Source organism: Martes martes (genome assembly GCF_963455335.1).
Source record: "Martes martes genome assembly, chromosome: 7".
Lineage (NCBI taxonomy): Eukaryota > Metazoa > Chordata > Mammalia > Carnivora > Mustelidae > Martes > Martes martes.
In genome coordinates this window covers 29,926,259-30,154,918 of record NC_137894.1, presented here as the reverse complement: position 1 = coordinate 30,154,918, position 228,660 = coordinate 29,926,259, and the positions used below count along the sequence as shown (strand labels likewise).

Below are 228,660 nucleotides of genomic sequence, written 5' to 3'. Positions count from 1 at the left end.
CCCGACTCCTCTGCCAGTAGGGGGTGAACCACCCCGGACCTTGCCTAAAGCACCCAGGCCAAGTTTAGGGTGCTCAGAGTTTTTGATAAAGCCACCTACGGACAAGCTGCCAGCGTCCGCGGCGTTCTCAAGTGAAATTCGGGACGATCTCGGGGAAGTCAAGAGGCGCGGGAATGGCCAGGCCACAGGGTCAGAACTTTAGTAATTGGCCCGGAAGGCCAGATCCACCCCTCCTCCCCAACCGTGCAGAACCCCTGGAGCCGAGGCCCCCGAAATCCACTCAAGCCGTTAACCCCTAACTTCATCGCAAAGCTACCAGATCTCGAGCCTTAGAGGAATCATTGTGTGCCTTTCAGCTCTCTTCGCCACCCCCACCCTCACCCACACTCCCCCCCCGCCTCCGCCAAGAACTCCAAACCCGGGACTTCCGGGCGGGAGGACAGTTCGAAGGAGCAAGGCGGTACTCACACATGTGCGGAGCGCGCACACAGGCTAGGGGAGGGGGCGGAGCACAGGGGGTGGACTTCCCCCCTCCCAGCTCGCTCGGGCGGAGGGGGCGGAGACTAGTCATCTCACCAACCAGGAGTGGGGGCGGGACCTTGCGCCTCACGTAAGCCGCAGGAATCCTCCCTCCGCCCTTCACGGAAAAAAATCCTAGCAACTTAAACTCCAGCCCGGCCTCCGATAGGCGGAGCTCGGGAGACTGTCATCCAGTCGAGAACCGAGAAGGAAAAAAGGGAGTCTCGCCCAGCCAGTGGAAGACAAGAGAAGGCGGGCCCTCTGGAGGAGCCCGAGGTGGGTGGAAGAGAGAGGGAAAGGCCCCGCCCCTCAGCTCCCCTCCGGGCGGGTTGCACAAGCGGCCGCTGGAGTAGATAGTAAACAGGCTAGGCCGAGGAGTGGAGGCAGGGGCAGCTCGGCGCTCGTGGGCCCGGGCCCCGGCGCCTCCTCTCCCCGCGTCGCCCCACCCGACCCCGGCGGTTAGCGCCGACGCCCCGCCTTCCAGCCCGCGGCCGCCATCCCGGCTGACAGACGCGCCCCCCGCGCCCCTCCCCGCCCGCTGATGCATTTCCTTTTCCCGATTCCGAGCGTGGAGACTGTTTTCCCAGTTTCCGACCTTCACTGCCCCTTTCAGGCCACCCCCTCGTGGGCGCGCTCACACGCCCGCGCCCCCGCCCCCGCACCCTCAGCGGGCGAGCCGCACGGCCGGGGGAGGGGAAGGGAGCCGCCGCCGCCGCGGCCGCCCTGGGGTGGGCGGGGAAGGAGGCAGCTCCATGTTTGCAAGGGGATCAGCTGGGGCCGCGGGTCGAAGCCGCCACCGAGTTCCTGGAGGTTTTCCGCACCCCCGGGCCGAGTTCCGCGCGGGCTCGCGGCCTGGCGGGTTCCGGCGCCGAATGCCGGCTCTACTGCCACGGCCCGGGAGTTCGGAGAACACAAACCGGCGCTCCGCGGAGCTGGTGCCCAGGCGCGGGGGGCTCTTTCCGGTGCCCTCCCCCGCCGCCGGTCGCCCCTCCCGCAAGTCCGGCATTGCCCCCGCCCCCAGAGTCCATAACAACCGCGGCCCACGGCACCCGCGCCTCTCGGATCGTGCCCACCGCCCCCTCCGCCAAGTTTGCGGACCGAAACAAAACCCTCCGGGCGGCTGCCGCCCTCGCCCAGCATGGTTAGCGGGGAAAGCTGCGGGCTCCGGCTCGCTCGCGAACTCCAGCTCTCAACCAACTCCGGGCGCCGCGGGCTCAGTGGGCCTGGCCCGCCGGGCTCAGGCCGCCGCCCCCTGCCGAGCCCGCGCGCCGCAGCCCGGGCTCGGTTCCAGTCGGCGTACGGAATATCCTCTATTTTCTTCTTTATAATAAATTTTTTTAAGGCATTCCAGGAGCGAGGAGGGGAGGGAATCTCCCCCTGCCCGCCCCTTACCCAGTCCGCCGCCGAAACCTACCGAAACCGACTGCTCGGTGAAATAAACTAGGCAGCACGGCTGGCGCACTGGCTACCCGGGCCGGCCGACCCCCTCCCCACGAATCCGGCCGGGCTTGGAAATACACACACTGGCGAGCGGGCGGCGCCAAGAGCTCTCCTTCCTGGCCTGCCCCGCGCCTCCCTCGGCCGCCGGACTCCGAGCCTCCCCTAGCTCCGTCCCGGGGCCCACGGCGCCCGCACCATGGCGGACCGGCCAGAGCCACTGGCCGGCGAGCTAGCCCCCCAAACGCCCGAGATTGGGGAGACCAAATTAAAAGCAGCTGTTTAACATACCTTCCGAGCCAGGCGAGGAGTCCTGAATGGGGGGGAACGCCTCCCACGGGCCATTGGCTCCCCGGCGCTGGCGTCAGTCATCCCGGGCCCGCCCCCTCCCCTCGCTCCACCTCTTCCCCTTCATTGAACGCTCCCTCCCTCCAAAAAAACATTAAATAAATAAATTAAACTCGCCGCGAGTGGGAAGCGCATCCGTGGCAGAGGCCCCCATCTCTCCGGTCCCGCCCCCTCGAGTTTCTTGAGACCCGTGGACTGGAAGGAGACCTGAGACTCAAGAGATCCGCAGGGTGGACTCGGAGGAGGAGCCAGCGGGGCTACCCGGCCCCACTTCCTTCGCACTCAACACTCCATTTGGAGCTGGTAAGGGAGGCTGGTGGGGACATCCTAGCGACTGGCTGGAATGGCCCGACTCCCCAGGCTGTGTAACCTAGTCCGGTCCGGCCCATTCTGTTAGGCGGCTACCTAAACGAGTGGTGTGAGCGGTTAAGTCTCGCGTTCAGGCAACCGCGCTGGGTGAGGCAAACACTTTCATACTGCACCTGCTTCTGAGTGCGACTACAGAGGCTGGATGAGATGCTCTCTCTGTACCCTGCAAGGTTTCCAGACCTACCCGAGTTGATGCTACAGCAAGAGCTAAGTAAGGTAAGGCAGAAATGTCTATATAAATAAACATAGAAGCTCAGAGCAGGGAGATTCTTCCTAGCTGAGGAAAACTGGGAAAGTCTTGGTGGAGGAGATGGCTGGCACTCAAGGAGGGTCTTTATGCTTTCATCAGGCAGAAATGAAGGGGTCAAGTCATTTTTAGCAAAGGGCACAAAGGGGTAAGTGGAAAATATTGGTAAGGACCTTCAAATGTGGCTGTAGTAATGAAAATCAGGGTTGGAGAGATGGAATCAAACAGCAGAAAACTTTAATACCTGGTTAAAATTCTTAGACTTGCACAACATAATGTGCTAGCAGCATTGTCCAGGACTACAGGCTCAGAGTTGTGGTTTAAGATGCTCAGCATCCCAGGAGCTGGACTGGTTCTGAGAGTGGTTGAGTGAGGAGTGCCTATAGGCAGCAAGGTGAGGCACAAAGGCTATTGTAATACTGTATTTGTGGACTACAGACATACATCTTCTGGTGGGAGGCATAATACATGGTGGAACCAAGGGAAATTTTATTTTCTCTCTCCCAGCCACCCAATCCAGAAGGCCTTGCCTACCTTCAGTATCTCTCAAGTCATAAACTCTCAGATCCTTCCATGAATCATTTGTTGTGTTTGTCCTAACTTCCAACCAAAAGTTGAAGGAGGCTACCCTACATCTCTGTGTTCAACAGAGCTGAGCCTGGGGCCAGAGCACATGGAGTGAACAAGAAAGACCTGTGGATTGAGGCATCCAGAAAAGGAAGTTCATGTGGTCAATGTGGGATGTGCAGAATGTGAAGGGCTTTAGAGTCCTGTGGGCAGAGTGGGGCCTGATACTAGTTAGGCTGTCCCAACAATTCAGATGAGATGTAATGAGCACTTGACCAGAGCAGTGGCAGTGGGAAGCAAAAAGAATTAAAAAGGAGAGATGTATTTGAAAGAGACTTAAGGGGCCTGGGTGACTAATTCAGTTTTGATGATGGAGGGAAAGGAGTCTGTGGCCTGGTATGTGAAGAGGTAGTAGAGTTCGAGGCTAGTGGTTGGGTAATCTGAGTTCTAGACATAGCCTGGCCAGTGACTGGTGATATATTTTTAGGCAAGTACTTCTTCCCCTGGGCCTGTTTCCCTCCTGTAAAAGGAGGGTAGAAATTGGAGTAGAAAGGCAGGCTCTAAGGACCCTTACCTCACTCAGCATCTATAGGGAAGGGGATTATCTAATGGGGAGGGAAGCTTGCCATTAAGGAGAGAGGACAGGTTGGAAGAAATACTGATTTGGGAAGGACAGTGGGTCATCTCATGTGAAATGGGGACTAGAATTTGGGAGGTAGCTTGGTTGATGGAATCATTGAAGGAGAGGGTGTGGAGCGGGGAAGACCAGGAGATGGGGACTGTGTAGTTAGTGGGAGGCCCAGTACCTAGCAGGGCCACGGAGGTCAAAGTTCATTTTCAGACCGGGGGCTCCCTAGGGTGAGAACCAAGTTTTTCTAATTCAGAATAGAAATCCCCTGATGTCTGGAGCCCCATCTCAGATTTCTACTTTATTTCCCAAGAGGTTCTTCCCTAGATGAAGGCATAATAGATACTGTGTGAATATGAGATGAGGCATAGTAGTAGGTAGACCAGAAAGAATATTAGTCTGGAAGTTGAATCCCATGTTCTTACTTAGTCTCTTTTTATTATCCATGGATCAGCTTCCTGTCCGGTACAAGAGTGTAACAGCAATCCTTGCCCTGTTATGAAGATCAGATGAGACGATTAAATGTGCTTTTTTTTTTTTTTAAATCTTTTTTTTTTTTTTTAAGATTTTATTTATTTATTTATTTGACAGAGAGAGAGAGAGAGAACACAGGCAGGGGGAAAGGCAGAGGGAGAAGCAGGCTTCCTGCTTGAGCAGAGAGCCCGATGCGGGGCTCGATCCCACGACCCTGGGATCATGACCTGAGCCCAAGGCAGACGCTTAACCAGCTGAGCCACCCAGGTGCCCCTAAATGTGCTTTAACACACCTAGTAAAGTTCTGAGTTTCTGTGGAGGCCAAAGCCCAAGCATTTGACTGTAAGCCTAAACAGCAAGTGGTATACTGTGGAGGAAGTAATGGAATATTTGCACCCGGAGTAGTTGCTCCACTCAGAGAACCAGATTTCGCTGACACTCTCTACCCCCTGAAGTGCACCGGCCTGTGGCAGTCCCTGCCTGAACAGCACTCCCTAGATGGAGCTCCTTGAGGATAGCTGCTCTACCTAATTCACCTCTGAGCACCCAGTGCCCATAGTAATCAGGCACAGGAGGCCCCTTGGAAGGGGTCCAGGGATTATTGTTTCTGATTCAGTACACTGATGACTACATAGGAGAAGGAGTCCCAGACTCTTTGGGAAAGTAAGCATTTGTTTTGGTAACACTGACCCTCCAGCTGCATTGGTTACATCCACCCTACCCCTCCCCTACTCTGTCAGGACAAAACAGTGAATGGATACTGATGAGGGCCTGCCTTCGAGAAGTCACATTGGGAAGCCAGGTTCTGACTCCTAGGAGGCCATTTCTGTGTGAATTAGGGGTTATTATCCTAATTATAGTTGAGTAAACGGAGCAGTAGTGTGACTTGCCCAAGTCAAGCCTGTCTGGACCCAAAGCCTGAGCTTTGTCCACTCCCCCATGTGCTGTCTCTATACACACTAGGACCCATGATCCAGTTGGAACTTGTGGAGAAAAACAGCCTCCCTCCTACCACCTTACCTTACCACCCTAATTCCAAGGGCAGTTTGTCCCCCAGATAGTTCCAAATGATTTCTGGCCCTTTCCAAAAAAATTATATTCCAAGAGGCAAGATATTTCTCCCAACCACATACATACATGCGTCCTTACCTCACACTAGCACTCAGAACTGCCACGCCTGACACCCTGTCTCACAGGCATCGCGCATGTGCGTGCGTGCACACCCTCATTCACAGAAAGGACTCATTTAGTTCTTTAGGGTGCTTATGGTAGGTGGTGATTGAGATATTTAGGGCCCGCGCTTCCGTGACTCTGCCAAAAAGGTGTCAGTGCCAGTACCCTGCTGACAGAACCCCTGCCAGCTGTAGAGGACTGTTGCCAGTGTGGAAATACCCAGGTGAGGGGCATCTGAGGCTTGCTCTCCACTCCCCATCCAGACCTCCCTATAGGTTCAAGGGGAAAAGCTCAAACTATTGGTCAGAATCCCAGTTTAGTCACCTCCTAGCTGGATGTCTTTCACAAGTTATTTATCTTCTCAATTTCCTTTATCTATAAACTAAGAATAAGAATACCTACTTCAGCGGGCTGTTGTGAGATGAAAAATAAAGTGTGCCTGCGGTGCTTGGCTAACTCAGTCTGTGGAGCATGGGGCACTTGATCCTTGGATTGTGAGTTCGAGCCTTATATCAGGCATAGAGATTACTTAAAAAAAAAAAAAAGTATGCCTAGCATTTAGGCAGGGCTTCACAGACCTTTTTCTCCTTCATCTCCTCACCATCCCCTCTCATCCTGGCCTTTTACACCCAAATTCCCTGGTTTTGCAGTCTGAGAGAAGAGCCCAGGACTGGCCTAAAAGACCCCGCAGTGGGATTCTACTGTGTGAAGAAACCATTTCTCTGGCAAACAACTGCCTTAGCTTGTACTACTCCATATTTCTAATTTCTGGGTGGTTTGGAGGCTTGGAATTTTTTAGTGGGTTTCAAGATTGCTACTTACTGCCATGAAATGTCTTCCCTTCACTGAGCATTAATAAAAAATAAGTAGAACTATGTTCCCCAGTTTACCCGGCTTTACATTTTCAAAAAAAAAAAATTTTTTTTTTTGTATGTCAGTTATTTGGTGACTTCTTCTTTTTTTTTTTTTTTAAAGCAGCAGGTTCCTTTGTCTGCTTCCAACCTTACTCAGAGTCCTAATATGGAAGAGATAACCGTGGGCCTTGCTGTGGTTGGAGACAGCCCAAGCACTGCAGTCTCCACTCTTTCACCTCCCATTCATACCACCTCCCTTTCAGCCCCTGCCCCGCGAGACCACGAGTGAACCTACATTTCCAAATCCTGTTCATTCATCCTAACTGCTCCTTTCCACTGACCAGGCTGGGAGAATACAACCTGGCCATGTCCTCTGTTACTTGTCTATTAATCAGAATAGCTCACAGGCTTTTTATCCTCTCCTTAACATTGGTTACTCCAAATGTCTCTCCTCTCTTCTTGCCCTCCTCCTTCTGTTCTCACCCACTTCCAGGACCTCCAGCTTTTATCTAAACTAAGTCCCCAGTTGACATCTCCAGCCTAGTATCTGTCCTGAACGTCAGACTCCATACATCCACTGGCTGCTGCCATAGAATAAGGTACTCATTCAAGGTCAGGGAAGCAAAGGAGACCCCACGGGATGAAATGATTGACCCAAGCTCAGTTGAGCATCTGGCCAGTTTTGAGGCTTTAAACAACTACATTAGCTTAGAGAAGTAGCCAGCTTCTGATGTGGGGGGAGGGGTGGAAGGAAGTGAGCCTGGAGTTGGAAGGGGCACTGTGCCTTTTTTGACTACCTTCTATCTACATCTCACTGTCTTTTCTACTTTTTTTCATCTCCATCTGAGTCCTAACAACCATGAGGGACATATTACCCTGAACAGGTGAAAAAGGATCATTGCTCCCAATCTCCATTCAACACTTCTAGCTAAGATTCTGGTGTAGCTATCTATGTCCACCTTGGCCTTGACTGGAGAAAATATGGGTGCTTAAGACTGCAGTATACCAGTGTAACTTAAAGAGAAGTTGAATCACTATTGTACACCTGCAACTAAAGTAACATCATGTGTCTGCTATACTCAATGAAAAAAAAAAAAAAAGGCTGCAGCGTGCCAGATTTAGCTTATAAATAATTTTTATAAAAGTGATGGTAAGTGGTGGAGGGAGAGTAAACACTTCAACAGGTTTCTGAGAGTGCTGTCCTTCCTTTTGTAGTGAAGACCCAGTCTCCTCTGTGGTCAGTTAAAGAGTAACAATCCACAACACTTGATATTCACAAGTTTTGTTTTGATGGTAACTATAGGGCAGATACCCCCCAAGAGAAAATCTGTTTCCCACCCTAGTGGGAGCTTTAGTTCCTGCCCTTGTTAAGAGAACGGTGGTCTGTGGGTAGTGACCAAGGACTAAGGCAAATGTAAGAACCTCAGCAGGTAACTCTGGGACCTTGGTTCATTCCTTGACTCTGACTCACCCTGTCAGCTCCACATGGAGTAGCACAGAAACCTTCAAGGCCTAGGCCTTGGCCTGGGGACTACCTGCTTTCCAAGTTGTGGGCCAAGTGGGATGGGACCTAAGACAATACAGGGAAGGGGCAGCAGCTTGAAAGAAGAGACTTTGAAAACAAGCTTAAAACTAGGGGTTCGGAGTCAGAGCTGACCCAACCAGAGAAGGGCCTGATGGTTCCTCTACAGGAACTCACACTGTCCATCAAAGAACCAGCCCCTTAAAGAGCTGGAAGTCCTGTGGTAGTATCATCTAATGTAGCCGCTTCTTTTACAAAAAGGAAGCTAGGAGTTGGCTTGGGTTGAGTGGTGAGACCTCAAAACTACTAAAGAGCTCAGTCACTCTAGGAAGGCTTTCTTCCTGGCCCACTTCCCCCCAGGTCTCTGATCTGTGAGTTTCTGTGTGCATGTCTGCTTTTAAGAGTCTCATCTCCCTCAAGCTACAAAGCTAAATAGTCCAGTCTCCCAAGAACTGGTCCCAATCTGTCATTTACCTGCATGTAGTGACATGGAGATTGACAATGGTAGGCCTAAGCTGAGGGTGTCAGGGCACACTACTTCGGGAGTCCCATCCTAGCTGACAGGGACAGGCACGATGAAGGGACTGATGCCAGAGCCAGTAAGTTAGATGGAAAAATACCACTCAAATGGGAAGAAGACTGAGTTGGCCCACAGTGCTCTTCCCTGCCCCCCTGCCCAAACACTTTTTCTTTATCTTATGTTCTCAGCTATATAGTCCAGCATTTGATAGTGGATTCTCTTGCTTTGTTCACCAATCTCCTGTGTGAGAGCCTTGACTTCCTGAACAGATCTAGGCTCTTTCTTTGCCTTCCCCTTTCTTTCCCTCTTCAAACACCTAGCTCAGGTAGACTCACATTTTGAGAAGTCACTCTTCACAATGGTAAAAGCTACAAGTAAACTATGGCACTAGGGGAAAGCTATTGATCCCCTGCTCTCAGATTTAGGAAACATCAGTTTGCTAACCTTCCTTAGGGTCAGGAACACAGACTAAGACAGTGTTTCTGGCCTGGCTCATCCTGTCACTCAACCACCTACCAGGCAGGACCCAGGAATCTGCACTTTTATGGAGCTCTTACAAGTCATAACCTCACCAATCCTCAGATGTGCAACTCATGTATAACTTCTGAATTTGCAGAACACTTTGGTTACAGCCTCTTCAAACAAAAGACAGTTCAAGGCCAACTCCTCCAGATCTCTTATCATTAATCTCGTTTCCTCCACATTTTCCCAAACCCCTCTAATTTCTCAGATTTCCCTGTTCACCTCTTAAGCTTGCTTGCTCCCAAAAGGGTTGGCTTAATCTTTTGTTCTACACTTCAGCTCTTGATTAAAGTAAAAAGCTCGAAAAATCTGTTGGGAGATCAGGAGATGGATCCATAGAGGGAATCTAGTATAAGAGTTAACAACAGGTGGTTTCAAATCAGATGATCGGGGTTCTTGATTGGCTAATTAAATTTTCCTGTGCCTCAGTTTTGTTTGTTTGTTTTATCAATACCTACCTCAAAAAATTGTTCTGAGGATGGTGAATAGTATCTAGAAAGCGCTTTGAACAGTTTGTGGAACAGAATTAAGGACCCAGTAGACGTTAGCTATCACTTTTATTTAAAAACACCCCAATATTTGCACACTCTCCAGGCCAGAACTGCCCCAACTGGGCAGGCTGTCACTGGTCAACAGGGAGTAGCTACATGGCATGGGGCATGGTGCTACATGGACATTCTGAGAGAGAGATGCAAATGAATGACTCAAGATCTTCCCACAAAGACCAGTGTACCCCTATGTATGGTGTTTTCCTGTAAGAATGATCCCTTTGGTACTCTGCAGACCTCAGGATCCTATACCAGGAGGTCCTACCTGGGAGTATATCAGTCACCAACTCTGTCACCCTATATGCAGCATGGGCTCAGGATCAACTACCTGGAACTTAGGAACAGCTCATACTCTGAAAGGAGAGCTAAAAAAAATTCCCTCTGGTTTCCAAGGACAAAACACTATCTTGATCTTTGAAAGAGAGCAACACAGTGAAGAGGCCAACAGCAAACCAACCTGAGCTCCAGTTCTATAGCAAATCACTGTAATCTTCCAAACCTTACCTTCTACATCTATATAGAAATAGAAGGGAGTGAACATACTAATCTCACTCAATTATTGTCAGGTTTGAATGAGGTAATGGGGGGAAAAGCACCAAGCACAGAGACTGGTACCCAGCAAGCCCTCAACTGGTGGTTTCCTTTGCCTGCCCAGAGCTAGGGCTGTGGTCTATGGATAAAGCAAATGGCTCTGAGAACTGAAAGTCTCAGATACCTAGGTCCCTCCCTGCCTTCCCAACCCTCCCAGATCAGCTCTTGGACCCCTTTCTCGCCTTCCTGGCCCAGAATGCTACTAAACTGATGAAGCTAAAAGGGTTTCATCATGTTGGTATATTTATATGTAAATACAAAACTGTATCGCTATAAGATATTGATATGAACATTTATAATTATTTTCTGAATCTGACTCAGTCCATTGATGTTAAATACAAAATGAAAAGATTGTAAAAATAAGAATATATACATTCAAAGAGCTTATTACAGTATAAAATTATTGAGGTCTGATCAGCTGCCAACCTCATCTGGGATAGAAGGTTTAGGGGTTCCTGGGATTTTCTTGGGAATGTGGAGTGCTGGGGACTCTTGATTCCATCCCTGGCACATGAAGCTGGACAGGCTGGGAGCAGACAGGGACAGGATGGGTGAATAGGGGGCAAACAGTGATTGCAGGCAACTGCCCTACCCAGCCAGGGGTTAAGCATTTTATTGACACAGAGCCCACCCAGCCTGAGCTCCAGGGTAGGCTGCTAGGCAGGAGGAGATGGGCATTTAAGTGGACAGGGCCAAGTTACATAAGGAAAGGAACTTTCTACCAGAATAAATAGGGGCCCCAGTTCATTCTCCTAAGGAGGGATTCTCATAGTAGTTTTCTTTCTCTCTCACACCTGGGCTCCCTCTCCTTTCTTCTAAGACTTCGTACCAATTGCTCTTGGCTCTGACTGCTCATCTTTACTCCCAGACCCCAAGCTCCAAGGGACAGAAAGAATGAAGAGGGGTCTGGAGTCACAGTGGAGGTCTATTCCTCAGATTGGCAAAGTAAACAGAGTAAAATCATTAGATAAGGGCAATTCATGCTGAGTTAAACCAGTGTCACCACAAATCAGAATTCTCAGCTCCAATATCCTAGAAAGAGAGAAGTCATTATGTAAGAATGAGGGCCTGTGGCAGGAGCATGAGGGGTGAATATATGTGTGTGTCCTCTTCACCACTCTGGCGTCTGACAAGAGACATGATCCCCAGCCCCAGCTAGTCCAGGATAAACAGTAGGGTCCAAGAAGCAGAGTCCTGAACTGCAACACGGAGCCCCAGGAAAGTCTACAAAGGAGTATCTCTGTGTATATGTATTTATAGAATATGACCATATTATCACATACAATATATATTATATACACACATACATATGGACCCATACACATAAGTGCGTGCGCACACGCACATACACACACACATACACACAGAATGACAGAAAAGACTGGAATACACGCCCTAGGTATAAACGTGCTTGGCACTCGGGACATTCTCTAGAGTATGTAACTTGGTCAAGCTCTCTGGGAAGGAAGGTGGATGCTCACCAAACCTCCCCATCAAATCCTAGCAAAGGGAAGGAATGGGAAAGAGACCTTGAGAAGGGGAACGGCATTGGGAAAGGGGGGAGGGAGTTTCCTTCCCCACTTACCTCGGGGCCCCTGGCAAAAACCAATAGCCACAATTTGGTTTTAATAAGGCACAGTTCGATAGCAGGTGCTGGGAATTAAGAACACATTGCTGCTGGACCCTTCTAGTGGCAATTTCACCACAACTATCTAGCCAAAGGGAAAGGCTGCCTTGCGTGCACAAGTGCGCCAGGAGACACGAGGAAGAGGTTGGTCCATTGCTTCAGCATAACTGATGGCAACCTATAGGCTCAGCGGTGTCCAGGGTAGTTTAAGGAAGGCTGGCCAGCACGTAGGAGGATCGTAGGACAGTTACTGACCCTCCATGGCCAGGAGGTTGTGACTGGAGGGCACCATGCCCTCCCTCTCTGCAAACTCCAGGATTGCCTTGTAGCAAAAATAGTACTGCTCAGGGGTCTGGATGCTGAAGGCCCTCTGGGTCCTCATGCGGGACACCGTCTGGAACACGTTAAGGGTGCCAAGCTCCTCCAGCTGTGCCAGGCAGATGTCCAGTGAGCAGAAGGTACCTGAAGGAAGGAAAGAAGTGGTCATAACTGGTCTGTCTCTCCTGTCTATCCTTCCCTCTACCAAACAACCCAGGCAGGCTGGATGAATGAATTCAAGGGCAAGGTGCCTCATGGTACATAGCCAGGTGGCCTTAGGCCTGAAAGGATTCAAGGAGGAGGTCACTTTGGAGTGTTGGGGGTCCAGAGGAATGAGAAGTCTCTTGTCTCAAGACAGTACTGCAGGTAACAGGAAGAGAAGGTGGGAAGGTGACATAGAAGAACTGCCTGCTTCAATCTTAGACAAGACAGAATGACAGCATTCCTACACCTGGGCCCTAATTTTTCAGAGACTCCACAACTCTTCCACAAAGACCTAACAGAAATCTATTCTTTCTGCCTTTCTCACAAAGTGACCTCTGAGCTAGAAAGACCAGTAGTCCCTGCAATGCACATCCCTTAAGGTAAAAGCTGCTAACTAGCTCTGGAATGACAGCACAGCTCAGGGTGGGGAATCTCTTTAGGGAGGGGGATGAGAACGAAGCAATAGCCCAGCTGAGCTCTCTGGAACATCCAGGTGACAGTGATGGAGCCAGAAGATAATCATGCTGATGGGATGTGTAAAGCATCAAGCCCTAGGGGCCCTGGCCTCTGAAGTATATATTTTGGCTAGCACAGCTGGTGCCAGGGATACCAAAAGGACATTAAAGAGGAATTTTTCATGGCAATTCACTTCTGATCAAATTCTCACAAATTAGCAACTAAGAGCTTTGTTTTTTCTCTCCCATCTTTACTACCCCTGGATGCTCTGTAAGCTGCCACGTCATCAGGTGTATTACCTGTCCTGCCTATGCCTGCACTGCAGTGGACGACAATGGGTGGTTCAGGGCACTGCCCTTTGGAGCGCACTCCCATGCTGCTGACAGCCAGCCTCTGCTGCTTCCTGACTACTCTCAAGAAGTCGATGAGAGAAGCTGCCGAGGAAGGGACACCATAATCTGGCCAGCTCAGGAACTGAAAGTGGGTCACCTGGCGTTTCTGCCGCTCCTTGGATGAGAAAAGAAGCAAAAGTTAATGAGGTCATTTCAGCTTACCCCTGACTACATTTGGCTTTTCTAGTTTCCCAGTTCCCTGGTATCCTCACCAAGGTTCCTGCCTACCACCCTCAACTTTCTCCACAATTGCTTTTCCACAAGCCCAAAGGAAAGGTTAACTATCTGGAGAGGACAGAATTCCCTATGTAGGACCCAGATTTCTTATAAGTTTTGTTCCTAAGTAATGCCACTGTTGTGCTGAGACAATATGGGTATATTGGCTCTGAGTTGAATATCCATATCCTGTTCCCAGGAAAATGAAATTAACTTATAAGCTGCCTGGATTTCTGCCTATTCCCTCTGGAAATTTTCTTTACGGTAAAAGTTCTCCCCCAGCTTAAAAACCGTGAGAAAATAGAAACTGGGATTTACCTCTATGTTGTGAATTTCTAGCGTTGTTTTCTTGTAATGGTTCATGTTCTCCACGCCTAGATTGGTCACCGTGAGGAAGCCAAATTTGATCCGAGAGTCTCTTTCTAATGGCCAATACTGGCCACACTTTCTCCTGCCACCCTCCTCAAACCTGAAGACAACACAGAGCAAGGTAAGCCTTCCATCCTTCCTCTCCACAGCAGAAAGCTATGATGTGCTATACCCCGAAGAGCAATGTCATCTCTTGTGTAGCTTCTAACTTACACCTTTGCTTCTTGGCAGAAAACGTGGGAAACCTTCATTCTAAACAGAGGTAGCAACAGCTAATGTTCTTGCATATACTCATTTAGTAGACATTTATTGGGTGCCTGTTATACCATTTGGTGCCTTTCCTGATAGCTCTTGCTACTCCTCATATATCCAGGATAAATACTGGGTGGACAAAAAAAGATAGCAGAGAAAATATGGTGAGCCAGATGGAACTCCCTGCCCTGTATCTCAGCCACTGTTCATTCTCTTCCCCAATAGGGGCCCTTGGCTGAGAAAAGTGGGAAAGGCCCAGCTCCTGGGAGGCTAGCAGGAGGTTTATGTGAAGGCCTAAAATCCGCCTCACTACCCTTTTAAAAAAAAAAAAAATTTTTTTTTTAAAGATTTTTATTTATTTATTTGACAGACAGAGATCACAGCAGGCAGAGAGGCGGGGGGGGGGGGAGGGGAAGCAGACCCCCCATTGAGCAGAGAGCCCGATGCAGGGCTTGATCCTAGGACCCTGGGGTCATGACCTGAGTCAAAGGCAGAGGCTTTAACCCACTGAGCCACCCAGGCGCCCCCTCACTGCCCTGTAGTGGCTCGAATGCTCCAAGGTGGTACTTCTTGTACTACCACCTCTCTGAAGCAAAGGTGGTTGTGACTGTACCATGAGAAAGGGAACTGAGCAAACATTTTCATTTACATTTTTCTCCTCATATGAAATAGGTTCTAATTATCATAATGATAATGATGATACTAATAAATTTGTAATTCCTCAAGTTTTGGCAGATATGTAGACCAAAATTTCAAAAGGATTCCTTTCATCAACTGACCAATAATGTTTCATCTCTCTTTTTACAATTCTCTTACAGGTGGAAATACAAATGAGCAGAAAAACTGCCAAAAGTAGTAGGAAAGGAGAGAATAAAGGGGAACTGGTAATTTAGAAGGCAGGAAGACTGCTGCCCTTTGGAAGTAGGGAGCAGGTTAAAAGTGAATTGCCCCACGTTTGCCGACACTTCCTTTTGTGGATAAGGCCAGGACCTCAGAATAGCCTGTAACTGGCACAGGGTCACCAGAGCCAAGGATTAAAATTTTGAAAAGTTAGATCTATCAATTCCCACCATACCATGGCTTTGTTAATTCTGGGTCAACTAAGACAAAGCGAAAACATCTCAAAATCTTTGCCATGGCTTTCCTAATCCTCATTGTTCTATGAGCTAAACTCCCCTCTTGAATCCCCGATGTTTGGGGACAGGGTGGAGACAGAATGCAGAGGGAGGAAAGGGGAAGAACTCACCGGGTGGTCATAACAATCACCAGGACTTTTTGCTCCCATACCATGAGCCAGAAATCACGATAGGTATTCTCCAAAGGGCCTGGAATGGAAGGATAAGACAAGCAACATTATCCTGGAAGCCCTTCTTTCCTTCTCAGAAATTTCTGCAGTTTTTTGGTTTTTTATTTTTAAAGATATTTATTCATTTATCTGACAGACAGAGATCACAAGTAGGCAGAGAGGCAGGCAGAGAGAGAGGGGGAAGCAGGCTCTCTGCTCAGCAGAGAGCCTGACGTGGGGCTTGTCCCAGGACCCTGAGATCATGACCTGAGCAAAAGGCAGAGGCTTAACCCACTGAGCCACCCAGGCGCCCCAGGAATTGCTGGTTTTTTCCCCAACTAATAACTCCAAAGCACAGATGCTGGCTCCCTGCTCTTTTCGGGGCATCCCTGCTATTCAGGGTGGTCCGTGAACCACCAGCACCAGTATTGTATGAGAGAGTATTAGAAATGTGCAATCTGCATTTTAACAAGATCCCAAGTGAAGTTGTAGGTAAGTTATAGTTTGAGAAATACTGTTATGTACCTTCCCAAGAGTCTTACCATCAGGGCTTGAACCGGCACATACACACAGACAGTGTCAACTGTGTATATGCCTCTAGATGTTTCCATCTCCCTAAAGCCTTATCATCATCAGTAGCCTACTGAACCAATCCCCTTCCACGTCCCATCATGGGTCTCCTTAGGCCCAACATGCTTGCGATTCAATCTCTTTCTTCAAAATTAGCCTTCTCTCTCTACTTTCCCATCTCTGTTTAAAAAAGTACTGGCATTCTTAAATCACTCAGTCTTAAAAAGTTGGAGTCAACTCTGACTTACCATTTCCTTTATCTTCCAGAAGCAGTCACTAAGTTCTAGAGACTTTTTTGCCTTTGGATTCTTTTTGGCTTTTATCATGCCCTCCAGACCCAACTTCAGAGCCACAAGGACCACATCATCTTTTGTCTGAGATACTGTAGTACTGTTTTGGTTTATTTTTCTGAATAGGACTCCTCTTCCAGGCTATTCTGGATACCCCTGCCAGCTGAATCTTTCTAAAAATTTGCTTCTTCATAGGGGTGCCTGGGTGGCTCAGTTGGTTAAGCATTGACTCTCGATTTTGCCTCAGGTCATGATCTCAAGGTTGTGAGATCAAGCCGCCTTTCTAATACTCAGTGTAGAGACTGCTTAAGAGTCTCTCTCTTCCTGGAGCGCCTGGGTGGCTCAGTGGGTTAAAGCCTCTGCCTTTGACTCAGGTCATGACCCCAGGGTCCTGGGATTGAGCCCTGCTTCGGGCTCTCTGCTCAGTGGAGAGCCTGCCTCCCCCTCTCTCTCTATCTGCCTCTCTGCTGAGTTGTGATCTCTGTCTGTCCAATAAATAAAATCTTAAAAAAAAAAAAAAAAAAGGGGTCTCTCTCTTCCTCTTCTGTCCCTTCCCTGTTCTCACATTCTGTGTGTGTCTCTCTCTCTCTCTCAAAAGAAAATAAATAAATAAAAATAAAATTTAAAAAAAAGGTTGCTTCATCACAACATAGACAGCTCTTGATGACACAGCTGGATCAAAACAGCTTAACCAGGGGTGCCTGGGTGGCTCAGTGGGTTGAGCCTCTGCCTTCGGCTCAGGTCATGATCTCAGGGTCCTGGGATCAAGCCCCACATCCAGCTCTCTGCATAGTGGGGAGCCTGCTTCCCCCACCTCTCTCTGCCTGCCTCTCTGCCCACTTGTGATCTCCCTTTGTCAAATAAATAAAATCTTAAAAACAAAAAACCCCCAGCTTAACCATTTAATGTATGTGGTCTTATATGAATCACTTTAGTTTGTAAGAAAATTCTCGTCTCAGCAAACATGGTGCTGAGGGTAATAGCCACATTGTTAAGTTCTCCTTTTAGAGTTAGAACCTTCACAGGGCTGGGCACTCAGGGGAAACTCTGAAGATACTTGTGGGCCACCAACTCCCTTTAAATCAAGGAAGTAACAACTTGGGATAATTCCCTGTACTTTCCCAGTCCTTCTTCCTCCTCTGCTTTCAGGGAAGAAGGGTAGTATCAAGGGTTGATTTTGTCCTGGAAGTCTGCTGGTTTTACTACCATTTTTGCTAAAGCCTTTTAGTAGCATTAATGTTTTATGACACTAGAATTCCCTCTTGGCAGAAATGAACACTGCCAAAAGCATGTGAGGTCTTGGAAGCAAGCTAAATGTCTACCAAGAGAGGGCTGTTAAATTACGGCATATCCCCGGTTTTAGTAGTCCATAAAGGTGATGTTGTAAGATCTACTATTTTTGCTCTGGAAAGGTATTCACAAGATACCATCAAATGAACTTTTGTTCACTTGTTACCTTTTTAGGTAACAAGTAGATAGAATCCATCTTGTTAGATATTTTATATGTCTACATCAAAACAGTTTGGGGGCACCTGGGTGGCTCAGTGGGTTAAAGCCTCTGCCTTCAGCTTAGGTCATGATCTCACAGTCCTGGGATCGAGCCCCGCATTGGGCTCTGTGCTTAGCAGGGAGCCTGCTTCCCCTCCTCTCTCTGCCTGCCTCTCTGGCTACTTGTGATCTCTCTCTGTCAAATAAATAAATAAAATCTTAAAAAAAGAAAGAAAGAAAGCAAGCAAGCAAGCAAGCAGTTTGGAAGGAGACGCTATAGAATGTTAACATTATCTCTGGGTCTCAGGGTTATGAGTGAATTTCATCTCTATCTTTTAAATTTTCTACAATGCATTTACATTACCATAGTATGCATGTGAAGAAGATAGTGAGAACTCCCTTTCCATATCACTGACCCTGGCCTTGTCCACATCCTACTATCCTGCACCACAGCAGCACTCCTATGCTTTGTTTTCCACCTTCAAATCACTGGCAAAAATGCTGTTGCCAATCAGAGCACCTAACAACCCAGATCCCACTCAGACTCAGACTTGGCAAAGAGGGGTCATAATTTCTTCCAAGGCATAAGAGAGATTTAGAAGAGAATGCTGCACTTCCCAGATTACTCTTTAATAGTCAACTTTTCTAAAGAACTCAAGTCAGTGGTTTACGCTGACATGGGCACAACAATCCTCTGGCTTGGCTTACAAGGACTTCTGAATCAGACATACTCTCAAATCCTGGCTCTGCCACTTACTAGCTGTGTGATCCAAGATCACCTAACCTCTTTGGGTTTGTTCATGGGTTAATAAATCCTCTTTGCAGAGTCTGTAATAACTAGATGAAGATTATAAGCCTGATATATAATAGATACTCTCAACAGATAACAGATATTATTAGTAGAAATGTATTATAAGAATCAAAATACTGAATATAGCCAAGAAAGTTAGCCGGGCAAATCAAATTAGCCTTTTCCACATCACAGGACCCCATCTTCCAGTCCTAAGAGAGTACTGATGCTGTCTAAAGGTGATCTGTGCTTGACTCAAAATGTCTCTCTCAGGGCGCCTGGGTGGCTCAGTGGGTTAAGGCCTCTGCCTTTCGGCTCAGGTCATGATCCTATGATCCTGGGATCCTGGATCGAGTCCCACATCAGGCTCTCTGCTCAGTGGGGAGCCTGCTTTCCCCTCTCTGCCTGCCTCTCTGCCTACTTGTGATCTCTGTCAAATAAATAAAATAAAATCTTAAAAAAAAATGTCTCTCTCATATTCTTAGGGGAGTTTCTTCTGGATAGGGCCTTCAAAGCCACCGTAAAGAATCCAATTCCTGCAACTCCAGGTGGTAGCTTTGCCTTCTAAACCTGGAGGAGGAAGCATTCTGGGGTACCCTTGAGCCAATCCTTATCCGCCATAAGCCCAATCTGCCAAAGCCATCCTCCTCAACAAAACCCCTACTCTCAGGCAGATCATATCATATTGTATATGCCAAAATTTTTTCCTGATAATTCTAATTTCTTCTTAGGGTCTTGAAAGGACTCCCTTTGGAGGGAGTGGTCCCTCCTGGGGTGGGGGGAATATAAACCTGTGACCATCAGACCAATTAACAATATATCAAATTTGAAAAATTTGAAACCAATGGAAAGTTGGAAGAATACTACAATATACTCATAAATTCTTTAGCTCGAAAGCTATGATTTTTAGCTATCATTACAAGATTTATTTCTCTCTATATATAAATACACATACTTTTTATTTTGTAACTATTTAAAAATTAGTTCCAGAAATTATGACCTTTTATTCCTAAATACTTGGGCACATATTTAGAAGAACAAGGACTTTCTCCTATAGAACAACACCCCATTGTCACTCTGAACCAATTAAACACTGATACAATAATATTATCTAACACATAGCTTCCATTTATCCCAAGTTTGTCCTTAATAGTTTTCTTCTCTAAACTGAAGTTCCAATAATGGGCACATGCCTTTGGTTATCATGTCTCTTTGGTCTCCTTTAATCTAGAACAGTTCCCTGCTTTTGTTTTTCATGGCTTTAACTTTGAAGAGTCTAAGCCAGTTTTCTAATAGTATGTCCCACCATCCCATCTGGATTTGTCTGGTTTACTTTTCATGATTCAGACTTCAACACTGGCAACAAACAATAAAGATTATGTTGTATAGTTCTCACTATATCACAACAGAGGCATAATATCTACCTATTACTGGTGATACTAAGTTAGATCACTTGCTAAGGAGGTATCTGCCAGATCTTTTGCTGGTCATGCTCTGCAATGGCCAAAGGACCTAAAGCCCACAGGGTAGCCTCTTATGTCCTCTTGTGTTGTGATCTCTCCCCACCCTCTTTGAAGACAACTTGGTATTCTTGGGATGGCCGAGGCCAGGTTAGGAGGAATACTGGGGCCTACAGAAACATTTGTAGAAACTCTGTCTGAAATCTTCACTGTTAGACCTAGTATAGACTATCCATATCAGAAGACTTCTGGGTGCTCTCTGATTTACAAGAACAAGCAAAAGTCACTTAGGACAGCAACACCCTTACACAGACTGGACTCAATCTCTGAGAAGTCCCACTGCCATTCCTGGCCTCCTACTGGACATTTCACAGGCCAGTGAGTTCTGATGTCCCATTCCCATAGGTTGGCAATGCATAATCCTAAAACTTGTAGTAGTGTTGTATGTTCAAATCTCTAGTTTATCTCTATGCAGTGAGTTTCCAGGCATATCTGGTACAGAAACTCTATACCTCTCCTCCGCCTTCCTCAATAACCCCCAATCATTATGAAAGGCCAGGATCTAGTGGCCACAACATCACCTCAAGTTACCATAGCCTTCAAAAGGTATGCAATCATCGGGTACAAGAAATCATAGGTGGATGACATAAAACCAACTTGTAAGGAGCATCCTAACTTACCTTGCGTACCAATGTAAGCATTCTTCTGCTTGTACCCATCCATGAAACTGGCATTGATGTAATCTGTCTAATGATAAAAAGGAAATATCATTGCAGCTGTGTGAAATACACCATTTGGGTGGGAAAAATTATGTACTAGGTAAATAAAACCCAAGGTGTAGATACTCTCTTTCTGTCAGGAAGACAGTGAGGAGCAAAAGGATCAATTCAAAACTTTGCTTCTACAGGGGTGCCCGGGTGGCTCAGTCGTTAAGCCTCTGCCTTTGGCTCAGGTCATGATCTTGGGTCCTAGGATAGAGCCCTGCATTGGACTCCCTGCTTGGCAGGAAGCCTGCTTCTCCCTCTCCCAACCCCCCTGCTTATGTTCCCTCTGTCACTGTCTGTCAAAAAATAAATAAAATCTTAAAAAAAAAAAAAAAAACTTTGCTTCTACAAATGTCACTGGAACAATGGGATATCCACGCGCAGGAAAAAAAAATCAAGCTGGCCTATTCCTCACACTGAACACAAAAACTGACTCAAAACGGATCACAGACCTAATGTTAAATGCTAAAATTATAGGGATGCCTGGGTGGCTCAGTCGGTTAAGCCACTGCCTTTGGCTCAGGTCATGATCCCAGGGTCCTGGGATGGAGTCCCACATCGGGCTCCTTGGTCCGGGGGAGCCTGTTTCTCTCTCTGCCTCTGCCTGCCATTTTGCCTGCTTGTGCTCTCCCTCTGACAAATAAATAAATAAAATCTTTAAAAAAAAAAAAAGCTAAAATTATAAAACTCTTGGGAAAAAATGTAGGATCAAATCGTTGCAACTTTGGGTTAGTTAAAGCCTTCTTAGATATGACATCAAAAGTACAAGCAGTAAAAGAAAAAACAGGTTATTTGGACTACATTAAAATTTAAAACTCTGTGCTTCAAAAGACACCATCAAGGGGCGCTGCCTTCAGCTCAGGTCCTGATCTCGTGGTCCTGGGATCGAGCCCTGCATCGGGCTCTCTGCTTGGCAGGGAGCCTGCTTCCCTGTCTCTCTGCCTGCTTGTGATCTCTCTCTCTCTCTCTCACTCTCTAATAAATAAATAAATAAATCTTTTTTTTTTTAAAGACACCATCAAGAAAGCAAAACCACCTACAGAATGCACATTTATTTTTTAAAGATTTATTTATTTGACAGAGATCACAAGTAGGCGGAGAGGCAGGCAGAGACGGAGAGAGGAGGAAGCAGGCTCCCCGATGAGCAGAGAGCCCCATGTGGGGCTCCATCCCAGGACTCTGGGATCATGACCTGAGCCGAAGGCAGAGGCTTTAACCCACTGAGTCACCCAGGTGCCCCCAGAGTGCACATATTTGATAAGGGACTTACATCTAGAAAATATAAAGAACTCTTATAATTCAACAGCAAAAAGACAACCCAGTTTTAAAGCAGGGCACCTGTGTGGCTCAATCAGTTAAACATTTGACTCCTGATCTCAGTTGAAGTCATGATCTCAGGGTGATGAGTTCAAGCCCTGCATTGAGCTCCATGCTGGTGTGGAGCCTACTTAAAAAAAAAAAAACAAAAAACTAAACTAGGGGCACCTGAGTGGCTCGGTCGTTAAGTGTCTGCCTTTGGCTCAGGTGATGATCCCAGAGTCCTAGGATCGAGACCCACATGGGCTCCAGACCCACAATGGGCTCCCTGCTCAGCGGGGAGCCTGCTTCTCTCTCTTCCACTCCCCCTGCTTGTGTTCCCTCTCTTGCTGTGTCTCTCTGTCAAATAAATAAAGAAAGAAAAATCTTAAAAAAAAAAAAAAAAACTAAAAGTAAAATGGGCGGGCGCCTGGGTGGCTCAGTGGGTTAAAGCTTCTGCCTTCGGCTCAGGTCATGGTCCCAGGGTCCTGGGATCCGGCCTCACATCGGGCTCTCTGCTCAGTGGGGAGCCTGCTTCCTCCTCTCTCTCTGCCTGCTTCTCTGCCTACTTGTGATCTCTGTCTGTCAAATGAATAAATAAAATCTTAAAAAAAAAAAAGTAAAATGGGCAAAGGATCTTAATAGCCATTTCTCCAAAGAAGATATACAAATGGCCAATAAGCACATGAAAACACACTCAACATCATTAGCCATCAGGGAATTGCAAATTAAAACCATAATGAGGGGTACCTGGGTTGAGCATCCAACTCTTGTTCTCGGCTCAGGTCCTGCCCTCACTGAGTGAGTTCAAGTCCCATGTTGAGCTTTGCTCTGGGCATGGACACTACTTTAAAAATAAACGCAAAGGGGCACCTGGGTGGCTCAGTGGGTTAAAGCCTCTGCCTTCGGCTCAGGTCATGATCTCGGGGTCCTGGGATCGAGCCCCGCATCGGGCTCTCTGCTCAGCAGGGACCCTGCTTCCCCCTCTCTCTGCCTGCCTTTCTGCCTACTTGTGATCTCTCTCTGTCAAATAAATGAATAAAATCTTTAAAAAAAAAAAATAAAAAAAAATAAACGCAAAACTGGGGCGCCTGGGTGGCTCAGTGGGTTAAGCCTCTGCCTTTGGCTCAGGTCACGATCTCAGGGTCCTGGGATCGAGTCCTGCATCAGGCTATCTGCTTGGCAGGGAGCCTGCTTCCTCCTCTCTCTCTCTCTCTGCCTGCCTCTCTGCCTACTTGTGATCTCTATCTGTCAAATAAATAAATAAATTCTTAAAAACACACACACACACATACACACACACACAACTGAAAAGTCAAAACCATGAGGAGATACCACTTCATATCCATTAGGATGGTTACAGGTACAAGATGGATAATAACAAATGTTGACAAAGATGTGTAAAAACTAGTACCCTCATATATCCCTAGCGGTAATGTAAAATGGTCCAGTCATGTTGGAAAATAGTCTGGCAATTCTTCAAAAGGTTAAACACAGAGTTACCATATGACCCAGCAATTTCACTCCTGAGGGAAATGAAAATACATGTCCACAGAAAAACTTGCACACAAATATTCATAGCAGCATTATTCATAATAGCCAAAAATGGAAACAACTCAAATGGTATTCACCTGATGAATGGATAAATAAAGGTGCCCAGCCATACAACAGAGTATTTTTTAGCAATAAAATGGAGTGAAGTACTGACACATGCTACAACACGGACGAACCTTGAAAACATGCTAAGTGAAAGAAGCCAGACACAAAGGCTACATATTGTATGATTCCATTTATACGAAACGTCCAAAATAGGCAAATCCATAGAGACAGAAAGTACACAGACTAGGAGAAAATGGGGTTTGACTGCCAAGGGTATGGAGTTCCTTTTTCAGGTGATAAAAATGTTCTAAAGTTGACTGTGGTGGTGAATATATTAAATATTCACTGTGAATATATTTAAAAAGCACTGAACTAGGGGCACCTGGGTGGCTCAGTTGGTTAAGTGTCCAACTCTTGCTTTCAGCTCAGGTCATGATCTCACAGTCAAGAAATGAGCCCCACTGTGGGCTCCACGCTCAGGACGGGGTCTGTGGGAGAGTCCCTCTGCTCCTCCCCCCACTTGCAAGCACCTGTGCTCTCTAAATAAATAATCCATCTTTTAAAAAAGGACAAAAACCAAACTACTGAATAATACACTTTATTTTTTAAGATTTTATTTATTTATTAGAGAGAGAACATGTGTGCACTTGAATAGGGTGAGAGGCAGAGGGAAAAGGAGAGAAGGAATCCCAAGAAGAACCACCCCACCCCTCCGCCAAGTGCAAACCCAGACGTGGGGCTCAATCCAAGAGCCCTGAGATCATGACCTGGGCCGAAATCAGGAGTTGGACGCTCGACCAACTAAGCCACCCGGGGACCCCTATATACTTTAAATGGGCAAACTGTATAGTATGTGAATTACATCTCAATAAAGCTGTTATTTACCAAAAAAGGAGTCCATTAAGATTTGCAGCATTGGTTCAAAACCAAAAGGGAGGCAAGCCAAGCACCCTGAGCAGGAACATCCTGTCTATGCTGTCACACACAAAAGGCGAAGTGTGACTGGAGAAGGAAGAAAGCTCTACCTCATATCTAGCACCATCAACAGCACTGGCCAAACTCCCAGGCTCCTTTACTACCTGAATTGACACAAAGCAACAGCCAGACAGATTTAGAGAAGCCTCAGTGAACAGATCTTGACTCACTGTCTTCTGGGAGACTTGTCTCATCTCCTAGTGTCTTCAGTCTTATTTCAACATCATTAGCTATCAGGGAAATTAAATAGGATTTTAACTTTTATTATTTTTATTATACCTTCTCACAAGATCTCTGCCAACACCCTTGCTGATAATCCAAGCTGATAGAAGAGAACCACAGATGCAGCTACAGTATCAAGTCACAGCATAACTAGTTGAGAGTATCTAGCAGGTACTATGAATAGCAGACCGTGTGGAGGGGCATAGGAGGACAAAGACAAAAAGTTTCAATGTCAAACTAGAGAAAATTCATACTCCACTCCACTCTAGGAAGTCAGAGTGACTCCCTAAACCTGTCACCTTCTCTCCACTGAGTTCCATCACTTGGGGAGGACAGTCTGAATTGTCAGTATCCACAGCCACCCTCAGAAGGCTTCTCCACCTCATGGTCGAACCCACATTACTTGGATATGTGTCTGTTAGCCAGTCAGTCTACCAACTTATCCTATCACTAGTTATTTATTTATTTTTAAAGATTTTTATTTATTTATTTGACAGACAGCAAGAGAGGGAACACAAGCAGGGGGAATGGGAGAGGGAGAAGCGACTCCCCACTAAGCAGGGAGCCCGAAGCGGGGCTTGATCCCAGGACCCTGGGATCATGACCTGAGCCAAAGGCAGATGCTTAAGGACTGAGCCACCCAGGTTTCCCTGTTACTAATTATTTAGGCAAGAGTTTCCTGCTTTCTCCTTCCACAGCAGTCGATACTGACCTCATACTACTAGTGTTCTACTGATTAAGACATCTTCACTGAGCTAAGGGACCACCTGCAGCAGACCCAGCAAGCTAAAAGCCTCAATCACTCCCAACCAGGCTGTGCAATCCAGGGCCCACTACAGTCAGCCAAAGCTATCTTCTGCTCAGCCTGGCACATTCAAGTGCTATACCCTATAGGACCCAGGCAAGAAGGCACAGAAAAATACAAAGGATTTACCTGGTACAAACCAGTCGATACTATTCTGTAAGTAATGTTTAAGTTGTTACTCTTGGAGCTACCTTCATGCTTTCAAAAGAAATATCACTACTTTAATGGAGACTTACTATTTCTTTATAACTAAGGATACAAGCTTTCAGTATCCTCGTCTTTGAGAGCACTGGGAATTAAAATCAGCAATTTCAGAAGAATCGTCAGAAATTAAAACCGAAAATGACCTCAGACATAAAGTATAGACTGGGGGGAAAACTGAAATAGCAGAGAATCAAACCAAGTACACTATGTTATGGGCCACGTTCAATAGAAACTGTGACTAATAGCTTTATAATTCCAGGAGCAAATCTGGTGACCAATTTGCTAATAAACCTGAATCCACCATTTATTGTAGAAATGAAGCTCCTGCCAATGTTTGCAGTAATGAAAGGAGTTTAATTCAAGTGATGATCTTTAGATTAATCATAGGATGACTGGAACAGTCTGGTGGTATACTGGGATTCACTAGTTCCTTCAGAAATAATTTACTGAAGGCCTGATATATACTGTTCTAGGTACTGGAGACACAGCAGTCAAGAAGACAGATAAATACCGCTATCTGACTCCAGAGTCCCAACTGAACCATTATACTCCACTCCTTCAGAGTATATACTTGATGATCTCAGTAATAGTCATGAACTTGTCCTAAGCTGGCCAGACTCTGAGCTAATGCTCCTGCAGGAAAACCCTTTTTTAAGGGTCCTAGGCAGGGCTATGAATTCAGTTTACACATGATTTTAGCCAAAAGGCCAAGAAGCAATTGAATTCAGTTTATATACTGGAAACGTAGGGTCAAAAGGGTTAAAACCATGAGCCTAGGGTCCCAATCCACATATCATATATGCCCAAATATAAGGCAATAATTTTCCCAAAAATTATCCCCCAGAAAAAAGAGAGGGGATGTAACAAGCTCCTATAGTGTGTGTCCATGTTAAAGGGGCACTATTTAAATTCCTTTACCCTGAACAATGGCCTCAATCAATGCTGTTTTTTTGATGCATATGGAGGGCACCAGACAGAACTGGCATATCCAAAGGAAAAAGAAGAAATGTAACACATACTTGGTTGCTGACCTCAAAATTCTAAGTGTTGGATGTTGCTGTGAAGAGGACTTTAAAAAAGAGTAAGTGAATAATTATGCTACAGAAAATACATGGGATACAGGATGAATGGAAGGATAAACTGTGTTAATGTTATGCTAATAGACTTTCCTGGTTTAGGATAAATTTTTCAGTGACAATACCATATACTTAAAAAGAAGTAAAAACTGTATGCTCTGGAAAACTGTTAGATTGACTCAGGAAGTGGCTCAAATGAGGACAAAGACACTGGTGTTAAAGGTGCATGTGAAAAATTTCACTAAATATCTATACTAGTATATACATATGTGATTTTTAATATGAACAGATATGATCAAATTAGTATATTAAATAATATAATCACTTGACCATTTCAACTCTATCCCTAGATACTTATGTGTACACTAGTTGTCCAAAATTTTTTTTTTAGATCTTCTAGGTGGAAAAATCACAGGTCACTTTAATTAGAGTTGCCCCGTATTGATACATATACATTCACTAATATGGTGGACAACAGGACTAAAATTTTACAACTAAGGAGTGAAAGGAGAAATAATTGACATTTATCAAGCACCTATGATATACCAGACCTTGCACTATCAGGATTTACATAAATTTTTCCATTTAATTTCCACTTAGTCCTGTGAGATAGACTTACAGAGACTTGCTTATGGTAACAGACTAACTCATACATAGCAAAGTTAAAACTCCAACCTGATCTCTCTGGTGTAGAGTTCATGTTCTTTCTACTATGGCCATTAGTAAGCTTCACTTTGGAAAATTGCCCTCAGTGCTCCTGAAAAGATAGCACTTATCTGTGTACCTGAGTGTGGCCACTTCGTTTGGTCAATTTCACTCTAGTTTGGTCCAGGCAGGGTACATCCCCATAGCGGTTCTTCTCTAGGTTTCCTGGAGACCTGAAGAAAATGAAACAGACAAACTAAAACAAAGACAGAAAAGGTGGAAGCAGTGTGTATGTGTACATACAAAGTCCAGCGACGCAAAGGTGGGTGGCCATTACCATTGGTGTTAAAGACATGGAGCAATGATCTAATCTATCCATATTCTGTATCATTTAACATTTTTTAAAAAAGATTTTATTTATTTATTTGACAGAGAAAGTGACAGGGAGAGAGAAAACACAAGCAGGGGAAGTGGGAGAGGGGGAAGCAGTGAGCAGGGAGCCTGATGCGGGTCTCTGGGATCATGACCTGAGCCAAAGGCAGATGCTTAATGACTGGGCCACCCAGGCACCCCTCATTTAACATTTTAAATATGTATGTATTCCTGGGCAAATAAAGATATTTTCATTCGAAAGAGAAAATGAGGGGTGCGTGGGTGGCTCAGTGGGTTGGGCCTCTGCCTTAGGCTCAGGTCGTGATCCCGGGGTCCTGGGATCGAGCCCCGAGTCCGGCTCCTTGCTTGGCAGGGAGTCTGCTTCCCCCTTCTCTCTCTCTGCCTGCCTCTCTGCCTACTTGTGATCTCTGTCTGTCAAATAAATAAATAAAATCTTAAAAAAAAAAAAAAAGAAAGAGAAAATGAGAGGGAAATAGGGGTATAGACAGCACACACACACACAAAAATCTGGCTGCTAAGAAACCTGAGTTCCAGTTTAACATGGTAGGTTGACAGCATATGTTTGACTCCACTCCATCTAGTAAAATCACAATAAAGTTACTAATCAGTACAAACCCCAAAATGATGGCAGAGACATCTGCAAACAAAGAGTGAAATCCATTTGGCAGAGAGAAAACAGATGGCGGAATATTGGCTGCCTTGGTCAAATGCAGAAAACTAGGACCCACAGAGGTATCTACAGAGAGACACAATGACTCACTCTCACCACTCCCACACCCTGGAAAGCCAGGTGAGGCCCAGGGTTAAAAACAGAGGAATAAATGAAAATCTGAATGATAGTGAGAATTCCCTGCCCAGTCCTCTCCTGTCCTATACTTGTATCAAGCTTGGACCCTCCCAAGCAAGAAAGTAGAGAATTCCTCTCTGGAAAGTGAACAGCCCTATATGAAAGAATTCTGTCACTTGGAGTACATCAACAACAAGCTAGCTGATCATTTAAATTTGCAGATCACTCACACAAAGAGCATTTCCAAGCAGCTTTTAAGGATCCCCCCATAATGTAAATTAACAGCCAGAGATCTCCTGATAATTACAGAAAGCTCCAACACAAAAAAGAGACCATAGTAAGGAAAAAGCACAAGAGAGAGTCAGTAAGAAAAAGTAAGTTCTAAAAGACTATAATTAATACCCTCAGAGAGAAAAAGGTACTGTATCTATGAAATAAGAACAGGATGCTATAAGAAAGGAACAGAGAAGAAAAGCTCTTGGAAAATAAATATGTAATCCAAAGTAAAAGCTTTAATAAGAGAGATGGAAAAGAAAGTTGAAGAAATTTTCCAGAGTAAAACAAAAAGTCAAAGTGATGAAAAATGTGAGAAAAAAATTAAGAAAATAAGACAATCATTCTAGAGCAGGAGTCAGCAACTACAGCCTGACCAAATTGTTTTTGTAAATAAGAGTTTTACTGAAACACAACTAAGCCTGTCAGTTTAGTACTGTCTATGACTTCTTCTGCACTATAATGGCAGAGTTGATTGCACTTGCAATAAAGATTGCAAAGGTGGGCGCCTGGGTGGCTCAGTGGGTTAAGCCTCTGCCTTTGGCTCAGGTCATGATCTCTGGGTCCTAGGATCAAGGCCCGCATCGGGCTCTCTGCTCAGTGGGGAGCCTGCTTCCCCCTCTCTCTCTGCCTGCCTTTCTGCCTACTTGTGACCATTCTCTCTGTCAAATAAATAAATCTTAAATAAAAAAAAGAAAAGATTGTAAAGGCCCACAAGCCTAAAATATTTACTATTTTGCCCTTCAAGAGAGTCTGTCAATCTCTGATCTAGGAGATCCAACCAGACTGATAGAAATAGTCCAGAGAGAGAGAGAACTGACATAATACAAGGAAAGAGAGAATGAAAAACAGCTAATGTAAAAAAGAAAAAGTCCTAGAACTAAAGAACACAAGCCTTCACAGTGAAAGAACCTATCAAGCACCCAACAAAATGAATGAAAAAAAGGACCCATGCTAAGCAAGGCATATCACTGTGAAATTTTTAAAATGGAAAGACAGAGATTATCTAAAAATGTCCAAAACGACTTGAGAAGGAGTAAGAATAACATCAGGCTGTTTAGTTGCATTGCCACTTATTAGAAAGAGATTGTTTTAAAAATTCTGTGGTACAATTATTTCCAACCTAGAATTCTGTGCTCTAACAAAACATAAGTAAAGAAAGAAGATGGGGGACTCAGGAAACAGAGCCAATAAAGGAAAATGGGGGCAGAAATCAGGAAAAAGTCCAGACAACAGGGATGCCTGGGTGGCTCAGTTGGTTAAGCGGCTGCCTTTGGATCAGGTCATGATCCCAGCGTCCTGGGATCGAGTTCCACATTGGGCTCCTTGCTCTGCAGGGAGCCTGCTTCTCCCTCTGCCTCTGCCTGCCACTCTGTCTGCTTGTGCTCACTCTCGCTCCTCTCTCTCTCTGACAAATAAATAAATAAAATCTTAAAAAAAAAAAAAAAGTCCAGACAACATCAACCTCAGTTTAGACTGGAGCAAAAAGCCCAAAAAGTTCTGGAAATGAGGTCTCCAGGGGGGGAACAAAAAACAATTAATTCATAACCTGATATATTTGACCACTTAGAAAAAACTAATAATAGTGTAAAATAAATTCGATTAAGCACAGGGAAGAAAATAAAGATAGGAACATGGAAAACTAAGAACAAATGAAAAATTTAGGTAAATGGGACACCTGAGTGGCTCAGTTGGTTAAATGTCTCCCTTCAGCTCAGATCATGATCTCAGGGTCCTGGGGTCAAGCCCCACATCGGGCTCCCGGCTTGGTGGGGAGTCTGCTTCTCCCTCTCCCTCTGTGCCCTTTCTCTCTCTCTTAAATACATACATAAAATCTTTTTTAAAAGTTAGGTAATTAACTCCAGAAGAAACAAAAAATTGAACTGATAAAATTTAATATATTTTATTTTATGGAAGCCCATCTAGTTCTGTGGTGGAAAATTTTACATAGTCATAATAATGTAAACAGTGACTACTGATTTAATTAAAAATATGACATTATTTTATTGGAAAAACAGTCAAAAGTGAACCGGAGACAAGGTATAAGAACCAAATGCTTACCTAACATAAATCAATGAAGAGTATTATAAGCATTTTATTTAGAATCACAGAAGAAATATCAGAATAAACAGCTATTAAGAGTTAAAAATGGATACCTAGAGGAACCAAGGGTAAGGAAGAGGATTGCCATTAATTTTATCATTCCTATTCTTCGGTACTATTTTGTTTTGGGGGGGGAAAGTATATATATTGATGAAGCAAAAAATTACTAAAATATAAATATTACTCTAATATAAAATAATATTCTATTGTTCATAGCTACCAACAAATATGTAACAGAATAAACAAAATAGTCTGGAAGGAAAATGCACCATATTCATAGTAGTTGCAACTTCTGGCGAATACGGGAGAACTGAGGGCGAGGATTGGAAGGCATTTATAATGAACTCTTTCTTTTCTATAACAAAAAAAGATGGAGCAAATAGGACAAAATATTAAAAACTGTCAGTATTAATTCTGGTGACAGGAACATAGTTGTTTATCATGTTATACTCTGTACTTTTCCATATTTTAAAAAATTCCCTCTTCCCACACAAGTCCAACTGATATTTTACAAAATCCCAAGAACAATTCAATGGAGGAAGGATTTTTTCAGGAAACGGTGCTGGACCAACTGGATATCTACAAGCACGTGAAAGTGCATGTGCGCATACACACACACAACATCAACATCAACCTAAATCTTACACCTTATACAAAAATTAATTCAAACGGATCACAGGCTTAAATAAATGTGAAATATAACACTATAAGATGTTTAGAAAAAAAGGAGAAAATCTTTGGAATTTAGGGTTAGGTGTTCTTAGATTTGACGTCAAGAATGTAATCCATACAAGGGAACCCTGATTAAAGGATTTCATCAGAATAAAACTTGTGCTTCACCAGGGACCATGTTAAGAGGATGAAAAGACAAGCTACAGACAAAAAACAAAACAAAACAAAAAACCACAAACCATGTATCCAACCAAGAACCCATATCTAGAATATACTAAAAAACTCAAATCTCAATAGTTTAATAAAAAGTCCAAATTGAGGGGTGCCTGGGTGGCTTGGTTGTTAAGCATCTGCCTTCAGCTCAGGTCATAATCCCAGGGTCCTGGGATCGAGCTCCACATCGGGCTCTCTGCTTGGCAGGAAGCCTGCTTTTCCCTCTCCCTCTGCTGCTCCCCTGCTTGTGTTCCTCCCTCACTATGTCTCTCTCTGTCAGATAAATAAATAAAATCTTAAAAAAAAAAAATGTCCAAATTGAGGGGTGCCTGGGTGGCTCAGTCACTGGGTGTCTGCCTTCGGCTCAGGTCATGATCCCGGGGTCCTGGGATCAAGCCCCACGTCGGGCTCCCTGCTCAGCAGGAAGCCTGCTTCTCCCTCTCCCAATCCCCCTGCTTGTGTTCCCTGTCTTGCTGTGTGTCTCTCTCTTGTCAAATAAAAAATAAAATCTTAAAAAAAAAACAAAAAAAACGGGAAAAAAGCATGACATTTTGCGAAGAGAATATATAGATGGTAAATAAGCACATGAAAAGATACTTGATATCATTAACTATTAGGGAAATGTAAATTATACCAACCTATTACACACCTATTATGACAACTAAAATAAAAAATGGTGGTGGCAAGAGCAAATGCTGGTGAGGATGCCAAGAAACTGGATCATTCACACATTGCTAGGGGTACATTGAATGGTACACCTGGGCAGTTTCTCATCAAACTAAACATCTAATTACCATATGACCATCACACTCTTGGACATTTATCCCAGAGCAATGTAAACGTATGTTCATACAAAACCTAGATACAATCATTCATAGCAGCTTTACTTGTAAGTGCCAGAAACTCTAAATAACCTAGATGTCCTTTAACAGGCGAACAGTTAAACAAACCATTCATACCATGGAATAGTACTTAGCAATAAAAAGGATGAACTATTGATACATGTAACAACTTGGGCGAATCTCCAAGGAATTATACTGAGGGAAAAAAGCCAATCCTAAAAGGTTACATATGGTATGATTCTATTTATATAAGAACATTCTTGAAATGAAAAAACTATAGTAACAGAGACCAGATTAGGTTGCAAGGGTTAGGGATGGGGAGGGGTGAGACTGAGGTATGTGATGATGTAATTTGTCTGTATCTTGACTATGGTGATGGATACACAAACCAACATGTGGGCTAAAAATCACCTGGAACTAAATACACACACATACTCTAAAACTGGGGAAATCAGAATAAGACTGATGGATAATAATATCAGTATCCTAGTTGTGATACTATACTATCCTATATTTATAGAAGATGGCACCATGGGAAAACTCTGGAAAGGGTACATGTGATCTCTCTGTATCATTTCTTACAACTTCATGGGAATCTACAATTATAATAAAAAGATAAATTTTAAAATATCATTTTCAAAACATGGTGTAGGGGAGAAGAAAAAAGAGAAAGAAAGTTTCTTGGTCCATGGGCATCCTGGACAACAATGAGTACTCTGATATCGACTTCATAGTCCAGAAATCCAAAGGAGACATAGTTTGTTCTGTATAAGCAGTTTTACTGGAACTTAGTATAAGACAGAGACCTCGAGCTAATTTGATTCTGGGTTCTAGCTCCTGAAGTGGGAGACTCATTCATTCAACAAGGGACAAGACAAGCAAGTCTTTCCATAGGACTGAAAAGTATTCTCTGATTATAACATGATGGCTGATTTGGGTGATGCCAAGAGGACAATCAAAACCTGATTTTTTAATGGAGGGAAGGGGGAAAATGGTAGAAATGACATCTCAAGGACCTCACAGCAGAAGTCCCCAGAACAAAGTTAGGAATACCCAAGACAAGTATGCATCCTCTTGGAGCAGCCCAGTACTCCTCTCAGCTCCATAATACTTCCTTGATTCAAAAGTAGAGGGGGAAGAACTGGTTGGGACAAAGACTGAATGCATACAGAGGTTGTGAACTGGTAAGAAAGAAATAGCTGTGTGGGAGAAAAGGATACTCTGTTCTACTTTGATATATGCTCTGCTTTCTTGCTTTTTTTTTTTCCTCTTCCCTTTGCATTTTTGCTCTATTGACTTCTTCTCAAGTGTTTCTTCTCTCTTCTCTTATCCATTTCCTAACTCATTCTTTTCCCTCTTTCCTTTGGCTAAGCCTCTCTCCCTGCATCTTCTTTACAGTACACTGACCAAGCTGGACAGGAATTACAAGGGGGAAGAGGTATTCACAGAATCAAGGATTCTTAAAACATTTAAGCTACACAAGCAGGTGGATATCAGAGTCGAACATCATATATCACATACTGGAAAACTGGGGTGCAGCCAAGGGAAATAACCTGCATAAACCACAGAGAGGATTTTGGGCTATGCTGGAACTTGAGCCTGGGACAGTTTCCGTAGTTTTCAACACAGAAACAGAAATTCCTGCAGCAGCCAGTGACAACAGGGTAAAATGAGAGCAGTTGAGAGAAATGATCTATGCCCTATGGCCAACAATAGTTACCAAGTAATTATGAACCAGTTATAAACTAGCCAGGTAGTTCTGTAGTAAGAATTGGATAGAAGGAAAATCCCAAAAGGCCAAATTCCTAAGAGTTAATTCTTTTCTCTCACTGACTGTAGATTATTTTAAATGCACCAGAACCCCTTCTAAGAAAGTAATGTTATACTATAAATGCTCTAGAAAGAAACTGCCCAAATAAAAGGACCAGAGATCGCAATGAAAACAGGAATTGAGAACCTACATTTTTGAACCTACATTTTTGTTGTTTCCCCCAAACACGTGCATTTCAGAAAAAGATCTTAAAATGCATCCATTATTACATGGTTCCCCTGCTGGTACTAAAGACCTTCAGAATTCAAAATATAGGGTATTGGCATCAGGCACCAGAGCAGGAGGTGCCTGTTTCTGGATGAGAAAACCACCATCTGAGTAAGAGTGATGCTCCTAACACAAGCAAGAGCCTCTGTTAAGGAAACGAGATGTGGATGGAGCTGCTGCCAGCACCCACCAGTAGCATGTCGGTAACCCACTGTCGGTCCAAACCTTTCTTACTTACATAGAACAGTGGAAAGTCCCAACAGGGTTCTCACGCCGAATGTCTTCATACTCCTCATATATCCCTCGCTTTTGCCTGGTGCTAACATAGTCCATCAGCTCTTGGATGGTCATGGCATGGGGGCCTGGAACATGTACTGAGTCCCAGTCTAAGGCAGGAGGGAGGGAGAACAGGATGATCTCATCGAAGGGGTCTGGGTGGCCGTTCATCTGGGGCAGGAACTGGAAATTCCAAGACGCGAGGTCAATTTTGACGTACCCACCCAGGTTTTCTGGAAGGCACTCCCTGGGCAGGTGCTGGGTGACCTCAGATGTCTTTAATATCTGAATCTGCAAAGCCAGAAAGAACCACGTGAGTATGGACAGGAAAAAAAAGACATAGACAGTGAAGATAAAGAACAAATGTGTTTATATTAGGTTTGAAGAATAGGATGAGATTTGCTTGAAATACACGGTATACTTGTAAAAGAAGTAGACTGCACTTCATCTGCCTGGGATTAAAGTCCTATAATTTCCCCAAAGGTCTGACTTCCCAGAATGTATATCAAATACACTCCTGTAATTTGCCCCCTGCATTTTTTAAGATTTTATTTTTAAGTAATCTCTACACCCAACATGGGGCTCAAACTCACAACCCCAAGATCAAGAGTCATGTACTCTACTGACTAAGCCAGGTAGGTGTCCCCGGAGCCCTTTTATATACCTCAAAAGGAAAGTACACTGAACAAAGCCTTTATACTATTAACAATGCTTCCCAGCGACATCTCATGCAGGTATTTGTCTTTTTGATTAGTAAGAATGCACAGGCTGGGGCGCCTGGGTGGCTCAGTGGGTTAAAGCCCCTGCCTTCGGCTCAGGTCATGATCCTAGGGTCTTGGGATCGAGTCCCGCATCGGGCTCTCTGCTTCAGCGGAGAGCCTGCTTCCCCCTCTCTGTCTCTGCCTGCCTCTCTGCCTACTTGTGTTCTCTGTCAAATAAATAAATTAAAAAAAAAATGCACAGGTAGTGATTTTTTTTGGTCAACCCCATAGTAAGGTAACCAACTCTAAGCCTGGCGCTTTACTCACAGTTCAGTATGGATGTTCTCAAAGGTAGTTTTCTATGAAAATAACACTAGACCCAGATACAGGGTAGCCCAGGAAAACTGCCAGAAAACTAATCTTAATTCTGCTCTCTGCTTAGACACAACCTTACTGAACAAAACTGGCCTAGTTGACATAAAGTCTGTGTGAAATGGGAATGCTTGTCACTCTTGCTGTTGTCTCTTCTTAGAATGCCCTCTTTTCCTCCTTGGCCTCTTCATGGACAAGCTACAAAGCTCACCTCTTCTGTGAAGCCTTCCCTGACTGCTCAATACAATATTCTCAACTCTGTGTCTACCTCATGTCTACCCGTGTGTTCCCTATCAGGAACATGAGCTCTGTACAGGTAAACAAAGTCTCACTCCATTATTTATTCCCAGGGCCCAGAACCTGGACTGTAAAGGTGCTCATATATTTTAAGTTTATATACACATTAATACTTACATATAACAAGTGCAAGAATTTGCCTGAGGAGTCCTATTGAGGAGTACCTTGGAAAAGATTTCTCCTACTCTCGGTCACTAGGTCCCTAAGTACTTCCACAAAGCCAAACGTCTTTAGTTTCCCTTCTCCAACACAAGTCTCCCCAGCTATAAAGATCCACATTGTTGGGCACCTGGGTGGCTCAGTGGGTTGAACCGCTGCCTTCGGCTCAGGTCATGATCTCAGGGTCCTGGGATCGAGTCCCGCATCGGGATCTCTGCTCAGCAGGGAGCCTGCTTCTCTCTCTCCCTCTCTCTCTGCCTGCCTCTCTGACTACTGTGATCTCTCTCTGTCAAATAAATAAATAAATAAAAATCTTTAAAAAAAAAAAAAAAGATCCACATTGTTGTTGATATAATCTCATAATTCTATACTACAAAAATCTCTAATAATATTTCATAACAACTATAATCAGATTATGTCAATGTTTCATATGCCCTTTCTTTCAAGGGTGAGAAATGAATGAATGAATGAAACCAAAACCTTTCAGTCCTGGAACACTCAGGAGATAATAACAGAATTAAGATCATTTTAGACAACACTTTTTTTTTTTTTAAGACAACATTTTTGAAGTTAGGAAGCAACAAGGTGTTTTAAGAGAAAATGCCAGGAATAGAAATAGACATATAAAGAATTATAGTGAGAGATTCTCCTCCACCATGCTGGTATTAGTATTTCCAGTTCAACAAATTCAAACATCAGTTCAATTAATGCAATTCTATTAGAGATTGTTAAATACACAGGTATAGCACTAGGCTAAATTCTGGAAGGAGTAGTTATTCCTAAGTTATCCATGGGACACACTCCTTCACTGTTATCTTTATGCAAGATACTATGGAGGGATAGTGCCAGACAAACTATGTCTAGCTCCTAACTTCAAGGAACTTGCAGTACAGTAGGAAAGGAAGCCTGTACTGACCTGAGTAAGGAATAAAGCAGAAAATGTAAATGGATACACTAATAGAAGCAGGAAGCACTTTAGGAGACAGCCCAGACGAATTCTATTGAAGGTAAAAAATTAATTGCAGGTTTCAACAGCAGAAATGGGAAGTTTGTCACCTCCTTCAAATAACCACCTCCACCTACAAATAAAATAAAGCTTGCCTTACCCTCTCCCGGACTTTGTCCTTCAAGAGGAGGCTGATGATGGAATAGGGCACTCGGAACCATATTGGCGCTCCCACAATCAGTACTTTTTTCAAACGAGCAGGAAATGCTCCCTGTGGAGGACACACATGAAAATTTAAAGATATCAATTAAGGCACTGGAATCTGTGACTGTTCAAACCCAGAGTGTAGGTTTTCTGCTCTTTTCCCCATCCTTACCCAGCAGGGGGAGTCTAAAGCCTAATTCAGGTTTCATTTCAGTAACTACAGAAGTGGTTAAAAATTTAAAAATTATACACCTGAAACTAATAGAACACTCTATGTTAACTATACTGGAATTAAAATTAAAAGCTTAATAAAAAATTAAAAGATGATTAACTTTAAAAAAATTTTATTTATTTGACAGAGAGCAAGCAAGCACAAGCAGGGAAAGCAGCCGGCAGAGGGAAAGGGAAATCAGAGGGAAAAGCAGGCTCTCCGCTGAGCAGAGAGCCTGACGTGGGGCTCAATCTCAGGACACTGGGATCATGACCTGAGCCAAAGGTAGACGCTTGACCAACTGAGCCACACAGGTGCCCCAAAAGGTGATTTACTTTTAAAAGTTATAATGTTACCTTCTTGTCAACATTAAGCTTTATGGATCAAAAATTGATACTGACTTTTGTCAGCATAAATGTGTGTGTCTTTAAGTTCTGCTTATTAAAACTTTAAGAAAGGGGTGCCTGGCTGGCTCAGTCCATGGAACCTGCAACTTTTGATCTTGGGGTCTGTGAGTTCAAGTTCCATGTTGGGTGTAGAGATTACTTAAAAGTAAAATAAAATCTTGGGGCACTTCTGTGGTGCAGTTGGTTAAGCATCCAACATTTGGTTTCGGCTCACGTTGTGGTCTCAGGGTTGGAAGATCAGCCCCATGTCAGGCTCTGCACTCAGAGCAGAGTGTGTTTAAGACCCTCTCTCATTCTCCCAGGCCCGACCCCCAGCACTCTCTCTCAAATAATTAAATAAATCTTTAAAAAAATAAAATAAAATCTTTTAAAAACTTAAAAAAAAAATCAGATCATGGATAAACAATATGAAAGAAACATCTCTTATAACCTTTTATTCTGACTTCTGCGTGTTTATAATTAATTTTTTATCCATCTCTTCATCTAATCATGTATTCATTTATTCAGTCGATAAATATAATCTAGTGGGCACAATGAAATCTAAAGGGAAGGAGACACCCTGATCCGCACCAAGCATAAAAATAAAAAATTATTCTTTCCTAATTCACAGCTCTTGGTTTCATTTAGTTTAACATCCCAGATCTTCTCACGGGCAGGGATACCAAGTAATACTGGCATTCTAACTGGGAAGAAATTATTCCCAAGGAATCAAAAAACAAACAAACAAAAAAAAGAGTAAATTGTAGCTAAGTATCTTCTACCATTTTCTCCCTATTCTTTTTCAAAAAAGATGGATTCTCAATTTGACATGTCACTCTCCGGCTACTCTTCCACTGATTTGGGGGGTCCACAAACATACCCCATAGAGAATATACAGTATCCAGAACAAAATCCTCCATACTCCTCCTTCACTAAAGTCTGAGAGACAATAATTTCAGGGTGCCTGGATGCCTCAGTTAGTTAAGTGCCTCTTGTTTCAGCTCAGGTCGTGAGATGGAGCACCACATTGGACTCTGGGCTCCATGCAGACTTCGGCAGAGTCGACTTGAGATCCTCTCTCGCCCTCTCTCTCTGCCCCTCCCTGTGCTTGCACACGTGTGCTCACATGCACACTCTCTCTCTCAAATAAACAAATAAAACCTTTAAATAACAACCAGAACAATTTATTTCAGGACCTAAAGAGCCAAGGCCCCTGCCAGGTCAAAAAAGCAGTCTGGAAAAATACCTAAATCTCCACAAAATGATAAATAAAAAATGGAAGCCATTATATCTACTTCTTCAGAGAAAAGAACTACACACTCAGGTTTGTTCCATTTAAATGACTGTATGGCATCCACATATACTGTTGATGGGAAATAGTTACATCTTCTAAAAGGCATCTAGCATTATATATCCTTAAAAATGTGCATATTCTCTAATCAAGTAATTCCATTTCTGACATTCTACCCTAAGGGAATAACCAGAAACACAAAAATTTATGAACAGAAATGTTTATTGCACCTTTTTTTCCCCCCAAAGATTTTATTTATTTACCCGACAGAGATCACAAGTAGGCAGAGAAGCAGGCAGAGAGCGAGGAGGAAGCAGGCTCCCCGCTGAGCAGAGAGCCTGATGCGGGGCTTGATTCCAGGACCCTGGGACCACGACCCAAGCCGAAGGCAGAGGCCCCAACCCACTGAGCCACCCAGGCGCCCCTTGCACCTTTCTTTTTGAAGGTTAAAAACAGTACTTTAAAACTGGAAAGAAGGGGTACCTGGGTGGCTCAGTCATTAATAGTCTGCCTTTGGCTCAGGTCATGATCCCAGAGTCCTGGGATCAAGCCCCCTGTCAGTCTCCCTGCTCAGCAGAGAGCCTGCTTCTTCCTCTCCCCCTATTTGTGAACCCTCTCTCACTGTGTCTCTCTCTGTCAAGTAAAATCTTTAAGATAGATAGATAGATAGATAAAACTGGAAAGAATTTATGTGTCTGAAAAGGGGTAGGGCTTAACAAAATTGTATTATCCTATAATAAGATTATTATACAACCATTAAAATTAAAATTTCAAAGGCTTTTTTGCAACTGTGAAAAATGTTCATAATATAATCTTAATTAAACTAAACAGGACCAAAACTATTACCTTAATTTTGTTTTAAAAATTACACAATTTATACTTTCACAGAGAAAAAAGGTAAGAATTATATCAAAAGTTCAACAGTTTATCTCTGAAAAAATTATGAGTTAATTTTACTCTTTTATTTTCTGTAATACTTTGTATTACTTTTATTTTTTACAACCTTATTTAAAATATTTATATCCTGGGGGGCGCCTGGGTGGTTCAGTGGGTTAAAGCCTCTGCCTTCCGCTCAGGTCATGATCCCAGGGTCCTGAGATCGAGCCCCGCATCGGGCTCTCTGCTCGGCAGGGAGCCTGCTTCCCTTCCTCTCTTTCTACCTACTTGTGATCTCTGTCAAATAAATAAATAAAATCATTTAAAAAAAAAAATTTATATCCTGGTACACCTGGGTGGCTCAGTTGGTTAACCATCTGCCTTCGGCTCAGGTCATGATCCCAGGGTCATAGGATCGAGGCCCATGTCTGGCTCCCTGGAGCATGCTTCTCTCTCCTCTGCTCATGCTCTCTCTCTCAAATAAATAAAATATTTAAAAAAAAGATATGAATGTAAAAGTGTTGAAAAACTGTTTATTATAAAAGATTAGAAAAAATATCCAACAACACAGAAATGGTTAAATAAATTATAGTAAATACAGGATAGACTATTATTTAGCAATTATAAATATTCATAAAATAAACTTTTTGGAGCTTACTGTATATTGAAATTAAACAAACATAATTAAGATCATATTGAGAAACATCTAGAAGTGCCATACGCCAAAATGTCAACAGTGTTTACTTATACATAATATAAATCTTGATGTGAGCTGTCCAAAATTTTCTACGATGAAAATTTTTTCTGATTATAACAGTATTTTAAGTATAAAAGATAAATTATGAAAAAAATTAGCCACCCTATAAATAATAATCAGCATAAAATTATAATGGTAAAAACATCTGATTTATAGTAACACTTGGACACATATATACTATCTCTATCTCTCTCTTTTTCTCCCTATAGGTTACTGGTATTACAAAAAGATAATTTATCCTTGGTGTCTTCTGTGTTTTTAAGACTTGAATATATATTTTTTAGCCTAGGAATAAACTACATAAGACACATAGATAAAATAACTTTAAAACTTTGTTGAAAGACATAACAAGGAGCACCTGGGTGGCTTTAGTAGGCTGAGTGTCAGACTCTTGTTTTCAGCTCAGGTCACGATCCTCAGCCCCTCCCCAGCTCATTCTCTCTCAAATAAATAAATCTTTAAAAAAAAATTTTTTTTTTCTCATTGGATTTAGATTTAAAATTTGGAAAAAGTGCAATGGCACTGGGGTATCTGAGGGAGAGGGTCAGAGACTTTTTCTTGACTTGCTTTTTAATTGCTTTTATAATAAAAAAGAGAAATAGGAGGTGTCTGGCTGGCTCAGTCAGTAGAGCATGCAACTCCCCCCACCCCTTTTTTAAAAGTAATCACTACATTCTACATGGGACTCAAACTCACAACCCTAAGATACAGAATCTCACCCCCCATCTACTGAACCAGCCAGGCATCCCTGAGCATGCGACTCTTCTTCTCAGGGTTGTGAGTTCAAGCCCCATGTTGGGTGTAGAGGTTACTTAAAAATAAAATAATGGTCATCTGGGTGGCTCAGTGGGCTAAGCGTCTGCTTTAACTCAGGTTATGATTCCAAGGATTTGGGGATCCAGCCCAGCGAAGGGCTCCCTGCTCAGTAGAGACTCTGCTTCTCTCTCTCCCTTTACCTCTCCCCACACCTCATGCTCTCACTTGTTCTCTCTCTCTCAAATAAAATCTTAAAAAAAAAATTAAAAGTACACAAAAGTCCATGTAAAAAGAATAAAAATGCAAAAAATATAGTCAAACAACTTTCAGAAAAAACAGTGTAATAAGAAGCTTGACCTATGATATTAAACTTTAGGAGTATAATAAATAAAACCATGCTTATTGGTCTAGATGGGCTAGATCAATAGCATAGAGTGTCAGAAGAGACATGCCTACCATATGGGAATTTAGTGTAATATAAAGGTATTATCTCAAATGAGTAGGAAAAAAATGTAGTAGTTAGTAAATGTTGCCTGGATAGCTATTTGAAAGCAAATTATTTGATCTATAATACTATATGTTATATATGATATATATTATTGAATAAAGCATATATAGTATATGAAAATCATTATGCAAAATAATGAAAACATAGCAGTATGAGAAAAGACACTGTAAAATTGAGTTAGAAACTACAAAACATGCTGGTAACACATACTTAATATTTTTTAATAACAACTCTTATAAATTAGTAAGAGATAAACATGTTGGTAAAAAATTGGGTAAAGTATATGCGGGGCGCCTGGATGGCTCAGTAGGTTGAGCAACTGACTCCTGGTTTTGGCTCAGGTCATGAATTCAGGGTGGCGCCCCAGGCTCTATGCTCAGAGGGGCCTCTGAGATTCTGTCTCTCCCTCTCCCTCTCCCCTTCTCCCCAACTTGTGTGTACTCGCTCTTGTGCACACTCTTCTCTAAAACAAATTTTAAAATCTTTTTAAAAAATTGAGTAACATATATGAGAAGAAAAAAAATTTGTAAATACCTCTTGGCAATAAACATGAAAATACGCTGAAGCTCATCAGTAATAAGAGAAACACCACAAAAACACGAACATGATTAGAATCCAAACAACAAATCGATGTTGATAAGACTGGTGAAAAAGGCAGTTAATGGGAGTGTAAATCTGAACTAAGTTTTTAGAGGGCTATTTGGCAATATTTGCCAAAATTTAAATGTGTGACCTCTTTGACCCTACAAATCTGTTTATAGCAATTAATCCTGAAGAAATGATTGGTCAAATAGACAAAAATATGTAAAACAATCCTCACTGAAGCCTTTACAATAACACAAAAAAATAGCATGAACTTCATTTTTTCTGCTTGATATATCCATAAAAAGAATACTCTGCTGCCATTAGAAAAAGTGAGGAAAGGGGTGCCTGGCCCGCTCAGTTGCTAGAGCACGCAGCCCTTGATCTCAGGGTTGGGAGTTCAAGCTCCACCCTGGGTGTAGAGCTTACTTAAAAAAAAAAAAAAAAAAAGTGAGAGAGAAAAGAAATGAGGAATAGCTATATATATTGACATAGAAGGATGACGAAGACACAACTGTTAAGTAAAAAATGGCAAGTTATAATCACTGGCTATACTACTATGCCATATTTGTAAAGAAAAAAAATCACATATCATCCTTATCAGTAAAAAGAACTGAATCACAGCTAAATGCCATATAGTGACTTTAGTAATATGAGTGACCAATGAACTACCAGAAAACAACACACAATAATAATACCTCCTTTGTATACTCTGTTATAAAGCTCTAATAGCACTTCTAAAAATCTACTTCCACAGCAATGCCAAGTTAGATCCTAGGACAAAGCATGCATAGACTCATACATCAATGATTTTCAAACTGCAAGTTGGCACTCAATGGGTCCTCAAATTGATTTAGCAGCTTACAACTAACTTTTTAAAAATATGATACAGAAAAAATCAAAGTGACTGCACATAGTAAGGGGTAAAGCTTGTTATGTGAAGCTTTTTTGTTTTGTGTAATCATCTACACACCTTCATCCTGGGACTCTGAAATCTAAACAGCTCTGAAAACCTGAAGTTTCTTCTGAAGCTTAGTGCAAGAATTTATAGAGCAGGGGTACCTGGGTGGCTCAGTGGGTTAAGCCTCTGCCTTCAGCTCATGCCTTCGGCTCAGGTCATGATCTCAGGGTCCTGAGATCAAGCCCCGCATAGGGCTCTCTGCTCATCAGGGAGCCTGCTCCCCACTCTCTCTGCCTGCCTCTCTGCCTACTTGTGATCTCTCTCTCTCTCTGTCAAATAAATAAATAAAATCTTAAAAAAAAAAAATTCATGGAGCAGCACAATCTGACCTGAAATGCCATAGGCTATTCATAGCCTTTATTCTTCTCCACTCATTATGAATAATACATTTCATTGCAAAAATAATAATGTGTTTGATTATAAAGTGGTTCACAAGATTACAAAAGACCTCTGGACTTCTGGGAGTTTGGGATAAGAGAGTAAGAACTTATCTATATAAAGACCTCCACATGTATGTGTATAGGTTAGTGTGCACATACTTTTGTGTATGAAGTCAACACATAAACATGTAAAACCTATTTCTGACTAGATTGAGACAAAAAATCTGAAAGTCATTGGCTAGGTGACATTTTTCAGACACTGGACATACCTAGGCCTTCATTAATTCTTATTCTACACAACTCCAGGAAAGGGACAACACTCCTTTATGACTCAGAATGTTCCTGTGCATTTCCTTTTTTAATTCCTCCCACTTCACTTTTAAGACCATTTTGTATTCTGCGGAAGCACATATTAGTCATCATTTACAGGTGACCTTTACACTGAACATAATGTCTGAAGTTTACATCATTCCTAAGTCTCCTAAAGAATAAAGTATCCCGACCAGTGAAGGAGATTTGAGGGGCCCTCTCACAGCCTTACCTTCAGCAGGTTGAGAACTTTCTTGCCAAGATCCAGCTCAAAGTTGGTATAATTAGAACCACACATGTCATAGATAAACACCAGTCCGTTCCTCTGAGTTTCAAAGCTACAAACCAAACATTGAACAAAAACATTTATAAGTAATAAGATGGATGAGAGAGGTTGAAAGCCTAGCGCACAAAAACAGAGTTATGGGACATATGAGGGACCAAAATAACTCTCTCCCTGAACACTGGTCTTACAAAAAGATGATTCATCTTTGGTATCTGCTATACTTCTTATGATACTGTGATTTTACAATTAAAAAATATATATATTTGATCTTCAACCTGATTGGTGGCACTGAGCTCCTTTAAAACTCTTGGAATTTCCTAAGTGCAGAGAGAGTCAAAGGTGTCTTTTGTGACGTTAATGAGACAACAACTGGAATGCCCTTGGGTCCCAGAAAGAAGAGGGTGGTTGCCAGGGGAACCAACCTTGTGCTTACAGAGGGTTGGTACTTTCACCCCACACGGCCTCCCCTCCCCCACCTCCAGGAAAGAGAAAGGGACTAGAGATTGAGTTCAATCTCAAATGGCCAATGATTTAGTCAATCATGCTCACGTAATGAAGCATCCATAAAAACCCGAAAAGATAGGGTTTGGAGCTCTCAGATGGAGGTAGTGAAAGAGGGCCCTCTCAGAAAAGGCATGGAAGCTCTAGGGCTCTTTCTCCATACCTTTTCTTATGCATCCCTTCCATCTAGCTATTTTGAATTATGTTCTTTTATAATAAATTGGTAACCTCGTAAGTAAAATGTTTCTCTGAGTTCTGTGAGCCACTGTAGTAAATTTCACTGTACCCAAGTCGGGAAACTTCAATCTATATAGCCCGTTGATAAAAAGCACAGGTGACAAACTGAACTTGCTACTGGCATCTGTGTGTGGGAGTTGGGGTTAGACGGGACTAGTCTTATAGGATTGAAAACCTTTAACCTGTGGGATCTATCAGGCAGTGTCAGAATTGAGCTGGACTGTAAAACAGAGTTGGTGTCAGAGAACTGACTAGAGGTGTGGCCAAAAAAACCCCACATGTTGGAACTGGAATTATGCTTACTGATGTGTATTTATCAAGTGCCAAACTCCTAGATTGAGAATATTCCAGAACATCTAGGTTATCAAAATTTGAACTGTTTCCTCCCAGGTTTCTGAATCTGCCTATCCAAACTTCCTAACATTTCATCTTCAACTCAAAAGCTTCCTCTTCCATGAAGACCTCCCTGATAACCATGATCAAAATGTACTGCTATCCTAAAGTCCCTTGTAGCCCCATAAATCTTCCTGTGGGATTTCATTGTGGTTCTTAAAGCATTTCAACTTTGTTTTGTTTTCGTTGTTTTAAAGATTTTATTTAATTTATTAATTTATTTATTTGAGAGAGAGACAGAGACAGAAAGAACACAAGTGCAGGGAGGGGCAAAGGGAGAGGGAGATCATGATCTGACCTGAAGTTAGACACTTAACCAACTGAGCCCCCCAGGTGCCCCAAAGCACTTCAACTCTGTATAGCCATCTGATTCTCTCCTGGGAGCAAAAACGTGTTTTGTTCATCTCATTACTCCCAACAGTCCCTAGCACAATCCTTGCAAATAGGTACATGATAAATGGTTACTGAATAGAATTCAGTGGGACGGGAAGCCCACTGCTAAGAAAATACTTCAGACCTGTGGCAAACTATGAAACAAATTCTAAGCTCAATGATGGTGAATGTAACTCTTAGGACTTGGAGGAAGAGAAACCCATACATGGTCTTAGGAAAGCATCTAGAGGGAGCCTGGCTGGCTCAGTCGGTTAATCGTCTGTCTTAGGCTCAGGTCCTCATCCTGGGGTCCTGGGATGGAATCCCGTATCAGGCTCCCTGCTCAAAATGGAGGGGGGGGCTGCCTCTCTCTCTGCCTGCCTCTTCTTCTGTCTGCTGCTCCCCCTGCTTGTGCTCTCTCTTTTCTCTGTCAAATACATGAATAAAATCTTTTTAAAGGGGTGGGGGGAATCCTGAGGTTAAGAGCTTGTGAAGAGGGGCACCTGGGTGGCTCAGTCAGATAAGCACCTGACTCTTGATTTTGGCTCAGGTTATATCTCACGGTCATGAGATCTAGCCTTGTGTTGAGCTCCCTGCTGGGTGTCGAGCCTGCTTAAGATTCCCTCTCCCTCTCCCTCTGCCCCTCTCTGGCTGCACATGGGCTCTCTCTAAAAACAAAAATAAACAAACTAAAAACATGTGAAGATATGAAAAGTATTCTTCATAGGGTGCCTGGGTGACTCAGTCATTAGGCGTTTGCCTTTGGCTCAGGTTATGATCCCAGGGTCCTGGGATCAAGCCCCACATCGGGCTCTCTGCTCAGCAGGAAGCCTGCTTCTTCCTCTCCCACTCCCCCTGCTTGTGTTTCCTCTCTTGCTGTGTCTCTCTGTCAAATAAATAAATAACATCTTTAAAAAAAAAAAAAAAAAGTATCCCTCAGTTGAATCTCCTTAACTGCCTAAAGGCTTCCACCAAGCCAGATCCTTACCTATTTCAATCTGCATGCCTAAAAGATCATTAGGAATAAATTTTTCATTTGGATTACTCACAGATGATAGCAATAGCTTTCCTACCTACTTAAAATTAGAAAATTTTTTGGCACAAAAGAATCCTGAAATCAGAGATCTCAATGTTATTTTGTATCCTAAATTTTTGGCATGGTGGAAGTACCCATCCATGAAGTAGCAATTTAAAAATCTCTAATTCTGGGATACACGCAAGTTTTCCAGCAGTTTCTGAGTTTCAAATGGTCTCGACAGGTTATAGTTAATACTAAATCTTGACTCCTTTTTTCATGATTCCAGAGAGACTACGATTCACCAAGATCAAAGATGGTGTTACAAGAGTAGCGCAATTACTGAGTAGACTATCCAGGTCTAGTGGCTTCCCATTTCTCCACAAGGTCATCAAGGGCCAAATTCAAAGATTTTCCCCTCACAGCACCAGCCTATGGCAGAGGACTGAAACAAAGAGAAGTCAGTGCCAAGGGAAACAGAATTTAATAAAAAGAGGCTACAGTTAGTAATGATGCAGATTCTATATTCCTAAAAATTGCTCATCCTGTAAAGGCACATGAAATAAATACAAATGTGGTAGGATCTTTGTTTTTCTGGGTACAGAATATGAGGTTTACAATGACAGCTAATTCCTTACCAAGAATAATTGTTTTCCTACTGACTTTGATTTCCTGAGCTGGATGCTACCTGGGAACACCAAGATGTTTAAACCACAGTCCCTGACATTTGTTTCAAAATAATTGAGGGTAGAGGGTGGTGAAAGGCTATCAATGAAACAAGATTGGTTATAGATCACTCTGAAGACAGATGATGTGTGAAAGTCTATGATACCATTTCCATGCCAACCACAGAGATCTGAGGATTTTCTATTATATAATATGAAAGAGAAGGTTCCTTGCCCTCAAAAAGCTTACAATCTAGTAGTAAACATAGAAAACAATAGTATAAGATAAATTACATCATAAACCTGTGTAAAATTCAATACAAAATAATTGGTATTATTAATAACCAATAACCAGGTTGGGGCACCTGGGTGGCTTAGTCAGTTAAGCATCTGCCTTTGGCTCAGGTCATGATCTCAGGGTCCTAAGACAGAGCCCTGTGTTGGGCTCCCTGCTCAGCGGGGAGTGTGCTTCTCCCTCTGCCCCTTCCCAGCTACTCATGCTCTCAGTGAGAGTTAACATACGAAATAAAGAATTTCCACTCACTAGTGAGAATATTTTGCTTAGAGAAAATGTTTCATGTTTATTTATCTTACATGCACCTTCTGAATAATGAGGAGTCACTAAGGGTTTTTAAGAAAAGGGTGATCATCATGAAAACAGTTTTAAGTATGTTTACCTGTGTGGTCTTCCTGTGGGATCACATGGATTGGAAAGAGCAAACTTTGGCCACCGCCATACCTACAGGAGTGCTCTGACTATAAGCTGCCCATGAAGGAAGGCCAGTGAATTTTCTGATAAAGGAGTCTTTCATTTATTTCTCTTGAGCTAAAGCATTTCAAAGGAACCTATGTTCTGGAAATTACGCCTGAAGACCAATCACAGGAAAGAATTGAGAAATTTCACACTTCTGACTGGGCAGTACAGTGACTCTGAAACCACTGGTCCTCTCTCCTTACCTTAGTAAACTTCTCTTTTTCAGAATAGTGCTATGTGTGGTTAGCACAAAAGCAGAAGCTAAATACCATGAAGTAACATTAACAAGGCAGTAACAAGTGAATCAGACAGAGAGGCCCACTTCAGACAACCATTTGGCTGTCCGCATCCTCTAAGTCCAAGGTGTGACTGAAGTTGTGCATAGATGTCTTTCACTATCTTAGGTTTCAGCCCTCAATTCATCACTTCTAGCCCAGAGGATTAGCCAATGACATCCAGCACAACAACAAACTGCAAATGGCATTCACCAGGGAAAAAAAGAAGTACAGCAAAAGGACAACATAGTAGGGTACAATTAGCTCTGGCCAAGAGCAAAGAAACTAGGATCCTAGCCCTAACCCGACTGCGATGAGATGCGATGATTATAAACGAGTCACGTAACTTCTTGGGGCTTCGGTTTCTTTGCCTAAAATAGTCAAATTACCAATTACCTTGGAAAGGGAAGGAGAAATGACCTGAGCTGATTCTTTTTGCTCCTGAACCTGTTCATAAAGATGATTTTGCTTAACTTTGTACTTTTGGACTCTTCTCTCCTGAATGCTGATTCTCAAAATCCTGAGCTAAATGGCATTATTCCTGTTTTACAAAGAAAGTGAGGCCCCAGATTGTTTTGAAAATCAATATTCAAAAAAAAGAAAGAAAGAAAGAAAGAAAAGAAAAGAAAATCAATATTCAGGGCAAATGAGCAGCAGGTCAACCCAAGTCATTTCCCCTTCACAGTCTCTCAATAACTAATTCTCACAATAAGGATAACTAGTTAGTTGGCTTTCTCAGCTTTTATAATCCTAAAATAGAGCCAAGCGGGTAAAAATACAAAGAATACCCTCGATCTGGATAGTACCTGGAAACATGCCAAGCCCTTAAGGACATGGAATGTTTTCCATTTACAGCACTTCCCAGGGCACATTCTAGGAGCACAGTGAAGGTACTATTGAGTTAATCAACTTAGTCAAGGACTATCACTGCCCCATCTGGATACGGATCAACTAAAAGATAATCTTCATGCTCACCTATCCACAGCTCTGTCTAGCAAGTAAAACAGAGCCTGAAGTACCACATGTTGGACTGACTTGTGGGGGTGATGCAATCTGGCAGTGAAGAGGGCAATGGAGGCTCCTGTTGGGTCCCGAACATTCTAGAAGCAAATAAAATGAGAAATATTTAGAAACTAAATAGAAATTCACAACAATCAATAATAATAATCAATAAGGCTTCTTATATCCTAGTCAAAAATTTCATATGAAGAGAAGAGATGCTGGCAATACTTCTCTGACTTGCATCAGTTATTCCAGGAAGAGAAGAATATTTATTTCATCCCATGCCTGATTCTTAGCAGCCCCTGGATCTTATTTGTGTGATAGGGAAAAACTATATTCCCTTAACTTGTCAATGGCAGAGAGATTAAAGGATGATCTACACTGGCTGCCTAGCTAATTTCCCCAATAGGATAGCAAAAGAAACACACATCAGGGGAAAACCACAGAATACAACCATGGTTTCCATGCTCTGCCTTAAAAGTACCATTGTATACTTATTCAAAAGGCTGTGATCTCTAGGTGGAGAGAGCTTGAATCCAGTAAGGATGGGCCTCTGAACCACTGTGTACCCACCCAAAGACCTCAACTAACTGTAATGGACCAATGAAGAAACTCTGCTTGACCTACTGCACAAATGATTCTCAGTAATTCCACTTGTCACTAGGATTGTTTTGTGCAAACTGCACAGCTGCTTCATGTTTGCTCCTGAATGTTGAGACTTTCACACTCAGGAAAACATATCTAGGAGCAAAATCCAAAGAGGACAACAGCTACAAAAGGAAGTAATGAGACCCTACAAAAAGGGTTCATAAAGACTCACTAAGATGGTGAATTTCCCACTAAGGATCTCAGAACGGAGAGGTTCCTCATGAGGTTTCAGCTTCACAATGCCTTCCTTCCTTCGTGTTTCCTAAGAATAAAGCACAGCAATATGAAAATACTATATATCCAGGACAGCTTTATGTAAACATCAAATCTCAGAGATAAGGGACTTTAGAAGTCAACTAATTGACTCACAAATTCCTTTGTAACACCCTTTAGGCCAACTGAGTGTTATCTGAATTTTCCTCCAATGCCACCTTATCAGCCTCTTACGTATGATATTTTCCTTTAAATTAGTGTCAATCCTGGTGCGCCTGGGTGGCTCAGTGTGTTAAGCCTCTGCCTTCAGCTCAGGTCATGATCCCAGAGTCCTGGGATTGAGCCCCACATCGGGCTCTCTGCTCAGCGGGGAGCCTGCTTCCCCCCCCACCCCGCCACCGCCTGCCTCTCTGCCTACTGTGATCTCTGTCAAATAAATAAATAAAATCTTTTTTTAAATAAATAAATAAATTAGTGCCGATCCTAACCCCAAAGACCAACTAAAATGTATTGTTAGAGTGCAGGGTCAAAGTTCCTAAACATACACCAGCAGTGATAATGCAGCAAGATATTAAATATGCACCCCAAAAATGTCTGGAAACAGACATCCTCACACATCCTTGCCATTAGTCCCCTTGATAGGTTCTCCAGCAAGACCTACCATGACCTCATTTTTCTTATCTCCACAGCAAGATTCTTTAAGCTCATCCTCAGTTTCATTATACTCAGTCTGCTACATTCTCATTGTCCCCAATCTAACTACTGCACCGAGAGCTGCCGCTCCATGGCCAGGACCTTTCTTCCTGTCAGTGAACCTAGCAGGCATTTCAGCTGTCCTTTTACATGACAAGGTTGACCACTCACCTTCCATTTCCCCCGAGACAGTCTTTATCAGAGACAGAAAATACTCTCTCAGTTCTCCTATTTCTTCAACTACTGCGCTAAGTCTCCTTTTTTTTTTTTTTTTAAAGAGAGAGTGATGCGGGAGGGACAGGGAGTGACACGGGGCCTGAGATCATGACCTGAGTTGGACACTTAACACACTGAGCCACCTAGGTGCCCCTTGTGGGGTTTTTTGTTCATTTGCATTCATTTACTCACTCAGTTCATTCACTGGCTCATTCATTTATTCTGCAAATATCTGTAGAATTATTATGTGCCAGGCACTGAGCTAAGTGCAAGGAACACATTAGTGAACAGAACACACCAGGTCTTTGTTTATATTCTTGCCCAATCCATCCCTAAAATCAAATTCAAATGCCTTCAGAGGCAGGGCAACAAGTGAAGACAGTATTTGTACTAGGATTACAGGAGAGTACATGGCCTACCTAAAGCACTCAAGTTCAACTTTTAAGATAATACTGAACCAAAGATAGCAAAAAGTCTGAGGTGACATTCAGCCCTACATATCTTCTCCTCACACTTTTCCTGGAATGACCTCACCTTTTCTCATGGCTCCAATATTCAGCTCTACTTTGGTCACTCAAAATTTCTACTTCTGGTCCAGATTTCTTTTCTGAATCCCATTCCAACTTCTTGGAGAACATGTCTATTTGGGTATACCAATGACACTTCAGACTTAACACGACCAAACCGAATTCATGACCCTGTCTCCCCACACACCTGCACTATTTCAGTGTCCACTAAAATTAGTGAATGCTACTACCATTTATCCTGCCACCCAAGTTAAAGACCTGGGACATTTGACTCTTCTTTCCTTATACGTCAGTTTAAGCAATCCTGTTTTACCAATTTCATTTCTAGGATCTGCCCATTTTTTCCTCTATCTCCGCTGACACTACACTTAATGACACCAAAATTGTTTCACTCCCTGTAAATACAATGGCCTTCTATTGGTCTGTTTCCAGTAGAGCCCTTCTGACCCATTCTCTAACGCACTTGAGAAAATAGTTCCAGAATGCAAATCTGATCAACTTATTCTGCTGTATTTAACTTTCATTGAATTTCTCTGCCCCCCACCAAAAAAAAAAAAAAAGATACTCTATGATCTGGCCTTGTTTACTTTCGCTGCTCAATCTCTTGACATGTCCCCTCTGAGCATTTCTGCTCAGCTCAATTTCTCTACTATCAACTAGGAATCTAACTTGCTATTCTCTCTGCCATATTCCCCTATCTGCCCAATTCTTACTCCATTCTTCAGATCTTAATTTAGAAATACATTCCTTCAAGAAGGCTTCTTTGACCCTTCTAAGTAAATGTGCATCCGCACAACCAAGTAGTGCCCTATCATAACTTTCTATAACTGTGTGTCTACTTTTTCTTTCTAAATAATAATCTCTGCACCTGGAACATAGTACATACATAATAAACATCTGTTGAAAAAATGAGTTAATATTATAGGAGATGACCCACAAGATAGGCATAAGTGAGCTTTTAGTCCTGAACTAATCCTGGCATACCTTATCCTCCTTTTTCAATTTAGAGAGATTCTATATCTCTTTAGGATTTTCTGACTTCAAGGTAGGGCACCTAGATACTGACCTGCTTTTTTTTTATGAGAGTGGGCAGAAGACTCAGAGAACCACGTTGTGTAGCGTGTGGCACAGAAAACAGCAACAGAGAGAGCCCAACTGCCACAGTGCCAGTACCTCCCCCCAAGCTACGTACTCTGTAAGAGTGGAACAACTCTATGGCGCGTAGCACATCAAACTTCCGGGCCATGAGGAACTTGACAGCCACATTCCAAGAGAGGGGGGAAACATTGTACTGAACTGTCCACTTGTTAATCTCTTCAAGAAACTGCTTGGTTGCCTGTTTGACAAAAAAAATAAAGAAAATTTAGTTATTAGGGAACATATTTATGGAAACAACAAACAAGCAAGAAAAAATATCATCCTTTCCTCAAGCAAGACTGAACCCAATGTTTCCTACAGGGAGCAAGGAAAGATAAAAGCTGGAAAACAGGTCTGAAAGCAGAAATAGTTAAAATTCATACTATGCAATGAAGCCAGAAGCCAGAGCCAGGTTCAGACAGCAGGGCTTAGCACAGGGATGCATGAAGAAAAAATGAGGGGGAAGACCAAGGCACCCAAATGGAATGCAAATGACTGGCCCCAAAGCAAAAAACCCTGCAGTTTGGTTGTTTTTTGTTGTCTTTTTTTTGGAAGATAAAAGAAGGTGGATGGGCCCCTAGAAGGGATATTGCATAAGGTGCATGATAGTACAGCAACCGCAGCTGCTGTTTTGGGTCCCAACAAGCCAACTGGATACAGAAAAACCATCAGAAAATGGTTTTGGCTTTGGAATTAGCAATACTATTTGAGAGCAGCAAAGCTATTAAGAATTTAACAAATCAAAAGGCCAAATGTTCTTTGCACTGACTGACTCCACAGGACCTCTTCATGTTTCACATGGCAGCCCAAAAACCAAACACGAGTGCCCAGAGGCACTAATAGCCCCTCTGGATGGTGGTTGCTGGGGGAGGGGTGGAGGACCTCATATTGGTGGAGAGAAGTAGAAAATTTTCATTTTCACTGTCTGATCCCAAGCTGGCAAGATGCCTGTTTTTAGAATTGTCCCTATCTCTTGATTAACCCATGTCCTTCTATCCCCTTTCAACTATTTCTCTTTACATTTATAACCAGTTTCTGCTCCAGCCAAACTACTCTTCTGTTTCTTCAGTTTTTGAATAGGATTTACATCAGGATTTTTTTTAAGACTTTTTATTTTTTTACGTAATCTTTACACCCAGTGTGGAGCTCAAACTCATAACCCCGGGACCAAAAGTTACACACTTCACCGACTGAGCCAGCCAAGCACCACTACATTGGGATTTTTTTTTTTTTTAAGATTTTTTATTTATTTGACAGACAGAGATCACAAGTAGGCAGAAAGGCAGGCAGAGAGCGAGGAAGGGAAGCAGGCTCCCTGCTGAGCAGAGAGCCCGATGCAGGGCTCGATCCCACGACCCTGGGATCATGCCCTGAGCCGAAGGCAGAGGCTTTAACCCACTGAGCCACCCAGGCGCCCATACATTGGGATTTTTTGCATGTATATTCTCAATTGCTTAACACTTTCTACGTGGCTATCTGGTCCCTTCCACCCAGAAACTTTTCTCACATGTTGGTCCAAAATGTGACCAACTCAAGAACTCTGAAACGTAATTGATCAACCAATCAACCCACAGTTAAGATGTATGTATGTATGTATTTAAAGACTGTACTTATTTATTTGACAGAGAAAGTGAGCATAAGCAGGGGAAGTGGCAGCCTGAAGGAGAGGGAGAAGCAGGTTCCCGGCTAAACAGGAAGCCCAATGTGCTGCAGGGGCTCTATCCCAGGACCCCAGGATCACGACATGAGCTAAAGGCAGATGCTTAACTCGGTGAGCCACCCAGGTGCCCCATTAAGATGTATTTATTTTATTTTTTTTTTAAAGATTTTATTTATTTGACAGAGAGTGAGAGAGAAGGAGAGAGAGAGAACAAGCAGGGGGAATGGCAAGCAGAGATAGAGAGAGAGAAGCAGACTCCTGCTGAGCAAGGAGCCCAATGCGGGGCTTGATCCCAGGACCCTGGGACCATGACCTGGGCTGAAGGCAGCCGCTTAACTGACTGAGCCACCCAGGCGCCCCAATTAAGATGTATTTATTAGGGGCACCTAGGTGGCTCAGTGGGTTAAGCCTCTGCCTTCGGCTCAGGTCATGATCTCAGGGTCGTGGGATTGAGTCCCACATCAGGCTCTCTGCTCAGCAGGGAGCCTGCTTCCCCCCCTCTCTCTGCCTGTCTCTCTGCCAACTTATGATCTCAAATAAATAAATAAAATCTTTTTTAAAAAGATATATTTATTAAACTATTACATATTTATTAACTACTTTTTAATATCTGTGCTAAGAAATACAAAGAATGCAAAAATAAGGTTTGCTTTAAAAGGTGTGATACTGGGGCACCTGGGTGGTTCAGTCATTAAACGTCTGCCTTTGGCTCAGGTCATGATCCCAGCGTCCTGGGATTGAGCCCCATATGGGCTCCCTGCTCAGCGGGGAGCCTGCCTCTCCCTCACTTCTCGCTCTTTCTCTGTCATAAAAAAATAAAATCTTATTTAAAAAAAAAAAAGGTATGATACCAACCTACTATGTGGCCATGGACAAGGTAACTCTCTCTTCATGTCTAATTTTTCAACTGAAGAACAAGGGGAGGGATACGTGAGTGGCTCACTTGGTTAAGCATCTGCCTTCATCTCGGGTCCTGGAATGGAGGCCCAGGTCAGGTTCCCTGCTCAGTGGGGAGTCTGCTTCTCCCTCTCCCTTTGTCACTCTCCCACCACTCATGCTCTCTCTCTCAAATGAATAAATAAAATCTTAAATAAGGAAGGAAGGGAGGGAGGGAAGAAAGAAGGGGAAAGAGAGAAAGACAAGGGGAGAGAGGGTAACAAGCAATTGACCTACTTCAGAATCTTGGCAACAGGTCCTACCCTGCAAATACAATTCAAATTGCTACGTAGTATTTAAACAACTAGCAAATCAGAGTCCCAGGAATACCTCAGAAGAGAGCACCTGATTTGTTCCCCAATTTCTAGGAAAGAAAAAAGATACTTTATAAACCAGAGTAAAATCTAAGAGGCCTAACTGCACCTGAGCTTTAGAACCTTCCAACTGAGGCAATATAACTTACACCTCTGGAAAAGAAGAGAACCAGCAAATCTGATCAGGCAAGCACATAAAAAAAGCCAAGAAATAAAGGTCATGATGAAAAGCTTTCAGATGATCACTTTGGCCCAGAACCAGTTTAAGTCTGACCAGAGCAATGAATCCCGGAGAAGACAACAGGACAAACTTAGAATGCTCCACCAGAAAACAGTTTGAGTTGCCTCTATGGGGTGAGTGGCCAGCATCAGAATGAGGAAAGACGGAAGGGAAAAGAAGAGAAGTGGGCACAGAAAGATCCCAGAAACAAAACTTCAGCCAGCCCAGAAGGGCCCCAGGAGATTCTATAAAGAGTTATTTGTTTTTTAATTAACATATCATCTTTAAATCTGGTCCTCTCCTGGGCCTGGCTGAAGCTGCCTATAGAATAAAACACTACGTAAGAGCAGAACATACTTTTCCCCCTTTCTAAAAAAATAATAAACAGACAAATCAATATGCAGTTAGGAGGGGGAAATATAGTTAAATAGCTGGGGGGTGATATGAACTCTTAACACATCCAATTACTAAGATTTTTCATTTTTCATAAATTAGCCATGCCTCAATAAGAGACTTGCAAATTTCACACACTTCCTTCAAAGTAGGTACATATTTTCTTCCTTCTTATTAAACTCAGCTCCTTCAAAGTTCTTAATGTCCCAAGGGCTGTTGCCTTGAGCTGACCTCTGTCCCCTGCTGGTCAGGATGTTATTCTTGGCTTTAAGCACGGGAACAATTCCTCCTGATATGGCCTGACTAGGCCTTGCATGAAGAAAGTCCAGTGTACTATAAACAGTGATGTGATATTTACAAATGCACATATACACACACAGCGTCTGTTATGTTCAGCCTCAGATTCACCATCCTGTATCCCTAGCCCTCTTGAGGAAGAGACAAATCTCTTAAAGAAGTCAGAAAAGATGACCTGAGCTTCAACAGCCTTTCTCTAGAAAGTTAGTAAGATTGCCTCCTCTGTTTACATATGAATTCAGCACAAGCACTAAGTATAGACCAATTTGTGGTCCTATTGGTACCAGAGAAACAAGTCCCAGCAATTTTAATGAGCAAAACACTCTTCATAAGAGATAATCGAAATTCCTGAAATTAATATTGTGTTATTTCCTGGTGAACAGAGTGAGCCAAAAGATGAGTCACAGCTTATAAAATACTTCAACTCAAGGTCAGTGGTTTGAATCTATCTAGGTTTATGAATTAACTGTAAGTTGTTAACACCTGGCAGCTAAGGCATGATCACAGTTCAAACAGCTTTGGTCTTCCTTTGGGAAAAAGGTCTGAACTAAAGTACACAAAAACTAACATTACCACTTACAACCTTCTTCAACCCACTTTTCAGGTACAGGTAAGATCTGTTTCAGCACTGGGGCACCTGTGTGGCTCAGTCGGTTAAGCGTCTGCCTTCCGCTGGGGTCATGATCCCAGGGTCCTGGGATAGAGCCCTGTATCCGGCTCCCAGCTTGGTGGGAGGCCTGCTTCTCCCTCTCCTGCTCCCCCTGCTTGTGTTCCCTCTCTCTTTCTCTCTCTCTGTCAAATAAAATAAATAAGTAAAATCTTTTAAAAATTCCAAAAAAAAAAAAAAAGATTTGTTTCAGCATTGTCAAAAGCTTACTATAATTACATACTATTCCCACAATCATGTTTAAATAGATAAAAACAAGTTTTTTGACTACAGCCATAAGGATAAAAAGATACTTGAGAACATGCTATAAAATGGCTGAGATATTGGTCAATTAAGTGGATTGTAACCTAGACACTATCCACCAAATATGTTACTGGAAAGAACAAAATCAAAAGTCTTCATGTTACCTCAAATTTCCAAGAGCATGAGATTATGGTTTTGAGATGAGCTCTAGGCAAAGGGCTAGCCAACCAAAAGATCAAGAAAAAGGTGTTGGCATACTCGGTTCCACAACATCTTAAATCTCTGTGTTCCAACACAAATGGGAGAGAATGAAGAGCCAGACCTATAACAAACCTAATTTGAAAGAAAGAGAAAACGTGTGCCTCCTGAAATATCAGCCACAGAACCACCAAAAGAATAAATCTACTAGTCTAGTGGGTTTGGGGGTCAGAAAGAACCCATCCTCTCATTCATCCCTGTGTATTTGGGCAAGTATTTTAACCTCTCTGAGCCTCAATGTCCTCATCTGTAAAGATACAGCTTGAATGAGACAACAGATAGAAAAGCAACACAGTATCTGGCAAGTAGTAGGGAGTCTCTGAATGGATGCTCATTCTCTTTTTCTTTACTACAGTCGTTTTACATTAAAATTTATTTCAATAGTTAAGAGTTCTGCAGATTCAAGTGATCTGTTTCTCTTTAGCCTTTACCAATTCAATCTCTTTAATCCACTTTATCCAAAAGCATAAATTTAAATTAGAAACCTCCAATATGTGTTCAACTGCAAGACAAAGTCTCTAAAGGAACAACTTCTTCTCATTCAGGGGTCTGCACAATACAGAAGAAGCTGGGTCGGGAAGTATTTATACCACCCCCCGCCCCCATCTCTAAATCCTTTTGTCCCTACTTTCAGACTCCAGTGGCAGCTCTGGGGATTAACACTGCCATTCCAAGCATTAAACTGACTAGAGGCCATTTCTTGTTAAAATAAAGGAACAACTTAGTGCAGGACACACACCATGCAAAAAATGCAGCTACCCTGCACTGAATACCTGAATAAGGACAGTGATTCAATAGAAGACTCTGCGACTGCCTGTTACCTCCAACATGTTTTTGATGTTACCTCTGTATTTCATCAAATACGCTTTTTTCTCATTAGGATTAGTGACAGACGCATTATAAACTATCTTTATCTTATGCCTGTTTTCCTATCTTTCCTTCATTGCAAACAGTTGTATTTCATTTTTTCTTTAAATATTTTATTTATTTGATGGGGAGAGAGAGAGAGAAAGAGCGAGCGAGTGAGCATGTGCACAGGAGCAGGGGGAGTGGCAGGCAGAGGGAGAGGGAGAGAGAAAAGCAGGCTCCGCACTAAGCAGGAAGCCCAATGCGGGGCTCAACTGGGATCATGACCTGAGCTAAAGGGCAGACACTTAACTGAGCCAACCAGGCGCCCCACGACTGTTGTTTATTGTTAAGCCTAAACTCTTTAATTCATATCAATCTGCTGGGAAACAGAATCTGAGCTGAAACACAGTAGCTTGCTACCATGAAGCAAGGTGATATTTGTTCCATCCATTTCTAAACTAAAAACTATAACCTTTCCATTAGTCCTTTGTTATTGTGCCAAATATGGAAATAAATCAAGTTCCTTTCAATTAATATTTACGTATTATCTCAAATATCTTCACTTTAACAGGAAAGATTTGCCTTCCCTTAAAATCTAATTTTGGGGCACTTGGGTGGCTCAGTCAGTTAAGTGTCTGCCTTCGGCTTGAGTAGTGATCTCAGGGTCCTGGGATCCAGCCCCACATGGGGCTAGCTGCTCTCCTCACCACTTGTGCAGGGGATGGGGGGGTCGGGAGGGGAATTACATTTTTTTTTAAAGATTTTATTTATTCATTAGAGAGAGAGAGAAACAAGCAGTGGGGAGGGACAGAGAGAAAACGAAGCAGACTCCCCGCTGAGCAGGAAGCCCAACTTGAGGCTGGATCCAAGGACCTGGAGATCATGACCCAAACTGAGGGCAGATGCTCAACCAACTAAGCAACCCAGTAATTGTAAAATTACAAGAAAATGTAATTTTAGAAGAGCCAATGCTTTCCTTTTTCTAAATATTAATTCCAGTATAATTAACATAGTGTTAGGTTAGTTTCAGACGTATGATATACTGATTCAATTCTATATATTATTACTCAGAGCTCATCAAGATAAGTTCACTCTGAGCTAATGCTTTCTTCTAAAATTTATTTACCTAGAGGCACCTGGATGGCTCAGTTATTACGCGTCTGCCTGAGGATCAGGTCATGATCCCAGAGTCCTGGAATCTAGACACCCCCCCCAACCCGGTCGGGCTCCCTGCTCAGCGGGGAGCCTGCTTCTCCCTCTCCCACTCTCCCTGCTTGTATTCCCTCTCTCACTGTCTCTCTCTCTCTGTCAAATAAATAAATAAAATGTTTAAAATAAATAAAATAAAATTTATTTATTTTAGAGAGAGCACACCCAAGTTGGGGGAGGGAGAGAGGAAGAGACTCTTCAAGCAGACTCCCTGCTGAGCATGGAGCCCATCACCAATGGGGGTGTAAGGGGGCAAGGAATCTCACAACCCAGGAGATCATGACCTGAGCCAAAACCAAGAGTCCAATGCTTAACTGCCTGAGCCACCCAGGCACCTGGAGCCAGTGCTTTCTTAAATAGGATTTTACTGCATCTGGGAAGGAAAAAGTTTTAAGAAAAATTTCTGCTTTGATCATATTTTAAAACAAAGTAATAAAGGAAATTTGCAAAAAAAGGGAAAATGTTATCCATGATCCCATCATCTTATACAGTTGTTTTCATATTTTTAATAATTTAAAGATTAATGTAGGGACGCCTGGATGGCTCAGTTGGTTGAGCCGCTGCCTTCGGCTCAGGTCATGATCCCGGGTCCTGGGATCGAGTTCCGCATCGGGCTCCTTGCTCGGCGGGGAGCCTGCTTCTTTCACTGCCTCTGCCTGCTTGTGTGTACTCTCTCTCTCTCTCTCTCTCTCTGGCAAATAAATAAAATCTTTAAAAAAAAATTAATGTCAACAGAAAAAAACCAATAAATATATAATTTTCTAAATACACATTCCACAACCTTCACTCCCCCACAGACACAACTCTTGGGGAGTGGGAAAAAGAAAGAGGGACTATTCAAGTGTATATTGTTCTAGTTGAGGGACTCCTGGCCTCTCTGGCAAGCCGCCATAACTAGCAGAAATAGTATTCCCTTCAAGGCTACCGAACAGTAGAGCTCTTTCAGGCAGGCAGTCATGTAGTCAAGCAAACATTCAAAAGTATTTGCTGAGGACCTACTCTGTGCTAAGCAGTATAGTAGCTGTACAGGAGACACAATTTAGAGAGATAAAGACCCTATTCTGAGCAGTTTACAGTCACTTAAATATGGAGACAGATTATAAATAGTCATTGTCATATAATTCTATACATTCTAGGACATATCTACAGAGTGCTATGGAATTCAAACTATCTCTAGGACAATATATGTATTTTTTTAACCTTTTCAGAGGTGTGCCTTGAAGGGTGAGTAGGAATTTGCCAGAAGGACACAAGCATTCTAGTTGGAGAAAATAAAACGTGCAGAGACAGAGTCTCTAGAAATAATAGGAATTATTGGGGACACAGTATAGCTGGTGTGTCCTGTTTGTATGACAGAGAATGGAGGAAAGGAGCTGACTTGGAGACTAAGCCACAATTGGAAGGCTCTCATATACTGTTCTCCAGATTCCAGGCACATGAAGGAGTCAAGACATGAAGGAGTTAAGAGATATCGTTAAGAAAGGGCAGAGATGATAACTTTGGTCCTCCTGCCCGCCCCCCACAGAATTGTTAGCAGTAGGAAAGCCAAACTGGAAAAGGAAAATCTAGCAGCAGGGAAGCAAGTTCTGTGAAGGCAGGAATCATTGTCTATTTTATTCACTAGTTCCTAGCACTATGCCTGGCACAAATAAACATCTCTAATAACATCTCCTAACAAATATGTTTGACAAGTGAATGAAGAACAGAATTCTGAAGAACATTAACATTGAAGAAAGAGGAGGAAGAACCAAGAAACTTTTCAGATTTACGTTTAAAAATACCAGTGATTACCTCTGAAACCAGTAATACATTATATGTTACCTGATTTTAAACTTTTTTAAAAAAAAAGATTTTAAGGATCACAAGTAGGCAGAGAGGCAGGCAGAGAGAAGGGTGGGGGTGGGGGAGCAAGCTCCCTGCTGACCAGAGAGCCCGATGCAGGGCTCGATCCTAGAACCCTGAGACCATGACCTGGGCCAAAGGCAGAGGCTTAACCCACTGAGCCACCCAGGCGCCCCTGTTAACTGTATTTAAATAAAAACTTTTAAAAATTAAAAAATACCAATGACCACTGAGTATCAAAGAAATGTAAATTATTATTTTTTAAAAGATTTTATTTTTATTAATTTGATAGTGAGATAAGGAGAGAGCACAAGCTGGGTGGAGAAGGAGAAGCAGGCTCCCCACTGAGCAAGGAGCACTATGTGGGACTCATCCCAGGATCCAGGGATCATGACCTGAGGGGATCACCACCTGAGGGGATCACTACAACCTGAGCCTAAGGCTCTCAAAACACTGAGCCACCCAGGTGCCCAAAGAAATGTAAATTAAAAAACAAGAGGGGATCCTGGGTGGCTCAGTCCTTAAGCATCTGCCTTCAGCTCAGATCATGATCCCACGGTCCTTCGATGAGCCCCACTTCAAGCTCCCTGCTTGGTGCAAAGCCTGCTTCTCCCACTCCCACTCCCCCTGCTTGTGTTCCCTCTCTTGCTGTGTGTCTCTCTCTCTCTGTCAAATCAATAAAATCTTTTAAATAATTAAAAATAAAATAAAAAACAAGAGTTATCAAATATCCACTATTTTTAAAAAAATACCAACAGACTCAGATTAGTTTTAAATAATGTTCTCTTGGGGCGCCTGGGTGGCTCAGTGGGTTAAAGCCTCTGCCTTTTGCTCAGGTCATGATCTCAGGGTCTTGGGATCAAGCCCCGCATCGGGCTCTCTGCTCAGTGGGGAGCCTGCTTTCTCCTCTCTCTCTCTCTCTCTCTCTCTCTCTCTGCCTGCCTCTCTGCCTACTTGTGATCTCTGTCAAATAAATAAAACCTTTAAAAATAAATAAATAAATAAATAAATAAAGTTCTCTTAAACCTTCGTGGGACAAATAGCTCTCATGTTACATAAAGTGCAGTATAATAGAGGAAATACATATCATAACCAAAGAAGGCATATCCCAGGAATGAAAAGGCAATTTAACATCAAGAGATCGATCAAAGCAATTTTCATATTAGCAGATACTAAAGGAGAAACAGTATATAACCTTCTCAACAGATGATGAAAATGATGGGATAAAATTCAACACCTCTTTATGATTTTACTCTTTAATGTAGCAAACTAGGAATAGAGGGAATTACCTTAATTTGGTAAGGGTTATCTAATGGAAACTTAAGCAATCATCACATTTAATAATGAAACATTAGAAGTATTTTTTTTTTCTGTTAAAGATTGAAAGACCAGGAGGCTGTGTACCTATCCCTACTATGCAACATTGTACAGAAGGTCATATGCTGCAACTAAGACAAAAAGAAATCTGGTGCATAAATAGAGGAATGTTAAAGAACAGAATAAAATTCAAAAATAAGCCTATATATATATATATGATATATAATATATATATTTATATACATATATAAATATAAAAATCCTATATATAGGATCCTATATATATTTATATACATATATATATAAATATAAAAATCCTATATATATAGAATCCTATATATATAGGATTTTTTAATTCTATCCTTTGTATACATATGATAAAGTAATATGCTGATTAATTAAAAGTATATTTTTAAAAAACACGTTATATAAATTTGTTCATTTAGATGCATAAAATACTTAAAGAAGGATACACAAAAACCTAATAATATTGATCACCTCTGGAGAGAGGAACTGAATTGAAGCTGGGATACAGGCTAGAAAAATAGAAACATTCATGTCTTTTCAATTTTAAGTCATGTCCATGCATAATCAAGTCAAAAGCTAAATAAAATGTATAGATTTAAAAAGACATATGTTAAAAAGATGCCGTTTGTCTACCAATTAACAAAAAAAAAAAAGGACTGAAACCACAGTATTAGGCAATAATTTGGGAAACAGGTGAATACAATGTAGCAACTATATAAAATTCATGCTACTTCTTTGTAACAATTTGACACTGACCAAGCAGTTTTAAAAGTGCAAACACAGGGGCACCTGGGTGGCTCAGTGGGTTAAAGCCTCTGCCCTCAGCTCAGGTCATGGTCCCTGGGTCCTGGGATTCTCTGCTCAGTGGGAAGCCTGCTTCCCTTCCTTTCTCTCTGCCTGCCTCTCTGCCTACTTGTGATCTCTGTCTGTCAAATAAATAAATAAAAATTTAAAAAAAAAAAAGTGCAAACACAGGGCACCTGGGTGGCTCAGTGGGTTAAGCCTCTGCCTTCAGCTCGGGTCATGATCCCGGGGTCCTGGGATAGTGCCGGGTTCTCCGCTCGGCAGGGAGCCTACTTCGCCCTCTCTCTCTGCCTGCCTCTCTGCCTACTTGTGATTTCTGTCTGTCAAATAAATAAATAAAAATCTTAAAAAAATAAAATAAAAGTGCAAACCCAATGACCCTCACCGCCCTCTCCAGGAATCTAGTGAACAGAAATATAAGCATGAGGTACAAGGCAGACAAACGTACATACACAGGTATGGGTTCATGTTTCTAGTATTTTGCCATTAGAAACAATGTTGCAATGAATACTGGATATCTGGATATTCACTGTAGCTTTTTTCTTCTTTTAAGATTTATTTATAAGAGAGAGAACATGAGCAGAGGGGAAGGACAGAGGGAAAGAGACAAAATCCTCAAGCAGACTCCCTTGATGAACAGGGAGCCTGACCTGAACAGAAATCAAGAGTTCGCCACCCAAATCTACTGAGTCACCCAGGCACCTCTGTAGCATTGTTTCTAATGATAAAATGTTAGAAATAACCTAAATGACCAATAATAAATAAGAAAATGTCCATGTAATAGACCACTACGCAGCTAAAACATGTTTTCTTGTTTTTTTGTTTTTTGTTAAAAACACTAAGACAGGGCGCCTGGGGTGGCTCAGTGGGTTAAAGCCTCTGCCTTCGACTCAGGTCTTTATCCCCGGGTGCTGGGATCAAGCCCCGCATTGGGCTCTCTGCTCCGCGAGGAGCCTGCTTCCTCCTCTCTCTCTGCCTGCTTCTCTGCCTACTTGTGATCTCTGTCTGTCAAATAAATAAATAAAATATTTTAAAAAATAAACAAATTAAAAATTAAAAAATAAAAACACTAATACACTCCAATATGGCATTAATCTGTAAAATACTGAAACAAAACCTTTTGTTTCCACATTTTTAAATTTTCTTCTAGAAGAAATAAAATGGAAAAATATACATGAATTTCAACTTCAATCCAAATTAGTTCTATTTGCTTAAATTACTATCAATATACTTAAATTATACTATAATTACTACTACCACTAAAAACTTTCTAAAAATGAAAAAAAAAATCAAAATCTTCATGGATAGCCCTCCAAATTTCTAACCAAAAAAAAAAAAAAGCTGGAAATTAAAACCAAATCTGTACAGCCATTTCTAACTGTAAATGGTTCTCATCTTAATGGTAATAACTGACTTTTTCATTGATTTTCCTTTTAAAAATTTTTTAATTCCAATTAACATTGTTATGTTAGTTTCAGGTGTATTATATAGTGATTCAATTCCATGTTACTCAGCGTTCTTCATGATAAGTGTACTCTTAATCCCCATCACCTAGGTCACCCACCCCCTCATCCACCTCCCCCCTGGTAACCATCTATTTGTTCTCTATAGTTCTGAGTCTGGTTTTGGGGGGTTTTTTGTTTTGTTTTGTTTGTCTCTCTTTTTTCTTTTTTTGCCTCTGTTTGTTTCTTAAATTCCAAATATGAGTGAAATTATATGGTATTTGTCTTTCTCTGACTGCCTTATTTCACTTAGCATTATAATTCACATATACCATATAACTCTCTAGATCCATTCATGTTGCTGCAAATGCCAAGATTTCATTCTTTTTTATGTCTGAATAATATTCCTCTGTGTGTGTGTGTGTGTGTGTGTGTGTGCACACGCATGCATCTTTATCCATTCATCAACTGATGGACACTTGGACTGATTCCATATCTTGACTATTGTAAATAATGCTGCAATAACCATAAGGGTAACATTTATTCCTTTGAATCAGTGTTTTTATAGGCTCTGGGTAAATACCCAGTAATGCAATAAGTGGATCACAGGGTAGTTCTGTATTATTTTATTTATTTATTTTATTTTATTTGAGTGAGCAAGCAAGCACAGAGGGGGGTGGGGGTAGACAACACTGGGTAAGGGGGAGCTCTATCCCAGAATCATGACCTGAGTCAAAGGCTTAACCCTCTGAACCACCCAGGCTTCCCTATGGTATCCATGTACTACGAGAGATATAAAATCTGTATAAAACCTCTTTCCTTTACGCATGAAGAGACCAAGTGAACGTCAAACTTAAAGCCACAAATCCATTCAAAAATACTAAGGCCAGGGACATCTGGCTGGCTCAGTAGGTCAAGCATGTGACTCTTGATCTTAGGGTTGAGCTGGAGCTCCACACTGGGTGCAGAGATTACTTAAAAACAAACAAATAAATAAAATGAAATTACAGTTTCCTTAAAAAAATGCTAAAGCCAGGGGCGCCTGGGTGGCTCAGTGGGTTAAAGCCTCTGCCTTAGGTTCAGGTCACAATCCCAGGTCCTGGGATCGAGCCCTGCATTGGGCTCTCTGCTCGGCAGAAGCCTGCTTCCTCCTCTCTCTGCCTGCCTCTCTGCCTACTCGTGATCTCTGTCAAATAAATAAATACAATCTTTAAAAAAAAAAATGCTAAAGGCATGAAGAAAGGCCTAACACCAACCTCTTGATGAAAAAAAATGGGAATGGTACTAAAACTCCAAACTCTTCCATCTACTACATTGAGCACTGTCTAAGAACCAAAAAGAAAAAAAGCTAAATGCTATTCAAGGACTAACATCACACCAGGAACTGGACAGCAGGAAACTCAAAGTAGGGCTGACCAAGTTTTAAGCTCCCACAAGAGTTCAAAGCTTCAGGAAATACAGAAGGGCCAGAGTTAATTGAGCTAGTAAACGTGAAAATCTCCCCAGTGTTCAAAACTTCCTAACAAGTGGAGTGAAGGGCTAGGGTTTATCAGCACTCCAACAGTGAAGTGTGAAGGCCCCAGATCAGAAAAAGCCAGTTTTCAATTGAGAAGCAAAAGATGTTCTATTCCTTTCAAAATGCGATTTCTGTCTCTGCTGGCTCATGATTCCCATCCACATGTAAAAGAGCATTTATCACTTATTACAGTAAAGAAAACAATTTAAATCCATTCACTTCTTGCTTCTCTCAGTTCACATAGGCCAAAGAGTATGGTCCAGCAAGAAATAACAAAGGTACCACCCAGGTGTGACACATTTAACATGCACCAAAGAAGGAAATGTACCAAACCACACTGAACAGCCTTGGCAAACTAAGTATTATTAACCACATGAAGAAAGCATACAGAGCTTATGCGCCCAAAGTCACTCAATCAATAAATGACAGAGCTAAGGTGTTTAGGTTTGAATCGAAGTCTTTTCAAATCCTATAGTCTTACCACACACTAGAGAAATACAAGACACATATCATTCATCTAGTCAGATAATATATATGTCATATGTTTGCCCAGCCACAAAATTACTCTGGAAGGATATGTAAGAAACCATTGGTCATCTCTGTGGGGGAAAAATACCTTACTCTGCCCTTCAAGATCCTTCTAGATGGACATAGAATCAAATTGACATTAGACAGATTAATAGGAGAAAATAAAATTTAATTAAGTATGTATGGGGAATCCACAGAGACAAGAAATTCCAAAGGCAATGAGACAACACGAAGTTTACAGGGGCTAAAAGGAGAGGGATAGGTCTGAGGATACAAAGGGGAAGAAAGCCATTAGCAGGAAGGCGAAAAGAGATATTGTGAAAAACAAAGGTTGCCCTATTATGCAGAAAAGTTTCTTAGGTAAAGGGGAGCCTGTGTTAATAGCTCTCTTCCTCGTTTAGGCTATTCTTTCCAATGTAAATTTAGGCAGCAGAGGACCGGGAAGAGAGCCTTTCCTGCATCCATTGGGTTTTGATTACTTTAAACCCAAAATAACGCTCTTGCCAAAGTGGTCTCTCTTGGAGCAGCCTGTATCTCAAAGAGCTAGGTGGCTGACAGACATGGCAAGAGAAGGGAATATTTACCATTTTCTCTTCTGCACCTTTTTAAGTTTAAATCATGTGGTTTCATTTACTAAAAAAAAACCCTAAAATGTATTAATTTTATACAGCTTTTAACTAAAATATATATAATAGGGATATTTGAACATAATGCTTTAAGAAGTATTTTAAACTATGCCACCCAATGGTAAGTTTGTTGATAGTCTTCATACCAGGGCAAAAAAGAATGAGTTAGGGAGCTCTACAAAGGGATAAACGATTAGAGCTGCTTTTAGGAACTCCTAGCCCTAAACACGGGGATGCTCCCAAGTACTGCAGGAACTGTGCCACGCTCACTTTCTTGCTGGAGGCATTTGTGAAAAGCATGTTTAGTAAACACAAACTGGCATCTCTCCTCTCAGGCTTAAAAACCTGACTCTCCAGATAAGTTATCAAAGAGGACAAAGAACTCTCAGAGACAATGGAGGAAATGATTCAACAAGAAAGCAAGGAAGTAAACATTTCTAAATTGTCTTAAGAGAAAATTCACATGAAGAAGTTGAGGGGTAGAAGACTATAACACAGAGGAGAAAAAGAAGAAAACAGAAATCTGGAGAATAAACAGAAAGCTCCTCACCATCCGCAAAAGCACAATCATCCAGGTTCCCAGATGGAGTCAAGGGGAATAGCGGGGGGAGGGGAGGAATAGTTGGTCATTCTCCATAAAGAAAACGGGAAGGCAGCTTGCCAGCTGCTACCCATTCCGGTTAATGAAGGAGCGAACTTAACAATCAGAAGAAGGTGCCTGAGTGGCTCAGTCCGTTAAGCGTCTGCCTTCAGCTCAGGTCGTGATCTTGGGCTCGCTGCTCCCTCCCGCCTCCCCGTCTCCTGTACCTCTGCGCAAGTGAGTGCTCTCTCTCAAATAAAATCTTTAAAAAATAAACAACCAAAAGAAACCTGAAAGCCATTCTACGAGAAAGAAATTCTAAAAAATCTAAAGGACATGGAGGACCCGCTGGGTCAGGGAGGCATTTGGTAACAATGTTTATCTCCTTTTCCAATTGATAGTTGAGCAATTTTTTTTTAAAGACTTTATTTATTTATTTAACAGGCAGAGATCACAAGTAGGCAGAGAGGAGGGCAGAGAGAGAGAGAGAAGCAGGCTCCTCGCCGAGCGGAGAGCCCGATGCGGGGCTCAATCCCAGGACCCTGGGACCATGACCTGAGCGGAAGGCAGAAGCTCAACCCACTGAGCCACCCAGGTGCCCCTCTAAATCCAATTTTTAAAAATTTATTATTTATTTATTTATTTATTTATTTGTCAGAGAGAGAGAGAGAGAGCGTGCAAGAGCAAGCACAAGCAGAGGGAGCAGCAGGCAGAGGGAGAAGCAGACTCCCTGCTGAGCAAGGAGCCCAATATGGGACTTGATCCCAGGAACCTGAGATCATGACCTGAGCTGAAGGCAGATGCATACACGATTGAGAGTCCCTAAATCTTGTTCTTTATCCTGGAAGTTTTTCCTGCCTTCCAGCCAGGCACACAGTGTAAAAGCTTATGCTGTTATCTTATCTGCTCCCATTACACTATAAGCTTAGGGAAGTGCAGGGACTCCGTCTTCCAAGCTCACAACTGCACATTCAACACCAAGCACAGTGCTTGCCACCATTCGGAGGAGTAAACGTATAAAAGATTATACAGAGTGCTGTTCACAGGGAGTAGGAAGAATATGTTTCGCTGAACACTTGCCAAGCTGATTATGAGAGCTCAAACTGAAAACAGAGGAAAGGAGAAACATCCCAGGATAAAATGGGACCAAAAAATCAGGAATGATAAGAGGAGAAAAGCAATAGAGGTGACTGTGAAGTCAAAAAAGAAAATATCCAAGAATTAAGTTGCCAACATTGTAAGACATCTATAACAGAGATATGCAAAATAAAGTTTACAAATTTTATAAAATGATCCCTATCAGTGAAAATCTTGAGTTAATGGATTTGTGAAAGCAGTATGCCAATAAATGGGCAAATCTCATTCAAATCTTAAGAAGAGAGATGGCACTATGTTTCAAAGTGATATTCTCCAGTAGAAATCCACAGGTCACACTGGAGAATTTCTGAACGAGGATACAAGAGTATTGGATATGATATAACGCTTAGAGTACCCTTCAGTCTGTTCGATGATTTAGAATATGGATTTTTTTTTTTAAGTTTGTATTTATTTATTTGACAGAGAGAGCACAAGCAGGGGACTGGCAGGCAGAGGGAGAGAAGCAGGCTCCCCACTGGGCAGGGAGCCCAATGCAGGGCTTGATCCCGGGGCCCTGAGATCATGACCTGAGCGAAAGGCAAAGGCAGGCACCTAACTGACTGAGCCACCCTGGTGCCCTGCATTGGGATTCATTCATCCTCTCTTTCTTTTTCTTCCTTCCTTTCTTTCCTTTGACTCAGATTCAAAAACTAGCATGATAATAAGGATATTAGAGATAGGGAACTTCAAGTACCTCATCATTTGCTGAATAGCATGTTGATTTTAAAAGGGGAGAAGGGGGTGCCTGGGTGGCTCGCGGATTAAAGCCTCTGCCTTCAGCTCAGGTCATGATCTCAGGGTCCTGGGATCAAGGCCCGCAAAGGGCTCTCTGCTCAGTGGGGAGCCTGCTTCCTCCTCCCTCTCTCTCTCTCTGCCTACTTGTGATCTCTGTCTGTCAAATAAACAAATAAAATCTTTTTAAAAAATAAACAAATAAAAGGGGAGAGGGGGTAGGAAGTCTCATAAATTCTTGCTGACACTTTCATCCTAAAAGGATGAAGTACTAAACCGGATTTATTAATCCAAACCAAGAAGACTAGTTGAAAAAGAGAAAGTAACCATGTAATCTCTGAAAGTATAACAGCCTAAGTGACAATTAAGGGTAGTCAGAGGAGGCAGTAGTTAATAGAGTGAGTCCTAGATGTGGCACCAGTAATCCTGGATTAAAGACCCAGTTCTGCCACAGCCATGCGCCCTGGGACCAATCCACACACTCTTTTTTTTTTTTTTTTAAGATTTATTTATTTGTTTATTTGTCAGAGAGGGAGAGAGAGAGAGAGGAGCGAGAGTGAGCACAAGCAGGCAGAGTGGCAGGCAGAGGGAGAAGCAGGCTCCCCGCCGAGCAAGGAGCCCGATGCGGAACTCGATCCCAGGACGCTGGGATCATGACCTGAGCCAAAGGCAGCTGCTTAACCAACTGAGCCACCCAGGCGTCCCACCAATCCACACTCTTAGTGCCATAGTTTCCTCATCCAAAAAAGGACAATTCCTGCCTACCTCACATAATCAAATAATTAGCTGTTAAGGCATTATGTAAACCTTACCACAATGATTTAAATAACACTAGACCTTTAACAAAATTAGCTAATACTTAATGGGCACTGAATTCTTTTTTTTTTTTTTTAAAGATTTTATTTATTTATTTGACAGAGATCACAGTAGACAGAGAGGCAGGCAGAGAGAGAGGGAGGGAGGGAAGCAGGCTCCCTGCTGAGCAGAGAGCCCGATGCGGGGCTCGATCCCAGGACCCTGAGATCATGACCTGAGCCGAAGGCAGCGGCTTAACCCACTGAGCCACCCAGGCACCCTGGGCACTGAATTCTAACAACCAATCAGATACTGAGTTTAAAAGGATTGTCAAGTCCTCTCAAGGCCCTAGAAGGTTGATACTCTTATTATTCTCTTAGCAAGATTAGAAAATTAAGATCTCCAACTGTTAACTTGCCCAGGGTCCCAAAATGATTAAAGCCATGTAGTTTGACTCAGTACCCAGGTTTTCTGACTCTGCAGTGCCCAGTCGACATTTTTATCCATTGTGTCATACTGCTTTAAAATCATAGATTTCACAAAATTAAAATTTCAAAATCTAAAATTCTTTTTTTTTAAGATTTTATTTATTTATTTGAGAGAGACACAGTGAGAGAGGGAACACAAGCAGGGGGACTGTGAGAGGGAGAAGCAGGCTTCCTGCCCAGCAGGGAGCCCAATGCGGTCCTGATCCCGGGACTCCGGGATTATGACCTGAGCGGAAAGCAGATACTTGAGCCACCCAGGCGCCCCTGAAAATCTAAAATTCTTTTTTTTTTTTTAAAGATTTATTTATTTATTTATTTGACAGACAGAGATTACAAGTAGGCAGAGAGGCAGGCAGAGAGAGAGGAGGAAGCAGGCTCCCCGCTGAGCAGAGAGCTCGATGCGGGGCTCGATCCCAGGAGCCTGGGATCATGACCTGAGCCGAAGGCAGAGGACTTAACCCACTGAGCCACCCAGGCGCCCCGAAAATCTAAAATTCTAAAGAGAATATCAATGCTAGTATTTTTTAAAGAAAACTTCAAAAGTGAGATTCTGACAATTATTCAATTAATTACAAATTATACCAATATGAATTTAAGAAGAGAGCAATTGGAAGAGACTGGTTGCACAGCATACTGTGTTGAGTACACATGTTAACAGGACATCCACTAACATATACATGGACAAAGGAAGACCGCACAGTCAAACACATAACAGAATGGTGTTTCTGATCTAAAGGAAAAGTGTCAGGAAAGTCACTGCCCAGAATGAAGGAAGGCTAGTTAATAAATGTAAGGCTAACAAAAAGGGCTCTGTGAGAACTGTCTAGATCAACTCTTCTTCCATTTCTCTATCAACAAGTATAATCTTCAACTTGAAGAGGGAAAGAACAAGCCTTGTGGAAAGCTCAGAAGAGCCCCTAATTATCCAAAATCAGTTTAAGCCTCCAGACCTGCAAAATCTAACAATCCTAAAAACTCCAGGGGAGCCTGATGAACATCTGCTGCAGAACTTTAAGGATGAACAAGGTATTAAAACTTGAGGATGAACAAACACCGTCCTAATTTCAAAGAAGGGATGTCTACTGAGGGTTACAAAAGTTCTAACAGAACTGGCATCAAACCAGCAAACTGCACAACTTATCTTTCTTTCACATACATGGAGACACACCTAGCCCTGGCCGATGGGTTTTTTGGTTTTTGTTTTCAAAAAGGTGGGCTTTGAGCTTTTAGAAAGGGGGCAAGCAATTACCAGAAGTGATTTTCTAAAAACAAGTCTTTCAAAAAAGAATTCAAGTAGACTGAAAAACAAAGAACTGGAATACATTAACAGTGCTACTCAGTGAAGTCTACAGCACTGGCCTCACCTATGAGCTCGTCACACAGATTCTCAGGCTTCACCACAAACATAGTGAATCAGAATCTGCATTTTAACAAGATACTAGGCAATTTTTAAAATATTTATTTATTTTATTTATTTGGAAAGAGAGAGACAGTGCACACAGGGGTAGGGATATGGAGGTGGGGACATGGCAAAAGGAGAGAGAGAAAATCTTAAGCAGGCCCCTCGCTGGGTGTGGCTCAATGAGCCAAAGACCCTGAGGTCATGACTTGAGCCAAAATCAAGAGTTGGACACTTAACCACCTGAGCCACCCAGGCGCCCCCTCAAATAAAAAGATTTTAAAGGAATTCCCTGGCAGCGCCTGGGTGGCTCAGTCAGTGAAGTATCTGCCTTTGGCTTGGTCATGATCCCAGGGTCCTGGAATTGAGCCCCTTGTCAGGCTCCCTGCTTAGCGGGAAGCCTGCTTCTCCCTCTCCTGCTTGTGTTCCCTGTCTTGCTGTGTCTCTCTGTCAAATAAATGAATAAAATCTGAAAAAAATAAAAATAAAAATAAAAATAAAGGAATTCCTGAAAGGAGGGAGATAAGTAGACTAATGTTTATTCAAAGCCTACAGTATGCTAGGGTGGGCCATAACCTAAAGCACCTTGCATCCCTGTTTGATCTACCCTTTCCAACAGGCCCATTTGTGGATATTAAGGCATTTACATATAGGGAAACAGAGGCCCAGACAAGTCAAGGACCTTGCCATGTCATAGTACAGGTTGATGATACAACCAAGATCCCAAAACCAAATCTGACTCTAAAGGCCATGCTCTTTCCCTTGATTTGCCCTGCATCCATCTTGGGCCTGGTCCCTCTGCTATAAATGACTGACTTAATTAACAGCACTGGGTCATGCTGACCATATGAGAGGGCCTTTAGCTTGAGAACAAATATATTTAAAATAGAACACAGATCTAAAAGATCAAAACAGGATCAAACAAAGGCAAAGGATGATACTCAAAAGCAAGAGGCTTTGGAGTCAGTCAGATGGGTCTGAATACCAGATTCTATCACTTCATTTTGTTTGTTTGTTTGTTTGTTTTTAATATTTTTTTTATTTTTTATTAACCTATAATGTATTATTAGCCCTAGGGGTACAGGTCTGTGAATCACCAGGTTTACACACTTCACAGCACTCACCATAGCACATACCTTCCCCAATGTCCATAACCCAACCACCCTCTCTCCCTACCCACCTCCTCACTTCATTGTTTTGAATGTAAGCAAATTACTTAACTTCTTTGAGCCTTAATTTCTATTTTATAAAAGTGGAATTATACCTCACAGAATTGTTGTAAGATGGGAGAAAAGGTAGTATTTGTAAAGTTCTGCATATAAGGCTTAACAAAAATGTTCACAAAATGTTCAGTGAACATTATAATCTAACAAAATTAATTAAATTATAGGATAAGTGCAAGAAAATCAATTTTAGAAGCACCAGAAGAAACTTAATAGAAACACATTAAGAAAAGAGTTAGGGATCTCAGTTGACTTGAACCTATGAGTCAATAGTCTGCTAAGACTGCCAAAAATTATTGCAAATTTGGAACACATTATAGAAGCACAGTGTCCAAAACAAGGAGGCCTACCAGACTTTATTTGTAAGACCGTCTTCAATCCTGAAGTACTAAATTTTGAGAAGGTCACTGGCAAATTATAATCAATTCAGGAAAAGATCAGAATGTTGAGAAGCTTTGAAAACATAGTAACTAGAAAAAAAATAAGAAAAAGAAAACATAGTAACGTTTCTTCCTTCCCGGTTCTCTATTTCCTCCACTTCACAAAACTGAAATAACCTTCAAGGGCTTCTGTTTCTCAATAACTAAAACATTTCTCCCTTCATCTTCATCTCCTTTTCTCCACCTTTCTCTCCCCCACCCCTTCTAACTTCTAGCCACATGCACCTCAAATTCAACTTTGCCAATATCGCATGGAAATGACAGGAGTGACCCCATGACTTCTAGCTTAAAACTCTAGAACCTGGCATGTCAGACCTGTTGCTAATCTGGCCCTGACCTGTAGATTAGACCTGCTACCGCTAATCTACACCAAATTTAACTAGTCCCTTGCTTTTTTCCTGAGATAAGCCCCACAACTTGTGCCTTAGGTAACTGAATCCTGCGTCTTCATCACATACTCAAGAAACTGGGACTCTTCCTACACGTCTCCATAACCTGCAGCTCCATCACCCCTGAAAGGGATACAGCTGGCCAGAAACTGCATTAAGCAACATCAGCCATCTCAGACCTCAGCCATTTCAAACTTACTGGATCCATACCTCCCAAACTAAGGAAGCTGTCAGATCAACTCGGGGAAAACCTATGCAGGCTCATAAAACAGTAAGAGTAGAACAGTTTACTATACCTAAGGGGCCATTTACAAACATACAAAGAAGGAGGCCTGGAAAAGCTAACTGCAATCTGGCTGTCCTCACTACAGCACCCCATTTTCAAATCCAGTTAGAACTAGGCTCAGCTCCCTGGCAGGACCTGGAAAATAAAATCTGGTAACTCCTAGGTGCAGATTATCAGGGCAACTGACATTGCAGTAACACGAGCTTCCCTATGGAATAGCCTTGTCAAAGTTGGCAGGTATTCCTGGCTAAATCAGAACAGCCTGTGTCTCCTTTCATTCAGTACTCTCTTGGAAGCCAAGCATCTCTCTAGGGAATGCCATCTGCAATGGACATCAGGTATTTTATGATGCCCTGCTGTTTTAACCAAGTACACAGTGTGGTTCACTTTCTGTTTTTCAAGTAGATAGACGCTCTGCTCTTTCTTCGGATGAGAGAAGCCATGGTAAATGCTAGTCTTCTGAGAGCTTTCTCTTACTGTTCCTTTACCAGGGACCAGTATAGTTCTAGTCCAGAATCAGATACCTCTTGGAGCTCTCATCCAGTTCAAACTAGTTCTATGCGTACAGTTCTAGACTCAATTTGTAAATCTAGGTCTTCCCTTCCTGAAGTGAGCCTGGGCATCTAAACTCATTTTTAGATGATTCACCCACCAATGAAACAGCACTCTACTTATTCTCTAGATCACTAGTTCTCAAACTTGAGTGAAAACCATTGAAATGCAGATTGTTATACCTTACTGATTCAGTAGGTATGGGGTGAAACGATTATCTGCATTTTTAACAAGCTCCCAGGGCATGTTCATGGTGCTGATCTGGAGACTTCCCCTGTTCCTACTCTCTCTGACAAATAAGTAAATAAAATATTTTTTCCTTTTTAGGATCATTTATTTATTTGAGAGAGAGAGAATGAGAGCGAGCGAGCATGAGAGGGGACAGGTCAGAGGGAGAAACAGACTCCCCGCCGAGCAGGGAGCCCAATGTGGGATGAACTCTCGAGACTCCAGGATCACAATCTGAGCCCAAGGCACCGCCCAGCCAACTGAGCCACCCAGGCACCCCAAATAAATAAAATTTTAAAGAAATATATTTTGTCAGAGAGAGAAAGAAAGCAAACACAAGCAGGGGGAGTGACAGGCAGAGGGAGAAGCAAGTACCCCTCTGAGCAAGGAGCCCGTATAGGACTCGATCCCAGGGCCCTGAGATCATGACCTGAGCTGAAGGCAGAGCTTAACTGTCTGAGCCACCCATGCGTCCCTAAGATTCTATTCTTTTTTTTTTTTTTAAGATTTTATTTATTTATTTGACAGACAGAGATCACAAGTAGGCAGAAAGGCAGGCAGAGAGAGAGGAGAAAGCAGGCTCTCCACGGAGCAGAGAGCCCGATGCGGGGCTCGATCCCAGGACCCTGGGATCATGACCTGAGCCGAAGGCAGAAGCTTTAACCCACTGAGCCACCCAGGCACCCCAGATTCTATTCTTAAGTATTCTCTACACTCAATGTGGGGCTTAAACTTCTAACCCTAAGATAAGAGTCACATGCTCCATCAGCTCAGCTAGCCAGGAGCCCCAATAAGCATAGTGTTTTTAAGGTTCATCTACATTATAGCATATATCAAAACCACATTCCTCTTTGAGGCTAATAGTCCATTGTATGTACATACCCCATTTTGTTTGTCCATCTATCGATGGACACTCAAGTTGCTTCTACCTTTGGGTTACTGTGAATAATGCTGCTATGACATGGACATACAGCTAGCAGTAAAATTGCTGGGTCATATGGTACTTGTATGCTTAATTTTCTAAGAGTCACCAAACTGTTTTCCATAGTAGCTGCACCATTCTATATTCCCAACAGTGCCAATACTTGTTATTTTCTTTCTCTTTTAAAACAAATTATAGGGGTGCCTGGGTGGTTCAGTTGCTAAGCGTCTGCCTTTGCCTCAGGTCATGATCCCAGGATTCTGGGATCAAGCACCGCATCGGGCTCCCTGCTTGGTGGGAAGCCTGTTTCTCCCTCTCCCACTTCCCCTGCTTCTGTTCATTCTCTCGCTGGGTCTCTCTCTGTCAAATAGATAAATAAAATCTTAAACAAAAAAAAAAAAAAAAAAAGAGGGGCGCCTGGGTGGCTCAGTAGGTTAAAGCCTCTGCTTTCGGCTCAGGTCATGATCCCAGGGTCCTGGGATTGAGCCCCACATCAGGTTCTCTGCTCAGCAGGGAGCCTGCTTCCCCCTCTCTCCCCGCACCTGCCTCTCTGCCTACTTGTGATCTCTGTCAAATAAATAAATAAAATCTTAAAAAAATAATAATAAAATAAAATAAAACAAATTATAGCCATCCTAGTAGGTAATGCTTAGCCACTGTTACTATCACAAGTTTTGATGTGGACTTTTACCAGTATCTGAAGCACGGTAAGGATGGCACTACAACAATAAGAGGTTCTGACTAGAGTTCCAAGCATTTTTATTCAAAACACAAATTTCCAGTTGCTTCTAACTTTCTCAAAAATCATCTCCATACCTAGTATTTCCTTAGTTTGATATCAACCAAGAAAGAAAATGATGCTTTGGTGGCACCTGGGTGGTTCAGTTAAGCGGCCTTTGGCTTACAATCCTGGGATCGAGCCCCTCATCGGTCTCCCTGCTCAATGGGGAGCCTGCTTCTCCCTCTGCCTGCTGCTCCCCCTGCTTGAGCTCTCTCCCCCATCAAATAAATAAATAAAATCATAAAAACAAATAAATAAATAATTTTAAAATTTTATTAAAAAAAATTTTTTTAATGGGCGCCTGGGTGGCTCAGTGGGTTAAAGCCTCTGCCTTCAGCTCAGGTCATGATCCCAGAGTCCTGGGATCGAGCCCCGCATCGGGCTCTCTGCTCAGTGGGGAGCCTGCTTCCTCCTCGTTCTCTCTCTGCCTGCCTCTCTGCCTACTTGTGATCTCTCTCTGTCAAATAAATAAATAAAATCTTAAAAAAAAAAATAAAAATAAAAAAACATTTTTTTTAAGAAAATGATGCTTTAGGTAGCCAAAGGAAAAAGAGATGGGTGGTTATGTTTTTTAAAACAAAAGTATACTGGAAATCCTGTATATTTTAATCTTGCTAGCTCTATCAATTTGAAGTCCCTGACCTAGCTCTATCAATTTTAAGTCCCTAACCTCATCAGAAATATCATTTTCTCTTCACTTTGGGGGTTTTCCTGGCATGGAAGACCTAAACTCTCAGTGAAACAAACAATTTTTCCAAAAAAAAAACAAAAAAAAACTGTTTTCTTGTGCTCATGTATTATGTTCAAGGTTTCAGGACTTCCTCTCAGCAACTCTTTTTTTTTTCTTTATGAATCCAAGAAAGAGAAAATCTGTGCATACAGAAAGTAAAAATAAGGGGCACCTGGCTGGCTCAGTTGGTTAAGCATCTACCTTTGGCTCAGGTCACGATCCTGGAGTTCTGGGATTCAGCGCCGCAATGGGCTTCCTGCTCAGCAGAGAAGTCTGCTTCTCCCTCTGCCTCTCACCCTACTTGTGTTCTCTCTCTCTTGCTCTCTCTCTCAAATAAATAAATAAAATATTTTTTAAAAAAGTAAAAACAAGGAGAAAAAAATATTTTTTTTTCTTTTTAGAAAAATTTTCCTCTACTTTTACCCTTGGCAAGAATTGAGAAATAAACTCCAGTAGGAACTTAAGTACAGCCAAAAAAACAGGCAATGTGAAGGTATCATGGGAAAAACAATTTAAAAAGCTGTAGTTTCATCCTCGTTATTAGTAAGCAAGTATACTATATATGCTTCTCCATTATGCTGATGATCATATACAAAAGATTAAACTCTACATATAGAAAACTAAAGACTGGCATTATAAAGGCAAAGAAGAGACCTATGACATTCTGAGAGGTACAGCCAGAGGCCTACGTGAACCCCCAAGTTCACTAACCCCATTAAGGCATATAATTCTGTTCATAAATAAATGTACAATAAGGAGCGCCTCGGTGGTTCTGTCAGTTGGGTGTCTGCCTTCGGCTCAGGTCATGATCTCACGGACCTGGAATCGAGCCCCAGATCAAGCTCTCTGCTCAGCGGGGAGCTGCTTCTCCCTCTCTCTCTGCCTGCCTCTCTGCCTATTTGTGCTCTCTCTAATAAATAAATAAAATCTTAAAAGGAAGTAAGTGTACAATAAGCAGCTAGTAACAATGTAGCCCCATCTCTGTAGGAAAACTTGTGAATGGCAGAAACCAGGGATGTTCAATCCCCAAAGGCCAAGAGAGCTATTTTTGGTGTATATGTATATAGGTAGGTCATACATAGAAACATGCAGGTAAAACAGATGACGTTTACTAGAAAGAGTGTTGCATTTAAGCAGAGCTTCAGTCCCAGTGCTACCTCCTCAGTAAATTACTGAAAGCTTTTGAACATCATCCTTATTATCACAAAGGCAATCATCCTGAGCGAAACAATACCAGCTTCCTGGGCTGTGTGAGGAATAAATAATTTCAATATAGTTTCAGTCATTCTTCAGTAAATATATTTTGAATCCTCACAATGTACACTAAGGATGCAGAGAAGACTGAGTATAAGTATTTCTACATATAAGAAGTAGGTCCTCTTCCTTGGTGGGTACCCCACAATTCAAGAACTGCTTAGACAGAACTAGAGGGCAATTCCTCAAAAACAGAGAGCCCCTTGTCCACGTTTAAGAACTTGGTACATAGTGGACAATAAATGATTGCTGAATAAACATACTGTATTTTATTTATAATCTTCCTCTCCGTGAACATTAACATGAAAAGGAGGAGACTGATACATAATAATCACCTCACTCACCTGAGAAACAGAAACTCGGAAACATTTAGAGGGGAAAGCAAAATGACACTTCCTATTATTATCATTACATGGCAGGGCTCAGTAGTGTTCTGCTAGTCCTACAAAATCCCCCAACTCTGAAAACCCATGCAAATGGCTCATTTTATCCTCTCAGATAGTTATGCTATAAAATAATAGACTTTTCATTTTTTCAGTGGTAAAGCTAATGCCTGAAATCATTATCTGGGGATATATATCTGAATAAATACTAAATGTGTTAACCAAACACCTATCCTTAACTAAAAAGCAGGAACTTGTATCTCTGTTCCTAAGAACTGCAAAATCTTTCAGATATAAACTAGGGCTTCTTAATATTGGCACTATAGCCAGTTTGGGTCAGTAATTCTTGGTTGTGATGGGCTATCCTACACCTATAGGATGTTTAGCAGCATTCCCACTAGATGCCAATAGTACCCTCGAACTGTGACAACCAAATGTATCTCTAGACATAGACATTTGTTCGGGAGGTGGGGAGAGGTGTTCAAAATCATGGTGGTTGAGAACCACTGAGGTAAACAATGGAATAAGAATGTTTTCACAAAGGCTCTAAGGCTATTTAAGAAAGATATGGAAGATGATGTAAGATGTTATTCTTTGCACTCCATTTTTAGATCAGATGACCTTTTAAAGTTTTATCTGGGGAAAAAAAAAGACAATTACGACCACTGCACCTAAAGGTAATCTATAACTTAGAATGAAGAAATTAATCATTGAACCAATGGATGGTACAGAAAGTGTTAGCAGCTTAAAATGAGCGACAGGCAGCCCTGCTACCATCTTGTAGATACATTACTCATGCCGGGTAACTGTCAAAGGTCAGACAATCTCGAAATCGTCAAACTCAGTGCTACAGAGTCAGATGCTTAATTTTTCTTTTTTTTTTTTTTAAGATTTTATTTATTTATTTGACAGAAAGAGAAAGAGACAGCAAGAGAGGGAACACAAGCCAGGGGAGAGGGAGAAGGAGAACCAGACTCCCCACCGAGCAGGGAGCCTGATGGGGGGCTCAATCCCAAGACCCTGGGATCATGACCTGAGCCTAAAGCAGACACTTAATGGCCAAACCACCCAGGAGCCCTTTAAATTTTTCTTCCTATTCTTATCTGAAAAAAAAAGTTTTCTGTAGGACAAGGAACAAGAATACCATTATTACAACTATTTATTGAGCATTTTGTAACTGTAAGGGATTTTATTTATATAAAATAAAACTTCTGGGGCCACAAAGGAAGCTGGGGATTCCTGATGTTTACTTAAGATTCATTGCCATCACCTCCCCAAAGGCCCAGGTTTTACTTCCAAATAGTTCTGTTTAGCAAAAAGGCCAGATTTGCATTCATTTTAAATACTGGGATCTCAGCAATGAAATAATATAATCCCAATTTGTATAGAGCATGCAACACTTTTTAAAAGATGTTATTGGTTGGGTGCCTGGGTGGCTCCGTGGGTTAAGGCCTCTGCCTTCAGCTCAGGTCATGATTCCGGGATCCTGGGATTGAGCCCCACATGGGGCTCTCTGCTCCGCGGGGAGCCTGCTTCCTCTTCTCTCTGCCTGCCTCTCTGCCTACTTGTGATCTCTATCTGTCAAATAAATAAATAAAATCTTAAAAAAAAAAAGATGTTATTGGTTTTAATTATAAAAGAAACATATGGTCATTGCAGAGAGTCCAGAAGATTATTATTTTTTAGAAGATTATTTTTAAAGGATTATTTTAATAATGATATATATCATCTAATAATGACATATATGAAAGCAAATGCAAAGGTAAAGATTACCCAGTTGTTCAAGGAATAAACAAGTAATTCACAGATTAACATCCCTAGAAACCTCAGTACTAAAGTCATAGATGGCTCTCTCTAAAATCTGCCTACCAGGGCACCTGGGTGGCTCAGTGCGTTAAAGCCTCTGCCTTCAGCTCAGGTCATGATCTCGGGGTCCTGGGATCGAGCTCTACAACAGGCTCTCTGTTTGGTGGGGAGCCTGCTTCCCCCACTCTCTCTCCCTCTCTGCCTACTTATGATCTCTCTGTCAAATAAATAAAAAAATAAATAAATAAAATCTGCCTACCAATTCTGAGAATAAATTCTGGTTTCATAATAATTCCATAACCCTAGTCAGGTCTGGGCCACCCATGCTGGATAAAAAGACAAAAACTATGCCTGCGTCTTTTGGATGGGTTTGGTATTTCAGAGGAAACCAATATGTAAAACAGAAACTGTCTTTCTTAGAGAAAAATGGAATCCTTTTCTTAGAAGCAGAAACTAAAAAAAGTCACTTCTAATCTACTGTTTTGGTCTATTTTATAATCTGGATCTAAGAGATAACCAATCTTTAATAAAAACTCTTCCCATGGGCTCTAGAGCCTCTCAGACTCCCACCCCTATCCTGCTGCCTATCCCATACCATCTCAGTTAGGTACTCAAGAGATCTTTCCAAACTCAGATATGAAAGTATCCATTCCAGTAGGTACAGGCCCTCCAGCACTGAAGAGTGCAGGTTAAATACCAGTCTGAGGAACATCTGCCCTTACTCCAGAGGAAGAGGAATAAAAAAGTGACTATTCCGGGGGCGCCTGGGTGGTGCAGGTCGTTAAGCATCCAGCTCTTAGTTTCCACTCAGGTCATGATCAGAGTCATGATCTCCGGGCCATGGGATCAACCCCCACGTGGAGCCCTACGTGATGCCCTCTCACTCAGTGCAGATTCTGCTTGAGATTTTCTCCCTTTGCCCCTCCCCCTGCTCAGTCATGTGGGCTCATTACCCACCCCGCCACGCAAATAAATCTTAAAAAACAAACAAACAAAAACAGTGACTATGCCAGTGGCCAGGAAAAGCAACCAAGGAGGTCTGGTACAGAAGTATGCATAGGGGGCAAATGTGATAATGATTGATTTGGAAAAAGAAAATGCCCCCAATTATGTGAGACATCGAGGGAAAATGGTAGAACAAGTGTGACATGGCTGAAATTGCACTGTAGGTTTTAGTATCTGAACAAAGAATCAGAGTTAGGCGATGGCATCTAATCTTCACACTGCAGTGGACCAGCCGTTCTGCTCTGGGGCTTAAATGAGGAACCTGGCTGGCTCAGTCGGTAGAGCATGTGACTCTTGACCTCTGAGTTACGAGTTCAAGCCCCACATAGAGAGTAGAGCTTACTTAAAAAAAATAAAAGAAAAAAAAATTTTAATAAAATGAGGGTTAATATTTAGAAGACAGAATTACTAAGTCTTCCAATACAATAAAGGTATACAGGTCAGAGAAGGAGACTCAAATATACTGACCTACAAGTTTTAACTTTTTTTTTTTTTTCGAGTTTTAACTTTTACTTCTGTGAAATAGTTCTGCTCCTTTCCCAAGCAGGGTCTGTCTTGCTTTTCAAGTCATTAATAAGTACTAAAGGTCAGGTTCCTTTGAGAAAACCTCCAGGTTTTTTTTTGTTTTTTTTTTTTAAGATTTTATTTAGGGGGAGTCTGGGTGGCTCAGTGGTTAAGCATCTGCGTTGGGCTCGGGTCATGATCCCGGAGTCCTGGGATTGAGCCCCACATCCGGCTCCCTGCTCAGTGGGAAGCCTGCTTCTCCCTCTTCCACTCCCCCTGCTAGTGTTCTCTCTCTCACTGTGTCTCTCTCTGTCAAGTAAAAAAAAAAAAGAACATAAACCTGGCGATTCACAGACCTATACCCCTGGAGATAAAAATACATTATATGTTTATTAAAATAAATTTTTAAAAAAAGAACAAAAATTTTTATTTATTTATTTGACAGAGAGACATCGAGAGAGGGAACACAAGCAAGGGGTAGTGGGAGAGGGAGAAGCAGGCTTCCCACTGAGCAGGGAGCCCGATGTGGGGCTTGATCCCAGGACTCCGGGATCATGACCTGAGCCCAAGGCAGATGCTTAACCACTGAGCCACCCAGGTGCCCCTCCAGGTTCCTTAATATTCACAAAAGTGAAGTCCAAGACCCTTGATACGCTCAGAAATTTTAAGAGTAAAATTCTCACATCCAGATGAGATTTTACCTGATTGTTAATTACAGTATCAGTAGTTACTGGCAATAACAAAAATAATGAGAATTCTTCACCTTTCAAAACCTCATCTTCTTTGCCTCTCTGGAAGGCCTCTACTTAATATTATGAATCATCTGGTCCTTGACGTATGGTTATTTCTGGGGGGAAAGATGACATTTAGCACAGGACATGTGAGGCTGTGGGAAAAGGGAAGTTCTTGGCCACAAGAACCAGGACAAAACCCTTGTCCTTGGGAAAAATGCCAAAAATCTCTGAAGTCCACTGCAAGGCAGTTAAAATTTTAACTTTAGTTGATCCCTGTTATAAGAACATAAACCACAGCACAGAATTAGGTTTTGAAACCACATTATAAAGTTCCAAGATAACTATTTTTTAAATTTTATTATTTTTTTTCAGATTTTATTTATTTGAGAGAGAGGGAGAGAAAGTAAGCAGGGTGAGTGGCCGGCAGACCGAGAGGGAGAAGCAGATTCTCTGCAGAGCAGGGAGCCTGATGCGGGGATTGATCCCAGGACCCTGGGATCGTGACCTGAGCCAAAGGCAGACGCTTAACCGAATGAGACACCCAGGCACGCCTATTCACTTTTTTTTTTTTTTTTTTTTTTTAAAGTAGGCTCTATGCTGGGCCTCAGGTCCCTGAGATCAAGACCTGAGCTGAAATCAAGAGTGGGACACCCAACAGACTGAGTGACCCAGGGCCCCACAAGATCATTATTCTCTGGCATTCACATATAAGAATCCATGCTAAGTGATGGTCCGTGGGGTGAATATAAATATTTTCCCCCTTGGGATTAGTTTAACCTAACTTGACTCTAAAGTCTTTCACTATTCAAAGATGGAGAATATCATGATAATGGCTAACTTTACCGAATGCTTACTAGGTAACTACATGCACTAGCTTATTAATCCTTACAATAATGTTCTAAACAACAGTAACTCTAAAATAGAAATTTTCTTTAGAGGTTCTGAAAGTAAATATTATTTGTTACAGCAACTTTAAAGAAATTCATGAATTATTTTTAATGTGAGAGAAGCACTATACAAGTTATTAAAATCACCTTTGGTCTAAAATGAAAATATGTATAAATGCATAAGTATTTTAGAAAACTACTCTAATTATTCTATTCTATCCATCACTACTGGGAAATCCATGCAAAATCAAAAGACCCTAAAAATCTATTGCAGAATTTGAATATCCTTAGAATCCTAGCTGAATCTTTATTTTATGGTTTATTACAAAGAGGGAGTTCTCCTCACAACTTATGCTGAAACAGATATAACCAGGGAGCCCCACTTAACTTTCTGTAGGTTTTAGACATAAAACAGACAAATTAAGAAACACTTAATAATCCTTGATGGTCAAGTTAATTATAATTACATAGCAAATTCAATAAAATTACCTACTTGAGGTCCACTTACAAATATAAGTATGTTGCTCTGGGAAAATAAAATTAAGACAATAATGTAATAAGAATGGAGGTAAAACATGGCGGCGGTGGTGACTGCTGTGTACCCACTGTCTGCGCTGGTAGGTCCAGGGAACAGCTAGGGTGGTCCATGTCAAGTGGCGCCCACGGGGAGGATGGCTCAGCTCAGCATATTGGAAGGCCCTCCCCTACTTTGTAGTGCTCCCCGACATGGGAGTGACCATGCTGAATGTCTTCCTGAGGTCAAGGTTGAGGTCGCATCATGGGAGACCTGAGTTCCTCACCTAGGCCCTTCTGCCTAGCCCCTTCTCCACATCAGGGCCAAGCCCCTTCCCTGGGGAGATGGTAATCATACTCTATTCTGTAACTCTCATATGAATCCACTTACAACCAGTATGAAGATAAATAAAGAGAACCTGGACCACCACCCAGTGCGGACCACAGCACTGGTTTGGACCATGACTCTGTACACAGACCAGAGAAGTCTATGGGACCAGGATGCCTAAGTGCCTCAGTCATTAAGCACGTGCCTTCAGCTCAAATCATGATCCCAGGGTCCGGGGATTGAGCCCCACGTCAGTCTCCCTACTCAGTGGGGAATCTGCTTCTCCCTCTCCAGCTTCCCCTCCTTGTGTTCCCTCTTTGTCCGTCAATGAATAAATAAAACCTTTAAAAAGAAAATAAAAGTCTACGGGACCTTAAGCACACTTTCCTCACTTGTATCAAATGATGACCAGTATATTGATCTTCCATCCCTTTGCTTATGACAGGAGATGGCTTAAATAAATAACTTAGATTGGTCCATGGAAAATGAAAAAAAAAATTAAGAATGAACATGAGTACTGATATGTAGAAATTACCCTTCATACTGCCAGATTTACAACTTTGCCAGCCCATTAAGAAAGGCTTTTATATTTACACATAAAATATAAAAAATGCATTCCAGACACAAAACATCTGGCTTTTTAAAGTTTGGAGAGATAATATTCTTCATCCTTTGCTCCATGAATAGTTATTTCTCTTGTACAAAAGATAAAGAAATTAAAATACTAAATTTTTATTGTGACCACACCTCAAAATGGAGAGCAGTCAACTCTATCTTAAGGAAAACATTTTTCGGGGGCCCCTGGGTGGCTCAGAAGGTTAAGCATCTGCCTTCAGCTCAAGTCATGATCCCAGGACCAGCCTCGGGCTCCCTGCTCAGTGGGGAGCCTGCTTCTCCCTCTCCCTCTGCTGCTTCCCCTGCTCGTGCTCTCTCTCACTCTATCTGAAATAAATAAATAAAGTATTAAAAAAACAACAACAACACATTTTCCCGCAGAGTACTTTCATCACAATTTCTTGCATAGACTGGATAATATGTCTCTATTGACAATACCTAGGGCTGAATAAAGGTTTTCCAAAATTTTTCTTCTGTTCATCTTTTAAAAAAGATTTTATTTATTTATTTGAGAGTGAGCAAGCGAGAGAGCAGGGGCAGAGGGAGAGGAAGAAGCAGACTCCCCGCTGAGCAAGGAGCCAGACACCAGGCTCTATCCCAGGACCCCAAGATCAAGACCTGAACTAAAGGCAGAGGCTTAACCTTCTGAGGCACCGAGGCACCCCTCTTCTGTGCATTTTTCAAACCATATTTTAAGAAGCATCATCAAAACTAAATATACACATATCAAACCAAAACCAACAAAACTGGCTAGAATATGTCCATGCAGACATCTTAGTAAGTTGACTAACTGCTTCATGAGAGGTTATGTAGTATAATGGAACATTTTGCATTGGAGGCAGAATAATACAGATCTGGGTGGAAATCATGGTTCCATCACTTGCTAGCTATGTGACCTTGGGCAACTTCCTTCTCTTAGTCGGAGTTTTCTTATTTGCAAAATGAGGTAATAATTCCAATCTTATGAGGATTAATTGTATGTGAAATGCCCAGCACCGAGTCTGACTCAAAGCAGGAGCTCAGGAAACAGTTACTGTTATTACCCTGTTATTCATGTAAGCCCCTTAAAGGCAAAGCACACTTGTTCTTGTAACTCAACTGCAGGCTCTCTAATTGCTGAGGACTGAGAAAATAAAGGCAAAGGAACATCAAAATTACAAATGAAGATGTGGGGGGCACCTGGGTGGCTCAGGTGGTTAAGCATCTGCCTTCAGCTCAGCTCATGATCTCAGGGTCCTAGGATCGAGCCCCGCACCGGGCTCTCTGCTCAGAGGGGAATTTGCTTCCCCCCTCTCTCTGCCTGCCTCTCTGCCTACTTGTGATCTCTCTCTCTGTCAAATAAATAAATAAAATCTTTAAACAACAAAAAACAAACAATGTCCTTATTTTTATAAGCCCCTCTAAAAGGAGATGCTGCTGCCTGTGTACAATCCGCATTCAGAATCACTCTTTGTTCCACAAGTACTTTCAGAATGTCCACAGGCTAACTGCCAGTCATTAGGCAATGTACATAGGACAGTAAGCAAAAGCAGACACAGTTCTGATCCTCATGGAGCTTCTAATCATGTAATCCCACAAATACTATAAACTTGTGATAAGTGAATATAAAGGACAGTACATGGTACTCTAAGGGCCAGTAACACAGATCTAACCTAACTGGGGAGATCAAGGAAGGCCTTCCTGAGGAAGCAAAACCTAATTGCTGAAAGCTGAAGAGGGAGTTAACAGTGGAGGGTGTTTCCAGACAGGGGGAAGCAGTGGGTGCAAAGACCCAGTAGCAGGAGAAAACAGCAAGAATAGGGAACCAAAAGGCAAGTGTGTTTGGAGGAAAGATGAGGTGTGAGAATTAGCTAGGGCTCTAGACCACAGAGGGGCTGAGGCACTATAGATCATGTTCAAGAGTTGGAACATCCTGGGATGCCAGGGTGGCTCAGTCTGTTGTGTGTCTGCCTTTGGCTCAGGTCATGATCCCAGGATCCTGGGATTGAGCCCTGCTTTGGGCTCCCTGCTCAGGGGGGAGCCTGCTTCTCCCTTTCCCTCTGCCTGCTGCTCTGCCTACTTGTGCTCTCTCTGGCAAATAAATTAATAAAATCTTAAAAAGAAAAAAGAGTTGTAACATCCCAAGAAAAATGAAAAGCCACTGAAGGGTTTTATAAATGCTTATTTTAGGGGCAGAGAGGGCAAAGGGAAGATGCAATTAGATGTGCAATTTGTCTTTGCCTTCTGGAAGAAGAGTAAAGGAATGCAAATAGATCAGGCAGGAAACAAAAGCCCTGTCAGGATATGACTATAGCTTGGGGACTAGGGTGATGGTGGTAGTGGAATTAGTAGATAAATTCAAGAGATGTTCAGGAAAATCTGATGATGTGTCATGCTCAGGGGCTGAGGTAGAGCAAACTGTCTAAGAAAACTTCTGGGGTTCTGATCCACATGACTGTAAAGAAGGATACCTATATTCAGGAGAGATCTGCTCCAGAAACATCTTTAAGGTAGACACTTACACACCCTCAAAAGGACCTGAATGCATAAATGCATTGCACTTTTGCCTGAACCTGTGTTAACCCAGTGTGATCCTCTACTTTACTTATGATATGGGGTTCCAAAAGTCAAACTGACTCTCAAAGCAAAATGTTTCCAACACTGAAGATATTTCAAAGATTCTGCCACAAGCTTTGAAATCAACTCCAAATGAGTTCTAAAACTGGTTTGAGCAATGGGACAGCATTATGGAATGAATGTGTCATTTCCCATGATGACTACTTAGATAAGACTAATTTGAATTTGATGCTGCTTAAGGTAAACATTTTAGATAAATCTTAACAGTGAAGATTTTAAACTAAAATATTAAATTTTATTAAATATTTAATAAAATTTATGTGATATTAAACTAAATCTTCTGTGATATTAAACTAAAACATGAAATTTTATCAGGCATCACTATTGAAATTATTCTTTTATGTTTGTTTCAACATTTTGAAATGCCTATGGAAAATCTGACATTTTGTAGGAAAAGTTATGATTTTTAAAAACCCCACATTCGGGGCTCCTGGGTGGCTCAGTGGGTTAAAGCTTCTGCCTTCAGCTCAGGTCAAGATCCCAGAGTCCTGGGATCAAGACAAGCAGCGGGCTCCCTGCTCAGCAGGGAGTCTGCTTCCCTTTCTTTCTCTCTGCCTGCCTCTCTGCCTACTTGTGATCTCTGTCAAATAAATAAATAAAAATCTTTTAAAAAAAAACCTCGCATCCCTTGTTGATCTTAATATATATTTTACTGTTCCCATCCAGTCCTTGTTAATGCCCATCACATTATTCACTGTAAAAGATTTTTACTAAACACACTGGTACATGTATATAGTCTACGCAGAGTAAAGCACTGACTTTATCAATACTTCAATACTTAAAAATTTACTTTCCTTGGGTTTAATTTTTTAATGTGTACCCTCCTGCCATCTCCATAGTGGAATATTAATGCTTTGAAGTATTAGAAACTCTAAATCAGACCAATCCAAGGAAGAGAAGTGAAGAAGTTTTGCCTCTTTAAAATCAACCTAACAGGGGCACCTGGGTGGCTCAGTTGGTTAAGCAGCTGCCTTTGGCTCAGGTCATGATGCTGGAGTCCTTGGATCGAGTCCCGCATCCGGGTCCCTGCTCAGCAGAGAGCCTGCTTCTCCCTCTCCCTGTCCCTCTGCCTGCTGCTCTGCCTACTTGTGATCTCTCTCTGTCAAATAATAAATAAAATCTTAAAATAAAATAAAATCAACCTAACACATCATACCTTAGTACTGAAATTTCCTAAATCTAGAGTGAGAGGTAGTTCCTTGGCCACCTGCTTACACTAGGCCCTGACAAGCATTTTATTAACACTCAAATGCAATTACCAGGATGTTACCACTGCTTGTACAGAGCAGAATTCTATTTTTTCTCCCATGCTGATTTTATCTCAAGGCGTGAAAGGGCAAGACAGTGGTCTGAGGCCAAATGTGAAAAATGTCATCTCCACAAATGAGGAGAAAAGTCAAGAGCTTCTTAAAAACTAGTTTGTAAAACCAGACTGTCTCCACCCTAGAGACTGCGCTACCAAAAGTGGTCCTTAGGAACCAGTGTTGAAGAGCTTGCAACGAGTTACCAGTATGGTTCATCTTTTTCTTATTTCAGGGTTATTTTTGCTTTTTTTGTTTTTTGGGTTTTTTTTAATATGAAATCAGACTATGACTATATTTGAGCATAGCTAAGGCCCGCTATGGGCAGTGCCAAGGAAGAGACAGCGCAAAGGCTTTAGGGTTCCCAATCTCAGTAGCAGACTTACCGATCATCGGGGGAGGGAAAGTTACAACACCCCTGGCCTTTTCCCTTACCCAAACCCCCAGAATGACACCGCAAACCACTTCCTTCTGGGAACTGAAGGTCATAAGCTTTAAGGGACAATGGAGCTCCATGTGGGCTCCAGAAAGATGGAGACAGCGAGATGAGATGGGGGGCAGGGAAGTGGGGGTGAAGGGATGCGCCCATTCTGAAAGAGTGAATAGGGCGATCCAGGCCAGGGACTTCGGGAGGATGAAAAGGCCTGGATCTTCCAAAATCTGCCTAAGTAGGCCTGCCACAGCCTTCTTAGCAGCCCGAGGTGCTCGTCTGGAAATCTAGGGCATCTATGTAGCCAGTGCCTGTAACCGATCTGCTCGGGAGGGGGGATGGTACCCGAAGGAGCCCCCCCCCCCAAACTGGGGCTTTGCCTGTCCTTTAAAAAAACCCACAAACCCTCAAAGAAATAACCTGAACATATTTAGGGGTGGAGGGGCCAGAGGAAAAGTAAGGCGTTCAGCAAATGTTGCGGGTTGGGGGTGGTCAGAGGGACAGGGAGGCCCCCCCAGTACGAGGAACTTGAATTACCACCGGAATGGGGGGAGGGGGCGATGTGAGGCCCGCAAGCCTCAAGAACAGAAGAGGCCGGGAGCCGCGTCCAGCCGCGTCCCACGGGTCGGGGGCTGACGGCCTTGGGCGCGGTCGCCGGGGGAAGGGGCACCCGCGGGTCGGGGGCCGGGGGGCGCGCGCGGCCTCGAGGCCGACCTAGGCCTCGGGGGTCCGGACACACCCACTGCCACGGCCGGGGCCCCGCTTACCTGCTCCTCCTCCGGGGTCAGCTCCGGCGCCATGTCGGGCTGGGGCGCGGTCGCGGGCTCCATCCCGCCGCCGCCGCCCCGCCGACCGAACGCGCCCGGGAGCGCGGGGAGCCGGGAGTAGCCGGCCGCCGCTTCCGCGTCTCCGCGCCTCAACAGCCCGAGGCTGGCTCGCTCATGCTGGGGCCGGTGGGGCCGGGCGGCCGCGAACGCCGCTTCTGTCTTCTCAAGGAAAAGCTCTCACAACTGTCGCTCTTTTCAGGGCGGAAATCCTTTTTTATTTTCTTCGCTCCTTTCCCCGCACTCCCCCTCCTCTCCCGGAAAAAACAAAACAAAACAAACAAAACCGAGGTGCCTGCGAGGAGCTAACAGCCGAGCGGGATCTCAAAAGGAAATAGGAACTCAAGAACTTTCTACGCCCGGAGCGGGGGCTCGCGGCGGAAATTTCCCGAAGGCCGCCGGCCTCCTCGGCGTCCTGCCTTCCCCGGCCGCGCTCCCGCTCCTCCGGAGCGTGACGAGGAGTCCCCGGCGACGCGGGCCCCGGTGACCTGCGCGGCGGCGGCCTCCCAGCCCCGTTCCTCAAAAGCCGCGGCGGTGGGAGGGAGGGAAGGGGAGAGGGAGCGAGGAAGAGGCGCCCCCCTCCGGGCTCAGGGCCAGCGCCGCGGCCGCGCCGCGTCCGCCCGAGCCCCCCGCGGCTCCATTGAGAAACCGAGCGTCTCATTCACAAACAGGCGACGGAGAGGGCCGGCGGCGCGCGGACGCTGTCCGGGAGGGGGAGACAGAGAGGAGCCCGGGCGGGGTAGGCATGGGGCGGGGGAGGGGAGACCTCAGGGACCCGCGCGGGGAGGGGCTTGGGCGACTCGGAGCTGCGGGGACGCGGAACCCGGGAGGAAGGGCCCGAATTTCACGCTTCAGCCCCGTGGGGGAGGAAGAGAATGCATTCGTCTGAAAACGCCGCCGGGGTGACTTGCTGCCCCCGGGCGTCTGAGCGGCCCACAGTGCTCCTCTAGCTCCGTGTCGCTTGCTGACTGGAGGACCGTGTGAGCGCTGCCTGGAGGTGTAGGCTTCTGGTGAAGGAACAGACCCTGCTAAATCGAGGCGCGCACGCCCTCCTTCTCTTCGCCGGCCGCGTCCTGTTCTTCCTCGCCGGTGCGGCTGGACTTTAGTCCCTCACAAAAGCAGCAACCGGTTTCAAACCTCATTCAAGGAATCACGCAACCTTTGCAAACCTTAGATTTTCACTCTGGCAACCACAGCAAAGAGCTTGTGGGTGTTACAGAATACAGTCTTGGGGTCAGTTTGAGAGGCGCAGGGAAGGCTGAGCTGGTCAGCTCCGTTGTTACATCATTTCAGACCAAAAAGAAATATCCAGCAGGGTTCCAGCTAACAAGCAACAGCTAGTCCCAAGGGCTAGAGCCCTGGAGAGCTAGGAGAGAGACCCAAGGGAGAGGTCTACAGACAACCGAGGAAGGTGCTCTGGCTTCTGATTCACCTTCTAGGACTTCAGAAGTAACCTCCGACTTCACCTCTTTTCTGCATCATTGCAATAGGAACTTCAGGTTGTCCTTGGTTAGAAAAGTATTGTGCACGGACTTGTCACGATTTCAAATCCATGTTTTTGAAAGTTTGTTTTGGACAAAGTTATTTGTGGTTTGAATTTGTTTTGATGACATTGTTTTGAAGTTGGGTTTTAGGACTTTCTTATCGAACTCTTGCACCTGGAGTGGAGAGGAACATTACGTCACTGCCACCATAGTAACAGCAGTGGTGTCCATCATGTGATGGCCTTTTAAACTTTAAAAACCAGGAGCTTTGACCAGTAACTCCAGAGTGTTCAGTTTGGGCAAGGTTACTCTTTGCTCACCTAAATGGCTCTCCAAAGATCTTGAGACACTTTGCTCCTACTGTGGCCAGGCTACTCATGGTTAGCAGTGGTGTTAAGGGTACAGCAGTCTGAGGAAGAGAAGAGCTATTGGTTCCGACCTTGGCCAGGCTACTCCTGTAGGCAGTGGCACAAGACATGTAAATATTCCTGGAGTGATAACCTTCCCGGCAGCCCACTTGGCCGGCCAGCACTGGTGCTGTGGTCTGTTAGCCACATTCCCCAAGCAGAGAGGGACCAAACCTGGCAGCTGATAGCTCGCTTTTATTTGGAAGGGCTGACTCTACCAAGAACCAACTGGTAGAAATGTACACATCATCTGAATCTGGACTTTCTTTTATCCTCCCTTTGCCTGAAACAATAGTATAATTAACCTATCATTGGTTTAAGGTATGTTATTTCCTTATTGACTTATTAAGAGACATTATCCTGTATGCTACTGGCTTGTGAAATATTACTGTAAGTTATAATTTCTGCAGTGAACCTGTGTTAAATTATTGGCAAAGATAATGTCAGGCGCTGAGCATAATTTGCTATGAATAAAACAAGTAAGCCTTGGTACTTGGATCTGTTTCTATCTCAGGTAGGCCATCATCCCAACAGTCTATTTAGTAAACAAGTACATTTTTATGCCATGCACTGGGCTATCCACTGTGGTTACAACAATGAAGAAGACATGGTCTCTTCCACATGTGAGGATATGGAATGATCCTTGAGTTGTATTTTGAAGTGGAAACAGCAAGGCTCAAATAGTACACATAATGATGACACTTGTACAAAGAAAGAAAAAGAACATATAAACTTATTAAACTTATGTTTGGTAGGGTACACAAGAAAGGTCACTGAGTGTCTTTCAAGAGAGGAAGGAAGGGAAAGACTTTCCCCTATATGGTCTTTTGTACATTTTAAGTTGTTGGTTTTTTTTTTTAACTTTTTATTGAAATGTAATATACATACAGAAAGGAGAAAATGTAAGTATACAGAATGATGAATTTTCACCCATGTAACCAGCACGCAGATCAAGAAATAGAACTTTCCTGACTTGCCAAAGTCCCCCTTATGTCTCCTCCTAGTCCCTACTCTCCTTGAGAGTAACCACTATTTTGGCTTCTAATAGCCTAGTGTGTCTGTGTTTAAATTTTGCATGTGAATATATAAACTTTCCCCCAAAATTTTAATAATAACTTAAATATAGTTTTTCTCCTGGAGCAGGCAGATGGCTCTAGGACTAAGCTGGAGTGGGGTGCCTGGGTGGCTCAGTCGGTTAACTGTCTGCCTTTAGCTCAGATCATGATCCCGGTGTCCCAGGATGGAGCACCACTTCTCCCTCTCCCATACTCCTCCCCTGTTTGTGCTCTCTCTCTCTCTCTCACTCACTCTCTTTTTCAAATAAATAAATAAAATCTTAAAAAAAAAAAAAAACAACAAATAAGATGAAGCTGGAGTAGGAAACGGCAGGACCTGAGCAATACATACCGCTGACCCAGGAGAGTTTTGCCTGGTGATCCTCAGGACACCAGGGGTCAGTGATTTTTCCAAAGTCACAGCTAATTGAGCAGTATTGAGCTAGAACTCAGATCCAGACATTCAAACTCCTAGTACAGAGATTTGGTGAAGAGAGTTAATAAAGGGAAAGGTTTAACAGAGTGAACTAGGAAAGAGAACTCAGCAGTGTTTTCAGAGGCACAGCTGTGCATGTGGGCGTGTGGGTGTGTCAGGGAACAGTTCTCCAGAACTGCTTGCCTATTACAGTCCTAACAGGACAATGTTTGGAAGTTTCCAAGCAGACACATGGGTAACAAAACTAAGTATAAGGGAGCTGGCTGGATTTGCTCCTGTGCGGTCATCCCAGGAGAATCAGAGTACAAAGGCTTGCCTTTAACTACAGGCTAGAGCCAACAAAACCAAGTATGGTACTGTCATCCTGCTCGATCAAATCTTAGGGATGCCAAATGGTTTCTAACGGCAAAAGATTGGAAACAATATAATAGCCCATCAGTAGAAAACTCAGTAAATAAATTACAGTACACCCATACACTGAAATATTAAGTTCATATTTATTTATTATGTCCCTACCATGTGCCAGGCACTGTTCTACATGACTTTCATTCATCTAACCTCACATCACATTTATGAGATAGCTGAAATTATCCTTACTAAAAAAAAAAAAAAAAAATTGGGACGCCTGGGTGGCTCAGTGGGTTAAACCTCTGCCTTTGACTTGGGTCATGATCTCAGGGTCCTGGGATCGAGCCCCACATCGGGCTCTCTGCTCAGCAGGGAACCTGCTTCCCCCACTCTCTCTGCCTGCCTCTCTGCCTACTTGTGATCTCTCTCTCTCTGTCAAATAAATAAATAATCTTTTTAAAATAATCAAGGTATATCCACATGTATTGACATAGCCTCCTCAGATTTTTTATTTATTTTTTAAAAGATTTTTATTTATTTATTTGACAGAACGAGAGAGCAGGAGAGCACAAGCAGTGGGAGTGGCAAAGAGAGAGGGAGAAGAAGGCTGCCCACCGAGCAGGAAGCCTGATGCAGGGCTCAATCCCAGGATCCCTGGATCATGACCCCAGCCAAAGGCAGACCGACTGAGCCACACAGGTGCCCCCACAATCACATTTTTATCAAATTAACATGAACTGAAATCTGAAAGTGGAAAATAAATGACAAAGAGGCAATCTTGGGGGGAGGGGTGTTATGAATTGTACTTTTGTCTTTTGCTTTTAAAGCAAAGGTTTCAGGTCTCTGTCTAGAAAGGTTATCCTCCCCTTCCTCCCACCTTCTTCACCAGACAAATGGGACTCATCCTTAAGTTCTTAGCTCAAAGGTCACTTCCTCAGCAAGATCTTCCTTGGCTATTCCCTAAACTGAAATAGACATTCTATTGCTCTCTCTCTCCCATTTATTTATTTGTTTGTTTGTTTGTTTATATCAAAGAGCCAATCACAGTTTCTAACTGTGCCCTTGTTTCTATGTCCATCAGCCTAGTCTCTGTCTGCTCTACTAGACTATAAGCTCCAGGAAGGCAGGAACCACTTCTGTCTTGTTACCCCCTGACCCCTCAGCATCTAGAACCTGGTACCTAGTAGGCAGGCCTTTCATAAATGTGTTGGATGACTGAATCAGTGAAGACAGCCGCCTTACAAAAATAAATAAATAAAATGAAATAAAATTTAAAAAGATAGCCACCTTAACTCTGAGACCTCTAGCTTGCATTTTCTCCTGCCTTTCTTATATTTGTCCAGGAATACCTACTTGGAAAAGAGATAGTTCCAAAGCTGTGATTGGAATTTTACAACATTTTCTCCCAAAACACCTTTACTTCTAAAATCCAAAGGTCATGGGGCACCTGGGTGGCTCAGCTGGTTAATCCTCTGCCTTTGATTCAGGTCACGATCCCAGAGGCCTGGGATTGAGCCCCACAGCAGGCTGGCTCAATAAAATCTCTCTCTCTCTTTTTTAAAAGATTTTATTTATTTATTTGACAGAGAGAGAGATCACAAGTAGGCAGAGAGACAGGCAGAGAGAGAGGGGAATCAGACTCCCTGCTGAGCAGAGAGCCTGATGTGGGGCTCAATCCCGGGACCCCAAGATCAGGACCTGAGCTGAAGGCAGAGGCTTAACCCACTGAGTCACCCAGGCGCCCCTGCTCAATAAAATCTTAAAGAATAAAATCCAAAGTTCCTCCCAAACATTGCTCTTAAATGTCTACTGCCTTTAGAAAAGATGTGTTGTGTTATGCACACATGCTTTGTCTATAAAAGATCCTTCTTGGGAACCTGGGATCGAGTCCCGCATCGGGCTCTCTGCTCAGCGGGGAGCCTGCTTCCTCCTCTCTCTCTGCCTGCCTCTCTGCCTACTTGTGATCTCTGTCTGTCAAATAAATAAATAAAATCTTAAAAAAAAAAAGATCCTTCTTTTATATATATATATATATAAAAGAAGGATCTTTTATAGACAATATCTATATATCTATATATAGATATACATATATATCTTAAAAAAAGAAGTGTGTATATATATATATATTCTTCTTTTTTTTTTAAGAATTTATTTATTTATTTGACAGATCACAAGTAGGCAGAGAGAGAGGAGGAAGCAGGCTCCCCGCTGAGCAGAGAGCCTGATGCTGCTGCTGCTGCTGCAGGGCTTGATCCCAAAACCCTGGGATCATGACCTGAGCTGAAGGCAGAGGCTTTAACCCACTGAGTCACTCAGGCGCCCCTCCCCCAAAGATTCTTACTGCCTTTTTTCTAAAAGGCAAACAGATACAGGCTAAATGAGGTCACACAGCTAACCAATGTCTAGGGGGAACGTTTTCTTCTTGTTTACTCATAGGCTAAATCTATCACCATTAGAATGACTGAAGGTGTGCTCTGCAAGGAAGGTGAAAAAATCCTATCCCATGTAGATTGCATTCCCCCATTACCCAAAATACTCCAGGGACCAGTCCTTCCCTACTGCTGTTCTTAGCCGTTTTGTTTTTTTCTTTTTAAACAAGAACATGAGCTGTTTCTTTCCACATACAATTTTCTCATCTGACACCTTATGCACCACTCCTAAATCATGGGTTAGTCAGCCACTATTCTTTTTGTTTGTTTGTCTTTAAAGATTTTATTTATTTATTTGACAGAGAGAGAGAGAGAGACAGCAGCAAGAGAGGGAATACAAGCAGGGGGAGTGGGAAAGGGAGAAACAGGCTTCCCGCTGAGCAGAGAGCCCGATGTGGGTCTCGATCCCAGGACCCCGGGATCATGACCTGATCCTAAGGCAGACGCTTAACAACTAAACCACCCACGCGCCCCAATCAGTCACTAGTCTATGTTACTTTTGTATCTGACTCCTGTGTCTAGTGTTTACCTAACACTCTGATGACAATTATTTGCTTCCTTGCCCATTTCTCCCACCTAGACCACAAGCTCCCTGGGGCAGGGACCATGTCTTGGTCCCTCCTCTTTCTTCAGGACCTAGTGTGATACACCGCACACAGTAGGTGGTGCTCAGTCAATGTTTGCTGAAAGAATAGATCCATCCTTTTCTAGCCAACAAGGTCCAATTTTTATCAAAGAATACTAAACTGGCTTGATTACTTTGGATACTCTGTTGCTTATGAAAAAACGTTCAATGTAAGAGGGAGGTACCATCTGATTATGGTGCTTTCACTCTGACTTATCTGTGTTAACCTGAGTCCAGAGCAGAATGGATAAATTAAGTCCACAAATAGAACCTTGTCTGAACCAGTTTCAACTTCCTCCCTTACAAAACCTTTTGTTATGTTGCCAGCGAGAAGCAGAACTGACAGACTGGAGTTCCATCTTTTATTTCCCCAGTTTGACTGCGGAGAAAACCTGCAGGGCAAAAGCAGAGGGGGAGGCTTGAAGTGCCCCGCCAGCCTGCTGGAAGGAAACTCGCTACAAATGCTAGTGGTCTGTGCCAAGTCTTAGCCAGAAGAACTCTTTGGCTTTCAAATTTTGTCTCTTCTGGTTTCATACAGTCTCTGAGGATGAGGAGAATGCCTCCAGGCTGGGCCCCCATGGTGAGGCCTATCCCCCAGTTTTGCAGGCTGCCTCTGGCCACTTTTCTGTCTCCTCAACACAGACATAAAAATTCACTTTTCTCAAAACAATCACTATCACTGGGAATGGATGTGAAAAACAAATGTACACATCCTAGATTAGGGGCTCTGTCTCTGCCCTCAGATATTTGCTGCCTGAGGCCACTCTGGATTCATCTTCACTACTGCCAGCCTCCCAGCTCTGCCAGGCCTCCCTCCTCCTCATCTCTGCAGTGCAGTGGGTCGACCTGCTGCGGAGGGGCACAGGGTCAAAGCAACACCTAAGACCAAACCTCTCAGGACTTGGTGGGGAAACAAACATTTTAGATTAATTTGGTTCTAAAGCTTTTGATCTTGCTTTTGCACAGCAAAGGAAACAGTCGACAAAACCAAAAGACACTGACAAAATGGGAGAAGATATACACAAACGACATATCAGATAAAGGGGTAGCATTCAAAATCTATAAGGAACTTATCAAACTCAACACCCAAAGAACAAATAACCCGGTCAAGAAACGGGCAGAGGACATGAACAGACATTTCTGCAAAGACATCCAGATGGCCAACAGACTCATGAAAAAGCGCTCCACATCACTTGGCATCAGGGAAATACAAATCAAAACCACAATGGATACCACCTCACGCCAGTCAGAACAGCTAAAATTAACAAGTCAGGAAATGACAGATGCTGGCAAGGATGTGGAGAAAGGGGAACCCTCCTACACTGTTGGTGGGAATGCAAGCTGGTCTAGCCACTCTGGAAAACAGTTTGGAGGTTCCTCAAAAAGTTGAAAATAGAGCTACCCTACGACCTAGCAATCACACTCCTGGGTATTTACCCTAAAGATACAAATGTAGTGATCTGAAGGGGCATGTGCACCCAAATGTTTATAGCAGCAATGTCCACAATAATCAAACTATGGAAAGAACCTAGATGTCCATCAACAGATGAATGGATAAAGAAGATGTGGTGTATATATACAATGAAACAGCCATCAAAACCCCCGAAATCTTGCCATTTGTAAAGACGTGGGTGGAACTAGAGGGTATTATGTTGAGTGAAATAAGTCAATCAGAGAAAGACAATTATCATATGATCTGATATGAGGAATTGGAGAGGCAGGGTGAAGGTTGTGGGGGGTAGGGAAGGAAAAAATGAAACAAGATGGGATCAGGAGGGAGACAAACCATAAGAGACTCTTAATCTCACAAAACAAACTGAGGGTTGCTGGGGGTAGTGGTAGGGAGAGGGTGGTTGGGTTATGGACACTGGGGAGGGTATGTGTTATGGTGAGTGCTGTGAAATGTGTAAGCCTGACGATTCACAGACCTGTACCCCTGGGGCAAATAATACATTATATATTAATAAAAATAATTAATAAAAAAAAGAAAAAAATTAACTTGGTTCTAGGGGTGCCTGGGAGGCACAGTTGGTTAAGCGTCAGACTCTTGGTTTCGGCTCAGGCTGTGATCTCAAGGTTGTGAGATTTAGTCCTGCAACGGGCTCCGTGCTCAGTGCAGGGTCTGCTTAAGACACTTTCTCCCTCTCCCTCTGCCCTTCCCCCCGGATGCATACGCACTCTCTAAAATAAATAAATAAAATCTTTAAAAAAATAAATTTGGGTGTAATCACAGAATCCTAAGACAGGGCAGAACTCAGAAATCAGTGCATCTTACCAAAACAAGCAGTCATACTCTTGCCAAGATCTCAGGGCTTTTGTCTACTTTTCCTGCCCTACATATCACAATGCATAAGACAAATGACCACATCTGCTTAAATATATGTATTGTGAGGTTTTTTGCTCACTTCCTTACTAGAGAGGAAATCTGTAGCTATGAAGATCATTTTTTTCCCTCCTCCAGTGTATGAGAAGTTTTTAAGTTGTCCTTTTAAGCACATTCAGAGAACTAAATATAGTTCTTGTTCTTAGAACTTGCAGCATATCCAATCATCCGTTAGCCGCCCACCACACACTTCCACTCAGCCTCCTCTCCAGGGCCACTCCAGTGACCTCTCCAGGGTCACTCCTCTGTGCAGTAGAGAAAAGGGACTGTCCCTCAAACTGCCTTCTCATTCCAGCTCACCATTTCATTCACCCAGCTGACATTTTAATCCAGGCCAGGCACTGGGGAGCTAAAGATGAGTAAGACCAGGTTTCTGACCTGAAAGATTTTGCAATCTGGTGCCTGCGTGGATCAGTCGGTTAAGTGTCTGCCTTTGGCTCAGGTCATGTTCCTGGGTCTTGGGATAGAGCTCCAAGTTGAGCTCTCTGCTCAGAGGGGAGCATGTTTCTCCCTTTCCCCCTGCCTGCTGCTCAGCCTTCTTGTGCACGTACACTCTGTCTCTGTCAAATAAATAAATAAAGCGGGCACCTGGGTGGCTCAGTGGGTTAAGCCTCTGCCTTCGGCTCGGGTCCTGATCTCAGGGTCCTGGGATCAAGCCCTGCATCGGGCTCTCGGCTCAGCGGGGAGCCTGCTTCCCCTCTCTGCCTGCTTCTCTGCCTGCTTGTGATCTCTCCCTCTGTGTGTCAAATGAATAAATAAATAAAATCTTTAAAAAAAAAACCAACAAATAAATAAATAAAAATCTTTGGGGGAAAAAAAAAAGGAGCTTGCAATCTAATAGAGGGAGTGTGAAGTAAGGAATTTAATGTTGCCAAAGAGAAGTTGCCCTTTGCCGTTGTCTGTTCCTAGGAAATAACCTCCAAGTCTTTGAAATGTCCTGAGAAAGTTTCTGTGTTGGCCTGGGGGTCTTTGGCCACACCAGATAGTCTAGCAGTGTGACTGGGGGAAAGGAGGACTTTCGATCATGTGTAATCAGTTAGACCTCTGGAGAGGCTGGAGACTGAGGTCCACCAACTAGGTCCAAATGAAAACTCTCCAATAAAAACTTGGGACACCAAGGCTCAGGTGAAATTCCCTCTGGTTGACTGTACTCCCTGAGGACTATCATATACAGGTCCCAGGGACGTTAATGTTATCCATGATTTCACTGGAAGAAGACACCTGAAAGATCCACGTTTGGAACTTTCAGGACTTGGCCCTGTGCATTTCTGCCCTAGGCTAACTAATCTGTTTCCTATCACCATCACAGACTCTATCCCTAAGTATAACAGCTTTCAGTGAGTTCTGTGAGTTCTGGAGAATTATCAAACTGAAGTATGGTCTCGGGGACTATCCCTAAACTTGGGAGAGAGATATATGCAGTGGGATGGGGAGGGCACAAACATGAGAATGGCTAATTCTACCTGCAGAGGTAAAGGTTCAATCAGGTATCTGCTGAATGGAGTTTTCCAAAGATGAGTAGATATATTTACCAGATGAATGAAGTCCGAGTGAGGAGGGACATGGTGGTGGGGGTGGAAGGATGTAACATGAAACACATGTGCTTGTATAAGGAACTGTAGAGCAGATCCCTGGAGAGGAGGCAGCAAAGGAAGGAAGGTAATTTATGAGGCTGGACAGACATGCTAAGCCCAGGTCATGAAGAAACTTGCATGGCAGTCTGAGAAGCCTGTAGGCAGTGGGAAATACTTGAAGCAATGCATTTTTAGAAAGGATCACTCTGCCAGTTGTGGCAGGAGTGGATAGGGTGGACGGGGACGATTGGTGGCAGGAAACTAGGTAAGAAACTCTGGCAGTACTCCAGGATGATAAAGACTTGAATTAAGGCCTTAGGTCATAGAGGAAATGGAGAAGAGAGAGGTGGAATTTAAAGGATGTGGTGACTCACTAGCTGTGAAAGGTAAGAAATGGACAGGAATCATCAGAATACCTAGGTTCCTAGCTGGGGTGACTAAATGCTACTAACAATGACAAGGATCCCAGGAAGAGAGCACGACTGAGAGGGACTGTGGGGGAGAGATAATGAGTTCAGTTTGGGACATGCCAAGTTTGAGAGGTGACTGGGAGATTTGGCTGGTAAGGAGTTAGATATATAGATAGGGCTAGAGTTCATGGAAGGTATCAGCAAATACACAGCTGAAGTCAGAAAAGAGAAAGGTTGGGAAATGTCCCTTATATTTGGAAAAGAGGAGACCAGCAGTCCCTTGATGAGAGCACTCAAAAGTGGTAGGAACAGAAGTCAGATTTCTGACACAAGTGTGAAGTGAACTAGTGAAAAAGCAGTGATTATAGACAAACTATTATCAAACACAAGGGAATTAGGATGACACCAACTCTTCAACGCAGGCATTAGAACCCAGCTTGGCTTTCTGAGTCAACAGTAAAACAACTGGGGCGCCTGGGTGGCTCAGTGGGTTAAAGCCTCTGCCTTCAGCTCAGGTCATGATCCCAGGGTCCTGGGATCAAGACCTACATCGGGCTCTCTGCTCAGTGGGGAGCCTGCTTCCCCCCAACCCCCGCCTGCCTCTCTGCCTACTTGTGATCTCTGTCTGTCAAATAAATAAAATCTTTAAAAAAACAAAACAAAACAAAACAAAAACAGTAAAACAACTAAGACTATTTACTTTGCAGCAACTGGTTGAAAAGCTTAGTATTTTCCAGGTACGTGCATTCCAATGGCACTTGAGATGACATAGGTGATCTCAACTAGTAGTCCTTAGCTAACTCATGCCAAGCTGGCCCTCTAGCCAAGGCAAGTGGGGTAGGCCACAAGCAATGGTATCAGCTAGGATCCTTTAGTTGCAAGCCCAGAAATCAGTTCTGGCTAATTTAAGCAAGATAGAATTTACTGGGTGCTCATTGGTTTAACAGCAAGAACAAGCAACACTCTCTACCCTTACGAGGGCAAAATAAATGAATTCCAGCAGATTCACTTTCTTTGTTCCTCTGCTCAGGATACAGATTCTTGGTGAGGAGTGTGTGACTGGTCCATCTTGAGTCATGAGCCTGATGTTTGGCTGAAGGAGGGCAGTTCCTCCAGATGACAGCTCCACCAGACCACACACACTGCATGGGGAAGAGATCATTCCACAAAAAAAAACAAAACAACAAAAAAAAAAAAACCAAAAAAAAAAAAAAAAAAACCAAAAAACTGGTCACTATTCGGAAGGGTGGCCAGAAAGCTAATACCAAATCACAACAACTTATTGACGCAGCCATCTTTGAAAGAGGTGCAGGAGGTGGTTTTACAATTCACAAGAAATACGACCAGAAGACACGCCATTCAGTGATTGATCATATTGGCTCCTCCGTTAAAAATAGAAGGGGCACTCCTGTGCAATACATCTTTCAAGCTATCGTTGAACAATATCAAGCTGTGCTTGGCAATAAGTTTGCCTGGTATGTTCTGTGGCTCCTGCATCTCTCTTCCAAGAGTGTCCTTTTGTGGAAGTAGTCTCTCCAGACTGGCTTATTTCTGAGCAGAGCCCAGCCAAGTCTCTACTGATATTAGCTAGCATGCCCAACTCCTGAAATGATGCAGTTGGCTTGCTGAGAGCACAGACCAGTGCATTCTCCTTGGGGAGATCATGCAGCATCTAGGCAGCTGACAGCATGCTTCTTGGCAACAGGAATACAATGATTCCATTGCAGAATTGACCCGAATTCAGAAAAGAGTGTATTGGTGTAGGCATGCCTCAATCTGCAGCCAGCAGGATCATTATGTGGGTGGGAAGGGTTGTCTTCCTTCTCTGATTTTTATAGAATCAGCTCAAGCAGCTCTGTAAGAGCCCAGCGTTGAGGCTAGTTCCACTGGTGTGCTGCGTTTGTGTCATCGGGCTCCACTTAACCACAACTTCTGCCCAGATCTGTTCCCAGAATTAACACAAAGGAACCAACTGCCAGTCAAACAAAGATCTGACCTGCATGCCTCCAATATTTTGTCCACAGGACACCAGCTAGTATTGCTGGAGTGAAATAGCGAACTCTTTTTGTCCAATAAAAGAAATCCTAGAAAGGTGGAAAGCAGTGTGAGCTGCAGATTGAGGTCACGGGAAATGGGACACATTTCCTGAACACAGAACAGAAACGAATTGGTTGGTTTTAGACGCTATCTTCCACTGCCACTGCTGCCAAAGAGCCCTAGTTTACAAATCTGAATGGATCTGGCCTGCTCAAAGTTCTTCCATGGCGTAAAATCCAAAACCTGATACCAGGCCTACCTCTCTCTTTCCAGCCTCCTCCTGGGCAGCTCCCCAACCCTCATTTAAGCCTGAGCCATGCTGAACCTGTTTCAGGTCCCAGAGCGAGTCTGGCCTGCTCCAGAGGGAGCAGCTGCATACCCTCCAGCCTCTGTGAGAAACTCCTGCTTTCCTCCTGTTCTCCTTGTCCCTGGAGCACTTTCAATCCTGCCCTGAGCCTCAGTCTAACTCTAATTTCTTCTATGGTTGGAGCTACTGCCCTCTGCTATCCTGCCCCAGGCTCTCTGCATCTTTCAGCCCTAAAGCAATCTTTTCACCTCCGGGCTGGTGGGTTTCTTTCCTCCACTGGACTGTTAATCCTCAAGGGCAGAGTCTGAGTCCTATCTATCTCCACAACCCCCTTTATCTACATCACTGCTGGCCCAGCACAAGGCTTATCTTCTGGAAGGCGCAATGTTTGTTGAAGTTGTGAATGAACTCCATTTGCATTTTATCTCTGGCATTGTCTAAACCAAAGAAAATCACACTTCTCAGAAGAGGGAACATATTCAAATACCAAGAACTGCAGTTCCTGGTAAGACCTTTTAGAAAATGACGTTAGTAACAGCAGCAACTGGAAACTCAGCAGAATGCTTAAGTGCTAAAAACAGTGAAATGGGCCAAGACTTGAACAGTCACGGTTTAGGTACCTGGGGCGGGGCGGGGGCGGGGGAGGGTCAAGGTTGGGAGGGTCATGACCAGCTAAAGTTTAAGAACCACAAACAACTTCTTTCGTAAGAATTACCTATATTTACACTGTGAATATCTGGGATACACTTTTTACAGGAATTACTGCTCAAATCCAAAGACCACCCAATCTGGGAACCTCATTCAATGGTCTGAGCCAGCATTTCTGATAGGAGATAAGCTGTATCCAGCTGGAGTGGCTTTGGAAAGTCCACTCTAAAATGAAATAACCTGATGTTGTCACTATCTTCCTCCCCACCCAGCCTTCTTTTTGGGACGAAGCACCATCCTGTGATTCCACAAGTAGCCACGTTGTTTAGTTCTCCATGAGGCTCTCAGCAGGGTCCAGGCTACGAGAGGGACTCTTCGGCTTGGGGGTGGACAGGTGTTCCAACTCATAGCGCCCGTTCTCGGATGCCTTGTGTGCCACATTCTCCTTCATGGCTTCCTGGCTTCTCTTATGCTCAATAATCTGCTGGAGCTGGAGCTGGGCGTATTCCGGCTTGGTGGTCAGCGGGCCGGCTGGCATGGCTACACCAAGAACATCTGACACCATGTAGGGGCGCAGCCAGCCCACCAGAGGAGTGCTTCCGGGGCTATAGTGGGTCTGCTTGTGGTAGAAGAGGAGTCCATCTACCTACAAAAAGGGGAAGCGAGTGACCAAAATGACTTCTGGGCCCCCCTGTTTCCAGGAGAGCCTAGGCACACAGCGGCAGCTCTAGCGGGCCAACTCCCTTTTCTGGATCACTGCCAGAGGGAGAAGAATCCTTGTTTCTCACATGTGCACAATTTCTCTAGATGAAGAAATGGCCCAGAAAATTAAATTTTAGAAAATAAAAACATACATAGCACCTTCTTGTTTACAGGCTGCTTGCTGCCCGCTACTTTATCCTCCTGCCCACCATTGAGGGTGTTTAAGAAAAGAGGCTAGGACTAGTTCTGGGGTCCTCCCTAAAAACACAGTATGGGGTAGCTCGGGTGGCAGAGTCGGTTGAGTGCCTGACTCTTGGTTTCGGCTCAGGTGGTGATCTCAGAGTCGTGAGATCAAGCCCTGCATGGGGCTCCATGCTCAGTATGGCGTCAGCTTGAGATTTTCTCTTCCTTTCCCTCCCTTCCCACTTGGGCTCTCAATCTCTCTAAAATAAATAAATCTTAAAAAGAAAACAAAACAGGGGCACCTGGGTGACTCGGTTAAGCATCTGCCTTCGGCTCAGGTCAGTCCCAGGGTCCTGGGATGGAGCCTTATATTGGGCTCCCTACTTAGTGGGAAGTCTGCTTCTCCCTCTCCCTCTGCCGCTTCCCTGGCTTGTGCTCTCTTTCTCTCTCTTGCTCACTTTCTTTCTCAGGTAAACAAATAAAAATCCTTAAAAAATTTTTTTAAAAATTTAAAAAATAAGTAAAAATAAATAAAAATAAAAACACGGTATGAAGCTGAAATTCAACTTGAGCCCGGGTCTTCTGTCCCCAGATCCCACGCATTTTTCACCACTCAGACGTCTCTGTAATGGGGAATGTATTCCACACGGGGAACAAAGCAGGGGAACTGGACAGGCCCCTCCAAGACGCTGGACTGCTGAGCACAGGGGAAACAGGCTGTCAGGAAGCTCTGTTCCCCATGCCATTGTTGGTTGCCACACCTCCCCCTAAATTGTCTGCGAGCTATGTTCTGGGAAACTCAGTTTTTCTCAACGGGAAGACCTCCTACAGTTCCACATTTTCTTTTCCACGATTCAGTGACTCATCTCTAAAAAGCATTTATTGTCACTGGGGCATACGGATTATAAATAAAGATGGTGTTCTTACCACCTTCTTAATTGACTCCCAGAAATGAAGGCAAGTTGGCCTTTGCCATTTCCTCATTTGGGAAGCTGTGATTTTTTTTTTTTTTTAAGATTTTATTTATTTGTTTGACAGAGAGAGAGACCAGAAGTAGGCAGAGAGGCAGGCAGAGGGAGAGGAGGAAGCACGCTCCCTGCTGAGCAGAGAGCCCAATATGGGGCTATATTCCAGGATCCTGAGACCATGACCTGAGCCTAAGGCAGAGGATTAACCCACTGAGCCACCCAGCCACCCTGGGAGCTGTGACCCTTTTAGCAAAATAATATTGGGTTCAAGCGAATTCTTGTGGGTGACTAGGCAGAATTTTAAAGGGTGTGAGGGGCAAAGGAAAGTTTTTGTGCTGAGCCTGGAGACGGTAACTGCAGGTTCTAAGGATGACAAAAGACTGCCCAAGACTGAGGAGATTCTAGGGACGTGAGACCAGTACTAAACTGGGGAAGTTCTGGACAACCTGGACAGGCTGGTCACCCTGCTCTCAGCCACTGCTCAGCAAGCACCGCCCCCCAGCCCCCCGCCAGGGACCATCTGCTCTTGGGAGGGAGGATAAGAGTTCATGGTCCCTTGGTCTGTGAGTCACAGAAGCCCCCAACTTTACCCACAGCTATGGCAGTCAAACAAGCGACCTGGCTCTCAGGCTCATAGCAGAAAACAGGTACCCAAGAAGGACCTAGGAATGGAAGCCTTGCCCCTCCCTGTGTCCCCACCTTTTCATCTGTACAATGAGGGGTGTAGATGAGCTATCCTTCCAGGCCCTTCCAGCCCTGGCATTCTGACTTATCTAGTTGGGCAGAGCTGAGGCTCTGAAGGGCAGTGGCACATCTTTCCCAGGAATCAGCTTCCAGCCCTTCTCTGATGCTCTGACACAGCAAAGTCAGAGGATATCCGAAGAGTCTACGTGACCAAGCTTCCCTGCGTCCTGCAGTCGCGTCAGAGCAGTAAGGACAACGGTGGTTACCTCAAAAGGGAAATCCATAGACAGCACCTTACACAGGCTCTCCGGAGTACAAGGGAAATTCTTTAGTCCAACAAATTTAAACTAAAATAAATTAGAGCAAAGAATTAGTACATGTTACAAATAATATTGGTTCCAGCAAGTGAAACTGTATTAAAGACGAAAAGTTCAGTCTCATCCTTCCCTACCCACCCCCACCCTCTGAATTACTGGGTTGTTAATTCTCAACCTTGCTTTAGCCACAAGAATCACCAAGGGAACTCTTAAAAATCACTCAAGTCCAGGCCCCACCCCAAGATTCTGACTGAATTGGCCTGGGATGAGTCCCAGGCATTTATTTATTTATTCTTTTTCTTTCTTTCTTTCTTTCTTTCTTTCTTTTCTTTCTTTCTTTCTTTCTTTTTCTTTTTTTTTCTTTAAAGCTATCCAGTTGATTCTGACACACAACCAGGACTGAGAACCACTGTCCTGTGCTAGATTTAGGGACCGTATGTTATTCTCAAAGCCATATGACAGTCCTAAGAAGGGCTAGTGCAGCTCCTTTCATATCAGCATGGATTTTTAGCCGGAACAGTGTAACAAAGTGATCAGGACTAAAACTCTAAAGTCAGATTCGTTGGGTTTCACTCCCAACTTTGCATCATTTCATCTGTATATGTCTCTGCTTTCCCATCTATAAAATAGGATAATAAAAGTATCTCCCTCATAGGATCGTTGCACAGGTTCAGCGGGATAATACATGCAGAGCTCTTAGAACATTTCAGACACAGCTGCTCCCATGTTCCCCTTCCTCAATACACGTTCTTCCAGGACCTTCCTGGTAACATCACTGATGCTGACCTGTCCTATAACTGGTTATCCAAATGCCTTTAAAAGTGTTGTAAGCAATCCAAGCAAATGCCAATCTATAGGGCTTTGCTAACAAAATGCCCTGAACGTAGCTGGCGCATATTTAATTGCTGAGTGGGTAGCAAAGACACAGGGGCTGGCATCCTGGGTTGTGGAACCTTGGGGAAGGCAGTCCCTTCTCTGAGCTTACATCCTCATCTGTCAAATGAGGCAGCTGACTAGATGAGGTCACTCTCAGCTCAGATACAAGAACAGAAGTTCTCAAAGTGTGGTCCACGGACTAGCAGCACCAGCAACACTCCCCAGTGTTAGAAATGCAAATCCTCAGGCTCACCCTGACCTACTGAATCAGAAACTCCTGCGGGGAGGCCCAGGCATCTATGTTTATCAGGCTGCCAGATAGTGCTGACACATGCTACAGTTTGAGAACCACTATACTAGAGCTCTGAAGAGCATTATTAATAAAAGCAGTTACTAGCATTTTATATCAACCCCTATTTATTGAGTGACTACCATAAGCATCATGTTAAGAGAACATGCACACTTCATATCCCTTGGTTCTTAGAACAACCCTGTAAAGCGGGTGTTATTAACCCTATTACACAGATGGAGAAACTAAGGCCAAATGAGATTATCAACTTTAGCTAGTAATTGTTAAAGCCAAAACTGGTTCAGATGTGGAAGGCTGGTAAGCCCACATCCTTCCCATTGTGCCATGCTACCTCAACAACAAGATAATTTCATTCATAATGATTACATTTAGATAAGAGAACAATCCAAACCAACCCCCCTAAAGAATCCTACAGTCCTAACACCAGGCCTTACAGGATTGAGCTTGGTTTTCTCTCCCAGTCCTTCTTCTGGTAGCTTTGAATGCATCCAGTAGAATCGGAAATCAGTCTGCCACAGAGAAGGGAAACAGAAAGATGAAATGCTGCTCATTTCAAACTATAACATGAACAAAACTCCCCATTCTAAATAGCCACCTAAAATTTGAAGACCTAAGCCCCTCTATCATTACTCTCATTGTTCCTTCAAATACTGCCATAAGGTCAGGAATATGTTTATAAAATCTTTGAAGATTTTTTTCTTAAAAAATCTTTTTTCTTAAAAACCAGTAAGTTTTTTTTTTTGAAGGATTTTTATTTTATTTATTTGACAGACAGAGATCACAAGTAGGCGGAGAGGTAGGCAGAGAGAGAGGAGGAAGCAGGCTCCCTGCTGAGCAGAGAGCAGGATGCGGGGCTCGATCCCAGGACCCTGGGATCATGACCTGAGCGGAAGGCAGAGGCTTTAACCCACTGAGCCACCCAGGCACCCTGCCAGTAATGTTTTTAATAGTAGTAGAGCCAACATATATCACTGAAGGCCTACTAGGTGTCAGGCTCCATGCTAAGGACTTTATGCACATCATTATTAACCCTCAACCACACTCTGAGAGTTGGATTATGATTATCACCATTCTACAGTTGAGGACTCTGAGGACCACAGAGATTATGCCATTTCCTCACAGAAAATACAAGGCGACCCTGTACTCTAACTCCAAAGCACATTATGTTAACATCTGTTTTATTTTAATTCTGAGGATTAGAAACTACTATGTAGTTTTAACTTCTTATAAACTAGTTTATTTTCTGAATTCCGGATATGTATCCTTCTGTCGCTATTAAGTGCCTTTTGTTTCTTGTACATTATTTCGCTTTTAAAAATTAAAAAAAGTCTGGGGTGCCTGGGTGGCTCAGTCATTAAGCGTCTGCCTTCAGCTCAGGTTATGATCCCAGCGTCCTGGGATCGAGCCCTTCATCAGGCTCCCTGTTTGGCGGGAAGACTGCTTCTCCCTCTCCCACTCCCCCTGCTTGGGTTCCCTCTCTTGCTGTGTCTCTCTCTGTTAAATAAATCAAAACTTTAAAAAAAAATTTAAGAAGTCTATTCTATATATTATAGAAATACAGGTAATTTTATTTATTTTTAAGGATTTTATTTATTTGAGAGAGAGAGCGCGTGCATGTGGTGTGCACAGAAGCAGGGGGAGGGCAGAAGGAAAAGCAGGTTCCTTGCTGAGCAGGAAACCCGACATGAGGCTCGATCCCAGGACCCCAGGATCATGACCTGAGCCGAAGGCAGACGCTTAACCAGCTGAGCCACCCACGCGCCCTGAAATAAAGGTAATTCTAGTAACCAAATTTACAGGTTGTGAATACATGTTATGAAATAACCTTCAGCAGAATTAAAGGAAAATATGTTCGACACTGAATTTATGAGGTCTGAGTTTTAGGTGTGTCTCTGCACTAGAGCAAGGTACTTATCATCTGTGCCTCTCAGCTTCCCATGCCTATATGTGAGGAACGACAACAGCACTCACCTTAGAGTGCGGTTATAAGGGCTTCAGTGAGATAGCGCTCAAACGTGCTTGGCAATGCAAGTCTTAGCTATTATTGTTAGGACAAGGCATGTTTTCGAATTCTGTGGCACCACCACCTAGCCTCGTGCTTTGGGAAACCATGCTCTGGCTCATGGCTACAGAAAGCAGCAGCCTAGGGTGACAACCCGTGATTCACACTCGGGCTTGCATGAGGATGGTCCCGAAGCTTATTAAAATGTGAGCTGACCCCAGAGTCTCTGATTCATAAGGTCTGCCGATTTGCATTTCTTTTTTTTTTTTTAATTTTTTTTTCTTAAAGATTTTATTTATTTAATTGACAGACAGAGATCACAAGTAGGCAGAAAAGCAGGCAGAGAAGGTGGGAGGGAAAGCAGGTTCCCTGCTGAGCAGAGAGCCCGATGCGGGGCTCGATCCCAGGACCCTGAGATCATGACCTGAGCTGAAGGCAGAGCTATAACCCACTGAGCCACCCAGGCGCCCCCCGATTCGCATTTCTAACCACAGTGAGAAGGACTATGATAAACTAATTGACAGGGAGGACAAAAAAATCACCACTAGAAAACTGAGACAATGATGCGGGAGTGTTGGGAACAGAAATGGAGTCTAAGGGGTTGACCCAGCCTCACTCCAGGGACTGCGACTGTCACTCATAGGAATCGCCAATCTCAGAAAAGCCTTGGGGGAGGGTGAAACTCGAGGGGACAATATTGGGGGGTTCTCCTCACTTGGAAAATCTCCTTCCAGAACTGGCCCCTCAGAGATTCGAGCCATTGTGTCATACGAAGGAGGCCCTGCTGTTTTCAGGGTCAGGATGTGGTTGGTGAGACAGCGGAGCTGGCTGGAGACTCTTCGATGGTGACTTAATTCCACCTTCTCTTCCTTGCGCAGCCTGCACAAGGTGGCATCCCTGTTGCCCACAGTCTTCCCTGCCAGCAATCCTCCTCTACTCTGGTGAGAGGGGAGGGGGCGGCTGCAACTTCTACAAAGTCCCAACCCACCCCTCTGCTCCGTTTCACTCTTTCCTCCCCTCAAGATTGCTTTACTTCCCTTAGTTCCTCCTACTTCTTTTTTTTTTTTTTTAAACGAAGCTAATTTAAACACAAAGATACAAGGAACATTAGATAATGTTCTTGATATACCACATCCTGTGCACACACAGAAGCTGGTCACGTACCAAACCCACACGCAGAGCCACTTTCCTGGGAGGAGAGGAGAAAACAGGGGAAGACACGAGGAGAGGACCCATCCTTACCTGGCAATCATAAAAAGGGTGTCCCCGCCAGCACATCACATCCAGAACATAGTAGGTCTGGTTCACCTCGCTGTAAATGCAGTCCAGAATGGTGTAGTCTGGGGACACAGAGCAGAAAGTCAGTACCAGGTGCCCGTTCCAATCAGACTTCATTAGGGAGAAAGTTCTTTTTTTTTTTTTTTAAGATTTTATTTATTTATTTGACAGAGACACAGCGAGAGAGGGAACCCAAGCAGGGGGAGTGGGAGAGGGAGAAGCAGGCCTCTTGCAGAGCAAGGAGCCCGATGCGGGTCCCGATCCCGGAACTCCAGGATCATGACCTAAGCCGAAGGCAGATGCTCAATGACTGAACCACCCACGCACCCCAGGGAGAAAGTTCTTCATGGCCCTTTCTTGCTCCTGGTGCCGCTGAAGTGTGATGTGAGCAGGACAGCATGAAAGAGATCAAGGCGACCCTTAAGCCAGGTGGGAATTGTAAACTTTTAGATAAACTGGGACATTTACTCATCTTAGGAAAGCTCCAATCCAAAATCAAGCAATCTTCCATTTTAATTTATATGCACTTTTGAGTTCCTATGATAGGTGGTGTGTTCTGTGGGGAATATTAACTCTAAGTAGTTCCTGCCTTTAAGGAACTTACGATCTAGGTAAAGAGAGAAGATGATCACAGAGAAAAGAACCAAGAGCAGAACTGTACCACACAAACTAAGAGCAACAGGAATTCCAGAAGAGGGAGACTAGAGAAGCGGGAAATGCTTCACGGAAGAGATGGCGTGGAAGAGATGTAGTTGTCCGGGATCAGAGGATTAAAACAACAGGGCAGAAGGGAAGTGGGAGGGCATTTCAGGCCAGAATACTGACCTGACATGAGGAAAGGCCTCCAGGGGAAATGAACTGGCCACATGTGGGGAACAAGCAGGCAAGCGAGCTGACCAGAGCTAGGGTGGGTGTAAGGAGTAGGGGAAAGACATGAGGATAGATGAGCCAAAGGGCACATGTGAGGCCCTCTAGAAGCTAACAGGAAAGGCTAGGCTTGGTAACAAGCACATGAAGAACCACCCAGGGAGCCTGAACAGGCAGGGAAGAGAACAGCATTTCAGATCCAGCTCCACCACTCCGATGAATGGCCGCAGGCAAGTGATTTAACCTCCATGAACTTAGTCTGCTCAGTGGAGCCTAGGTTGGAGAGACTACGGTCAGAACAATGATAAAGGAGGAAAGGGAATTTGGCAGGAAGCCCCAGAAACAGCTCACTGTACTTTACACTCGGCATTCCAAGGGACCTCCCCCACCCAAAACTGCATGTGTCACCTTGTAATGGGTGTCCACGGGGAAGGTGTGTCGACTTTAATTCAGGGGTTTGTTGCCCAGCAGTCCTCACAGGACTGCATCTGTTCTGTAACTGAGGAGACCTGACCTTGAAGATGGCCTGAATTCAGTGGATACGACTTCCTTGAACTTGAAGGAGATGGCCCAAATCTAGAGCTACAGTTTCAAAGGTATACTTTCAAAGTGAGTCTTTAAAGCAAGTAACCAAGGACCGTCCACTGTCTTTTACTAATTATAAAACTTAATAAATAGGGCACCTGTCTGGCTCAGTTGGTAGAACTTGTGACTCTTGACCTTGGGGTTAGGAGTTCGAACCCCTGTTGAGTGTAGAGATTACTTTAAAATATATATTTCTAAACACACAAACTGAATAAATAGATAATTTTATGTAGGTACCTTTTGCTGTTGTTGAGTTTCGCCTGTTGCCCCCTGGCAGAAGGGAAGAAAACCTGTTGACACAGTAACCACTCTTGGTGTAGGCGCTGGTAGAACCCTGTGTGGAAAGTTACCATTCCCATTAGGCATCAAGGTCTCCTCACCCTCTGCTTCCACAGTCTGCAGGGGTGTCATTGGCCCAAAGACAGCTCTCAACTTAGCCCTCCTGCAGGAGAGTGTTTCAACACCCATGCCAGACCCAGAGGCTGCAAGAGATAGGGAACTCGAAGCACAGGTGACCTTCTCGGGCCCCCTCCCTCCTCGGGCCCCCTCCCTCCTCGGGCTCCCTCCCTCCTCGGGAGCTTTGTACCCTCACTTTGCTGTTGCTCATTAAACCTTGCTTTGCTGCCCACTACTCTGTCTGGCCTACCTCTTCATTCTTCAAAGTGGTGTGACCAAGAACCACAGGCACCGACAGAGAAAAAAGTCCTAAAACATTTATGGGGGCTCGTCCGGGATCTGTACCATTGTTAAGGACAACTAACAGATAAAGGTCATCAAACTCTGAAAGGTGGTTCAGATGGAGGCTCACATGGAGGTCAAACCAGACATCTACAGAGGACCTCTTGATAGATTGGGACGGCAGGAATCCTGACAGCCACCCCATCCAACGCCCTGACCAGCAGGAAGTAGCTTCGGATGGTCGCCACCCTTCTCCCCTAACAGCAGTTACGGTTACCTCTTCAGAGGGGAGAATGATGAAGGATAGTTGGAAGGCAGACAGGTAGGGTCAAGGGGCCCCAGCCCTAAGAGGAAACCACTCTTGAAAGGATCTTACACCACCCTGGAAGGAGCTGTCCACCCTTTCCCATGTTTGGACGACCGGCGCAGGGAGGGTTAATCAGATGAAAACAACCCACTAATAAGCCTATAAAAACCCTTGGACTTAGAAACCCTGGTGGCAACCCTCTTGGGTCCCCTCTCTCCTTGGGAGCTTTGTGCTCTCACTTTGCTATCGCTCAATAAGCCTTGCTTTGATGCTCACCAAAAAAAAGGAACACAAAGTGCAAAGAATCCCTCCCGCCACAGACCAGGCATGCTGGGATAGGGAGGAGGCAGCGACTCACCCTGGAGGCCACAATCAGGGCTCTTTTTCCAACAGGGCACACGACCACAATCCATTCCTGCCCCAAATCCGAAGGGACATCAATTAACCACTCAGACAGCATCAACTAGGAACACAAAAAAAGGCATTAAAAATCATCAGGGGTGGGGTATCCAGCTGGCTCAGTCAGTAGAGTCTGTGACTCTTGATCTCGGGGTTGTGAATTCAAGTGACATGCTGGGTACAGAGATTACTTAGAAAAATTAAACACTAGGGGCACCTGGGTGGCTTAGTGTGTTAATGCCTCTTCCTTCGGGTCAGGTCATGATCCTGGGGTCCTGGGATCAAGCCCCGCATCGGGCTCTCTGTTCAGCGGGGAGCCTGCTTTCCTTCCTCTCTCTCTGCCTGCCTCCCTTCCTACTTGTGATATCTGTCTGTCAAATAAATAAATAAAATCTTTAAAAAAATTAAAAAAAGAAAGAATAATTAAACACTAAAAAAAAAGAAAATCAACAGGGGTGTGCTGCTGCAATGTTTGCAATGACAAAGAATTCACATCCTATATGTATAGTGAAAATACACACAAGGCTGACTGTAGACCTCTGCCCCACTTGTCTTAGTCGACTTGTCTCAGCTGACGGGATAGAGGCCACTCACTGTGAGCTTCAACTTCTCCCCTCATCTTCATTTCCTGCATCCATACCCATTCTTTCTACGATGCCTCCTGTGTCTGGGTGATGGGACCTTCTGCCTCCCCTTACTTTGTCCACCTGCTGTTCTCATAACCATTCTGTTCCAAGGGCTACACCTCAGAGATGAATGAGGTCCCTGACCTTGAGATGCTCTTAATCTAGATCATCATTTCCGAAACTGGTGACCCCAAATACTGTACAAAGAATGTTGGGAAATCTGCCTTAAGGAAGGGGGGGATGAAGAATGAAATCTTGCTATTTGCAATGACATTGATGGAGCTAGAGTGTATTATGCTAAGTGAAATAAGTCAGAGAAAGACAAATACCATATGATCTCACGCACATGTAGAATTTAAAAAAGAAAATAGAACATATGGGAAGGGGGAAAAGAAAAAAAGGAGAGAGGGAAACAAGCCAGAAGTGACTTTTTTTTTTTTTTAAGATTTTATTTATTTGACAGAGAGAGAGACAGCCAGAGAGGGAACACAAGCAGGGGGAGTGGCAGAGGGAGAAGCAGGTCCCCCGCAGAGCAGGGAGCCAGATGCAGGGTTTAATTCTAGGACCCTGGGATCATGACCTGAGCTGAAGGCAGACACTTAGCAACTGAGCCATCCAGGTGCCCCATCCATAATTGACTCTTAATGACAGAGAACAAACTGAGGGATGACGGAGGGAGATGGGTGGGGGATGGGCTAGATGGGTGATGGGTATTAGGGAGGGCACTTGTGATGAGCACTGGGTGCTACATGGAAGTGACGAATCACTGAATTCTACTGAGCCACTGAATTCTACTCCAGAAACCAAAATTGCACTGTGTGGTAACTAACAAAATTTAAATTAAAAAAGGGGGGGTGGTGATGGTGTTGAAATGAATTTTGCGAAGATTAACTCATGGCTCACAATTCCTCCCATCTCCACAGAGACCAGCCATCACCGAATCGCCCCCACGGAATCTTTCATCTCTCCTTCCCCTTGGCCCACAAATTGCTCAAGTCCTAATCTTCAAAAACAAAATAAAAATGAAAACCTTTTGTCACTCTGTGTTTCTGTTAAACTATCCCACTTTGTCCTTCTTAAAACGACTTCATATTTCTAGATGCTGCCCTCCCCCCAACCCTGACACCCTCAGTCCAGACCTGCTACCCCGCAGCCCTGCCAGAGGCTGTCAGTGACCTGCTTGCTGCCAAGTCTCTCTCTTCCCTTTCCTCCTCCTTACCCACCCCCACTCCACTCCTCGTGTGATGCTGCCGGTCACCACCTCCTCATTCTCCTTGACACATGTTCCCTTGGCCATGTGAGCCAGTGCTATTCTTTTTTTCCCTCCAAACACTCCTCCACACACTCCCCCAAAACATGCAGAGAATCTTCAGGAGGCTGTTTTAGGTTCCCCTTTTCTTTTCTCTTAGATGTTATCTGCTTGGGGCTGGTTGTATCTACTTCTGCAGCCTCACCTGCCACTTCTCAGAGGACACCCCCAATTCTCCTTCTCTCTCTCTCCCTTTCTTTATTTTCTTAAGTAAGCTCTACACCCAACATGGGGCACAAACTCACGACCCCAAGGTCAAGAGTTGCACGCTCCACCGACTGAGCCAGCCAGGTACCCCAATTCTCCCGCTTTTTCATCTCCTGACTGCTTTCCTTTCCTCCAGACCTATATTTCCAGCCATCCACATGGTATCTCTTTCTCTGCTTGCTCTCTCTATACCTTAACTCAGAGTCCCCAAAACAGGATTCATGGCCTTCAGTCGCCCAAGTACTTTCCATCCCTGAAACTCGCCTCCTTCTCCTTCTGTACCGTGTAGCCCTGTTAATGGTAATACCATTCTCTGTTACCAAATCTCATTTTTAAAAAAGATTTTATTTACTTATTTGTCAGAGAGAGAGAGAGCAAGAGCATGTACAAGCAGGGCGAACCACAGGCAGAGGGAGAAGAAGGCTCCTGGCTGAGCAAGGAGCCAGATGTGGGGCTCGATCCCAGGACCATGGGATCATGACCTGAGCCAAAGACAGACGCTTAACTGACTGAGCCACCCAGGCATTCCTCTGTTACCAAAACTTAAAGTAAACATAGTCAATGTGTCCTTAAAGAATGGTAGTGATACAACACCAAAAGCACAGGTGACAAAACAAAGGATAGATAAATAAGACTACATCAAAATTTAAAACTTTAGTATTGCTGCTGATACCATCAAGAAAGTAAAAAGACAACCCACAGAATGGGAGAAAATATTGCAAATTATCTACCTGATAAGAGACTTGTATCTAGAATATATAAAGAACTCTTAACACTTAATAATAAAAGACAACCCAATTAAAAGATGGGCATAGAGGGGCGCCTTGAGTGGCTCAATTGGTCACACGTCTGACTCTTGATTTTGGCTCAGGTTATGATCTCAGGATCATGAGACTGAGCCCAGTAAGGAGTCTGTTTAAGATTCTCTCTCTCTCTCTCCCCCTCTGCCCCTCCTCTCTCTTTCTTTCTCTTTCCCTGTCCCCCTCACTTAAAAAAACAAAAAAGGGCATAGACATTTCTCCAAAGAAGACATACGAATGGTTAATAAGCACATGAAAAGATGCTTGATATCATTAGTCCTTAAGGAAATGGAAATCAAAACCATGAGACACACAGGGCGCCTGGGTGGCTCAGCTGTTGGGCATCTGCTTTCGGCTCAGGTCATGATCCCAGGGTCCTGGGTTTGAGCCCTGCATCCGGCTCCCTGCTTCTCCCTCTCGCACTCCCCCTGCTTGTGTCCCCTCTCTCGCTGTGTCTCTCTGTGCCAAATAAATAAATAAAATCTTGAAAAAACAAACAAACCATGAGACACCACTTCATACCCTCCAGGATGGCTATACTCAAAGGAATGGGCAACAAGAAGCATTGGCAGAGATGTGGAGATGCTGGAGCCCTGCTCCACTGTTGGCGGGGATGTAAAACACTCTAGTCGCTCTGCAAAACAGTCTGGCAGCTCCTCAAAATGTTAAACATAGAATGACCATACGCCCTAGGAATTCCATTCCCAGGTATATACCCAAGAGAAATGGAAACATATCTGTGCAAAAACTTGTTCGTGACTATCCACAGCAGCATTATTATTCACAACAGCCAGAAAGTGGGAGCAACTCAAATGCCACCACCTGATGGGTAGACCAGCCAAATGCGGGGGATCCGGACAACAGAACATTATCTGGGAATAAAAAGAAATGAAGTTCTCACACACGTTCCAACACAGATGAACTTGAAAAACCTTATGCTAAATGAAAGAAACCAGACACAAAGAGCACATCTCATATGATTCTATTTATAGGAAATGTCCAGAAGAGGTGAATCCAGAGAGACAGAAAAAAGATGACTGAGTGCTAAGGGCTGGGGGAAAGGATGAATGGGAGTTGACTGCTGATGGGTATGAGGGTCCTTTTGGGGGTGATGAAATTGTTCTGGAATTAGAGAGTGGCAATGGTTGCACAGTTCTGTGATGACACCGAAAAACACTGAATTGTACCCTGTAAATGTGTGAATTTTATGGTATGTTAATTTATCTCGACATGGCTGTTGAAAAAAATGGTAGCTAACATTTGTGTGGCATTTATCACGGGCTCTGGGCTAGGTATTTAGGGTATACTATTTGTTTCAATCCTTCTAACAATCCTGTGAAATAGTACTGTAACTATTCCCACTCTACAGATAAGAAACCAAGACTTAGAGCCGTTAAGTGACTTGCTCAAGGTCAACAAAGAGCCTGACTTTGAGGTCAGGGGGACGTGACTTTAAAGCTTAAACACTTAACCACTTCTCACACTGCCTCTTCTATCCGACCCACTGTTAAATTCTATCCATTCGTCCTGGCGACACTTCTCACACTCATGACCTCATTTCCTTCGCACCTTCACTGCCCTCAGCACCGGCAGCGGATTGTTTTAGCAAAGCTAAGCAACCTACTCCAGCCTCTCTCTTCTAGGCCCTCCTATACACGGACATGCATGTCATACAAAGTCCCAACTCTGTCCCTGGCTCAAAAATTCTCAGTGGTTCCCCATAATCTAAAACACAGTCTACACTCCCGCAGATGTTTCTGCCGTACTCCTTCCCACAGCGCTGTGCTACTCCATCCTTACTGGCCTGCACTGCTCTCCACACACCATATCCTCCTTCCACCTTGGGGCTCTTGCTCAGCATCTTCCTGCTGCCTGGAAGGCCCTGGAATGCTCTGCACCTCTGCCTGTCAATGTCTCACCTCCTCTTGGGGCGCCTGGGGGGCTCAGTGGGTTAAGTGGCTGTCTTTGGCTCAGGTTATGATCCTGGGGTCCTGGGATGAGCCCTGCCCCTGTGTTGGGCTTCCCTGCTCAGTGGGGAGTCTGCTTCTCCCTCTACCTCTCCCCCTGCTCATGTACACACTCTCTCCCTCTCTCAAATAAATAAATAAATAAATAAAATCTTTAAAAAAGAAAAAAGCTGGGGCACCTGGGTGGCTCAGTGGGTTAAGCCTCTGCCTTCCTTCAGCTCAGGTCATGGTCTTGGGGTCCTGGGATCGAGCCCCGCATTGGGCTCTCTGCTCAGCGGGGAGCCTGCCTCCCCCTCTCCCTCTGCCTGCCTCTCTGCCTCCTTGTCATCTCTCTCTCTGTCAAATAAATAAATAAAATCTTTTAAAAAAAATAAAAGGAAAAAGCTGCCTCCTCTTTCAATAACCTTTTCCTGATTTCACAGCCTTGCTTCCTTCCTTGCTGTTAGCTAATCTCACTTTCTTACAGCAAAAACCATAATCTCCACTTATTCCAGTACAGGACCCTTGTCCATCTTCCCACACATAGTCTAGCTTAATACAGAGCAGGGCCTTCAACAATGCTTGCTGAACAGAACGGAACTGTACTTTATCATAGAAGATGTTATCTGTGCTGTATCAGGGACACAAAAAGAAGATGGGAGTGGGTGTACCCAGAAACCATGTTCTTTTTTTTTTTTTTAAGATTTTATTTATTTATTTGGTGGGGGGTGGTGGAAGAGAACAAGCAGGGGGAGCGGCAGGCATAAGGAGAGGGAGAAGCAGGCTCCCTCCTGGGCAAAGAGCCAGATGCAGGGCTCGATCCCAGGAACCTGGGACCATAAGGTGAGCGGAAGGCAGACACTTAACTGACTGAGCCACCCAGGCACCCCCAGAAACCATATCCTAAGGCAGGACAGGATTCTGAGCCGACAAGATATAGATACAGAGAGAAGAATATAATAGCAAGGTAGAGCCCCGGCTCCACATGGACCCATCCCCTGGCTTCTGGAATACCTGGGCGGCATGGGGTACTGAACGGTCTCCATGACAGCTTCCCCTGTGGCTCCACAAACCACACTGGTTTCTTTCTGCAACCAACAGGCCACTTAATCAAGTTTGTTATTGTCATCTATTGTTTCATGGCCTCAACCTCATGTAGGCCAACTGGCAGGCCTGGGGTGGCTGGCCAGGCGCCCCATATTCAAGGGCAGCTGTCCTCCCCACCTTCCACCATCTGAATGTGAAGATCCAAGACTGACATGTTAGTCTACTGCTCAGGAAAGACCTATAACCTAGGAGGTGGGGTGGGCACAGTGCTAGCCTGGGCAGGCCAAATCTAGAGCTGCCCTACAACGACCACTAAGAAATGTCAAGTGCATGGACTCTGTTAGTGTAGCAATAGCCCAGTGGCTTTCTGCAGTGGCATTGGGTAAATGTTCTCAAACCCAGCACCCCAGCCTCCCTCGGTGACAAGCGCCTTCTCCAACCCCATTACCACATGGCACCGGAAGCCATTTCTTCTCTTAGTCCATATACCTGATGCACATAACCAGCTTCTTTGTAGTCCCCCATTCCTTCTTCCTGTCTCCTCCTCTCTTTATGGCAATATTAACTTTGGTGGGGCTGGACTTGGGCCTCACCTTCCCTGGACTACTCACTTGATTAGCGTAACGTTTTGGTAACTTCTTGCCAGTGTCAATGTCCATTTCTTCATCATCTTTCTTATCTTCCTCTTCTTCACTCTCCATCCCTGTCCAGTCATCTTCAGCCAGTCTTCTGGCATGATTCACATAATCTAGCCGGTTGCTGGAGAAAAGAAGGCACAAGGACAGGCCTTTTATGTCTCCTTGGAAGACCCCCTACAATGTGACAATTTTAGTTTAACTCAAGGGCTTCAAGTTCAGGAGCAGCCTGGGGATTCTAGTGGAAGAGATGGTAGACTTTCCTTTGTAATGCTAAACTAGTCCCCTCTGAGTGCACTCAGCCTTCCCCAGAATATCCTAAAAACAGAGTAACATGTTGAAAGGAATTTTCAAGGTTCACTAGCTGGAAAGGCTGACCCCACTCCTGCACACACCATTCCAGATTCCCATCTCTACTCCCCCCTTAGAGGTGACACTTTCCTGCCTGGCAGGCATCTTATCCAAAGGCCCCCAGTAATTAAAGAGAGGAGTCACTGAGATGTGAGGAGTTTATCTATTTTTTTTTAAAGATTTTATTTATTTATTTGACAGAGAGAGATCACAAGTAGCAGAGAGGCAGGCAGAGAGAGAGAGAGGGAAGCAGGCTCCCTGCTGAGCAGAGAGCCCGACGTGGGACTCGATCCCAGGACCCCGAGATCATGACCTGAGCCAAAGGCAGAGGCTTAACTCACTGAGCCACCCAGGTGCCCGAGATGTGAGGAGTTTGAAACAAGGACCATTTCTGGGACTTTCCAACTTATACAGATTTCTTTCTTTTTTATTTATTTATTTTTAAAAATATTTTATTTATTTATTTGACAGAAAGAGAGAGTGAGCGAGTACATAAACAGGGGGAGCAGCAGACGGAGAGAAGTAGGCTCTCTGTGGATCAGGGAGCCCATTGTGGGGCTTGATCCCAGGTCCCTGGGATCATGACCTGAGCCGAAGGCAGATGCTTAACCAACTGAGCCACCCAGGTGCCCCTCTTTCTTTATTTTTCAAAGATGTATTTATTTATTTGAGAGAGAGAGAGAGAGACTGTGTGTGCATGTGGGGGGAGGGCAGAGGGAGAGAGACTCGCAAGCAGACTCCCCACTGAGCATGGAGCCCAACCCTGAGATCATGACTCATGACCTGAGCCAAAATCAAGAATGGGACGCTTACCTGACTAAGCCGCCCAGGTGCCCCTAATTTATATGGCTTTCTAAGGAGCAGCCAGGCCTTCTTTCAGCTCCTTTCTTTTCTTTTCTTTTTTTTTTTAATTTTATTTATTTGGGGCACCTGGGTGGCTCAGTTGGTTAAGAGTCTGCCTTTGACTGAGGTCATGATCCCAGGGTCCTGGGATTGAGCCCCACATTGGTCTCTCTGCTCAGCAGGAAGCCTGGTTCTCCCTCTCCCTCTCTCAAATAAAAATTTTTAAAAAATATTTGAGAGAGAGAGAGAAGGAACAAGATGGGGAGGGGCTGAGGGAGCCGCAGACTCCCAGTGGAGCAGGGAGCCTGATGTGGGACTTGATCGAAGGCCCCTGGGATCATGACCTGAGCCAAAGGCAGACACTTAACCAACTGAGGCACCCAGCTGCGCCCTTCTTCCAGTTCTTATCTGACTTTCATAACAGGCCTCTTAGTTTATGATTTAATATTTTTTATTAAAGATTTTATTTATTTAGGGGTGCCTAAAGAGACTGAGAGAGCACAACAGGGGGAGGGGCAGAAGGAGCGGGACAAGCAGACTTTCCGCTGAGCAGGATGGTACTGATACAGAATCTCTCAAAAAAAACGCCGTTAAATAAAATGTGCAGAACAGTGTATTGTATGCTGCCTGTTTTAAAAAAAATGGCATATACACATACAACCACACACTTGCTCATACCTGCACAGAGTATCTTTGGAAAGATACAAAAGAAACTAATAATATGGGAGAGGAACTGAATGGCCAGAGGACAGAATTGGGAGGGAGACTTTTATTTTCTTAATTTTTTTTTGTTGAGTACAGTTGACACATAAGGTTACATTAGTTTCCAGTGTACATACAATGATGCAACTTCTCTCTGTTATCCCGGGGCTCACCACAAGTGTAGCTACCATCTATCACCATACAACACTATTAAATATCATTAACTGTATTCCCTACACTGTGCCTTTTATTTCCAAGACTCATTCATTCCGTAACTGGAGGCCTGCCTCTCCCACCCCCTTTGCCCATTTTGCCCATTCTTCTACCCCCTCCCCTCTGGCAGCCACCGGTTTGTTCTCTGTGTTTACAGTCTGATTCTACTTTTTGTTTGTTTATTTATTTGTTTTATTTTTCAGAGTCCACATATGAGCGAAATCATATTCAGTCTGACTTATTTCACTTAGCATCATACTGGGATGGAGACTTTTCACCATATACTCATACAAATTTTGAATTTTGAATCGGAATACATACAATCAATGTGTTACCTATTCCAAAATAATTAATTATAATATTTAAACAACAGAGGTGGGGGTGGGGAGTGGGGGAGGTGATCTGAGAATGTAATATACAAGCAACCCAGAGGCCACAGGGAGCCATTTCTGCTAAATACAGCCAATGACGCAGCACTGGGCAGAATGCAGATTGTAGAGAAACTGTGCAGCTGTTAATAGTTCCTTTGAATCATCAACTCCTTATGACCAAGAGGCCCATGTTGTACACAGGAAAAATGGACAGGGCCTGCCTTCAGAGCAGTCCAGCCTCAAACTCTCCTATCCTGCTCTCTTCGCTTGCTTGCTCATCTTGGCACTGAGAATTCAGTGTATGGAAGACATTTCCTCAGATTCCCTGTGGAATTATTTGTACTGAACTCTCACGGGCTCCACAGAAACATGTGGGCTGAAGGCAGACAGGAAGACCACACCAATGCCAGGATTCAGAGTGCAGAAGCCACACGGGGAATGTGGGGAGTGGAAGTCTGGGCGTGGCTTTCACAAGTCCCTAAATCGCAAAGCTCGGTACTGCTGCCAGGAAAAAAAGAAAAATTTAACCAAATAAGTGAGCTTTTGCTTTCAAATTTCAGTCTCTGCCGACGTTTCCATCTTTTCCTAAGCTTTCAGTGTACAGGATGTCTACCTCTGCCAGGATTTATGCCTCCAACTTCGTGGACAAGATGTACGTACAAAGGGGTTACTTTGAAGAGACCAGACCTAGAGCCTCCTGGTTGGCTCCCAGCTCCTAACCTGAAGAAAGAGGCCAAAGAGTTAAAACATCCCTTACGATTTCTGCAGTTCCAACAACCGACGGCGCCGTTCATTCTGCTCCAAGGAACTATGCTTGGACTTGTACTGGGACAGGCGGGGGTGTGGGGCAGCTGTGCTGTTCAGATCTTGAGACACAGAAAAGCTACTAGCCAGGGCTTGACTCAGCTCTTCCATCTTCCCTACAAAGAAAAACATAAAAAAATGGTTCATTGATTTCATATCACCTCCTGTGTACAGGCAGTTATGATGTAACATGATGGCTGTGTTCCTAAAAAAAACTCACTTAATCCAAAATCACAACTGTTTCTATGGAGAAAAAGGAAGTTAAAGGGTAAATGAGTTATATATGAGCAATAGCATTATTTCCTGCAGATACTTCAATAACGATCATGTCGATAGCTCTCAGTGAACAGGTGTATATTTACAGGGCACCTGGGTGGCTCAGTTTGCTCCAGAATCCAGTCCCTGAGTAAGGCTCCCCGCCATGTGGGGAGCCTGCTTTTCCCTCTAACTTGCCCTTTCTCATGCTGTCTCTCTCTCACTCACTCTCTGTCTCAAATAAATAAATAAAAATCTTTAAAAAAAGATATATATTTACACATCGAGCACTAAGCAAGCTCACCCTGTGATTGAATCTAGCTTTTGCTTTGTCATTCATTACCAGCAGCCCTGTCACTAATTCCGTCTTACCATCATTACTATCTAGTGATATGATCAAGTGTCTAATTTTTTCCTGAATAGTTCTAAATAGCCATTACTCAAAAACTAATAAGTTATTTTTAATGCATATATTTTATTTTTTTAAAAGATTTTATTTATTTATTTGACAGAGAGAGAGAGAACACAAGTAGGGGAAGCAGCAGGCAGAGGGAGAGAGTGAAGCAGGCTTCCTGCGCAGCAGGGAGCCCCATATGGGGCTCGATCCCAGGACTCTGGGATCATGACCTGAGCGGAAGGCAGACTCTCAACCAACTGAGCCACCCAGATGCCTGCATTTTATTTTTTAAAGCTCTATGCCTAATGTGGGGCTTGAATTCACAACCCTAAGATCAAGAGTCACATGCTCCACCAACTGGCCGGCCAAGTGACCCCTCTAATATAACTTTCTGATGCAAATTTTATCCAATTATTGTTTGACTCTCTAATAAAAGCTAACTTACAGTAAGAAAATTTAGCTGGTCCTGGGGCCCCTAGAGCAAGATAAGGGGAGCCCAAAACCCAAACCTGGCAGTTGTTTTCTCATTTTATAGTTTGTTTTGTTTGTTAAGGGTGGGCAAAAGGAGGTTTCAGGGCTACCCATGCAGGGCTCACTTGGAAAAGAGAGGTTGCCTACCAGTTAACACCAAGGGGTGTGAAAGACTAACCTGTGGTACATTTGAGAGATGGAGTAGATTGGAGACAGAGTACCCAGGTGTGCCCTAAAGAATGAGAATGGAGAGAAATAGATAAATTCACATTTCACTCACCCTCTGTGAATGAAGGTACGGGAGCTTCGCTATGGGTTAAAGGTATGCCTCTGAGTGTAAGAAACAGGAATATTCAGGAGAAATCTGGCAAAGCCAGGTGGGCCTAACCCTTCAGGTTAGGTCTTGTATAAACCAGAGGGCACCACCAGTGCTTAAACTGCACCCCAGGCCAGGTCCCACTGCTCTGAGCACCAAAACCAAGAGGTTCATTCCAGAGCCTCCATAGTTAAAAACAATTCTATGGGCCTCTACTTGCCAATGAGTTACTTTCCACTGCACATTTGAAGATCAGATTTTTCCCCTAATTTGCAGCATCTTTTTTTTTTAATTTGAAAGAAACTTTAAAAAGATTTGTAGTTAAAACCCATGACATAAAGTTTACCATCTTAACCATTTTTAAGTTACAGTTCAGTAGTTGTTGTGCAACCAATTTCCAGAACTCTTCTCATCTTGCAAAACTGAACCTCTATACCCATTAAACACGAAAGGAACTTTTTTTTTTTTAAACTTAAGATTGACATATTACCGGTATGGATTTGAGGGAATCTTAACATATATGTAATGCAACCAGGGCGGCCATTTGTGGTTGAGGCTGAGTGACTAGAACCTTGGATCCATATGGTATGGTATTTTCCGTGTTTTATTGACTTTTATGTAGGTCTAAACACTTCCATAATACAATCTTTTAAAAAATTAATTATGTCTTCGGCTTACCAAAGTGATGCCCACATCTAAAATACACTTATTAGGTCGTATCTCGCTTTATCTTGGTGTGGCCTCCTGTTCTGCCAAGAATCACAAAATCATTAAACACGCCTTGGATACTGGAGCGGTCCTCTCTACCTTTGTGGCTGTTCTTGGCTGGCTCCTACTCCTTCAACCCATTCCTCGGATGGTCCTGCCTCCAGGGGTTCTGACCTCATCCTGGGCGGCCTCGTTCAGACCCACGCAAGTCCCCTGCCGCCTCCTCCTCCCCTCCCACCCCTCAGTCCGGGATCGAGGCCTCCTGTGAGGCTTTCACCGGGCTTCAGCCCCTGGGCCTCTACCTGATCCACTCGGTCGTCCTCCACGCCACAGCCCCGCATTACCTTTCTCTAGGGACGAGGTCCCATAGGCTACGCATGATTCGCCCCTCCCCCACAAAAACTACCTGAGCGGTCCTGGCCCGACAATCTGGAACAGAAAAGGAGCAGCGCGCCCAAGACGAGCCCGGGCCTGGCTCTGCCTCTCCAGGGGACACCTCGGAAGGCCAGGGGTGTTAGCCGGGAACCGAGAAGCAATTCGGCAGCCGGAGGGGCCCAGGCTCGAACCCAGGACTCACCCGGCGGAGATGACAGTTCCAGGAGCCGCGGCCGCGCTGCCGGGGGCCGACCAATCAGCTGTCCAGAGCGAGCCGGGCCCGCCCCCTGGGCCGCAGCCGCGCCGCCGGGCCCACCCGCCACGCGCCCGGAGTTTCCGGTTCCGCCCACCGCCGTGAATGCTGGTAGTGCAGCCGCAGTCCGCTAGCTCGCGGGCAGTGATTTCCGCCTTCAGTGGCTGGCGTGTTCTCGGTCGGCCGCAGCGGGGGTCCACGGGCTCCTGTGGTGCGCTGTCCGGAACCGTTCCCTCAAGGTGGCTTGGCCGGGCCGAGGCTTCACTCCTGAGCTCAAGCTCCTCGGGGCTCCTTTTGTCAGTTGGAGGAACCCCGATTCAAACCCTCCAGCCCCGGGTCCTGAAGCTTGCCCCAGATGCACCCGGGCTTTAGGCGTACACCAGCAGTCCGCGCTCTCTCCTGTGCCTTTTGGTACGGGCAGTGCCAGTTGCCTGAATGACACCCCCTCTCCGTCGACTCCTCACACCCCCAAGTCTCAGTGAGACATTCCCGCCGCATTCGCTCTGGCTGCACGGGCCACATACCTCCATTACAGCCCACCTGCTCCGTTTGGGAGTCTCTTTCTTACTCGGCTGTGGGCTTGATACCTGGCTTGATTCCTGCTTAGCGGAGACAGCGTGCAGCACAAAACAAGGCACTCAGTAGATCTTGGTAAAGAAATGATTGAATGACTGCAAGGGATGGAGAGGAAGCTGCCGAGATATAGTTAGGAGAGCTAATCAAATTAGAGTGCAGCCTCTTGGAGGGAGATGCAAACTTGGAGGTGAGATGCAAACTAAAAATATGACAGCCATTTATTGAATGCCAGACACTGCTTCATCTGCACTATCTCCTTTAATCTTCAAACAACACAAAGAAGTAAACTGAAGCTCAGAGAGGTTAAGTACTTGGCCAAAGCCACACAGCTTTCAAGCCAAACATTTGAATTTGCTGAATGTTTGACTTATGGAGAAGCTGGGTATTCGTATACTACAGAAAATACACAAAGCTGGCACATTTTGAGTCAAAGGAATGCCAAGATGTATACTTGCTGCATATTTTAAATACCTAACACCATCCATCTGGACTAAAAAGAATAGGAGATCCGACTGGCACAGAGGATAAAGGGTGTTTAGGGCCCTGGAAGGTCCAATTTTTTGGACCTTAGAATTTATGTAGCTGAGTTCTATCTTTCAATAGTATTAGGCTGAGCAAAGCTGTGCACTAGGTTATTTGGTGCATTCACAAATAACAGCTCATGTTTGTCTGGCTTGTAAGATGGACAAAGAAAAGCCCAGGGCCTGACTTCACTAGGGAACTTTAACATCGGGATATTAAGTATTCTGTGTCCCAGATCCACCATTCTCTACTCATGACCATGGAGTTCATACCAAGTTGTCGGAACTGCACAGAAAAGAACAGAGGCCCTACACATTAAAGCAAAATAGACTGCGATTGACAAAGAGGTCCCCCAAATTCATGCACTGAGGTCCAGGGAAAAGGCTCATTCATACTCAGCTGAATAACTTCTCATATCACTGAACAAACTAAATGGCACTTGGCCCAGGGACTCATTTGGAGTCAGTCTGTGTTCCAGAAGGGCCTGCTCTGCCTGGAATAGTGAGTAGTCCCCCAACTATCATCAAAGGCACCCCCCCCCTTCACAACACTGGCCACAGACACATACACCTGTGTTTAATGTCTTTAAGTCAATTTGCTATTTAAAAAAACCTAAATAAGTTTATTTAAGAAAGGAACACCATAGCATTACCTTAAATCACTTCCCACTTTAACAAAGTATCTATAAAATATATACACAGTGAAAATAATATAATGTTATAATCTAGCTAAATACCAGTATGTGCAGAAAACTGTGAAACTGAGGACTTTGTAAGAATCCGAGATTAGCAAGTGTTGGAGAAGTGATAAGGAGTAACACTAACAGAATTTTCCTCTTGTACAATGAGGAAAATTCAAAGATAATGGAAGAGGGAAGTTCCCCTTTCTCCATGGTGATGTTATTTCAGGTGGAATCTGTGCACCCCCTAAAATCATCCAATAAGTGCCCACAGTGGGAGAATCCCTCCCTAAAAAAGAGGACCTCAAGAGCAGGAAGGTGGCCAGCCATTTCCAAAAGAAGCTCTCAGGAGGACTCCTGAGTGTCACTGTGTCATCAGTCAATTAACAGATATGTGTTTAATATCTACTGTAGGTTAGGTACTGAGCCAAGCACAGGAAATATCAAAATGACCAAGACTGCCCCAGTATCCACCCTCCAGGACCTTACAGCCCAAGAGAAAACCAAGAGCTACAGGTTATAGCTGGGGGCAGACCAATGTTAAGGAGCTCAGGTGGCTGGGTTGAGAGGGAGTGGCATGGGGCTGCTGGGCCAGTATTCAGGGAACTCTTCTCAGAAGATGACATTTGAGTCAAGACCCAAATGATGAAAAGGAGCCATTGGTGAGGATAGGGAGACTTAATGCATTTCCAGAGAGGTTTGTGTGAGGAGGTAGACAGGAGGCACAGGAGGAAGGGGAGGCAGCGGGGTCACAGAGGCAGGTGGGATGCCTGTAGCTCCTGTAGCTGGGAGTTTGGATTTTACCTGCATTCCAGATGGAGGTTTTTAAAGTTATGAGATAACTCTGAGCTTGAAAGAGCTCACCTTGGCTACTCAGTGAAGAACCAAAATCCTCATGGTGATCAGGAGGCCAATGAGCAGGGCTTGCACTAAAGTCGTGGCAGGAAGGGCTGCCTTTGGGATATATGCAGAAAAAAAAAACAAAACAAAACTGAAAAGTCTTACTGCTCTCAAAGAGGGGAGGAGGTAGCAAGAATTATACAGTGTTCAAGTCTAGCCCCCTAGCCAAGACCCTCCCCTTGGGGTTACTGGAACTGAAAGAGAATTGAAAAGGGAACAGCTTTTCCCCCGTGTAATTTGATATGCTTTAAGCCTAGGCCCTGTACCATCTAAGCCATCTTGAGGACCAGTGCTTTTCATCGCCCACTTGGAGACCCTGTAAGAGAGGGATTCTCCAGCCAGTTGTGGCAGGAGGGAGACTCTGATTGAGAGGGTGGCAAAATCATGTACTAAGCAGTGTCACGTGAGCCAGGATGCAGAAGCTGCAGGCGCAGGAGACCCTAAAGCTCAGAGGGGACAAAGCTCTTCTCCCCCATGCTCACAAAGGTCCTTAGGGCCCAGCTTTGGGTGAAAGGAAGCATGTCAGAGTGGTTCAGGTCTTTTGCCCTGGAGCTACATGGCCCGGATCCAAATCCAGTCTCACCTACCAGCTGGCTCTGTGGCCTATGTGTTATTTCATTTCACCTACTTACGCCTCAGTTTCCTCTCCCATAAAATGTGGCTAATAATAGCACCTACCTCGCAAGGTGGTTAGAGTTAAGTGACATAATTCAGGTAAGGTCATTAGGATAGTACCTGGCACAGAGTGAATCCTCAAAAATCTTGTTTTATTAATATGTAACTTCTTGTTAAAAGATAACCTTTCCCTTACTGATTTACTTAATCATAAGTATGTCAACTAGTTAGGCGAGCCCAAAATAGTCTCTTCCCTGTAGACAGAAGTGCTCGCCCAGGTCATGTACAGTCAGAAAGTGATGGGCCATGATTTTAATCCAGGCCCTAGTGAGTGCAAAGTTCCTTATCTTTAGCCCATGAGATGTTGCCTGCTCTGTATTTTAAGGGGGTCTCATTTTCCTCCTGATTTTCAGCTGGTGAGCTAAATAGGTGACTTGGTTCATCTCCATGTTGCCCTCCCACCTCCCAGGCTGGGAATAGTCCCAGCCCTGGATAGTGGGGGGAAAGATATCTCCTAGAAACTTCCCTGGGGCCAAACAGGGGGGGCCTATTCTCAGATTTGTCCCAAAGCTAGCACAGCTTTCACCCTGAGTCAGACTGGGGATTATTGGGCCAGGCAAAGCACCTCTAATTTCTTCTCTGCCTCTTTTTAAATGTTAACTGCACTCTTTCATGTTCTCGCCTCCAAATAAAAAACCTACAGAGCAGAAACTAGGGGCCACCTGGTTCAGCCTCCTCCTATTAGTGAGAGGAGAGGGAGAGAGGTCCAGTGTGGGAGGTTATGCCCCAAATTATACTTTAAATCATCAGCAGAGCCAGGCCCCTGCTTCTCTTGCTTTCTGCCCAGGCTTGCCTGCAGCCCCTGCAGCCTCTGCCCTGCTCAGTTGTTGGGAGATGATCTCACATTGTCGCAGTGCTGGCTTTATGCCATGCATTGGACTAGGCACAAGGCTCGTGCTTCTTAAAATGTGACCAGCATGCAGCACCTCAGGCCCACTCGGACTTGAGTCAGAAACTTGGAGGGGATGGGCTATCTTGCCATAATAATAATAATTATTATTTCTTAAAGATTTATTTGAGTTTGTGCATGCGCACACATGTGCACACATGCGTGAGGCTGGGGAGGGGTAGAGGGAGAGAGAGACGGAGAGAATCTCAGATTCCTCACTGAGTGCAGAGCTCCACTCAGGGCTCCATCTCACGACCCTGAGATCATGACCTGAGGCGAGACCAAGAGTCTGACACTCAACTGACAGCACCACCCTGGCGCCCCTACCTATAATTTTTAATGGCAGTGTTTCATCATAAGGCTATCCAATAATTTAACCAGTCCACTTAGGACACATTTTTTATTTTTCCCTATTATTCTGTATTAGAAATACTGTAATGAAGATCCCTGTAGTTAATTTTCTGCCAAGACCCATGATTATGCTAAATTCTTGGAAGTGACATTTCTAGATCAGAGGGTATATAATGTATTTTTTTTTTAACATTTAATTTATTTGAGAGAGAGAGGGAGATCATAGAAGGAGAGTGAGAGGGAGAAGTAGACTCCTGCTGAGCAGAGAGTCTGACACAGGGCTCCATCCCAGGACCCTGAGATTATGACCCTCATCAGCCGAAAGAAGACGCTTAACCCACTGAGCCACCCAGGTGCCCCGTATTTTTTTTTTTTAAGAGTTTATTTATTTAAGAGAAAGCATGAGCAGGAGGGGCAGAGGGACAAGAAGACTCTCTGCTGAGCAGAGAGCCCGATGCGGGCCTCCATCCCAGGATGCTGGGATCATGATCTGAGCCAAAGGCAGATGCCCAACTGACTGAGCCACTCAGGTGCCCCATATATAATCTATTTTTTAAAAAAGATTTTATTTATTTATTTGACAGAGAGAGAGCACTAGCAAGAGGAGTGGCAGGAAAGGGAGAGGGAGAAACAGGCTCCGCACTGAGCAGGGAGCCCAATGCGGTGGGGGGCGGGGGGCGGGCGTCAATCCCAAGACCCCAGGATCATGACCTGAGCCGAAGGCAGCTGCTTAACTGACTGGCAAGCCACCCAGGTGCCCCTATAATGTATGTTGTTAAGGTTCTTCTTTTTTTTTTTTTTTTAAGATTTTATTTATTCATTTGACAGAGAGAGACACAGTGAGAGAGGGAAAACAAGCAGGGGGAGTGGGAGAGGGAGAAAGCAGGCTTTCCGCTGAGCGGGTAGCCTGATGTGGGGCTTGATCCCAGGGTGCTGGGATCATGACCTGAGCTGAAGGCAGACGCTTAACGACTGAGCCACCCAGGCGCCCTGTTTTTAAGGTTCTTGATACACATTGTAAAATTGCTCTGAGAGGTAGTATCGATTTTCCCTCCTGCCACATTTCTTTTTTTTTTTTAATATTTTATTTATTTATTTTTATTTATTTGACAGAGAGAGAGATCACAAGTAGGCAGAGGGAGGAGGAAAGCAGACCCCCTGCTGAGCAGAGAGCCAGATGCGGGGGTGGGGGGTGGGGGGGTGCGGGGTAGGGGGTGCTGATGTGGGGGATGTAGGGCCCGATCCCAGGACCCCAAGACCATGACCTGGGCTGAAGGCAGAGGCTTAACCCACTGTACGACCCAGGTGTCTCATCTCCTGGAACATTTCTTCATCCATTAGGCTTTTTTTTTTTTTTTAAGATTTTATTTATTTACTTGACACACAGAGAGAGATCACAAGTAGGCAGAGGCGGGCAGAGAGAGAGGAGCAAGCAGGCTCCCTGCCCAGCAGAGAGACCAACGCGGGGCTCGATCCCAGGATCCTGAGATCATGACCTGAGCCGAAGGCAGAGGCTTTAACCCACTGAGCCACACAGGCGCCTCATCCATTAGGCTTTTTGGTTGTAACATGTCTAGCTCCCTGACTTTCTTTTGTGGCCTGGGGAAGGAGGGGAAGCAGGAGCTAAGCTTTAAGGTTTTAACACATTCCCGGAGCTCATCTAAGCACTTTGTAGGAATTAAACCATTTAATCCTCTCCATAATTTTTAATGTCAGTACACCCCCATTTTTTTCACTTTTTAAAAATTGTGGGGACACCTGTCCAGCTCAGTCAGTAGGGCATGCGACTCTTGATCTCAGGGTTGTGAGTTTAAGCCCCATGCTGGGTATACAGATTACTTAAGTCACTAAATAAAACTTAAAAAAATTTGTGGTGGGGCACCTGGGTGGCTCAGTCGTTAAGCATCTGCCTTCGGCTCCAGTCATGATCCCAGGGTCTTAGAATCGAGCCCCGCGTCGGGCTCCCTGCTCCGTGGAGAGCCTGCTTCTCCCTCTCCCACTCTCCCTACTGTGTTCCCTCTCTCGCTGTGTCTCAGTCTGTCAAATGAATAAAATATTTTTTAAAATATTGTGGTTAAAAAAAATTAAAAAATGGTGGTGCCATTTTAGCCATTTTTAAGTACACAACTCAGTGGTGTTAATTACATTCACAACCATCACCACAATCTATTTCTGAAATTTTTTCATCACCCCAAATGGAAATTCTGTACCTGTTGAGCAGTAGTTCCCCATTCTTTTCCCCTACCCTGTATTACCACATATTTGTAATATAACAAATGGAGGCACAGAGGAGGCTAAGAAAAATCATCAATGTTACACAGCTAGTTAAGCCTAGAAGCCCCAATTTAGACCAGGTAGTCTGGTTCGAGAACTTGCCTTCTGAATCTTGCATAGGTTTTGTTTTTGTTTTTTAAGTTTTTAGAAGTTTTTTTGAAGGTTTTTTTTTTTTTTTAAACTTATTTGAGAGAGACACAGAGAGAGCTCATGAATTGGGGGGAGAAGCAGAGAGAAAGAGAGAGAGAGAGAGAAGCAGACTCCCTGCTGAGTAGGGAGCCGGATGTGGGACTCGATCCCAGGACCCTGGGATCATGACCTGAGCTGAAGGTAGATGCTTAACTGACTGAGCTACCCCAGTTTTAAAGTTTTTAGATAACTTTTGCTAAGTTATTCTTTCATATCTTCCTCCCAAAGAAAGAAAGACTTTTCTAAAGACTCTTGTATTTTACTCCCAAGACCCTAAACCCAGTTTCCTTTAAGAGAACTTGGAAGTTGTATCTGTTTGGGCTACAGAAGCAGGCTCCAGCTACTCCAAAGGGTCAATCTACCTGCCTTGGCCTGTGGGATCTGGGTAGGAGCCAGAGGTGGCTTTTAGAGCATCAGCTTCCCCATGAGATCCCCAATCCTGGGAGCCCTGATGACATTCCTCAAATGGACAGAGACTGTGCCCAGCCACCTGAGCTAAGTAGGATTCTCTTTCCTTCTACTTCTAAAGCAATGGCCCTGAAAAGAACATGGCCTTTAGAGTCACATAAGCCTGGACCTGAACCCCAACCTTGGACAAAGTTCTTGTTTCAATTATTTCCCACACTTTAAAGACAGGGATAAGACCACCTATACCTTGCAGGGTTGTTGGGAAGATCAAAGGACAGCCTAACACAGGTCTCAGTGAGAGTTAAGCCTTCGAAGCCCAAAGCCTGCTTCTTGCTCTAACCTTTATATAGCATCTTGTCAGGGTCCAATCACATTGGTTGGTGCTGCTTCTCTGCTGGCTTGGAAACTCAAATTCGGAGATTCTCTCTATACCCCTACATTATCTCAGGGACTGGCTGTGCCAACATTGACAGTCTCTTAAAGGGAGCATGATGCCAGCTCCGCTGCTTATTGGCTATGCAAACTTGGGCAGTTTGACCCATCTCTGCCTCAGTTCCCTTATCTGAAAAGCAGAGGATAATTGGATTCCCCACTTCTTAGTTTAGCACTGCTGGGAGGATTAAACAGATTAATTCACGTAATGCACTTACAACTGTGCCTGACACTTGATAGAGGCATTTGCTATTACCTTCCACAGCATCCCCTTCCCTTGTTTCTCTACCAAATGCTGCCTTTCACCTTGGGTAATGGAGAAGGCACATGTAAAAGCCAATCCATTGGTCTTGGCATCCTACCTTTTCTCCTTGTTTTAAGTTTTGGGTAAAAAGAGGTAGTCTTCCTATTCTCCAATTCCCTACCACGAAGAACATCCAGGAACCTCCCTGGGCCACTTCTAACCGCTAGATGGCCAAGCTACAGGGTGATTATTTCCTTAGGCAAGCAAACAGCAAACACTTCACCCTCTAATATGGTATTTCCTGGGGCTGGAATATCAACAGGAAGTCCCGTGGGGAAGAGCTCTGCCAAAACACTGGTTCTGAGGAAGGGATTGGTAAACTGACAAATTTGCCCAGCCCTGTATAACATCCTGCAACCTCCACATGCCCCCCTGTGGCAGGCCTCACCCACAGGCAGATCGCAGCTGACCCTATTCTTTTCTGCTGGGTTCTTGAGCCTAGGAGCCCAGATGTGAACCTAAAAGAGAAAACCAGACAGACAAAAATTTGCACATACAAAGCAGCTGGACCATTTATTGGCATTTGGAAGTCTTCTTTTAGGCAAGGAAGGGCACCCACAATACTACAGTAACACCCATTTTATGAAAACTTGAGACCAAATTCTCCATCGTCTGTACATAGCTTAATCACAAAACCAGAGCAAGTATTCTAATTAAATAGACTGAACCAAACTGTCCTACTACAAGATAATACAGGGAAAGCTGAGGGTAAGGGGTGGAGACCAAAGTTCCTTCACACTACAAAGTTTCAAGCACACAATCCAACAACTCCACAGTGCAGCACCAAACTCCTTCCCAGTGACTCTTAAATCAGTCATTTAATTATCAACAGTCCAAGGACTAACAAAAGTTCATGGAAAACGGCCGTACCCTTTGGCTCTGTGCGTGGCCTGCAGCTGAGGGGCTAAGTTCTTAAGAACCAAAGCCTGGCTGACACACTCTCGGGGAGAGCGCCCTCACAGAATCTCAAACTTCAGTTCTCAGCTGTCCCATCTATGAGATACAGCCCTGGCCGGGACGACCCGCTAGGCCTCCAGATCGAAGTCATCGCGCTCCTCATTGTACTCCAGCACGTGCCGCCTGATCTTGGACGAGTCAACCCAGGTGACAAAATCCTCCATGCTGCGCGTGACAAGGAAGGCGGGGTCGGTGACCACGTCGGGGCCCACGCGCACGTGGCCCTGCTCCACGAAGGCCACGGCAGCCTGGAGGTGCTGCGCCATACGCAGCTTCAGGAGCACGGTGGGCAGTCGGCGGCGGCAGAAGGACGAGGCCGTGACGAAGTCGCAGAGCTCGAGCGACCCGCGAGTGGGCACCAGGCCGAGAGCATACAACTTGTCCAGCAGGGCGGCCGAGGCGCGCACGCGAAACGGGTCGCGCTCGGGTAGGTCGCGCAGGCGCCGCGCCAGCTCGCGCACAGCCCGGCTCAGCTGGTTGTAGCGCGTGTAGTCTTCCCTCCGCTGCAGCCGATAACGCCGCAACACGCGCAGCTCGTGCAGGTTGTGGTCAGTGACCTCCCAATTCAGGAAGTCCACCTGCTTCAGCAGCTTCTGCTCGTGGAACTTCAGCTTCCGCACCATGATGGCGGCTCCCGGTGCCGCAAAACGCCAGGCTAAGAACGTGCACGGGTCGCCCGGCGACTTCCGCCTCCGAGCGCGAAGACCGGGCCTGGGCCCCCTGGCCACTGAGAGAAAGGCTCAAGGCCACGCCCTCGATTCCCATTGGTCAGAGTGAGCCACGCCTCACATCTCTGTCTCGCGTTTCTTTTCGCGTTGGCTGAGGGGACGGGGAAGAAGTCGCGAAGAGAGGCCGGAGGTGGGGCGGCGGGCGGGTAGGCGTCACGGGGAGGTGTTTTTCTTTTCGTTTTTTGTTAAAAAATTTCGCGAGGTCTTAAGTTACCAAAAATGTATCCTCTAGTGCGCTAGTCGTTTCCTCTCGTTCAGATTTACACCTTTTAGGGGCTTTCAGGTGAGTCTGCCCAGAGAAGCGGAGGACAGTACTGGGGGAAGACGGGTGACCGCCCTGCTTGTTGGATGGGGTTTACCGTGCTAACCCTCTTCGGGTCCCTCCCACCTGGTGGGGATCTTTCTGGAGCCGGCCGTTCGGGGGCTGACCGGTAGTCCACGGGGCTCGCTACCTCCGGGTCCTTCACCAGGCCAGCTAGCGGTTCCTCCCTGTCTGGCGGGGCTGGCCGCCGGCTAACCTATAAAATACTGATTCCCCGGCTGCTTCCTTACATGCATAGAATCGAGATCTATACGGGAGCCTCCTGGAAATCTGTATTGTTAGCAGGAGTGCCACGTGGTTCCTAAAACAGAGCAAGTCTGGGGGCGCCTGGGTGGCTCAGTGGGTTAAGCCTCTGCCTTCGGCTCAGGTCATGATCTCAGGGTCCTGGGATCGAGCCCCGCATCGGGCTCTCTGCTTGGCGGGGAGCCTGCTTCCCCCTCTCTCTCTGCCTGCCTCTCTGCCTACTTGTAATCTCTGTCAAATCAATAAAATCTTAAAACAAACAAACAAACAAACAAACAAAAAACAGAGCAAGTCTGAGAAATTTGGACATTAAGTACGAAACCTAACTCCTTAGTTGAACTCATACAAATTAGCCGGACTGGGTGGGTGGACTTCTGGTCACCCAGTACTGAGTTTAAGAAATTTAACTTAAGGCTGTTATGGCTAGTTACATCATCTGTAAGTTAAATGGACTCACTGCTTTATTTGCCCAGGCCTTTGACGCCACCTAGCTACTTCGGTGATCATTTTGTCTTATTTTTGTATGGTTTTCATCGTCCTCTTAAGTATATAATACTTGATATGGAAAATAATATATGTAATATATTTAAGTTACAAAATATAATGAATACTTATGAACCGGACAGCCAGTTTAAGAAAATGTCGCTAGGACCATTTCATCTACCTATTCCAGTCACTCCTCTAGCCAGAGCTAATGGTATCTATTCTTCTGAGTTTTGTGTGTATTTTTTCCTTTTGCTTAAAAAGAAAAAAACAGTTTTATCATTACACATGCTTTTCTAAATACATTGAGAACCTTCTTATTCAAAGTGGAGTCAGTGGACCAGCAAAGAGCTTGTTGGAAATGCAGTATGTTAGGCCCATTCCTGACCTACAGAATCAGAATCTGCATTTAACAAGATCCCCAGGTAATTTGTATACACACTGATTTTGCAGATGTGGTTAAATTACAGATTTTGAGATGGTGAGAATATTCTCAATTATCTGGGTGGGTCCCGTGTTATCAAAATTGTCTTTATAAATGAAAGAGGGGGGCAGAAGAGTTAGGGGATAGGATGATGAAAGCAGAAGTCTGAGTGATGTGATAGTGGGCTTTGAAGATGAAAGGGATCCAAAAGCAAGGGACTGTGAGCAGCCTCTAGAAGCTGGAAAGGCAAGGGAACGATTTTTTCCTTAGAGCTCCAGAAGAAACGCAGCCCTGATGACACTTTAATTTTAGCCCAGTGAGATCTAGTTTGGATTTCTGTGAAAGAATAAAACTGGGTTGCTTTAAGCCACCAAGTTTGTGGTAATTTGTAGTAGCTGCAATAGAAAACTAATACAGTTTGCCTTTTTTTTCTAATTGATTTGAAGATGTTCTTTATGTATTACGAATATTAAGCCTTAACTAGTTTTATATGGAACAAATATCTTCTCCCACTTTGTACTGCATCCTCTCCCTTCATATTCCTCCATCCTCACCTCCATCCTCAGCCCTTGCTCAGCATGTCTGCAGTAGGACTTTTGGTTAACTTCCTGCTCCCTAGACAATAAAGATAGTAAAAACTAAACTATACGTGTTAAGTGACAAGCATTATGAAACAAAACTGGAGTTTTGGGGGTAAGAGGGCTATAATTTTAAATAGGGCATGTCAGGGGAGGTCTTATTGAGAAGGTGATATTTTATAGGGATTTAGCCATATGGATATCTGGGGGAGGAGTATTTCAGGAAGAGGACACAGTCTGCAAATGCCTTAAGACAGGAAAGCACCTGGCATGTCAGAAGAGGAGTAACCGCCATTCTCATTGGAGCAGTGGGCTATGAGGGGAAGAAAGAGGGTTCAGATGACAGAGGCTCATAGGCCTTTGAGTAAGTAAGGACTTTGGTTTTTATGTTTGTGAGATGCTGAATGGTTTAAACAGAGGATTGACATCTAACTCGTGTTTTAAATGGCTCACTCTGACTGCCATGTTGAGAATAGACTGTCAGGAGGCAAGGATGGAAACTGATCATCAGGAAGCTGTTTCAGTGATTGGGGTGAGAAAGACATTGGCTGGAACCAGGAGAGCAGTAGTGAAAATCTGATGTGACAGGAGTCCCAGGATGATGAGAAGAGTCCAGGACAGCTCCAGTTTTTGGCCTGAGCAAGTGGAAGAAACTACTCATCACTTGAGATGGAAAGGCTGCCAAGTAGAACAGGTCTGGCCTGCAGTACCCAATATTTCTTGGGACGTGTTGGGTTGGAGGTGTCTATTAGACATCCCAGGGAGATGTCAAGGAGAAAGACATTTGAGTCTGGAATTCTAGAGAAAGGCCTAGGCTGGAGATTAAAAAAATTGAAATGTTATTGCCAGAAAGATGATGTATCAAGCTATCATCCTGGAAGGTCATCAAAAGAGAGAATAGGTTAGAAAAGTTAAGAGGAGCACTTTCTGTAGTCACTCTAGGATTAAGAGTTATTGAAGAAGAGAGGAGGATGAACCAGTGAGGTAGAAGGGAAACCAGGAGAGTATGGTCTCCCTGATGCAAGTGAAAGTGTACAGAGGGGGAAAGAGTATCAACCCAGTGAAATGCTAAGGAGAGGTTGAATAAGAGGGGAGCTGAGAATAACCATTAGGTCATTGATGACTTTGCCCTTGACAAGAATAGTTTCAGTGGAGTATGACTGTGAAAGACTGGCTAGAGGGGTTTAAGAAGAGAAAGGAAAGAAATTGCAGGCAGCTAGTATAGATGACTATTTTGAGAAATTTTGCTCATGCATGCAGAGAAATGGGGCAGTAGCTGGTGGGGGAAGTAGAGTGGAGAATCTATTTTTTAAAGATGTGGGTTGACTCTTTTCCTCAATACCCACAGCTTGTTGGATGCCATTCCAGTCTATTCTACTTGCATAAAGTCCCAGATCTACTTCTCCCTAGCCCAGTACCCTTGCACTATCTCAGGTTCTTGTTTTCTCGTGTGTGCATTGTTACAGTGTAGTCCCATGTACCCTCGCTGCCACCAGTGGGGTCAGCCTGGAAACCACTGGCTGCAGTTCTCCTTGCTGACTCCTTTGCTAAAGGAGGAGAGTTGGGTGCTTGGATGGGGAATGGATGCTGTTTGCTGAGCATGAGTCAGTGCCCCAGCAGGAAAGAGAACACACTCCAAATAGAACGATGTGAGGAGGGGCAGCTGGCTGCCTTTGGCTCCAGTCATGATCCCAGGGTTGGGCTCCCTGCTCAGCGGGGAGCCTGCTTCTCCCTCTCCCTCTGCTGCTCCCCCAGCTTGAGCTCTTTCCCTCTGTCAAATGAATAAATTAAAAAATCTTAAAAAAAAAAAAGAATAATGTGAGGAGAATTAAATAAAGGGACTTTGTCTCAAGGGAATGGGCAGGGTGTAGGGAAACCACAAAGGTTAATGCAGTTTCCAGGGACTAGCACCTGGGCTGGGGTGGGTGGGGGGAGTGGCGTTATCCCTAGACTTCAAGAGGGTCATTGAAAGGGAGGGATGGAAGATACCAGTACTGGATGGAAATCTCTGTGAGACTCAAGAGAATTTTTCCCAAGAACCTGGACATAAGGGTGGCTCCTGAGAGTTAGAAAAACCCCACCCAGAACAGTGGGAGTAAGTCTGAGATTCTTGGTCCGTGCATGTGTGACTGAGTTGTTTGGGAACCAACTCAAAGGCCATCAGGGTGGTGGCTGGACTAGGATCCTGGTTGGGTAAGCAGAAATCCTACTGATTGTATTAACGGAGCTAATAAAGGTAAAATGATTACAGCAGTGTGTGGCACTGATGAAGAAGTTGCTGTTGTTAGGCTCAGCTTGGAGAGAGGCTATGGGAACTAAAGAGATCACAAAGAAGGGGTATCCCAAAAGTAGCTGGGGGAAACATACTCCAGCTCTGGTTGTAGCAAGAGTAGGATGAATCGAATCCTTAGAATCAAGGCTGCCCCTATTGTGGGGGACAAGATCTCAAGATTTCTTGGCTAAAAGACTTGTCACACCATCTCCTCTTCCTATCATGGGGTTTTCTGGTTCTGAGCTAACCTTCTGGTAACTGGGTTTCCTAAGGAGCAGCTCAGACTGCCGTGCTCTGTTGATGCAAAAATTCAGGCCTGCCTGACCAGTTGTATTTCTCTTTGCAGTTTAATACCTGGGCTGCTCACTACACCGTGAGCAACTGGTTATATATGTAATTGTCAAATCACTATGTTGTGCACCTGAAACTAATGTATTTTAGTTTCATGTATTGTATGTCAACTACAGTGACAAATAAAAATTAAAAAAAATAAAACCTGGCCTTCAGTGGTTTGTACATAGCCTTTATTCAGGTCATATGCCAGCCCTGCATAGGGAATCAGATCTACTCACTGTACCAATGAACTTGGGTTTTGGGGCCAGAGACCTGCACCTATAACCCTCAAAACAGCCAAAGGTGGGGCGCCTGGGTGGCTCAGTGGGTTAAAGCCTCTGCCTTCAGCTCAGGTCATGATCTCATCTGCCTTCAGCTCAGGTCATGATCTCAGGGTCCTGGGATTGAGCCCTGCATTGGGCTCTCTGCTCAGCCGAGAGCCTGCTTCCCCCCCGCCCCCCCCCCGCCCCTGCCTGCCTCTCTGCCTACTTGTGATCTCTGTCTGTCAAATAAATAAAATCTTTAAAAAAACCAAAACACCAAGCCGAAACAACAACAACAAAAAACCAGCCAAAGGTGCCCAGCTTTAGCAGCTCTACCTTGTACCAATTAATCTGCAACAAGTAGGAAAAGTCAGAATGAGGAGGAAGGACCTTCTAGCTGGAAGGGGGTAGGCAAGGCTCCAGGGCATAGCCAGGAAGAGGAGTAGGGGCTAAAGCCTTGGTCTCACCTTAAGCACCTCCTCCTCCAGGAAGCCTTCCTTGATCCTTGCTCCAGCCTTGGGACAAGTGCCCTCCCATGCCATTTCATGCCCCTGGTGACACTGGGTAGGGAGTTACCGGTCTTCTTCTGACATATCTGAGCTTCAGGAAGGTAAGGACAATGTCTTACTTATCTTTGTAGCCTAGGGGGCCTGATACAGAATGATTACTAAATTGATGCTTCCTTGATTGCATGACTGAATGAGTGAGACAGACACAGGATAGATGAATTAAGGACAAGAACGTGGACTGTAAACCCAGGAAGGCACAATACCTATTGCCTGTTGTGATGTAATCTCCAGCCCCCAGCAGAGTGCCCGACAGTCAGCGACCAAAGTGTCCCGGATGGGCTGGCCGAGTGTCAGATGCCCCCTGCCTCTTCGCCCAAGCCTTTGTAGACCACCCCTCTCTCCTTGCTGCTGACTGCAGATGAACATCTAGTCCCCGTGGCCGCACAAAGCATCACGGAACCGGTCGTGCCTAAGCTTGTTCCCGGTTGCTACATACGTAGGGTTAGGTCTTTCCCTCTGAAGGAAGTCTCCCAGGGCAGGGGGCGCTTCTGGCCCTGTCTGTCTGAAGTACCAGGACCTGCTGCAGTCAGTATCCCAGGCCTCTAAGGATTCTTCCCAGAGGGCGCTGCTGGCATTGGGGCCGCCCTGGGGCCCCCTCCGGAGAACAATCCCCAGGCTGCGCCACGGCCCAGTTTCATCCTGTCTCCCCAGGGAAGGGGTGAAGGGGCAGGGGAATGGGAGGGGGGCGTCGGCGGCTCTCCCGGCACCCTTCTTCAATCCCCTCCCCCGGGTCTTGGCTCTGGCGTCCTCCTCGCAAGCCCTCACTTTGCAAACTTTCGGAGTTTTCCGTCACTTGCGTCATGGGAAAGGCAGGAGGGTGACAGAACCCAGGAGGCGAGGCGAAGCGGCGGCGGCGGCGGCGGCGCTCAAGCTCCTCGGGTGAGAGGTGTCTCCCCGCGGGGCCGACTGGCAGGGGGGTCCTGGAGAATCCCAGCCCCCTCCTTCAGCCCCAGACCCCAGCGGGCGAGGGAGGGTGAGCTCCAGAAGGAAAGCCGCGAGGAGTAGGCGGGGGCCCCCGGCTGCAGCGCTCCAGGCCGCGGGAGGGCGGAGCCGGGCCGTGCCTGCCCAGCCAGGACGCACGGAAGTGCGGTGGAGTTTGCCCAATTCCCCAGCCAGCTTTTCCTCCCTCCCTCCCTCCCTCTCCCCACCCCTCACCTCCCCCTCGGCTATTCCCTCCTTTCTCCGGACGCCGCCTCCTGGAATCCCTTTTTTTTCTGTTGTTTTGGAGCTAGGTTCTCGCTGGCGGCGGCGCAGAGGGGTTGCGAGTGCTGAACGAGGAGGCGGGCCGGGGGCACAGCCCGCCGCCCGCGGGCCGGACGCCGCGGGGCCGAGCGGAGGACAGAGCGCCAGCCGGCCGGGCGCGCCATCTGCTCGCCGGAGCGCACTCTCCAAACTCCTGTTGAGTGTGTGCGTGCACGCCAGGGCTGGGGGTCTGTAGGGCCTGCGCGCCGGGACCGGGGACCGCGGGGCTTACCTTTGGACGGGATCCTTGGACTCAGATCAGGGTCAGCTTCAGGCTCAGAAACTGCGGAGGAGCTAGGCAAACAAAAGAGGCCACTCAGCTAGTGGCCAGAAGTCGCCAGAGCGCCTCGTCGCGCCCCCTCCTTCCCTAGGGTGGGGGCTGGCCGCTCCGGAGGCGGGGAGAAGGCTCCCGAGCCGGCTGAGGGCTGGGGGCCGGGGGGCCAGAGGCCCGGCCAGAGCCGGCTGGGCCGCTAGGGTCGACGGAGTTGGCGGCCTGTTGTGTAAGCCTCAGTCCTTGTTTTCCCCCCCCCGGCCTGGCTCGTTGTGAAGCCGGACACATCCACCCTTGGACTGGATTCAAGAGGCTGCTGCTTTTCTCCATGCCCTTCTTGGATTTTCTGGATTTTTGAAAACCCAGTGGCCCAGGAGGAGGAGGAAGGAGGAAGGAGCAGATCTGCAGAGGAATGTGAGAGCAGCCTGAAGGAGCTGGGAGCCAGAGCTGCCTCGGTTTCTGGAACGGTGGTTTTTGAGTGATTCTCTTCTGTTTTAGAACATTGTTCCAGTGGAAGGTGTCAAACAAATTCTTGCCCTCTTAAAGCTGATTTCTCCAGTTCACTTGACTTTTCTTCTGGGAGGGGAAGAAAGGAGAGACTACATGGACATGATCTCTCCCTGCTCACAGGAATGTGCCGGAGACCTAATAATAATAGGCAGTTAATGGGCCTCGGACATTGCTTTGAGTAGTGGGAGGCTGGACAGCATCTGTGGGTAGTAGACCCCAGTTTAGGGGCCAAGAGACTGAGTTGCTGTGACAGGCCTTGAGCTGCTAGTGCATTCCCAGTTCTGGGCAGGACGCTGTCCTCGTCTCTCTCTACCACTGGCCCAGCCATGGCACTGAAAGGGCGAGCCCTCTATGACTTCCGCAGCGAGAACAAGGAGGAGATCAGCATCCATCAGGATGAGGACCTGGTCATCTTCAGTGAGACCTCGCTGGATGGCTGGCTGCAGGGCCAGAACAGCCGCGGGGAGACAGGGCTCTTCCCTGCCTCTTATGTGGAGATCATCCGGTCTGGTGCCAGCCCCAACCATGCCGACTACTCCAGCAGCCCAGGCTCTCTGGGCACCCAGGTGAGCTTGTATGACAGCTCTGGTGTGACCAACTCTTCCAGGAGTGGTGGGGTCAGTGGCTTCCTCTCACACCAGGGCAGCTTTGAGGAGGATGATGAGGATGACTGGGATGACTGGGACGATGGAGGCACGGTGGTAGAGGAGCCTCGGGCTGGTGGATTGGGCACCAATGGGCACCCCCCTCTCAACCTCTCCTACCCTGGTGCCTACCCCAGCCAGCACATGGCCTTTCGGCCCAAGCCAGCCCTGGAGCGGCAGGACAGCCTGGCATCTGCCAAGCGTGGCAGCGTGGTGGGACGCAACCTCAACCGTTTCTCGTGCTTCGTGCGCTCTGGAGTGGAGGCCTTTATCCTGGGTGATGTGCCCATGATGGCCAAGATCGCCGAGACGTACTCCATTGAAATGGGCCCTCGTGGGCCCCAGTGGAAGGCCAACCCCCACCCGTTTGCCTGTTCCGTGGAGGACCCCACCAAACAGACCAAGTTCAAGGGCATCAAAAGCTACATCTCCTACAAGCTCACACCGACCCATGCCGGCTCGCCAGTCTACCGGCGCTACAAACACTTTGACTGGCTCTATAACCGCCTGTTGCACAAGTTCACGGTCATCTCGGTGCCCCACCTGCCGGAGAAGCAGGCCACAGGCCGCTTTGAGGAGGACTTTATTGAGAAGCGGAAGCGTCGGCTCATTCTCTGGATGGACCACATGACCAGCCACCCCGTGCTGTCCCAGTATGAGGGCTTCCAGCATTTCCTCAGCTGCCTGGACGACAAGCAGTGGAAGATGGGCAAGCGCCGGGCCGAGAAGGATGAGATGGTGGGTGCCAGCTTCCTGCTCACCTTCCAGATCCCCACGGAGCACCAGGACCTGCAGGACGTGGAGGACCGTGTGGACACCTTCAAGGCCTTCAGTAAGAAGATGGACGACAGCGTCCTGCAGCTCAGCACCGTGGCTTCGGAACTGGTGCGCAAGCATGTGGGGGGCTTCCGCAAGGAGTTCCAGAAGCTGGGCAGTGCGTTCCAGGCCATCAGCCATGCCTTCCAGATGGACCCCCCGTTTAGCTCCGAGGCCCTCAACAGCGCCATTTCTCACACGGGCCGCACCTATGAAGCTGTTGGTGAGATGTTCGCCGAGCAGCCCAAAAACGACCTCTTCCAGATGCTTGACACGCTCTCCCTCTACCAGGGCCTGCTCTCAAACTTCCCCGATATCATTCACCTGCAGAAAGGTAAGAGCCAGAGTGGGCAGGAGACCCTTGCCGAGTCTGCGCTCTGCGGGGCACTGGAAATCTGAGGATAGCCTAGGGGAATGGAGCAGCCCGTCTAGTCTTTCTGTCTCATTCATTCATTCCACATTGTGTTGAGCACCTGCCATGGGGCAGGTGCTGGTCTATGTGCAGGATGTTATTGTAGACAGCTCTGGTCCCTGACTTTGTGGAGCTCGCTGTTTACCTTTCATTGTCCATTCGTTTGCTCATGCATTCCATTTTTTCCTGTTTCTGTCTCATTTGATCATCTAGCCATTCTGTGCTGGGCCCGTCGAGGTATCAGGCTGAGTCTGGGAACATGGAGATGACCAGGGCCCAGGCCTTGCCCTTGAGGAGCCCAGAGGCTCATGGGGGACAGGGACACAGATAACAAGAGCACAGAGTGTGGCCTGTCTTCCCACCCCTCTCAAGCTCCACTCCCTGCCCTCGTGTTTTAGAGCCTGTTCGTCCCACTGCATACCCTATCTGTGAGCTCCCTGTCCGTGTGCGGGAGGCTTGCTGTCCCCATTTTGCAGATGAAGAAGCTGATGTTCACAGAAGGCTGGCTGCATAGGGAGTCCGTGGCCCAGCTGAGACTGTCCCTTCCTCCTGCGCCTCCCTAAGGACACAACCCTGTTGGCCAGTTCCCAAGCCCAGCTGTGTTTTCAGTTCTCATGGCCCCCCTCCGTGGGGGAGGGACAGGATGAGCCCCTGTCTGTTACTGTTGGGCTGTCAAGGAACTGCCAGGGAAGTGACTCATCCCAGGTCACTTAGGGGCACCCGGGCTGGTCCAGGGGAGGAACAGGGGTTCGGGGCACTACCCACATGGCCCATTCAACTCCCCCTTCCTGAACCTGGCTTCTCTTGCCTGCACAGTGAGTGAGGGGCTGAACTGGCAGGTGGCTGAGTCCTGGGACAACAGGCCGGGCAGATGTCGGGAGAGGTGTGGTCCTCCCTGGGGCTGCTTGGTAACTCCGGAAGAACGTCTGCAGGGCGTGGGGCTGGCTCCCGGGCCCCTAGGCCCTGAGGTCAGGCCTGGCTTGGTGCAGAGTTTTCCTCTGGGTGGGGCCCGGAGGCAGACCTCTGGACTGAGCTGGGGGGTGGGGGCGGGTAGACAGCAAACACCACCCTCTGCCTCGTATCCAGGAGAGCCTGAAGTACGCCGGCCCTGTTCTACTTTACCAGGAGATTGCCTTCTAGAACTTCTCCATCTCCCAGGCTCCTTTCTCCCCTCACTTTCTCATCCTCCTTCCTTCCCCTGCCCTTTTTTCTCACCTTCACCTTCCTGTCCTCCTCCTTCCACCTTCCTTCAACTTCAGGAAACATGAGCCCTGAGTTCTAGTTTTGGCTGTGTTCCTAGTTTGCTGGGTATTCCTGGGAAGTGCCTTCCCCTCTCTGGGCCTTAGTTTCCTGATCTAGAAAACAAGGGAGGGTCGACCCAGTGAACTCTCAGGAGGGGAGCCTCCTGGGGAGGATCTGGTGGAGAACAGGGTCATGCCTTAGAGCTGACTCTGAGCTCTGGGGCAGGCATACGGCAGAGGCGGCTGGCTGACCGGGGCCTGTGGGGCAGGTATCTCCCTGGCCGGAAGTAGAAGCACGTTCACTGCTGCACTCAGGCCTGGGAAAGCTGGTTCAACCAGCTCCTTGGATCGCGTGTGTCTGTGTGGGTAGTGGCGGGGGAAAGCAGGGGCACAGTTGAGTAAACAGCCACCCCGGGCCAGAGCTGGGGCAGGAGGGTGGCCCCTTCCCCAGCCAGGGCTCCCAGGGTTGCACTGAAGCAGGAAAGCAGTGATGCCAGGCCGGCCTTTCAGAGGAGCAGGGACGCAGAGCTAAGAGAGGCCATTTCTGAGTGTCTCCTTGAGGTCTTTCTGAGAGTGAGGGCCCAGCAGTCATCTGGGCTCATGCATTCAACCTTAGGCAGAGGTGAACCCACCTTCCCTCACCCTGAGGACCCCTCCCCAGTGGACCAACTCATTTGGGCTTACTTTTCCTCCTTCTGGGCTGTGGCTGGGCAAGTTAGGTAGGAGGGCTTGGGATCTGGCTGAGACAGAATTGGGCAGGTTTGGAGGACCACGGCCTGATGGGGGGAGAAGGAGTTTCATGCTGGCCATGTGGGTGGGACCCTTTCTTAGAGAGAGGAGCAGGAAAGTTGGGCCTCAGATCTCCAGAATTCTGTCTAGTCCATCAGGACATCTGGAAGATGGCAAGCGTATGGCAGAGGCCATGGAAGGAAGGAGACAGGAGGCTTAGGTGAGGTCAGGAGGCCAGGATCTGGACAAATATTGCCTCTGAGATGACCGTGAGGGTGTTTTTCCTCCCTCAGTGTCCCCCTTAGTAAAATGGATCGTGGAGTCTACTTGGCACTGAGATGAAGGCCCCTACTCTGTCTGCCCAGTGGCCCAGCAGTCCAGGAGTCTCCTAAGAGAAGAGGAAATATATAATTAACCATTGAAACCGGGGCAGTCGTGGGGTAAAAGGGGTCCCAGTCATAGTTACGCTGCGACAAGGGGAAATAGTGCCTATCCAGGGCCTCTCCCTGTGAGCCAGTAGGGCAGGGAAGTTACTGTGGTCCCCTGTATTTTCCCAATGAGGTGCAGTGAGGTGGGGATGATATGCAGAGCAGAAATTGGGGCCCAGGGGTGTCTGAGTGCACCGCCCAAGCTGGTTCCCCTGTGTCAGACAGATGGGGTGAAGGAGAACCCCAAGGGATGGGTGCACGGGTAGATGAGGCAGAGGGGAAGGACGAGGGAAGATGGGTGCTTAGCACCCTGCTAACTCAGTTGGCATGCTTGGTGGGCCCGAAGCAGGCCCAGGAACTCACAGCGTGCGGCAGCAGCCATGGGACTCCTAGGCTGGCCGTGGCAGCATGTCCGCAGCAGGACCAAGTGCTTGTCTGGGGGGATGGGCAGGTCCAACCTCTGTGTTCCAGGCTATCATCTAACCATCCCTCTCCCTCCCCTCCTAGACTTCCATAACAAAGAGAAGCCTCTTGCTACCAGCCGCCAGCAGCTGGCTCTTGCTATGACTGAAAAAGCAGTCTGCACATGGTTGCACGGAGCATCTTGAGCTCTTACTCTGTTGGGTGCTGGCCTAAGTACTTTGTACAGATGAGTTCGGTTAAACCCTAACTACACTCTAGGGTGGGGACAGTTATGATCCCATTTTTTCGATCTAGAAACTCAAAATTACTGTACTGCCAAGAGCAGTAGTCAGTGGCATCAGACCTGGTCCAGCCTGTTCCACTGGACAGCTGGGAGACCTCCGGCCCAGTGGCTTTCTGGAAGTGACACAGCTGGGACGGGAGCTCAGACCTCCTGTCCCTGACGTGGGTTGGGGGTGATTACCTCGGAGAGGTGGGGACAGGATAGATTTAGGTGGGAGCTTCGGGAGTGTGTCTGGGACCCCATCTCCTTTCCTGGTTCCTGGGATCCAGCCTGCAGGACACCTGCCAGGGCAGGAGGCTTCCCTGGGTCCTGAGCTCTGGGGTTGAGTTCTACCTGGAATATAGCAGGGCTGCCCGATGGGCCTGAGCCCCGACTCCCAGCCTGTCTCTGGGGTATGTTAGGTCTCAGCCCCAGATCTGAGTCACAGGTTGGAGAGGTGACAGAGAGCAGGGTGGGACCTCCGCCTGTCCCCTCCCCTCCACAGCTTTTGTCCCCTGTTGCTGGCCCCCTGCCTGGGTGTGGATACCTAGCAATTGCAATAGATTCATTTCTATTACTTGGGCCTCTGTCTCCCCATCAACAAAATGAAACTTTCTCTCCTCCAAGGTCAGAAAAGCCCTCTGGAATCTGGGTCCACCCTCACTGCACCCAGATTTTTTTCAGCAGCTGGAATCCAAGCTAGTTAGTGTGTCCTTTTCAAGTAGGTTCCTTGTCTGTTATCTGGGGGCCTCACACAGATGGGGTGACCTGGGTGACCTGGCATGGGGTCTCTGCAGTAGATATCCACTCCCCCAGCTGTGGGGGGCACCTCTGCACCCCCACATATGGGGCATGAAGGAGGCTGGGAGGCCCTAGGGAAGTCCTCCCCGGTAGGGCCTCAGTTTCCTCTGTGCTGCTGGCCTCTAGGACCTCTTTAGCTCCGAAGTCTCTTATTGAGTCCTTGTGCTAGGCCTTGGGATGGTCCCTCTTGTGCTGCCCAGAGTTGGGCAGTTGGGATGGAACAGGAGGCGGGAGGTGGCTCAGGGAGAGTGGCAGAAGGAGCAAGTGGGTTGGGAGCTGGTGACGGCGGAGTTCTTTCGAGTGCGGTGTGAGTGACCCTGGAGATCCTCCAAACTCGTGTCTGCCCGCCCCAGATGTCCCTGTTAGCCATGCACTTGCCAGCTCCTATGGGTGCCTCTGTAGTTGTTTCCAGCATGTGGAGCCCTGGGCCTGCCACAGAGTAAATGACCAAAAGAAGGATCTCGAATGCATTGGACATCTTTTTTTTTTTTCTTTTTTAAAGATTTTATTTATTTATTTGACAGAGAGAGAGAGAAATCACAAGTAGGCAGAGAGGCAGGCAGAGAGAGGAGGAAGGAGGCTCCCCGCTGAGCTAAGAGCCTGATGCGGGGCTCGATCCCAGGACCGAGATCATGACCTGAGCCGAAGGCAGAGGCTTAACCCACTGAGCCACCCAGGCGCCCCTGCATTGGACATCTTGAGCAAGAGTCAGAGGCCCCCAGCGGGCTGTTGGCATGATTGGATGCTTCTCAAGCACTCGGGGCCGTGTTGTCCTGTGTGCCGGGCCTTCCTGTACCCATACCCTGCTTTGCACAGTGCAGTCCCTACAGCCCTTCGAGGAGTGCGTGCCAGGCCCCGGAAGATGGCCTCCTTCCCCCGGCAGCTGGCCCCGCAGCCTTCAGTGCACAGTCAGTCAAGTGCCTGTTAATGCAGTGCTGAAATTCATTCGCCAACTGCTTGCTGATTCATTCAGATTCTTCTAAATTGGGTCCCCTGCCCAGGTTTGTCCCCCGTCCCCCATCTGTCACCTGGTTAGTGCAAGGCCTCCTCTGGTCCCTCTAGGCTGGTGTGAGGAGGGGCAGGGCCTGTGTGTGGGGAGACACACAAAGGAAAATTCCAGGTGGCTTTGAGGTGCTGTTTTTAGAATCAGTCATGTGATGGGGGTCGGGAATGCCCTGGAGAGGGGTCGGGAGGTGTGGGAGGCATCCGACCTGGAGGCACTGCGGGAGGCTCTGGCAGGGAGATGCTGCCCAAGTCTGATCAGGGGCCTTAAATTATGCAGAAAGATCTTGTGGGCAGAGAGGTGGTGGTAGGAAAGAGCAGGGTGAGTTTGATGAACACGGGGTCAGCGTGGAATGCGTATAGGGGCTAACTCCCGGAGCACCTCCCGGCTGGGCAGACAGCCAGCAACCTTCGTCTGTGGGTAGAGGGGCGCCCCTCTTGGCTGTTCGTCAGGTGCTGTGGAAAACCTCTTAGACACTGGGCCTGAGGTGGGAGCCCCTTAGTTGCTGCTCATGGAGGGACCAGTCGAATCCGCTCATCAGACGGACGTGTACCCAGCTCTCCTGGGGGCCGGGCCTGGTCCAGGGTGCTGGAGACACTGAGCTCACAGAGCAGAGGGAGGCAGGCAGAGCAAGCACAGGGTGGTAAGAGCCGGGGCTGATAGAAGCCCCAGAAACATTGGGAGGTGCCTCATGCCGTGGGGGGTGCTGGGAAGGCTTTCTGGAGGAGGTGATGTCCGAGCCGATTAGGAGCCAGTGTGAGAGACGATGCTGGTGTTGGGTAAGGATGGCCCTGTCCCGGAACTTGATACAACCAGCAGGGCTGTGACGGGCTGGGTGCCACAGGCTGCTGGCAGTGCCCCAGGTCTGGAGGGAAGATGTGCCGATGGTAGGGTTTGGGGGAGGTCCTGGGGGAGACACCCAGGTGGCTGTCCCTGAGGGGGCTCCCGGAGGGTATAGGGAGCAAAGCGGGCAGACCAGAGCCCTAACTTCCCTTGTCCTCCTCCACTGTGCCCGTGCCAGGCGCCTTCGCCAAGGTGAAGGAGAGCCAACGCATGAGTGACGAGGGCCGCATGGCGCAGGATGAGGCAGATGGCATTCGTAGGCGCTGCCGCGTGGTGGGCTTCGCCCTGCAGGCCGAAATGAACCACTTCCACCAGCGCCGCGAGCTCGACTTCAAGCACATGATGCAGAACTACCTGCGCCAGCAGATCCTCTTCTACCAGCGGGTGGGCCAGCAGCTGGAGAAGACGCTGCGCATGTACGACAGCCTCTGACCATGTGTTCCCAGCCCCCGCCCTGCGCCTCGGCCTGGTCGCCGCCGTGTGCTCTGCTCACTAGACCTACCTGCTCCAGTAGTGGCTGGGAGGGCTGTGGGGGCTTTGGACAAGTCCTGGGTCCCCCTGTGGAAGTCCACCAGCTCTTAGAGGTAAGGGGCACAGCAGGGGTGAGATCGGGGTCAGGAACCTTCCAGGCCGAGGCCTGGGCTGCGGGTCAGCGCTTGAGGCTGGGCCCGGGCCTTAGCCTCCCCTAGAACCTGCAGTGCTCGCTCACCTGGCCACCACCCCCACGCTTGTTCAGCAGGCACGGGGTGGCCCTGCTGTGGCCCCCATGTCAAATGCTGGCTAGGTACCAGTGCTGCGACATGCCTGCCCTCAGGGAGTCCCCAGGCGAGCTGGGGTCAGACACAGAAACAGACAAGGGCAATGCAGAGTGACTGTTGGTTAATAAGGGCTTCCTGAAAGCTTAAAGAAAGAACCACTCATTCTGCTGGTCAGGGAAGGCTCTGTAGAGTAAGTGACATTTGAGTAGTGTTTTGGAGAATGACAAGGACCTGGCAGACAGTAGAAGGGGCCAAGGGTGGAGGGGACATTCAGAAGAGAAGAATAGCATATGGGCAAAGGTTTGAAGACATGAAAACACCCCCTCTTCTCTCCCTTACTTGTCCCCAGTAAGTTTGGTGCCCCCTTGGTGGGATTTTGGCCTTTGTGACAGAGGGAAGGGCTCTTCCTCCCATGTCGCTGTCCCTGCCTCACTTTGTTCCCTTAGGAGGAGCTGCAGGCCAACTCCCTCCTGACTCCCCTCCACCTCCTGAGCCTCCATTAGCCCTTGGTTAGGGGACCATGCAGCATCTTTTCCCTGGGCTCAAGGTGCTGAGACAAGCCATTGACCCCAGGACCTTGGTGGCACCTTCGTGGAGAGGACACCCAGAAGTTACCAGATATTTGAGTTCACCAGCAACAGCTCTCTACATTCTGAGCAGGCGCAGGCCCCAATGAATCCCGGAATCCTTCCTTTTGCACAGAGGGAAGGCCAAGGGGAAAAAGACAGGGGCCGGCTTGCCTACTGCCCCAGAAGTCCTGGGCCCACGCGCCTATGGCCAGCCTCACTGTGATTTCAGCCCCGGCTCCCTCCCCAGCCAGGTTGTGCTGTCTCCCACCCATGTTTACATCCTCAAGGGGGCTATTCCCTTCTCCCAGGCCAGGGTGTGGGCCATCAGGATTGGGGGAACTGACAGGTGCCACTGCTGGCCTCCCCAGGAGGTCATGGCCACTTCTGGCTCCTGCTGCTTGACTCTTTTTTTCTTTCTTGTTTTCTTGATAAACCTTTTGCAATTAAGACAACAAAAGCATGGCTTGTTTGTTTGTTTGTTTGGATCCCAAAGGGATTGAGGGTAGGGGAAGGATGAAATCCCAAGTGTCCCTGGGAGCTAGTAGACTGTGAGGTCTTAGTGGGCACAAAACCTCTAAACCTTGTGGGGAGGGCTGTGCTGATAGCAGGTGCTAGCTGGGGAGCTAGAGGTGGCCGTGGGCCCCGGCTGGACACCATCCTTCTCAGACCTCATGCTCCTCATCTCTCAAATGGGTGGAGTCCTGCTGAGGGTTTTTCTGCGCTGCTCAGTGATCAGTGATGGCAGGAGTGAGAGAGGAGGCCAGGCTCCAGGACAGTCTAATGGACAGGGGGTGCCCCAGGGAGGCCCTGGTCCAGGAGAGGTGGGAGGTGGGGGGGGCACTCGGGAACTGTGTCCTTCCCCAAGCATTCCAGGGCACCCAGTCCCATGGTGGCTTCTGTGTTGGGAGCTGAGGAGAACTGCTCTCCCCTTGCCCTGGCCAGTCCCTCAGCGGTGTCCCAGTTAGAATGAGCAAGAATCAGTTTCCACGTGGGAAGGAGGGGTGCTAGAAAACCCCGGGTCTCTTTCAGGACAAGGGGATAGGGCTGGCAGGGCTGGGCCCCAGGGGAGGCTATGACCAGGCCAGGGGGCCAGGGAGCTCGCAGCAGTGAGAGGGGTGAGGAATGGCGAGTGCAGTAGGAAAGGGGCAGCAGAGCCTCCCTGTGCAGGGCAGAGCACCCTCAGAGAAACTTTTGGAATGGGCCCTTGGCCCTGGGTCAAAATTAGGTCAGATTTGGGACTTTCTGTGGAATTTTCCCCTCCCTCCATTTTCCAACCCACCCAAGGGCCTTCCCGCTTTGACCTCCAGGCAGCCTTCTGTCGATAGAACTCTGGGCACAGTGGGGGAGGCTCCTTACTGAGGTCAGTCTGGGTCGGGGTGGTGGAAACGCCTTTCTTAACCCACAGTGCCTGGAAAGTCCCCTGTTCATGCTTCCTGCCCTGGGAAGAGTTTTACCCTCTTGTGTCCCTTCCGTGGGGTGGGGGGCACCTTGCACGCCTCCCGTTGTCAGGGTGAGGAAGGCGGTCTGACGCTTGACTCAGGAGGGGCGTGCCCCTGGGAGAAGAGTCCAGAAGTGAAGTCCTGGGATAAGCCTGGTCTACTGTGGGCATCCTGAGCTATCTAGGCTGGGGCAGGCTTCTGTATAATGGGGAGGGAGGATGTCACAGACATTCCCTCAGGTTTCTTTCTGTCTCTCTGTGGGTTGGGGTATTGGGGGGATAGTTTGAGATCAGTCTGGGCTAGCCGGAGCCCCTTTCAGGGGGGACCTGGGGGACCAGTTTGGGGAGGTGTGAGAGCATCCTGGTGGTGGCAGGGCCCTCTGGGAGCCTCAGTCACTAGCCAGGCAGATGTTCCAGACTGAGCTGGGCCCAGCTGCCTCCAGTTCCCTCCCTCACTTTGCTCCAAGGGGGTGGGAAACAAGGCCCCTCTTTCTGCCCTGGGCAGCTATCAGGACCTGGGGGTGGGGTGATCCGAATCTCTGATCCCCAGTGTTGGTCCAGGCCATGAAAGGAGTTGGCTTTGTGGCCACATGTGGGGGTTGGGGACGGAGGCAGCGCTCAGATCCTGCATCTGTTGCCTCCCTGACACGCTGGGGGTGGGGGGCGTGAACCACCATGTCATGGCTCTGCCACAGCTGTGCCACCATTGGAGGGGATGCAGGCAGACGGGGCTCCAGGGCCAGCTCAGCACCTCTCCTCCACCTGTGGCACGGCCATGCTGTCATCCCCACGTCCACGTAGTCCCAGCTGGAGCCACCCAGCCCCAAGCAGGCACAGCCACATGCAGCCACACACCATGCCCACAGGGACATAGGCCACACCTGTGTGCACATCTGCACACAAATGCGCAGTCCCGTGCTCCCACAGGGGCACTCCCAGCCATAGCACTGCCCACCGTCACACGTTCACGGCCACAGCTACACACGCGTCGTCTCTTCAGAGCACCGGTCCCATCGTGTCCTCACTCATAGCTGTCCCACTGTCCTACCCGCACAGAGCCACACACACTCAAACACACGGCTACAAGTCACATGCGTTCATAGCGAGGGTGTCACCTGTGTCGCTGCTTCTAGACTGCCCCCGCGCTCCCTCCTGGGGGAGCTAGTGGCATCACCCGTCTTCTGACACTGGCCTGTCCAGGTGGGGAACTCGAGGTCTAGCGGAGGGTGGTGGCTGGCAGTGTCACCCAGCGGGGCTGGAGGAGGTTCAAGGGTTGAGCCCAGCTCTGGGTAGCTCTGCGGCCAGTCCCCAAAGCCAGCCCCTCCTGCCTCAGTAAGGCCCTGGCTGAACCACCCAATGAAGCTCCAGGCAACTCCTATCTGTCCAGCCAGAGCTGAGGCTGCGGCATCCACATGAACCAGAGCCGGGACGCGGTGGGCAGGGCCCAGGCCTGGGCGGAAGGAACATTCCTGCACCGTCTCCTCCCCAAGCATGCGAGGACTGGGCCCGCCCTGCCTGCCTGCCTGCTGTCTCAGGCCTCCCGGAGCCAAGCCGGCGGGTCCCCAACACCCCCCCCCCCCAACCTGCTTCCCTTCCAGTTCAGCTCCAGTATGGCTCCGTGGGCTGGGGTAGGAGACGAGGAGCCCGGGCCAAAACCACGGAGAGAAATGAAAACTCACCTCCCCCAGACGGAGCTCTGCTTGCGAAACCCAGTCCCAGGGTTCAGGATAGTTTAACGCAAACCTTTTATTCCTTTGGTTTGGTTTGGTTAGTCAAATCCCGGTGCAGTCCAGGCTGTTGAAAAAGCAAGTCTCACAGAGCTGTGGCCTCCCTGGTCCTCACAGCAGCCCTGGTAGGCAGCATTGTTCCATTGCACAGATGAAGGGACTGAGGCTTGGCTACAGCGAAGATGGGCCCGGCCTGGGATCACACAGTGAGACGAAGGTGGAGCTAGACTCGAACCCAGCTTCCTGACGTCTTTCCTCAAAGTCTTGATTGACTCACTTAGGTCTGAAGGAAAAGGGGCTGGCAGAGCTCTGCTCCAGAGGTAAAAGAACAGGAGGCAGGCAGACCCAGCTGCTGAAATGGGAAGGAGCTGGAGGGATGAAGAGGCTGACCACAGCCCAGCACAGTGGCCATGGCCCTGACCCAGGATTTCTCCTTACACATGAACCTGTGTGAGGAACAGCGCCTCGTTTCTCTGCAACTGGCCTGAATTTCTTTGTCACATTCTCCTTCCCTCACATGGTAGAAAAGGAATCTCAAATCGATCTGGGAGCACCTCCTTTCTAACAGGATGCATGTAAGTTTTGGGGATGGCCCATTTGAAGATGGTGGGCAGGCCTCTGGCACTTTGAATTTTAGAGGCTGAATCCCAGAGCCTGTCACACACATGAAAATTTGCCTGCTCTCCACATTAAAGGTCACTCATATACTCCTGTTTCAGTTGGGTTCAGTTTATTACTTGGCAGTGCCTTGTCTTACAGATATTTACTTAAACTTTGTTAATTTTGATTTTGTCTTTTTCTTTTCTTTTTGTGTCCTGCTACTTCCCCCCCTCCCCCACCCAAATACATTGTGAGTTCTTGCAGACTCTTGGACCATGGTGCTGGGCCTGGGGTACCCACCATGGTCCTAGGTTAGCATTGGATCCTCTGGTCATCTTCTCCTCTCTCCCCACCCTGTCTTCCCACCACCTGCTCCTTTGATTCCCATCCCAGGGCCTCTGTGGGTCTGGCCTTTGGTCTATTTTGAGCACTTGGGGTTCCCTTGATTGTCCGTATACCTGTGGACCTCAAGGAACCTCAGGGGGCCGGCCAAAGTCCCTTCTGGGGCCTGTGGTCCCCTTTGGGGCTCATGGTCAACATTCCACAGCTCCCAGCACATACTCAAGCACGAGAAGCTCTGGAGAGCCTATGTAAGCCTTTGTCCTCTGGGGTCTGGCTGCCACCTTGGGGCTCTACCTAGGAAGGGGCCAAGTACCCTGCTGCTCCTGGATCTCCCCACCTCTGGGGCTTCTACCCTCCCCCAGTGCAGGCAGTACCATGGCCCACACTGGATGGCCAGTATTTCCAAACCACTATCTGCTTTCGAGAGATGATCAACGTCATTTTACAGATGGGGAAAGGGGGCCTAGCGAGGGGGTGCTAGAGCAGCCCAGCTGGTGTGAGATGGTACCCAGGCCTGGGTCACCTGCGCTGGGAGGCAAACCGTTGGTGCTTGCGGTAGGAGTTGGCCTCATGGAGGCACCTGGAGCCTCTTCTGGGCTGACCTGGTCCCCCTGGCAGCTATTTTGGCAGGAGTGTAATGGGCAGGGGTAGCCCTACTGACCTCAGAGAGCCACAAGCCCCCTGTGTCCTTTCCCTCTACCCCACCCCTGGAGGCAGGGCCCCGGTATTGGCTGCAGTAGCTGAGCCCTAGTGCGAATCCTACACTACACGTACTTGTTCCAGGGGCGTTTTTTAGTTGGTTCATGCTTCTATTTCTCTATTTATAACAGGCCTTCCAGATGGCTGTTAGGAGGATTACATGATTGCATGGCAGGACACATCAGCTGGATGGTGCCTTCCCGTAGCCAGTGTTCAGGAGGGAGTAGCTGGGACAGCCAGCCTTTGAGCAGAGCCTTTAGAGCAGCCCTGGAGAGGGAGGCTGGTTCATTAGTGAGAGAACCGCTTGAGTGAGCCGTCTGAGGCCACACAGTAGGTAGATGGCAGGGCTGGGCCTGGGACTAGGCACCCCGTGTCGCCACCATGTCTTCACAGGGAGCACTCCTTGGGGTTTCCTGCCTGTCATGGTACTCGTCAGCCCTGGGCAGGAGGTATCCCCTGCGCCATTTGTTGGCTGTCACACACACCATCACACACAGGAACATGGGGCCCAAGGGTTAAGAGACGTGGCCTCATGTCAGACCTTCCCTGGGTAGACAGGAGACCTCAGGCAAGGTGACTCCTTAGTCTGGGTTTTCCTCGGCGGATGTTGGCAGTTGTCACAGTCACACCAGGGCACGCACTCACGAGTGTGAGCACGTCCCTGCTGCGGGGCACTGTGTCTTCGGAGCCGCCCAGGCTAGCAAGGTGGGGGGCGACCCAAGGGCACAGCGACTCACACTGCATGGCTGCTGTGTAGCCCTGGTGCTGGGCATCGGGCTCAGTGCCTCCCCTGAGTTACCGCTTGTCTGCAACTGCACGGGAGGTGAGAATGAGTGCCAGCGCGTCCCAGCGAACGGAGGCTCAGGGCCACGGGGTCATGGGCACGAGGTCGCGCTGCTTGTCCGTGTATCCCATTAAGACGCAGAGCTGTGCCCTTCTGAGGTGGACAGGCTGGGCAGGCTGGGGGCAGCTGTCCTGCTGTGGGGTAAGCGCAGGCGTGCCGGGGATCGAGGGGCACGGGGAGGTGGGTGGCGAGTGGCAGGTAGTGGCTGGGGGTGGGTGCATGCCTTGAGTTAGCAGGGGCAAGGGCAGCGGGTTTGGTCCCCAGAGAGCGCCAAGCAAATATCTTTTGACTGATAATTTTCTGTAGGGTCTCAGGCTGGAGTGTGGGAGCAGAATCTGGCCATGGGAGAATGGGCTGGGCAGATAAAGGCAGGACAGGGGTCAGGGGCCAGACTCAGGTGTCTGGGAAGGAAGTGAGTCAGGAAACCCCTTGCTTGAGGGGCCGGTCTGGGGGTGAGAGTGAGGCTTGGTAAGGAGATGGTAGGGCTGGGTTCTTGGGAGTGCTGAGGCCAAGCTGGAGAGGGTGGGGTACCCCGGCCCTGGGGCTTCCGGGTGGGGGAGGGTGGGCGGCGGTGGGGGGGTTGGTGGGGAGGGAATGGGGTGTGTGCCTGTGCCTGTGCCTGGCAGCCTGGAGCGTGTGCGTCTGCCTGTGTGGTCGCTGAGAGCCCGTCCATGGGTGCACCTGTGCTCGTTTGAGAGTCCCCGTGCTGGCACTCTGTGCCTGTGGCCATTCGGCCACACGTGCTTTTCCCTGTGCTCCCCAGCCTAGAAGAGGCAACAACTCTCACCCTGAAGCCAGGCCTAGATGTGCAGGCAGGCTCAGTACCTCTCCTTCTGTCACACTCCAAATCCATCCATGAGCAAAGCCTTGGGAAGCTCCTCAGAAGAGATCCCAACCCTGACCTGTGTCACTGTCTCACTGCCTGGCCCAAGCCACCCACTGTGTAGACAGCTGGAGTAGCCTCCGAGCTGTTCTGCTTTCTCAACCATTCCCTGATGGTCCAACAGGGGTCGGAGTGATCTCTTAAGACTGTACTCTAGGGGCGTCTGGGGGGCTGAGTTGGTTAAGCGGTTAAGGGTCTGCCTTCGGCTCAGGTCGTGATCTCAGGGTCCTGGGATCCGGCCCCACGTGGGGCTCCCTGCTCAGGGGGGAGCCTGCTTCTCCCTCTGCCCCTCCTCCCAACTCATGCATGCACGCACTCTCTCTCAAATAAATAAACAAAATCTTTAAAAAAAAAAAAAAAGACTATTCTAAATCCAAACATATCTGACCCCGCTTTCAACCTCTAGGGCTTCCTGCCATTCTGACTCCAGCTTCCAAGCTGCTGCCACAGCCCACAAGGCCCCTTTCTGATGGTGCCTTGGACCTCTGTCCCTTTGGTCACAGAATTCCAGACCCACTATACTCTTGGCTGTTCCTCATAAGTCTGGCATGCTTGCACCTCAGGGCCTTTGCATTTGCTGGCCCCCTCTGTTTGGAATGTTCTTCCTCTCAGATGTTTGTGTGGTTTGAACTTCAGTTAATTCAAGTCATTGCTTAAAATGTTACCTCCTTGGAGAAGCTCAAGAGTCTTCCTAGTCCTAGTCCTCTGTCCCCTTGCCCTGCCTTACTGTTCTTCACTTTATTTATTATCAACTGCCAACTGTATACGTGTATGTCTCAAACATATACAAAAATGGAGAAACTAATGTAATCTCTCCCCACATGCCCATATGTGAACTTCAGCAATGATCAACCCTAGGCCAGTACTTTACTCCCCTACATCCCTAGCTTCCTGCGAACTCCAGACATCACACATTCTCATCTGCAAATAAATACTTCTAGGCAAAAGTTAGATTTTAACTATGTCTGTTGGTTAGAAGGCAGCCCTGGGGGGAGCTGGTGTTCATCTCGCTCAGGGCTGCAGCACCCCCCCTCACCCCCGCGGTGCTCACAGCCCCAGGACTTGGGATGTCTGCAGGTCTGTGTCTCAGATCTTTGGGAGGGGAGGTGTGTGGGCTGTGGTTTGCACAGGTCGTCTGCTGTCAGCGAATGCCTCTGCACACGCCTGTGTGCACTGTCATGTGGGGCAGTCCTGTGAATGTGTGTGTGTGTGTGTGTGTGCATGTGGGAGTGTGCGTGTGCATGTGTGCATGCTTGCGTGCGTGTGTGCGTGCCTATGCTTGCGTGCATATGTGCACGTGTGAGTATGTGTGCATGTGTTGCTGCAGCAGCTGGTGGCTGAAAGCGTGCTTCCTCTCTGACATCACCTCCCACACCCCACAGGATCCAGGGACTTGTTCTGGGGAGTGTTTCCCCCTTTCTCAGCAAGGCATGGCTTGGGAAAAGGTGGGAAGGATGTATGTACTATTTCCCTGCTCATTCCGCTGGAGGGCTGGGTATGAGGCTAGGGTGGCCCAGAGAGCCACTCCTTGTCTTCTGGGGAGTAGGAGGCCGTGCCATCCCAGGGGGCAGAGCAGGTCACCTCCTCCCTCCCTGGCACTGAAGCCCAGCCTGGTTGGGCTGGCACGAGCTGGGTGGGGGGCGGCCCACTATGTAGGAGGGATGGTGGTATTCCAACCTGGTTGACTCCTAAGGCTCCCACTGAGCTCACTCAAACTGGGGGGGGGGGGGCACCTGGATGCAGAGTTCTGGTCCAGGGGCTCAGCAGTCCCCTGCTCCCCACCACAGTTCTGTATCTTAAAGGGTTGGCCCTGGCAGGAGGGCAGTGGGGAAGGACAAGCTTCCAGCCCAGCACAGCTTGACTCCGGGCGGGCGGCTACTCCCTATCAGACTGGGAATTCCATGGGAGCTTCTCTCAGCCTGATCCCCAGAGCCCCTGTCAGCTCTGGGGCCGGTCTTCTGGTCCCTCTGGCTCCACGTCATCTGGCCCCTGCCCTCGTGTTCCCGTTTTAAGCTTGGCACTCCCTGTTCTTCAGGCATAGTCCAGGCTCCCCTTTCTTGGAATCCCCTGTGCTCTGGCCCTCCCTGGGCCCACCCTTGCTCCCACCCTGCCTTCCTCCACCAGCCGGCCAGGTTCAAGTACGACTCCTCCCTCTTGGGTCCCTGGGGTCAAGCTTCCTCTGAGCTCTTCTGGATCAGTAGGGTGGGGTGGAGAAATGGAGGTCAGTGTGGCTGCCAGCTTCTAGCCAGAACTTGAACCTGTCTGCACACCTCACTCTTCCCGCCAAAGCCCAGCAAAGGAGAGTGCCTGGATGTCCCTCTTTTCCAAATGGGGAATTTCCAGATGCTCCAGGACTGAGCATTTTTTAGCGTGTAATCTGTGCCAGGCACCGAGATGGCTGTCGTAAATCATAGTAATAACAATAATGTCAATCTGAACATTTCTTAAGCTTCTACAATATGTCAGACCCATATGCTAGCCGATCCAATAATAACAACCATTATAACAGCACTGATAATAATAGTCAACATTTACTGAGCATTTACTATGTGCCTGGTGCTGTTCTAAGGGCTTTGCCACAACACTTTGAAAAGCAGCCTTGGTTGAGAGGTTCTAATGCAGGCAAGGGGGTGGGGCCCCAGGCCAATCACGTACCATTCATGGCTGTAGGAACTGGGAACTGGGCAGAAATGAAGACAGGAGGCGGGGCTGTAGGCAGAAGCAGGTAGCAAGCTCTCCCAGGCCTGGCTCCATACTTGCTAGGGTCGAACTTCCCATTCACAGGTGCGTGGACTTGTACAAGTTCATTGGGCAGACACAATCACCGTCGCTGCCCTCCCTTCTCTAGTTCATCGCGTCTATCCCCAGACTGAGCTTCTCAGGCAGGGCAGCTCATGGGGCAGAGGGGCTGAAGTCCCAGGGCCTGGAACCTTCTCGGGTCCCTGGGTCCTGCCCTAGTTGCCTCACAGGGCAACCTGTTAGCAGGGCTGACTCAGGAGGAGCCCTTCTGCCCTGACTCACAGACTTCCAGGAGTGCTCGGCCTCCTCCAGCCTCACCCACCTGCCTGCTTGCTCAACCAATAGCCCTGTAGAAAAGGCTCCACCTTCCCCAACAAGACCTGACAGGGTTCTCCTTGCTGCTGTCTGGCACTTGAAGGTCTCTGCCCTGGCCCGCGTGTCTGGCATCCCTGGCTCACACTTATGCCGATGCCTCTCTAGATGCCAGGAGTCCCTCTGCTGGAAGGTGCATCTTTGGCATCTGGAAGGGTTTCAAGCCTCCAGGAGGTAGGCTGGGACTCTTGAGACCTCCAACCGAATGCAGGGTCCTCTGGGCCAGGTAAAGTTGGGGAAGCCCTTGACTCGTCTCCGCTGCTTGCCCCTGAAGGTTGGGATCGGGTAGGCCCTACAGTGGTTAGAATAGCTGGCACGGTGGCCAGTGGCTCCAGGACGATCTGAGGAGGAGCTGTAGGGCAGGGGAAGGCGAGTGTCAGGGAGTCCTGGGTTGTCTCCTCCTCCTGTCCCATTTAATCAGTTTGATTGCATCAGTGGTAGGCTCCCACATATGATTGGGTCGAAGTGTTCTGCCCATGTGCTTCTGAGAGCTAGACCCCAGGCATCTGGTAGGCGGGAGCCACAGGTAAGTATGGAGGAAGAGAGAAGTGGGTGCTGAAGAGTCTGACAGGGACAGTTTAAACCTGCTCCTTAGAAACTTAGGACCTGGGGCCAGGTCTGCCTGGGCCCTGGAAGGGATCTGGGGACCAGAGCTGTGGTTGGGAGCCTTATTAGCACTCCTAGGGATGAGGGAAGCCAGGGGAACCAGATGGGAAGTCAGGATATGGGGTCAGAGTGGGATTGGGGGTTAGAGACCTTTTGGATTGTGGGAAGGGAGGGGCTCTATTCTGTCAACAAACGTTTACCGAACATCTGCTATGAACCTAGTCCTGGGCCCGGCTGGCCATTGCCCCCGATGGGCACACAGCCTTGAACTATGTTTACTGCAAGGGACAGAGGGCTGGGGGCCCCAGCAACCTGGCAGGGGAAGGGAGTTGGGGCTCTCAAAGGCACGCACAGCACCAGGACAGCACATAGGCTGGGGGGCCACGGCATTTGTTCTGGGACCAGAAGGGACAGTGATTGGTCCAGCCTCCCTTGCTTCCCACCCCTGCAGGACAGGACAGAGTGCTGTGGGAGGCCCATGCCCTCCTTCTTGACCAGGCCTGCATTGTGGCCTGATGGCCAGCTTCTTTCCCCTTCCTCTGCTGGCTGCTGTGTCTCTACTGTGCGGGAGAACCAGTGCCCTGGCTGGGGGCTTTGGCTGGACTCCTCCTTTTGTCCCTCCCTCTACAGGTGGACCCAGATGGTTGGGGAGGGAAGGACTAGCTGATTGCAGAAGGTGGGGTGGCAGGGGGTTGGTGTATGTTCCAGGAGCCTGTCTTGGGAGGTAAGGGTGGAAGTGGGCTTCTTCTGCAGACCCTCCCCACTGATCAGACCTGGCTACTGGCCTCGTCCTCCTCTGCTCCCCTCTTGTCCTCAGTGGAGGCTCCTGAGCAGGAACCCCCACAACAGAACCCTGACCCCCCAAATCTGCAGAGGATATAGGGACTTGAGTTGAAAGACAAAACTCTGGGACTGGATCATGGGGTCTGACCTCTTTCTAGCTCTGCCATTGACTTACCATGGTCTTGACCTTGTCCCTGCCTCTCTGAGCTGTTTCTCCATTTGGAGGTGGAGGGGTAGGACCTAAGTCAATGTGTCTTAACTTTACTATTTGTTAAAACGCAGAGTCTGTTTCAGCTGATCTGGGGTGAGGCCTGAGAGCCCTCATTTTTTCTTTTTCCTTTTTGAAGATTTTGTTTTTAAGTAATCTCTCCACTCAACATGGGGCTCAAACTGCCAGCCCTGAGACCAAGAATCTCACACTCTCCTGTCTGAGCCGGCTAAGTGTCCCCGGAGTTCTTATTTCTAATAAGCTCCCAAATGCTTCTGGTCCTCTGGGTATGGACCACACTTTGAGCGACAAAGACTTAGACAGCCCATCCAGCTCGGGCCTCCAGGACCCAGAGACGGGGTCGCCTGAGCCCTCTGTGAGCTTACAAGGCACCCAGAGGAAGCCTTGGCATTACCTTGAGGCTTTGCACTAACAGAGCTGGCAGTGCCCAGGTTGAGGGGCATGGAAGCTCCTTGAAAAGTCCCTTCTTGGCCACTGGTTGATCTAACCAAGGGTTACTTTTGTCTTCAGGGGGTCTTAGGACATCTGCCTTGTGAAGGAACACAGCGCAACCACCCACCAGTTATCCTCTGAGGAGGTGGCATCTCTCTCTCTCTCTCTTTTTTTTTTTTTAAGATTTTATTTATTTATTTGACAGACAGAGATCACAAGCAGGCAGAGAGGCCGGGAGAGAAGCAGGCTCCCTGCTGAGCAGAGAGCACGACGCGGGGCTCGATCCCAGGACGCTGGGATCATGACCTGAGCCGAAGGCAGAGGCATTAACCCACTGAGCCACCCAGGCGCCCCTCTTTTTTTTTTTTAAGAGAGAGAGCACATGCATGAGGACGGGGGGACAGAGGAAGAGAGAGAGAGAGAGAGAGTTTATCCACGCTGGGAGTAGAGCTTGACTCGGGGCTTGATCTTACCACCCCAAGACCATGACCTGAGCCAAAATCAAGAGCTGGATGCTTAACCAACTGAGCCACCCAGGTGCCCCCAAAGAGCTGGCATCCTTAGTGAGGACAGCAGCTATCAGTTGAATACTGTACCTCATGACACCGAGAAGGGCAGTGTGACTGGGGGTAGCTGGGCACACTCAGTGTTAGCAGCTGCATGGCTGCCCCTTCCATGGAAAGACCCCACGCTCTCTCAGGAAAGAGGGAAGCAGGCAGAGCCAGCTGCCTGCCCACTCTGGGCTTCCCCTCTGCAGCCCGTTGGCACGCCTGGGTTAGGGGGCACGTCATGTTGTGGTAGTTACTCATTGGCATGTTTGGGACTCTTCAGGAAGGGCTGGGTGGATCCCTATGGGCATCTCCCACAGCATTTTTGGCCCCAAATGCCCTTGCCCACTAATCCCAGTGGAGACCAGACAGGGACAGTGTGAACTCTGAGCCAACCTCGGGTAGGAGAGGGGCTGTGGAGAGAGGGCTCCAGCAGGGCTGGCTCCCATCCTGGCTCCTGCCATTTGCCAGGGCCTCCTCATGTGGTGTGGCAAGGAATGGAAACCCAACCAGAGCACTCCGGGGGCTGCCCAGGTACCTCCATTCCTTTAACATCCTGAATCTAGGGGCGCCTGGGTGGCTCAGTGGGTTAAAGCCTCTGCCTTCGGCTCAGGCCATGATCCCAGGGTCCTGGGATCGAGCCCCACATCGGGCTCTCTGCTCAGCAGGGAATCTGCTTCCCTTCCTCTCTCTCTAGCTGCCTCTCTGCCTACTTGTGATCTCTTTCTGTCAAATAAATAAATAAAATCTTAAAAAAAAAAAAATCCTGAACCTTTGGGGCCTAGAGAAAGATGCCAGCACCTGGCCATTCCTATCCCAGTCGGGAGACAACGTGGAGTGGGGGCAGGGCAGGGAGGTCCATGTCTCTGCTTCCTACTGGGGGATGATGGTTCCAGCCCAAGTAGCTCCGCTTAAAGGGCCAGCTCCTAGCACTAGGAGAGGGGCTCAGAGGGAGCCCCTTCTTTAGCATCTAAGCGGGTAAAACATTTAGGGTGGTGGGCAGGACTTCCAAGCTGGGGACCCCAAGAACTGGGCCCTCTGGCCATCCCTACCCTGTTCCCCACACCCTCTCCTGCTGTGGTTCCGCTTCCTGGCTCTGCTTATGTCAGTCTGGGCCTCTGGGTGTCAGGGAGTCCCAGCCCTTGGTTCCCCATGGGCAGCTCTGAGGCCTGTAGGAGGGCCCACAAGTGCAGAGTACTTCTCTCCCAAGTCTGTGTGTGTGCCTGTATGGACGTGCGGGCATACATATTACGTGGGCAGGTATTTATGTTGGCGGGGTGCGTCTGAAGGTCTAAAGGTACACAGCTATGTGCATAAGTGCACTGTGTGTGTGTGTGTGTGTGTGTGTGTGTGTGTAAAGAAGAGGGTCAGCGTGCTCCCACACATTCCTAAACACTTGTGCCCAGGTTGGCTTCTATCTCAGTGCCTAGGAGGAGCTGCCTTCTTAAAGTAAGGGGATAGTGAGTTATTTTGCAAAGTGGATAACAATCCCTTTAAGCCTTGGGGGCTGGTCTGAAATCTGCAAGAGATTTACTTAAATGGAGGCCCCACATTTAGAGTGGGTTCCAGATTCGGTGTTCCGGTGAAAGACCTTCTCCCAGGTCCTCATGGAGCCTTGTGCACAATGCCCTGGGTGCTGGCCCCCTGGTCAGCAGAGGCTTAAAGGAGCTGGAGCAGTGTCAGCCTGTGCCAGCTCTCTGGGGGGGCAGGACAGGCTGGCTGAGCGAACAGAGACGGTGTCGTCAGTCCTGGGAGGGGCGGGAAATAGGAGATGAGGCCAGATCCTGCCTGGCGGGTCTGTCACCCTTGTCTCGGGTTACACTCCCAGGGAAACTGGTCGCCCTGGGTGGAGTCTGGCGTCAGATATGAGGGCCCTGAGGATCTGGCCCCAAGCTCTAGGAAGAGGCAGGGCAGAGTGCCTGGGGTGTGGCATGGAGACTCCCTTGGCAGGGCCCCTTGTATGAGGCTGGCCCAAGGGGTGCCAGAGAGACTAGGCTGTAGAAGGAAGCCAGGTTGGGATTTGGAACTCCTGCTGGAGAGGGGTCTCTGTGGGGGGTCCCACATACGGGCCTGGGACAGGCTCTTCAGTGTGGCAAGAAGAGTTGGCTAGTGCTGCCTGGCTGTGTGTGACTGGACAGCCCTCTCTGATTCTTAGCCTGCCCTTGGTCCCCTGGGGGCCCTTTCAGTACTGATAGTCCAGGATTCCAGGTGACCTGCCCACATCTTGAGAATAGAGGAGGATCTGGGGAATGCTGGGATGGAAAGGGGATGCTAAGAGGCATCTTGGCAGGGCGCTCTGGGGACAGCACAGTGGGGAGGAGGGAGTTTCCTTTCTTGCCCTAGTTCCTGATTCAGATGTTCCCAATATGGAGACACAAGGAAAGGGTGCTTCTGGTCCCCAGACACCGGTCAGCTGTCAAAGGCTGGCTAGGGCTCTCCACCCCCAGTCTGACTGTGCTGAGGCCCTGGGCTCCAACGTCCCAGATCCCACACCTCTCACACTGTGTTTCCTTTGAGGACGTCCGCTTACTGCCAGGCAGCATCCTGGGATCCAGAATCTGTCCTCATTGCCCATAACTCTCAAAAGGGAGAGGGGCAGGGGTCGTGACTCCCGAGCAGCTCATGGAGGGTCTTCTGGAGACCCTGTATCTCTAATACCTCTCTAACCAGAGGATGGCCTCTCGGGGCAGCTGGCTTTTCAGAATCCTTGTTGCTTACCCTGCCTTTGAGAAGGGGCACCCTCAGTCTTCTTGTTGGGGGGCGGAGACCAACAGAAATGTTCCTTGGGAAAATCTCCAGGGAACCAAGGGAAGGCACCGGTGGCGGTCCCCTCGTCTCCCCCACAGCACCAGGTCCCAGCCTTGGGATCCCTATGTAACCCCCTCAGTCTCCTGACCTTTGCTGCTCCAACTGCTTGAGAGGTAGATGGAGAAGGACAAGGTTGTGGAGGCCAAAACTCAGACTAAGACATCTATGGCTGGGATGTTTAATACATCTCCTGGTTCCATTGTTTCTTTGAGCTCCGAGGAAGGGGCCTAGCCTATCTCTACTAAACCAAAGGGCTTTGGTCCTATCCCACAAAGACTGGCCCACCTGCCTACACAGGTGGGGGCAGAGGAGATCTGAAAGGCCCCTGGAGGTGGACGTTCGTTGAGGGCTTACATGGCCCTGTCCAGCCTGCTGGCTGAGGCCTGGTGGGACGGCCTGCCCCAGAGGAGTGCAGGCCGGTGTGGACAAGGGCCCAGTGCATGGTCAGACAAACAACACGCATCTGTCCAGAACCTCCACAACACCGTTTATCCAGGCCCCAGGGAGTTGAGTGTCCTCAACTGCTCACCCCCAGTCCTTCGGGGAGCACAGGCATTGTAGTGACCTCTGGCCTGAGACCCACATACTCCCCAGCCCAGCCAGGTCCGGGGCCACAGACACACACTGTCTACCTCGCCCTCAGCCTGTCAAGGTAGGGCTCCAGGTATGAACTGGCCTCAGACCTTCCTCCCTCCCACACTCTCAGAAGCTCCCTCAGTCCGGGCGAGCTCGACACTGTGTTAAATAGCTTCCTTGCAATCCCCCTTAAATAAACCCATGCCCAGAGCAACCCACCCCATCTTGTTCCCTGAATGTATTATTCTACTGGCTTATGTCTCCTAGAGAGTGGAGGGGCTCCCTCCTCCTGTCCTCTGCTCCAGGGAATACCATCTCCCTAAAAAACCAGGGGAAAAAGTTTTCCCGTCGGCTCTGGGACAGAGACAAAGGGAGGCCTGGCTTGGAGTGGAAAAGCCAGGAATCCCCATCTGTCTCCCCAGCCCTCCCCTCTCCTTGCCCTCTCAGCAGTCTGGGTCAGCTGTGACTTACCCAAGATCACAGACCCAGGATCCAGAGTCCTGACATATCTAGGAGGTCACTCTGGTTTTGACAGCCCAAACTAGCTCCAGGGCAGGGGGATTGACTCCAAGCCTGCCTCTGACCTTGGCCCGCCCCCTTGCAGTTCTCCAGGCATGGAGAAAGCTGGGGGGGATTCCAGCTCTTGACTCTGCTTGGTCCCGGACCCCTGGGACCTCCTCCCAGCACCCTCCACCCCAAATGTCCCCAGGTGTCCCTGGCTCTGGGGATACACAGACAGCACCAGGGCATAGGAGCAATGGGGCCGGGGCCTGAGCAAGCCTGTCCCTGGCCTGATCAGCAACTGGGCCCAGGCCCGGGCTCACACCCAGTACTGGCCATTCTTGAGAGCAGGGTTGGGTGTCCGGCAGAACTGCAGCAGCTCTGGGTCAGGCTGGCCCCCCGGTGGGGGCCCCTGGCTGGGCACCGCTGTGAGCGGGATGGCTTGGCCCGGCTCTACCTTGCGGAAGGTCTCGTTGTCGCCCGCTAGGCCATTGCGGGGCTTGGCAGTCAGGACCTGGACGTCGTGCTTGCCCGTCTTGTTGCGTTTGCGGAGGTAGAAGAGCAGAGGAAGGATGAGTGCCAGGAGCAGGAGGACCAGACACACGGGGATGATGACGCTGAACATGTTGGCCTCCAGGAAGCCCAGGAAGCCCCCGCTGGCCACGGTGGGCACGGGGCTGGAGGCGAATGAGCCTGGCTCCCCCGTGGGGGTGCTGCTCTCTGGTTTCCTTGCTTCGGTCTGAGCAGGCTCGGGGAGACGAAGCAGGGCCACGCTGTAGAGTCGGGCCGCATCATAAGGCTCAGTGTCAAAGTCCAGTGTGGCCACAGCGGGGGGAACACCCCGTGCCCACAGCTCCAGAACGAGACTGTCGCCCATGGGGCCAGGGGACCGGCCCTCCGGCTTGCCCACTTCCAGCCCCAGCCTTCCGTCCTCAAGGTCCTGCTGGGTGAATTGCTCCACAAGCTGGCTATCGCTGGGCTCCGTCCTGGCCCGGGGCACTCGTACCACGCGGCCATGCTGGGGTCCCGCCAGGAGCCGGAAACGGGGCACACTGCCCGTGCGGTTGGCCAGCTCTCCAGCATCGAGGACAGTGGAGTCCAAGCGCAGGGTAGCCCCCTGGGGCCATGGCCCACTAGCCCCCACACGCAGTAGAGCCCTGACAGTGACGTTCACCGTGGCGGACGCGTTGGCCCCTCGGGCCAGCGCCAGGATGCCGAAGTGGTCTCGAGAGGAGGAGAAGTTGGTGAAGGCGAAGACCACCTCCCCCTGGTCTACCTGGAGCTGGCTGAAGGAGGCAGTGGCCTGCCCAGCCACCAGGAGCTGCCCGAACCGGGGCCGCCGGGTGAGGCGGTAGGCGGCGTCCGGCTCGTCCCGGTCTGACACCACACGCAGCTGCTGCCGGCTCAGGGAGGAGCGCCCCACAGCCTGCGGCACCTCCAGGGGCGCCCGCAGCTGTACCTCGATGGCCGATGGCAGAACGTCCACGGCCAGGGACATGGGCACGGGAGGGCTGGCCCCGTCGGATGCGCTCAGCTGCAGGATGCCAGCCACGCTGCTCCCATTGGCCACGAAAGCCAGTCGCCCAGCATCCACGTCGGCTTGCGTGAAGCGGGTCACTGGCCCCAGGCCGGCCCCCACCAGACTCAGGAAGCCATTGAGGGGAGCCCGCTGCACCTCATACTCAATCTCCCCGGGCGCCGAGTCCGGGTCCACCACACTGAGCTGGGCCCGGGAGACCGGCGCGCGGGAGCCCCGGGTAAGCCGGAGTGGCACGGATGCCTGGGGCCGCGGCGGCCGCTCGTTCACATCCCGCACGGTGATGGTAAAGGCCTCTGAGGTCTGGGGTCCTGACACGGAGGTCCCTGCTGGCCCCTGGAGGTGGGCGCGGAAGCGGAAGCCATCCTGCTGGGTGCCCCCGCCGCCGTGGGCATAGGCCAGCTGCCCTGCGGCCAGCTCGGACTGCAGGAAGTAGGGCCGGCCGGCGTGGAGGGGCTCCTCGGCCACCAGCAGCTGGCCCCGGGTGGGGAACTGTGTGATCTGGAAGAGCACGTCATGCTCTGGGCGCTGGGGTGACGGGATGCTGGCCAGGAGGTTCGAGGCATCAAGGGTGGCCGCGGTGATCTCGACCCGCTGGCCTTCGGGGACCCAGAGACCTAGGGGTGGGACGTAGGCTATGAAGGTCCTGTCCACTGAAGAAAGACCTCAGAGCCTCAGACCAGGACCCGCAAGGCAAGGTTGTGCCTTTTCCCTCAGACCAGGTACCCCAGGGTGGGGCTCAGGGGCCCCTGGAGGATAAGGATCATGTCTCCTCTCTGACCTCAAAATGTCCCCACCTGCTCACCATCCCTTAACTTCCCAGATCCTGGTAACTGACGTGGGAGCTGCTGACCCCGGCCTTGTGTCTCCTCCTTTCTGGACTTGCCCAGTGTCCCCCCATCATATAGTTCACCTTTGTTTCTCCAGAGGCGGCTGGGGCGCTGGGGACAGGCAGCCTTGAAGGACACAGACACAACAAGGGTGGCAGCCACATCCGGGGCAGGGGGTGATGACAGTTGGAGCTCCAGGGTGTCGTGGACCTCCCAGAAGGGCTCAGGAGGCATCTCGTGTTCATACAGAATATTCCCAGCATACACCTGGGGAGGGACCCCATTTTGGGATGAGAGGCAGGTTAAAAGCCCGTGGTGCCTGGAAGCCCCTTGCAGTCTCCTTGACAAGACCCTGGTGCCCAGCCTCACTGTCGGCTCTCCTGGCTCTCCCCGGCTCCATGTCTGTGACCTGTGTTCTCCCTCACTAGCTCAGTGGATCACGATCGGCAGTCATGCGGCAGTGAGGACACTGGATCTAGAGCCTGATGCCTTGTGAAATCTGGGCTCTGCTTCCTCAGGCAAATCACCTCCCCTCTCTGAGCCCGCAAGAAAAGCAGTATTCGAACGCTTCTCTCTCGGCAGCTGGCCCTTCCACTTCTGCCCTGGGTCCCTGCCCCTCTTTCCCACTGAGGACACCAGTTTCACCAGCTCCCTCCTTTCTCCTATGGCGACAATTTCCCCCCAAAAAGAGAACATTCCCATCATTACTCAACCATGTTATTCTCTCTTTCGTCTTTTTTCTTTTAAAGATTTATTTATTTACTTACTTACTTTTGAGAGAGAGCAAGAGCACGTGCGTGCGTGGGGGAGAGGGGCAGAGGCAGAAACTCCAGCAAGCCCTGAGCTATGCACAGAGTCCAGTGCAGGCCTCGATCTCATGACCCTGAGATCACCACTGGAGCTGAAATCTACTTGGATGCTTAACTGACGGCACCCAGCCCCCCAGCCACCTCCTCTCTTCCCTCTTAAAGAAAAGACCCGTGACTTCACTTTTTCCACCAACATGTGTCACCCCTCTCCGCATTTTGTTCTCCTTTACAGCAAAACTCCAAAAAGAATAGTCTAGAACCTGCTCTACGCTGTCCTGAGTGCAGACTACACAGGCCTTTGCTCCCGTCCTCACCGAGGGTACGCACGGTGTCTGCGTTGTGAGACCCGACGGTGGGTTCACGGGCCTCATGTTGCTCACCTGCTCGGCAGGCGGCACTGGACATCATCGTGCATTCCCTCCTCTAACACCCGTCGGCGTCCAGCACGGCCCACTCTCATGTTTTCCTCCTGTCTCGTTAGCTGCTCCTTCGTAGACTCCATGGTCCCCCCCTCTTCTCCCCGATGCCTACAGCATGGCCTCTAGAGTCTCCTCTATCTACAGGCACATCCCACGTGTCATCCCAGGTCGGCTCTGCCGGTGACCCTCTTACATCTGTCTCCAGCCTGGACTGCTCTCTCCCGAACTCCAGACTCACGTATCCACTTGCTTCCTGACAGCTCCGTGAGGATGTCTAAGGACCAGCTCAGAGCTGGCCTGGACCAGACAGCCTCCCGACCTGCGCGCCTCTCCTAGTCCTCCTGCTTCTCAGGATGGCAGCTGTGTTCTTGCCGTGGAGTCATCCCTGACTCCTCCCTCCCTCGCACGCCATCCCTTCTGGCCTGGATTATTGCCATAGCTTCCCCGTGTCCCAGCTTTGACCCCTGATCCCTGCCCTACAGCTGTTCTGAACACCAAAGCCAGAGCGAGACTTTTCCTATGTAGGGTTACCGTCCTTCTTGTTGAGATAGTACAGTGGCTTCTCCTCAGACCGCAAAGACCCTACTCTGACCTCTGACCACTCCCACCACACCTGCTGTTCTCCAGGCCTCTCTGCCTGGGAAACACCCAGGGGTAGTCCTCCCTTCCATGAAGTATGCTCCTTTCTTCCCCCTGCTAATCCCAATGTGATCTCTGGTCTTATCTCTTGTTTTTCCCTTTTAGAGGAGGGGGATCTATTTCCTCCTCAGAAATTTCCTCCTCAGTATTGCTTGTGCAATACTGAGATGGAAACTGGCGTCCCAGCATGTGGGAGACTCTCAGACAGGGTAGTGATGAACTGGAGAGCAGTGCCCCATCTAATAGGGGAGCCAGCCACACGCTAAAGGGGGGTCACCTCGGTTCTAAAGGGGGAGCAGAGCCCCAGTGAAACGGGTGGTTGCTCCTCGGCTGACTGCTGTAGGAGGGAACAGAGCCTTTTAAGAAACTGGAAATCAGAGGCACCTGGGTGGCTCAGTCAGTTGAGCATCTTCAGCTCGACTCAGGTCATGACCTTGGGGTCCTAGGATCGAGCCCTGAATTGCCCCGCATTGGGCTCTCTGCTCAACAGGGAGCCTGCTTCCCTCTCTCTCTCTGCCTACTTGTGATCTCTCTCTCTCTTTGTCAAATAAACAAATAAAATCTTAAAACAAAAAAAAAAAAAGAAAAGAAACGAAACTGGAAGTCAGGGGCGCCTGGGTGGCTCAGGCGGTTAAGCATCTGCCTTTAGCTCAGGTCATGATCTCCGGGTTAGGCTCCCTGCTCAGCCGGGAGTCTGCTTCTCCCTCTGCCCCTCCCCTCTACTTGCACACACGTACTCTCTCTCAAATGAATGAATAAAACCTTTTAAGAAAAAAAACCCCAAAACTGGAAATCAGGCTTTTGAGTGTGTGTGTGTGTGTGTGTGTTTTTGAAATCCCTCAAAAGTTGTATGTTTACCATTAATTTTAAAATATTAAATGCCTTGTGCACGCCAAATAAAACACATCTGTGGTCCAGATGTGGCCCTCAAGGACTGTCAGCTGTGACCTCTGGCCCAGGCTGAAGGGTGGCAGGAAGCAGAGACCCCCAGGAGTGGCCTGGGAGGATGGAAGCCTGCAGGAGTTTCTGTGGATGGGAGGTGTGCCATTGGGGGTGGCAAATCACAGGCAAGATGGGGAGGGGCCTCTCAGCTCTGCGAGCAAGTGGTATCCTCTGGTGAGAGAAATCTTGCACTGACAGTCAGAAGCCATATTCCTCATTTTGCCTCTCACTAGCCGCACGCTCTGAATAGTCACCTGATCTCCATAAGCCTCAGTTTCCTTATCTGCAGAACGGGACACCTGATCCTTGCCCCACCCAACTCAGTACTGCAGGACAGTGGTGCTGTCAAGACAAGACCCAGTCCTGCCCTGCCCCTGCCCCGAAGCCAGGACAAAGTCTCTGCCACGATTCCTCCTCCCCGGCTTCCCTGGGTGGCACTGCCAGCCTGGCCCCCTGGTGGCCATTCACGGTCATTGCATGTATTGCCGGCGGGTGGGGAAAGCGCTGTGGGTGGGACCCTGAAGGCCTGGTCCTCTTCCCTCCTACTTCCTGGGCATCCAATGACAGCGGCTCCTTGGGAACCAGGGTGCTCAGCGGCTGCAGCCGCCAGCCTGCTGAATAGCTTATCGTGGGAAGGAGACCTGGGCAGAAGCCAGGACTTCATGAGAACAGAAAACCTGGGCCCTGGGGGATGCTGACATGAGAGACCTTTTGCCGTGTATCCCTTGTGAGAGCTGCCTCTTTCCCCCGATGTCTGAAAGTTCCCCACCTGCTCTGCCTTTGAAGAGAACCAAGGCTGCCAGCACTCACAGTACGTACCTCCTGCACTTGGAAGTGGTGTTAATTTAAGTGATGGCTGCTGTCCCCCATCCCCGCCCACCCAACCCCGCCCCCCCCCCCCCCCCCCAGTTAGCACAGAGCCCTGCACTCCCAGCAACCTAGCAGTAGACCTCTTCCCATGGTTATGAGTTCTAGTGTTTAACTGGTGGCCTCTGGCATGCTCTGCAACAACTAAGAGAGATGGCAGCTTCGCTCCCACTTCACTTTCCTCGGCTGCCTTCTGTCCACTCACGCCCCAGGGACCCACTCTGCTTCTTGCCGGCTCCAGACCTCAGCCCCAGGTTCCCACCTCTCACGAGCCCAGCAGCTGCCTTCATCTCAAACTCCACGCCTAAACCAAGCATGGCCCCTCACTAGCCACAGGGGATATGCTCGCGTCCCTGACTCAGAGCACCCTCTCCAGCTCCTGAGGTCCAACCGCAGCTTCCTTCTAGAAGCCGTGCCCCAGGACCCTAGCCTTGCTCTGGGCTGAGATCTCTCCCATCTTCTGCCTACCGGACTGGTGGCTCCTGGAGGGCAAGGCAGGCTCAGCCTGGGGCATGGTGGGGCCAGAGAGTTCCTGCTGTCCATGGTGTGGGAGTGGTGCCCAGGTGCACAGGCAGATCGGGCCCGTTGGGGCTGAATGGAGTGTGCGTGGTGGCTGTGGAGAGCTGGGCCCTTACCTCGGCTTGGGTGAAGTTCGCCAGGGCCTCCCTGGTGCTGCCGTGCTGGGCGTGGAACAGCCGGCCCAGGTGCGGCCCCTGCACCACCCGGTAGAGCAGGTGCTGGGGGTCAGTGCCAGCACTGGAGCTGGCTCTCAGGCTCTGGCTGCTGAGCGGCTGGACCGACCCTGCGAGAGGCACAAGGGGCCTGTTGGCTGTGGACCAGAGCCAGGGCGAGGTCTGCGACGGCTGGCGAGGCAGAGACCCCGGCGTGTCACCTGGCCTACAAGGCATGCCGTGCGTGGCAGACCCACCTGGGCACACGGTCAGTGTCCGGCTGCCCTCCAGGGAGAGGAGCAGCTGCTTCTGGGCCATCACGCGGAAGAAGTGTCCAGAGGAGGTGTGTTCCCCGTCGGAGAGGCTGAAGCGGAAGCCGCCATCCAGGGCTCCTGTGGATGGGGGTGGAGTTAGGTCTCGCTGGCCCATGGTGGCTCCCCATCCTCCGGGCACCCCCCCCCCGCCTCCATGAGTACCCACCTCCGTGCGAGAACAGCACGAGCCCGCCATCCAGCTGGGCCTGGGTGAAGCTGTGGACCTCGGTGCCTGGCACCGCCCGCAGCACCACCCGCCCGTTGCTGGGCTGCTCGATGGTGTAGACCAGGTCCTCCGGTCCTGAGTCGCTGTCTGTGCCCCTAAGGGCCTCCGGAGGGAAGGGCACTGTGGCCCCCTCCCACATCTGGGGACACAAGCCTGTGAAGTTTCTGTCCCCTCCGTGCTTTCCCACCAGACTCCTCCCTGGCCCCGAGGCCATCACCCTCAGGCTGCAGCTCAGCCCCCCGGGCGACGCTGGGCTCTGCCTCACAAAGGGCCCTCCACCCCATTCAGCCAAGTAGGAATCCTACTTGGCTGTTCCATGGCACCCCAGGGCCCAGAGTCTCTTCTCTCTGCCCTAATCCTGCTTGTCCTGCAAGGCCAGCTCCTGTCCCCGACCTCAGGAAGCCCCCAGTTCTTCCCCTCACCAAGTTCTCTCCCTTCAGAGCCCCCCAGCCTGACTGACGGAGCCACTATCTTTCCCTGGTCCTGTCTCACAGGCAGGGCCGGGGCCTCCCTTTAGACCCTCCATAGTGAGTCTGGGCATGCGCTGGACACACTATGGGAATGGTGATTTTACTTCCCCAGGAGGTTTATAAATGGGGTCCCCTTCCAGGTGAAGGGAGGACATGGGAGGCACAGAGGCCAGAGAGGCTGAGGGTTGGCTCCTGCCCTGTGGCTCGTGGCTCAGAAGCGGCACTGCAACGAGGGCTCAGGTATTTTCAGGGCAGTCAATGAGGCCCCACCAGATGGGGGAGGGCTGTGGGCAGCCGCTCCCCATGCTCAGAGCGAAGAGGAGCCCCCCTCAGCCTCCTGCCTGGCAGATCCATTTCTGGGATCCTGTTACGTGACCCCAGCTGGGTAAGCAACTTGGGCAGCCTCGGGGAGGGGCTCCCGTACCTGAAAAACAAGCCCTCTGGGATTGCAGGGCACCTTCTCCCAGGCCCGGGCTAACCCCAGATGAGCTCTGGAGCGGGGGACCAAAGTATGGAGGTGGGGCTTTAGCACAGGGCTCCTGACACAAACATGGTGGACAGCGTCACCTGGTGGCCAAGAGGCCACACAGCACCACCTGCCTGCGGTTCCAGGGCAGCCCCTACGCTGTACCCCCACGGCTCTGCAGGCCTCCCCACCGCTGGACCACTCCCCAGGGGTACATCCTCTACCATCAAAGGTGTCCTGTGCCTCACATCACAGACAGCCCAAGTCAGCTTTCTTCTGAATCCTTCCGTGACTCCTGTTGGCCCTAGAAGCCGGCGTCAAGGCCATCCACTATCTCGTGTGACCTTGGCCAAGCCATGCCTTTTCTGTTCCACCCATAACTGCTTCTGTGACCATGGAGAGATGTTATGACCTGCCTGCGCCTCAGCTCTGAGCTCTGCTGAGTGAGGGCACCACTGTTCTGCGGGGACATAAGGGGCAGGAGCTCAGGAAGCCAAGTTGTGGCCTTCACCAGCCGTGGGTGGAAGGGAGGAGCTTCACCACTCTCCCCCTGGAGTCCACCCTTAAGGGCTAGAAAGAACGTTCTTTGGGAGCTCTGGTCCTGAGCCTTAGAAAAAAGCCTCCTGCTGAGGGCGAGTCCAGGGAAGATCAGGGCCAAGGACGGCCATTCCCAAGGCCTCTCACAGCACTTGTAAGTGTTCAGTAATGAAGGCTTATACCTGTGTTCTGTTTTCAGTGCGATGACTCTTCTCTCTTCCCAACAACCTAGTGAGGCATGTGGCATGGTCCCCATTTCAGAGAAGGAAGCTGAGGCTCAGCGAGGGGGTGCTACGTGCTGGGCCTCTCTTTGGGAAGGGAGGTAGGAGGGGATCCCAGGCTGCTCTCACCTTCAGGCCTGTGTTGGTGGTGAGGATGGGGGGCTGGTCGTTGACAGGCAGGATGGTGACAGTGAAGGCCGCAGGATGGCTCTGGCGGTCCACCTCTGAGGCATTGGCCACCAGGACGAAGCTGTCTGTCAGCGTCTCACTCCCGTCGTGCACGTAACGGATCAGCTGCTGTCCCACCTGCGGGCAGGCCCATGGCGGACGGTCAGGCGCCAGCCAGCCTGGGGGCTGCGAGAGTCTCGAGCCCAGCACCCTTCTTGCCCTGCCTTCAGGTGTCGGGGGAGACTGGCCCTCAGGGCTTCAGCTCCTGCAGGTGGCAATGGGGACAGCCATTCCTCCCAGAGAGAAGGACGGAAGGAGTAGAGGAAACAGGACAGGCACTTCTACATGGCCAGAGAGGGAGGACTGACGTCAGGTATCTCACACAGAGGGGTCCACATGTGGGGACTCCCTGCCTCCTCTTGGCGCCCAGACGGGGGGTGCCTGCAGCTTTCCCTGCTCTGCCTGCAGGGCCGGGCCGCATGCCCAGGGCCTCCCCGACAGCTGTACCTCTCTCCAGGAGAAAGCGCTGAGGGTCCCCTCCTGAGGACCGTCCTCTCTGCGCAGGGCCCCGTGCCGGGGTGGCTCCAGCACCTGCAGCTCGAGGCCAGGCAGTGTGGGGAAGTAAGGCCCCAGCACGCGGACCAGCGGAGGGCCCAGGGTGCGGGTGCCGCCCTCAGGGACGCTGAAGTTGTGCGTCTCCAGTGGGATGGCAGCAGGCAGCACCTCCAGCTCCACGCGGACACCCTCCAGGGGTGCACCCAGGCCTGAGGACACATCCAGGGAGAAGGCATCACTCCAAGCCTCCGGGCGGGAGTGCAGGTATAGGATCCTGCCGGCGTCCACCGCCTCCTGTGAAAAGCTCTGCACTGGGTCCAAGCTGGGCGACCCGGCCGCTGAGGCACTGGGGGACAGCATCACCAGGTAGCCGGCCCGCGGTGGGGTCTTCACTGAGAACATGATGTCTGCGGGTGCCACTGCCTCCTGGGCTGCCTGGTGGACAGAGGGTCAGGGGGGAAGCTATTGTGGTCCCTAGGTGGCCAGAACAGGCTCAGTCTCCATGCCCCTGTGAGCCCCCGACTGCTGCTTCCTTAGCACACAGACATGCACTCAGGTTCACACACACGACACCCAGACATGTAGCTGGTTGGGGCGAGGGGGACTGCACCCTTTCACAATGCCTCCATGCTCACACAGCCTCAGAGACACACACTCCCTGAGATGAATACAATCACACGCCCCCAGAGTTAGTGACACAGACGTACAATATCACCACACACTGACGTGTGGACACAGACACACAGGTACGTCTCACACGTAACACACCCTGGTAACACGCGTGCACACACACATACACGGATGGAGCCCCTGCCCCGCTATCGCTTCTCTCCACCACCAGAGGGCGCGCCATCCTTTCCACAGACGACAGGCTTCCCGGGGCGTGAGGACCCAGGTCCCACCCAAGGGCCACTGCGTGCTCCCTCGCCTGATGGTCCAGCTACAAAAGACCACACGCCAACCCCCAACTCACATTCCTGGTCCTGTGCCTTTGCCTGGAATACTGCCTGCATTCCAGAATTCTGTTCTCTCTGCCCAGACTGTCCCCTCGTCCCCTGCTACTGAAACCCCAGGGCCTTCAAAGCCCGTCTCAAATGCTGCCTCCTTCAGGGCAAAGCCTTTCTGATGCCAGACATCTTTAGTCATAGTCTGCGCCGAAATCCAGACAGCTGGAACCACAGAGGGCTCAGAAATCGGCAGTGTGGCAGAGAGGGCAAGGACCAGGCCCGAGGTCACACAGCGGGTTGGTAGGCCTACTGGAAGGCCTGCGGTTGCCCTGTGAGGCTCCTGGATGGTCAGCAGCTCCCTCCGGGTCCTGAGGCCTGGGGTGGGGTCTGGGGAAGAGAGCCGAGGACACGGGAGCCTGGAGATCGAATAGGTCTGTCTTCAAGGCCTCCAGTCCTCAAAGTCTGTACCCATGAAGATCCCCCCAGGGAATTTATTAGAATTCAGGTTCTTGGGCTCCACCTCAGAGATGCCACAGTCTGGGTGGGGCCCAGGAATCTGCGTGGTTAGCGCAGCACGTCCGTGTGTGCACCCAACGCATGGAGGCACACACAGCTCACGGGCAGACACACACGCTCCCCCAGAATCTCTGAGGCACGCCCCTGGGCACATGTACAGGTGCATACCCAAAGCGCAGACAGACACCCAGCCCCAGGGACACAGGCGTGTCCTGAACATCCAAGCACACTGGGCATGAAGGCTTGCCAGAAGGGCCCCCCACCCCGGCCGTTTACCTCCAGCTGATCCTTTCTGATCTCAGCTGCCTCCCCCTGGAAGACGTAGATCTTTTTGTGCTGGATCAGACGCAGTGGGGCCAGTGGCCCATCTAGGGCAATGGTCACTTGCAAGGTGGCATCTGTGTGCACCAGCCCTGCCTCCACAGAGAAGGCCAGGGTGTCTTGAGGGCTGAGGCTGCCGTTGTGGCTGTAGAGAAGGGCCCCATCCAGCAGGTCCTGCTGGGAGAAGGCCGTGGCAGGCTGGCCGGCCCGGAGTAGCTGCCCCCAGTGTGGGCCGTCTGTGACATGGTAGCGGACCTCATCCCCATTGCGGATGTCGAGGTTGGTGTCCAGCTGGAGCACGGCAGTGTCGATGGTGCCCTGGCCTCCTTGAGGGACCACGAGGCTGGAGACATTGGCCACGCGGAGGTAGGGCTCTGAGGCCTGCACTTCAAGCAGCGCAGTGGCCTGGTGCCGCCCGTCAGACACCTGCAGCTGGATCCAGCCACGGTCGGCCCCCGAGTGCACAAACAGGACCCGCCTCTTCCTGAGGTCCTCCTGGGTGAAGCGGTAGATGGGCCGTGTGGGCTCATCCACAGCCACAATGCTGCCGAAGAGAAGGTCCTTGCGGGTCAGCACCAGCTGAGTGTCTGTAAAGCCGGAGTCGGCGTCACTGAAGGCCACATCATCTGTTGTCAGCAGCCGCCGGCCACCCCGGGCCACGTGGAAGATACGGCTGATGGTCTGCACGGGAGCATGGTCGTTTATGGGCTGGATGGCCACGCGGAAGACGCCCCGCACCTCCTCCCAGGCCATGCCACCGCTGCCGTCACCCTGGCGCATTGCCACGAAGGGAATGTCGTCTTCCGTGGTCTCGGAGTTGTCATGCTGGTAGACCAGCCGGCCCTGCAGCAGGTCCTCGTTGGTGAAGGACGTCACCATGGTGGCCTCGTCCTGTGCTCCCCTCCAAACCAGCCTCCCGTGGCGGGGCCGCTCCATGACCTCGTAGAGGTAGCTGGCGCTGTTGAGACTCTTGACGAAGAGGTGGTCAGCCGAGAGAATGCCCTCGCCGCCCTCTGGCACCGACAGGAGGATGTTGGTCAGGACGGGAGCGTCTGGGTCACCGCCAATGTGGACGGGGAAGGTGTAGAGTGGGGAGAAGTGCGGCAGAGCTGTGACACGGAAGCGGAAGTTGTCCTCGACTGTCTCTGAGGTGCGTGCCGTGGCCCCATAGGTCACCCGGCCGGCCTGCAGGTCATCCTGGGTGAAGCTCTGCCCTTCTGACAGCCGTGTGCCCTGTAGCCGCAGGTTGCCCTTCCTGGGGGCCTGGACCACCTCATAGTGGAAGGTGGTGGGGCTGGGGCCTGCCTCCTCCTCCAGGGTGGCCTCCAGGTGGGCCGTGGTGAGCACCTCCTGCTGGGTGTTCTGAGTGTGCAGGGGCTCCAGCCGCAGCAGCCACACCGTGGCTCTCTGGATTGTCACTGGGAAGGACAGATTGCTCAGGGTCTCCTGGCCCACCTGCACCTCCAGGGCCAGGTTCTCCACGGTGTCCTCGGTGCGATGCTGCGGGTCAGTGCTCAGATATCTCACGCGGCCGTGCTCCACATCCCGCTGGTGGAAGGCCTGTGTGGCCCGCCACTCGGCCCCCTCAGCCCCACCTGCCCCCTGCTTCTGCAGCTCCCCAAACTGCAGGGCCTCTGTGACTCGGAACAGGACGCTCACATCCTGCCCCACGGCGTTGGTCTCCACCGACAGGTTGGTGGAAGAGATAGGGGCCGCGGAACCCTGGGCCAGGTGCAGCCCCGTGTTGTGGCGTATCTGAACCGTTGGCCGGACTGCTACCACCTTCAGGGTGGCGGGGGGGCTGGCCTGCAGCCCGTCGCTGACCCGGAATGTCAGGTCCTGGGCGGGTCCACGTCGGTGGACGTAGACGAGGCTGCCGGCCTCCAGCTCCCGGCAGGAGAACTCCGTTGCTGGCTCCCCAGGCTGGTCTCGGCGCTCCACGGGGAGGGCGGTGGGGGTGCCAAGGAGCTGGAAGGTGAGGCCCTCGCAGGCGGAGTCTGGGTCATAAGCCTGGAAAACTTCGGGCCCCAGTGGCTTCTGTGTGTGCTCCAGGATCACCATGAGGCTGCCGTGTGGGAAGATGATACGGGGTGGGTCATTGACGGGGTTTATCTGGATGGGCAGGATGTAGGTTTGGCCCCTCCGAAGGCAGGTGGGCACGGGCACCCTGGCGGTCACGGACACCTCCAGCATCAGCTGGTCGGAGGTACCCTCAGAGCCATCATGGACGAAGCGGATCTTGCGGTTCACCACGTCCAGGAGGGTGAACATTTTCCGTGCCTGGGCCCCGGGGATGTCCAGCTCGAGCTCGCCATGGCGTGCCCCGCGGCTCACACTGAATAGCACCTGGGATTTGCGCAGCTCGGCCTCGCTCAGGTCCAGCGTGGGCTGCACGTGCCGCCACTCGAGCCAGGCGGCGCCCCCCTCGGCCACCACCAGTGGGCTGATGGTCAGCAGCTGGGTGAAATTGGCAAAGACAGGTGGCAGCCCCGGTTCAGGCACACAGGGCTCAGGCAGCTCCACGGCGGGCCAAGCCTCGGGTGACAGCGTGGAGAAAGCTTCGTATGGACCATAGGCGTCTTCCTCGTACTCGTCTTCCTCCAGCCTGCAGCCGGCCGTCATGCTGCGTGTCAGCAAGGCATCCCGGAGCCCCTGCCTCTGGCCGTTGATGCTGAGGTCCTCCACGCAGCCCAGCAGGGAGGCGTTGACGGTCCCCGGGGCCAGGCCCAGGCGGTGTTCCTGGAGATGGCGAGAGGCCTCAGCGTCCAGTCCCCCCAGGAGGAGATTGCCGCGTGGGTCCAGATAGCTGAGGACCCCGCGGTTGGAAGTCCGTGTGGGGTACTGGTCCACGGAAATCTCCAGCTGGTGAGCATCCACATGGACACTGACCTCATGGGGTTGCCCGTCGGCCACGGGCACGCTGTTGTGAAGCAGTACCGTGCCCTGGCCCTTCTCCACCACAGCCCGCAGGTGGCCCTCAAAGATGTCCACATAGAGGAAGTCCCCATTCTGGCCCCCTGCCTGGAAGGCCAGGGGCGCCTGCTGGCTCCCAGTGGTGAGGATAAACTCCAGGGTGCCCTCCTCCCGAGTGCTCCAGGCCGGGAAGGCAGCCAGGGAGTGGGGTCCAGAGAAGCCCAGGGCCACGCTGTCGTCTGCAGAAAACTCTTCAGCACAGCCCTCATGCACGCCCGGGGTCAGTGGTCGGAGCAGGTTGCGGCCATTGAGGGTGGCAGCGTGGAGGCAACCCCTCAGGGGCCGGCTAGCCCCCCTCAGGTAGGACAGGCTAAGGCTCCCGGGACCTCCCAGGAAGATCCCATAGGGGACCTCCAGGGGAGCTCCCAGGATGGGGGCTGAGGCGTTCAGGAACCCATCAACGGACAACAAGGCCTCGCTGTCTGAAACGGTCAGCTGCACGGTGTGGACGGCAGAGTCGCTCAGCAGGGTCCCAGCTGGAGTCTGCAGCCTTAGCTCCTCCTGGCCCAGGGCGAGTGTGACCTGGGGAAAGATGGAGGAATGGGAGTGGGGGCCACTTCCTGAGGGCATCTGCTTCTACTGTAAGAACACAGCGGGCCTGCCACAGCGGAGTCCCCAGACTGGAGGTGCTGGGACAGGGGGTTCTCAGGCCGCCCCTGTCTCTTTCCTGCCACCCCCTTACTCATCCCCCAGACTCTCACCGAAGCGATCTCTGAGCCACGTCTAGATGGGCTCTGGGGTCCCTGCTGGGAACCAGAGAACTGGCATATAGCAAGATGCCTTTCTGGAGATTCAGTCTGCATTTTTCACTCTCCCCAACCTTCCTAGGGGGGTGAGCCACCAGAAAATCACCTTAGTATCCAGAAGATTTGCCCCTGGAATAACGGGCACCTGAGAATCCCCAGAACACCTTGGGACCACCGGGGCAGCTGGGCTCACTCCTCAGGGACGGGGAGCCCATTCCAGGTGCTCTCTGTGTTGAAGGTTACATAAAGCAAAGCTCCTGGATCCGGGGTGAGGGATCCTTGGGGAGAGGCGAACACAGATCTGTCTTGATGTCATTGGCACCGGCACTGGATCTGGTGTGGTGTTCTCATGACCGGATGGTAGAGTGGGTGGTGGCAGAGTGTGGAAACTGGAAGAGCCAAGCACTAAGAACTGTGGCCTTGGGAGTCCGAGTACGGAGCCCCTCCACAGGGCTGAGGCATCCCTATACTTGGCAGAGAGGGAGAGCATCAGCCCCGGCGCTGTACCCAGCCTCCGCTCAACAGTGACACCTTGTGGCAGTGGGAAGCAATGGCAGCAGCCGGTGAACTGAAGACCCGTCCTAGTCCTTTCCCTGCTGGAGTGTGGAAGCAGAGGGCTTTCCCAAATTTGGAGTAAGATCTCAAGTTCTCAAACTCTTCATGGTTAAGGGGGAGCCTCGAGAGAGAGAGAGCCAGAAGACTCCTTGCTAATAAAGCTGGTGGTGACTGGACTAAATGGGAAAAGGAAGAATCTTTGCAGTATAGGGTGTGTCCATTATGGACAGACAACTGAACAGCTGGGTGACTGGTGCTAGGCAGTGGACTTCCTAGAGTTGCCAGTCCCAGGAGAATGCACCCAGCCCAGGGGAGTGCCAGGGGACACACCAAGATGGGGACAGAGCAGGACTACAGGAGGTGGGGGCGGGGCAGGGCCAGGCCAAGGGCTTGTGGTGAGCCAGGGTCTGGCGGCGAGAGACCAGAGACCGCCAGCTGGCCGGGACTGCAGGCCCGCAGTGAGGGAAAGGGCCAGCCAGGGGTTGCGGTGGGAAGAGCGGTGGAGAGCTGCAGGCACAGCCAGTCCATGACGGAGTCACACTTTTGGCAATGCTGTTGTTCACCTCGCACCGGGGACCTAGAGACCCTGGGCTAAGGTGAATCATACAAGGTCACCCAGCTGGCTGGGGTCCATTCGGGGCTAGAGGAGGAGGCTAGCAGGGAGATGGCACTGACCTCTAGGTATCCGGAGTGGAGCTGCAGGAGGAGGTGGTCAGCCTGGCCTGCTGCCAGGAGAAGAAGGGCTTCGGGCTGAAAAGTGGAGAATTGTAGCCAGAGGTCTACATTGGTCAGAGCTGTGGCTGTGGGCACCTCCAGGTGGTTCTCACCGAAGAAGGAGGCTGCGTGAGAGAGAGTGAGAGCTGGGGTCAAAGTGCAGACTCTTGCCTGGAAGGGGTGGGGGCTGCAGAGGATGAGTAGGTTGTGGGGAGGGAGTCCAGGCTGGTGTGGCTTTGTGGTTCTGTGTGGCCCATCACCTGCTTGGTCCTGGGGCCGGAAGACACAGCCTCTCCTTGTGTCCAGCCCAGACCTTGGCTCCAAAGGAGCCTAGACCCATTCCAAGCAACTCAGGTTTCCTCCTCAGAGGTTCCTGGGGCCGGGGACCTCTGCCAGCTCTGACTCTTCCCCTGGGCCCTAGAGGATTCTCCATCCTGGATCTAGTCCTTCTCGAGCCTAAAGGAAAACCATCCTTGACCGGGTCACCGGGCCTGATGGTGGTAGACTCTGGAAATGGACTTCCAGGGGAACCATCCCTACCCCACACAGGTCCCTGCTCAAATTCCTTCTCCTAAATGCCCTGTGCTTTGGTTCTTGGGCAACACTTTCCATGCCATGTCCTCCCACCGTGGTGCTCAGACAGGCCGCCCACCCATCCCCGCTTCTCTCTTGGGCCACGCTCCCAGATGTCTTCAGGCATGGGGGTAGTAGCTCGTCGGCCTGAGTCCACCAAGGAGCAAAGGCTCTGAGGCCAGATGGAGACCATGTGCAGTGCTGGACCCCAAATGGGCCAAAACTTCCTGCATGGCCCTATATTGCTTCCTGCTGCAGACCTGATGATAGTCCCTGGTGAGCAGTCAGATCCGGCCCTATTGTTCCCACCTCAGCTAGGGAGCACTGATGACTACAGCTGACCTCTCTGAGCCTGGTCTATGGCTAAAGACAGGGCCTTGGGGGGCTGAAGGTTTGCTGAGCAGGACAGAGCGCCCAGGTCCATATGGCCGGAGCAGGCTCTATCTGTGGTTTCCCAAGGCTGGTGGGTGCTGTGGGGGGCCCCTTTGGTCCCTCACTGGGATACCTCATCTTTTAAAGCCGCCACCACCTCCGGATAGTTTCCCAAAATTAGCTTCCCTTGACCTCCAACCAGCTGCAACAATTTCTGGTTTATTCCTTTTGCAGAGATTAGGGCCAAATATAACTTTGACTCTGTCCCCCAGAGGTCCAGGGCTAGGGAAGGGGGTGGGGAGACAGAAACGGTTTAAAAAAGCTATTCACCTCTGTGGGTCTTCCCTTAAGCCCTGTGTGACTGAGTAAAGGGATAATCTGGCACCAGCCACAATATGTGTCGGTTCCTGACTTGACGAGGTGGCTTCAGCCACTGGAGGGGTTCGGCAGGATGTCCAAGAAAGATAATGCTCTTCCTCTTGGGCTGAGCTGAAATCTCTCCGGTTATCCCCTCTTGCCAGAGCTTGCCAGCAATGCCAGAACCTTGTCTGAGGGGCTAGAGGAATCAAGTGCGAGCTACAAGACTCTCTGGGTGGGTGTGGCCCAGCAGAGCCAGCTGACCTTGGTGTGGGTGAGGGGCAGCCCCTCACGGTGAGAACTGATGGGCGGGGTGCTCCTCCTGTGCAAGGACATTGATTCTTCTCTTTTAAAAAAAAAAAAAAAAGATTTTATTTATTTATTTATTAGAGAGAGAGAACGAGCAGGGAGGAGAGGGAGAGCAGGGAGGAGAGCGAAAGGGAAAAGCAGACTCCCCACTGAGCAGGGACCCCATGGGGGGATCGACCCCAGGATCCCGAGATCACGACCTGAGCTTAAGGCAGATGCCCAAGGAAGGAGCCTCCCAGGCGCCCCAAGAGCATTGATTATTAAGAAAAAAAGGCAGCACACAGAACTGAGGGCAGCCTCCCACCCCCACACAGAAGGTGGGGGCCTGTGGCTGCCCCCCTGGCTGCAGCTATCACTATGGGCAGCTGGCAAGAGCTGATGTTAAATTTGCAGGAATTTTGCCAGCCAGGTGATGTTGTGGGCAGGAGTATTTATACCACAGAAGAGGCAAAGGCTATAGCTCAGCATTCCCTCTCCCCCAGAAAGCCTGTTGCTCAACATTTACCTGTCTAGCATGCATGGGAAGGGGGCCCTCCCCCTCCGGTGGTGGGGGGCAGTGAGCTCACACACCCATTCACACTCCCTTTCATTAAAGGTGGGTGCGGGGCAGGTGGGTTCAGGGTGTGAAGCCCACGGGAAGGGATGGAGAGGGCAGGCTCTGCCCACTGAACCACCTGCCTCCAGCCGCCTCTCAGAAGAGGAGAGGGGCAGCCTGCGTAGCCTGGTTCTTCAGGCCAGAGTGGGAGGGTGGCAGGAAGTAGAGGTACTTTCCAGAGAGCTGGGGTCTGAATGAGCCTATTGAGGGGCTGGGCCCGGCTGTTTCCTGTGGGGCTGGGCAGGGAAGCGCTCACACAAGCTGCCTTGTGCTGCTGGGAGCGCCTGGCCCGGGCAGCCCCCTCGTCCCAACGGAGGCCTCGGAGGCCTTGCTGGCCAGGGTTTTGGAAACTCTGACAGCGCCATTTCCCCCACCTCCTGGTCTCCTTCTGTGGCCCCTGTGGCCGCAGTTGCAAGGACCCTGCCTCCCAATCCTGGGAGACAGTGGGAGAGGCTGCCAATGGGGAGGCAGTGCAGCATAAAGGAGTGAGTTAGGAGTCAGTTCCAGAAGGCTTCCTGGAGGAGGTGAGGGTGGTGGAGAGGAGGGAGGGAGGGGCCTGGGTAGTTTCAAAGGGCAGCAAGGCCAGGTAAGAGGGTGGCAGCAGGGACCCACAGACTCTGGGAAGTTGAAGACAGAGGAGGAGAGGGAAAAGAAGCAGGAGCCAAGCCAGCCTCAGTGGCCTGACTGAGGCCCTAGGGCAGTGGGGGGAGGAGAGAAGGCATCATCACTGCTTGGAGACTTGCCCTTGACTCTTCTGGGTCAAGAACACCCATGATTCATCCAAACACCAGTTCAGGCCTGTAGCAGATCTGTGGGCTGCCCTTTGGGCCAGGAGAAGGGGCCCAGTCTGGCCTCCGGTCACCATTTTGTAAAATGGGTGCTCCCTCCCGGTCCCTCCTCCTTCTGTCTCTGGGGATTAGTCCCGAAGGTCCCTTTCTGGTCTGGGAGTCTGCTCTCAGATAGGGGTATGCAGAGGGTTAATGGTAATGGTGTGGGCTGTCTGGCTGGTGCCAAGTTCAGCGTGGGGGGGCAGGGGCCTCGAGGGGTCTGGGTTGAATGGGAGGGGCCACAAGAATGCTGCGCGTCTGGGTTTCTCTACCTGAAAGACGGTTCGTGGGTGGGTGTGCAGGACTACGTAGAAGTCTATTCGCGTGTGTGTTCAAGCGTGTGGGTGGCTGCTCGGGGGTGTGTTTTGGGTTTGCATAAGGCTGTGTGTTTGTGCATGTGTGCGCGTGTGGGCTGGGAGCCGCCGGGACAGAGCTGCGATTGTGCCCAGGCCTGTCCTGCCCCACGGTGCCGCCCGCCGTGACTTGGCTGGGCCTGGCTCCCTGAAAGGGGCCGTGTGTTCCCGGAGGGCACCCACCCCTCCTGCCCGGCGCCCATCCGTCGCAGAGGTTTGCTGAAGGTGGAGCCTCCCACAGCTTCCCGCCCTTCCTGACCACGGACAGGGTGTCCTGTCTGGGCCAAGGCAGAGCGGCTCCATTCCTCTTCCTGAGACGAGGGTTGGGGGCCCAGAAAGAGCCTATGTCCTTCCCCTCCACTTAGACCAGTGTCCCCTGCAAGCCACCCTCTGGCAGGCTCTAGGTTGTGCCAGCATCTCCTGTCTCCCGGGGGCACTCTTAGTGTGTGTGTGTGAATGGGGACCAGAAGCCTGCCCTGGGGGACCCCAAGCGTGAGACTTACTTCCCCCATGATGCTCTACTCTTATCTGTCAGTGGCTTGGGACAAGGGGTCTCCCTGTGGGGAGGACCTCCACACATCAGGTTCCCACCGTGCTCTCCCGGGCTGACCAGGGGCAGGGTCTCTAGTGTGGGTCCCTTTGTGAGTCACAAGGGGTCGGGGTGGCTGCAGATACCGATCCTTCTGAGTCCTCACAATGCCTGGGGTTAGCCACACCGTCTCTCTCCAAGTCTCTGTCCCTTATCTCCTTTGTCTCTGTCTTGGCCACTTGGCCACCTCGGAGCCTTATCTCTGCCTCTCCCTGTCTTTCTTTATCTTTGGCTCCCCTCTTGCCCCTGCCCCGTCCTGGCTGTCATTGGGAGCACCACTCTAGCCCCAGGACGGTCTAGAGAGCTAGATGTGGGGCCCCTGGCCTCCGCAGCCCTGGCCCCCCCGATCCTTGGGTGATGGGTTCCACGATATCAAAGTTCTCTGCAGCTTTAGCATTCAGTAGGGTTTCTAGACAGACAAGCTGAGGCCCCAGAGGAGAAGCAGTTTGACAGAAAAGCAGAAAGTCTGCAGTTCTTGGCCCAGCCTCCTGAATGAGCCCCCTCCCACACAGGCACCCCCAGCCCACCCTGCTCCTCAGCAATCCTTCCCCGTGTGCCCTGCTCCCGCCACATTCCTGGTTGCCCTGGGGCAGCCAGGCGGGCCCACAGTCAGCGTGCGTCACGAGCAGCAGCATTCCTGGGTGTCTGCTGCCGCCTGACTTTATAAGGGAGGGAGTTTGGGAGTCAGAGCTGCTGGGCAGGATGGCCAGGGGGCACGCCCAGGGCCCAGGGGCAAAGGGGGGAGGGGGGAGACCTGGACACATGTATGCTGGGGAGGTGTACCCAGTGGTACTGAGATGGAGCGGGAGATGGGAGAAGGGGGAATCCATAGTCGTTCATTCATTCATTCATTCATTCACAAGTACAGTAATGCAGCCATGGAAAAGAAGAACCACCTTGGGGAGACAGAAAACCTGAGAAAGGTGTTAAAACCTGGAATGAGGAATGAAGACCCCCACCCTCCTCTGCAAAAACTGGACTCAGGGGTCCAGACAGAAGCCTGACGAAGGAGATGAAGGAGGAGAACCCAAGGGAGACCCAGGAGGCTGGATGTTGACGGCAAGCCTGCTGCTGTGGGCAGGAGTGAGGAGGGCGAGGAGTGGCCATGGCCAGCCAGCCAGGGAGGGGAAGGACTCCTGCTCTCAGGGGAAGCCAGCCCTCTCCACTGTAGTTTCTTGGGGTTGGGCACCCAAGGTGTGGATCCTTTTCCAAATCCACATCCTAGGCAGGCAGGGGTGAGGCTGGGAGAGCCCGTCTCCTGGGAAGTCTGAAGGGGGCCCTGGGGGAGGGCTCTAGGACGGCCAAGGCCAGGATGAAGGGCTCTCTGACTCTCTTGGGTGCCTAAGTGTATGGCCCTGTGTAAGGGCAGGTGTCCTATCCCCTCCCCAAGGTCACCCAGGCCCTCCAGCGCCCAGGCCAGATCCCCTCCCCTCGTGCCTCCAAGGGATGTGCTTTTTCCTTACCAGCTTTCTGCCCCTAAGCCAGGAAACTTCTGAGGAAGCTGGGAGGGGTGGAAACTTAGTATATGTGCTGCCGAAGCGAGCACAAGGGGTGGAAACTTAAGTTAGAACCACAGAGCCACACACCCCGAGGCCAATGGGGCTGAAGCTCCTCGAGGCGCCCTCTCCCTTTTCTGAGGTGGGAAAGCAGGGCCAGGAGCTGGTGTGGGAACTCAGTCACACGGAGCACTGGAGACCCACGCGTGGCCACAGTGGGTGGCACATGGTCATGAGTGTGCCGAGTGCAGGTCCGTGGCACGTGTCACAGCGTTCTGAGGTGAGTGCGGGACAGGTGACGAGGTGGCACGGGGAGGGGGCAGTCTGGCTCCAGATGCTGGCCATGACCCTCCTTGGCCTTGCCTGATGCTGTGCCTACTCTGGGGTCAGCCCCCCAGCACGTCCCACAGCCCTGTCCACTGAACTGTCACCTTCCCCCCAGGCTGCTACCTCTGAAGGTAACAAGGGGGAGGGTTACAGGCATAGACCTCAGGTGGGACCAAAGGGACAACATACCCTGCTCATGGTGGTGACAACCGGGTCCCCAGAGCCGAGCCTAGATGCTTACCACCTGCCAGGGCCGGCCACCTAGGAGCTGCTCACATGCCTGCAGACACTGACTGTCCCACCTCCCTGTCCCCAGCCTGGGAGTCCGTCACCCAGGGCCAGCCCAGAGGCCCACTGACCGTTGCTCCTGCCTTGCCCCAGAGCCACGGGAAAAACAATGGTTTACTTCAGTCACATGGAACTTAAAAAGGGAGACAGTAGCTTCCCAGGAGAGAGCGGGCTGTCAGGCCCTGTTCTTGGGCAGCCAGCCTCGCCTGCCTGTTGTCTGAGCACTAGGGAGACCCCCTGCTGGGGTCGAGGTGGGCCCCGCATTTCTCTTCACTCCAGGATCTCTTGACCCCTAAGACTCACTCTCAGGACACTCGAGAGTTTGGTTGCCTTTCTGGTTCTTGTGAGACCAAGGAGGCCAGGCAGGTATAAGTTTCCTCAGCCTTTGGCTGAATCCTGACCCTGGCCACTGGCCTCGGCTACTGGTCCTCTAACCCAGAGCTTGGAGGCCACCCAAGCCGAGGGGCACATATTGGGCGACATTTCCAATTTCGGGACCTCCTCTAAAAGGGGATTACCTAAAAGGACTGGTACCCTGGGCCATGTGACCCAACCTTGAGACCCAGTGCGGTACAGAGGAAGCAGGAGGGGAAATGAGAGGTTTGCTCCAGAAGTGGCTCAGAGTCCACCCAGGCTGCAGGGCAGGGGCGGGGAGGAAGCTGGGCCTCAACGGAGTCTTTGTGCAAGGCGGGCTGCTCCCCAGGCCCGAGGCACAGAGGGGTCAGAGGGGTGGGGCTGCTGCGTGTGGAGCAATACTGAGAGGCTTTTCCTTGCCTTATAATTTTCCTCCTTGTGCGGGGAGATGGGTGGATTTCCAGGCCCTCCTCCGCATCCCCTCTCCCTGGCTTTCCTGGCCCCAGGCAGGTGGGGAAAGCTTAGTGGGCCCAGGCTGAGAGGCAGGGGATCTGGCAGGGATGAAAGAGAACGAGAGACCCTTCTCACCCAGCCGCTGGGCTGCTCAGCAGCCCCTGCCCCACCAGGGTCTCTGGGACATAGCTGCCCTGTTACAGGTGAGGTAATGAGGCTCAAAGAGGATGCTGCCGGCACTGAGGCCCGGAGAGGAGCAGCGCAGGGCTGGACCGGAGCCCCTGGGCTGCGGCTCTGAGCCGGCTGGTGTGGTATCAGGGAGGGCCGTGTGCCCACAGAAGCAGTGGGGAGTTGTTGTTGCATGTGCGAGTGGAAGTGGGGCATGCGCCCGGCTCCAGCGGGAGGAGGGTGTGAGAGCTGGCCCCCTGCCCAGGAGACACACTTTTTCCCTTCCTGTCCTCAGGGGCTCCCTGGGGGGGCAGGGGGGAGGGGAGAGAGGAAGGGAGGAGACAGCATCTGCTTTCTGCGGCTGGTTTGGCAGCTGGCCCCTCCTGGTGTGGCTGGACCGGCCTGGTTCTGGGGCTGGCTGGATCAGGGAGGGACCTTCTTCAGGCCTGGCTAAGAATGGCCAGTGATAAATGCTGGTCGTGCCCACTGGGGACTTGGAGACCAGGGAAGAGGGTGGAGGGGGGCAAGGGGCCTGGGTGAGGAGCTTCCCCTGGGGACGCTGTGGGGCCACCCCCTCTCTGGGGCTGAAGCCAGAGGCAGGACGCAGGCGGAAGCCTGTTGCTCATCCCTGAGCTCCCCTTCAGCTCTGGGATGAGAAACCGCTAAAGGCAGGGCCCTTGGGGAGGTGTCCTGGGGCTTCCCCCAGCCTGGCAGCCTGGGCTTGGAGACAGTGAGTGTGTCAGCTGGGGTGGGGGATTGGCGGAAGCAATGACTGTTGATCTGGACACAGGCCTGGACAGTTCGGCCCAGCCTGCGCTCAGGAGTCTGTGCGCCTTGGAGAAGCCACGCTAACCCTGCCTTAGCTCCTCCAACTGAAGTATAGGGGAGAAAGGTGGGATAATCTCACAGATGGCAGTCACCTATCCAGGAGACTGGGGGAAGCAGGGGCTTGGGACAGTCCTCCCCCCACCCCCGCCCCCCACTCAGCCACATGCTGCTGTGCTCTCTTTGGCTTCAGTTTTCCCATCTGTGCAAAGGAGACCTGGCTGGGGAGACTAAGGCAAACCTGGCCTGCCCAGCCTAGCTCCTCAGGAAGTGGCTAGTAGGGGGCTGTGGTCAGGACAGGGGTACAGGGGAGCCAGAACTGGAGGCTCCTGAGGACAGGACGGAGGCCCATACCCCCTGTGCAGGACTCCTGCCATCCAGGAGACCCATCCACGTGGGCCGACAGCAGAAACATCAGCACATAAGGGAATACAGGGATCAAATGGCCCTTGGCCCCTGGGAGGGATTTTCTATGAGCTGGCCGTAGACAGGCTGAGTAGCAGGCTTCGAGTGTGGTTGGGATGCCTGCAGGAGTGCATGGCCTGGCAGGGTAGACTGAGAAACCCTAGAGTCCTTGCTAGGAGGTTGTGTGCCACCCAGATCCCCCAGAGATCCCTACCCTGAGACCTCTCCCCATGGGCAGGCCCAGCTCCTCTGGGAATAGGTTCCTGCCTACCACTCCCCACGGGCCAGGCCTGTGTCCCACCACTGTGCTCTCTCCAGGCCACCTCTTCTCGCCGGGCCTCAGACACAGGGTCTTCCCCGTGGCACCCACATCTCTGTCTCCAGCACCAAGGCTCCGGGGCTCTGGGCCTGCCTGCCAATGCCTCCGGAGACATCTGCCCCAGAAACACCCAGAGGGACCTCCAAACCCTAGCCCACCCATCTCAAGCCAGACTTGGTGTCATCTCTCCCCAAACCAGCTGGCCCTCCAGAGAAGGCCTCACCACCTACCCACGGCTGGGTAGAAATCTGAAAGTCATTTTGGACATTCTCCCTCTTTCCTCCCCATGTTCCAGCCATCCTGCCCCTGAATTCTCTTTCCAATTCATCTCCCCCTCCTGCTCCTCTGTGCCATCCCACAGGGCAGATGGTCACCAGCCCCTGCTAGGCTTAATGAATTTCCTGCCTTGTTTTGCTAATAGCAACCATTCTTAGCCCAAACTGGAAGTCGCCTTGTCATCCCCCCTTGTCTGAGAGCCTTCGAAGGCTCCCCATTGCCCCACAATCCGGCTGGGTCACCCTGTTGCAGCCCTGCCAGGCTTTCCTGTTCACCCCCCAGGAACACCCCACGCATGTGTCAGCCTCATTATTAGACCTTGTGCTGTTTTCCGTCCGCACCTGACAGGTCCTCGCTCCCAGACTTTGCTCAGGCCAGCTCTTCTCTCCTTTCTGTGGGAAGAATTCCCTCCTGCTCCCTCAGGAAGGAAGCCTTCTCCCGGCCTTCCCCACAGCCCACAGTTCCTTCTCTGCATTGGGGTGCAAAGACCCTGAGCTGTGGCTTGGGGAGTTGAGCTCCTGTTACCTCTCTCTGTCAACAGTAGTGTCTCAGGAATAAGACTGGCGCCGCTTGGGGAAGGGAGATGGAAAGCAGGGAGGGCTGAGGGGTGGCTGTGTTCTCCAGCCGAGCCAGCCGGCAGGAGCCACATCTGGAAGCTTGCCCTCAGCAGGTGGGGGGAGGGGGAGGGGACCCATGGCTGGGATGCGGTGGGGACTGCTCCAGCCAGGGAGTGCTTTTCTGGGCCCATGGTGACAGAGTCTGGTGCTTGTTTTTAAAGAAAATAGAACCAGAGCCCCTATTTATAGCTGGAGGCCATGGCCACAGACAGGAGATGGCTGGGGCTGAGGCAGTGCAGGCTCCTGATCAGGCAGGGCTGGGGGTGGGGCCATTCCCAGGCCCCCTGCCCACCCCCCCTCAGCCTCCAAGGAAGTGCCTGTGGGATCTTGACATCCCCTACCACAGGATGACAGGATGACAGGATGTAGCCTGTGCTTGGGGGCCAGGGAAGGAGGGGACTTGGGTGAGGGGATGGAAAATTTCCCTCAGGGTGGGTCCCTGGGGCCCAGAGCCCCTTATGGGAATGCGTGGAGGTGAGGGTGTGCTGTGTGTGCTGGGAAGGCCCAGGAAGGCCCGGGAAGGCCCCGGCGTGTGCGGCGTGTGCGCGCAGGGAGCACGCGCAGGGAGCCGGATGTGGAGGCTGCACTTTGGGTTGCCACGGGGACCGGGTGAAGGAAAGGGGACAGAGCAGGGTCAGAGACAGGGGGCGGCCGGACAGAGAGACAGCCACGGGGAAGAGATGGAGGGATGAGGGAAGAGAGGCCAGAGCGTGGTTGACCCTGTGAGGGCTGGGGACAGAGGAAGCCCAGAGAGATCTGAGGGGGAGACCTCTGTGCCACAGAAAGTCTTCACGGCATTCTGCGCAGAGGGAACAGAGTCCGAGCTGGAGCCGGTGAGGAGGGGCAGGAATTAGGTATCTCTGTGGCCTGGCCCACTCCCATCCCTGCAGGGCCCAGGGCCTTGGAGACCCTCCGTCCCGGGGTGGGAGGCCCAGACCTGTTCGGAGGCAAAGAAGTGCTGTGGGGGCTGGGCTGACCTAGATGGGCTTTGTCACCAAGATCCCTGAAAAACTGTCCTGGGCGGATGAGGCGAAGGGGTGGCAGGGATGTTGGAGTCAGGTCTGGGCTCTGGGGCGGGTGCCCTGGCCTGGAGGTGTCGCAGGCGGAGGCTGTGGTCTGGGCTCACACCTGCTGCCAGCCTCGATTCGGACCCCTCCCTGGGTTGTGCCGTTGGAGGCTGTGGCCTGGCCATAGCCTGGGGCTCGTGTCACGGAGCCCTCGCCACAGCCGGTGACTCAGACAGTTAAAAAAAGGAGCAGCTTGGAGCGGTGACTCAATTGGCTCTGGAGGGCCTGGGTGGGTCCGGCTGGTACAAGATGGGGTGGTCCGGGTTTATTTTTGGCTGGGTGGGGCTAGAGCAAGGGGGTGGAAAATGGGAACCGGGGGCGGAGCAGGGCCACTACTCCCATCCTGGGAGAGCCCTGGGGCTTCATGCCGACTCAGGAAAGTGGATTCTAGGTGCCAGGGAGCTCAGGCGGGCTGGGCTGCCCCTTCCCCCCTTGCAGGCCTAGCCCAGTTCACTGTTTGGCCCCACACAGGCAGCTGGCTCTCTGTGGACAGAGGTGGAGCCCAGTGTCCTGTTGTCAGGGGGCTTTTACAACTGACCTTGGGGACTGACTATCCTATCCAGATGCCCAGAGAGGGAGAGTCTGCCCGAGGCCACGCGGCAGGGCCAGGTATCCCAGGGGCTGTGGTAGCAAGGCTGACTCCAGGTCCCCACCTCTCCTGCCTCAGGGCTGTCAACAGTTGGAGGGATGGGCTCTCATCTGGGTATCTGGCCCTGGAAGAGTTCTGGAAGAGTTCACCGGGGCCTCAGCTGAGCACCAGATGCCAAGAGAGGGCGCCTTAGCCGGGGGCAGGCGCCTGGATGCTATTAGCGCCCATCCGGGGAGCGGGCCGAGCTCTGCCCAGTGCTCTGCTGAGAAGAGTTACTTCTAGAGGGTGAAGGCAGAAGATGGGGGCCCAGACTCCGCCCAGCCTCTCAGCTAGAGTGCCCCTCCAGCGGGCACGGCCCGGCTGCTCGTCTGGCTCCGAGGCCTGTTCCCAAGACTCACGCGGCCTTGCCCGCACCAGCTCTGATCTCACACACACACGGACTCGGGCATCATCAACATCCCCAATGGGTCTGAGCTGCTCAGAGCAGAGAGGGCCCTTGGCTCCCTCCATCTGCATTCTACTCTTTGTGACACAGGTCCTCCTGCCTAAGAAGTCACGACTCCTTAACAGACCCCATGGGAGCGCTGGCGGTCAGCTCCCACCACCCCTCCAGAGGGGCCCCAGGTGTGGGCAGTGGGCAGGGCGAAGATGGGTGTCCAGGCTCCCCATCCTACCAAAATTACCGCTGCCTGCTTATTCTCTTTGTCTGCACCCGACAGGCTCTGAGTTTCATTTGGTGGTTCTTTGAACACGGACTGGTTGTGTTGTACCCAGGACCAAGGGTCAGTGTCCAAGGGGCCATTAGGCTTTGGAGTGAGGCTGGGGAGGGCTGTCCTACTCCTCCTCGTGGGAGAGGTGTGTGGGACTCAGCTGGGCGAGGCGGCCGGATGCAGGACCCCTCCCCACTACTGCAGGGTCCTGGGGTGGCAGGCAGCCACTGGCTGCTCACTCCCTTGGGGACCCACCTCCCCCTTTCCCTGTCTCTGAGTCCCACAAAGACCGGCTCACAGGACCACCTCATCCAGTCCCCCACCTTGGCACCTCTCTGGAAGATTCCCCTTATTGCCGGCCTGCCCCAGTCCGGAAGACAATGGGAACAATAGAAAGGCAGCGAGCCCCTAGCGAGTGGCACCTGCTGAGCCTTTACTCTGGCAAAGGGCTTTGATCCTCAATGCTGCACTGGAGGTCAGAATCATTTAGACCCATTTTAGAGAGAAGACTGAGGCTCAGAAAGGTCACTCATCAAGGGCTGGAGTGAAATCCTGGGCTCCCTAACGCCCTGTTCCTTACCACCGTGTGCCTGACCTCCCAGCCCTCCCACCTCCCCCAGCCTTGCAGAAGTTCCTGGGGCTGAGGACTCAGAGGAGGGAGAGGTGGGGCCGGAGTCTGGACGGAGGAGCGGGAGGGGGCTTGCTCTTAGCTGCTCCAAGGCACCCAAAAAGGGTGATTTGTTTCTTCCCTGACCATGGTGGGAAGTGTGTGTGTGTGTGTGTGTGTGTGTGTGTGTGTGTGTGTGTGTGTGTGTTTCTGGGCCTGTAGCCTGCCTGGCTAGCCTCCAGCTGCAGGAGACGGGGACCGGCCCCAGCTGCTGTGCACAGGGAAGAGGCAGGGAGGGGCTGGAGCCGTGGGAATGAGCATCCTGGGCCCACTGGTATTTATAGCTGGCCCGTCCTGAAATGTGGGTGGGGGAGGGCTGCTCTTAGGTGGGAAAGGAAGTTGGTCTCCTCTCTCCAGCCTCCTCCTTCTCCCCAGAGAGGAGGCTGGCCTGACCAGAGGTCCTGCTTTGGCCATGGAGCTGGGGGCTGTGAATCCCGAGTTGGGGGTTTCTCCTGGGACCACTGGCTGAAGGGTGGGACACTCTCGGCCGTGTGTGCGTGTGTGCACACACATGTGTACATGTACCTCCTGGGCATCGTACTGGTGAGGGTCCTAGAGCAGGAGGCAGGGAGGGCAGGGCCCCAGGAAGGGGGAAGACCAGGCTGTGGACCTCGGCAGTCAAGGGTTGGGAAAGACCCACAGGGGTGGAGGAACAGGAGCTGGGCCTTGAAGGATGAGAAAAGACCAGTTGCAGGCAACAGTTTGAAGAGAGGTGGAAGGGTGCCAGGGATATGGGTCATCATAACCGAGCTCCTCGATTACCCTTTGGGACCCAGGATCACCTTTAGTGTAGAGGCTGATAGATCGGAGTGGGGGAGAGGCTTTAGTGTAGAGGCTGATAGATCCGAGTGGGGGAGAGGGCCCAGCAGAGCCATGGTGTCTTCTGGATGCTCAGGAAAGTCCCGTTTTGTTCTAGAAGTGGCAGGAGTGGGATGCTGGGGCAGCAGGGCCGGGAGGAAGCTGGGATTATATGCTGCTCCCTGCCCTCAGGCCCCCGGACTTTGCTCCTCCTGGGAAAGGACGCCTTTCAGGGGCCCTTCATATCAGTCTAGATTTGGATTCTTTGAAAACCAGTAAGTTCTTCCTTGTATCTGACCTGAGTCTTCCCTGCTCTCAGCATGTTTCAACTCAAAGCAATTGCTTGGCTTTCCCGTCTTCTTTTTTTTTTCCAGCCACAGAACACGTTATCCAAACTACATTATACACAAAACCCAGATCTATATAAATCTGCTCCTGAAGTTGCTCTATGTGGCTGAGGGCAGGGCTGGCCTCCCCTTCCACCCCCCCTCCCCACTGCTGTGCTCAGTCCCCTCTGGGTGAAAAGCCCTGGGGCATCCCAGGCATAGTGGGCAAAACAGTCACTGCGCCCCTCTGTGGGTTCAGTCCTATATGGAGCAAGTCAGTGGAGACCCCTGAGGAAAGCAGAAGGGAGGTCTGCCTGCAGGGAGTGGCTGGTCCCGTGGGCAAGGCCACCACCTAAGCCAGATACATGGACAGAGAGCCAGGAGGCTTCGCCTGCACCCTGGTAAGGACTTGGTGTAGGACACTGAGAGTAGCTGCCCCTCTCTGGGCCCATTTCCCTATGAACCAAGGGAAGCCTCTGCAGTAAGGTCTGGGAGGGGAGGCAACCCCACTACCCACCACGACAGTGAAGCCACAGGAGACACACACTGACGTGGGTAGGCGCGAGCCGTGGCCGGAGGCCTGGCTTGGGCACCTGGGGGCTGGCAGAGCCGGCTGTTCTGAGGGTCAGGCGTGGCCAGGTGTGGGCAGGAGCTGAGCGGGAGGAAGGGATGGTCAACAGGACGGGCACTGTTCAGAGCTCTGCCCCCAGACCACCTCCATGGCAGCCCTGAGTACCACCGCCCTCCATCTGGGATGAATGTGGCTTCATTTGCTACCCCATCCGTTGAAGGGAGTGGGGGACTTTCTTGAAGAAGATTTGCTTTTTCCTTGACAAAGGAGGGAGGGGCTGGAGAGGTAGGGTGTGGGGCACAGGAGCAGAGTTCTGGGGTCCTCGGGGAGCTGTCTCACTCCTGAAGACCTGTCCCTCTCCCCTGCTGCGGAAGCCTGGGCCCACTGGTGGGTAACTGCCATCTGGTCTCATGTGGGCTGCTGTTGAGGGGAGTGACAACACTGTGGCCTGTGTGTCCCGAGGCCAGTCCGGGCATTTCTCTGAGCCTCAGTTGGGGCACCTGGGTGGCTCAGTGGGTTAAAACCTCTGCCTTTGGCTCAGGTCATGATCCCAGGGTCCTGGGATCGAGCCTCGGTATAGGGCTCTCTGCTCAGTAGGGAGCAGCTTCCTCTCTCTGCCTGCCTCTCTGCCTACTTGTGGTCTCTGTTTGTCAAATAAGTAAATAAAATCTTAAAAAAAAAAATTTCCTCATCTCTAAAATGGGCACGTTCCCTGGCTTGTGGGGGTGATGTGAGGCTGCGTATACCAGGGTAGCTCCCCCCACCCAGGATTTCTCTGGAGGTGAGGGCCCAATTAAAGCATAGCTCTACCCTCCCCCTGTTTGGAATGATGCGTCCTTCTGAGAAGCAATAGAGCTAGGCACCTCTACCCCAGAGAGAAACCAAGTATAAAATTGTTCATACAAACTCGGTGCGTCCCCAACACTCATCTACATTCAGTAAGAATGATAACAGGGTACTTTTGAATCCCACCTGAAGCTTGCACCTGGGGAAAGAGTCTTAACTCTAGAAAGCTCTATGGACCCAGACATATGTCGGGGCAAGGGGGAAAGTTGGAGGCTATGGGGGAGCTGGATGGGGTCCAGAGTTGGGGGAGAGATTATGAAGGGGCAGAGGGCCCAGGAAGGGAGCAGGCTCAAGTCCAAAGGCCCCCCTGTTCAGTTGGTCCTGGTGCTGAAAAGGAGCCACAGCCCAGCCCAGCAGCCCCTGCCCCCCTCCTGCCCTTGCCTCCTCATCCCGGGCCCCACCCAGCTCAGGTCTGTGAGCACGGCCACCGTGTTTGTGTTCGTGTTCAGAGCTCTCATACTCGTGTGCACACCCACATCTGAGTGCTCTAGTGAGTGTGTAGTCAGGCCTATTTCCAACTCCCCCTCCCCTGCCTGCCCCCTCCTGGGCAGCACGCCCAGTTCCCAGAAGCAGCCTATACACTTCCTCTGAAAGCTCCCTGCACAGCCCGCTCCCCTCGGCTGTCCCCACCAGCCGCCTGGCCCACCTGGCAGCCCCCACCACAGACCCCTGGGCAGACAGCACTGAGAGACGCTTGTCCTGACACGGAGGGCAGGCGGACGTCGGATGGGGGCTGGCTCAGTTATACTTGGTTCTTGAACAACTTTTCCAGAGCCTGGGTGGGCCAGGCCAAGGGCCTGGCCTCTGCCCTGCCCCAGAGGCCCCGGGGCAGTGCGCACGCGCACAAACACACACATCTCCAGCACCATTGTTCCCCAGAGGATCCCCAGAGGCAGAAGAATCTACCGGACTCAATTCCTTGAGTCCATGGCTCCAGGGTCCTGTTCTATGGGACTCCCCATCAGGTCAGAGTCCTCACCTGGGAAATGCGGAGCCCTCCCAGTGGGGTACTCCTGCCCTACCTGAAGTCCTACTTCAGCCCCTCACCTTCTGTCTGGCCAGGTCAGAGGCGTGGGAGCCACTGCTCCTGCAGGCTCTGTGCCCACTCTGAGCTCTCAGCTGTACTCATGCCGTTCCCCTGGCGGGAGTGCCAAGTCCACATCAGCTCAAACCTGGTCTCCCCCACTGCTCGTCCCTCTGCCGAACCCCTCTCATAGGGCTCAGAAGAAGCTGGATGCCACCCTGGCAGAGTGGCCCTTAGCCCAAGCTCCCACACAGGCGGGGCGCTCCCCCAAAGCAAGGCTTCCTGGGCTGCTGGGACTCTCTGTGGGACCTAGAGCACTTTGCTTCCTCCCTGGGGTCTCAGGTTCCCAGTCTGTACTACTAGAAGCTTGGCCCAGGCGGTCTCCAAGGGTGTTTGACTCCCAGCCCTCATGACCTAGATGTTCTGGAATGTTGATGAATGCAGGGAAAGCATCCTAACGTGCCTCACTCTGGTACCTGAGACCTCCAGGGCCTTTGCGGTTCGGGGTGTCTAGGAGGGATGGGAATGGCGCCTTCCTCAGGTAGGGGCTGACCCTATGCAGAGACCCGGAAAGGGCGCTGAGCCCGGCTTTGTAACGGAGATGGAGTGTTGGAGGGGAACTCTGCCTGGGAGGGGGAGAAGATTCCCGCTCTCTGTCCCCTTCCCATTTCCAAATTCTTCCTAAAGGCAGAGATTGACTTAACATTATAAAACACCACTGCTGCCATATTACTCTCCTGCCTTAAAATCTTCGTTGGCTCCCCAGTGCCAACAGGGCATAGGCTGTGGGCTATATTCTGCCATTTAAGGATTCTGTGCCCCAGCCCAATGGCTCTTCCTGGCTGGTGCTCCAAATAAGCCTTCCAACCAGGCTGCTGCCTTTCCTGTCTCAACATGCTCTTCTCACATCCACCTCAGTGCCTTTGCTCAGGCTGAGCTCCTGCCTAGAGTACTGACCCCTTTCCATGCTCCAAAGCTTGGCTCTAGGATCACCTCTGGCCTGCCCCAGCCTGCCTGGCAATTTCTCTTCACCATACTCTTCTTCTGGATTTTGCAGACATGACGGGAATTGCTGTTTGAGTTTTAATTTGCTTTTCTGCCTCCTGCATGAGTTCAAGTTCAGCCCATCCATTTCTGTGCCCTCCTCATTGCCCAGCACAATGCATGTACATTGTTGATGCAGAGAAGGTATTTGAGAATGGCTCTCAGTTGAAGCCCAAGGGGATGGGGGTGCTGGAATTTCTTGGCTGGAGGCTACAGGCTGGGTAAGCAGCCCACTCCAGTCACCCCAGATGGCCCATTCCCACCTCTCCGGAGGCCCAGCCCATCACCCAGGCCCTGAGACTTTGAAGGAGGGGGTCCCTGGGAATGGGAGCAGAGAGCTGGGGACCCAACTCTGACTCACCCCAGCGGGGGGTCCTCCTCTGACTCATTTCCCTCTGGGTACCTCGTGATGCTGTCCGTTAGAGCTGGCTTCCCCATCTGATGGGGAGGAGGGTGTGGCCTGGGCCCTTGGGAAGGGAGAATCAGGCTCTTCCTCTGCTGAGAGCTGCTCTTGGGAATGGTCCCGAAAGATGTAGGCTGAAGCACTGATTCATACATGGGTAGTAATGATGGACGGGCCCTGAGGCCACGGTTCTTATGGCATAACTAGACCATGTCTTGACTCAAGGAAGAATGCCGTCATGGCGGGATTTCTGGCGCGTGACAGAGAGGAGACGCATCCCGGTGCCCCTCAGCAGGTGAACCGTCACTCAGTCTCTGCTGGGGTCAGTCACCAATGCCAGGACAGGAAAGTGTGGCAGGGGTTGCCCAGGGGCTGTCTGAGGGACAGGCCCCTGTGGGAGTGTGGGACATCTGAAGGGAGGCTGAGGCATGGGTGGTCTAGCAGGAGCTAGAGACCAAGGCAGAAGGAAGGTGGTGGCGAGGAGGCCGTACAAATTTACCTGGGGACACGGAAGGGGGCCAGAGCCATTGGAGGAGGCCAGAGGAGGCTGCAGGCTGTAGGTACACGTGGGGCCCCATACAGGGTGGGGCAGGGCGGCTCCCTCCCCATTTCTCGCCTTGTAGCATGCCCCGTTCCTGGCCCTGGCAGCTGAGGCTGGGGTAGTGGCTTCTTGCTGTCACAGAGTGTCCTCTGGGCACCAGGGCAGTCACAAAAGCCTGCTGGGCTCAGGGAGGCCAGACAGCATTGGGTGGCCCTGCTAGGTTTAGCGGACAACCGGGCGTGAAGCCACACCCTAGACAGTCCGAGTGGGGCCAACCACAGATAGCCAGAGCCCGCGGAAGCCCCAAGATGGAGAGCTGTCACTGGGGAGCCTGCTTCGGCCCCAGAGTGGAACTCCCGGAGATCGCAGCCTGGAGGAGCAGAAGAGCACCCCCCTTCCCTCCCAGTCCCGGGCTGACTTCTGGGCCCTCCTGTCCCATTTTTTCTGCCCAAGGAGCCCCCCACAGCTCCAGCCAGGCCGGTGGTCTCAGGCCCCTTACTCACCTGCGGATGACAGTCTGGCTAACACAGCCAAGGTCAAAGTCAGGGCCAGGGCAGGGGCCGGAGGCACAGGCTGCTGGCCTGAGCGCATCGCGGCGGGCTGTGCGGCAGGATTTGGGAGGAGCAGGATTTGCGAGGAGCTGGGACGCTAGACGAAAGGCGCGCAAGGCGAGAGCTGAGAGAAGCTTGGAGGGTTGGCTCAGCCGACTGGGGCTGGCGCTCTGGAGCTGCCCGCTGCCGCCGCCTTACTTAACTCTGGGGGCGGGGCAGGCCCCAGCGCGCGCTCCGGTTTCAGGACGGGGCTCCCCCCCGTTGGCCCCCCTCACCCCCAACTTTCTTAAAGGGCCCGTGCTGGGCTACTCCTCCCTGTTGAAGGGTGGGAAGACCCTTACAGCTCCGTTGGATCCAGCCCCCGCCCTGCAGATCGGGGACAAGGTCCCAGAGGAGCCTAGACCCCTGGAGGTCTGACCCAAGGGCTCCAGGAGACCTCCTCTGGGTCTGAGCTGGGTCAGCCCCACTTCTTTTTCTCGTGTGTGTGTGTGTGTGTGTGTGTGTGTGTTTATGCTTCAGGCTTAGGAGGACAGGCGCCTACCAACACACAGACTGCTTTTGGGCTGCTTTCCTTTAAGGTCTCCTTGGGACTCCATTTGGACAGAGAGGCACCAGCCTGAGATTCTGCTCTGTGTCCCCTGGCCTTCTCTGCCCCACACAGCCTCCATTTCCTAGTCTACAAAAGAGAGATGTTCCAGACTCTCCCACAAGGCAGTATCATTTGTCTCAAAATGACCCCACAAGGTGGGTGAGAACCACTCCCTCCCTCTCCCTCCGCCAGCCCCATTTTACATTTTATGGAGGAGAACGCTGGCTCAAGAGCCAGAAGCGGTTCTTAGCAGGCCCCAGGTGGAGTGTAGGTCCCTGGCCCTTTGGGACTAAGACTGCAGGCCTCCTAACTTCTGAATCTGGGTGTTCCAAATTCCTACAGTTGTCTCCTGGAAATCTGGCCGTGCATTAGATCCTACCCAACAGCTTCAGGCTGGGTCCTGCTCCTCTTGACTCCCGCTAAGGCAACAACCTCAGCCTCGCCCCGAACAGGAGGAGAAAGGGCGATACTACCGCAGAACTTCCAGCATGTAGAGGCTCTGCCTGCTCTGTGCCTAGCCCCAGCATCGGCATTGCCGGGCCTCAGCTTCTCCGCCCAGCAAATGGCTGGAAGAACACCCCCACCGTGCTTTTCCCTCCCTTCTTTCATCAGAATCCCTCTTTCAGGGGCACCTGGGTGTTTCAGTCTGTTAAGCGTCTGTCTTCTGCTCAGGTCATGATCCCAGAGTCTGGGATTGAGTCCTGCATCCGGCTCCCTGCTCAGCGGGGAATCTGTTTCTCCCTTTGACCCTCTCCCGTCTCATGCTCTCTCTCAAATAAATAAATAAATAAATAAATAAATATTTTTAAAAAAAGATTTTATTTATTTATTTGACAGAGAGAGATCACAAGTAGGCAGAGAGGCAGGCAGAGAGAGAGGAGGAAGCAGGCTCCCTGCCAAGCAGAAAGCCCGATGCGGGACTCGATCCCAGGACCCCGAGATCATGACCTGAGCCGAAGGCAGAGGCTTAATCCACTGAGCCACCCAGGTGCCCAATAAAATTAAAAAAAAAAAAAAAAGATTTTATTTATTTGACACAGAGAGATCACAAGTGGGCAGAGAGGCAGGCAGGTAGGGTGGGGGAAGCAGGCTTGCAGAGTATTTAAAAAAAAGATAAAACTAAAATTTTAGAGGTGTCTGGGTGGCCCAGTAGGTTAAGCATCTGCTTTTGGCTCTGGTCATGATCCTGGGGTCCTGGGATCGAGCTCCACATTGGGCTCCCTGCTCAGCGTGGAGCCTGCTTCTCCCTCTCTCTCTGCCCACCACCCCCAACTAGCTCATGCTCTTTCTCTCTCAAATAAATAAATAAAATCTTAAAAATAAAAAAAGAATCCCTTTTCCACAGCTGCTTGTTTCCGCCTACCCCCACCCCCACCCACCAGCACTCTCTTCCCAGCCCTTGCCTACCTTAACATTTTTTATAATAACTTACAGTGTAAAATTAGTTTCAGGTGTACAGTCTAGTAATTCAACACTTCCGTACATCAGCTAGTGCTCATCACGGCACATGCACTCCTTAATCTCCATCACCTTTTTAACTTATTCCTCACCCACCTCCTTGCTGGTGACCATCTGTTTTCTATAGTTAAGAGTCTGTTTCTTGGGTGCCTGCGTGGCTCAGTCAGTTAAGCGACTGCCTTCAGCTCAGGTCATGATTCTGGAGTCCTGGGATCGAGTCCCGCATCGGGCTCCCAACTCCATGGGGAGTCTGCCTCTCCCTCTCACCTTCTCCTCACTCATGCTCTCTCTCACTGTCTATCTCTCGAATAAATAAATAAAATCTTTAAAAAAAAAGATATTGTATTTCTCAGTTCTAGAATTTCCATTGAATTAAAAAAAAAAAAAAGAGGGACGCCTGGGTGGCTCAGTTGTTAAGCAGCTGCCTTCGGCTCAGGTCATGATCCCAGCGTCCTGGGATCGAGTCCTGCATCGGGCTCCTTGCTTGGCGGTGAGCCTGCTTCTCCCTCTCCCTCTGCCTCTGCCTGCCACTCTGTCTGCCTGTGCTCTTTCTCTCTCTGACAAATAAATAAATAAAATCTTAAAAAAAAAAAAAGTCTGTTTCTTGGTCTCTCTCTATTTCCCTTCGCTCGTTTGTTCCTTAAATTTGTTTCTGTTTCTTAAATTCCACATGAGTGAAATCATATGGTATTTGTCTTTCTCTGATTGACTTATTTCATTTAGCATAATACCATCTAGCTCCATCCGTGTTATTGCAAATGGCACGATTTCGTCCCTTTTGATGGCTGAGTACTATTCCACTGTGTGTATACGCCACATCTTCTTTTTCCTCTCATTAGTCAATGGACTGCCTCCATATCTTGCAGCTATAATGAGGGAGTAAACACGGGATGCCTATATCCTTTTGAACTCATGTTTCTGTTTTCTTCTTCCTGGCAGGGGAAAGACTGGATCTTGGAGGGTCAGTGATTCTGCACAGCTGAATACCTAGAAGTGGAAATACTGGATCAGATAGTACTTCTATTTTGAGTTTTTTGAGAAAACATGTATACTGTGTTCCAGAGAGTTCAGGCCCTCTCCTTGTCTAGCAACTATCCCACCCTGTGTACAACACTTCCTAGTTTGCCACAAAATTGAGCCCCATTTTGCAGATGAAAAAACTGAGGCTGAGAGAGACCAAGGGCCTTGAGCAAGTCTACGCAGCTGTGGCACCAGGTCTTTTTTTTTTTTTTAATTTATTTATTTGATAGATCACAAGTAGGCAGAAAGGCAGGCAGAGAGGGTGGGGGGAAGCAGGCTCCCCGCTGAGCAGAGACCCCGATACTGGGCTTGATCCCAGGACCCTGAGACCATGACCTGAGCCGAAGGCAGAGGCTTAATCCACTGAGCCACCCAGGCGCCCCATCACCAGGTCTTTGACCTCAAGCTTGGTGCTCTTAGCATACAGCTTGTCTGTGTGGTGGTTGTGAGTGCTGATCTTGAACCCAGGCCCTGAGTTTAAATCCCAGCTCTCCTATTGGAGCTGTCCAACTTTGAACAAGTTGCTTCACCTCTCTTGTGGCTCAGTTTTCTCATTTGTGGAACTGGGTTAGTGAGGATTAAATGCATTCATGTACCTCACGTGGCCGGCCCAGGGGCTGGCGTGCAGTAGGAGCTCCACAAATGCTCATCTTTTCCTTCTCTGCAGCCCTCACACGTCCCTGCCCTTTACAGTTGGTACACAGCTCCACACGCATCACCTCCTCTGATGAAAAGTCAGTCCCTTGAGGGCTGAATTATCCCCGCCAGAGACAGCCGCATACAGTAAGTGCTCAATAAATGTGCACTGCGTTTGACTAAGAAGCTGGTGCTGCTGTTCTGTGGGGATTTTGGCAAATAGAAGAACTCCCATCTGGTTCACCCTAGGAGGCCTGGGGCGGGGCTGTGCTCTGCTGGACTCCGTGGTCTCCGGTGGCAATAAAGCCATTGATTCCACAACTTGTCCCTGTTTTTCCTCCCCAACCCCAGTCAGCAAAACACCTGGTCCTTGTTAGGGGCTAATTACTGGCCAAGTGTGGGCCTAGGGTTGGGGGCGCTGCTGGGAAGACTATGTTTGGAGGAAAAGAGCTTTCCTTTTAAGAATGAAAAAAGAAGAGAAGGTTGCTGCCTCTTTATGAATCAAAAACTTGGGTGGGGATTTCTACCCGCCCTGTCGCCCTCCCCGCCCTTTTCCTCCTTCCCTTTCCCGGCCTCGCTCTCCCTGATCCCCACCCCCACCCACCCACATTTACCCACCACCACCAGGAGTCCTTTGTGGAGCCTCCAGACAGAGTTCCCGCCCACAGCCCACAGCCCACAGCCCACAGCCCACAGGTTCAAGTCAGGATTAGCGCACAGCCTCCCCTGGCCTTGTTGCTAGCTAGGGAGAGAAACACAGCCCCAGGAAAATCGTGGCAACCAGCGCAGAGGTCATAACCCACGCTTGCTTCTCTGCTGGGGCTTCCCAGCTTACAAAACAGTCACCCGGGCTCTTGACAACCCTGGGAAGTATGCGTGTTGGGGGCTAGCATTCCCTTTGCGCTGACGGGTACACTGAGGCTGCAGGCTGGCCTTTGTTCAGCCTGTCGCCCGGGGCCAGAACCCCGGGTTGGTGCGGAGTGATGTCACGGCAGCAGACTGGCAGAAAGTTGAGGCCCCATGTTGCTTTGGAGCTGATCCCTGACCGCCTCCTACTGTCTCAAGAGCAAAGGATGTTGGAGCTCCTCATTTGCCTCCTCCCTGGCCTCCTCCGCGTGCCTTCCTGGGTCCCTGAAGGCTGGGTCCTGAGCAGAGCAGACCAGGGCCTCCCTGGGATCTCCCTGGCTCAGGCCTTTTCCCTCTGCCTTCCAGCCTTTGCCATGAAGTCTTCTGGCTTGGGCTGGCCACTGCCCTTGGTGGCCATCCTGGATGGCCCCTGCCTCCCCAGCCGTTTCTCACCCTCCTCCAGGAAGCCCTCCCAGTCCTTCTTGCCTTTCCACAGACTCCCTGGAATAATGATCTCTGAATTCTCTGAGTGCCTCCCAGGGCATTCCTAGCTGGGTCAGAAAGTGTGACTCCCTGTGTCCCCTACCCCTGGACTAACTCCTTCTCAGCAAAGCACAGGACGGCACTCAGGGCAGGGGAAAGGGAAACTCAGAATACACTCAAAGAATGAGGAAGGATGCCCACAGCTCAGCTGAAGGAGGATGCATGTTCTGAAGCTTCAGGGACCTGTGCTATGGGCTGCCTCAGTTTCTCTAAGTGATCGGCCTCTGCAAGAACAAGAGAGCAGCAAGCCCAGCCTAAGCCACTTCCCTGCCAGCAGAGTTCTGCTACGATGCTGGCCATGGACTCCTGGTCACTCTTACCCTCCATGCTTCCTGGACTCAGTGTGAGCTCTGGCAGCAGCTACGGCCTCGTCTTGCCCCTGGCCAGCACCGGGCCCTCCAAGTGCCTCTGTGTTTTGCACTCCGACCACATGGGCTCCACCCAGGGAACCCTTGGTCAAAGCCAGCAGCTGGTCAACGGCGGGTGCTTCTGCCCTAGATGGGCTGGTGTCTGCGTTGGGGTGTACTCCAGCTGCCCAGGTCCTGCCCTTAGGGAACTGACCTTCTGCCGTGAAGGACACAGACCCCAGGCCGCTACTGTGCAAGGGGACACAGGTTTTTGGCCCCAGTTCTGTGGCCCTGTAGTTTCATGGCCAGGGGCTCCCAGGCCGGGGCTTCTGACTCTGCTAGAAGTGGTCTTGCTTCTGTTCCTGGCTGTAGGCATCTGTGGGACTCCCGTAAGCCCGGGCAGCCAGGCCCAGGAGGGGCGGAGGCAGCCATTCCCAACAATTACACAATTCAGGAGCTGAAAATTTGTGTCTGCTGTCCTCGGGAGCCAGCTTTGGATGGGAGGCTAGTGGCGGGGCTTTGCCCTGATCAGGAGCTGGAGTGGGCTTGGAGCCACGCCCAGGCTGAATGGGGGAGAGAGGGGTGAGGGGTGGTGTAGCATCCCCTCCATCTCCGGTCCCTGGGGCAGGCCACACCATGTCCACAAAAGCCTGTGGCTTCAGTGGCTATGAGCAGCTGGCCACAGCTGACTCCCCTGGGATTGTGCTATTTCTAAATACTGGTTCATGCTTTTAACCCCTGCTGCACTCCACCAGTAGACATCGGCTGCCTGCAGAGAGCGTGTCTGGGAGGGGGGACCAAGAGTTCCTGTTTGGATGGAAAATTCGTGAACATACTTGTTCAGAGTCTGGCCTTTGGGGGCTAGGGCAGGGCTCCTAAAAGAGGGATGAGAAGTACCTGCTTAGGACGGAAATGAGGCTTGCGATGGGCGTTAGGAGATGTGGGTCTGGGTTGGCCGCTGGGCAGGGCAGTGGAAAGAATGTCGGGTTAGGAGCCAGAGGTCCAGGTCTGCCAAGTTTCTGTGTGGCCGCAGGCGAGCCACTTCACGTCTCTGTGCCTCTTCTCTCACCTGTAAGTTGTAGAACCACCGAGAGGGGGTGTCTGGGGATGTTTTCCAACGGAGGCGCTGGGGCTTACAAACTGAGAAGGGGCAGTGCCTGGTGGTTATGACGTTGATGCCAGGATCCTGCCCTCTGCACACCTCCCAGGAGCCGATGGAAGGAACGGCAAGACTGACAACCGAGGGACGGCCAGGGGGAGCCGGCAGGACAGTCTCCAGCCCGAGTGCGGCTCAGTGCATAAACCATCTTACTCGAGAACACAAAGCTTGGCGTTCAGCCACTTGGGGCCCCATGGGCTTGTGGTCCCGGCTGGCCCACGGTAGCCAGCCTCCAAGATGGCCCTCCGTGGTCCCCACCTTCTGGCATTCAGCCCTCGTGTTGCCACCTCCCCCACGGAACAGGGCAGAACTGCAAAGCCACTAAGAACCGCAGCCGTGCCGGAGCGGGGCCTCCAAGGTCCTCAAAGATAGGGAGGCGTCCGGGTGGCTCCTGGGTGGCTCCTGGGTGGCTCCTGGGTGGCTCCTGGGTGGCTCTGTCCATTGAGCGTCTGCCTTTGGCTCGGGTCATGATCCCCGGGTCCTGGGATGGAGTCCTGCATCAGGCTCCCCGCTCAGTGGGGAGTCTGTTTCTCCCTCTGCCTGTTGCTCCCCCTGCTTGTGCTCTCTCACCACCCCCCCCCCCCATAAATAAAATCTTTAAAAGATTCGGCAGCTTCTGACTGCTTGCTCTAGGGCAAGGTGGCCACCATGACTGAGGGACCCATGGAGGCCCTATAGGGAAGGACCTGAGGCCTTCTGCTGACAGACAGCCCCAGGTCCCCGCTCATCTTGGAAGTGGGTCTGCCTGCATCCTCAAAGCTTCAGATGACTGTAGCCCTCACTGACTTCTTGACGGCTGTCTCTTGAGGGACTGGAGCTAGCACCATCCCCTGAGCTGCTCCTGAGCTGACCCACAGAAACTATGCTCCGTAGTAAGAGTATATTGCTACGTTAAGCTCTTGGTTTGGGGGATCATTTGTTTTGCCGTGGCAGGTAACAGATGCGAATCTGTGCGAGTGTAAGTGACAGTCCAGGGAGCCCGCGTGCGTCTGGGACTCCGAAAGTAGGACTCTGCTCCCGCATAGACAGACCTTCCCTTGATCAGTCAGTGGATCAACTCATTCATTCATTCAATACATCTTTTATTTCTTTTTTTAAGATTTACTTATTTTAGAGAGAGAGCTAGTGGGGGGGGGCGCAGAGGTAGAGGATGCCGGACTGAGTGTGGAGCTCGATGTGGGACTCGATTCCAGGACCCTGAGATCATGATCTGAGCTGAAATGATGAGTTGGACACAGAACTGACTGAGACGCCCAGACACCCCTCAACAGACACTTCTTAAGTACTTACCATATATGTCAGGCGCTATGCTGGATGCTGGGGACACGAGACTAAATGGCCGGGGCCTGCCTGCGGGAGCTCACAGGCATCCCAGAGTGACTCGGTGACTGCTGGATGTGGAGACAGAAGGCAAGGGGGAGGTCCGGCACAAGCCCAGCTTTCCAGTTTGGGCAGGCGGGTGGCTCGTGGTGGCGTTCGTTGAGGTAAATGAGAGGCAGGCGACATGACATCTCAGGAGAGAAGCTTTGGGTACGTCGATTTGGAGGTGTTTGTGAGAAAGCCAGTGAGGCCGTGTAGGCCGATGGCTATGTGGGCTGAAAGCCCCGGGGACAGCCTGGGCCAGAGGCACATCCATTTGGAAACCATTGCAGTAGAGACGGTGGGACTGACCGTTGAGAGGGCGGGCGGCCCGGGTGCGAGGAGGCGGGGCAGAGCCACAGGAAGGTCCAGGACTCAAGTCGGAGACACCAACGGTTTTTCTTTCAACTTTCTGTTTTGACATAATTTCAGACTTACAGGAAAGCAGCAAGGCCATTGCAAATATTTCCCATATACTCTTCACCTAGATCTCCCAAATCTTACTATTTTGCCAGATCTTAGATTCTTCTCTATGTATATGCATATTTTTTCCTGAGCTAGTCCAGAGTGAGCTGCAGACATGACTCCCTCATCGTCAGTCCAGTGACTCTTTCTCTTTTCTTTTTTGTGGGAAAGTTTTTATTTTTTTATTTGAGAGAGACAGGGAGATAGAGCGCGAGTGGGAGGGAGGAGCAGGCCCCCCGCTGAGCAGGGACCCTGATGCAGGGCTCCATCCCAGGACCCTGGGATCATGACCTGAGCGGAAGGCAGACGCTTAACCAACTGAGCCACCCAGGCGCCCCATCCAGTGGCTCTTTCTTCAGAACAAGATCCTTCTCTTTCATAACCAGACAGCAATGATCAAAATCAGGAAATTAACATTGGTATCGTGTTTTTAACCAGCTACAGACCTTTGTCCTGTTTCGCCGATTTCTCCAGTAACACCCTTGATAGCAAATGGGAATCCTGGCTGCTGTACTGTGTTGAGTTACCTTCCTCTCGAGTTTCTATTAATCTGGGAAAGTTCTTTCCTTCACTGTTTCTTTGGCTTTCGTGACATTGCCATTTTCGGCAAGTGCAGACGAGTTTTTTGTAAAGTGAATCTTGATTTGAGTTTATGTGGTTTCTTCCTAATCGGGTTCGGGTCACGCGTCTGCGGCGGGAACGGCCCCGGGGGGACGCTGTGCCTCCTCAGGGGACCTGAGGGGACCGCGTGTCTCTGCCCCAGTGCTGGCGAAGTCAGTTTACCTCACTTGGTTGAGGTGGTGCCTGCCAGGATTCTCCCTGTAAAGTGACTGTTTTTCCCTTCACAATTAATAAACTTAAGCCAACACTGAAAGGTCAGGTTGAGGAGGAAGGGCCAGGAGGAAAGCCTGCGAAGGGGCAACGGGGACACGGGAGCAAGACCAAAACAGCTCGGTGCCGGGAGGAGGTGCTGAAGGGAGGGAGCGGTCGTCGCTGGGGCCGGGGCAGACGGGAGGCCAGTCCGGCAGGCAGGGGTGAAAAGCGTCTATTGGCTATAACTTCCCCAGGGAGGTTGTCCTTTCGGTGGCGTGATGGCCTGCAGAGCTGAAGTGTGAAAGGAGGGAGAGAACAGAGACAACAGGGAAAATGCTTCTCCAGGGAGGTTTGTCTGGATGGGGCAGAGGGAGACAGGCTGTTGAGGAGACGCGCGCGCACGTGTGTGTGTGTGTGTGTGTGTGTGTGTGTGTGTGTGTTGGGGAGGAGGTCAGGGAGATGGTTTCTAAAATATGGAAGGGGCATAGGGTGTGGAGACCACGGCGGGGAGGGACCCCATGGAAGGTTAACTGACTTTGCTTAGGCAGAGGGAATGCAAGAAGGTCTTGGTGGGTCCTCCTCAGCTGCTGGAAGCAGTGGGAGCCCGTGGTCCCGACGGCGTGGTGGGGTGGTTTTGGGCCAGAAACCACTCTGCTGGCCTGTTTCCTCTGCTGAGGAAGAGCGGGCGCAGGGGGCTGAAAGGAGGGCTGGGCATCCAGCGAGGAATAAGCCAAGTTGGCGATGGCCTCTCGGGAGCAGGCGAGAGCAAGCTGACCTTGGGAGCAGGCGAGAGCAAGGTGGGCAGTGGGCGGTGTGGAGAAAAGTCCGGGGCTCAGAGGCTGTGGTACTTGTCCCAACAGCTTTCTGCTGCCTGGTTCAGGCAGACAAGGCAGACCTGGGGACTCAGGGCTGGGGTTTCCCAGGACAGCAGCTGGACAAGGAGGGCAGCGAAGGCAGGAGGGGACCGAGGGAGGGAGAGGAGTGTGAGTGATGATGGGTGTCCATGTTAGCAGGCAGTTTGTCCAACCAGGGTGTCAGAGTGACAGGATGGTGGCCAGGGTGACATTCCAAAGGGAGGCATAGGGTCAGGGCTGTGGGTGATGGTGAGCAGCTCAGAATGTGCTGGGGAGAGCAGACTACAGAGTGGGGGGGAGGTGCTTGGGGAGGAGGAAGTCTGGGAACTGGGAGGCCAAGGAATGGGTGGTCCCCGGGGAAGCCTCAGTTGCCCGGGTGATGGCAGGGGCGGGGCAAGTGGGGAAGGAGGTCCTGAGCCAAGGCCGCCAGGTTTACCAGTCAGGACAGATGGCCTGAGTGGATGGGGGCGGGGGGGCCCTGGGTGCTGAAGCCCTTGAGGAGTGGTACTTTTGACAGGGAGGGGACATTGCCCCCAGGTGAGTACCAAGGAGACCAGGAATCCTCTCCACCTTGGACTCTGAGGGGCATGGGTGTGAGAAAAGCAGCTTGGAGAGGAACAAGGGCTGCCTACACGGGTGAGCTAGGTTTCTGCTAAAGCTGGTAAGAAGGGAGCATTTGGAGCAGAATTTGGTGGCTTGTGATGGGCTGGGGTCTAGCATGGGTCAGTTGGCCCCAGAGAGCCAGGCACACAGGTGACAGACGGGAGCAGTGCCGGCTGGAGGGGCGGCGGTATTGTAGGAAGGCTCCCTGGGTCTGCACACTTGGAAACTCCACCCCGCCTGCCGCCCCAGATCAGGAAGGTGGAGGTCTCAGCCCCACATCTGGCCCCTGGCAGCAGGAGGGGACCATCAGGGCTTGTGCCCAGCAGGCCCAGAGCTTCCTCCAGGAAAAGCTGACGAGGATGGGGGTGAGGAGGCGGCACTGCTTGTGGCCTGAGGCCAGTGGAGGCTGGGCCGATCCCAGCCTTGCCCGGCCCTCCAGAAATCAGAGGCTTGGCGGCCCCCTGGGTGATGTGAGGGACACACTGGGGCGCGGGGTGGGGGGGTGGCGGTCTGTGGCCACTGGGTGGGGCCCTGCTCTCTGTTCTGAGCCGTTCAGTCTCACAAGGGCTTCTGGAGTGCCCAGCATGTCTGGTCTGTCTGCTCTGAGTCCTCTCTGCGCCTGCTGGCTGGAATGAGCTCAGAGCGGGATTTGGTTTCCATTAGATCAGAGGTGGTGAGCCAAGATAGCCCTGGGTTTGTGTCCTGGTTCCATCTCTGCTACTGACATAATAGGAGCCTTTGGGTAAGTCTTTGTCCCTTCGGGGGCCTCAGTTTTTTTGTTTATGCACCAGGCCTGTGACAGACACCGTCTCTAAAGCTGGAAGTCATCTGTTCCCAAGACTGAAACCCCTCTTAGCTGGTTCGGATCAAATTCCCAGTCTAAACTACGAACTGGTAGGTGCAGGCAGGCCCTAGAGCCCCCCAAACATCCTGGGTTTTTAGGGGGTGAAGGCATTCCCAGCATTTCTTCAGTCTTAGGGCTCATCCATCATTTGGCAGTGGGGTGGCTTCTCTACCCCGCAATGTTCCCTCTCACACTGCCCCTCCTCCAGGGGGTACTCTGGACCACAAGCCCAGGAAGCGGCTTGTTAAGGCCTCAGGCCACGCCTCCACCCTCCTTATGTGCTCCCCATTCCCTGCCTAAAACGCCAGCAGCAGGCAAACAAGCTTTCCTTGAGCCAGACACTGTGCCCTGGGATAGGAGTCTGGGAATCTATCAGACAGTTACACCTTAGTGAGAAATAATCGGTTTGATCCTTTTCCAAGGGGAAACAGACAGAAGGGAGGGCGTGTCCAGAACCTGGGGGGATAGGTGGGAGGGGCAGGCGTTAGAGGGCCACCCCAGGAGACAGCCCAGGCTGCAGGAACCTTTCCTCCAGGATCCGCCCACACTTTCCTTTCTCTGTCTTCAGGGTACCCACTAGGAGAGAACAGCTGGTCCTGTCGCTCCTCCTCTCTTTTCCTTCCCTGACCCTGCGTTGTGGGCACCCTCAGGCCGTGTAGCCTGGTGGGGAGTAGGGGGTGGTGGGACCCAGCTTTCAGGGTTCTATAGCTGAGCTGCCACGGTAACGGGGAAATAAACACTCCGGGGCTCATGGTCCAAATTCTGCGGTGATGTCATCCCCAGCTCTAGCCTGCTAGGTCCTGTGGCTGGCTGCACCCCGGGCGGCCTCAGCTGCTCAAGCCAGAGGATCGATTTCCTTCCCAACCCCCAAGCAGCTTCTTGAGTTGGGGAGAGAGTGGACACAGGGGCTTGGGGCTAGGGCGGTCTGCACCAGGCTCCACACAAGCCTAGCCCCTTGCCCACCCCTTGGATCTCTCAGTAGCCATTGCCCCCTCCTGGGCCCCAGCCATGAAACCGCCCAAGGAGGCCAGGAACTCTGGGTTCAATGGGCAGCACCCAGAGGAGCATGGTCAGGTGCCTTCTCGGCAGGAGGTAAAGCAGACCCCTGTGATCATGGCAATGATCAAAGGTGAGAGCAGGCCCCTCCCTGAGCTGGGATTCCTCTCTCCGCAGGGCTGCTGAAGGTGCCCCAGCCTTCCAGCCCTGCCTCCTGCAAAGCTCCCGAGGACTCTCCTCCAAGCCCGCAGGAGACCTGCAGCTTCAAGCTGAACCTCAGAGGCAGTATTAGCTGTTGGGGATTTTCTGGCTGGTGGAGGGCGGGGTGGGTGGGGAGGTGGGAGGGAGCATGGTGTATGACTTTCCAGTTTGGGACAAAAGCTAGGGATTCAAAGGAGATTTTAGCCCACACTTAGCTTTCCTCACTTCCCTAAAATCTAACCCTGCACTGAAAGCAGACGAACTAATTCTTACTATGTTGCTAACGACCGATTGTTGGTCTTAACGACCGATTGTTGGTCTATGTGGGAGATGGTTTGGTATGTGATTAGATGTTTGTGGTCTCTTGGCTGATGGTCTCTGAATTTTCACATTACTGGGCTTGTGTGACTTTGAGCATCCTGATTTTTCTAAGTCTCATTTCTCTCATCTGTAAGATGGGAAACACAAAGACTATCAACTTCATGGAGTTGTCAGGAGGCTTAGCTGAAATAATCTGTGTCAATACTGAGTAGGGCTTGGCGCAGAGTAAGTTCTCGTTAATTGTAACGATTATCTTTCCTATTACCCATTGCCTGTCTAAGATAGATCGCAACATTGCCCTTCCCCAAAGGAAGCCTGATGGCGGGATCTGCGGCTGTGTGATGTCAGCAGAAGCAAAGATCCCAATGTCCTCCTGGCACCCGGCACCCTGCGCTCGGGGCCTCCCCAGCCTCTGATCCCTTGCGCCGAGGCTGAGGGCTGCCTTGTCCATCCTCGCAGGTCCGGGCCCGGCTAAGTACCTCCGGCCATCCTGCACAGGCTACTCACACCATGATATCTCCATGTTCCAGGAGCCAGCCTACACTCTGCAAACCAGGCACTGGGAGAAGCGTGAGTGCTCGCCACGCCCTCCATGCCCTCAGGCTCCGGGTTATTACTGTTGGGTGTTTGGGGTGGGTGAGAGCTAAGGAGCCATTCCCTGTAGCCACGGGACCCTGGGAACCCGGGCCTGCCCTGAACAGGACACCCAGGTAGCTCACTGGGTCCGCAAGGAAGCCAGCAGGGATGCCCAGGGGACCCACCGCTCCAAAGCCAGCTCTGTGGGGAGCTCCCAGCTGGCCCGCCTCAGGGAGCCCCGCAGACCAATGGCACTTTCCAGCGGGCGGGGTAGAGTTTCCTCCGTCTTGTCCTGGGTCGGGGCCCTTCAGCTCTGGCCTCTGCGGGTTCACTTGCCACAGAAGCTGGGCAGAAATAGCTGGGGGGTGGGGGGATCTGCTGGGGATGGTTGGCCCCCCAAGCCTTCCAGGCGGCTTAGAACCTCCTGGCAGGGCAAGAGCAGAAAGCCACGGAAGAGCTCTGGCTGCTGATCAAGGCCATTGAGCGGGGAGGCTGGGGGGGCTGTCGAGGGGTCTGAGATCGAGAGGCCTGCTGGGTCCCTCCCTGGCATGACATGACCTCCTCAGCAGGGGAACCCCCTGTCCAGGACTGGGCCCCTGCTTGGTACTAACAATAGCCACTGTGCCTATTATTACCACTTGGCACCGCTCCCCGGTGGGAGCCGACCACGCTGCTACGCAGCTGTGATTTTATCTGCTTCTCCGAGCAAGTTCCTGAGACTGGTAGTTCAGTCATTAAAAGCCCCATTTTGCAGATGAGGAAATCAAGGGTTGGGGAACACCCAAGAGTCCAAGGAATCGGAAGGGAACCCTTACTTCTCTACTGGGCAAAGGGGCTCTTCACCCTGAGGCAGTCCGGGCTCACCCTAGGGCATCCTCTACGGCTGACTGGGCCTCTCTGTGGCTGTCCTGCAGGGGTCATGGACATTTGCAGTCCTGGGCCTTGCCATTTCTTGGATCCCAAAATAACCCGGTTTGGAATGTCCAGCTGCCCACAGGTCCTCATGGAGGAACGCCTCTCTAACCTGCGTAAGATGGGATGGGAGAGGGATGTGGGGGTTGGGAGGATGGGAAATGGGAGTCCACCCTTAGGACCTGAGCAGGGACAAAGGGTCATGACTCCCCTTTGCCAGGTGTGTCTTTGGATCCTGGCATCTCCCTGAAAGGTTATATCAAGACACTGATGTCACCATGTCGGTGTCACCATGCTTAGTCTGGAAGCCAATGTTATGCATGCGTGTCAGCAGGCAAGGTTATGATAAAAATGTCATGGGGCTCCCAGGGCATTGGGGATATTGTCATGCTAATGAGCACACAGACTGTAGTGATTTCAGGATGTTTTCTGGGTACTGTCATGGGGTTGATATCAGGATGCTGACATCCCAAGGGTGACGTTCTGATGACACTTGTGATTTTTATCTTGTGATAACAATGTCAGTCTTGATGTCACTGTGGCCTAAGTCCCTCTCCTGCCCGTAGCCCTATTCAGGGGTGGTGGTGTCTCTGCCTGACGACAAAGTGGTTACAGTAACATCACATCAGGCTAACCAAGACCTCTTATGTCTCTACCTGGACCCATCAGTTGGACACCAGGAGCCGTGTCCTGGCTCCCACCCTGAGACCCTTCCTCCATTCATCCCCTTTTAGGTGTGAGCCCCAACCCAGCCTCCTGCCATTACTCCTTGGAGAAGACCTACCCACCTGGGGAACGCAGGGCTCCCCAGTATGCTTTCGGCTACCGGTGCCCATACAGAGTGATGGACCCCAACCCAGCCCCAAACCAGTATCAGCTGCCACTCTTGCTGGGTCCCAACAACCCCGTCAGCCGAGCTGCCCCTTGCTATAGTTTGGCCTTGGAACATAAGAACTGGTTCTACAAGGAGGATGTGGCAGGAGGCCCCGGGCCAGCCATGCATGCCCGGCCTGAGCCCTCTGTGTACCAGAACCGTAGCCCTGACTACAGCATGGCCAAGCGATTCGCCTACCCGATGGACCATACACCTCGGCCCGGCCCTGGCTCCCACAATGTCCAGCAGGTCTGGGTGCACAAGCCCCGCACCCCTGCATTCACCATGGGCATCAAGCATTCACCCCACCTATGCCCGCTGGTCATCAACATTAATGATTAAGGCCCCTCCTGGGGCCCTCACCCATCCCTCCCCACAGAAGTTATTTTTATATGTGGAACTGAGCAATTTACCAAGGTTTCAAGTAGTTGAGCTGGTGCCTGCTGTGTCTAGCACACAGAAGGCATTAGATAAACATTTTCACTTATTTCATTTTTTGTTTTGCAAACACGGCTGCTTCCTTTGGGACCTGCCCTGGGTGAGGGGCTGGGATCCTGGGAGGCCTTGTAGGGATCCCTATCTGGGGAAGGTCTGTTCCAGCTCAGCAGGGAAGGCAGCCAGAAGCCCTGGGAAGACTCTGGTCAGCTAGTCCGAACTCTGCCACTAAAGTGCTATGTGGCCTTGGGCAGTTCCTGTCGTCTGGGCCCCCCAGGGCTGCCCTTGGGACAGTGAGGGGGGAATGTAGGTCTGGAGCATGTCCAAGTTCCCTCCAGCTCCACAATGGTGAGACTCTGGTCCCTGACAGGGGTCACCATGCGATAGAGGAGCAGGACAGAGGAGGGAGGGGTCGTCTGGTTGGGGATGAGGGCTGAGAGGTTCTTTGCTGGCAGAGGGACGCAAGAGGACAAGTGGAGATGCTGTGTAGTGGGTGTGGGGGGTGTTCTTGGTGTCAGCAAAGATGAGAACCAAGACAGGCATGTGGGACCAAAGTGTGCAGGGCAGGACCCCGGGGCAAGCTCTGAGGGCAGGAGCCGGGCTGCAGGAGGCCCTCCAAATAGAGGACCAGGTCGTGGGCACTTGGAGGGCACTCTAGCTTTGTCCTCAGCATGACAGGGCCAGATAAGATGTGCGATTTACGGGATTCTTTGGGCAGTGAGAGAAGGTTGGACAGAATGGGCAGAGCCTGGAGGCCGCAGTCAGCCTAGGAGGAAGCCAAGGGGCCAAGTGGACTGCTAGGAGAAGGGTCTGCTTGCCCATTGCTGTCTTTGGAGAGCTGCTCGCCTGACCCGGACTCACCAAGAGGAGAGGAGGAGCCGCACAGCAGCCAGGAGGGGGCAGTGTTGCCTCACTCATGAGTCCAAGCCTGGCCCACCTGCCCCCGCCCGACATCTTCGGGCTTTTCCCCAGGTGCCTGCTCTCCTGCTGGTCTCTGGGGAGGCTGGGTCCAGTTGGAGCAATATTCAGGTTTTAACTGAAAATGAAAATTGAAGAACTAACTTCGGATAGAAAGAATCAGAGAATATTTTTGGACTATTAAAACAACAGCCCCAACACTGAGTATGTTTAAAAGGGGCTGGTAGGAAAGCCCACCGGGATCATACCTGACTCTGGGCCTGGAAATCCCCTCCCCGCACTGCACTAGCCCCCAGGCCTGGGGTACTGTGTCTGTCCTGTCCTCCCACTCCTCAGCGAGGCTGGTCTGGGCAGGCTTGGGAGAGCCAGTGAGCTTGGGGACCCATCTGTCTTGCAGCAGATTAGAAAGATGTCATTTTGCCGACAATGCCATTTATCACGGCAGCTGCAAAAATTAGGGATGCTTGGCTGAAAGTGCTGGGTGGGTGGGGGGGCTGGCAGGTGGCAGCGGCTGCTGTTCTCCTGTGTCACCAGGTTGGGGAAGCTACAGGCCAACCTCTGAACAGGGCTTTTCAGATTTAGTGCCTATCCCGTTCCAAGGCCCTCCACTGGACAAATGAAGAAACTAAGGTCCAGAGCCAGGGAAATAATGAATGGCCTGTCTCTAAATAAAGGTCTAGGCTCAAGTGTGTGCCCAGGATCTGGGGCCCCATGTGGGACCGGGCCCAGGGCTCAGCGTGCGGCTAGGTTGGGGTCAGTCTGTGACTAGAGTCAGGGCTCAGTCTGGGACAGACCCTCAACCTGACAGACTCCAGCTGCCACCAGATATGGGTAGGGACCGGATATTAGCCCCAAAGCTAGAACTAAGCCTTGGTTTGTGATCCCAAGGGAAAGAGAGGAGGCTGGAGGACTCAAAACTAGTCTTTGGGGGATGAAGATGTTTGGAAGAGAGATGGCCCAGCCAAGAAGGGGATGCGGCCTCTGGGGAAGATGAATGGGACTTCCCTTGTGCGTCTGCCCACAGAATGACAGGGTCATTTAGCTTGGGATTGACCTTTTGACAAAGCAGGGCCCCTCTCTCGGCTTTGCCACCTCTGTGGTGGTGACTGGGTAGGGAACCTGCAGAAGGGTGGTGGGCTGGGCCTCCCACCGCTGGCTGGGTGCTGACCCCACCCTTTCTGACTCAGAGCGGGCGTGACACCATTGACGGGGCTGGAAGCCCTGGTCTGAATTCTCCTAGGACTTCAAACTGTGCCCTCAGGTGCATTCATTCAATCAGTCGATATCTGATGTGCTCCTACCCTAAGGCAGGCTCTGGCTGCATGCCTGGGCGTACCAGGAGACTGTGGAGACCCATTAGTGCCCCCCAGGTGTTCAGAGAGCGGCTAGGTGGTGGGAGGATGAGAAGCCCCTCTCGCCCGCCATGAGCAGACACTGGAGGGTCGCTGACAGTCCGTGACTGGCAGGGTGTGCCCACCAGAGCTTCCTCCCTTCTCTCCAGGGGCAGGGAGAAGCCTGGGCTCCACCGGTCAGTGCTGCCAGGGTGTGGTGGCAAAACTGCCGTCACACGACTCTCCCAGACATGGGCTGGGGGGGGGGGTCTCGTTCTCTGTTACTCTCTTGTTGCTGGAGAGACCCTGAGTGCCATTGTTGCTCTGACTCCCAGGAGCTGGGAGGATGGTGGGTGGCCAGGGGCCAAGAGCAAGGGGAGCCCTGTCTGAGAGACACACTGAGCCATTGTACAGGCACACAGGCAGGGCTTATGCAGAAACCCACACCCCTTACCCACACATACCTGGAGATAAGACACAGGTACTCCGTCCAGTATGGGCTCACATGTGCATGCGCACCTAGGCATGCCCCTTACTGTCCCCGTGTATACCCCGGAGACCAGACCCACCCAAACACAGGCTTTATACTGTGCTCACATGGAAGACAGACACACATGCCCCCATGACACACACACACAGACACACAGCACACACTACGTTGCCTTTTCCTGCAACACCACCTCTCCAGGTGACTCTCTATCGCCTAAGGCCCCTCAGGGTGCCTTGTGCCTCCTGCTGCCCCGGAGAAGTAAACAAGGAGAACACCCCCTCCTCTGGGCACCCCCTTGCACAGGTGCAGGTGGGGGAGAGCTGGGCTGTGGAGGGGAGGCTGGGATGGTCTCTGTGTTCAGGAAGGAGCTGGGCGGGGAGCTGGGGGTCAGCCATCCAGTCTGGATCAGGTCATTCTGCCTGTGGGTGGGGTGCGTTTGGTTGTGAGCCCTCTTCCATGAAGACAAGCCAGGTCCCCTCTCCCTGCCTTCAGCGCTCAGAGATGCCCACTCTGGGGGCCACCCAAGGACAGGAGGCCTGGGATAGGCACTCCAGCCCCCTGACAATCCTGCTCCTGGCCCTGGGCTGGGGTGCGGCTGGGGTCGGGCCTGAGAGCCTATCCCCTGGATTCCTGGGGTGGAGCTGCATCTCCAAGCTCAGTGGAGGCACAGTGGCTGCCAGGTCCTCCTCCTTCCGGCGTCTGTCCCTCTGTGTCCAGCTCTCCCCACCTGGCTCTTCCCCCTGATAAGTTTTCCTGCCTCCCTCTGGCTCCCCTTTCTCTTTTCTCGATCTCCCTCCTGCTCTCCCAGTCCCTCGGCCCTGTTTATCCTCAACAATAAAGACCGACATTTTCAATTCCCCCCCAGACACCGGAGGGAGGATTGTGTGCACATGCGTGGCCTGTGGGTGGGAGTGGGTGCAGGCCACGGTCCTTTGTTTGCTTTTCCTCTTCGGAACCTTCATTTTTTTCCTGGGAGAGGGGAAGCACAGTTCCCTTCGGGGGAGGAAGGGAGACAAAAGAGAGAAATACAAAACAGTCATCCTTGCCTTGTAAACACAGTATGTAGTGCAGAGCACTCTCACAGGAGAGAGGGACTGAGGGGGAGGGAGGGGAGGAGAAAAGGGGCCTGGGGGCCAAGAGAGAGCAGCCGCTACTACCTTGGGGTGTGGGCATGCGGGGACCAGTCAGGGCTGTGAGGGGTGGAGAAGAATGAGAATGTTGACCTGGGAGTGTGGAAGGCACCCCGGGGACAGAGACCCTTAGACGGGGGAGGGGGGCAGGCAGGAGGGTCCTCCAGGCAGTGATTCTCGTCTGAATGTCCACCACCGGTGCCAGGCTCTGGGGACACGGAAAGGGGTAAGATGGACATGTGGCTGCCCCTTGGGGAGAGGGGGTGTGTGAAATCTACCTGCAACAAAGCAGTCCAGCATTCGGAAGCTGAGAGCCGGCGAGTGTGGCTGACCTGCCCAGTAATGCACAGCTGAGGCTGGGAGTACCAGGATTCCAGCCCAAGTCTGTCCCTTCACACAGCCTCCTCAGAGGGCTGGCGGCTGGGAAAGGGGTTGGAGACCTGGTTCTGCCATGATTGCTGTGTGACCTAGAACAAGTCCTTCCCTCTCTGGACCTCAGTTTCCCCATCTGAAAAGTGCAGAGAACTCTGGCTGCTCTGTGGGGCTGGGGGAAGGATCAAATGTTTGGATGTGGGTGGTTACCCAGCCCTGGTTCCCGGGAGGCACCGAGGGTGTGGCGGGGAAGAGAACTCCCGGTCCTGGGGGTGGGCCTGGCCGGCAGCGGCTGCGGCCTCAGCAGCAGGAAGGGGGCGGGACCCCAGCTTCACTCCCTGCTGCCGCCCAGTGGCAAAATTTGGGTACTGCAGCGGATGGGCTTGCAAATGCCTCTAGGGAGTGTCCTCCGGACTTTTCTGGCCCAGTTTGCAGATGCCTAGAGAGAGGAGGGACTTGGCCTCAGGTCACCCAGGGAAGAAGCTTGGGGTGTTATTGACTTTCAGGACAGAATGCTTCCCCTCAGCCCTGTCGTGCTCAGGAAGCCCCCAAGGGACCCTAGGGCAGGAGTGGTGGAGCTCTGAATCTTCCCCTTGAAGCCACCTCCTCCACGGAGCCTTTCAGGATTTCTTCCAGCAGGAAGTGGCCTCACTCCCATCCTGTGGCCCTATATACATCTTCTTGTTCTTCCTGCTCTACCTGCCCTAAATGGCTCCCTCTTCTCCTAGCAAGGCAGGCAGTGGGAACCGTTAAGTCATCAGGGATGATGGAAGGCCATTTTCACCACCTAGGAAGCGTCTGCTTAGGGCCCAGCTCTGTCCTGGGACTTTTTTGGCATCATGTCACTTGAATCTCATAATAACCCCATAAGGTCGGGATTACTTCTGAGTCCATTTTTCAGGTAAGGAAGCCCAGAGAAGTTGTGACTTTTAGATACAAAGTGGTGGAGGACAGATTCAAACCCAAGCCCACCCATTCTCTGGAGAGGAGCCCTTATTTGGAGATGGAAAGTATCCCCACGACACCATGAAAATTCAGCTATGACCACCCACTGAAGTGACCAGTCCAGGGTGCTGGGGGCTCAGGTCTCAGCCACTGCACTGTTGCTGCTGTGTGACTTTGGGCAAGGTCCATCCCTCTCTGGACCTCTGGCTCACCTGAAACATGCACACACATGCTAGATTTCTTCTGAGATCCATTCTGGAGTTCGGCCTGTCCAGCCTTGGGT

The 228,660-nt window shown here is 49.2% G+C and overlaps 6 protein-coding genes across 12 annotated transcripts; 2 read left to right on the top strand and 4 right to left on the bottom strand.

Moving 5' to 3' along the window:
- Nucleotides 1–9,719: 9,719 nt before the first annotated feature.
- PTPN9 (protein tyrosine phosphatase non-receptor type 9) lies at nt 9,720–93,538 on the bottom strand. 3 transcript variants are annotated; one of them, XM_080807568.1, is made up of 14 exons: nt 92,823–93,070; nt 53,905–54,048; nt 51,236–51,325; nt 50,389–50,513; nt 45,148–45,253; nt 37,855–37,965; nt 35,444–35,510; nt 35,182–35,329; nt 27,762–27,855; nt 20,717–20,783; nt 15,400–15,478; nt 13,851–14,001; nt 13,224–13,431; nt 9,720–12,408 (listed from the first exon to the last, which is right to left on the bottom strand). In XM_080807568.1, the coding sequence occupies exons 1-14, from the start codon at nt 92,883–92,885 to the stop codon at nt 12,194–12,196; spliced, it is 1,668 nt and encodes a 555-aa protein (XP_080663694.1). In that variant the 5' UTR covers nt 92,886–93,070; the 3' UTR covers nt 9,720–12,193. The 3 variants fall into 3 exon arrangements, with proteins under 3 accessions (XP_080663694.1, XP_080663692.1, XP_080663693.1); XM_080807566.1 differs by having other exon boundaries at nt 35,182–35,510; nt 92,823–93,538; XM_080807567.1 differs by lacking the exon at nt 37,855–37,965 and having other exon boundaries at nt 35,182–35,510; nt 92,823–93,029.
- Nucleotides 93,539–107,077: 13,539 nt separating this feature from the next.
- Nucleotides 107,078–146,949, bottom strand: SNUPN (snurportin 1). Of its 5 annotated transcripts, none has more exons than XM_080807675.1 (10): nt 129,757–129,877; nt 128,334–128,387; nt 126,986–127,148; nt 123,725–123,872; nt 117,138–117,242; nt 116,032–116,128; nt 114,307–114,404; nt 111,497–111,571; nt 109,826–109,906; nt 107,078–107,668 (listed from the first exon to the last, which is right to left on the bottom strand). In XM_080807675.1, exons 3-10 carry the CDS (start codon nt 127,141–127,143, stop codon nt 107,348–107,350), a joined length of 1,083 nt encoding a protein of 360 aa, XP_080663801.1. In that variant the 5' UTR covers nt 127,144–127,148; nt 128,334–128,387; nt 129,757–129,877; the 3' UTR covers nt 107,078–107,347. The 5 variants fall into 5 exon arrangements, with proteins under 5 accessions (XP_080663801.1, XP_080663799.1, XP_080663803.1 ...); XM_080807673.1 differs by having other exon boundaries at nt 129,586–129,782; XM_080807677.1 differs by lacking the exons at nt 128,334–128,387; nt 129,757–129,877 and adding an exon at nt 146,653–146,949.
- IMP3 (IMP U3 small nucleolar ribonucleoprotein 3) lies at nt 138,493–139,677 on the bottom strand. The gene has a single exon (XM_080807395.1). The coding sequence runs from the start codon at nt 139,584–139,586 to the stop codon at nt 139,032–139,034; it is 555 nt and encodes a 184-aa protein (XP_080663521.1). The 5' UTR covers nt 139,587–139,677; the 3' UTR covers nt 138,493–139,031.
- On the top strand, nt 146,693–156,580 carry SNX33 (sorting nexin 33). The gene is made up of 2 exons (XM_080807672.1): nt 146,693–148,995; nt 154,982–156,580. The coding sequence occupies exons 1-2, from the start codon at nt 147,528–147,530 to the stop codon at nt 155,233–155,235; spliced, it is 1,722 nt and encodes a 573-aa protein (XP_080663798.1). The 5' UTR covers nt 146,693–147,527; the 3' UTR covers nt 155,236–156,580.
- Nucleotides 156,581–171,349: 14,769 nt separating this feature from the next.
- On the bottom strand, nt 171,350–207,380 carry CSPG4 (chondroitin sulfate proteoglycan 4; the record flags this gene model as incomplete). Its single annotated transcript, XM_080808628.1, has 10 exons — nt 171,350–174,411; nt 174,708–174,891; nt 178,936–179,102; nt 179,229–179,363; nt 179,452–179,650; nt 181,335–181,511; nt 181,881–182,363; nt 183,668–187,207; nt 188,662–188,825; nt 207,293–207,380. 10 exons carry the CDS (start codon nt 207,378–207,380, stop codon nt 172,577–172,579), a joined length of 6,972 nt encoding a protein of 2,323 aa, XP_080664754.1. The 3' UTR covers nt 171,350–172,576.
- An 11,443-nt stretch (nt 207,381–218,823) lies between these two features.
- Nucleotides 218,824–223,247, top strand: CIMAP1C (ciliary microtubule associated protein 1C). The gene is made up of 4 exons (XM_080808478.1): nt 218,824–218,926; nt 220,854–220,964; nt 221,885–221,998; nt 222,617–223,247. The coding sequence occupies exons 2-4, from the start codon at nt 220,916–220,918 to the stop codon at nt 223,096–223,098; spliced, it is 645 nt and encodes a 214-aa protein (XP_080664604.1). The 5' UTR covers nt 218,824–218,926; nt 220,854–220,915; the 3' UTR covers nt 223,099–223,247.
- Nucleotides 223,248–228,660: the final 5,413 nt, after the last annotated feature.

Coding starts and splice junctions, on each gene's coding strand:
- PTPN9 (XM_080807566.1), bottom strand. CDS start 92,885: ATGGAGCCCGCGACCGCGCCCCAGCCCGACATGGCGCCGGAGCTGACC. Junction 54,049..92,822: donor TGACCCCGGAGGAGGAGCAG/GTAAGCGGGGCC, acceptor TTTGTCAAACAG/GCAACCAAGCAGTTTCTTGA. Junction 12,409..13,223: donor TGCAGGCATAGGCAGGACAG/GTAATACACCTG, acceptor TCCTTCCTTCAG/GTACCTTCTGCTCACTGGAC.
- SNUPN (XM_080807677.1), bottom strand. CDS start 127,143: ATGGAAGAGCTGAGTCAAGCCCTGGCTAGTAGCTTTTCTGTGTCTCAA. Junction 123,873..126,985: donor TTGTTGGAACTGCAGAAATC/GTAAGGGATGTT, acceptor TCTTTTCTCCAG/CAACCGGCTAGATTATGTGA. Junction 107,669..109,825: donor CTATGGATTTCCCTTTTGAG/GTAACCACCGTT, acceptor CCCTTTTTGTAG/GTAGATGGACTCCTCTTCTA.
- IMP3 (XM_080807395.1), bottom strand. CDS start 139,586: ATGGTGCGGAAGCTGAAGTTCCACGAGCAGAAGCTGCTGAAGCAGGTG.
- SNX33 (XM_080807672.1), top strand. CDS start 147,528: ATGGCACTGAAAGGGCGAGCCCTCTATGACTTCCGCAGCGAGAACAAG. Junction 148,996..154,981: donor TATCATTCACCTGCAGAAAG/GTAAGAGCCAGA, acceptor TGCCCGTGCCAG/GCGCCTTCGCCAAGGTGAAG.
- CIMAP1C (XM_080808478.1), top strand. CDS start 220,916: ATGTTCCAGGAGCCAGCCTACACTCTGCAAACCAGGCACTGGGAGAAG. Junction 220,965..221,884: donor AACCAGGCACTGGGAGAAGC/GTGAGTGCTCGC, acceptor GCTGTCCTGCAG/GGGTCATGGACATTTGCAGT. Junction 221,999..222,616: donor GGAACGCCTCTCTAACCTGC/GTAAGATGGGAT, acceptor ATCCCCTTTTAG/GTGTGAGCCCCAACCCAGCC.